The 288,358-nt window shown below is 38.4% G+C and overlaps 5 protein-coding genes across 15 annotated transcripts; 3 read left to right on the top strand and 2 right to left on the bottom strand.

Moving 5' to 3' along the window:
- Positions 1 to 66,736: 66,736 nt before the first annotated feature.
- On the bottom strand, positions 66,737 to 85,458 carry METTL4 (methyltransferase 4, N6-adenosine). Of its 5 annotated transcripts, XM_053992812.1 has the most exons (9): positions 85,376 to 85,458; positions 84,125 to 84,639; positions 83,343 to 83,405; positions 79,820 to 80,186; positions 77,609 to 77,678; positions 75,623 to 75,797; positions 75,303 to 75,409; positions 74,618 to 74,706; positions 66,737 to 68,514 (listed from the first exon to the last, which is right to left on the bottom strand). In XM_053992812.1, the coding sequence occupies exons 2-9, from the start codon at positions 84,551 to 84,553 to the stop codon at positions 68,369 to 68,371; spliced, it is 1,446 nt and encodes a 481-aa protein (XP_053848787.1). In that variant the 5' UTR covers positions 84,554 to 84,639; positions 85,376 to 85,458; the 3' UTR covers positions 66,737 to 68,368. The 5 variants fall into 5 exon arrangements, with proteins under 5 accessions (XP_053848787.1, XP_053848778.1, XP_053848792.1 ...); XM_053992803.1 differs by lacking the exon at positions 85,376 to 85,458 and having other exon boundaries at positions 84,125 to 84,655; XM_053992817.1 differs by lacking the exon at positions 85,376 to 85,458 and having other exon boundaries at positions 66,737 to 68,511; positions 84,125 to 84,655.
- A 170-nt stretch (positions 85,459 to 85,628) lies between these two features.
- On the top strand, positions 85,629 to 102,871 carry NDC80 (NDC80 kinetochore complex component). Of its 3 annotated transcripts, none has more exons than XM_053997197.1 (17): positions 85,629 to 85,647; positions 87,311 to 87,528; positions 87,915 to 88,001; positions 88,639 to 88,762; positions 88,890 to 89,062; positions 90,266 to 90,368; positions 91,184 to 91,273; positions 92,540 to 92,633; positions 93,730 to 93,836; positions 94,639 to 94,783; positions 95,078 to 95,283; positions 96,449 to 96,601; positions 96,871 to 96,960; positions 97,770 to 97,862; positions 99,359 to 99,489; positions 100,012 to 100,114; positions 100,466 to 102,871. In XM_053997197.1, exons 2-17 carry the CDS (start codon positions 87,428 to 87,430, stop codon positions 100,586 to 100,588), a joined length of 1,923 nt encoding a protein of 640 aa, XP_053853172.1. In that variant the 5' UTR covers positions 85,629 to 85,647; positions 87,311 to 87,427; the 3' UTR covers positions 100,589 to 102,871. The 3 variants fall into 3 exon arrangements, with proteins under 3 accessions (XP_053853172.1, XP_053853163.1, XP_053853155.1); XM_053997188.1 differs by lacking the exon at positions 85,629 to 85,647 and adding an exon at positions 85,660 to 85,731; XM_053997180.1 differs by lacking the exon at positions 85,629 to 85,647 and adding an exon at positions 85,682 to 85,769.
- A 16,441-nt stretch (positions 102,872 to 119,312) lies between these two features.
- On the top strand, positions 119,313 to 185,895 carry SMCHD1 (structural maintenance of chromosomes flexible hinge domain containing 1). 2 transcript variants are annotated; one of them, XM_053983854.1, is made up of 48 exons: positions 119,313 to 119,586; positions 128,326 to 128,401; positions 128,847 to 129,008; positions 131,662 to 131,744; positions 131,850 to 131,980; positions 133,521 to 133,635; positions 133,788 to 133,907; positions 136,760 to 136,926; positions 139,107 to 139,200; positions 139,453 to 139,663; positions 140,487 to 140,604; positions 140,692 to 140,875; positions 141,388 to 141,585; positions 141,668 to 141,781; positions 142,229 to 142,335; positions 142,607 to 142,689; positions 142,843 to 142,956; positions 145,175 to 145,252; positions 145,329 to 145,448; positions 150,738 to 150,882; positions 151,097 to 151,193; positions 152,845 to 152,917; positions 154,557 to 154,696; positions 155,691 to 155,825; positions 156,654 to 156,881; positions 157,544 to 157,692; positions 158,424 to 158,512; positions 159,645 to 159,763; positions 160,407 to 160,574; positions 161,619 to 161,744; positions 163,635 to 163,714; positions 165,148 to 165,305; positions 166,954 to 167,069; positions 167,499 to 167,560; positions 169,569 to 169,656; positions 170,065 to 170,196; positions 171,420 to 171,569; positions 174,971 to 175,097; positions 175,263 to 175,382; positions 176,657 to 176,742; positions 177,772 to 177,894; positions 178,099 to 178,289; positions 179,066 to 179,175; positions 180,524 to 180,594; positions 181,470 to 181,641; positions 183,572 to 183,730; positions 184,420 to 184,543; positions 185,560 to 185,895. In XM_053983854.1, the coding sequence occupies exons 1-48, from the start codon at positions 119,407 to 119,409 to the stop codon at positions 185,660 to 185,662; spliced, it is 6,096 nt and encodes a 2,031-aa protein (XP_053839829.1). In that variant the 5' UTR covers positions 119,313 to 119,406; the 3' UTR covers positions 185,663 to 185,895. The 2 variants fall into 2 exon arrangements, with proteins under 2 accessions (XP_053839829.1, XP_053839837.1); XM_053983862.1 differs by lacking the exon at positions 119,313 to 119,586 and adding an exon at positions 120,205 to 120,296.
- A 17,928-nt stretch (positions 185,896 to 203,823) lies between these two features.
- EMILIN2 (elastin microfibril interfacer 2) lies at positions 203,824 to 240,969 on the top strand. Its single transcript, XM_053993460.1, has 8 exons — positions 203,824 to 203,951; positions 204,045 to 204,167; positions 217,687 to 217,862; positions 219,729 to 221,663; positions 227,128 to 227,451; positions 228,031 to 228,069; positions 234,209 to 234,346; positions 234,859 to 240,969. The coding sequence occupies exons 1-8, from the start codon at positions 203,824 to 203,826 to the stop codon at positions 235,194 to 235,196; spliced, it is 3,201 nt and encodes a 1,066-aa protein (XP_053849435.1). The 3' UTR covers positions 235,197 to 240,969.
- A 1,973-nt stretch (positions 240,970 to 242,942) lies between these two features.
- Positions 242,943 to 286,475, bottom strand: LPIN2 (lipin 2). 4 transcript variants are annotated; one of them, XM_053993491.1, is made up of 20 exons: positions 286,358 to 286,475; positions 272,351 to 272,551; positions 269,910 to 270,005; positions 266,258 to 266,556; positions 262,125 to 262,232; positions 258,109 to 258,232; positions 257,140 to 257,461; positions 256,801 to 256,900; positions 255,831 to 256,018; positions 254,543 to 254,636; positions 254,110 to 254,179; positions 253,919 to 254,008; positions 253,430 to 253,512; positions 252,174 to 252,318; positions 251,308 to 251,456; positions 250,755 to 250,841; positions 249,255 to 249,407; positions 248,096 to 248,210; positions 247,305 to 247,408; positions 242,943 to 246,991 (listed from the first exon to the last, which is right to left on the bottom strand). In XM_053993491.1, the coding sequence occupies exons 2-20, from the start codon at positions 272,540 to 272,542 to the stop codon at positions 246,847 to 246,849; spliced, it is 2,664 nt and encodes an 887-aa protein (XP_053849466.1). In that variant the 5' UTR covers positions 272,543 to 272,551; positions 286,358 to 286,475; the 3' UTR covers positions 242,943 to 246,846. The 4 variants fall into 4 exon arrangements, with proteins under 4 accessions (XP_053849466.1, XP_053849447.1, XP_053849457.1 ...); XM_053993472.1 differs by lacking the exon at positions 286,358 to 286,475 and adding an exon at positions 277,595 to 277,956; XM_053993482.1 differs by lacking the exon at positions 286,358 to 286,475 and adding an exon at positions 275,473 to 275,598.
- Positions 286,476 to 288,358: the final 1,883 nt, after the last annotated feature.

The raw sequence follows: 288,358 nt of genomic DNA, 5'->3' as shown, positions 1-288,358 counted from the left end.
TTTTGCAGATACCTCAGCTGAAAAGAATATACGCATGGGTGCTCACTTCAAGGCATGGATTGATCTGTTTTGTGGCAGCATAACAAACCAGCGCCTCTCTCAAGCTGTTATTTTGTTCTGATTTCTCAACTTTTGATTTTTTTTTCTAAATTTCTTTTTGGGCATGTTTTTCTTCTTTTTTTTATTCCTTCTTTTTTTTTTTTTTTTTTTTTTTTTTTTTTTTTTTTAATGCACAGCCCTAGTACTTATGGTTGTCAAAGAAAATGTTCAAATTTTTGCCAGTGTAAAGTTTCTTATTGAGTTTTTAGGTATCTCAGAAAAACACTGACAAGCAAAGCTTAAAGAGCCCAGAGAAACCAGGGGACTTCACAGTTAGGACCATCTTTCTTGAAGGGTGCCTTACTGGGACAAGAAAAACCAAAGTGTATTCTGATTAAAAGTTGAGACCATTCCTCTGCTTACTCTTCCTTGACTTGACTTCTGGTTCATTGTAGATCATTTTAAACCAATTGAAGCCAAAGACAAAATTCTGTTCACTACTGAGCTGAGGGCTTATTATCTGCAGACAGGATAAATCTTTTGCAGTCTGGTAGTTACTGGTTTTCTTTTCCCTGTGACCTCTTCATAGATTTTTTTCCTAGCAGTGTGTCAGAGCAGATGCAGATGTATTCATGACTCTTACTTTTAAGATGTGATGGAATTAGATACATAAGTACTCCAGGTTCCCTCTTACGGGGCCAAGCATTCAAGAGCACCTGAGCCTGGATTTCAGAGACACCCTAAACCCCTCCAACAAACTCCAGAGCTGTCAGACCTGAGACCATCATGCTGAGAATATAACCTCCAAGCAAGGAAAAGCCTAGAAAAGCTTGGGGCAAAACCATGGGCAATTCTCTCTAGTCTTATGAAAACAGGTGGATTTCCTTGGAACACTTCTTTTTTAATGAATCAGTACTTTCTAGGGAAAATTCCTGACAATCTCTCACCTCAGTCTTTGTTAGTGCTTCCAGGATCAGTTTTCATACCAAATAATACCACTAGAAAAGTTTTCTCATTCCTGTCTATCAGATTGTCTACTCACATGGAAATTATCATTCAACAAACAAAATACACATCAGTCTTGCATGAACCCAAGCCAGCAGGCCCTTTTCTGATTTAAAACTGCATTAGGTATCACTTTCTGATTATGTGTGACATAGAACTTGAATGGCGAAATATAAGAATTATCATCCATTCTTCTTTCCCAGAATTTGATCTGTTAAGGAAATTAGCTGTACTCAAACTTTAGTCTAGCTGCAAACCATATTTGGCTATTTCCAAGCATGTTCTTATTCAAGACACACACAATGCACAGAAACACATTTTTCTTTCATAATACTCATTATGCTAAAATATGGCATCATATTTTAATTCATGTTTTTAGTTCTCTTTTTTAACCCTTGACGACATGCTGAATTCCAGCAACTGAGAAAAACCAATGAAATTGAAGATTAATGAATTTCCTCTTTCTGAAAGCTCTCTTGTTGAACTGTAGCCATGAAGTTGTTAAATAGGCATCTGAATTTCCACACTGAATGTGAAGGATGAATTATTATGCTCTTCAGGAAATCAAGGGCATTCAGTGCATCGTTAACTGTCAAGAGTTTGTGCTCAGGATGATGAAGTCATAAGACTTAAACATTACAATCTCAGTATTTTCATGCAAAAATGAATTTAGAAGATGCTTATTTTGCTAAGCCTGTTGTGTTTTTCCTGGAGTATTTCAAAAACCATGGAAATAATAGGAAATATTAACTTCTGCTCTGAATGGAAAACTTGAATTAAATCAGCAGAACAGAATCCTGGCTAAACCTCTTCTCAGTCAGGCTTTTTCTATCCCCAAGCTGCAGGTGAAAGATGGAAGCTAATTAATGTAGCATTTCAAAATATGCCTTATATACAGCCAAACATCCAGTGCTAACTGAAACTGGGTGTCCACTGAGACTTTTTTCTTTTCCCCACAACAAAACACTACGAAGCCATTGCCTAAAGTGAAAGATAATAAATATCACCAAGAAACATTCCCATTAAAATGTGTGACAGGACTGTCAAACTCATTTAACACAAGACTTTACTTAGCCCAGGCCCAGCAGCCTGCTAAAAGATTTAGAGGGCTCATGTCATTTTAGTGATGCATATACATGTTGTTTCAGTAAAACAATAACAATATAACAAAGAGCAACATTTTTATTTTCAGTGCATAAAATAAGGCCCGCCAGGAAAGCTCACCTGGAAAACATTCCCTTATGATTTGTTTTGTTTTGTCTTCTGAAAAATCTTAGCACTCAGCAGAGATAGAAAGAAGCCACTGAATTAAAGACCACTTACTCAAATCAGTCTGGTGTTTCCCATATTGCTTTTTTATGTCTTTCTTGTCAATTCATTCATCATTGTTAGTGGTATTTCTATCTTACTTTGTGGTTTTCAGCTTGTGGTAGGTGGACTCCTGGGGTCCATGTACTGCTTCCTGTGGCATCTCAGAAGTTACCCACCACAATGGGATTAATTTTTTTTTTTTCCCTACTGTTTTTTTATTTATTTATATTACTGCTGAAAATATACACATTTGACTACTTGACAGATGGCAACCAATCCTGGAGCTGAGGAAGCCAGGAAACTGAATGTATTCTGTATTTCAGGAAACAATAGAGCAAGAAGTCTGGCAGCCTTGGAATAACGTAACTTTGAGAGGAAAGCCCTGGACAGATAAAATTAGCCTAAGCAAGTATATTTAGCTGTAGAGAGGGAGTCTGAGGGGAAGCCTTGTGCATTTGGCTCTTGCCATTTGCTCTGTCTGTAAAAAACTGTTAGACTTGACAGTCTTTGGGTGCAAGAATATAATTCATGTGAGGAAAATAAATAACACTTTTCCATGAAGAATGGGCACAAGTGAACTAGAAAGACACTTTGTCTGAATACTGAGAGAGTTTTAACCTGGTCACACCAAAGGCACAGTGAATATTTACATCACTTGTACGCAGGAGACAGCCTTAGACAGAGAGTAGCAACTTTACATGAGATTCAGAACCCTCACACCCTTAATGTGAGAATTTTAATTTAGGCATCAGTGGCAGTTCAGGACTCAGAAAAAGTCACACAGCCAGAAGAGAAAGGAAGCAGATGATCAGGTTGGAATTCAGATGACCAGCTGAAGGATTCAAACACTACACCTTTGCCTTTTTTCAGGGTGAAGAATTAGGTTTCTTTCTTTTCTATATTCTTCCTTTGATTTCCCTGTGGAACAAAAAAAAGGTCATCGGTCTGAATATAATTAGTCATTGAAGAGGAAAAATCTTTGATTTTTCTTGAAAATGTGCAGGGCTGTCAGTAACCACACAGATTTTCACCTCCTTTCACCATCATTCCTGTTATAACTGATGGATATTTTGCATTTGCAACAGTATCTGTGAAAGCTCAGTCAGGCTCATATGGTTCTAAGTTATTCATTGCATCTGAGGGTCTTATGAAAAACAATAACCTTTGTAATAATAGAATATGAGCTCTACTTAGTGTAATTCATCAGGGCTCAAATGAAATAATTGCAGTCATATGTATTTACTCTAGGGGATTTAGTGCAAGTTTATAGTTCTGACGTGCTAATACAAAGGTTTTAGAACTTTTTTCTAATTTTATCTTTATTCTAAACTGAATAAGGAAATTGTACACCAATTAAATGACAACTGTGCACTGCATTGCTGTCTCTCTTTAACAATTCTTAGTATTAGAGTCAGTTTCTTTGCAATCAAGGAGCTGATGTGGTGAATCTCCCAAATTCAAGGGTTTTTCTCCTTTACCAGCAGTGAGACATAGCACTCAATATGTCTCAATTATGACAATTAAATTTATCTCTGTCTCCAGGCTCACTGAGGATGTTAGGAATGGAAAAACAAGACTTTAGACAGAACCTTAAGGATAAAATGTTTTCTGTTAAGAAAAGAAATTATATGACAGTGTTGCCCAAGATAACTGAATGTAATGAAAAAGATGGAGAAATTTTGGTTTTCTGGAGTACCATTTTTTGCTAGGCCATGAGTGCCCATGTGCCCTTTGCAGACATGTCCATTAACCTGAAAAGTGCTTGAGACCTATATTTGTTTCTACTTTCTTCACAGAATCACAGAATGGGTCAAGTTGGAATGGACCACAGTGAGTCTTCTGGTCCAACTTTTCTGCTCAAGCAGGGTCATCTTTTGACAGCTGTGATAAGAAGGTGTTGTTGAACACATACCATATGTACATTAGCATAGGTTGAAAAAATTTTGTCTTATCACAGTCTCAGAAAAGTTCAACGTGTTCTCTATGCTGTCAGAAGGGAAAGAAGTGCACACAAGAAGTGGCTCTAAATAAAAGAAACAATGACTTTAGGGAAAAGAATAAAAAAAATATAAGAAAATAAGCTTGTTAACTTTGGGATCTTGCTAATGAAGTTCTCACATGAAGTTAATCATGAGAGCCTCAGGCTCAAGTGGCTGGTCTGAATCAGACCCAGTGATGAACTAGCTACTCCACCAGAGAGAGGGATTTTTTCCCAAAAGAAATATATTTTGTCACAATGATCTTCTGAGCTTTACATTGCAGAGTATCAGTGGACTTCTGCTCACTACCAGCAATGTTTTCCCAGCCCGCCAAGTGTCACAGGAGTGACATTAAGGAGTTTGGACAGGGTGCTGGAAGCATTATATCAGGATCTTCAGCAGAGATTTGCAGGATTCACATCATGTGCTATGTGATACTGTACCCAAAACATAAAATAACTGTGCCTACACTGTTTTCCTTGAATGGATCTTTAGCTTGCTTTCCAGACAGTCTCCTCGAGAAACTCAGAGAGAACCTGTGAAAGAAATGCCCCAAAGTTTTGTACCTAAGCTGCTTCAGAGGATGGTTTCTGAAATTACTATGTCTCCATATGACATCCTGAGGAACAGGGGCTCTGGGCAAGCATATGCTAAATAGATTTGAACCCAACCAGCTGCTGATCAGACACCTCCTCCATGTACTCTGTTGCAAGGAGCAGCACCAGCATCTGAGGCTTGTGCCCCCTTCCTGCCCCACAGAAGAAGTAAATTTTCTCATGGTGTTCAGACTGTGTGTCCAGTGAGACCTCTAAAAGCCAGGGAGGAGCCATGGTGCTCCTGATGTGGAAGCAGGGGCTGGATGGTGTGCTCATCCTCACATTCCCCACACAGCATCCTCCTCCCCGACACCCAGCCCAGGGGACTGGTGGTATGGCTGCCTGTCACACCTGACCCAGCAGGGAGAAAAATGGTGGCAAGCCTTCCAGAGAGACACTCAGGATGCTGTTTGTTATGCTCTCTCTACTGGCAAGCAAATTCATCAAAAATCTTTGTCACATAAACATCTTCTGTTCTTGACAGCTGTGCAGTTACACAGTTTCTCCAGTCCATTCCTGATTACAAACTTCTGTGTTTTAAACCTCAAGGAAGAATCAGCTGACAGAAGATTGTGCCAAAATTACAAAAGCAGAGTAAAATAGATCTTTTGAGTAACTGCTTTATCAGCTGTGACACCTCCATATTTCCTTTCTTCAAACAAGGGAAAAGCCATTGAGCTCCAAAACTTACAGCAGGGCTGACATTTAGGAAATGTTCAGAAATGCCCCTTGGGCAGTGATCACTGAAGTCACAGCCTGGAGGGACTCTGTACAAGCTCTCTATGCTCACTTATTCATCATCTTCTTGTCTTACGTAAGCGCCCAGACTGGCCTCTCCAAATGACCCAAGACTGACCCTTCAAATCTTCCTTATTTAGCCTTGCTGAAGTCTTTGCCTGACTGTAAAATGTTATAGTCTGATTCATTAATGCCTGTGAGATGCATTTCTATGGAAGGGATAACGGAACTATGTAAGGGTCCTTGTCCTTTATTAGCTACTCTTACTCTCAGTCTCAAGCAACTCAATTCTTCCCATAGCAAGAACTGTCAGAAGTTGATCAGGACCTAACCTGCAGTGAGGTGGGTTTTTTTTTCCCAATTGCTGTATCAAAAAAATGTGAGTGTGGTCAAATAGGCATTTTCCTTGCCCTCTCAGCCCAGCAGATTTATCAGCTCAGACTGCAGAAGCATCTGCCACCAAGCAAAGGCTCAGCTGCAGCAAGGACGTGCATTTCAGCCAAGACCAGATGGTTTTTATCAGCTTGTGCAATAATATTTTATGGTAACTGTTGTTACCCCATCCTGTCTAGAGGCCTTTTAGCCATGTTTCCTCCTGGACATTCTGGAGACAAAGTTGGGACAGCCATCAATTCCTGCCTGGCCTCAGCCTGACTTTGACGTCTACAGTGCTGAGGCAGCGGCTGTCACACCTTGTGAGTTAAATTCAGATTTCCTATCACATCACTCCTTTCAACAAAGAATGACCCTCATCTTCACGAAGCAATTATAAAAATTCACTGCAACCTAATAGCATGATTGAACCCAGAGCTACACTAACTGAGAAAAAGCATGTGCATGAAGGAAAATCACAATGATAATTTGCCCAGAATATAAACCAAACAAATCAGATCATGGAGATTGCTGACCTCACTGAAACAGCATCAAAATCCACGGATGCTTTCAAGCATGGCAGAAGGCATTAATGGCATAAGAAGTCTCCTGTGCCTTGCATCTTCTGCACCAAACAGAGTGACTCCTAAACAGGTAGGAACTGCTTTCATGTAGCTCCTTCAGTCCTCATAGCTCCCTGCCACTGTAAGCAGCCTTCCATGGAAGAGCAGTGGTACATATCAAGGAACTGGAGATAATGCTTGTCAGATGTGGGAGATCAGGCACGGTATAGAACAAGATATACGTGTGCAATTCTGTGCTTTCTACAGTGTTTCATTAAGGGATAATGATCCCAGACTAGATGTCATCAGGAAACCCCATGGAGATTGGAGAGCATGTGCTCCCCTCGTTGAGTATCTTCATTGTCCGTGTCATGAGTCAAGTAAGAGGATATGAACCCACACGGCAGTCTGAATGCTTGTCACCCAAAACCTTGCATAAAACCACCAAATTAATTCCAGAACCATCAAAGTGTTCTTCATCCTTGTCAGAACTCACTCCCTGCCTTGCCATGGATTTCAGTGGGGTTTTGAACTGGACTAAGAAGAGCAATTACAGGTTGGACTGGCTTTGAATTAACAGCCCAGCACTGAAACAAATCTCCTGAGCAGATTTTTATCCATTTCTGTATGTCAGGCTACCATGGGATGTAGTTTCCTTCAGTTTATTTCTTTGTACTAAAATTCTGGACTTACACCACCAAGTAAAATATATTTAGGAGCATATGAGAATGAGCCTATGAATAGAAGCAGCATAAGGAGGAAACAACTTCCAGAGAATATCATAATGTGCTGGTTTTGTCCACGGTAGAGTTAATTTTCTGCACAAAGACTGGAATGGGGCTGTGTTTTGGATTAGTGCTGAACACAGGGTTTATAATATAATGATGTTTTAGTAACTGCTGAGCAGGGTTTACACAAAGGAAAGGCATTTTCTGCTCCTGATACTGTTGTGCTAGTGAAGAAGTATGGGGTGCATGAGAGGCTGGGAGGAGACACAACCAGGATGGGTGATCCCAACTGACCAAAGGGATATTCCAGACCATATAACGTCATGCTCTGTATATAAAGTGGGGAGAAGAAGGAGGAAGTGGGACATTTGGAGTGATCACATTTGTATTCCCAAGTAACCATGACATGTGACAGGGCCCTGCTCCCCTGGAGATGTCTGAACACCTGCCTGCCCATGGGAAGGAGTGAATTAATTCCTTGTTTTGCTTTGCCTCTGTGCATGACTTGCTTTTCCTATGAAAGTGTCTTTCAACCCACACGTTTTCCAGCTTTTGTCCTTCTGATTCTTTCCCAATGTTACTGGTGGGGGAGTGAGTGGGTGGCTGCATGGTACTTGGTTGCTGACTGTGGTTAAACCATGACACACTACTGCTTAAATATTTTTTTTCTTCAGAGCTTTTATGAATCAATAATTTCATTATTTACTTTATATTTTAGAGCAACTTTTTATGTTTGCTTATTGCATCCATTGAGGGCCCCAATATGACTTGCTGAAACTTCTGCTCAGAAATCTTCCTCGTAAGGATTTGTCATTCATTCACAGCTTAACAACAGTGACTTTAGTTACCTGCTTTAATGTGCTCTGATTCACAGCTAAATGCTTCTAAAAGGAGGTCTTAGACCTCCTCGATGAGTTCATCCTCCTGAGCACAAACTCTTGACAGTTAACAATGCACCAAATGCCCTTGATGCATCCACCCTGTGCAGCAACACTTGAGACAGAAAGGGGTAAGGCCCAGCAGGACCAGTGTGCAATGCCCTGGGCAGAAGCGCTCTTTGGAGAGCCCCATCAGCACAATTGCAATGTCAGAGAATCAATCATAGAAAGGCTTGGGCTGGGAGAGACCTTAAAGATCATCTCGTTCCAACCCCCCTGCCATGGGCAGGGACACCTTCCACCAGACCAAGTTGCTCAAACCCCATCCAACCTGGACTTGAACACTGCCAGGGATGGGGAGTCCCCAACTTCTTTGGACAACTTGTTCCACTGCCCCACCACCCTCACAGTGAAGGTCTTCCTAAAATCTAATCTATAAGTCTCCTTTTTAAAACCATTTCCCCTTGTCCTATCACTATAGACCCCTGTAAAAATGTTCCCAGGTACAAGCTGAGCCATGGGTGAATAGGGGTAGTGCAGGCCAGGACAGCAGCTGGCATTGCAGGGCCAAGCTATGCCAGTGGCTGCCAGAACCAACTTCCAGATGTAGAACAAATCCCTCCAAGAGCTGCCTTTCTTGAAGCAGCTTTAACTAGCAGATGCACATCTCATGGAACTGCTATTTTTTGGTGTTTTCTTGCAATGGAAATATATAGAAATGGTGCCAAAGGACAGACCTTTCAAGCAGCTCCTGGAGAGGAGGCACCATTTCCTAGCACCTGGTTTCTCCACAAGATTCACATTTTGCTGGTGTTTTCAGGGAGTTAAGTCTTCTAAGGCCTAACTCTTCCAGGCTAACCTAGAGTGTCAGAGGGAATTTTAATGTTCTTGGTCAGATTTGCCTGAGGAAGATGAAACATGGCATCCTTTTCTCCAGGCCTTTACATAATTTAACTAAAGGCAAAATCTCCCTTTCTCACCTTTCTTGCCTGTGGCTGTCTGAACTTGACATTATTTCATTTTTAGCAAAGTTACATATATATATATATATATATATATATATATACATATATATAAAGTAAGTGGAATGATCAAGATGATGGAAAACATGAGATCTATAGTATTTGTAGTCTGATAGCACATAGGCATCCAAAGACTAGTCATAAAACACAGTTGCCCAAGGCCATCTCCTGCACCACTTGGGCTCTTTCCATTTCCATTTCTCTTTTGTACACTGGAATACTACACCTCTTGCCCAGGGCACTAGCCATGTTATTGTTATTATTGAGTGGGAATCACAAAGACACTTGAAAAGGATCTGCATTCAAAAAAGAAAAATACTTCATTTTCCTTGTCTGATTCTTTGTTCCACAGGATGTACAGCAGCTACAGAGGAAGCAGTAAGTTAACTCCATTTGTCCTCAGTCCCAGAGAGTATCTCTCACTCATCTGTGCTTTCTTGAGTCTATGGTACCACGAAGTGTTTCCCAAAATGTGGTTTTGTGTCAGTAGAATAAATACCAGCCTAAAAAATCTTTGCATCAGAGGGCTTTTGCATCCTGTTTGATTCAAAAAGCACGGATGTAAGAAACATTCAGGCACAAACTCGGCCTTATGGGCAGGGGTAAGATTGAGTCAGCACTGAGTTCAAACAGTGTCAAAGTTTGAGTCATGTACACCGCACATACCTGCTCTTAATCAGAGGCTTCCTGCCCTTACATTCATCCCCTTGTACTTAATAGAACAGCAGCAGGAATATTTTTACACAGCTGCAGCTCTCTCTTTTATTTGCATTTTGGGGCTCATTAAGTGCTGCCAAAAGCAGAAATATGGCTGCATCCCTGTTTAACTCTTCAGATGAGCCCAGAAAATGGAAAATACTCTCACAGAAACCCGGCATAACTGGCAGAGGGAACCCAGCTGCCCCCGCTGTGAGGGGAGCAGCCCAGCCCCTGGCTGACTCACCGGTGGCTCACCTCTGATCAGAGGCTGCCAGCCAGGAAAATTGCCTCTCCTGAATTCACTTTGCCCTCGTGGTGGGTGAATGCAGGTCCCACTTCCAGGATCATGGCTTTCTGGAGTGATATTAAAGAGACCTTACTCCCCAAAGTGGACATGCCGCCCCCCTCTCCATCCCACTCTCCGTGTGCTGTGACAAGTATCTTGGACCATTGCTGCTGCCAGCACACGTCCCACCAATGCTGGGAATTGAGCAGCTAGATGTTGAGAGTGTTGGGAGTTGATCCTTGATGCAGAGCTCAGGTGCCACCTGCAATTTGTGTGTATTTGTCACTGAAATGAGTTTCCACAAGGTCTTATCTTTACTTGTGTATTGCTCTGCATTTTTGTATTGTTGATGGCTTGAAAAAAAAAGCTAGCAAGAAAAAAAAAAAAACACAGGAGCAAAAAAATAAAATTAAACTACTTCAGCTGACAAGTTACTTTTAAATTTATGTAGCACTGCATCCCTGAGGGCATTTAACCACAACAATGACAAACTCAGAACCTCCAGACTTGAGAAAGATTGATTCATTGCTTATAGATTACTTATCATTCAAGTATTTTTCTTTCTTTTTCCCTTTTGTTTTTGGGGGATTTTTGGTTTTCTTCCGTTTTTGTTTTTTGTTGTTGTTAAAGACTGTGTTACAGCCTTTATATAGGTAGAAGCAACCCTTAAGATATACTTTACTACTACTTTGCTTTTTTTGTATTTCTTCACCTCATCTTCAATTGCAATGAGTGCTGTCACATGAGCAGAATTTTGCTTTTTCTCATTTCTGAGCTGCAATTAAATTGTTTTGGGTTGTTTGTTTTTGTGTCTGTGCATGGCTACTGGTTTTTTTCCTTTTTTCTTTTTCTTTTTTTCTTTTTTAAGTAGGCTATGTACCTCTGTATCCAAAGCAACCAATCTCTGGTTAATGATTCTCTAGAAATTCACACAGGAGGTTATTTGTTTTCCCAAGAACCTGTGAGAGAAGCTTCTTAAAATTAAAAGAAAAATCCACTCTAAACTTACAAGCTAAGCAACCCAAGGAAAGCCCACAACTAAACAATTTGAAGTGAGGTTTCAGGGAGGTTTGCTTTAGGCTTCCTTTCATGGGAAGGAGGCATACCCAAAATAGAATGTCAAAAGAAGCAATATCAATACTTGCTGGAACTGGTTAAGAATTTGACCAGCTGCAGAATATAAAGAATGAGAATAAATAGGCAATTTATCATAGGAAGAGGAGAGTGTCTTAAGATCATGGCTTTATTTAATATATTTACAGTGCTCCAGAAATATAAAAGGAGAGTTGTCACAGCAGCAGGACAATCTTATGAGATTATTTAGGTTATGATAATGCCAAAGTACCTCTATCTAGTTTTTCACTCCAGCACAGACAGCTCTCCACTACAGGGCCAGAGAAGAGAAGGGCCAGATCATAAGGACAACAGACTGTCTGGTCTGTGCAACAATCAGTATTCACATCTTTACTCTCAGAGGGCTATCATTTGCCCAAAATTGAGCTATGCTGTTCCAAGGAGAACCCCCTGTCAACATAATTTGTAATTACTGGTGACAAAGCATAGGGCTTCTAGAACTCTAGGAAAGAGGATGATAAAAATTAGAAGAGAGAAATTGGGGTTTTTTCCTCTTCTCTCAGGAAAAAAAAAAAATTACAGATCAAATCTTCCAGAATGTTGTTGCCTCAGGTCCATAACCAGCATGAAGATATTCGGTTCAGAGATGCAGAGTTTGCCTTAGATAAAAACAGCTGTAGACATCATTTGATAATTGGAAGTGTGAAAATTACAAATATTTCAAGTAATTACAGAACAGGTGTAATCAATTTCCCCAATGTAACGGGGATGTGATGCAATTAGAGAGAGGAAGGCAGAAACCTCCTCTTGCTGATACAAGTTGCTTATCTTCTATTGAGTGTTGACTGTATAAACCATTGCTTTAATTTTTCCCTGAAAGTTTCCTTATATTGCAACAGCTCAGTAGAGGCACTTAATCCAACAGGAAAAAGTTACATCTCACCTCATGCATTATTAAAATCTTGAATTACTTCTTTTGAAAGCCTTTGCTCAAGGATTTTTGGAAGTTTAATTCTCCATTCTTTAATATTTTTCTAAGCAGTTCTGAAGAATTAAAAGAGGTCAACCAGGTATCAATTTCTACCATGGAAATCCTGCTGATATCCTCCAAGTTATTTTATTCTTAACTATCATTTCTCCTCATTTACTTGGTACTAACATAAGACTCACCAAAACATTATTTCTAGTACATTTTAAAAGGAAATATTATTCCCCTTGCCCTTTCTGCTATTATTAGCTCATTTAATGACCATTTCCTTGGTCACTAAGAGAGCTGGACAGTCTGACCTAGCTCAACCTTCACAAAATAAATAATTCTTTGCATTTAAGTCAGAATGTCAACTGTTGCTTATTCCAGATTTAATTACTCCTTCAATTTGCAAATCTAGGGAGATATTGTCCTATGTTTATTATAATTAATTAGAACTAATTGCAGTAGCCTGTTTTCCCCCACTGCCAAACTAACCCTCAGTCTGAACTTCCCTCTGCTCCCTTTCAAAGCTTTTTTCTTTAAGTACCTCTCTGAGCTCAATCTCTGCAAAAGCCATTGTTCCTATTAACTTCACTGGAGTTCATTCCACTCTTGGCTTGGAGCAGGTGAAGAACAAAAACTCCCATGATAGGCACTGATCTATCACTAAGGTCACCAAATAAGCTGATCCTCAGACAACTTAAAACTGATGCAGATTTGGTGGATATAGTGATGCCTCAGGTTCTAGCTTCTATATTTTTCAGATTCTGTGCTGCTTTAGTGTGCAGCTCTGAGCTTCATATTAGGGGACAGTAAGCTCTCTTCACAGAGTAGGTGGACAAAACAGTTCCTTCTCTAGCTGGGGACCAAGGACAACTGATCCAAATTTCAGCCCCAAGAGCATAAACAATGTGGACTGAAGAGAGAAAAACAAGCATGGGACTTCATAACCTAAAGCTATAAGTGGACAATTAACTCCAATATGCTAATGGACCAGAACTTATAAAAGTGTGAGACCCCGTGACTGGTCATCCATTTTATGACCATTTTGGGTTCATCTTGGGTGTTGCCCTGGCTGGGCCCTTGTGCTGTCCAAGGTGTATCCATTGAGGCCTTCTAATAAATACCTACTTTATTCTTTAACTCTGTCTAGCCTCTGTTCTAGGTCAGCCTCAACAAGGCATCAATGGGATGGCTGAAAAGCAAGCCATATCCTGTCTGATGGCAGCAAAGAGGAGCAGTGAGTCCTGCTCACCTGGGTCAAGCCTGCTCTCCAAGCTGACCTGCTGCTGAGGATCACCTGCTGCTGCTGGTTACATCATCCCTTTGGATTCTGTTCCTCCATGCTGACGTGAGCGCTCATAGGACAATTTGGTTCAGGGAAGTTTAAACCACTGCTGAATAACACAGTTCTTATTACTCACAGCAGTACATTTGAAGTTCAGGTCTCTTCCTGGCTTTGCGGTTTTTTGCATCTTGTTTACTACAAAATGAAGTCATTTGTTAGGAGGTTTGTTTTCATATCTCCTTGGCATTCTCCTTGTCGGTGCTCTTTAGGCGTGCACATACCTTGATTAGAATTTTTTTCTTGACAACCACAAGCCCTGAACAGATGCCTACAAATTAAAAATTATCTTGACTGCAGTATAAGTTGCAATGAAGTCCATGTTCAGTGTGGACTTGTCTTCTCCCTGACTCTGGTTTTCGTATTACATATTTCAGCTCTGCTGAAAATATTGCTGAAAACAGTAAACAAATAATTTCCCTGCGATTTTTGTTTGTGCAATGAATCTTACCTAGTTCCAAATTGCTGTGATCACTTCATGTGATCAGCCAACTGAAGAAGCTGTTTAATAAAATTGCTATTAGTGTCTGAAGGGATAATAAAGGCTATCACTAACAATTTACACTTCTAATGCTCCTAGCTTTTTCTCTTATTCTAGTTCGATATTTCTACAGCTGCTTGATGCATTGAAAAATGTTTCTTCTATTCAGCAAGGATCTCCATAACAGCCATTATTCACTTCAGCAAAGCCAGACATATATTGTGTGGTAAAGGGAATAAATCAGCCCAAAAGGCCTGCCCAGGTATCCAAGTCCAGGCAGACAATCCCTCTATGAGGCTGTCAAGGAAACCAAAATCACAGAGGTTTGTTTGGGCTCAAATTAGCCCTGAGGAGATGGCGATGTTTGTTTCTCAGAACTGTCCCTGCTGCATGGAGTCACTGCTAGATCTCAAAACACAGGAGGATTATAGAGACAGCTCTGCTATTCTTAAACTTTCCACACCTCTGGTTTGGCACAGGGAAGTTGCAGTACCCTCCACATGATGTTGGGATAAAATGTACATTCATAAGCATGGAGCAATCAATGCCAGCTTGAGAGTGCTGAAAAATGGTGACAGCTCCAAACTTCTAGAGAAGTGTTAGTATATTAGTATTGTATGTTAAAATAACATTTATTTCTCTGGATAGATTTATAGCTTTTCCTGAAGCAGAACACAGGCATCCACTCCTATACCTATACAACACACATTGTCTTTGAGTCAAAATATGTATTTTATTCTACTCAGAGCAGTTTCATTACCTGCAGCCTTGTCCACAGCTGATTTCAGACCACCTGGGCTAGAGAGGATCTGATAGAATTTCTCTGAACTTGGATGAAAAGCACTACTACCCTGACCAGCAATTTCCACATAGGTTGCCCAGCCTCAGGACACAACAGGGATCCACAAGCTTTCCCTGCTGCCCACATCATAGCCAAATCCCTCTACCTGGGAGTCACTATTGTACAAGAAAAATGAGCCAATAAAATTTTCATCTTGCCTTTCAAAACACTGTTGATTAAGCAATACCATCACCTTATAAAGTAGTAGGATCTGGGTGACATAATTCACAATGAGTGGAGATTGCTGAGCTTCATTTGAAATTATCTCATTTCTAGACAATCAGGTTTTTGATTACAGCTATGCCTGAAGCTGTCCATTCTCTTTCCTCTGGATGCTTGGCCACCCAAAACAATCATTTACTCTTGATCATGTTTCTGTTGCTGAACAAACACAAGTCTGTTGCTTAATTTATGAGCAAAAATGCTGCAGGATATGAAGATGCATGAAATAGGAACATGAAAATCAACAAGATATAATTTCCCTGATAATATGTAGTCCTGCAGGTAAAAACTTGCAACTGCTAGGCCCAAAATTTAACTGCACTAACTTGTCTCAGCACCATTTAAAATGCACAATTAAAATATATTTTCCCTTTCTGTGTTCCATGACACTAACAGTCTTTTTCCATGTTATACAAAAATCTTCTGCAAGTCCTTGAAATAAAAATCAAAATTAGATCTTCTAAAATGTTGCAAAATTGTAGCTCCTTCGCTCTTCCTATAAGACCCCCACACATCCTCTGGTCAAGCCCTTAGTAAAACACACTATAATCATTGAACACATACATGGAGAAGCAGTCAAAATCTTCTAAAAAAGAGAAGGAACACTCTGTGGGAATGTATGAGATTGAAGAGGATTCAAGTATAGCAAAATTTGAGGAATGTGCTGGATTTTATCCTAAAGTTTGTGTATGTATTTGAAAGTGGAAGTAATGCATAACGAAGGAAGTTAAATGCAGCTGAGGACCCCAGGATATGCTGGTCCATTTGCAGCTTAGCTCTGGTAGCTCCACAACACAAATAACATTTCTTCTGCAAAAGGAAAGGCTGAAACAAAAGGCAGAGACTTTTTCTCTTCTTTTCACAATTGACAATTATTGACTTTATACAAACAATACCAGTCAGAGAGGAGCTGTTCATGTGCAACTTTCTTACTTTAGATGTAGTGCCCAGTTTCCCCACACTGCAGCTGCAAATACTGCCTTGAGAAAAGCTCCAACCCTAGACCCTCCTTATAAATATGGTGCAAAAAAACAAAGAAAACTGAGATGTTAGAAGGGAATTAGGATTCAGACACAAATTTCAACAACCAGACCCAGGAGTAGTGGGGGCTGGGAAGAAGTATCTACTTCATTTTTAAGTCTTAAGAATAAGTTGGAAGGGCTCACAAGGTGATGATGTAACTGAAATTCTGTGTCTGTTATTTTCTCCTCTGGCTAGTCATCCTTCCTCCAGACAACATATATATTTTCTTTATCTCCTACCATTATAATTTAAAATAATGCAACATGAGAGTTTTTTCTTGTGCTTTATTACCTCTAGTATCAAATGACCTGGCCTAAGCAGTTCTTTATTTTAAAACCCTTGTCTCCTGCATTCAGATTACCTTCTGTTTCTTTCTTTTTAAGTACTATCCTACAGTTTCAATTTTGCATTCAAGCCTCCTTCTAAGTACATTTCATCACTGCTCAAACAGAGTTGCCTCTTAAACCAAATAGGAAGATATATTAATACTTGGGCAATACAGTGCCATTTCATCTAATGCGTAAACTCATTCAGATTGATGTCCCAAGCTAAAAAATTAAATGTTCAGAAATTGATAGCGGTGAGGCAGAACTGCAGCACAAAGATGTGGCAGCCAGGGACCTCACAAGTGGTTATCAGTGAGGTGCTGAAGTGGTGTACAATGACACACTCCATGAAGAACAAGCTGCAGGGAAAGGCAACCCCACTGCAGCATGGCAAAGTCTGGAGTGGGACAGGGAAAGGGCTGGGAAAGAGAGATGTGGAAGATGAGCAAAGGCAACTCCATGGAAGATTTTAAAACTAGAATAAGAGCAATAGTTAGTAGTTAATAAAATAGTTAATAAAACTGATTCCATGGTGGGGGGGGGGGGGGGAAAGCACCTGTAAAAATTGCATCTGTTCTCAAATGACTTAGCCTACAGTAATGTGAGCAAAGAACTTTGAGGATACTGTGTTAGTTTTGTGGATTGCTTCCTGTGTCTTTAAAATAGTTCCAGGTATGATGAAATTATAAGAAAGTGGTCTTTTCACTCTGTCAGCTTCCTGTGGGAACTTTCACTTCCCTTCACTAATCTTTTCTGTTGTGCGGACTTAATTTTCTTTGAACATCAGGACGTTTAACTCAGACTTTTCTTGTTTCAATACATGTTGTTACAAAGATTTTTCTTTTTTTTTCCACCGGAGGGGTCCTATATTTTTGGCTGAATTTCAAAATGAAGAGTAGACTTCTCTGAAAATTTGACAGTATGAATCATTTTGTCAAAAAACTTATTTCAAATTTCTGAATGTTAATTGATTTCATTCATTGAATATTTCACAAGTTTCTTTTATGATGTTGGGGGCTTTAGCAAACACCAGAGCATTTTTCATTCAGACAAAGATAAGGAAATCTAGTTTGACATCTTGTCCCCCTATTCTGTCTTACAGTTTGAAGGTTTTTCAGGGAAGTAAATGACAAACAATCCTGTGATTTTCAGCAAAATGTTTCTGTAACTAATTTTCTGTGACCAATGAGAAACACATTAGGTTGGAAAGAAGTGTGGGAAATGGAAGAAGAAAATAGGATGGCATTGTTCTCTTTAGCAGGAACCAACACTGATAGGAGCTGATGCTTCTTTATTTCCATCTCATCCTCTGGTAAATTTTGTCTGATTATTAATTCCCCCTCTGGAGCAAATACTGGGCCGACCTGCATGAGGAACCTTAGACAATTGCCCATTTTCAGGACACTGAAATATCTGGTTGAAAGCTCATAGAGATCTATAACACTTCTTCAAATAAAGTCAATAGATTTTGCATCAGGTCCAAAATGTTGTTCTAGTAGCAAATGACTGAAAATAGCCTCAAGAGTGTCAATGTTTTTTGCCTGTCAATGGTTCCCACATTAAATGTGCTCAAATTACAGGTAAAACAATATCGTCTTCCTTCCTTTTTTGACAGAAAATCTCTCCCTGTCATCTGAAGTAATTTTATATACTTTCTATAAACATTCTGAAAGTTTAGGAGATCAAACTGGGTCATGCTGGTAAAAAACATGAAGTTTCATCACCAGCCTGATATTTCTGCAATATTCAGCTCTTGAAGGAAGGAAAGGAAGAAGTGCTTATTACAGTCCTCCCTTACATTTTAGCCATGAAATCTGTGCATGAATAACTGGACGAGTGATTGTGAGTGTCTTACATCCTTACATAGACACCGGGGAGGTGTGAGACCAACAGAGACGAGGAGGCCTGCAATGGGTGCAGAAAACCCTGCTTGTTTCCTGGCCTAGGAGCAGTGAAATAAGATAAAAGATGACCCATTCCATCACCATGTTTGTGCTTGCAAAATGACAGCCCTGCAAAGTGCAGCAGGAATCTCTGAGGCACTGTGAGATTAGTCCTTACAGCAAAGATGCGTCGTAATGCCGTACATCCAGTGACTTGGGGAAATAAGAATAGGTGGTGGTAGATGAAAATTAAAGAAAGGATACGGAAAGAAATAGAGTAAAGAAAAGCGGAGTTCAGAGAAAAAAATAGCCCATGATTAATAAGTACTGCTGGTTTCAGCTGTCAGCACACACTACACGAAAATCTCTCTTTAGCAAAGAATTATGAGCAGCTGTAACAGAAGTAATGTTGTCTTTACCAGGCTGATGGCCTTGGAAGGCTGCTTTCCTAGAAAATAGCATATAATAGCAGAGATTTTATTTTGAAAGAGCTTAAAGAGAAAACTTCTCTCTCCCCTCTTCTTATTTTAGCTACCTACCAAAAAAGATTGCCACAGGATTATAGATTTTATCCTAAAAGAGCTTTATAAAGAGCTTGTGGCAGCCCATTTCCATGTGTGACCAGCCTTTGATGTCTAAAGGTTACACAGAAATTGCCAGTGAAAGATGACTATAAGGACAGCTTCAATCAATAACGTTACCATGATTGATTTTCACTTGCCTTTGATCCCATGTATAAGTAGCCTGTACCCATTCTTGTGAAAGAAAAACCAAGTGCTGCAAACTCTTCTCCCTGTGATTTTTTTTTTTACTGGAGATTTGATACCTCAAGTAGTCAGCATGACTAGCATTCTCTGTTTCACCAAGCAGTGATCTGATGCATTCCCCTCTCTCAGGGCAGAGCAGCAGGTTCCTAACTTCATGCTGCTGGAAGATATACTGAAACAAAAGACTTTTCTGTCTTTACTGACTTTCCTGTATTCCAGATAACTCACCGGGGGAAAGAAGAAAGGGATGTGGAATTAACCATATAGGCTGAATGGACAGAAATTTCTGTATCTGATAAACCTTTATCTTTGATAAATGCAGATATTTTTAATCCTGGAGTTCAATACAGACCTGGAACTTCCATAGATTAAAGCAATCAATTAAAATAGATGTGCAGAACGTAATGTATTTCCCTTTGCCTCAGATGAAAGGTCTTAGCCTATCCTTTGTACAGTGCTCAGGGCACTCCAGGGTCTTTGAAAGTTCTCCATCAATCTTCTCTGGCAGGTCCCACAGCTGCTGGTGAATCATTCTTGTTAGATAACACCAGAATCTTTATTTGAATTTTAATTATTGATTTTGGCATTTAGGCACTGCATAAATACCAAAATCAGGAATACATTCAGGCTACCTACATGCTGGAATACCAAACCCATTGTGCTAAGTCACAGATATTTTCATTTAACCTTCAAGGATTCTGGATTTTTGCACTTAAATTCTATTTCTACACCTTTTCTCCAAATACTTCTGATCATTCACCTATCCCTCTTCTCTACTCCCTGCCTCACTGTCAGGGATAAACTGAAATTCTCCCAGGCAGAAATAGAGTGGCAAGTGCTAGAGTGGTAAGAAAGGCAGTTTCTCTGTATTTTGCACTGGGATCATGCACAGTGGAAAGGTATATTTTGTGGCAATTCAAAGGCAACTCATCCACTTCATTGTAAACTAATGCACTACTCTGGCTTGAAATATCTTTCATTTGTTATTTTTGAGTCTGTAGAAAAAATATCCCCAAAAAAGTAAAGTTTATATAGGTGTTCATTTTGATTAATGTCTCTAGGTGGGAGGGAAAGGAATAATTTGTCTCACTCTGCATTATTTTCAGATTGACTTGTTATGAAAGAGAGGCTTAAGCTGTGACACTTACTGTCCATCTGCCCATTCATCTGTTGAGCTGTCTGTCAGTCCCTCCTTCTCAGTAGTTTTTGAGCTCACTAGCCACTTTCAGTCAAATTTGACAAATGGCATCATAAAATCAGTAGTAGGTACCAAATTAGAGCGCCTACTGACGAGGGGATGCCAGCAGCCAGCTGGCCAACAAGCATGAGAATGCTGCCTGGCCAGCCAGTGAGCAAGGGACACCTTACACGGGCCAACAGGCAGGAGAGACACAGACAATGTCCTCTGTACGAGAGCAGGGGACACTGATCTCGTGATGTGCAAGACATCTGTGCCACTTCAGCCACTAATGGAAGACTTGTTAGCGTGACAAACCCACTCTGTACCTGCCTGGCTACTCGGTGCACAGCTGCACACAACACCTGCCTGGCTCTGAGCATGAGGGATTGGCTGCTGGAGGGGAGGGACAGTGTCTCCTCTAGGTCCTGCACTCAGTTCAGCTGAGGAGAGCATCTGCCCTGCCCCAATTTGCCAAAACCCGTGCATGGGCAGAGAGGAGGAAAGCTGCCTTCGCCTCGAAAGACAGGAGAGAGTCCTCTTTCCCTGGAAGCAAGCAAGCTCCCTTCTGGTGGAGGAGCCCCCCCACACACACAGGGATGAGGTAGTCAGGAGAGAAAGCCAGAGAGGCAGAGGCAGGAACTGAAAGAGTCCTAGGAAGAGCAGGGAGACAGAAAACAGGCCGGTGCTATACACGGGGAGAGAGGCATGTCCTCAGGGCCCAGCGTGAGAACTCAGTGGCATTTGTTGCACCAAACAGCTGCTGCATCACAGTCATTCAGCCTCTGGTCCAGGAACAACCTGGAGGTGAGGATCTATCTCACAAAGGCACAGCAGTACTTGACTGTGCATCCCCTTCCTATTCATATTCTGATTCAGCCTGAGCTTTCCCTACTTTAAAATGTTCCATATTACAGTGTGTGTTCCAATAAAACCTTTTTTCCTCTTGTTCAAAGGCCATCTGGTGCTGCTAACATGCTTGGTTTAAATTAATTGCTTAGGCAGAGTCACCTCAAGGCTCTGGCTGGCTCTAAGTGCCATGACTTTGTCCACATTTTTCTGATGTTATTTTCTACCTTGCTCATGCATCACCCTACCTGCTGGTCAGGGTTTGAAACATCACATCGGGTCCTTGCTTTCTGTTGGACACAGCTGGATATATGGGGAGAGGAATTGGTGACTTCTTCTTCCCCCTCCTTCACTCTCAGAACCAATCTTAAAGGTGCAAAACTTATTTCTGGGCTGAACAGACAAATGGGGATGTGAGCATCATAAAGTCACCCCAGGACATGTAGCATTCAAGGATTGATGGCATTGCCTTCCCTCATTTTTTATGTCATTTTCCCCTTTGGATTCCTCTTGTGTCCCAATTGCCTTCCAAGTCAAATGCCAGCCTTCACAATGATTCCAGCTACTCCAGCCTGGTCATCAAAACTCACAGAAATGTCTGGAAGCATCTACACAATATGTGCACATTGTCAGCTGAGACCCTTGTAACCACACAGAATTTGGAAAATAAAAAAAATTAAAATTTGGGGCAGAAATTACATGGGGCACAGCTACACAGGCTCATAGGTGGCAGGGGTTTATTATATTTTGGTTTTAGTTGTGTAATTATTTTATATTTATTTTCATTTTTATGTGTATTTATACATTGCTTTTTATTGAGAAATAAGAACTTGTTTTTGCTGTTCCTGTTCTTTTGACACAAAAATTATTGGTAACGTGTTGCAAGCCACCAGGGTGGGGAGAGGGTATTGCTTTCTATAAAAAAGCTAAATATAGGAAGAATCCAGAAAAGGAAACTAAAAGAGTAGGCCATCAATGAAAAAGGAGACTTCAAGAACTGAAGGAACAGGAAGAGATTGAAGACAACCTGAGTGAACAACAAATCTGAAGAACTAGGAAATTGAAAAAAAAAAAAATACAACTACAACTATGATAAAAGCATAATAATATATCATTCCATTGGGGGGAAAATATGGAAATCATAATAGGAGACCAAAATAGCTGTATTAGGTATTTTCTAAGCATCTGAAAATATTGATTAGTCATATAAAAGAGGAAATAACAGTAAATAACTTGCTGAAAAGCTCAAGGAGACGTAGATCTTATCCTCTTTTCTTCTGCATTCATAATAAAAAGAGCTTGTGGATGCAGTTAATTTTTGATAAGAGAGGTATACACACTGAAACAGGCTTTGAAATGGTTTTGAAAGTATTAAGAAAAAACAAACCAGAGTTTTTCAACATGGCACAGGTTGATCAAATCCACTCCTGTTTGAAGTGCTACCCAAACTGATGTTAACAAATCTGCTACAGAAAACGTGGGAGCTGCACTAAGCACTGATTTGGGGTTTTCTTCCACAGTACAATGGTCCCATCAAAGCATCAAGATCCCTGTAGTACTAACAGGAATGACAAACCCAAACATAGTAGAAACCATTATTTGGCCCTACTCAGTGTTATTTAGGACAGATCCCTAGAGCCTGTTTTCTAGGAGAGAAAGAATTATAACAGACTTGAAAAATGCAGCTTGGGAGAAAGGACTGGAGGAGCCTTCTCAGCCTAGGAAAGAGAAGGGCAAGGAAGGCACACTAATTCCCTTCTAATATTTGAAAAGCTTTTATAAAGAAAATTCTTACCCTTTTTTTTCAATTTTACTGGGGATATGACAGGAAGAAATGAATTGGATTTAAAACAAAGGAGATTACTCTCAGCTGCTGCAAAACCTTTTAATAATAAATACAGTTTTACACCAGACTACACACACCGTATAGATATAGATATAGATATAGATATAGATATAGATATAGATATAGATAGATTATATAGATACAGATATAGATACATATAAATATATATGCAGCAGCAGTGAGGAATTTTCTCTTTTGGAGATTTTAAGACTCTATTCAATAGAATAGATTGAAATTTGTTAGGGACAGTGTCTGGATTTTTGACCACATTTTCGCAATTGCATGGACTAAATGACCTCTTAAACCCTTTCCCATGATTTTTTTTTTATTCCCATACAATGATTAGGCACAGAATTTTTCTTGAGAATCAAATTGTGGCATTTTCAATGACCTTATTTAAACTGGAAGTGGTTTATACCCTGTATGATGGCCACACTTCAAGGACTCTCTCAAGAGATGAAATTAAACAGGTTATGCTAGCAAGGTGTCCATCTGAATCACTGAGATTTTTTTTTAACAAGGTCTTGACATCTTGCAGTACTTATCAGAAGGGAAAGAATAGCTTTGAAGAAGTCTGGCTTTAATGTGAGGTTCAGCAACAGTAAAGTAGTTTGTGCCTTGATTTAGGCATGCATCCCTTTGGAAATGACATTTTGGACTCAAAACCCAAACTCAAATTTTATAGTAAAGGAAGACCCACAACACTGTTTTACAGAACTTCAGTGAGTTTTACAGAACTTCTCTGTGGGAGTTTGCTTATTCATTATCCTTCTTATGCTGGCCTGGTAAAGACCATGTAAAGCTGATTGTTCTTGATGCAAAAGCAAAAAATCTCTTGGATAAAGCAAGTTGTCCCTAATGCCTTCCCTACTGACAGTTAAATAGAGTAACTGGTTCTTCAGATTCAGGGCTCTTAATTTCCCAGGCTGCCAGCACACCAGGAGGCAGGAGGTTCCCTGGTGGAAGGTAACTCAGTGTGACTGAGGTAAGCAGCTCAGGTGTGGGCATGCACCCCTCAAACCTGCCTTGCTATCAGGCACATCAGCCACTTCAGCCCAAAGCTTCCTTCCATCCTATGCAGCCCTGGTGTTACCTTCTCTTCAGCACTAGGAATTGAATCAGCCTTCGCTGGAAGCTCAGGCTACAAAGTATTTATATCACAAAAGGAACCAGCCTCACTACACTGAGATTTCTCTTCTAGTATTTTTGGTTGCATCTCCTCTCTAATGCTCCCTATCAGTCTTTTGGGCTTGTCATAAGTTGATGGTCACAAAATTCATATCATACTAGTGTCAGAAATAAACCTGAAGTGCAGTAGTTACCCTTGTTTCTCAAAAAATATGTCTAGTTGGGAAATAGAGGAAATGGTCTATTTATTAAAAAATAAACACAAGATGGGATCTGGGTTTCCTAAAGTTTTGAAGTTGTTCTGTAATATTGCTCTGACACAATCTCCAAATACCATAAGACGCTGAAGAACTAGAGACAGATTAAATTAAGGATACTGTGTTCTCAGAAATATATACTCTATTCATTTCAGTGTGCTGGGACAAACTGAAGTAGCAGACAGAGCACTCACTGAAGGATGTGTTCTGCTTTTGCTTATTTTCTTGTGTACTTCATTATTTTAAATTACTGAAGTTGTTGGCTCTTCACAATTTACTTTCCTAGAAAATCATAAATTAGTCTAGAAAATGCATTTCCTTCAATTTTAGTTTTGGTACATTAACCAGCGCAACCCTTTCAGTGTTTTCTAATCTTCTCAGTTAAATACAGTAAAGACACGCACAGCAGTCCGTAAAATACTGGATTACATTCTCAACACAGTGATGCATAAGTCACAATTCCCAAAAGGATGGAATCAGTAATACAAGCAGGAGAAAAATAATCCCTATTAAACACAAACTGCATGTTCCAGTAGTTTGGAGGAAACTGTGGAACAGGTTTCCGTCATCAGCATCACTGCATCTTCAGTCAGCCGTGTCTTTTGTGGGCTAAGTGCTCACTGAATATTTAAAACCTATGCTAAAACATTTAATAAATAATGCACTAAAGGTCTGATGATCTGAAAATCATCAGAAAATGTTAAGAAAAGGTAAGTGCTTTTATCACAGATTGCGCTCTCCACCAGTTTGTTATTTGCACTCCATGAATAATTTGTGATTCTAAAAGTAATATTAAAATCCTTTTCCCAAGTGTATCTACACATATTGCACTGTACTGTTACGTTCTACAATATGAAATATTTAAATAATTTGAATATTTTCTGTGTGATGGGGGAAGAGGCATTAGCAGTGGGGGAAAGTGCAGAATGTGTGAAATATTTCACAGTTTTCTCAGACTCTGCAAAGTACAGCAAGCAGAATGAAGGCTATTCAAAAAGGCCATTTCCTTGTGCTCTCGGTGGATTTGTTTCTTTTTTTTTTTCTTTCTCAAGTTTTTTCTGGTTTTATTCTTATAAATTTTCTCTGTCTACAGATCTAATTCTTTCATATAAGAGGCTGCACTGCTCAAGATGAAAATGCATCAGTCAACAAAGAAGTTGCCACTGGTTTCAGTGGAGATGCCATGTTTCACTGACTGCACAAACACAAGACTGATTATTTTCCAGCAGCACTGATTTTTGCTAAACAGCCAGTACTGAGGAAGGGCATTGGTTCTGCTTGGAAACCAAATGGCATTTTGTATATTTTTTGATATTTCATTGTAAAAATTCCCACACAGCTTTCAAAACATCTTTTCCTTAAGCACTTTGGCTCTGAAGACCTTGTGCCACCATGAGTCCTGGTGTGGTCAGTTGAAATGTGACAATGTTACAAGGTTTAGCAGTTTGGATTACTTAACACCAAAAGCGTCCTGTAGAGTGATGAAACATTTAGGGGAGCTGATAACCCCTAGGTAACCTCTTCATTTGGCTTCCAAGGGGTGATTGTAAAACTTGCAGGACTACAAGATGTTACTGCAGATAATGCAGATACATCTTCACAGGTGCTACTCAGTCATGAAAATGTGCTCCAGTCTAGAGAAGGATTTCTGTCTTCCAGTGACCAGTAACCAGTCTTTCCAAACACTACCTCTCAGAAATTCACCACATAGTAACAGGACACTTTCTCATCCTTCTAAAAAAATTAATGTGGGAAATGACAAAGACCAAGAAGTTCATTAGAAACTCAGATAAAAGGCTTGGATCAGAGATATTTTTGCTTTTCCATTTGAACACTTATGTCCCTTCTACAGCCCTTTGTTTGGCTCTGTAGGCAGTAAAGTCCTCAGGACAGAGCAGCAGCACTCTTTTATTATATACATTTACAGTGCTTCACACAATGGGACCTTAATCTACTAATAAAGGACACTCAGACAGTAAATTTGGCACCTTTCTAAGAATGCTTTGTTCATTAAAAGTTGTACAGAAAAAAAATCATTACACACGTGATGCATGCTTGACCACTGTCTTGGGTCTACTCCTAGCACCAAGGAGTGGTGCACCTAACTGGTGCTTGGGTCTATTCCTAATTTTTTCATGAGGTAAAGGTTCTTCTATTTCTCCCTTCTGTTCCCTCCCTTACAAAAACAGAGATAATATTCTGCTTATAGATATTGTGTCCCTCCTAGGCCTGCATTTAGTGCTTAACCACATAGTCTTCTGTGATTTTATTAGTAAGATGTTGGGGGATATATATCAAAACTTTGAATGTGTGTGTGTGTGTGTGTGTGTGTGTGTGTGTGTGTGTGTGTGCATACACATGGCTACACAATAAATACATGGATCTGCAGAGTGATTTGTTCTGACAGCTGTGTTGTCAAGCCTCTGAAGAAATGCCAAAGAAAGATGTAAACTGTGCTGTGTGAATGAGATAATGCTGTAAGACATCTCCAGGAGCTTTTAAAGAACACAGATGAGAGAATGCATCAAAATTGTGACGAGCTAAAATAAAAGGGAGAGCAAGGCTACACAAAGCAGCAGCAATCCCCAAGGATGAAGGTCCTTCTGAGAGCCTCTTGTCACCCAGTTTAGACAAGGGAGCCCACCAGAAATGGCTTCTGTTCCCATGGGACTCTGTGTTCAAGGCCAGGCCTTCCACCCTTCCCTTCTGCACAGTGAGCTTTCCCATTGAAGCTGCTTTGATCCAGTGCTAATCTCTTACTCTGTGTAAGGTCATGTGCTGAGTCTTGTACTCCTCTTACATTTTCCAGCCTGAGTTTTCCTTCTTGCACAACATTTTTAATGACAGCAGTAATTGGACAGAAGATACTCAAACTGAAAGAGTAGAGAATGGAGGGAAAGCAGGTGACTAACTCTTCCTAAGATGTACATTTTCCCAGAGAAAAATCTGGGGTTGTTGTAAGGCAGACAAGAGCTCAAATCTACATGAAGTTTCCAAATGGACAGTTGAAAAGAGAGGTTAAGTGGCTAGCAGCTGCCACAGCACCCCAGATGTGACAGGAGAGGCGGCAAGCACTGACCACAAATTCCAAATTAAGATTAGCTTTGCCACGACCATAGTTCAGCCATTTACTGGAAAAGAGGAATTGAAGCAGGAGATTTGCAGCTAAAATTGCAGCCAGTGGTCTTTGGTAAAGCAGCACACTCAATACAGCAGAGAAAGCAAAGGCATTTTGGAGACAGAGACATTTAAGACTAGCAAAGAGACTGTGGCAGCAACGGTGAGTAGAGGTTCACTATTATCAGATTAAACATCATACTTTCGAGAAAATTGCTTTCCTTGTTATAAAGAGATTATTAAAATCAAAAGAGTTTAAAGAACTTAATTTACTCTCCTCAGTCTAAGGTGTTTACTTCCTGCATTGCTCCCAGCTTGCACTATTAAACTAGTTAAACCATTCCACTTTTAAAGCTAGTTTCTTGTTGATTTTATTTTGGCCTCTAATTCTATCTTATTGCAAATTGCAATAAAGCCTCAAGGCTTCCCAACATGTCATGGGAGTCTAATACAGAGAACAATACAGATGTAATAAAGAGAAACCCAAAAGTACAGACAAAAAGGCTTCTACAGATGAAACAAAGGGGCAAGAAAAAGACTGGGACTGCAGGAAGACACTGGTGATAATAATATAAATATTATTATATAACCATACATATTGTATTTATCTTATATTGTAATTATTGTGTAATTATTGTAAATATTAAAAATCTTTATTGTCTGTTCATCACATCTAGCCTATTGTTAGTTATAATTAAAATCCACTGTTCTCTTTCTTCAGCTGTCAGCCACAAGACTACCATCAAGTTGTATTTGATCTTAGAATATAGTAACACCAAGAGGGCTCCAGGGGTAGACCCTTTATACTTGTTGCTCCTCCAGGATAAGTAACATGCTATAAAAATGTCTTACAACTTGCACTGAAGACAGTTATTTCTTTTTGTTTCTTTTTTCAAAACAATTTATGTTTTATTTTTACAAGACTTAGAATTGGAGACTTAGGTACAAAAACACTTCTCCAGAGCTGGATCTGATCCTCTCAGTGGTATTTTCTTACTCAATACAAAGATCTGGCATTCTTCTTTTGGCAACTGAGATACAAATATATACATCCTACTATACTCCTGAAAGACTTTATTGCTTCAAAATTGTCATACGAGGACTCTGATTCAACTGACATTTGACATCCCCCTTGGTTTTTGCTCCTGCACTGCACTTTTTATCATCACATCTGCCACCATTTCCCCTTTCAAGACTTCAGGGAAGGGTTGGACCAGTTCTTTTTTTTATCCTAAAACTCTTTTATTTTAAACAAGAAAAACAGTTCACCCATTATTTTAATTGAAAGGTTTTCTCTTACTTATGGACGTGAATGTCTCACTTGGACTTAGAGCCATTTTCCATACCTAGCTTGTTCATAAATGATTGTTATGCTTAAGCAAGATGTTAAAGTCTCCTGTCAGCTTTTGATGCCTACTTGTCATTCTTCAGTGCAGAAGGCATCTTTACTGGAATTTATATCAATTTATAGATCAAAATAATACAGGATAAAAACAACTAAAAATATTTATATGTCGCACATTACTGGCTGTTGATTGAAGCCAGACATAACAGTGATAAAATTTTGGGTCTACTGATCTCTACCTCCAAGGCATATTCCATAATCATGTTTTTATAATATCAAGAAGATTAATGAATCTGTTTAGAAAGTTTAAAGCAGAGACATGAGTGGCAGGCAAGATAAGGAAGGATGAATACTAGAGATGAATACTGAAAGTAAAAATCCTGACACAACTGAGGTGCCATAAAAAATAGCACTGCTTTTACAGCAATATACTTAAAGCCACACAAGAATAATTTTAGTAACTACATGGGAAGCATTTAAAGTTTATGAAAAATAGCACATACCTGAACAAATTGGATTCCCAAACTTTGGCAGCACTGACATTTCATATGTACATATTCTAGAGTCTGCAAGTCTTCACAGAATTCACCCTAGCAAAATTAATTAATTACAATCTCTGAGGTTATCATATTGATGTGTTTCACAATTTTTCTCCTTTTAATATCAGTAGATTATGCATTAAATATTGGCCAGGGTTCAAATCTTCTCTCCTTCCTCTCCACACAGTTAAGAATAAGTTAGGGAGCACAAGTCTAAATATTCTACTGCATGAGAGAGTAAGCCTAGAAACTATTTACTGAAAATAAGAGCTCCAGCCATAGCTTCAAAGAAGATTAAAAATCAGTTAAGTACCATAATAAGTTGCCTATCTCGCTAAAGTATGCACTAATTTCTATCTCTCCAGATTCCAACCATCAATATGAACTAAAGGAATTTCTCCCTGATGCTTCTGTTGTTTCTCCATCTTCACAAATATGTTAGCTTGAGAGAGAATGAAGAGTTGACTACTTTCCATTCAAAGGTTAGAAACAGATGTTTCAGAAAACATACTTTAGCTGAGTGCCTGTGGTAATACTCTCATGGAATAGTGTCCCATAAAGTGGTGTTGCTCCCTCAACATGACTGCATCATGAATAAATGGAAGAGGCAGAAACACTTGGGGACATGGTTTAGTGGTGGAATTGGCAGTGCTGGGCTAATGGTTGGACTTGATGATCTTAGAGACCTTTTCCAACCTTAACAATTCTATGGTTCTATGGGAGGCTTGGAAGAAATCATGGCAGTGTAATTAATACCATTTTCTGCTTGCCACCTGCCAAATAGAAGATTTGAAATGGTGCTATTGGGAGGATAGCTCACAATATACATTGGTGTATGTGGTAATAGCACAGAAAATATTTTGGTGTGCTCAGCTTCTAGACTAGTTAAAACTACAATGAGAAGAAATAACTTGATTATGCATTAACTCTTTCCAGTACTGGGAAACACTGCAAAATGCTAGGTACCAATAAAACATTTATTTAGGAGAAAATATACTGCTGGGAATAGGAAAGTGAGTTTATTCACTTAGATCAATAGTGATAGGTATGATTAGAGCAGGTTGGCTTGGCTAGGTCCACAACATCTGGTGTAAAGTAAAAGGAATGATATCACAGTTGTTGTCACAAGTAGATGGTTAATAAACTATGTCATGTAGGTAGTTTCAACCTATACACAATAGAAAGATTCAAACAAAAAATAGGAATTGTCTGCTACCAGTGTTTTAAATGCTTTGAAATTCACAGCATATACTCTGACTGCAGGTGTAACAACCACCTATTATAATTTGCTGAAGTAGCAAAAAAAAAAACCTGACAGGAGATACAGACCTGAAGTGTCTCATGCTAAGGCCACTCCATACTGAAGAGTTTTTAAGTGCTGTTTTTTTCTCTCCCCCCAGCTTCACCTCCGTGAGTTAGAGGAATACATAAACCTCAGTGACTGACTTTGCACGGCTGATTTAACCTTGGCTAAGGTCCAAATGCCCACCTAGCCACTCACTCACTCCCTACCTCAGTGGGACAGGGAAGTAACAGCCTGAGAAAATTTGGGGTTGAAGACAGGGAGATAGCCTAGACATAATCTCATCAGTTCTTAAATAAGCTGCAGTATCCAGATTCAGTCCAGGCTGTCATCTTTGCTCACTCCCCTGATGTCCTGACATCACCTGCTGATGTGAGCACACAGTATCTGCAATTCCCTTCAGCCTGGCGCCCTCTTGCTCCCCCCATCACAGTTATGGGGCAGACAGAGACCCAGAACAAAAAACCAGGCATACAATTAATACATGATTTCCACATGGAAATACTTTCATTTTACTTTTCTACACCATCTCCTGATGGGAAATCAGCACCCACAGACCTGCTCCCCATTGCTGTTTTCCCAGAGCCACCTCATCCCTAGAGCTCTGCCATTTGCTCTTGACTCTCCTGATTCCCCCTCTTCACAGCATTCCTCAGCACTATTTTTAAGCTCTTCAATTTAGCAGAAAGCCCTCTGTTGGATGGTTTTAAGAGCATCACAAGACCCTTGACCATTAATGCAGACTATTCCACAAAAGTACCAATTCAATTCACACTCTTCCCTTTTACTTGCACAGACAAGTCACTATCCAGTAATGGCTTCAATCAGCTTCAGAGCACACATCAATTAGGATTTAGGAGACACAGGTGTTTGAGCTCATCCTTGATCTTTTCTCTATCAGTACAAAGCGTGTTTGCATTGCTTTTTCCACAACCAACTTGTAAATATCACAGGTGATACAAGGAGGATGAAGAGATTGTTAAAGTGTAGAGAGAAGAAAAATAGGGGTGGAAAGAGGAAAGCAGACCTCCTAACATCATTTTAAATGGACATAAAGATACAAGACTGAATGCTGCTGGACTTAATCCTAAAATCCAGACCACATAACCACAAAGTAAGGCATCATGGCTGAATAGTTGGTCATTAGCAGGCCACAGAAAGCAAATGCATCAGAGGATTTTGTTCCAGTCTGTTGTTGCTGTTGCAGTGATACATATGGGAAAAGGAAGAGAGGATTAGCTAATTGCAGACCTCAGTAGTTATTCAGTTATAGAGTGGATTGAAAACTTACCCACCAGAATTCCTTCTTTTGAAAATGCAGCTGTGTCAACCTAAAATTGCTGGGAGCAAATTGATTTCTCTACCTTAAAAGAAAATTTAAGAATAATTATAAGTTTTAATTATTTCAGATTTGTAATAAACACTAAAATGTTCAGGGTTTACATTCAAATTGAAACAGTTTCAGTTTATCAAATAAAATATTTTCATTGTCTGATTTCGAAATATTATTTTGTTCCAGTTCATAAATATTTAACAAGTTATTTGTTTTCCACACAGGATGAACATTTTGCTAACAAAAATATCCTTTCTTCAATAAAAAGGGGCAACTTTAAGGGTTTGTCCTAATTATCGTTCTGTGTTTCTCATTTACTTTTCTAATTCTAAATGCTCTTGCTAGAGTAAAATGCAGACAAATCTTCACTGGTCTACTATACTCTGTCTGCATTGCTTTCAGAGTCTGCTTGCTTATTTCTAAGCTGCTCTGCTAGTTTTTCCATGGAGGAGGGGAGAGCAGGACAAAATTTATAACAACATTCTCTTTGGGATGCTGTTCTCATAATGAACACAAATTGCTCTCATTTATCATCTTGTGATGTAATCATATAAAAGCCTTTCCCGTCTTCATCCCTATAAGGTAACTGTTTTGCTGTATTGGATTATAATGACAAATGACAAAATCTTTTGCATGACTTCAACTGTTCAAGTCTGAAGGGATTGTTACTCTGTAATGCCACTGTGGACTTCCAATGGATGCAACCCATGCTGAAAGCTGCAGGTGGAAGTGCACAGTACACCAGGGGGAAAAGAGAAACAAACCAACCCAAACAAACAAACAAACCCAGCAGTGATCTTTAAGACAACCCAAAATATTAACCGCCATAGGGAGTAAGTTGTGGTTACATGTTATATCCAAATTGGGCATAAATCCAGGGATTCCACTTTTTGGGTGCTTTATTCAGGAAACAAAACCAGTTGTATTCTCAAGATATCAATGTTCATAGGGTACAAATTACCATGGAGTTATCTGTAGGATTCATTTGCTTCATGTCTTTTGAAGTCTGATAAATGCATTCCATTCAGGGCTGCCAAAACATGCAAAGTTCCAGAAACAAGTGATGGAAGTAAATGGTGCTCAGCAATGCAACATCATTGTCTACCATTTCTCAGGAACCTACTCTGTTGGTATTTTGAGTAGAAGAGACAGAAAGCCCCCCAGTGTTCCAGGAGAAAACTTCACCATGTTTCCCCGGAGTATTCCAGCAATTTAAAATTCTAAAATGTACTATTTGCAAATAGTTAAGTACATAATTAATACTCACATTGAACTTAGAACATTTGCTCTGTTGAGCACAGAATTTGACACGAGTGAACTGCCTTTTCAGGAAAATCAAGGACAGCCATTTCCATAAGACACACAATCTGCACGAGTCCTCAACAAGCACCACAAAGAAGTTGAGGTATGCTTTTTCTTTTGTCTTCCACAATTTTTTTTCAGGAGATTTTGATTAAGTACCATAAACTCTTATATCCTTACACATCAAATGACAGAAGAGTTGAGTCAGCTTTCTAGTGTCATTCATTTCTTCATTTATGCTACCTGTTCTGTACATTATTAAATATTCAAATTACTTATAGACTGTACTATTTTCTTTATTAAAATGAATAGCAATACATTTAAAATACATTTAATCTAAATCACATTGTAATACATGCCTCCCACTGAAATAATTGAAATATATTGCAAAAAAATTATATATATGTACTCTGCATTTCATTAAAGAATTTTGCAAGCTTAATCAGCCTTGAATACACCTGTGCCTCAGCTCTCCACAAAATTAAAATAAAATGGTACCATACTACTCTAATTATAAAATTGACCTGAAATCAACCACCAACTCTACTGAATTCAGTGAATGTAATGGTGAGGCTACTGTGATTTTTTTTAATATTATTAGCTGGGGAGAGAAGTAGTTGACAAAGAAAGTTGATCTCTTATCACCCAAGGAAGAAATGTATTCTATATTTACCCCCTGAGTAAACATAACAGCAAAACTCTTGCTTATAACTTAAATGCTTCTCTATTAAAATGACTGAACAATTTGTTTCTCCCACAGTTTAAAGGCTCTGCTTTGTGAGGTGCCTAGCAGCAAAGTGATGGAAAATTGGAGGTCTTCCATGAAATCTCCTTTGCCCCGTACTATTTCGGCTTTTTTATTGAATGTTTTTAATGCCATGGCAAGCAGCATGTCAATGACACTAACAGTTGAATAGACAAGGAAATAGGAACAGGAGTATCATAGCTCTTATCTGATGTTAATCTCCTGCTACCAATGAGAAAGTTTCACCACCACATTCCCTCAGTCTTTCATTTATTGATATTGACAATACATTACTGCACAATGGACATTTCAGAACAAAACTATAGGAACACAAACATGGGGCTCAAAGCAACTCTAAGTGATACAGTCCATCCCTTGCTCCAGTTCAAATCATCTTCAAAAGCCTTGACAGGTTATGTCTAAATAATTCATTAAATCTCCAAATGGAGATTTTCCAGTTCAGTTAAGCATTTTATTGTTGAGTTTAAATATACATAATAAATATAAGTCCTATCAATGCACAAACAGGACCACGATGGCCATTGTTTGAATTCAGGACCAGAAAATGCTCCTTTTCTTAGCAGAGACTTTTTATGTACTTGAAGACAAGCTCCATCAAAGTCTTCTCTGTAAATTAACCAAGTTTATTCCTTTTTTCCACTGAAGTCACATTTTCTACATGTCCTGTTTCTCTCTGCAGGCTCTCTCCTGGTGCTCCATGAAAGCCTATGGGTCCACAGTGACAACCTGTAACAAACTGTCAACAAATATTTGTCACATCACAAAAATGCATAAAAAAATCACTGTGGGAATAATATCTGGTTCAGCTATTCTTGCCCATAAGGGACAGATACAAAACCCTGCATAGAGATGCGAAGCACTTCATCAAGATTAATTTTTAACTTACTTTTATTAATTCACTTTGATGGAAATATTTAATTAGCTACTAAGAAATAAAGGAGGGTTGGGATCCAAGAAGCATATCTCTGGATGACTTTCCATTTCAGGGAGTTCACATTGTGCCTACTCCAGCTGTTGGCACTACCAGGTATTTCTCAGGGATTACAGGCTGTTCTCAGTACTGTACGGGACTCTCGGTGGGTACAAAGGGTTGGAAACAACTCACACATAAACAGAGTCCAAAACAATCCTTTCGGATTTTCAGAACTCTGCAGTACCTGTGGTGACAATGTCATGTTATTCTCTTGAAGCAATACACTTCTGTAAGAAATAAAATATGTGGTTTAGATATTACTCAAGATCCTAATTGAATATTTGGATTCCAAGACATTTGGAATTATTTTCCAATAAGTTACTTGAGTTATGAAGGTACACTTAGCTGTGGATAAGTTATTCTTTATCTTTGACTGAAAGTTTTCTATAACAAATTATGTCCAAACTAATATATTTTCTTAAAATACATCTACTTTATCAATAACTGACTTTAAGGCAGTCACTTTTTCCTAGTAAGTGATTATCAGACCTTCTTGTAGAGTTTTTCTTTCGTTGTAAGCAGTTTTTATGGTCATTTTTATTATTCTTATCATAGCATTAAGGCATTTGTCATTGTCATAACATTGTCATTTTGTAATGCAAGTACCCAATATTGAAATTAACTGGAGGCTTACAAAATATATATTTTTACGAATCTCTCTATGGCCTGTGCAAAGCATTACAGTAACTTCTCAGATTCTGCCCATCTTCCTCCCTGCTTGGGGAAGATGGAGGGATGGAGGTTTGCAGGATATCTCAGTTTTTGAGTCACAGCCCCCCTGAAATTTGCATTGATGATCTTTGTAAGAGATCACTAGCCGTGTCTTTTCTTTCAGTGTCAGTTGCTCTTCAGCCTCCAGTCAGATCTGAAGCAAAGGGTGGTAAGGGTATCTTACAAAAACCCCCTTTTTCTAAATGCTGATACTGCTTCTTTTCCATCACCTGGGAGACACAAGCAGCCAAATGCTCATGTCTGCACAGGTCAGGTGCTCTCACTCCTTACAGCTTTAATCTGTTTTGCCTTCTTAACTCTCTGGAGAAGGTCAAAATGCATGGCATTGACCCCAGGCATGTAAAATGTTAAAATCTCTTTAACTTCATTGTTTTAGCACTTGGAGATTTTCATTAATTACCCTTTTATGTCCCTGGTGTCAGCAAGAAGTGTCCTGTGGGTTGCTCAGAGTTTCAGGAGCTGACAGTTCATCAAAGATATCCTTATAAAGCTAATAGCATAGAATAATTGTGGTTCCCATACCACAACACTTTCAATTTCAGTAAAAACAGTTCCTGTGGCAGTTGATTTAGTTTCAAATTTTATAGTTTTATATTCATGATTCCTTATTAGTACTTGATTTTTCAGATACTCTTCTCAGCACCCTTGAAAGCCAGTTCCTGTTTCTTTCACTAGAACATATGCCCTTATACTGATGGAACACATCAATATGACTTCTGAGGCTTATGTCTAGCTACATGTCAAAGGAATCAAATAACAAGATGTTTCTTATGTGAATAAATAGAATAGTGCAAAGTTATTATGTAGTCCAAAGCAAAACCAACTATTGGCAGAACTAATTAAGGAAGTTGGAAATAATAAAGTACCTTTCCTCACTTCTCAGCAAGCTATTTGGTTCTGCTCAGCAATTCCATAACAGCCATATCATTATCTTATGAAATCAACAGCTTGGCCTTTCATACCATTGCATGTAATACGTTCACTCTTCACTTGATGATGTGAAGTTGTTCCCAGGCAGAAGCACACAAAACTTAAATTTTTCATTATTTGTCTGTGGGCTAAAACAGGAGGCTGACAAATTATACAATTTTTAAAAATGATTCTGTTTTTGCTGTTTTTCAGGAACATGGATCTTGTTTTGACATTTTAAGTTCAATGTGTGTGAGATATCACATGGTGATGGCTGACTCAGTATTTTGGAGCTGCTTTGAAAAGATGGTCCCAAGTAGGAGAAAAGTACTTAAGAAGCAAGATTAGCATCAGAACTTTTAGGACTATTACAATCTTTTAGAAAAATCAGATTATATAGATGTTTTGCAGGCTTTTGGGAAAAGTTGTTCTAAAATGGCATTCTTATTTGTGCAAGGAAAGACAATTTTGAGATCTAGGTCTAAATTTTGTTACTTACTGTTTAAAAAAAAAAAAGATAAACCTAAAAAAAAAAAAGACATTTTTGACTATTAAGCACTGGAAATAATGAACAAGTCAACTTTAATCCCTTTTTAAACACGGTGATCAGTGACAGAATCCATATCAGAACAGCATGAAGCTGAGTCAGAGGTGGTTTTGGTTAGATATAAAAAAAGGTCTTCCACTCAGAGGGTGGTGGGGCACTGGAACAGTTCCCCAAGGAAGTGGTGACAGCACCAACTTGACAGAGTTCAAGAGGTGTTTGGACAATGCTCTTGGGCACATGGTGTGATTCTTGGGCTTGTCCTCTGGAGGGCCAGGAGCTGGATTTGATGATCCTTGTGGGTCCCTTCCAACTCAGCTTATTCTGTGATTCTAGGATAACTCAAGAAGTAAGTTCTGTATGCACTCTTCTTTCAGGTAACAGCATGATCTGGATTTCCTGTTCACTGTAGAACAGATCTGTATCACCATCATTAAATAGTGTCTTATTAGTATTTTCATAGTAAGCAATATTTCCATGTGATCTGCATTGAGATGAACCAAATTTCCATAAAACCATGTATTTATATCACTGCACTGACCAAAAATATTGAAACCTATTCAAGTTAAGCTAGGAAAAAAAGCTTTGCCATACTATTTATTTTTTATTGAAAACTCTGGTCTAGGATTTTATTAAATACCAGGAGGTAACAAGAAAAAGAACAGAAAAGTGAAAAGAGAAAAAATATAAATAATATCTAGTGTAGAGACATGAATGAAAACAGAATGATTTTTTCAGGAAAATTCAAACAAACTGGTGTGAAGTACCTCTGTAGATAAAAAGAGAGGTGGAGAGGAAGAACAGGTAACAGATAAATGAAAAATAGGTAAAGAAAACAGAAGCAACTTCGGCCCAGATAGCAACACATTTATGCTAAAAGTCTTTAAGGGTGGTTCTCAACATACTCCCACCATGTATGAGCAAACCTCAGCATTGGAAGGGAACCTTTGGAGCTCTCACTTGGTGCTATAACCACCTAGAAGATACCTAAAGGAGTTTCACTTACAGCCCAGGAAATCAGCTGTCTGACATCCTCTGCAGTTACCTGTGTAGCCTGTGAATGTGTGTCTGAAGTCAAGCAGGAAAGCCAATGCCTGAGCCTTGCCCAGAGAGACCTTGGTGTCATATCCTGTGCACAGTCACCTCCTATACCTGTCAGAGCTGTCTGTGGGCATTCACTCTCTCCCTAGCACCAAAAAGTGGAGGTGAACTCACTGCTTTTGCATTGCACCTCATTTCACACATTCCAAGGATGATGGTGAAAGAAAGTGCTTTTTCTGCTGCAAAAAATTATCAGTATCTGGTACTCCAGTTACTGCCAAAGCCCATGCTTTCAATACCTGCCCAAATAATTGAAGAGCTACTTGACAAAGAAGTGCTACTACTAGAATGAATGGTGTGGAAGAGATTAACTGGTCACCAAATGGAGTGAGTGAAGCATTCACTAAATGATACAGAGGACTGGCCCTGTCTGAGAGGCACTGTAGATGAAACTGAAATAAGGTATTTCCACTCATCTTAAGCATGTCTTCAGCACCACAGAGAAACTCTTCTTACAATTGACTATGTTCCAGCTGTAGGATGGGAGTTTGTGTGTTTATTCACACCTAGTTACTAATAAAGCTGGAGTCTTTAAATTAACCAAAATCCACTTGCCTAAAGTCTTCACTTGGATAGCCAAGGTTCCATAGATTAATATGTCTGTATAGTGGAATATTTTATTCCAGTTCTATAGCATCATTTCATTGTGAAAGTTTTAGTGTTATTTAATGAATACAATCTTTTCAAACATCCTTTTTTGAAATATTCACTTACCCCATCTTCTGAAATACCAGCTACAGGATTTACTAGCTGTTCCTGAACATTTAAAAATAAAGGAAGGTGTAAGAATCAAAACACACAGACTTTGTTAGCTTTGTACAGGCCATGAGTGATATTGTGTTGTAAGTCAAAACAGACACCACAATACTCAGAGAAATCTATAAAACAGAGCCAAAGAGATTATTTATGTTGTTTCTTCACCCTAAGGATCAACTGTCTTTCCTGACAGATTTCCCTCCTGACAGATTCCAGCATTCTCCGGGCAATCTATTTCAGTACTTCATTGTTTTGTTAAAAGAATATTTCTCATCCTGAAGTCAATTCCTTGACTTAGTATTCTCTGTCTTCAGAAAGCAACAGATGTAGAAATGAAGTTGATCTTCCTTCTTGCCTCTCCTTTTTTTTTTTTTTTTTTTTTTTTTTTTTTCAGTTTTGAATTGGAAACCTTTGGGAAGACATAAAAAAATATATAGTAGAAAAGGAGAAATATGTAGTAAATTCTATTACTTTATCTGGTCAATCTTACATCTTACATGATTCTAGGATTTATTTATACCCTTTAAATTTTTTTTGTCATTCGTACACTCTACTAAATTTAATACCCATACAAGCTACATCTCTGCAGTGGAGAGCCACCACAGGATGTTATTACTTCATATATCTGAGGGGTAGTGCATTAGTTTGTATACACCATAATGTGATGCTTGCTTCATCACAACACTGTGACTCATGTTTTATCTTGTGAGCCTTTGTAACTAATAACCTCCTCTGCAGTGCTCCTGCATTGCTCTTACTCTCCTTTCTGCACCTATATATGACTATCCTGACCTACATTTGCATTTCTCTTTGCTAAATTGCATTCTACTTCTTTCTAAATAATTGCTCTCTAAGAAAAAAAAAAAGAAAAAACTCTACTTCTATCCTTCAACAAGTTTGAAATCCTTAGGAACTCTAGCTTTAGTAACTTCTGTGTTTAAGGACTCTTCCTCCACAGAAAAAGCTTTGTAGTCCTTTCAGATCTTAGTCTCATATTCCAAGGAGTCCTCCTTCAAAAAATCTGGGAAGGAGGAAAAAATCCCAAACTGATGAAGTTGCATGTGTGTATCAGATGACATTCATATAATATGAAGTATGAAGTTAAATATTCAGGCATGCTAGAGCAATACTTATTAATTCAGTCCTGAGAATTAAACTAAAAGCAGATTTTGTAGACAAAGGTGTATTTTGTTCCACCCACAAACTATGTATAAAGTCTCTCCTGGTATTTCTCAATCAAATGATCCATCCCTTGAAAACAATCAGAAAATGGTTATTTTCAAGCAGTGAATATGCTAATGTAGTATTTGTTTGAATGCATAAGGAAAATAAAACCTACAATTATAAAACCATGGAATGGACCTTTTTAATTCTTATAATGATTTGTCTTATTTTGTAAAAGCAATCTCATCCAACTTAAGAATAATGTTTTTCTTTAGATGCCAAAAGGAGTGTGAGTACTGAGTATGACCTCACTTTCAAACAGGGGAAGGGCGGACAGAAAAGCTGATTATGAGCATTGAACAAAGCATGATCCACTTAGGGTAAAATTCTACATAAAAATGCCTTTTTTCCTTTCATTAAAATTTATTCAAAGAACAGATGGGTATGGGTTTTTTTAGCATTTTAAATGGTCTCTTAGGTGTTTAGAAGCAATGATACATGGAAGCTTGTCAACAAATGGCCTAAGGGGTAGAGAAGCTTGACAGTAATAGAGGACCAAATATTCTTTCAAATACTTTCAGAAACAAGTAAAGCATTTTTTAGACACACAGGACACATAAAAGCAGAATTGTATTTTTTTATAATTTAAATGTGTGGCTTCCTTAACAGTGAGGAAATGTGATTTCTTCTTGGATTCTTCCACAGCTCTTTTTCAGATATTAGCAACATCAGTAGAAAGGAGAACTAGTGAGCTGAAATATTTGTTCTTCAGGCTGCACGTAGAGGGGCCCTGCATTCAGTGTAGACCAAACACCTGTGCTCCTAATTGTGAATGGAATACACTCCAGAATAAAGTCTCACAAATTGACAGTAGAAGTATCCTAATCATAGCTAGCTTATTTAAAGCTACTCATGATTTCTCCTTAGTGTAGTCTATCTAATCCAAAGGAATAAAATTTTCCTGGTCAACAGTAGTAGTGGGATGGGCTGTTTAAGTGGATGACTTGGATGTGTTGAGGCCAACCAGGTCTAAAAGAAGCCATAAGAGTGAAATATTTGGATATTTCTGCTTCATACATGAATAGTGACAAATGTGAGTTATGTGGGAATGCAATTCCTGTTCTCTCTCCACTAAAGACAAAAATAATTTTTCTTTTGGAAAAAAAGTCTCTCTTTGCACTCCTGCAGTATAATCAGGACCTCTAGTGAGCAGTGGTCTTGAGCAAGTGCACATGCTGGCAGGCTGTAGTGAAGAATAAACCTCAAATTAAATCAAATCTTTCCAGCAGGGATATCTAGGAAAGCCACAAGGATCACTGAAGTTCCATTGCTTCCTGAACTTCCCAGAAGACACCCAAAAACCTATTACATTCAAAGTTAGTAGCAAATTACTGCAACATCAATATTAATTCTGGGAACACCTAGGAATCCTTCCAGCATTTTGGCTACACTTAAGACTGTCACACTGTGAGAAACATACTTGTTTAAAAAATACTAAAAAGTAATCACAGTGGGTATGGAAAAAGCAATATTCCTAAGGCACAATGAAAGTTGTTATTTGTTTGATATATGCACCTTCTTAAAGATCCTTCTTATTTACATACTCAAGATAAGCATGCAGATGTTGCTACAGAACCATGAAAATATTTCATTATTTTTAAGGGGCTAATGGAAGGCAAAACAAAGCAGCTGTAACTTTAAATCCTGATAATTTAAAAGATGTTGCGCTGTCATTATTACAACTCATAAAAAATGTATTGTTGCCATAACAACCACCTCATCACATGTGAGACTGCCTGAAAAAACTCAAGCTTTCTTTAATCAGACAGACACATGGGCCCAAACCTGAAAATATTTCACCGATATATTAATGACATTTACTCTCTTGTAAAATGAACATTAATGCACACAATTATTTTTTAACAATCATTATTATAAGAAGAAGAAAAAATAAAAACCCACACACTATTGCCAGAAGACTCTAACAGATTCTGCTTCTCCTCCTAGGCAGAAAATTTGTGTCAGGGAATGATTGCATTTCTTCAGATGGAATAGGGTCGATGAATGCATTCAGTGTACATTCTCTTCACTGCCATCATTTTCCTGGGGCTGCACCATATATCATTTGAGTAACACTGCACATAAATCCCAGATGGTGGCAGGACTTGCAAATGATCTAATGTGGCAGTCCCTGCCTACATGCAAGGATTCATTGAAGAGAATTGCATTTTAATGGCAGTAGAACATACACCACCTGGCTCCATCTGATAAAATGCCTACACAAAAGAGCAACCATATTTCCCATCCTATGGTCCTGAGACCAATGGCTGAGTATGCGACCTGCTGCTAAAGTTGCACAGTTCAAGCAGAAACATGGAGCTGGCTGGAAGGATGGCCATTCGGAAGGATGGGCAGCACATGCCTATGGCAGACCATTCCACAGCTGCTGCACAGCACAGGTGTCTGGTGAGATGGACAGCAGTGAAGACACACCACTCTTGGCTGCCCAGAAGTCATCTCTGCAGTGGCCACCTCATTCCTGTCCCAGACCTCCACAGGAGCAGTTTCCTCAGACGCTTCCACACTTGAGCTGAAACCCCCAGCCTGAATGAACCAGCATCAGGGGACTACAGCTGAAGTCCCATTCCCAGGGAGCCTGATCACCAAATTAGTGGGTGTCTGGGGACATTGGCTGGGCTTAGAACAAAAATTTCAGTTTTGATGAAACAGAGCTTAAGTTATACCTTTCAAATTTTAGTTTCCACAAATGGAAGTTTTCCAGGAAAGTCTTTTTTTCTTGGACTTTTGTCAGTCAGTTCTCCTCTGCTACACAAACGATGTTTAATGTGCTACATTTGACAAAAAATTTAATATATCCTTTCTTTCCATATGGGTATTTTCTTCAAGTTTTGCTAATTCTCAATCTTAATTCTTCTTAAGTGATGTTCAACAAGTAAATTCATTACTTTCTAATATATTCTCTTGTTTAATCATGGGTTAATCAGATTTTCTGCTTTGGATTTTTCTGCTTGGGTCAAATCTTATAGCAAACTTGCTTTCTATGCTTCCTTTGCTTTGTGTTTCCTGATTTTTTTTTTCCAGGATGTCCCAAAACATCCTCAATGTGCTCATACAATCATTGGTGCTAAGTGCCCAAACTAGCTGTATAAGTGGAAAGAGTGCTGTGCACTTGTCAATATAGCATCCAGGCTTCAGCAAATATCCCTCATGAAAAAGGAACAGCCCAGATCAACTGAAATTGTATTCTGCTATTGTATTCTGCTACTACATCTTCTTTTTTTTCCCCATATTTCCACAGACTGTGCTAAATTTACCTCTAAAAAGGAGGAGGAAACAACAGCACAGAAAATTCATATGGTTCAGAGGAATATGTGTCTAATGTCAGAGAATGGTAGATTAGAGAAACCACAGGTCTGAATCACTCTGGCAGCACCTGACTTCCCTCTGTTTTTCTATAGAAATACACAAACACTTGGTGAAACGCCAGTCCTTGGCATACACCTGCCTCACTGATAGCTCACACACAGGGGAGATGGGGAAAACCGTGAGTGAATTCAACCCACAGGTTCAGGGAATGGTTAAAGGTGGAGTAAGGAAGAAAGATGCAATCCTCAGCCACCAATAAACCATTTCTCTCACAAGACACTGCTAGAAAACACATGCTAAGTCACAGGCTCTATAAGCAGTAATTTTAAGAGGGATGATTGTTAGCTAGTTGAAGTACAGTGTGAATGGTCCCTTAAAACACTAATCTGCTTTGGAAATATTTCAGGTCATTCAAGGAATACACAAAACAATGTTCTCTGAAACTCATCTGTATGTCCAGACAGTTCTGGATCACAAAGAATTAGCTGTTTATTTTGCTCATATTTCTATTAAAAGGGTATATGTTAAACTTAGTACTAATGAGAGGAAAAATAATATCACTCAGCCTTCATCCCCAAATGAGTCCCTCCTAGAAGTGTTTCATGTTAAATGTCAAGATCGTTATGCAATTTTATTTCAAATTCACACACAGATGTACTGTGCTTGCATATTTAACTATGTTTTCCTATACAAGACTGCTTTCTGTCTTACAGACTGAATCACTAGCTCAAATGTCCCTTCTGGCCACATTTAAAATCTTGATTATAATCCTTGATGAAACAGGGAAGTGAACAATCCCTGTATTTAATCATAATAAATTAAACTAATGAGCTTTCCTGGCAGATTTATTACTTTTCCTATGGATAAAATTCCACTGGCTGATCATATGCAAGCCAAAGAAAGTCATATATAAGGGGAGGGTGTGGGGGAGGGGGTGCATAATATTTTACTTGAAAACAGTACATTCTTTATATGTTCCTAAGAACAAGTAGGTTTGTGATTTTTCCTTCACACTTATATGAGAACCAGAGAGGAAGAGTCAAGGCAAAGTTCAGAGACTCATCAATGGGGTAAAGAGATGCAGGAATGGTTTTAGCCAATAGCAGACCTATCTGGCACAAGGAGATAAGCTTTAGTTCTGTGCCATTGCATTCATGTAGTACAATACAGTGGCTCTTTTGGCAGCACTCTAAAACATATACTTCAAAATTGCATGTACTTATTTAAGACTACACATGAAAAAAGATAATATTTTCTACTTAAATACAAGAAGCTGTTGAAGCACTTTTCCTTTTTCATCAGGAAAAGCAGCTTAGGATGGTGTTTGGTCTTGACCCTGCAGAGATTTTTCTCTGTAATATGGAGATGAAGTCTTGGATCCTGAGCTGCAAGTAGAATCAGATAGGAGGGTTTTCCTCCTTGAGTTTCCTGGCTCCTTTCAAAAGTAGACAAAAAACAAAAAGTATCCCTCTCTTCATTTTTGTCTCAGGGCTGTACTAATGTTGGCTGATAGAAAAGCAGAAGAAGGCATGTCCCAGAGTGAGGAGACACATTGCCCAAGACAGCTGTGAACATGAACTCGGATGGGCAATTATTAGCAAAAGGATTGCAGATGGTGTAGCAATAGACAAAATTCAGTGCATGAAAGGACACAAAAATCTCCATATCCAAGTAATAGCAATTTGTCCTTGCAATTCTTCCCCTTCTTTTTCTCCTGACAATCAGATAAAGTGTGGGTGGCCATCTGTCTGCAAGAAGTCAATCACTGCTCTTTAGTCCCCAGTAGGGTGAACTTAGTCACTGCTTAAGGAGAATCACAGGTCTGAGTCAATTACTGCACACTCTCTACACAAAACATGCTTGCTTCTTTACTCCACTCAGATAGAAAACTATTTTGAAATGCAATCCTATGACTTTGTTTTCAGACCTCTTGTAATGTAATAAAACAGGAAGTGCTTCATGTTTCTACTTCTGAAATTTTGGTCATTCATACACCATCACTTTAGACCACATAGTGCCAGTCCAAGGACATGGCTAAAATTTGTTGACATGCCTTTCAAAGACCTGTCAATTTGCAAGCACCTTGTTAAAAGAAATGAATAATGTTGTTTTCTGTTGCAGATAAAAGTTGTTCCAGAGACCAGCAGCAAACTCGGGCATCAAAGAATTTCTGGTCCAGTGGAGCCCTCACAAGCCTAATCGATACTTCAATTGGATACTGCCTGGCAGGGCACTATCTCTGTAATAATTTTATTTTGACTTTCTTCTCACCCCATGAAATATCAGGTGAGAAAAATTTCCAATCCAGAAACAAACCAAGACACAGAGATATATAGCAAAAGCAACAGTGAGAGAGCTGGGCAGCTGCTTCATTACAGGTTTACAGGCTACTGGCATTTGACTGACATTCCTACAGCAAAAGACAAACAAGCTCTGGCTACTAACATTCCTTTTTCTCTCTCCTGCATACCTTTCTCAGAACCCTTTGATAATTGCTGCTGGATTCTCCCCTAAGAAATGGGTAAGATGGGGCTCCAAGCACACTGAGCAAAGGCAAGCACAACAGAAAGAGACAAAATTATATTGAATTCCAGTGTTCTTACTGTCTTCTTGTCTAGGTTTGGTGCTTCTGGGTGACTATGGATTCAGCATAGTATACACGGAGAATTTAATTAAGGAGGGCCAATGAAAGCAAACCTTTCCCTGCTCAGCACAAGTACTCTGATTTCAGTTTTAGAAGCTTGCGTGATTACTGCAGGAAGCAGTTATACAGAAAAGTAAATTTTGATTGTTCTTCATTCTTAAACTCTGATTACATCTGGTAAATATTGTGCCCTAAAGTCATTTAATTATTCAGCTTTTCCACTTTTAAATAATATTAGTGCTGTATGAAAGGTTACCTGGAGGGCCAATTTTAATGGCTGAATACATCCTGAATAAAAATATTCAAAATTATTTCCAAATGTTTACCAATCCCAGCTTTAATAATATTCTTTTACAAGCATAGTTAAATTTCAATGTGTCTGTCAAACTTAATTTATTTTTCTGATTCAACTGCTGGGCTACTCCAGTTGTGGATTTCTGGATATTTTGGAAACAGGTGGCTGTTAAACAAAGTTCTGGTTGAGAGGATAGTATTAATCAGTATATTACAATTTGCAAGACACTTAAGACTTGAATCCCCCATTAAAGCCAAATCTACCCTCACAAGACACTAATTATGGAAATGCATTCATATATTTTAGTGATATTAGTTACACATCGACATCTGCCTCAGAAAGACAAATTAAAAATACTGCTGCAAGTTAAACATGGGGCTCTTAGACACATGAGAAGGGAGATGCAGCACCAGGCTACCACTCATTGCAACAGAATTTCATTTGTATGCAATTATAATTGTTTCAAAGATGATAGATAATTTCCAAATACAATCACTGAATAAAAACAGACAAAAATCAGAAGTTAGCTGAAACCTTTCATTATAAAAACCTCATATTTTCACATTGATTAAAGTCCCAGACTGAGCATATATTCATTCAGAGTCACTAGACTACACTCTCCATCATTTTACATGCTGCTATGTTGTGCAATAAAAAGTATAGGAAGCACAGCAGTATCTGTCAAAAGTATTGGCAAAAATAAGGCACTCAATTTCAACAATTTTGGTAGTTATGGTATAAAAAATTGTCCTATTACCCTGCCTATAATAAATAATAATCTTCACAAGGGTTTGAAAAAATGATATTACAGTCATGTGAATTCATAACTCTCAGGATATCTAAATTGGGGAATAATACCTAAGGTAAGCAAAGCCTTCCCTTACAAACCCCAGTTATACAATAAAGACAGTGCAAAGTTCAGCAAAGCCAGCTGGAAGGCTTCTGTGAGCCTCAGGAAGGATTGATCAGACCATGACAAAAGCACTTCAGTGAAACATAAATAGAACTCACATTCATTCAATAATGGTATATCACTAGTTTAGAAGATAAAGAGCTTTTCTCTCTTCTAAAAAAGAACATCTGAGTTGAAAGTGTGATGTAAACGCCCTTACAAGTAGATGAATCAAAATGGATTTTCACCATCTATTGGGTCACACATCTGTAACCCAAGCCCCTTGGTTCCTGCCAGATTTAGTCTGTTCCAAATTATGAAGCACTTTCCTGTTTAAATTGCTAAGGCTTTACTTTTAGCACTGGAACAATATGGGTGGTTTAGGCAGAGGTAAATTCCTTCACAGGAAAGAAGATCTGGTACAGCTTGAACCCCTTGCAAAAAGGAAAAAGAAAAAGAAAAAGAAAAAGAAAAAGAAAAAGAAAAAGAAAAAGAAAAAGAAAAAGATAAAAAGGAGTGACTTTGACTGACAACAGCCATGTAATTTTTCAAAGTGAAAGGCAAATATTTGACAAGGTTATAATAGACTCAGATAGACTTCTCCAAAGGAATAACATGTGCACCCTTATTGGCAGCAGGACTCTTCTGTAATGAATATATCTATTTCTTCAGGCCTTGTAGGAATGTGGGCCAGGGGTTGGAGGTGCTGGTCTCAAGCTGAGGTCTCACCTGGGCTGGAGATCTGGTTTACAACCACACCAATCAACCAAAACCCACCCAGACAAAATGGACACGTGTATTTTTTGTCTCTGAAGTGAAATTCTCTGAAGTGATTTGATGTTGTTGAGCTTCCTGGTCAAGGAATGGACTTTCCTTGAGGTACCCCAAGTGCCCATTCTGAACACCACAAGAGATGCTACAGTGAAAAGGGAAGTTCTCCAAGCAAATCTTTGCAAAAGCCTCAACTTATCAGAAGACAATGTGAAATGGTCACAGACACTTCTTCCTCAATACACCTTCTCATACCACCCTCCTCAAAGTAACGGGGAGAGAAGGAGGAAAATTCTCAGCCACCAGAACTTTTGATGGAAAATCCATCTGGTTTTGCAGGCATGAGAGAAACCAAAACTTGGATCTCCTAAGGCTAATCACAGTTTGGAAACTAGAGCCCAAAGTCTTCACTGTGTTAACACTTCATTTCAGGAAATAAAAAATAATAGGGAATGAGAGTGAATGATGTACTTCACCAGATGAGCAGTCTTGGAAGAGATTCCAAGAACTCCTTCATATACTTGAGAGTGCTGCTGGCACCAAAATTTTGTTTTACTGTGATGTTGCTTTCACCTAGGTGGATAAATGTTCAGCTTCCAGTTTCCAGACAAATATCATCTCACTTGTGAAGTTCTTTGTCTTCCAAACAAAGCTTTAGTGTTTTGGGTTTTTCCTGAAGAATTTCAGCCTGATGGATATTGGCAGTGGAAGGCATGTTAAATAATGCATGAAGAAAAGGATGGACACAAGAAGTGTCAGTTTTCCATTTTATACCCTTTTCCCCTGCAGCCTTTGAAACATATTTTATGCAGTTTCTTTATAATTCATACAAATATATAAAGGCTAACCCTTCACATTAGGCTCTCATGAATATACCATGCAAATTCATATGCAAAGCAGATGTAACCCTCAGGCCATTGCCACATGCCCAGCTCTAAAAGAGGTACCACTGTGTCAGGCAGCATTTTGCTGTTTCTGGCAATCCCTCTGAATTTAAGTCAGGAATGAAACAAAATAGAACAGACAAAGGCAGCATATTTGACACTCCTTTACGCTGGAAGTACAAGTACAGATCAACACACTGTCTCTAACCTTGTGGGATTTTTAGCTGTCTCCAGGGTAAATAAATCAGCCTCTACTTTTGTTCCTTCTCTTAAAAAATGCCCATAGTTCTGTCAATGATTTGAAAGTAGTGGTGTAGGAAGATATTATCTCAGAAACTGATTCCATATGTACAACAAACATCCTTTATTTCAAACACATATATATTTGCATTGCTTTCTCAGAGCTAGCCTGTGACAAAACAAATGGATGATCTCATTCAAGAAAATCTTCTTTCTAATGATATCATCATATATTTTGATAAAGAAAATACCTTAGCTTAATAAGAACCTGTCACTACACTAGTGTCAATATGGAACTGAAGAGAAGTGTCTGAAAATGTTTGCTTCAGCATGATCAAAAACCAACTGAAACCACTGGAAAGACTTTCACAGTCTTTCCTGAATTTAGTCTTAAACCCTTCCAGGCATCACACTCTATCCTGCATTGATATTCCCACCTAAATAAAATTGAAATATTTGTGCATCAAAGAACAATTAGTCTGAGAAAAGAAAGAACAAAAAATACTTTCAAAGAACAGCTTCTACTAAAATTTTAATATTAGTATTTTACCATTAGGCTAAAACAGCATAATACAACCATGAATATTGACACAAGGCATCCATTAAAATCTTAATTAAAGTGTATTCTGCATAACAGCAAGTCTTGGCAGTGCAAGTCATCTACAAAACACTATGAATTGCAATTGAAATTTGAAAAGAGTATGGGCAAATTTTTAAAAAATACATAATTTATCTCAAGAGACAAGGAAGTTTTATATCTTCAAATTGCCCAGCACTTTAGGTTTGCCTGAAGTTACACAAACATCATATAATTTGGTCCTTATAAATGTTATTATTTATCCTACCCAAAGCTACCACGCTATATAGGCTGAGGTCCCAGTAAACTGGTGTTTTTGTAGAAAGGCTTAACCTTTGTAGCTCTGATCCAACAAAATCTCTTTGGAATTAATAATTTATTATACTTAATGAGACTTCTAACATGCAGAAAATTAGACAAGTTGTTATGTCTTCAAAGGATCACTTGCTGCCAGGAAAAAGTAAGAAAGCAGCAGACACTCAGTAGAAGGATGATTGCTCTGGCTTAGACAAACAGCTGACTATTCTTTTTTTTAAAGGTATGAATTAATCATCTACAGTTACCTCTAATGAAGCCATTGCTGCTTAGTTTTTATATATAACTGTACATCTTTTATATATAACTGTAAATCTTTATATTCAAGTGTTGCACATCTGTTAATTAGCGTTGATGTGATACAAGGCTCTCTTTTTTAGGCTTAAATTAGTTAATTTCCTCTCAGGTTGCTCCTAAGCATTGAGATTAACTTCAAAACAGTAAAATCTCACTTTTCTCTCTTAAAACATCCTCCATTCATCCCTTTGTCAGCAGAAAATCTATTTCTTTTAAACAACTACTGTTGTGTTGACACCGTGGCAGCCAATTTGTGCAGCAGTAAAAACATGGTCCTTGTCCTCCACTGCTTCTTCCCTTCCTTTGGATCATACATGCACCACGCTGGATCAAGACTTAAAGGGTCTTCACCAAAAGAGACTACTCCAGACATCTTTCCTGGGTAAGGCAGACTGGTTCAGATTAAAACCTCAGATTCAGACACACTCAGAAAATTGCTCTTGCTTGAGCCAACTCATCTCCGTAACACGTGGTCAGAGGAGGAAGTGGCCCTTGCCACGTAAGAAGGGCTATTGCACCCTTGTGAGGAAGCCATTGTGCTGTGTTTGCTTATGGTTTTTTTGGGGTTTTTTTAGAGTGAAGCTTACTCAGTAAACCTGGTAAAAGGAAGCTATGAAAAAAATGGGAAGATGCTAAACCAAGGTTGAGGTCAGCAAAAAGCAGATGCTGATGTAAGAAGGTGGGCCATATTTAGAAATAATAGGATATGGGTGTACACTAGGGAAACCAAGTATGGTAGGATTCAATAATGCAGATGGGGATAAGATTCTGGTGTAAGGATCTTAGATTTTCAGTCCTTTCTTTTCTGGTGAGAGGATCTTAGATTTTCAGTCCTTTCTTTTCTCCACAAGAGATTAATTTTCAGGGTCTGATCTGGTTTCCACTTTTCCATTCATATATGACAGATTCTGTGGGACCAATCACTGTGAAAGGAGAAAAGTGGGAGATGAAAATGCTGTTTACCCACTGTAAACAACATTTACAGCTAAATATTTGCTCAGAATTGCCCATTTCTTCCTTAGGGGACTTTGGGGGAAGAGAGTGGAATCAAGATACAAGACTCATCTCATTTGTTTCAGCCTCTTACACTGTTCCAAGATAGGAAAAGCATGTGCAGCATCAGGGAAGACCTATTGAGTCACCAACTTTGGTGACCAGCATGAAATCAGTGCTAGCTGTTTTTTTCTTTGGGGCAGAAGGATGGGATTTAGCATCTGGAATGACTTTTTTGTGCTATGATTTCTTTAACTACTGCCTTTGCAATGTACCGAAAAGAATGCTAGTGCCAAAGCTTCTTGAGATTTCCTCTGCATTTACCTCTTCTCATTAGAATCTATTTTAATAATCACACATTACTCCAGAGCAGCAAAAACATGCCCTTGTTTCTGTCAGAAATATTGCACTTGGTATGCAAAGTTGTTTTTAATCTTCAGATTGGTCTGCATACGTATAGATAGTGCCTTACAGCATTGTTTTTGCAGCCTTAATGGGGCAAATGTACGTACTGGAGCAAAGTAATTGGATTTTGGCTGAGAAGCAGCATTTGAATGAAATCAATAAAGATTCTGTCATCTAATATTTTAAGTTTGGTACAATGTGTATACTGCAGGTCAGTGTAAATTCATTAAAAAGATCAATGTGATGAAATTTGTTTTGGGTGCCTTGAAATATCCTAGGGTGACTTGAGAGGAAGTTGCCAAGGAAACAAGAGATGCAACTCAGAGAAACATTTAGGTGTTTTAAGTTGATGTCTGAATTCTACTGAGTTTATGCGATAGTATAATATAGGAAGTTGTCATGGAAACAAAATTCAACAAATGGTTAATGAAGAGCCAGGCTGGGCAATTACTGCAGGTGGCTACATCAAACAATTTGGAGCAGAACACCCTTAAAAAATGAGAACTCTCCACGGGTCCTTGGTTGTTGTTTTTTACACCAAATAAGAAGAGGAAATTATGCTTAGGCACCAAAATGGTAGATGCATTCTCAAAACTGCTAACAGATAGACATCTTTATAGCTGTGTTAATTTTCAATAATATAAATCATAACCACTTAACCAGCATCTAGAAGCTCTCCTACAAGTAATCAACCTGCTTTGAAGTTCAGATATAATTCTCTTGTATTATTGTCCATATTAAATGAAACATTTTAATTAAAAATACTTTTAAAACTCAATTTGTATCATGATTGGTGTCTCTTCTCTTCCAAAGGCTTTTTGTTTGACATGATGTTTTGGTTACCCTAGGTTTAGTCCCATGTGTATTTTTCTTCAATAGTAAACCCTTGCCAAACTTATTTTAATTTCTGTAATAGAACATAACAGTCATTTTCCAGGATCATGCAAGCATCAATGTTTTTCTTCCTTTATTATTCCATTTCAGCTTCTCAATTTCCTGTCTCATTAGGTCTGAGGCATTTGTTAGCATGTGTACAGTGCTTTAGGGTCTCAGCACTGATGTGAAAACCCATAACTTCCTATCAAATTCAAAGGAGTAATCTAAGAGCACATACAGTAGCATGCAATCTATATTCTTTTCTAATGCATAGAAGAAACCATGGATTGGCAGTCTCAAGGAGATTAGCTGATACAGGCTCCATAACTGAACATGCAGGAGGCATTTCATTCTGTTATATACAGAAATAAATATATATATATACATTCTGTTCTATGCAGACAGAGCACACCTGATGAATAGATAAGATAGACAAGGTAATCGAAATACTGCATAGAAATTCCTTTCACAAAGCTACATAAAATTCACAATAATTTTACTTCCCCAATGGAATGCCCTCAAATAGTTGTTCCTGGGAAGTATTTCCTATCTAACACTCATACCTTAATCTGAGAATATAATGCTATTTAATTTGCTAAAAAGCTCCTGGCCATTATGTTCTAGCTTCAGCCTGTCACTTGTTAAAAATAAAGCTTTTTGAGACATTTCACAAACATTTTTGTCTGCCTTAAATAGCAAGCGATTAAGATGCCAAGTACTGGATGACAATATTTGTAGCTACCTCACCATTTTCAGTTATAGCTACAATTGTGAAATTTACATTATGCCATTTCTGCCAGCTACACACACACACAAATGGGACATTTTGAAGCATATTTGTGCTTTCACAGGAATGAGGGTGAAGAAAGCTTGTGTCTTATGCTTGGCTACTAGAAATGCCATATGCCTTTAATGAGGTTTAGCTTTTTCATGAACACAGAAAAATCTTCCCTTTGATCCCTTCACCTTCTCCTCATCACTGTACCACAAGGGTGCCAGAGGTTGGTGGAGTATCCCCACACCTGTGGTCCTGTCTCTCCCTCTGCCTGCTGCCCCAGGTTGCTCCTCATTTAGTGCAGCTACACTGATGGTGAACAGGAGAAAAATTAGGAAATCCAACCCAAAAATACAATATTTCTAGCATGATAGTGAACAGGAATAAAAATAGAAAATCCAACCCAAAAATACAATATTTCTAACACAGCGAGACCCCTCCAATTTGTTATGGGACTTTTGTGGGGTTTTGTGACCTAAAGAAAGGGAATGTAAGATGAAGTGTTACTTTCAAATCTGTCTTCACATGAGCTTCACAAGGTCCAGATGGATGCTTGGATAGAAGAAAAAAGAGAATCAAACTTTCACAATCTCATTAGAATTCTGGAAATATCAACACTTCCCCAGACCCTTGAATAATGATTTCCAGGAAAATTTCAGCTTTTATCTAAGTTTCTGGACTTCATGGTCATATAGAAAAGTGATTAAAAGGTTTAGAAAGAGAGGACAGAAAGGCTATGTATACAATTTTTGTATGTTTTTTTAACATCTACATATTATTGAGAAGCTTAAAGCATGATACATGAATGATTTGGACTGGTCAAGATTCAAGACTTCAAATGTAAACCATATTTAACATGAATGCATGCCCTTGGAAACCACACACAACCTCTTTTACCATCAATCTTCCTAGCAGAAAATCTAAATAGAAGTAGGATTTTACCAAACACCAGATGTCCCTGAGCTATGAAGGGTACAGTAAGATAAAGAGAGAAAAAATAATTCATTGTCATTCCTAACGTAGTAGTTAAGCCTACCTTGCCCTTAAATGTATTTTGCAACCTGTATGATTCTGTAATTGTACAGCTTTGTGCTAAAGATAATACAATAACCTTGAATTGTGCTTCATAGCAACACAATCAATTAACTACTTACTTATGGGCAAACACTTGAATATATTGTATTGTGTCTGGATGCTACATTACACTTCTCTTGTAGACTGCATTCAATTAATTCAAGGCTGCTGCGAGCTCCTGAGCATGCTGCAAAATAAAGTCCTTCAGTGAAAGGGCGTTTGCCTCTTGTGTGTCAAGATATTCAAACTTTAAACTTGAATGAGTCCTCTGAAAGTTTAAATGCAACACTATTAGTGCTAGAAAGTCTCTTTTTAAGGCCTGTTGCAGTTTCAGGAAGCTGAGGAAGCAAATCAGACTCCGGCTCACTGCTCATTGCCCAAACATGGTGTAGTCAGCTGGATAAAGGCAAAAATGCATCTTTGTTTGCTATGTAGTCAAATACCATCTGTTCTCTGGATTTTTTTTTTTTTTTAATAGCATTTATTAGAATTTATCAACTTCTTGAGATCCTAAGTAAAGGGGTTTGGGAATAAAGGAACCTTAAAGTTAGGGGTTTTTTCTCTTCTCTACTATTTGTATTAGCTAACAAGAAAAAAAGATGCTCTGCTGTAACAGCAGTGTTTTCCCAGCAACTGATTTTGCTTGGTGTTCTGAAAATACAAGCTGAAGAGATATTGAAGCTATGGAAATCTTGGGATACAAAGTTATGCTATTTTATTAATCATCTGTCTTTCTTAAATGCTCACATAGGTTAGCATTTATGTAAGAATCATTAGCATCACGGGGTTTCTTGCATACTTTGTAATGACCAGTGCTACTATGTTAGGTCAGGGGTAACTAATTGTACTTTACCTTACTAATACAACCATCATTTCACATTTTGACTACTCACACAAGCAATTTGCATCCCATACACAAATTTAATGCTTGTACCTGTGAAATTGGCAGTTCTATAAAGAAAACTGATTCCTTATTAATGATTTTTCAAATTGTAAATGTGAAAACTCAACATTAAAAAATTCAACAGTCCTTTTTCCATTAATATAACTTTTAAAATGAATAGGTTTGCGAGCTTTTTTATTCTTGAAAAACATACTGGAGAGAGGCCAGAGCTGTCTTTCCAGGAGAAGTCTGTTAAATAATAAATATAAACCCCAATAACTTTCAGGCACTTCAAACCAGGCACAAAATACTGAAAACTCACAGCAGTTATTCAGTAGATCAGAACCAGGGATTCAAGTAATTTTTATTCACTTGTGCAACTCAGGGCAGTTTGTCTCTCACTGAACTGCTGTTTACACAAAGCATCCACAGCTGAAGAACATTTTAAACATCTTGTGTATGGAACTTCCCACTAGGAAACACAGCTTGTGATATGGCAATTTAACAAAAATAAATTAAATCTATACATGACCCTCTCAAAGGCAGAGCAAAGGAAGGTTTGCCAGTGCTTTGGGGGAAATTCTCCTGTCGCTTACATCCTCTTTCAGAAATTTTCAGGTCTCTTCTGATCTGCAGACCCTCCCTGCGTTTTCACAGTATGGACTCATGGGTAAATTTAAGCCTATGGCCAAAAGACCTAGCAGGGACTGAGCAAGAAAATTCACATCAAAGGGTACAGGTTGGGACAGAGAATCCAGCCAGCCCCTTGTTCAGCATCAAGGCAACAGTCGTGCACTGTAGGCTGTGAGAGTGCACACCCATGAGCCAAGCCTCTTGCAAAATTGGTGTGGTCTGCCCTTGGTGAACAGTGAGAGGAAGGGGCACAGAGATAAGGCTGCTAAATGCCAGTTGTCCCTTGCTGGGGGGCTGCAGCATCTGGGGTGGACACCTCCAGCTGAGAAACTAGACCACCTGGCATCAAGCACATCTGGTGCAGGGTCTGCTAACCCTGACTGTGGAATCCTTCATTCCAGGTGGAGAAATCCTTACATCTTTCTTTCTTTCATGTCCAGCACTTTTCAGCCGTTCCCTGCATTGGACAGGCTGCATTTCTGAGTTGGGCCATCCTTCAGCAGTGACCTTGACTTTAGACTGTGCCCCTCACTGGGCCAGCAAACATCTGTTCAGAGCTCACATAAGCACAGGTGAAAAGTTTAAGTGTGCTGCTGACAGAGAGATTTGTACTAAAATGTAGATGGGAGCCTGAGTTAAGCCTGTGGTGAAGACATGGTCTCAGTCTAGATAGTCCATCACAAGAATGACAGATCCAACATGCATCAATGCACTGTCCTAAATCACACTGTTGCTAGTGTCAGGAAATTAAAGGAAAGCAAATAAAGCAAGGAGGTAAGGACAAAGCATGGTAAGCAAAAATATGTATGTGTATCCATAAGCACGTGTGCCCACCCTACACACACACACTGCATAATGTAATTGCATTTCCTGTGATAACACCTTCAGGAAGATAGTTCAATTTCAGCCATGAAACATAACTCAATTTTTTTGGGTATGTCATAGATTTCAACTGGCAGTTTACCAGCTGATAGTTTGAGGCTGAAGGAAACACTTTCATTCATTTCACTGAGGGTAATCATGGTATGCAAAGGCACTGATTATAATGATAATCTGAAAGAGAGCTAGAAGTGAGAGAAAACCTCTCTGCTCCTTCCTGCCTCTACTCGCTTCCCACTCCTCGGCACTGGATTCCTCAACCTTTGCCACAACTTGCTGGTAAATAGTCTGGGCTAAAATTAGGTATATAGCAAAGGGTAGGTGTTACCATCTGCTGCATGTTGTTAATTCTTGATGGCCTGATAACATCTATTTTTGATGTTCTTTATTAGCTTTCTGGGGAGGAGAACACGGGGATAGGGCTCTAGTGCCACCATCAGTGGTTTGCAGTATTTGCTGCTTTACAGCCACCTCTACCACAGCAAAGGAGTTTAAGAACATGCTAGGTAAGACAAGTGACCATGACAATATTTGAGATATTATCCTTCATTTCAGTGCTTTGAAATTATCACTGCTTTTTCTCATCTGGTTCTGAACTCTCCATTTTCATTCTCCACCTACAATCATGCTCCCAAAGATGGAGTAAACAAACCAGATAAGTAACTTAGAACATACTCTCAGCCTCTTACTAGGTAGTAAGCATGTGGTTCTTTAAAGATCTTTCATCATCTTTCATGATGGTTCTTTAGAGACAACAGCTAAAGGCCTGAGCTGCCTTACTGAACTTTTACATTATACATGGCTAAGTATTTTGCATCATGCTCGGCTAAGCATCTGCAAACAAAAACTGGGAAGAGAAAATAGCTCAGAAATTAGCTCAGGCCTCTCAAACTAAAGAGAATGTTCATCATAGGTCAAATTTTCAAGTGAAAAGTTCATTAAATATTTTAAAGGTTAGTACTGGAGGCTACCTTTTTAATACAAGCTTGGCATGCATTACAAGTTTTCACCTGGAATCCTAAGCTTTATACTGACCCGTTATTTTGGAATTCCAACTTTATGTAGACTTCTTACTCTTATCTTGCACATCCTCATAAAAGCTCCTTCATTGCATGGTACCAGTCATCTCTTCCTAGAGCCCATGTTGGTCATACTCAATAATTCTCTTTCTTCTCCAAGGTGCCAGAGATTCACTATGACACCAGCTGTGACAATTAAGTGCTTCATCCTCTAATGCACCAGACGACGCAGCAGCCCAGCTCTTGATCCCATTGAGCAGCCATCCTGGCTGGGTGCCTCTGCCATCCTGACCTCTCTTCCCAAAGCCCTTCCTCAGAAATCTTGGCTGTGTTCTTCCAACTGCGTGAAAAAGCCAACAAGCAAAGCACCGCTTTCAGGACTAGAAAGTATATTTGTTTTCAGCATCTCTGTGGTGAGTCAGTGAGACAGATGTACTCTGGAGGACTAGCAAAGTCACATTGCCTTTTTATGAATAGCTGAGATATTCAAAACTGCAAAACAGCTTCCCAGAGGAGGCAAATGCGTCCCAGCCTGAGTCGGCTTAGGCCCTCCTGGAAGGCTCAGTGTCTGGAAACATTAACAGGTAAGAAATATCAACAGCAACTGTAAATGTCAGTGAAGAGTTACTACTCACAAGTGATACATTAAAGATCCCCATCCAGTGGGAAAACTGTATCTGATATTAAGCTCTCCCCAGACATAGAGCTGTGCTACACAGAGATGGAATACTTGTAACTGAAATAGATAAACTCTCTGGCTGCTTTTAGAAAGCCTCCTGAATTATTTGCCTTTTTCAATCTAAGGAGATTTATATCTCAACATGAGCTAGGACAAGCAGAAAAAAAGGGAATGTCTGCAGGTGAAAGTGTTACCAAACTCCAACACACCATGTGACCTAGAAGCAAAAATCGTTACATACTTAGCTCAGTATTTCTAAAATTGTGGTCCATGATGTTTCTAAGGGTCAATAAAAGATACAAAAGAAGTTTAAAATGTTAGATATCAGGAGCAGCTGTAGTTCATTTCTAAAGGAGGTGGGTTATGGATGTGGATAGTAACACGAGGCTGCAACGTTCACAAGATGGGGAACTCATACACCCTCAGCTGCTACCAGCAGCTCAGTTCCTTCAAGGCAAAGCATTAATTAAAATCACATGTAGCTGGCAATTATGGTTTGGTTTGATACCCCTGTAAGACATGGAAGGAGCTATGTCTGATGCAGTGAGTAAAAATGCTGGGATTACATGGAAAAAATGAGTCAAAAAATAGTCACAGATGGTTTAGAAGATATTACGCCTGCCTTATAGGGAGCTATCTGTTGTTTTCTAGTCTGAATAAACTGAGAAATTCACAGAAGGGATGATCAGTGATGAGAAAAGTGGACACCAGAAGCTGTCAGGAAAAGGCTTTGTTTGTGTAATCTAGCAGCATTTCATCAGCTTCCAAGAAAATTCACAAGTTCATACCAGCTGAGGACCATCACATGTGCTGCTGCTATGAAGAAATGGAAGAAAGAATAAAGGTCTTGCAAATATGAAATTATCGCCTATAGTACCCACTCAGAGAAAGAAAACTAAACAGTTGTATCCCGAAATCTCATTCACATACTCCCTTCTCTCACAACCACACAGACACACAGAGTATGCAGGATAAGGACTGCTTGCTAATCCCTGGCTATTGCAAAGGAAGATAAGTAATCCTCTGTAATCAAATCTGTATGAAGCCTTCATTTCTTCATAATAAAGCATTCATGTTACAGATGCCCTGCCAGATTTTACCATCTTGCCATTATATTGATTCTTAAATAGGAAAGCTATCATACTTCTGGCTGCTTCTTATGAGGAGACTAATTAGATTATTCCATCATCTGATTCATCAAAGCAGGAAATACTTAAGTGTCACAGCTGGTCTCAAACTAAGTATCTAGTACCAAGATTTTAAATGAAAATTATTACATCTTCAGTGGGTAAGCATTTCATAAATGGCTAGACAGTAAAAAATTATGAAGATAACAGATATAATCTCACATCTTTGGGCTGCAAAAGGAGTCAACTCTGCAAGTGCATTTGGATTTATTTTCTCTTGCTTTTGCTAGTACTATCATCAAAGAGGTTTTGCATAATGAACAGATCTGGAAAACTGAGAGAGCTATTTAGATTTCTGGCAAAGACTTATGACTGAGAATTAAAATATCTGAGGCAATATCTTCATTTTAAGTGAATCTCCTGTTATTGATGCAACTTTTCCAATCAGAGTACTCGCCACTATGGAAAGGTCAACTACAAGGAAGCACATCCCCCTTGCAAAGGAACATCCCACTGCCCAATCACTATTCACTGCCCATCATTCCTTTCTGAACTTGTGAAAGACCTTCCTCTTTTGCACACACTGTGTACATTCACCAAATCCTCCTGTAAAGACACATGTGACAAAGCCACAACTTTGTTGGGCTTCACTGCCTACATATACACAGGGGAAAAGAAAAAAACTACTCGTGTGAAAGAAGAGTTTGTTACCACAGTGACTTGGAGTGAAATGGCCACCTATCACCAGCAGACACTTAGGCTTTGCAGGTCTACTTAAGACCTCAAAAAGAGCAGTGTGATAGTGGGTAAATAATTTCCTTTAAAGAGTGTTCTCTTGAAAATCATACATAAAATCAGAGTCTTCATATTATACCAAAACCTCAGTAACTTTGTTATGGGATAATATAATCCTATTTCTCTTACAGACCTATAATGTCATTATGTAAATGGCTATACAAAGCCATGATTTTATCAACAAAATGAAATTGTTGTGTAAGACAGTTCCCAGCCTCTGCAAATGAGACTCTTCAGCACTGCAATACCAGAAAGTTTCCTCCTATAATGCTAGAGGTAATGTTAACATTGTTGATTCCTGTGGCATTTTTTACTTTGAGGTTTATCACAATTAACCTTGAAGAGCACGGGACCAAAAAATAATGCATATGTGGAAGTTGCATCATGCAGTGAAAATTGTAATAATAATATTTAGATTCCTCTTATGTTCTACACTTCCTTGACTTTATTAGAAATTTAGAAATCCTCATAACTTTGCAGGTCATTTTACTTGGTCAAAAATAGCTCCTTGCAATCTAAATTCTCTGGGGTATTTTTAAAAAATAGGCTGTAGGCCCCATAAAAATTTTCAGCTGAAGTTTTGACTGGGTCAGTTTGATGTGGAAAATGTAATTTTCAGGTCATAACTATCTTTTTGAAGTTATATGAACCAATAGATGAACCATGAACCTCAGAAAAGGACACATACTTTCTGAACTCAGCCTAACTTCGGAGTGTAATAGAAGATGCAAATCATTTCAAATAATTTAAAACACACATGGAATAGTTTGAGGGCAGTAACAGTGTAATAAGAATATTTCCAATAAGCTGTCTCCTTAATTAATAGCATAGAGCTGTTACAAGACAGTGCTATTAAATAAACTGGTAAAATTTTGCTAAAAACTTCAGTTAATGATCCTGTAAAATATTGACCCATGATGTTTGCCGATATTTTTAGCCTATTACATTATTAGCTATTCTTAAATTTCTAACTTATCTCTGCCTTTGTGCTGGTTTTACCTTGGATGCATTTCATTTTCTACATAGTAACCAATGCGTGGCCATATTTTGTATTTGTGCTGAAAAAAGGGCCAGAAATGAAATTCAGATTTTTGTACTATTCTGCAGTTGACCTGTAACCAGCAGTGTGCAACATCTGGTGTGCTAAAAATTCTGGCTAGGGGACTGCACCCACTCTCCTATGTTGAAAAATGTCTCCATCTCCAAAAAGGCAACGAGATGGATCTTTACAGATCTTCACAATAAAGTTTCAAATGTGTGCATGAGCTTGTCCACAGTAATGGTTTAGAGAACCATGAGCACTGCAGTGGCACTAGCTGTGAAGTGTACAGTCCTCATTATTCCACTGCTTTTTGGGCACTCTTTTCCACTTTCTCTGTTTTCTCCTCTTTACAGACCCTCATTTTCTCATACATAACTCATTTTCTCATCTCATAACTATATGTTACAGAAATACCCTTTAAGGAAGGACAGACAAAGGAAAAAAGAGATCTAAGACAGGCCAAAGTGAGTATTCCACCAATCCCAGGTGCTTAAAGGACTGTACACTCCACAATCTGAGGCAAATGGAGGCAATATTGCAAACAAAATGAGAATGTCTGACCTCCTTCTCCCTCAGCAGAAGTTATTGTTTGGGTTTTACACAAGGAAAGGAAAACTGAATATGGGTGCTCAACATTCCAACTAGTGATAAGCAATACTGCTATTTTATTTTAAGACAATTTACTTACTGACATGGGAAAAAGGAAGACATGCCACTGCATATTGAACAATAGCAGGGAAAAATCTTACTCAAATATTTGCCTTCACAGCATTTTAGTAGTAGTATTTTAACCACGAATACTATCTCCCTAGCTGATCTGAAAAAAGTCTCCTGTATTCTGTCAGGGCTATCATTTCCATAAAGGTCATCAAATGAGGCCTTACTTTGTTGTTTTGTTATCAAACAGGTAGCACTAGAGAACTGATAAATAAAAATCCCCTAGTGGATATTAGTCCTGCTATGGTACTGTTGTCCTATTTAACTTTTTTACTTACAAATGAGGCAACACAACAGAGAAATCACACCTTTCTCTCATGTGGCTTACACATTTTTATGTTCTTGTGGCAGCAGCCAATTTTGCTATTGCCACAACTTCCCATCCTCTGGCTTACATTTACTAAGTAGCCCTTCATTCCTCCCTAACCACCAGATTCATGTTTCCAATCCCATGCCGCATTCTGTTACCTAGAGTTGTTTGTGGAAACAGGCAACAAACAAATTCAAACAATGCAATTTTACAGACAAGCCTTCCTAGCAGTTAAAAGAAATCTAAAGGTACCTCCAGTAACAAATATTTAACAAAATAAAATTACTAATGTGTAAATGAATATTAGATTGAAGAAAACCATTTGAGAAATAGAGAAGGAGGAAGGAAGAACTAAGCAGCAAAAACCAGAGCTTATGGAAAGTCAGACTTACTTTCTTGTAAGTAAATGTAAACTACTACCTGAAATATAAAAATGCTATGAAACAAGTAATGGAAATTTCAGATTTTCTCATCACAGGAAAAAGATGAAAGATGATGCATTTCTTAAGAAGGCGCTGTGATTTCAGTGTCAAGACCCCAGTGTCAACAGTGCCTGCCAGCCTTTCTTTTCATAACACAGGTAGCTAAAAAGTCAAAAAGCCAGAAGGGAGGACCACTAGAGCTCTGCCTGCAGTCTGGTGGCCAGAGTACTTCCAAGAATGCCTGGATGTCTTGAGACCAGAGGCATTTTGAATTTCAGCCCTCAGAGCATGGCCCATAACTCTCTAATGCCAAAACAGCCCGTGCAGCAGGCTCAGACCCAGAGCTGAAAGCCCAGGCTCTGCAGCACACCAAGAGTTCAGCAGGTTGAATAAAAAATGTTTGCAAGTAAAAAGCAACTTTCTTTAGAAAATTTTCAGTCTACTTGAAGAACAACCCTGACAAGGTGATAACCTCAAGTCCTTTATGCCAGGAATGAAAGTCCTTATAGCTAGGCCCAGCAAAGTGACCCAGCCTCACCAGAACAGCTCTGATGTCATTTTAGTGACGTCAAGGCACACTGAAGCTGCCAAAGAACCCATGGAACCATGCACCTGCCCAACTCCCTGCAGGCTTCCCATGCTTCTGAGATGTGGCCAGGGTCACAGAACACACCTGGGCAGCTGCTATGCTGTTCACTTACCGGTGTTGATGTTATGCTTCCAGAAGATTACCAAGTGAAAATGTATCTATTAAACAGCCCCCAGGCAAGCTTTCAAACTATGTATGGTATCGGTGCATCTCTAACCAAATGAATAGTACCTTTTCCCCACAAATTTTTAAAATTAGGACTCTGACAAGTAAAAATATGGTGATACTAATTTTCTAGCAATGCACATACTGTTATTTAAAGCACCGTATACCAGTGATTCACACTACTCCAACAGGTCAGCTTTGCCTGCACACATACATACACATACACAATTCTCTCCAAAAAAAACTGGCAAACCCAGCCATGGAAACACTCAAGGTCAGGTAGGGGTGGGTATAGGGTTCTTGGCAACCTGATCCGGAAAAAGCTGTCGCTGCTCATGGCAGGGAAGTTGGACTAGATGACCTGTAAAGGTCCCTTCCAAATCAAACTATTCAATGATTCTATGAAAAAAAAACTGCCAGCTGGGACACCACAAGACTTCTTTCAGAAACTTGGACATAACTCATATGCCTTGGCTATTCTCCAGCCACCTTCCATTCTCTTCCTCTTATGTCCAATTCAAAATAAGCAGTAGGCAAGTCTTTGGTATGTTGAGGCTAATGAATGCAATTATCAAGGCAGAGTAGAATTTATCTCCTCTAATTTAGAGTTGTTTATGCAATTTGGAAAGCTATTTTTAAAAGTCAACCCTTTGCTGCTGCTGACACCTATCCAAGTTGAATGCTATGAAGAGGTACAACCTCCTCACTTACCTCACTTCTTTAATAACGTTTAATCTTGCAAAAGAAGTTTTGCTGTTTCCACAGGAGTACATGCCTAGCAATCATTATTCCAAAAACATATCCTACTGGTATAATTCTTTTTACTTCACAGAAGTTTAAAAATACAAGTAAAGGTCATATGCTAATTTGACATTTCAAAATCACACTCAAACCTGAAGATTCATAAAACTTTGATTATGACACTTGATGTGCTCTACGTATAGAAAAAGCTTAAAATTACTTCTTTTTATAATGTAACTGAGGTTTTTTTGCAATAAGACATAATTTTAAAAGGCTTGAAATAGTAGAGAACACCTAGCCAAAGAAACTTTTACCATTGTCCTGCTAAAACAACAACAGATGTACCAAACAACATACTTTCCAAAAATTCTTCTTATCACTTCTCCAAGTTGCCACATGAAGAATTTATAGCTTAAAAAACCCTTTTATTTTGTTAGTGTTGTAAGTAAAATACACAGTCCACCTATTTTTTATTTGAATGTGTGATACAAGAATACAAAAGAAGAAAATTCCATTTAAAATAGGGGAATCAACCTTACAATTCCTTCGGAACACTGAAGATGTGCTCATTAAATACACCTTTAACATCTCATTACGATCTTGTACCCCTCCATCCTTACCTTCTCTTTCTTTCATTTCTTACCAACTTGGTAAACTCTTCAGAGCAAGGTTTTTTTTTTTCTTTTTTATACAAGGCTTGACACAACAGAGGGCACTTTTCCCTCTGAGCAATTGACATATTTAACATAAAAGGAAACCAGATCTTGAATTGTCCTGTTATATTAGCTGGTTTCACTCATCACTGATCTTTCAGTATGTTGCAGATTCTGCCTCAGAAGAATCTTCTGACAGACACTGAACGATCTGATGGCTGGTTAGGAACAGCTGGGTCTTGGAGAGCTGGAAAAGTGTAAGGAGCTATTTAAATTATGAATTCAGCATAACACAAAAATAATTATATTTAAAAGATGACCCTATCAACTGCCAATACCACCATGAGATTTCCAAGTTAGCAACAGGCTTTCTCCTCCAGAGAAAATGCAATGGTTCCAGGTTGGCTGCAGATGTGGAACATCACTTTTGTCATATTCACAAGGTTTTCTTCATGGCCAGAGCAGTGAAAAAGCAGCAAACAGGTGTCCAAGGCACAATTTTTAACTATTTAGGAAAGGATCAGGTATGACATAAGTTCCAATCTTCAACTTTTGACTTGGCCAGAGCAGCTTAGAATCTGTCTGCACAAGTCCTCTACATACAAGACATACTTAGGAGGCTGGATTCCCAGGTGCTGGAAGTAGCACTGATGGTAGGTTAACAGCTGGACTTGATCTTAAAGGTCTTTTCCAATCTTAATTATTCTAGGATTCTAGAAAGCCACTATTCGCAAAGGGACACCACAGAAAAGACAAATTAATAAGGTCATCAATTCTTAACCAGCCTAAAGAAGGTTATTCCCTTAGAAGGGTTCTGTTGCTTAGTCGAAGGAGAAAAGTGGTTTCCTTCTCTCTAAGATTGTTCATCTTTCTTTTAGTTGGAATTAAAAAGATAATCTGGAGTTGTTCATAGCAGTGAATGTGGAACAGACAACACCGTCATTTCTTGTGCTGTTTTGTAGAGTACAAAGGAAAAACAAGATAACTGCAGCAGCTACCATTTATTCCAGACTTGAGTCCCATACATCATTTAGAACTTGGGAGGGCAGGGGAATTCTGACTGGGAAAGCAGACGCTCCAGGTAGGGAATGTCTTATAAAACTGAAATCAAATAAAGAACCTTCTATCCCTTGTAGCTGTAGGTAAGATTGCTTACATACTGACAGTTTAAAACGCAGACTAAACAAAATCATGCAGCAAGAAATATTTTCCTGGGTAACTACTTCCACTGCTACATTATTTACTTATTTTGAGTATATGTTTAACTGTTGGGGGAGGGAGAAAAAAGCATTTTCCTTGTTTTATTAACTCCACTGCTCCAATAGGCAAAACATGGAATTGAACAGTAATATAGAAACTGGGTCTGCAAATAAGACACAAGCTTTTATTTTCATTTTTATTACAAAATTATAAAAAAATACTCTGCTAACATTTGAAGTTTAACTTGAAAAAATCTTCACAGCTCACCAGGCTACCAAAATGGAAATGAAGGTAAAGAAATTAGGCAATGTATTTTATCTCCATTACGAACAGTCAGAATTCAGGAACCTGCCATCAGGAAAATCAGTTTGTCCAGCACCTCTGCCTGTACTATAAATGAGTAAGTGGCAGAGACCTCATTACATTTTCTTTGTATTTTTCAAAGTAAAATTAAGCACAGCAAAGGATACACAAAGTGTACCATTCTTTATTTTTTTTAAGGGATCATTTTTTTGTTAGCTGAAAAATACAGCTCACTGGAATGGCTTTATAATGTTCCAGGACATTAGGAAAGAATTTTTAAAAAAATACATATGATCTGTTACAATTTCAGAATTTTTAAGATGTTGAGACTGATCATTTACAATGTAGTCAAAAAATTAACACCATATACACAAAGACAGAATTGCCAATTGTTTTATAAGTATAATTTTACATAGAATATGGTCAGTCAAGAATTCATGAGCCAATAAATATAAGCACTTCTCCTTTTACTTTCCCTGAGGCAGACACACACATACAAATATGTAGGAAAATACACTGCCTTCATAACTATTTTAGTTCAAAACCAATTGTTTTGCAAAAAAAAAAACTTTAAGAAAACATGCATCATTCAGAATTGTTTACTTCCATTGTCTCTTGAAAAACAATATATTATAATTCTTTAAAAATAGCACAACAGCTACAGTACAGCAGTAGCAATGTGCTCAGATTTGATAGCTGCAATGAGAATACTTTAAAATGTCTTTCTTTTCTTGAGGTTTAAAAAGAACAGGGATGAACTTACACTCTAACATTGTTGGCAGATGAAAAATTGTTTTAACCCACCACCAACCTGGTGGATTAATATGATTATTCTTCAAAAACCACAAGCCTATAGAATGACAAAATGCTTATTCTCTAGGGTCATGTTAAACATTGACCAAGAAGGAAAACTGCAGAGTAACCAGCCCAGTTATGCCAACTTTTTACCAGTTCATTGGATGGTCAAATATGATTTTGGGGTGGCTGACCACCAGGAATCACCAAAGAAACCCCTGGTACAGAAGAACACGTGTGCAAAGGGGAGAGAACATATGTTAATGCTTTTGGGCAAATTATCATCATCTGTACATTATTCAGAAAGGTCAATGAATATGTATGTAAAATACAGTATTTAAATAGGAGCTTTCTCTGTAATCAGCATACACAATATTTCAGAGAAGATACTCCCTCATGCATCAGGCCAAATAGAGAATGCCTGCTTCTTAATGCTACCCTGCTGTTAAGGAGTTTTATCTTCACTGATTTTTGGTAACAACATCAGTATCTTAAATATGTTCAGATTATCAAAATAAGGGACCACCTTGCACAGAGGCGAGATAGCATTAAACAGATATCCTGTCACTTAAAGAATTCTAACTAAAATGCAATTGGTTTTATTTCTGTTACCTTTAGGTGCACCATCAGTAATAAAGCTTAGTTCAAGAGCCCCTTGGGAAGATGTGGAATTTCAGAAGGTGTAGATGTCTAAGACCCAGCTCAGTTTTCATTCTGCAGAAGAGTGAAATAATCAATGTGCTGAAACTTCAAGACCTCATTTCCCCAGCTGGTCCAGCCAGGCTGTAGGTTGCGAGCAAACAACTCCAAGCATTCCACATCTGGCTTGATGAATTCTGCCAGAACTGCTGTGCAAGAGAAAAAAAAAAAAAAAAACGAAGACAACAACAATGACAATGGTACAAATAACAATAGTAAAAAAGTAAAATCTCCCCTGTGATACTAGTAGATGAAAAAATGAATGTTTCATTAAAAAAGGGAGAGACAGCAAATTAATTTCAGAGGTTTCATCAAACAGCTGGACTATTTATAGTGAGAAAGTAATTTTAAATAAATGCCCTTGAGATTCTGAAAAAATACTGTCAAGGCCTTCAATAGCCTTGATTTATTGGTTTTCATTTAGAGAATGGGAAGAAAGATTTCTTTCAGCCTCTACATAAATGAGTTCTGAATTTTTTTTACTTATATCAACCAAACACCTACTAAAGCCTCAATTAGCTCTAATAACATGAGGACAATACTTATATAAATAAATAAATAAATCCTTTTCTTAATTAAAAGCACACTCTCTTTTCCTCTGTACTTTAAAGGGGATAAAAGTATTTTTGTAATGACAACTGTTAAAAGTAACACCAGTTAAATAAGTATAGCACTAAAAGGGCTATAAAAATGCAGGAACTATTTTTCCCCCAATATCAACCTGGCAGCTGAAGAGATATTTCTATAACTGTTGCTGTTATTCAGTAACATAAATCTCTTTTACACTTAGGCATTTTTCTGCCTAAATCCAAATATAAAGACATCTGTCATTAGCATTAGCTGTGTCACTGATCATGACTGATATTCTTGGAGTGATAGAAAAAGATCTTGCATTTTGCTTGAAAAGTATTATTGGAAAGAGTTTATTGTTAAATGTGTTACTTGTCATATAGAGCCATTTAGTCTGTGGCTGGTTCAAGCAACTCCTTAACTAGGTTTCATGAAATGGCTACAAAAACATTGTGTACAAAAACATGAGAAAAGCAAAGGTTTAAGGAGCACCTAACAGAGAGAAGGCAGAAAGACTGAAAAACTTATCTATACTAGAAATTGCATGGTAAGTTTTTTGTTTTCCTGCTGAAGATAAAAGAAGAAAAATTATGGAAACATATCCCTTTCCAAAGGATACTTTGGTCATTTTTAGATCAGATCTGCCAGTGATTTCTGAATCTCTGTCACTTAAAAATACACCTCATAAGGCCAACATTTTGCTGCTTCACTCAGTCTCCTCAGATATGATCACTGCAGAAAGCAAAAACACATCCTGTCGACATACACCAAAGTATGAGAGGAAATGTTCTTTCTCTTTTTTTTGGTACTGACTTTTTCCATCAAGTTTGCCAGTCACAGATGCCCTATGTGAGACTCCAGCTGATCAGGTCATGGATTGCTCCTGTTGCAGAAAGATGAGCACCCACTTCACTTTCTAGTGCTAGCCAACCAAGATTCATTTCCTACCTACATGATCACCTCTTCCAAAGCTCCAATATATTAAAAACTGTTCTGTAAATATTTTTAATGGGTGTTTCCAAGCTTTATTGTATTTTGGGATGGCATAAAAATCTATTCGCCTTCCCCGAATCTTTAAGAAATGTTACATGAATGTCTCAGATGGGTTATCACCAAGGCAGCTTTTAATCTAAAAAATACTGCTACCAGAAGGAATCTTATTCCAAAAACCTGCTTCTTTTAGAGGCAAGATAAAATGTTTAAACAAATCTAGCATTTGCAGAGAAGAGTCTGGGAAGTTTAAAGGAAAATGTACATTCTGACAGAAAACTCACGCACTGTTTGGTGTCGTGGGTGTTCATCTAATTAGACACCACTTATGAGTAGCTGCTTAATACCATTTTGCAAACACATCATAATAAAAAAGTGGTAAAATTTATTGTTCTTTTCACAGCTCCATTAAGATAAGAATTTCTTGTGCAAAATTTGCTGACAATTTCATCAAAGGGCCGAAGCATCTCTACTAGGAGGACAAGCTGAGAGTTGGAGTTGCTCATCTTGAAGATGAGAAGGCTCCAGGGAGACCTTATTGTGGCTTTTCAATGCTTAAATGGGGCCTGTAAGAAAGAAGGCAACACGCTTTTTTTAGCAGGGCCTGCAGCAATAGGACAGGGGATAGAAGTTTTAAACTAAAATAGGATCAATTCAGACTAGATGTAAGGAAACAATTGTTTACAATGAGGGTGCTGAAACACTTGCCCAGAGAGGTGGTAGACCTTAAAATTCACACATTAAAAATATCATCACAGCACTAAGTTCAGTAATCCAAAGCAGTTTTGATAGGCACCAAAAACTTTCATGCCTAAAAGAATAAATTTGAAAAGCACACTTCAGAGATTCAACCAACATCAAGGATTGGTTCACCAGAAAGCAAAAAAGGGGTAGCCAAGAAACCAATCAGTTCAGCAGAAGCAGGAAACATGGTGCCAGTCTTTCTGTCAGTTTGGTTCTAGAATTTAAAAAGGAAGTCACAGGAATCTTCTCCTCTCCTTCTGGCAGAGACAGCATCTTTTTAAACTTAGAGGGCTTTTTTAAAAAAAAGAGACATATTACATATAATTTGAGACCACATTATAGTATGATTCTTCATTGCTAGGTTGTAGGCATTTACACAATCCCATCAGGCAGTAACTTGCACCGCAATGAAATTACCATATCAAAAGAGCTGAATTTTGTTGGATTAAAATCTCATTACATTGGTTTCCTTCATATAGGAAAGATCAGTGTTCAAGTTACAAATTACGTCTTCTTTGTTAGACCTTTATATCACCAGCAGGCTATCTCAACAAACACAGATCTGATCTGCAGCCCTCAAGCAAACCTTTGGGGATTTTTCCTCTGAAAACAACTTAGAGGAGCTCCATCAGTAGAAAAATTAAGTATTGAGTTTTTGTACCACAGGAATAGATTGACAAACAAAATCCAGAACACAATTACTTCTATCCACTTACAGATACCACCGACAGGAAACAGGTTAAATAGATGATAAACAGCCTATTCTTTATCACTTGCAGGTGTCACAAACACTATGACAGCAAGCCAGGTACTTATACTTGAGCACCTAATGCCCTAGGACACATGAAGCAAGCACAAAGCCAGCTGGCAGACACAACAGCAGCAGAAAACCCATTTCACTCTGAAGCATGATCCAGTGGCCAGGCAGGAGACTTGACACACCTGCATACTCCTAATCCCAGACACATACTGAATATACATGATCCTAAAAATGTTTAAATGAGATAAAGAATTATCTTTGAAACAAGCAACAGTTTCTCTTTATTTTTGGATTTCCACTGCCTAAAAAGCAGGTTCTGCATTGACAAATTGGATATATAAAGTGAAAATAACTGTCTGTTTTTTCATTGCTGGATCAGTGAGCCATGCAAAGCACAAAGCACAAGTTATCTCAGTTTAAAATAATCCTTCAAAAGAGTTTGCAACATAGAGGTCCTTATTGCTCACTTTGTCTAAACCCTGGACCAGAAAACAATCTGAAATCCAGCTCAAAGATGGCTTTACAGCACTGCATCTTTCCTGAACTTCAAGTTAAACCTAGATGCTGATGCACCAATCTCACAGCAAGGGCGCACAAGGCCCATAAAGAAACAAAAGGCATTTACTTTTTTTGGTTCCAAAAAAGCCTTTGTAACATGGCCTAATAAGCCATCATTGCTACAGGAGGAGGGACCTCCCATGATTCCTCATTGCAAAGTTCTGCTGAATATATGCAAATTGGTTAGAACATAGCCAAGAATTAATTCCAGTGCTTTTAGGCAAACTCCTACACAACAGTGTTATTTTCTAACAATAAACGCATATACTCAAAAACTGGAAGAGCAATGGCTGTAATAAGAACAATCTATAATACAGGAAAAGGAAAAAAGGTGATGTGAAGTTATGTAGAACTTTATACATATCTGTAACAGAGTATCCTTTGTGCTAAGAGCACCACTGAATTGAATTAGGAAGAAAACCTGCTGTTATTTGAATCAAAACCCGGAGTAATAAAATTTGATTTTAACACATTTGCATAAAGCAGCTTAAGTACATTCACAATGACATATTAGAGCTCTAAGCACTGAACACAGCACATGCATCACCAAAAACCCCTACAGTTGCAATTTCATGGTTAAATGCACTGTAGAAACACAAACATCTCTTTTTGATGGCTTACTTTAATTTACATCTTTCTCTTCCCCCAGAAAGATAAACTCTTATAATCAGTCATTAAGTAGCTACATATGTACCAACATACAACCTTTATTGTTGTAATAAGAAACAAAGTGCCAGACAGCATCAGTAAATACTAATATTTTTGGCTTTGTTACTACTTAAACAAAGCATAAAGAATGTGTGTGACTCATCAAGTGTCCTTCTCCCCCCTTGCCAAATCTCTGCTTCTGTTCAAATTTCTTCTCAACCCCTCTAGGATGTAGCTCAGCTGCTCCCTACTGGCTGCTTGAGAATATTGCCTGGTCATGAAAGCAACATCTTGTACAGCACAGAAGTCAAAGCATCAGCAATCAGCTTTTGCTTTACAGTCTACCTTTTCATTACATAACCATATTCTACACAGACCTACCAAAAAAACTGTAGGATATAGGTGTATTTTCACAAAAAAAACCTTTTAAATCGTTCATATTGCTCCACAGCAAGTTCATTTTTTCAAAGAGAAAAACAAATGCTGCACAATGTTATCAAATCCCATCACCCAAGTGAAGACTCAAGAAATATACACAAGAAATTAGAAAGGACAGTTTCTTTCAAAGTCTACTCAGGTTTATAATTTATAAAGTATTTTCCAATATGGTTTCTAGATTCTGCCCTACAAAAGAATTATTCCGAGGACCATTGTTGCACTAAAATTTCCTAAACTGCTGGTTTGCATACTTGGATGCCTCACAAGTTTCCTGTTTGTGTCCAAGTTTGCTGCTAAGTATTGGCTTGCTAAAGAGATCCTAGATGACAGCCTCATAAATAACAATTGCACTGTTCATTAGCTTAAATCAACACATATACCGCCTGCTCTAGCCCTAATTCTTAAAGATGTGGCTTCAGGATGGCAAAAAGATCCTCATAGAACTGCCTTTCTTTTTTTTCTATTTTTAGCTAACCAAAGTATGTCCTGCCTACTAGTTTTTTAACAGGGTGTGTGTGTATGTGTATATATATATATATATATGGCAATTTAATAAATGCAAGACCCCAAACACAGATTTTAGAGCATCCCTGGAGGTACAATTGTTCAGGCCAAAAGTAGTTCTACCCCTTGGGAAGAGAAATAGGAAAGCATATCAGTGAAGCAAAGTGTGACACGCCTCCCCTCTCCAAGAGCATTAAACATTTCTTCTACCTGCCTTTTCTGATGTGAATACAAAACACCTGGAATATTTGCAGACTCATCGTGAGCTTCCCCCTTGGTGGAGGATGACATTGATTTTGTGAGAGGTATTAAACATATTTCTTACCACAGCCTTGTTAAGTTCTAAGGTGCTGTAATGATGAAAGAAGTACCAATTTCTGTTGATGAAATTAGTAAAAGTGCTCCAGAACAATTCTTTGGCCTAGCTCAAAAAAGTTGAATTTATATCCACATTAACTGGCTGGCTGGAATTACTGCATCAATTTCAATAAATGAAATACAACTCCTCAGAAACAAGCAGGGCATGCCTTATTTGCTGCCTCTTGTTAGCAGTCTTAAAATATTTAAGTTTTTTGATTTAAAGGCATAATTGTACTGCAGGCATATAATTAATTCATGCAGATATGTAAACATTTATTTCAGGATGACATCATAAAGAAGGAGGTTTCTGCTTTCCTATTTTATGTATTCCCAAAGTTCTCTCCCTTACAAGGTACTTTAGGTCATTCGTCACAACTTCATATATGAAGTATCTGTAAAACTGTTTTTGCAGTATTTAAAAGATAAATTTTGAAAAAGGCAACATTTTTTCTACATCCACCCAAAATGTTTACACAGTACTACTTGAAAGTTCTGGTTTTCACATTAATTTTCTGAGACCAAGACTGAGGTGCTTCAGAACACTTTTAGAGGAACCAAAAGTTCTGTTGAGTAAAACTGCTTGATAGATGGGAAATTAAGGCATTACTAGGTACATCCCATAATGAGGCATCCATGACCACTGTGCTACACAAACATTAGGCAAAAAAAACAAAACATACCAGCAAGAGGAGGTTTATGTGAATGCAGACTGCAGGGTATGCTGACAATTAACTGATGCTCTGGAATTGGAATAACGCCTTCAGATTTCCTGTCGCATAAATCAGAAAAGAAAAGAAACATAAGAATGAATGTTAATCCAATGTGATGCTACAGCTCTTCCAGAGATATTTCAAATGCGAAATAACACACAGAATGTTCATTCACAAACTTCAGGGAAGTCCAAGGGAAGTTAAATGTTGCTTAAATGTAATATATAAAATGATAGTTTATGAAATCATTGAGGCTTTGGACAAAACCTGGTTTACAATAGCCATGCAAAGCCACTGAGAACAAACAATGCAGTCCTGTAGGTCGTCATGTGTAGAACAGCAGCATCCCCAAAATGGCATCAGCCTGTGCCAAGGACTTGTGGTCCAAGAGAACCTGTCAGCAAAGGAAGCCCTGTCCACAAGGCTTTTGTCCAAGACAGTTTCCCAAGACAGCAGATGAAAGGAACAGACAGGGGGTTCCATTCTTTAATCTCACTAAGGCACTCTCTTATTCCAAAGCGCATAAGGCTATCTTTAGGTCCAAAATTAGTCAAGAGGTTTTGGGATATTTTATTGCATTATGAGTAAGTGATACATACAAAGGGAATCCTAGTAGCTGCAAAAAAAGACATTTACCATAAATATCCGGACATACCTTAAGGCTTCCTTCACATCTCCCTGAACTCTCCCCAGTATGAGAACTTCATACGGTTTTTTGTGCAAAGAATCCAAAGGCAACACAAATTCTCCAGTTGTAGTAATCTGACACAATAGAGTTAAAAATATACAGTAGAAATTTTTAATATCCCATATTTTTCCAAAACCTTTCCTTTATGAAAAGGAGGATACTGATGATATCACAGCTTTCAAATACAGAAGCAAATGGAGTAAATAGACAAATTAGAAGAACACAAAGTGTCATAGTGCAAGTCTTCTCAATCTCCAAGAAATCGACAAAATATATTGAGAACTTACTTTTACCCAGTGCCACTCAGCAAGTGTTTTCACCGACCAATGAGGATAAAGTTCATCCTTAACAAAACGTAAGTGCTTCTGTCTATTAGTCACCCATGTGACTACAAGACAATTTGGAGCAGCTAATGCTGGTACAGGAATCTGCTTGATTTGCCATGAAGACAAGTAGCTGTACCTATGCCAATAAAGTGAGAAAGCAAATTAGCATATACCAACCATAAAAATTGCAAAGCAAAACAAATGGATAAAAAAATTACACAGACCAGTCACTTCAAGAATTATCTCCTGACAATCTAAGTCATAAAAATAGATCAAGACTGACACCCAGTGGACAATTCTGAGAGATTTTATATAAAACCATTAGTGTATGTACATAAGTTTTACTGAGCAGAACTTTGAACTATGTATTTCCACTATCCCTCGAAATAAAGCAAAATTAGTTGTGACTCTGAAGTTTAGAAACACATGTTTCATTTAAGAACTATCAGATGTAACTCAATATTCTCATCTTTGTGCCAGAACAAAGCTATTTAGTGAACAGAAGCTTCTTAGGCAATGTAATACTATTCACTTCTCATAATAAACTCTCTTCTGAATGAAAATGACAAGTGAGTCACACTAATTTGAATGGCAAGTGAAAAGGTCATTAGAGATAATAACTTCCCCAATTATTTTCACAAGTTGTTCATTTTTTTAAATTATCAGCCGTGGTAGAAGTTTTCTAGGTTATTCAAAACAATTCTGCACTTTTCTGAGCTAACTGAATGATCCACCGGTGAATCCAGGATGCTTTCCACATCCTCCTACCCTGTTCTACCTTTTTTTTTTTCATGCAATTCTACACTATTAATAAACTGCAGCTCGTGCAACTTACACATGGCAGCACCAAAAATATTGGCACACTGTCTAATGAAAATCAGCAGCCACCATGTGGGTACCCAGGACCCTACACAATGCTACAGTGAGAAAGAGTGAACAAGGATAAAATACAAATACCTCCTGGACTAGACTGTCCAGAGGAGAAAAGATTCACCCAGATGAGCAATGCTTCACAATGATTAGCTGTCAACAAGATAATTATAAGCAGTGATAGCTCCTCCACTTTTTGCCTTTATTTCATAAGGGAGAAGGGATCTTGGCGACTAACTTATGCTAGTAAGTACAATTCTTCTCTGAGTATCTTACATACTCAAGAAAGACACTTCTGAATGAGAGTTCATAGAGGTTTCTGAAGGGCTTTCAAAGGAAAGCCTACTCATCAGTCTCTACATCTTCAAATTATGTCTTCACGACAAGCATCAAAAGCTACAGCGAACTTTATTCTAGAAAGTTGTAAAACTATATTTGCTGTCTACCCTTCTTTCAAAAAGATACAATTCTATGCTAATGAAGAGGACTCCACTGGCATAAACATGATGTTACTCAGCAGTGAATGAAGCCCATAAAAATTTAAGTTAATGACTTCATAAACTACAGTACTCAGAGTTCCTACTGCACTAGAGGATTTTACTGCTGCATTATTATGTTCTTCTAAACATTAGACTGAAGCTTAAGTTACACCTCAAATTAAATAAAAACCCACTCAAACTTCTGAGCAAGATTCCAGTCTTGGAAATACTTACACATTTATCTAGTTTTATGTCCACTGAAGTAACCCTATTAATTACAACCTAATATGTGCATGATCCAGGCCCTACAGAACAGCTGAATCCATACTTTCTTGGTAAAGGGCTAACATTCTCTCACCAGCTAGATAATTTAAGATCTACTCTTGCAAATATTTTGTATGCCAAGTATCCAACACACTTCAGTGAAATACCTAAGACAGTTCATAGATTTGAAGGTAAGCATGTGTCAAAATATTTACAAGTTTGAACTACAGTCTCACAGTTATACTGGTCCTGGATTGCATCAGTATATTAAAATGTTAATTACCCTTTATAAGCTATGATGACAAAGTTTGTTTGATTTTGCTATAAAACATACCTGTTACTCCTCTTAACAGACTTGTTCTCCCATGGTGGATCAATCACAATTACATCGTATTTTTTCTTGTCTGACAAGTGAAATTAAAGAAAAAAAACCAGGAAATTAGCTTTAAAAATATCTGAGTTAAAACAGATATACAGTAAAACTGCAAATTTCTTCTGTTCTTTCCAAATAAGAAGTTAAAAGACTTTTGACATGCTTGTTTTAATTTAGTTAATCATATCAGAAAATTCAATATTTTTAGGCTGCTTACCTAAGGAAAGGACTTTTATGTGGTCTGTGTCAGATCCCACCAATAAATTTTGAATATGTTTAGGACTTTCAGGAAAAAAAAAAAAAATATACCAAAGTGCAAGTCTCAAAAATAAAAAAATTTTCCAAGTTTCCCAACAGAAGCTATGCAGTATGGCACCCAGCTGAGTAAAAAGCTACAGTCCTGAATGCAAGATTCCTGTCCTGCTTAATCTTTTATTAGGCCAACAGGGACATGCAGAGCTTCAAGCCAGCCCTAGAAAACTGTTTTCCACTACTGGAGGTAAAGAGAGACAGATAGCTAGACATAGTGTATGAAATGGGAATCAATGAACAAGAGTAAAAGAACAGAAGGAGTTTTCATGGGAGCAGCTGAATTTACTTTAGCTGGAGGATAGAAGATACAGAACACATCCATGATAAAACAGAACTCCTCAGTTTTATTTCTCCAGAGAATATTCTTTCATTGAGTCTGATGGTAAGAACAACAGCTTAGCATTTGATGTTCATGAAATGTGATTACTACACCTTATTCATTTAACACTAGAGGTGTTATCCTTACAGTGGACTGACCAGCAAGAATTACTTCTCTTTTGGCAGGTGAAAGGGAAGATGAAAAATAATAATAAAAATGGACAGCAAACTTACTCAGAAAAAAAGTCTACAGTCAGGGCATTATGTTAACATTCACTTTGTGAATGTTGTTTATTTCAAAACTATTTGCTCAGATTTCTTGGTCTGCTCTGTAACTCCTTGGAGAAACTTATATGGTCAACTGTGCAGAGTAGTAGCAGAATGATAATAATCTTCTTTCTTTCCTAGAGATGAAAACAGCTAGCTAGCTAGATTATGGACTTCAAATGCAAAATTATTATTTAGATAGTAAGATTCTATCTCCTGAATATCTTCTCAATAAAAAACAAAATTAAAAAAATATAACATCTAAACTACATATGCTTCCTCTCTTCTGAAATGCAATTAAAAAATCTAAAATTACTGATTAGAGGGTAGAGCAGTAATGCCCAGCTCTTGCTCACAGGCAACATCTTTCCTGTAAGACTGTCTGATAAAGCCTAGCTGTGACTGATAGTAATAAAAATAATAGTAATAATAATGAAGATCAATTTGAAAGCTATTGGAATGGCACTGAAGACTGATGCATGCTGTCAGCTCAGGGCTGGGGATAGTGGCTTGGATAGCTTTTGAATCTACTTTTACAGAGGACTTGATTACTCTAAAATCCCCCCATTTCCCTGTCACTGATTTTTCCATAAGCCAATACTCTCAGCTGTGAAACACAGCAGCTGAAAAGTCAAGTCATGCTTGCTACTGGTGGTCTTGCTAAAGTGGTGTTGCTCTCCAGCTGGGTGCAACAGCCTCTCAAACTGTTATCTTCCCTGGGGGACACTGGGCTTTGTTCCACGACCAGTTTATTCCAATCTAAAAAGACCCTGCCCCTGAAGAGGACGAGTCTCTAAGTGAACATTTGCTTTATGGTGCGTTATCTTATCCCTCCCCCATGGTTTAATCTAGCTAAAAATCAAGAGAGCAAGAGCACCATTTCAGCAGCAGCATGGACCTACCTATGCTAAAGGCTCATCCTGTGGGACAGGGACCCAGCAGCACAGCTAGTCCCAATTCGATGTGTTTATGTGACTTCTAGGCTGACAGCGGCTCAGAACACGCTCACAAACTCCTGTATTTTGGCTGACACTTTTAAAGGAGTCTCCTGGAGACACATAATCCCTCATGACATGATTTCCTAACCACTCAAGATTCCTTTGAAAGTCCTTACCTATCTGCACAAAGTTAGAAATATCACCTTGAAAGCCTGCAGCAGCATTTGCTATCAGTGTGATGCTGTATGTTAAAATCTGTTCATTGAGTCATCTTGACATTAACTGCCCTTCTTGGGCAGGAGAAAAGGGATAAATTATAACACCTAAAGATACTTACAGTTCAGCAGGGGCTGTAAACATGAAATATCAGATAAGAGGAAACTGCTTTTTGGTGGTACTAAGTATTTCTGCCCCATTAACACAATTATCTTTGCACAGTTTGAGCTGTTTTCCGTAACACACGAAAGCAGGTCCTGCTCTGCACTGGAGGTTTCCTCCTCTAGCACACGTACAGCTTGATGGTCACTTTCATCAACAGCTGGAAACTGCTTTGCCATTTCACATAATTCAGCCAAGCCACAGACAATGCGTTGAGGAACATTATTCTTCCTGCAACTGAGTTTTGCAGTAGTACAGTGAAGAAAACCGCTTTTGAGTCCCTCTTGGACTAAATGCAAAGTCCCTTCCCAAATGAGCTTCCTGACCTGTATGGTGACAAAAAAGAACCAAAAAAAAAAAAGAAAAGATCTTTCAAGTATCTGTTTGACCAGGGAATGCATCTAAAATCAAAACATGTTCAATTTGCAGGCAGGGAAAAGGATCCTTGCCAATTACTGAGATCATTGGCCCAAAAGCTACAAAGGGATTACAATAAGGTATGTGTCTTGGTCTAACCCCAGCTGGCAAACAAGTACCACACAGCCATTCACTCACACCACATGCCTCCCAATCCCTGGTGGGCAGAAAAATCCAAGGAAAAAAGCAAACCTCATGGGCTACTATAAGATCAGTTTAAAAACTGAAACTAAAAAATTATTATCATTATTTTTATTATTGAAAAGTGGGAGAGAGAGAGAGAAGTACGGCCCAAGAGAAACAACTGATGGACAGTAAGATTGCTCACCAGCTACTGACTGATGTCCAGCCCATCCCTTAGTAGCAAATCCATGGCTCCTGGCCAACTCCCATGGTTTATATAGTGAGCATGATATCCTATGCATGGAATATCCCTTTGGCCATTTTGGGTCACCTGTCCTGGCCATGTTCCCTCCCAACTTCCTCTGTGCACCTGCTCACTGGCAGAGCATAGGAAACTACAAACTCCTTGACTTAGGGTAAGCATGGCTTAACACACTGATGTTTGAATTCTTGCTGTCAACATTATCCTCATGCTAAACACAAAATGAAAATCTTTGATGTTTCCTGATCTATCCTGACCAGGCTGGAAGGGACAAAGCAGCTGCAGCTGGGTGCAGACATCTGGGCAACACATCAACCTTTAGCATCCAATATGTTGACTCTGGGGCTTTTTAAAAGTCTTAGGTTTACTTTTCATTTGCAGCACTCCCACTCCATCAACTCTGCATTAGCTGTCCAGCTACCAAGCAGAAAACTAACTCTATCCCAGCCAAAACCAGGACACCACACTAACTTCTGTTGATGATTTTCATTTTTTGGTAAAGTTAGAATAATTAGAAGGCTAGAGAAAGAAAGAGTGAGAAACTACTGAATAAAACATTTCAGACAACAGATGTGGAATATCATTGTTTCAACCAAACACAAATTTCAAACCAATTATCTGAAGTTTAATTTAAAATTCTAATTTAATTTCAAGTTACTGTGCCCATGAAAATCTTTTTAATTGAAATGTATACTGGGACCTAAAAATCAGTCATTTTCCACATTTTAATTCACTTCATAAAACAACAGTTTATGCATTTTACAGTCATACAGAAGTACAATCAGTAAATCAAATTAAAGTATCAGAATATGATTTTTGCAACTTAGTTCTAAGTGGCAAACATCTCAAATAGCCTGTTAGTCAGTCAGTCCAGGATGACACAATTCTTGGATGTATATACACTGTCATTCACCTGCTGGAGAGTCAGCACCTCCCCTTCACAAAATTTAAAGACCCATTTTATTTCCAAATCATGGAGCCTTTATGAGTTTTGATTGTCAGTGAGTTTATCCATTTGTCCATTGTCAGTTACAGTGGCTTTATTAAAGGTTTCAAATACATACCATGGTTTCAAAAGCTTCTGATTACAAAATCTTCAAGATTACAAGAGGGTTTTACAATTCCCAGATTAGTGGCAGGGGAAGAAAAAGATTTTTTTTATATAATTTAATAGTGCCACCTCTAGATACCAGAGAGTACAGAGTCATAATTTTTTAGTACCTAGATTTGTGATAAGAAAAGTTCATACTGCTTCAACAGAATTAATAAACATATCTTTACAAATTATACCTTCTTACATGCATGTGTTAACTCACAGGTGGACAAAGTGGACAAAGTCTCTTGATTATGAAGCAATCAAAGCAGGAGTTTTAACAAATGGCTGCTGAAGGAATTTAGCATATTTTGTACTGTTCCCTATGTTGACACTGAATGAAATTCATAAATGGATTCAACAGCTGAAATTCATAGATTCACTTGCAGAAACAAAACTGTGGTTGTTTGGGTTTATTTTTGATGAGTCTACAAATATAAATAAGTGCAAAACTAATCTGGGTTAACTTGCAAAGCTATAACCTTTAATAACACAAATATAGTAAAAACCCACTACTTTCTAATCTGTGAATAATATAAGAGGCTAACTGGAATCACAGATTTTTCCAAACTCTGTCTTTTCCATATATTCACCAAATATCACCAAAGTTACACAAGCCTACAAGGCATCAAACTTCATTTCTTTCCTTATTTCTATTGTTGAATGATTTTATTTTCACCTTAACATTTCCATACTCATGTTGATTCTGAACTTCAAAGTTTTCTGCTTTAAGGCGATTCTGCACATGCACAGCTTATTCACAAAAATAATCACAGGACCTCTACACTGTATCATCAAGCAGCACATGTTTACTACAAGATTTGTTGCCATGTAGAAGAAAAAAAGCGTAGTCATCTAAATGTAGCTCAAGTGGAACAGATTTAAGCAAAAAGCCCAATACGACTAAACCTTTGTCAAAGGAAAGAAAGCAAGTGTAGCTCCTAGCTCAGGTTCACATCCCTATTCGGGAAAGCAGTAAGAATACATCAAACATTACCTACAGACTGCATTTCTACAATTCACTACTATGATTCAGTGTAACTTGGTTGTATCTTCACCAGTACACCAGTGACATAAGCACACAGACTTGAATCCAAATTCATTCATTCATTAGTAGGATAATATAAAATGTTAGAGAAAGATTAATATTTTTTCAATTGCAGAATAAGATATTTTGAAGCACATTTGATCACAAAAGTGTTGAGTAATTCCAGCACAGTGTCCTGTGGACACTGAGGAGCTGATCTTCAGAACAGGTTAACAATTTCAAATCAGCCAATTCCTAATATTCAACTCATCACAACACAATGTTCAATTGTCTATAACAGTCCAAGTTACTTTGCGAATGCAGCTTCCAGCTCTTTCTAATGTCTCAGATGCAATTTCACATGTAACTACATAGAAGAGCTACGTTGTAAGCCTGAATTCAAATAAGGATTGGAGACTGACCTTCCTTTCCCTTTCTTTCTTTGCACCAGTGGAACAAGCTACAAAACCAGAATTTGTTTGCAACCATGCCCTCCACTCTCCACATGCCCAAAGTCAAATAGCACATACTTGCAAAAATATTCTTTTTTTCCAACTTACCTTTGAATGGTATTCCAAAGCATCTAGTTCACCTTGGTTGAATAAACATTTCCTTTTACGTTTCTGCAGAATTAGCAAAAACCAACAACAACAAAATACATATCATTCCATGATGAAATAAAAAGGGAAAAAAAAATCAAACATACCTGAATTACAAATTAACTCTTTAAAAGCAGAAGAAATTTTCCATCTGTTTTTCTATCACAAGTACAAGTCAAATGAGCAAAAAGATCTGAAAATACCTAACCTGCTGCAGGCATTCACAAGGTACAGAGGTTAAAGCTGGTTTAAATTATTCACGGCACTAGGATCTGAAGGTACCTAGAGCACAGTTTATGCTCATGCCTCCTCTGGGCCCATACTAAAAGTTTCAGCTGCCAAGTGCAGTTTAGTAATAAAAGAAAAAAGTTAACTATGTCTTCATGATTACATTTATTTGTTTAGACCAGTGACTCTTATTTTCTTTTGTTCATATGGAACAGTACTGAACAACACTGAAAGTAAATTCATGCTGTCCTTCCCAACTTGCTAACCTGCACAATCTCAACAGCTCCCACGGCTTCAGACTGTGTACCTGACCACAACCAGTGTCAGGAGATTTCAGGAGCAATCCACTGCTTATGAGACACAAAAAGCACATTACTGACATGAGTGACATAAGAATATCCTCAAATGTTCCGTTCTTCTACACTACCTAAAAAGACTCAGGTGTGCAAAGCAGTATTAGTAGTACATTATTTATCAAGGGATAACTGTAATTTACTGTGTTACAGAGAACATACCTTCCTAGCAGTGGCAAGAGAATCTCCAGTGTCACCCTTTGCTCCTTCTTGGTATTCCTCTCTGTTGCTGTTGGCCTTTATTTCTGTCAGACTCACCTCAGGACATCCCTGACACAGCTGCTCCTCAGGAGCTGCAGCTATATGGGGCTTAGAAATATCAAAGAACTCCTCCCGAAACACGTATCTCATTTTTGCTCTTTTACCTTCTGTTTCTACGGCACCTCCAGGACCGTAAGAAGGGCCATGGTGTGATGAGGGGGTGGCAGCAAAAGTAGAAATACTGTGACAGTCTTCAGTAGATGTGACAGAAGTATTGTGAGTGACACTAGCAGGGTGTGTAAAGGAGTCACAGATCTCATAGCCACACTGATTGATGAAAGAGAGATGATCCACAAGCCATCCCGCTGTCAGACGATGTACCACGGACATGGTAAGTCCCCTTTTCAGGATGAAAAATCAGCTCCCTGAAACCTCAGCCTTCACCAACCAATTGTACTTCCTGGAGCAACCTCCTCCTGTGGGAATTTTTACAAGAATTCACTTTACAGAATTATCACAGTTTAATAAATTAGCACCTACCTTCTGACAGACATTTCCATGCACACACAGGGCACACTGTTGAAACTTCTGACTTCAGCTGGTTTCCCCATTATGTTCATCCCTGTACCAGTACTTTTTTAATAGTAATTAAATTTTATATGACTTTTTATATTTTTATATGGTACGCGCTTACTCTTTTTAACAAGTCAGAAAAACAGCCCTATGACACACCAATTACGTCTAACACTACATGACACGTGTGTATATCTATACACTGTGTACACACCACACATACATGCATTTACACTACATACCTTTACTACACGTTACACACATGCTATATAGACTATATATATACTACATATATGCACACACTATATATACACATACGCTATATATATTCACACATATATGCATATATACGCACATATATCGCGTATGCATATGCATATATATATATATATATGCATACACTATATCTACACACACACACACATATATATATATGCATATAGAGACATGGATCACTGACAGCACCCGGGAGCAGTAATATAAGCACAAGGGCAGCCACGCTGCTGAGGCCAGGCGCCGACTCCCATCCCCGCGGGCACACAGGGACCGAGAGCTCGGGCTTTTCCCTAGGAAAACTCTCGGCAGCTGGAGAAAAGCCTGGGGCTCGCCGTGGCCCGGCAGCGCCTGGCACACACTCACCGGGGGCGCCACCAGGCCGTCGTACTGCCACGGCCCTTCCCCGAGCCCTTCCGGGGTTGGGATCCTCCTCCTCTCTATTTCCACCGCTCCTCCTCCCCTCTATTTCCACCGCTCCTCCTCCCCTCTATTTCCACCGTCCCTCCCGCCGCCCCTCGTCCCCGCCTCGCCGCGCAGCTCGGCCCGCGGCCCCGCGGTGACGCAGTTCCGTGTGACGCTCCGGGCGACGTCCGGGCGGGCGGATTTGAAAACGCGAGGAGGCGGCGGCGCTGGCGGTAACGGCAGGGCGGGGAGCGGCGGGGCAGCGTAGCAATACCCTCACCGCCTCACCCCCCGGGACAAGTGTCCGTGCGGCGGCGGTGAGTCCCGGGCTGCAGACTCGCTGCTGAGTCCCCCGGTCGCCTTCGGTACGGTTTAGACGCGCTCTCCGGGCGAGCGGGTGGAGCTGCGCCCAGCTCTGCCGCGCTCCTACGCTTTCTTGTTTTTCTGTTTTTTCTTTTTTCCTGCTGGCGTGTTGGCTCTGGCAAACTGCTCTTAAATCTCTGCTCAAACTCTGCTCTTACAGCGTCCTGGCTTATGTCAGCAGCAGTGTGGCCAGCAGGACCCGGGCGGTGACAGACCGCTGTACGCGGCACTGGTGAGGCCGCGCCTCCAGTGCTGGGCCCCTCAGTTCAGGAAGGACACTGAGGTGCTGGAGCATGTTCAGAGAAGGGCAGCGGAGCTGGGGAAGGGTCTGGAGCACAAGTCCTGTGAGGAGTGGCTGAGGGAGCTGGGGTTCTTTATCCTGGAGAAAAGGAGGCTTTGGGGAGCCTTATCACTCTGGAACCATCTGAAAGGAGGCTGTACCCAGGTGGGGGTCGGCCTTTTCTCCCAGGCAACAAGTGAGAGGACACGGTCTCAAACTGCACCAGGCTTTGGTGGGACAGTTGGAGGAATTCCTCCACAGAAAAGGCAATTATACTCTGGAATGGACTGCTGTCATGAATGAGTGTGTTAAGCTTGCTCAAACAACCACCACACCTGCCCAGCATGGTGGTGGAGTCAGTGTCCCTGGAGGTGTTTAAGGAAAGACTGGATGTAGCACTTAGTGCCATGGTCTAGCTTACAAGGTGGTGTTTGGTCATAAGTTGGACTTGATGATTTTGCAGGTCTTTTCCAACCTAATTGATTCTGTTATACTAGAAGCTAATTGCTTGCTATGATTGTGAAAATTCATTCTCTCTGTGGTTGCTCCCAGTTAAAGTAATGGAATAATGCAGATTCTTCCCCAGACACAGTGAGGTCATGAATATGCTGCCCTACGAATTGAGCTTGAGCTAAACTTCGGTTGTGGTTTGTGAGCAGTGGAACTAGAAGAAAAATGAAGCAACAGTTTATATTAATAATGTGTTTTGGTAATGTCTGTAATGGTAGGGTTTTTTATTAGTGACTAATTCATGACTTAATTCTGTGTACTTCAAATTCCCCCTTAATGCCACAGTGGGGACAATGGTATTAATATTCTAGTTTGATTTATATTCTGCATACATAGTCGGAAGAGAGCCATAATATTATCTCAAAATAGGTTTTTCAGTTATTGTGCTATAATACTGGGAGATCAGTTGCAGATGAATGGGTAGGCTCAGAAGGAGCAGCTCAGGAGCTGATGTATGGCTGAAGTGCTGTAAGCAGTACTTGTGTACTTGTAGTAGTGTGGCCTTTTTCCCAGTGGACTGAACAGAAAATTTTCTCAAGCTCTTTTGCTTTTGAGACCTGTAGGTTTGAAGTGACCAAATATAAAGAAAAGCAAAACAGTAGGTTTGGAATAAGCACTGACACTTTTATCAATAAAATGGTTGATTTAATAGGCTGTGACTGCTCTTATACTTTTCTGGGGTCTAACATAATCTTTTTTTTTCTTTTCTTTTTTTTTTTTTTTTTTTTGGGTCCGATGTACAGGTCTACTTGTTTATTCTAAGCCTTTGGAAAATCATTGTGGCATTTAGAAAAGAAGATACCCTGGATTTTCTGATACTGCTGGAATACTGAAGGATTGTGGTTTACAACAGAGTCAAAATGAGGCGAAGCTCAAGTATTGCTGGAAGCAGCAGTCGACAATCTATGATGGCACTGAGAGTGCAAGACAACAACAAGATGGGTCTTCAAACACCTCAGATGTAAGTCTTGCTGCTCATGTTGCTCAAACTAAGTATGTAAGACTAATTCTGAAGAGATTTGTCATGGAGTGTTTAAGTGTGAACAGCGACTGAGGGAAAAAAATTGAAACAGTGAGAAGAAGACTCCTTACAGCCAAGGATATTTGCACACATGCTCCAGTTTTCAAAAAATACTTGCTTTAACCTTTTTGTGTACCTGTGTCACATTTCAAAAGGTAACACTTTGTTACATGTTTCTTAGGAGGTGGCTGGTGCATCAGTTGACCTTTCTAAGATTTTGCTGGGATGAAGGTGCTTAGGAATATATGAGTCTGTGTATAGCTCTTGTCTGAGCAAAAGATGAATTGGTGGAAATAGTCACTTGAATCCTTCTCTCTGCTCCTCAGGAAGGACAGAAGCACCTTTGGGAAGCTGAGCATGAGCAAACCTACATCTGGAGCTTCAGAAAGAAAAGTCAGCTGTTTTGGGAACAGGTATGGATAGCTTTTGTTCTCTGCACTGTAAATTAAAACAAAAATGATCCTCTAATTTTGGCTGTGGTGCCGGAATTGCTTTGGGAGCTGTTTTTTTTCCTTTTGTGAATGATGTGCACTGCAGACCTTAAGAGTATCTCAGTACATTTTCTTGTTTAAGGAAGAATGACATCTGAAGTATACTCTGTGTTAGTTTCCTCTCTCTAAGATACAAACCTTCCAAAAATCTTTCTGCTTAGCTCTGTTGTGGGTAACTTCTTTGATAGTACCCCAATGTTGCAGGGGTCTATTCCTTTTAAATATTCCTTACATATTTTAGATTTTATTTACAGTCACGAACATGATTTTTTCTTCATCTTTGGGGTATTTTTCTGCTCTCTAAAAGTTTATTTCTTTCAGTAAAATGAAGAAAGTATTCAACTAGGATGCAGTAATCCCTTTGTTGTACATGTGGCATTGTGGCTTCCAGGTTGATGATGTTTTTCCAATGACCTTAAATGAAGAGAAATCTTCAAGTATCACTTTGTATAACAAATGCAAAGAAAACATAAACATAACAATTGTTGTGACTTAAACATGAAGAGAGTTCTTCTTTCTATGTATTGTCACAAGACCCGTATTTATTGTCTGTCCTTAGAGTGAGTGGGGCTGGAGGGTCACGCAGCAGCCAGTACGGTGTGTTTGGGACAGAAAAGATAAAGGATCCCAGGCCCCTTCATGACAAGGCATTCATCCAACAATGTATCAAGAAGCTTTGTGAGGTAACATATGAACTTATTCTGCGTGTATCTTATGAGGTGTAAAATGTGCTAATCAAAATGGTTATTTCACTTGGTTTCAACTATAAATTTTATTTAGTGACTGGTATTCCGTGTTTCTTTTGCACAGTTCCTCGTTGAGAATGCTTATGCCCACAATGTTTCCATGAAATCACTACAGTCTCCATCCGTTAAGGACTTTTTAAAGATCTTCACCTTTATCTATAAATTCCTCTGCCCTTCTTATGAGCTGCCTGACTCAAAATTTGAAGAGGAAATTCCCAAAGTTTTTAAAGACCTTGGGTAAGATGATTATTGTTAGTCTTCTGGGCTGAATAGATATGCTATGGCTAGAAATTGAAAAGCTAAGAATTCTGCATTGACAGCTGAGGAGAATGGATAGGTTTCTTTACTCAAATGAGACTCTAAAAGTACAATGTGCTGATCCTTTTGTTTCACTTTTGTTTAACTCTAGGTTTACTCTCTTATTTTCAGTGTCTGCTATACATTTTATATTTGAACTTGCAGAACTATAAGCTCTTGGAATCTTGCTTTGTAATGTAATATTTAATTGATCATTTGTATAAAACTTTGAAAGACAAGACACAATTTTCTTTTACAGACCATTCTGTTCTTTCTGCTAGAATCTAAGAACTAAAATTTCCAGAATTTCCAGAATCAAGACAATTAAATTTACTTTAGTTTACACAAATTTAATTTAGTTTAAAATATGTTTGCCTGCAATTTTTCTCATTCTGCTTTCAAAGCAGAGTGTGAAAATAACAAAAACTACTGTTGACGTGAGAAAAACACTAAGTACCCGAGTGGTTTATTGCTGAATTTGTTCAGTGTTTGAAATCATTAATGCCCTAACACTTTCCAAGAAAGAAAATCCTCTGCCTGTGGATAATTGCGAATTTTCAGTCTTGTTAAAAAAAAAAGTGTATTTTACTCCTGTAGATTTGAACCCATGATAGTGTGAAAGTGCCAGGGCTCCTTAAATGTAGGTGTAAATCTGTTTTGTTCACTTCTCAGCATTTTAATAAAATTGTGTTTTAATCTGTAAAACTGTTGACCTAGCTTGAAATGTTGAGAAGGATTATTCTCTGCTGCACCAAGAGTGTAATTCTGGACAAAATGACTAATCCTGACAAGTGACTTAAAGTTTTGGGATTTCAAGTAGTATCTGGATGACACTCTTGATCATATGGTTTAGTTGTAGGCAGTCCTATGAGGAGCAGGGAGTTGGATTTGTTGATCCTTTGAGGTCCCTTTCAAACCAAGATATTCTATGAATCACAAAATGAGAAACCCATGATAATTGAATAAAATAATGCTGTAAGAACTCAACTTATTTCCTTTGAAGTACAGTACAATTGAGTTTGCTCTTCCTTCTGGGCTTTCATCTACATATAAAAATGTGCTGCTTTATTTTCAAAATGTGACAGTTTGTTTTCATCACTGTCTGCCACAGTTATTAAAAATGTATCTTCTTTGGCCTTACAGGTATCCCTTTGCTCTGTCAAAAAGCTCCATGTACACCGTGGGAGCACCACACACCTGGCCTCAGATAGTGGCAGCTCTGGTTTGGTTAATTGATTGTGTCAAGGTAATGTTTGTCTTACGATAAATATTTTCACTTTCCAGGCTGGAATGTTAGTTTCAACACAGATCTAGTAAATATTTTCTACAAATCTCCTTGTTTAACATAAATGTAAACTTATATGTTCTTAGCTGTCATCTGTTAGCTGACCCTTAGCCTTATGTTTTAGTAACTGTTAAAGTGAGCTTTTCATGTTTTATTGTGATAATTTTTTTCTTTAAATGTATGCACTGTGTAAATTCATGTATAAAAAAATGTGGAGAAATGCTGATTTATGCATACATTAAACATGAAAAGTTAATGAGCATAATCACTGAATAGAATGTGTATCTTCAGTGCAAATGTTGTGACATCTGCCATTCTCTCCTAAACTTGAAATCTAAGCATGGAATTTTCAATTGAAATTGTTCAAATATCTTGTGATTCTGACACAGAGTGGCGAGTTTTGTGTTTGGGTGCAGTGTTTTTATTTAATTTTGGCTTTCTTTGTTTGGTTTGAGTTTTTTAGTAGTGGTGACTGTTGTTGCTGCCAGCTCAGATCTGAACAAAATTTGGAATCTGTGACAGAAGTTGACCACTGCTGAATTGAGCACCCATGAAAATCCTGTCCTTTTTTTGCTCAAAAGACACAAGACAATTTGGCAGTGTTGACTATCCAGTTCACCTCTTTACCTGTGCGTTTGTCAGCTCAACACAGGCTCATTCCAACCTGCTTGCTGAAACCCTAATCCACTGTTACTCTACTTCTTTTCATGAAACCAATATGAAAACTAATGGATGTCTTCACATTTGCTCTTTGTGTGTGCACCTCTGCTTTTCAGCTGTACAATGCGATCAGGGAAAATGCACCATCATTTGATGACAGACAGAGCTGGGGAGGAGAGACAGATGATGGAATTGTACATAATAAGGTACCATAAAAAGGAAAATAGAAGCAGAATTGCTCAACTGAATTTTGCCACGTGCTGTAACAACACAATTTAAATACAGTTTAGATTATTGTGTCGTGTGTTTATAGATTCTGTTCCCTTTTATATTCACAATGCTTTCAAGGAAGTAGAGTAGCATTATATAAAAACCTGATCAACTATTTCCTGAGCAGGTATCATGGCCAGTCTATTGGTGAAGACTGGGTATTAAACAAAATATTCTCCTTAGTTTATATTCACCTTATTCTTCAAGTATCTACTGTTTCAGTTCTCCTTTGTGGAGAAAGGGAATAATTATGCTGTTTATTGTTTTAGTAGTTTCTGATATATTTTGCTTTAGCACTCAAGACTTCTGAGGTTAGCAGCAGTGCAGTGCAAAGACAGACTTAATTCTAAATATGGTGGTTTGTGTCAATACCTACTCAGTTTACTATGTAAAAATTGGTTGTAAAGTTTTATTTCTGAGCCACAAAATAGGGTGGCAGTAATTCAGGCTCTTAAAAATCCAAGAGCTTTCTTTCTTTTTAATTTATCATGGATTATTAGTACTACTGTGATTTAACTCAGTGTTAACTCACTATAGGTGTTTGGAGCAGGTTGCATTATAAGCTAAAACATTTAATTAGAAATTGCAAAAATAAAGTAAAATCTTAATTTTGGACTAACGTTACAACCTGATGGTTGGCAAGTAAAACTGCTTTGAAACTAAATATGTTCTTCTACATTGACACTTATGCATATATGTTGATCCAAAATTCATAATACGGGTATAATTGCTTCTGAAACATCTGTAACTTAGAGTCTAGCAAATTCTTTTTGCATAACCTTTCTTTAATTCTAGGTAAGTACTTTGACATCTGCAAGTCTGAATTGTAATGGTCATATTTATTGAAGAGGTCTGTTAAACAGATCTCCAGTTTCCATAAACTAGCCTGAGAGAATCATATGCATCAAGATGAAAAATTCTTAAATATTGTACTTACAATCCTTGTTAAATATCCGAGAAAAATACAGTATTCACAGACCTTTCTTAATGAATTACAGGTGTCTTCTTCTGCCTGAATATTCTATGTTGACATTCTATATTCAAAGGGAGGAATAAAAGTTTAATTTTACAAAAGTACAATCAAAGCATTGAAAGATATTTTTGATGTCTGTTTAATTTCACTGATTGAGTAGCTTTAGACTATCCAGAGATTTTACAGGCCTTGGAATTGTTAAAATGAAAGATTTTTAAATTGTTTTCAGCTTTTCATGGACTACTGTGTGAAGTGCTATGATCTTTTCATGAAAGGGAGAGATACCTTTGAAGAGTTGGATGCTGAAGTGCAGTCAAAATTAAGTAAGTTTTCAAGTTTTAATTAAGTATTCAATTGTGTTACTGGTTTCTTTTCTCCTAGCATCAGTTTGTTCAATTTACAAGTGAAAGTGATCTAAAGGAATCTGAAAGTCCTAAGTACCTTTCAATTACTTAACTTAATGCTCTCTTTTTTTATATATTTTTAGTAATACAGATGGATAGGTCATGATCTGCTATCAGCTGTAGCTGTGTCACCTGATTTTTTTAATGGCTTTGTTACAGAAAACCAGTATACAATTCTTCAGATGTGAACTCCATCTATGCAGATGAATTTTGTTTCTGTCTGGCAAAGTTAACATTTAAAAGAAAAGAAAAATATTCTCAGAGGATGCACACCTGATAAGAAAGTTCAGCTTTTGAACCATCTGAAAACAGTCTGCAAGAGTTCCAAACTCTATTGTGAGGGTTTCTGGGTGTAATTCAGCATGCACCTTTGTTTGTCTTCAGAAAAATTATTAGTTTTTTTTTACTCACGCATTGTACCACCTACAGAAATACAAACTGAATGTGAGAACAAGGGTGAAAAACATTTCTTACTTTCTTTGCTCTCCTACGAAAACCCAGACTAAGGGCCTTTTGTTTGCAAACTGGAGCCATCAGGTGGAGAGTAAACAAGCTACTATACTGTTAGTGGATATTAGGAAAAAATAATCATCCCATTGTTTGGCAAAGGCCAAGTGAAGTTAGGGAAAAGATGTCTCAAAAAGCAAGGAAGTATATGGATAAGAAAGATGATGTTAAATAAGTTTGATTTGTTCTAGCTTCACAAGGTAGTTCTGACTTGTGTACTTTCCTGTGGTGTGGGCTGTTTGAGAGTTTGGAAACCCTTACCTCTTGGGAGTGACTTTAACACAAAGACTCTTTCTGACATGAGGACTGAGAAACCCATTTCTCTTCTTGTTTGTTTTGGGGTTTTTGCCTGGTTTTGTTTTAATGAAAGGTTTTTCTGATAAGTTTCTTGGTTGTTTTTAGTTATCTCTTTAGTGTAAAATAATTATCCAGATAATGGGTATTTACTCAAAATAGGTGGTGATATTGAGATGAATTTGTAACCCTGCTCTCTTCTGCTCTCCCACAGAGGATTTATTTAATATAGATCCATTCCAGATGGAAAGTTTAGCAGCTGAAAACAAAAGACTTCAAGAAGAGATTGCAAGACTAGAAAAAGAAAAGGAAAGTGAGCCGGTTAGTAAATTTGGTCTCTGTTTTTTATGGTGGAGTTGAATTTTATAATATTGACAATTTCTGAATGAAGATACTTACGATACATAACAAGTGGAAAATTTTCAGTGCTTTGAGATTTTAATTAGGCCAGGTTTTTACAGACTCTATACTATTATAGAACAAGGCTTTTTCTGTGGAGTCTTCAGTCACTATTTGTTCAGTAATGTGCAGATTTTTCCAGGTATTAAGGTCTTGTATTGACTGAAATATTAATGAAATACTCAAACCACTTTTTTTTTAATATAAATTTAAACTTTATTTTTTCAAATGTGTTGGTATGAGGCATGTGATTCAGTGGTAACAATGTATTTTATGGAAATATTTTGCTTGAAAAGCTGGATTCCGCTTTTAATGCATCGTGAGTTTAAAAATGGATTAGTGGCTGTGCAGGTGGCAAATGGAGACTCCTGCCAATTGTACAAAATGTGCTGAGTTTATTCCTGGCTTTCCATGCCTTCATTTTATCTGCCCTCCATGTATTATTACAGTTAAGTTGTGAACTACCTGTAATTGTCTAAATGCAGTGTCTGATGCAAATGAGAGACCTAATGCTGAAATGCAAGAATCTTTTCATCCTTCTTTGCTGTTATTTTAAAGGTGCTTGGTTTGGCTTAGCTGTAACAGAGATAAAAAATTATTAAAGTTCTTTAATTTTATATTTGTGCTATTGATATTGACCGATTACTCTACTGTCTTGTCTGGAAAGTGAAGTCATTATTTTATATTTATCCAAGAGTGGTTCTTCTTTTCACTCATTTCCTAGGATCGTAGAGTAACACTACGAAATGTGAAATCGTCTCTTCAAGCAGATGTCCAGAAATACCAGGCTTATTTGGCTAATCTGGAATCTCATATAGCCATCCTTGATCAAAAATTGGAAAGTGTTAGTGATGAAGTTGAGACAGCAGGTAAGGAGGCCTTGAATACAGTCAGGATAGTGAAGCTAGAAATAGCCTTCAAATAATTGTAGTTCTTAGCTTGAGGACAGAGCGAGATACTTGGAGTAGGATGATGCTACAAATAAACTTTCCAGAATGGATTGCTAATAAAGATTTTTTTTGTCTAATAGCTCTTTGTACACTGGAGTAATGAAAGGTAATGATATGTAATAATTATGCTATTTACTCATAAAATACAGAGGTGAGGTTTATGTATATAAGCTGGTATTTTATGTCCATTTCACAAATATTTTATGAACTTAGAAATGGAAGTAGAAACCATGAAGGAGGAGAATGCCCGGCTCCGGCACATCTTAGATAACCAAAAGTACTCAGCTGCGGACATTGAAAGAATAAATCATGAGAGAAATGAGCTGCAGCAAACCATTAACAAACTGACTAAGGAACTGGAAGCAGAAGAACATCAGCTGTGGAATGAAGAGCTAAAATATGCTAGGAATAAAGAGGCGGTATGTGAAAACCCCACTACACTCAGAGGTGGCTGTCAGTTTTCATCATGCAAGCTTAAAATTGGAGTCTTGATAATTTCTTTCCTAAATAATCTAACAACACCATACATGTATCTAACCAGACAAAGCTGACAAGAATGGCGTCTTTTTACAATATCTCTGAAAAATGTTACTTTTTTCTTTTCCCCTTTTTTGTTTGCGCTTAATGGAAATGTATATCCTTTTCTGCATCATAAGAGATGTATCTAGAATATGAAGCTATAGCATTAATGCTATAGCATTAAGAGCTTTGATAACATTACCATGCCATTGCTTTCATAACACAAGAAATTACAGGCTAATGTTAATATTTCAGAGCAAGGAAGTAAGGCAAAACTAATGAATCAACAGCTTTGTATGCGTTTAGAGCCTGATTAGTATTTTGTGTAGAAGCTGTAACATCTTTCGAGGGCCAAGTTCAAGCCCTTCAAACAGAATGAAAAGTTATAGTCCTGTAAGTGATGGGATTTAAAAGCTTCTGCTTTGCTAATTGGAGAACTAAAGAAAATTTCAAATATATTTGGTAGGCTTACCCTTTATCAAGCACTTGTCTTAACTTAAATCCTCATGTACAACTATGAAGCACATAAAACTGGAAAAAAAACTCCTGGGTTCTATAATGTTTTCATTTAATAACACTCATTAATTTGAAATCAGAGCATTTAATAAGCTTTGTTTAGAGGTATGCTCAAGTTAGTTTGTTGTTAGGATGTGTGGCTGTGTGGTATTTCCTGTCAAAACTAATGAGAGAAGGCATATTGAACTGATGACCGATCATTGGTTTAGTATTTTCCAGCATGTTTTTAGTTCCCTATGAGCTAATTCTCAAGAACTTGAGGCAGGAAAAATGGCAGATGAATATGGAAAACCACAGGTGAAACCATTCAGTGTCATCCATATACAATGAGAAACCTCAGTGTGCAAACTCTGAAAGAATCATAAAACAGTACCTAAAGCAGTAAACTGCTGGACTGGCATTGCATACAGCTCTTGAATACTCTGGGGTAACACAGAATCATGGCTATAGAGAGCAACTCAGGAACTTGTTTAAAGTACTATATGAATACTTGCAAAGCTTTTCACTTGTATCTCTTCTACAATTTCTGCCCTTTTCTCCTCTGAGCAGATCGAAATGCAATTGGCAGAGTATCATAAAATGGCTCGAAAGCTGAAATTAATTCCAGTAAGTGCTGAGAATTCCAAAGGCCGCGACTTTGAGATTCAGTTTAATCCTGAGGCAGGACCAAGTTGCCTAGTCAAATACAGAACTCAGATCAAGGTAAGTGGAGTCAACACTGAAGGCTTTAGTTACTCACAAAAAAGATGTGTTTCTTTGGGAATGCTGGGAAGGTCCCTCAATCTCACAATGAAATGTCATTGAAAAGTTTGTGTGATGAGTCACCATAATGACATTGTAGTATGTGAAAGAAATTTGGTATTGGAGAATACAGTAGCCTAAAAATATAAAAGGAAAAAAATGTATTGGGGTGCATCTTAGTTCAAATAAGCAAATTGCACTTGTTGGATCTTCTTGTATGCATATCACAGGCGCCCCTCATGGAGATCATCAACGAGACTGAGGAAGAAATTCGTAAAACTACTCAACAGAAAATGGCTTTGGAAGATGCTTTGGAACAGGTGCGTTGCTTAATGAAGATTAGGACTAAGATACCAACCTAAAAACCTTATCTGCTGCTTTCATTCAACCTTTTGCATGGGTGAACTGTAATGTGGTGGGTTGGTTTTTGGATTGGTTGGGGTTTTTCTGAGGACAAGTAGAGGGGGAGAAGCTGTGAGAAAACTACTTTTATTGTGATGGAACCTAGAAGTTTTTCTAAGAATTGGGGTCTTCGTTGGTTGAAATATTGTGTATTCCGTGAATTAAAGCTTATGTAGCATACATCCATTGACCATAAACATTGGAAGTATTTGTTTTAATAAGTTGTCCATTCCAGTTGATTGTGTGGCTTACCATCATTGACAAATTGTCATCAGGAAGATTTTTAGCAATATTGGATTTGGGACGGATTGCAAGAAGGAGAATTTTATTTCCTCGTACTTCTACCTTTACCTCAGTTTTTATTGCTGAGCATGTTGTTATGTGGCATGGAATGTCTTCTTGGCCAGCTGGCCTGGCTATGCACTTCCCAGTCTCTTGCCTATCCATACCCTACTCTGTGAGGGGCTCTGGGATGGATAGAAAGCTTTGGAATGCTGTGCTAGCACTATTCAGCAGTAGCCAAAACATTGGTGTGTTACCAACACTGTTTTAGCCCCTTATCCAAAACAAAGCATAATACAGACTGCTATGAAGAAAGGTAATGCCATCCCAGCCTAGCCTAGTCTAATTGTTTTTTGGGAGCTACCAGGTGTAGTTTGTGATGGCATGGATTTATATGTTGGAATTCTTTTTGAACCATATTTCCTTGGTTGTGTTTTCATCCTAGATGAATGTAATGCTAGAGGACAAGAAACGCAGTGTGAAAATGCTGACAGAAGAAGCTGAAAAGCTGGATGATCTTTACCAGCAGAAGCTTAAGGTAGAACTTCTTACAGCTTGATGACAACTTATCCTTAATGATACCCTTATCTTTAATTTTTGTATTTATAGATAAACTTTTGGCTTGCATTTTTGTTTGGGCTTCTGCCTTTGCCTTCTTCCCTTCCTCTTACAGGATTTTTTCATTCTTTTCAGAAAAGTGATTTGACTACTACCTTAACTGAATCAGTTTTCACTTTCTTGTAAGAGAATCTGGCATCATGCTGTAGTAGACACTGTAAATCATAAATTACTGCATCCAGTAATAAAAGCAGCAACATTCATCTGACCTCAGGATGTCTCAGGTCATGTGCTTGAAGGAAATTTTAGGATTAACAGCATATGTCTTGTCTAATCAATTTGTATATAATAAATACATTTACAGTTTTTAGTAAACATGCTTAATCAGCTTTTGTAAAAACTAAGGAAAACATTGATTGACCAAGAGCATGCTAAATTGTTTTAATGATCTCAAACTGTTGCTTCTTTTAGCTTCCTTTCCCAACATAGGAGCAGCACCTATCCTTTTCCCCACTTGCAGTTCAGCAACAAAACATAGCCCTCTCTGTTACCAACTGAGTGTCTATTTTGGTACCTCCCAACTTCTCTGACAACACTGCTTTAGTGGGGCTGTGGTGCCCTGCAGAAAAATGTTCCTTGAACTAAGCCAGTGTTTGCCATATATGCTCTTGTCACTCCTGTGCTATAGCCATTGAAACAGGGTCATTTCCATGCTAATACCTGCTGAGGCAGGTATATATAGGTATATAAAGGCAATTGATTTAGTTTATATTTTTCAAAACCATATGATAGTTAGTTTTTGATCTGTGCTCTTGCATATACTTTTCTCTAAAGTTAAGCTCATAGGATACACGCTTGCCACCGGATGTTTATAAGAGGAATTACATGACTATGTCTTGTAATTTTTTAAATGCTGTTTGTAAGTCTTAAGTATTAAAATTATTTTTGAAGGATGGAGTTTCAGTAATCTACCAAAATTGCATGTTGAGTTGAAATCAGAATTTTGTTTGGTTTTGTAGATTGTATAGCAATAATGTCATTCTCCTTGAAGAGATGATTACTTGAATTGTACTCTTTCAGACAAAAAGGAAAAGCTATTTTGTTACTCAAATGTGGCTGTATTTTTTAACCTAGAAACAGTTGTTCATGATGTGCCATTTCTAAGCTATTTAGACTATCTAAACAATTTTTTGAGTTTAACTCTGGAGGGGAAATAGCTGCAACACAGGCCTTTAAATATGGTTAGAGGAATAAAGGGATGGTTAGGCTTATTCTGGGATGGGGATGATACAGAAAATAGCTGAAACTTTAGGTTTGGGAGGGATGTCCTTGGGGTTTTTTTAGTCCTGAACTTGGAGTTACTTGTGTGAATTTTGAATTCAAGCATTAGGATGTAATCAGATAATAGAAAGAAGAAAAAAATCAAATTATTCCTAAGAAAGGCCATTTTTTTCTCCTCTTTCCTTATGACTATAGGAGATAGAAGAGGAAGAGCAAAAATGTGCAAGTGAACTGGAATCATTAAAGAAGCATAAACAGTTACTCGAGAGTGGTGTCTATGAAGGTCTCAGTGAAGCCACAAATGAATTGCATGATCTCCAAAGACAGTAAGACTTGTAACTTCCATGTTTGTCTTGTTTATTTGGGTTTTTAAGGATAAAGATATTCTCTTGAATGTAACATAAAGTTGTTTCACCTTGTATCCATCTCAGTGTATTAATTTCACAAGTTAACAATTGAAAGATGTTTCTACTCAACAGTATTTTGCTAGAATATTTGATTTATTAGAACTCCTGAACTCCTGTTTTCCATGTATTTTTTTTTTACATATGCTTGTAGCAAAGAAATTAGTTTATTTCCAAACTTAAGTGACAATTGCATTTTATACCTCAAAGTCTGGAAAGAGTATTCAGACTCTAAGGTACATTGTTTCTTATCAGTTAGTACAATACAGTCCTTTTGGGTTTTTTTAAGTTGAGTATTAATATATTCTAACTTGGTTCAAATTAATACTAATAGGAAAAAAAGTATGGCTAAACATGATGATAAATCAGACTTGAAGTGATTGTTTTAAATGTCAGAAATTCTCTAATGATGGACATGACCTTCTGAGTATCTTTACCTTTTAGATATCAAGTTGTTTTGCAAACAACAACAGAAGAGAAGAGAAAAATTGGTGCTAAGTTGAGTCGTCTTATAGAAACAGTTGCTACTCATATAGCATCTATAGTGGTAAGCTAAAATTTGATATTTAGAATTAAATCTTGCTAGAGACATTTGCAGTTACACACTTGGAAATTGGAGTTTACTCTTTTTAAGGAAAAGTTATTTAGCTGCTGCACTGAGTCCATGGATTCTAGTTAAATTTTCTGACAAAACCTGTGGTATAAATAATTAGAATTGATTATTAAGTTTCAGCAGTAACATCCTGTCAGGTTAAACCTGCTTCTGGTAAATGTCTTTCAGGAAACTGTTTAACTGAAATCAGTTAACCTCTGCAATGACTGCTTAAAATGCTTTAGCAGAATCAGTAAAATACAGATCATGATAGAACTAATAAAGGTTTCCATACCTCTTTTCTAGAAATATCTTGATGAACAGAATGTGAAGATTTACAGGGACGATGAAGAATTCATGCCTGAAGATCTACTGTCAAACTTGACCAGCATCCTAGACAGTTATAAAAAGAAGGCTGAAAGTCTCTAATCACTAGAAAGATGAAGATAAAAATGTTGCATTTCTGAAGCTCTAGTATGGTGCCTTCTAAAGGGACGGGTACTACCTGTGTTTAGCACTGAAACTGGTTTTAAGTGGAAGGAAGTAGTTATGAACGTTCTTTGTTTTGTTGACGCAAATACATTCAAGAATTAAACAATGTATTTGCATTTTCTTAAAAAAAGCTTTGCTCAGACTTCGTACTTTGAATAGCATATGTATGCATTTAGGGCACACGCATCACAGGCAGCTCACATCCTTCCCCAGGCCTTATTTTACTAGCAAGACTAAATGTAAATGTCTGTCTCCTGCTTGTTCAGTTACCTATGAAACAGCACAGAGACACCTCTTACATGAGTAAAAACTCAAAACCTCTTTTGAAAAGATTAGTAATATAGTAGTCTTGTAAGTAATCTAGAAAAAGAAACACAGTAGTTTGAAATCCAAGTTTTGTCTTTAGCTGCTTATACTCCCAGATGAAACTTCACTGAACTTCTTGAATATGTGTACCAGAGAAAGTTCTACATAGGACATCATATGAATTCTGGCTGTATATCTAATCAGCTGTAGGTTTGGTTCATCTTAGATACATCAAAATGGTCTAAAATGTTTGTATTCTTCTTGATAGGCCTGTTGGATAGACTCCTTGACTTTTCTTCCTCAGGAAAGTAACAGTAAAATTAGTGTATGAGCAGCTCTGGTCCAAATACTTTGAAGAAAGCAGATCAATGCTATGTGAAAGTAGTATCTTTTTATCTATTCTATGTGTAATTTTGTGTTAAAAAATAAACCCAGCATTCATACTTTGGATAATTTATGATGGTATTTCCTAATGAAAGCATTGAAGTATTTGAGTTGTTTTTAGAGGTCAGACATTCAAATATACAAAGATAAAAACAATTTTGCAGTTGTTTACAGGCTTTTAGCAGCTGATAAAGGAAACTGCTCCATAATTCTGCAATATTTGAATGAAACACAAATCCCTAGGATATACAACAAAACTTGAGTTAGACCATCTAAACACAGACTGCAAATAAAAACTGGACTGCAAATAAAAACTGAATTGTCTAATTCTAGGCTATTTTTGCAGAATGAGTTTAAAACTCAGTTGTTTTTAATACAGTGCATAAATCTTCTGGCCCTGGTACAAGTATTTTGTTTCAGATGTGATAATGATGACGTTATTTAAACTTCTAATTTTCTGTTCCTCTTTTATACTCCAGAATTTTAATTTGACAGCTAGAACAGTCTTCTGACAGGTGGGAAGTTTTTATGCTTTCTTTTGTTGTCCTCTTATCTTTACAGACTCTTACTTTTTGTTTTCTGTAACAAACTAGTCTTTACTATATCCCAGTTCCTTCCCTTTAGAAGTTTTTTCCTTTTGTGATCTCTTTAACATTTTTGTTCTCTAAAGCAATGTGGCAATCTAATGGAGCCGTATATGAGAGCCACATTCATTTAAACTATGTGCTTATTTAGGGGCTATGATCTCTCTTTTTACTCCCCCATACCTGTTTGTCTCTGCTTCTATGACTGATCTTGTGGTTTTAGCATCTGCAGGTTCCTTGCCATGTGTAGTAGTCAATTGATTAAATGACAGCAAAATAAATGGCATTTCCAAGGACTTTATATTAACCTTATTGAACATGGGTCAAAGAATCAAAATCACAATGCCTTCGCTTAATGCACTGGCCAATGTAATATTCTGAAATTAAAGTAGTCCAAATAATAAAAAAAAAAAAAAAAAAATCCATGTTACTAACATTGGCAATGTGTTCTTGTTATTGGTCTGTATGTCAGTCAAGCTAAACTGCCTTTAGAACCACCCCAAATTTGGATCTAGCTTCTGTAATACTATGGGGCTGTGTGTTGTAATATAACAGATCAACTTCAGCCAATGTTTACTAGGTACTATGTCTTCACAATTTAAAAATTGAGGGAATTTTTTAATCCTTGTTCAGCATGTTTTCTCTGTGATATTGAAAGTCAGGCAGTTATTTTTGATTTGTGTTCTGGAATATGGCTGCAAAATTTAGGCAGTAGGCACTAGAACATAATTACTGCTCTTGGTTTTGGTTTTGTTTCTTTATTGGAATATAAAGTCTTAATGAGAAAGTACCATAGCACCTGTACATTTCAGTAGTATGAGTCATTTGTAAATGTTGGCTCTTGTGTAGATACAGTTGCCTCATTTAGTGCTAGTGTACCTTTTGTACAGTTTAATGTGTCAATTTTTGTATTCTTATACTCAATAAAATTCCTTATGCCTGTTTCTATAATGGACTGATTCTTACTGCAAGTGTAGAAATATGACATAAAATCCCAATCATCTGACTTTCCTCAAGGAACTAGATAATCATTTTAGCAGCTGATACTAATTCCCTGGCTCTCCTTGCTGTTGGAACATGCATTGTGTAGAGGAAAAATAAAACACAGAAACATCTTCATATAAGTTTTAGAGGAACAAAAATTGCTTTAACCTTTTTAAAAATAATTGGCTTTTAAAAAATTCTTAGGAACATAGGGCCAAGCTGCTTTGACAATGATTTATGTAGTGTCTTATTGGCATTAATCTCACCAACCAGCCTTTTGCTATCTTCATATTACGTAAATATTGCCTTTACATGACCACCCTTGCATTTGCTTTATTATTATTATTTAGCTATAAAAAATAACACTTGATGCTGTAGAAGCATCCTGGAAGTCTGTAGCTTTCTTCTTTTTCCTAGGGTATGTTGTTTTTTTTTAATTTTGTTGTCAGAAACTCATCACCATCAAGAATGTGGTAGTTCTTTCTTTGGAGTATTTCTTGAGCGCATCATGTAGATTCATTCAGATTGGAAAGGGCTTCTAGTTTCATTGAGTCCAACTGTTAATCCAACACTGCCCAGTCCACCACTCAACCAGGTCTCTGAGTGCCACATCCTCATGACTTATAAATGCCTCCAGGGCTGGTGATTCAACAACATCCTTGAGCAGCCTGTTCCAATGCTTGACAACTCCTGCTGTGAAGAAGTTTTTCCTAATAGCCAATTTAAACCTCCTCTGCTGCAACCTGTGCCTGCTCAGGCTTTAACTTTGCTGTGTCTTAAATGAGGCTTCTGCAATGCTCTCCGTTGGTTTTGCCAACATAAAGCATGGCATGCCTATGCAAGCCTTTAATTCTGAGCTAGGTAACAATTTGTGCTCTGTGGTTCTGTAATACTTCCAATAGTTTGCCTGCTCTGGCCTTTTATAGGAGCTCTCATCCCTGCTCCAACTTCTGTGGTAGAATTAAAAAAACAGCTATATTTTTTTATCTTCTTTTTTGAAAGAGTAAGAAAGAAGAAAAAGTCAATAGCTAAAGTCATTCCCTTTTTACTAACGGGGCAACTCCCTCAGTGCAATGCTCTAGTAAAAAAGGAAGACTCTGGTCTCTCATGCTAACTGTAAAGCAATGGAGATTTTGTTAACAAGGGTATTGCCTATTCATTGCTAATCTACCAGGTTATTTGCTATGCAAGTATGTTGAGCACTGCAAACAATCTGAAGAGACCATATATATAATCTTTCCATTCTTCTTTGGGGTGCACTTGTGTGCTTTAATACTGGAAACCTTAATGTGTCCTTTAGAGCCAGTTAACCTTCCTCTTTTGGCAGTAGTACAGAACAGGGAATTTACCTGTTTTTTCAATATTTCCTGTCTACAGATTTTTGGCTATGAAAAGGTCCTGGTATGATGAAATCATGTATCATTGAGTCTTTTTTTCTTGCAAAGCTCTCCATCATATAGGGCTATTGAATCTTCATCAGGATTTTACATTTTAGGTGGTTGTTGGAAGTTTTGATGGTATTCATTCCTTTTTAACAACTGGAAGAAGCACAGAAAACACAAAGGCCTCAGTGTCCCCCACTGGATGAGGGACTATGAATGTCTTAGCCAGTGTCATATCTAAGGGATGTGCACTGACATTTTCAGTCCTCTATAAGGAGATTTGCAGATCACTCAGCCTGAGGAAACTGTTAATTTTGCAGGGTTTTTTTTGGTTTTTTGGGGGGGGGGGGGGGGTTTGGGGGGGTTGGTGTTTTTTTTGTTGTTTGTTTGTTTGTCTGTTTGTTTGTGTTTTGGGGGTGGTTTTTTTGCTTTTTTTTGTTTTTTTTGGGTTTTTTGGGGTTTTTTTGTTGCTTTGGGGGTTTTTTGGGGGGTTTTTTGTTTGTTTTTTGTTTTTGTTTTGTTGGGGTTTTTTGGGGGTTTTTTTTTGTTTGTTTTTTTGGGTTTTTTTTGTTTTTTTTCCTGCAGGACTTGATCTGTTTACAGGATTTTTCTAGACATGACAGATGTCAGGTCTGCTGTCCACTACTGCCCACTGCAGAGTGGACCTTTTGTGAACCCTGGTTCATAAAGGTCTACCAGTCTCAGTATCTGCCTGAGGTACACAGGATCACATGTCTGTGTACAGCATGATGTCTACTGTCTCTCCATTACAGAAGTTCTTATCAACAGCTTCATGATAACAAGGATCCTTCACAACATGTGGTCTGTATGTTGTTTTCCCTAGCACCTCATACATGAGACCACAGTTTTAATTGGCAGTGACCTGATAAGCATTTTAGTCTCAAGAACCTTTTGCACAAGGCAAAGGTTTAAAAGGATGTCTGTTACTCTAATTTCACCTCTAAAGGAACATTTATTGGTCTGCCAAGACTCCAAAGCAGAAGCAAAGGTGATGGAATGTGTATAAGTATTTTGAAATGTATGTATGTAATTTTATTTCACTTTTCCTACAAGGATGTATGTAATTTTATTTCACTTTTTCTACAAGGATTCAGAATAGTGAATGCCTTTGTATTGGTAGAAGTCATGTGGTTCTTAGGACACTGAACACAGAACACTGGCACAGTCATGCACGACAACTGGTATGCCCAGCTGAAAGGCATTCACTAGTCTGCCTGGAAAAGAGGATCTGGAGTTACTAGTTCTAATTATCAGGAAGGTCTTGATTAGCAATGGAAATTACATTACTTTTGAAATGCAGAGTGGACACCAAATAATGGGGTCTGCTTGACTACTTGTGGGTAGTGATGGCCTGCCCAAGGGTTAGGCTATCACTTGTAACAAAGTCATAAGGAAAGCTGCAGAGTTGAGTCACACAAGACAAGAAAGGGAAAACAGTCAGAGGTTGCATGGTTCAGACAAGTTTAGGTATTTTACGTGAAAACCACTAACTTGAAAGATATAGAATTGTAAAGGTATAAACAAGAAATCAAGAAATGACAATTCAGCATTAATGAGGATCTCTTCCAGCAATCGCTGGATGGTTTGATTCCTCAGAAGCTACCCCTCAGATGTTTTATTTATTATGGGTACTGAGAACACAAATACTCAGCCTAGAAGCTCCATAAATACCATCTGTCTTTTGTGTGTGCTTTTGGGTTTGCAAGGCCAGGTTTTGGTAACAGGGGGACTACAGGCGTGGCTTCTGTGAGAAGCTGCTGGAGGATTCCTCCATCTCCAGCAGAGCCAATGTCCAAGGTAGCTCCAAGATGGACGTGCCACTGGCCAAGGCTGGGCCAATCAGAAATGGTGGCAACACTTCCATGATAACATAGTTAAGAAGGAAAAAATAAAGGTTATTGTGCAGCTGAAATTGTAGCCAGAGAAGAGCAGAGTGAGAATATGGGAGAGGAACAACCCTGTTAACACCAAGGTCAGTGGAAAAGGAGGGGAAGGAGGTGCTCCAGGTCTGAGATTCCTCTGCAGCCCATGGTAAGAACCATGGTGAGGCAGGCTGTCCTCCTGCAGCCCACAGAGGTCCATGGGGATGCTGAGATCCACCTGCAGCCCATGGAAGACACCAACACCAGAATAGTTGGATGCCCAAGACAAGGCTGTGAACCCACATGAAACCCATACTGGAACAGGCTCCTGCCAGGGACCTGTGGAGAGAGAAGCCCACACTGGAGCAGGTTTCCTGGTATGACTAGTGACCCTCTGGGGGGCCCACAATAGAGTACGCTGTGCCTGCAGGACTGCACACTGTGAAAAGGTGACCCATATTCCAGCAGTTTGCAGAGAATTGTTTCCTGTGGAAGGGACACCACGCTGGAGCAGGGGAAGGACTCATCTTACTGATCAGCATCAGGAATAATGTGTGATAAACTGACTGTAACCCCCATTCGCTGTCTCACTGGGCCACTGAGGGGAAGATGTAGAGCTGGGAAGGAAAGAAGTGGCGGGGGGGGAAGGTGTTTTTAAGGTTTATTTTACTTCTTACCTGATTGGATTCAGTTAATAATAAATTCAATTAATATCCTCAACTGGAATGTGTTTTGCCTGTGATGATATTTGGTGATCTCTCCCTGTCCTTATCCCAGCCCATGAATTCATTGCATTTTCTCTCCCCTGCCCAGCTGCAGATGGGAGTGAGAGACTGGCTTTGATGGGTGACTGGCATCCAGCCAGCATCAACTCACCACAGTGCTGCAACAAAAACTGTGTGATACATGCTTGAAGAATCTCTGCATGGCAAAACACACCCATAGTGACAAAGACAGGGCAATGGTTACTGCGTGACCATCCCAAAATCCGTGACATGCAGAGACATGTCACGAATAACTAAGCAGTCAACAGGGTTGCCCAGGCTTTCTTGAATTCCATGGTGCCACTGCTACTGGAGCTTGTGATAAAATCACTCCTTGAGGGTTCAGGAGTAAGCAGACAGGGGAAGGGAAAGGGTTAAAAGAAGAGTGTAAATAAGAGTGTTAAAAGCAAAGTAATAGGAAGAGAAAAAGAAGGAAGCAGCCTTCCAAAAAAAAAAAAATAAATAAAAGAAAGGGAAATACTAGTGATGCTGAGCTACAAAACACCTGGAAGACACTCAGCTAAGACCACAGAACATCAATAGCAATTTGAATGGAAAAGCCATACGAGGCAGGATCTTCTCTGTGACAATGTATTTATCAAGTTTTCCTATTTCTTACACATTTTACAGGAGAGAATGATGCATTTGATCCCAGTCTTTTAAGAGTGTGATTGGAGGGATTTCTTCAGACATGATCTTAAAAATCTTTGAAATCATAGCATCAACAGTGTTTTATTAGAATAGTAATGCTTGAAGGCATAAATCTTATACTCCAACAGCCTTTCCACAAATTAAAAACTGTTTTGTCCCAATGTGCATTTGCCAGACACATGTTCTCATGTATTTGTTCAAGAATCATTCACGTTTCTTTGTCTACAGAGGGAGAAAGTTTTTAAGGTTTGGTACATCCTTCTTAATTTCCCATGAGAAAGTTGACTCTGGGACTCACAAGGTGCAGTGGATTGCCATCAAACATATTTCATGACCACAGAACATTTGGCTACATTCATTTGCCCTTGTCAGAGGAGAATGACAAGAGCTTCTTGCTGAGAGCAGCTTTTTGCTGAGCTTTTCAGAGAAGTTCCCTGCTATTGCCATGGTTTCCCTCAAATAGTTACATGACAATCCTAGGAGAGCTGACAGACTGAATCCTACAAGTATCCATCTAGTGTGGTGTCCTCCTTCCAAATACGTCTTTGGAAAATAGTACAAAACACTACAATGATCAGATATGGAATAACTTGTTTTCCAACTTAAACTCTTCCTACTCAGTAATATTTGGATATTTTATTCTAAGGCCAAAATATATGATTTGTATGTCTCCTGGGAATAACTTCATTCTTAACTTTTCTAGTCCTTTATCTCTTTTCTATTCATAGGAAGAAAAAATTGTTTTAAACATCACTAAATTTTTCATTCTCATTACATATTTCATAGCTCAATCAAACGTTTTATGAAGAGTAGATCTTCCTGTCAGTTCTGCATGTTTCTTAATATAACTCCACATTCCTTCTTGCTTTGTGAGATATACTAAAAGGTCCTGATTATCTTTCCTATTTTTATACTTTTAACCATAATACTTTCTTAGTTTGAAAATCCCAGTCATCTTAGACATGCTTTCCACAACTATTTATAGCCTATCTGTAGTCATCAGAGGCTTTATTTCTACTGGATTTTAACGAGCATGTCACTTCGTATTTTTCCTAATTAAGTACACAATGAACAGTGAGAATTTACATGAGTTTTACTCACAAAGCCCAGCTGACAGACTTAATTTGGACCACAGGAGGTTGAACTAATGGTTTGTTGTCCCTTCCCCTTCTTCACCATCTCTCTCTCAGTTGCCTTCAATTTTTAAAATTTCATTTAATCTCTTATCACATCAGTCAGGTATTTCAGAACCATGGACTGTTTACAGTCCTTTCAACTTGACTAAGTGGATTGTGTCTCACAAATTTTGTCACTTTATTTGCTCACTAATTTTTGTCAAGTTACTGAGAAGCAAATAAAAAAAAATACTAGATAGCAGTTCAGTAACCCACTTCTCCATATCTACCTTAGTTTTCATGTTATGATGATAATTAATTGTTTAATTCTATGTTTTGGTTTCTGTCTCTCAGATGGCTTGGTTTTCTGAATAGTGATGCTATTGTTTCACACCTCAGTGGATCAAATAATGATGTTCTTTTGTTTCACATGGCAGGGATTCTCACTAAGGTACTTTTTCTAACAGGCCAGGTCAAAGGTCCAAAGAGTTCCAAATCCAAGATGCCACCTCTTCTTATATAAAAAACCTTTGTTACCTTAAGGAGGAACAGCATTTTTATTGGATCATTTGGAATTGGTAGCATTGCACCTACAAAGTACATGTAGGCAGTAGCATCCAGTATCACTCAATAGACTGTGACACTGCAACAAGCTACTAGAGAGGCTGTGCACTTTCTTCTATGAAGACACAGCAATTTTCACTATGTGTATACAAAATATTTACTATCTAAAACTGTCCAGCACTGGAACTTAGTTAATATTTGCCCTAAATTTAAAAAAAAAAAAAAAAAAAAAAAAAAATTAAAAAAAAAAAAAAAAAAAAAAAAAAGGAATCAGGTATTTAACTTATTCCTTGAATGAAAAAAAAAATACACACAGGATATAACAATAAATACATCCTTGCACACTTACACAAAATAACCCCACTTTCCTGAGCATCATCTGAAATATCAAATGGCAAGATGAACAAATTATTGGTTACTCTACTGTTATTATTAATTTTGACAAATAACATGATATCTGACCTTAAAATACAGTAGGTGAATATAAATTCCTTTTTCCAGAAAAGAAATTATTTTCCACAAGGATGAAAATGATTATTCAGATGTTCAAGAACAAAATACTTCATACTGCAAAAGAAAAACTTTGCAACTGCAGGCACTAAAGAGTGGTTTAAAGAAACCAGCTTGGAAATAGGCTGAAGGGTGAGGAACTTATTTTCATGTAAATTAAGTGCCTGCATTTCAGGTAGAAACATCCCTTCCTCCTTGCAATATTAATTTTGAAATTAGATTAAATAGTTCATCAAGTTTTTTTCCCAAAGCACTTAGCATTTCAAAATGGAAGTGCTGTCTTAAGTACACTGTAAAACAAAATTTTCTTTGACGAACTCATACAGTAACAAGGTTTGACACATTCTTCCAAATTTCATCAAGTCATCATTTAGAGGGGCTCAGAGTCACAGCCAATATATAAAAACTCGCAAGAGACACTTCCTCTCTCAACTGGTCAGTACATATGTTCTTTATTCTCACAAAACTCCACACTGCTCAGTTCCACTATGCAATTTGCTTTCTCGTAGTGTAACTGTGCCCAGAGAATGGTGGAGTTATGTCCAGACAACGGCCAGGCACAAGCAGTGTTCTGCAGGGCTTGGTGCTGGGGCCTGTCCTGTTTAGTATCTTCATTGACAGCCCAGGTGATCAAGCGAACCCTCAGCCACTTTGCACCAAGATGTGCAGAAGTGTTGATCTGCTGGAGGGGAAGAAGACTCTGCAGAGAGATCTGAACAGGCTTATCCTGGCTTGTAAGATAAGCATATATTCTATTTGCCATCTGTCGGAGGTGGGGCAGGTATCTTCTGTTGGGCAGTTTTCTCATCTCTTCCAAGAACAATATCTCCCTCCGGGGAGATGTCTTCTGTTAATGGGCCACTGAATGGCTCACTGCATGACTGAGAAAGTTACACCATCCCATTGTGAGATGCTCCACCCAGAGGGAAGAGCCAAGCATCCCTACCTGCATAAAATCAGCATTTCTTGGGACACCAGCACAGCCTCTTCACTGGACTCCCAGAGGAAGACCAGGCCCATCTACTCTATCACCAGAGCTTCAGAGAAAACTACACCCTTCTACTGGATCATCGCTTCAGCAGCATTTCACCTGCCACTCCAAGAGGAGGGGCCACCATTTAACTGGACTATCACCAACACCCTGACTCCTCAGGGTGTCAGGTTTCTGACTCTATCAGTAGTTTTGTTTGTACTAATTACATTTTTATTTATTTATTTATTTATTTTTCCTAGTAAAGAACTGTTATTCCCATTCCCATATCTTTGCCAGAGAGCCTTTTTATTTTGAAATTGTGGTAATTTGGAGGGAGGGGGTTTACCTTTTCCATTTCACGGGAGGCCCTTGCCTTCCTTCACAGACTCCTGTCTTTTCAAACCAAGACAGATTTTGGCACCCAATGTGGGGCTCGAGGGCATTGAGAGGAAAAAACGATTAACCGTTCTTAAGTAATCTAATTTTTTTTTTGGTGCTGATATAGAAACACCTTTAAATGTCACCATGTGGTCTAGTTTACCCTGGTTTGGGTGGCACGTGGTCGTGGCTGTATTTCTCCCATTTGTAGGCCCTTATCTAGACATGGGTCCTATAACTAAGGCTGCTGTGGCTGTTATTCAGTTTGGCTTATGGGTTAATAAGGTGAGGAAGTCATGGATCTTTAACTTCCTCTGGAAGGCAGGTACATGGATTCAGAGCTATCACACACTAACTGTATGTTTTTGGGGTTACTTTAATAATGGCACCTACTGTGAGGAAATGACACTGGGGGAAATTTTTTCCCAACCTTTTAACCATCTTTTTGGGTCTGCTCCACCAGTTTTCGAAGGGTTAAGATCCACTCTAAATGCTAATGATATCATACAATGGATGGTGTTGCTGTTAAGCCTGTTATATTTAGCACTCAGAGATAAGGGAAGATTAACCTGGATAACTACCCTAACACCTACACCAGAGACTAGGAATGCTGCTGCAGAGCCTGACACTGCCCCAGAGACTAGAGATGCTGCTGCTCCAGAGCCTGACCCTGCCCCACAGCCCGCCTCAGAAATGAACCACCCAGATTGGGAGAGGGTTCTGCTTCAGGAGATACGTGAGATGCTGAAGGAGTGCATTTCCCCAGCTGGTGAGAAACCCTCCCTTTGCCTTGAAGAGGGACAGTCTAATAGTACAGCTGTGGAACCCACAAATGTTACAACTGTCCAGGTTCCAGCTGAACCACAAAGGCAGTCCCAGCCAGCAGCTGTTGCCCTGGTAGAAACAAGGAGGTCTAAGATGAAAGCAGAGCACCCAGATAGGGATAGGAATGGAGGAACCTCACAACCCACAAGATAGCCAGAGGTTGCAATCATCACCAAGTCCCTGACGTACGAAAGTCTCCATCATCTGCACAAAGACATTGTGTGACGAGGGCGTGAGGCTTATAACACCTTAGTTACTCCGGGTCTGGGACCTTATGGGTACAGGCGTGCAGCTGGACAGTGGTGAGGCAAGGAACTTGGAACCCTTGACCCAGGACTCAGGTATGAATCAGATTTTTGTAAGGGAGCCAGGGTTCCTTTCTCTCTGGGAGCGGCTTTTAATGAGTGTCAGAGAGAGTTTTGTCCACAGGGAGAGAATGCAGGAGCACCATCATAGAATGCACTGGAAGACCCTTGAGAAAGGGATCCAACATCTGAGGGAAGTGGCAGTATTGGAGGTACTCTTTGGGAGGGATGGACAGCATGCTAATGACCCCAACAAGGTCAGGTGCACAGGGCAAATGCTGTGGAGTCTAGCAAATCTTGGGCCATCTCAGTACACCACTTTCATCGCAACAATCAATGCTGATACTAACCGAGAGACAGTGAGTTCTGTTGCCAACAAACTTAGGAATTATGAGAGTATGATTAATGGCCCAATGCAGGCTCATATCTCAGCTGTGATTAAGGAATTCAAAGAGGAGATGAGGGAGGAGATGAGGAAGGTTAATGCAGCACCCATGCGAGTCACAGGCCCCAAAGTCAGAGCCCAACATTCCCCAGCTAGAGAGAGAGGGTACACTCCAAGGGCTAATCTGTGGTTCTTCCTGTGTGACCATGGGGAAGACATGGGAAGGTGGGATGGAAAACCCACTTCTGTCTTGGCAGCACGGGTGTGTCAACTCAAGGAGGGAAACTCTAACCAGGGGAGTTCCACCAAGGTGAAGGTAGCCTCAACCTCCCATGACCAAGCTGTTGGGTACGATCTGTCGGACCCCCTGGAAGGAACCTCTAGTATGTATGCCCAGGAAAGGAATAATAACCAGGGTTAGAGGGGCCCTGTCTCTAGCCAGGGAGAGGCACGGGAAAACCGGATCTTCTGGACAGCGTAGATCCGATGGCCTGGCACATCAGAGCCACAAAAATATGATGCTTTAGTTGATACTGATACGCAGTGTACTCTGATACCATCGGGACATGTGGGGGCGGAGCCTGTTTCCATTGCTGGTGTGACAGGGGGATCACAGCAATTGACCCTGGTGGAAGCCGAGGTGAGCCTGAGTGAGAAGGAGTGGAAGAAACATCCTATAGTGACTGGCCCAAACACTCCGTGTAGTCTAGGCATAGACTTCCTCCAGAACAGCTATTACAAAGACCCAAAAGGACTCAGGTGGGCTTTTGGAATAGCTGCTGTAGAGGCAGAGGACATTAAGCAATTAAACACCTTGCCTGGACTGTCAGAAAACCCATCTGCAGTAGGACTCCTAAGGGTGGAAGAGCAATGCGTGCCAATTGCTACCTCGACACTGCACTGCCGGCAGTATCGGACAGATCGAGATGCTGTGATCCCCATCCACAGAATGATTCGTGAGCTGGAGAGCCAAGGGGTGGTCAGCAAAACCCACTCACCCTTCAACAGCCCCATCGGGCCTGTGCACAAATCTGACGGAGAATGGAGATTGACTGTGGACTATCGTGGCTTAAATGAAGTGACTCCACCGCTGAGCACTGCTGTACCGGACATGCTGGAACTCCAGTATGAGCTGGAGTCCAAGGCAGCAAAGTGGTATGCTACTATTGATATTGCTAATGCATTTTTCTCCATTCCTCTGGCAGCAGAATGCAGGCCTCAATTTGCTTTCACCTGGAGGGGCGTGCAGTACACCAGGAACCGACTGCCCCAGGGCTGGAAACACAGTCCTACCATCTGCCATGGACTGATCCAGACTTCACTAGAAAAGGGTGAGGCTCCAGAACACCTATCAATGATATCATTGTGGGGGAGCACAGCGGCAGAAGTGTTTGGGAGAAGTGAGAGGATCATCCAGATACTGCTAGAAGCTGGCTTCGCCGTCAAGAAGAGCAAAGTCAAGGGACCAGCCCGAGAGATCCAGTTCCTGGGAGTGAAACGGCAAGCTGGACGGTGCCAGACTCCCACTGAGGTCATCAACAAGATCACGGTGATGTCTCCACCAACCAGCAAAAAGGAAACACAAGCTTTCCTAGGTGCCATAGGTTTTTGGAGAATGCACATTCCCGAGTATAGCCAGATTGTGAGCCCTCTTTACCTGGTTACCCGCAAGAACAACGATTTCCACTGGGGCCCTGAGCAGCAACAAGCCTTCACCCAGATCAAGCAGGAGATTGCTCATACTGTAGCCCTTGGCCCAGTCAGGACGGGACCAGAGGTCAAGAATGTGCTCTACTCTGCAGCCGGGAACAATGGTTTGTCCTGGAGCCTTTGGCAGAAGGTGCCTGGTGAGACTCAAGGCTGACCACTGGGATTCTGGAGCCAAAGTTACAGAAGGTCCGAAGCCAACTACACCCCAACAGAGAAGGAAATCTTGGGTGCCCACAAAGGAGTTCAAGCCGCCTCTGAGGTGATTGGCACAGAAGCACAACTCCTCCTGGCACCCCGACTCCCGGTGCTGGGGTGGATATTCAAAGGAAAGGTTCCTACTACCCACCATGCCACTGATGCCACATGGAGCAAATGGATTGCCCTCATCACCCAGCGCGCCCATATTGGAAACCTGAATCGCCCTGGGATTTTAGAGATAATTATGAACTGGCCGGAAGGTGAAAACGTTGGTCTCACTGACAACGAGGAGCAGGTACAAGCAACAAGGGCTGAAGAAGCTCCACCCTATAACCAACTAGCAGCAGAGGAAACACACTACACTCTTTTCACTGACGGTTCCTGTTGCATCGTAGGGATGAACCGCAAGTGGAAAGCAGCCGTATGGAGCCCCACATGACAAGTTGCACAAGCTACCGAAGGAGAAGTGGATCAAGCCAATTCACTGAACTCAAGGCTGTTCAGCTGGCCCTGGACATTGCTGAAAGGGAGAAGTGGCCAAAGCTCTACCTTTATACTGATTCGTGGATGGCAGCCAATGCTCTGTGGGGCTGACTAGGAAGGTGGAGAAAGGCCAACTGGCAGCATAGAGGAAAACCAATCTGGGCTGCTGATATATGGAAAGACATTGCCTCTCGGGTGGAGAAATTAACGATGAAAGTCCATCATGTAGATCCCCATGTCCCCAAAAGTCAGGCCAATGAGGAGCACCGAAACAACGAGCAGGAAGATCAGGCAGCAAGAATGGAGGTGCCAAAGATAGATTGGCACCATAAGGGGGGGTTGTTCCTGGCTTGATGGGCCCATGATGCCTCAGGTCATCAGGGCAGAGATGCCACCTACAAGCGGGCACAAGACAGAGGGGTGGATCTAACCATGGACAGCATTTCCCAGGTTGTCCATGACTGTGAAACGTGTGCTGCCATCAAACAGGCCAAGCGGGTGAAGCCCCTGTGGTATCGTGGATGGTGGTCCAAGTACAAGTATGGGGAGGCCTGGCAGATTGACTACATCACACTGCCCCAGACACACCAAGGCAAGCGCTACGTGCTGACCATGGTGGAAGCCACCACTGGATGGCTGGAGCCCTACACTGTGCCTCATGCCACTGCCCAGAACACCATCTTAGGCCTGGAAAAGCAAGTCCTGTAGAGACATGGCACACCTGAGAAAATTGAGTCTGACAACGGCACCCATTTCAAGAACGGCCTTATCAACACCTGGGCCAGAGAACATGGTATCGAATGGATATATCATATTCTCTATCATGCTCCAGCTGCCGGCAAAGTAGAACGATGCAACAGACTCCTTAAGACTACCCTGAAGGCACTTGGTGGGGGAACATTTAGAAACTGGGAAATGAACCTGGCAATAGCAACCTGGATGGTCAACACCCGAGGGTCCATCAATCGAGCTGGTCCTGCCCAGTCAGAACCCTTGCACACAGTAGATGCAGATAAAGTCCCTGTGGTACATACGAAAGGTATTTTAGGAAAAACTGTTTGGATTAATCCCACCTCAGGCAAAGACAAACCCATCCGTTGGATTGTTTTTGCTCAAGGACCTGGTTACACTTTCTGGGTAATGCAGAAGATGGGGAAACCCCTTCTGTACCACAGGGAAACCTAGCCTTAAGTGAGAACTGGGTGTAAGATTTCATTGTGATGCAGATGGAAATAGAATAAGGGGTGGATAATGTCCTGGCTTGTAAGATAAGCATATATTCTATTTGCCATCTGTCGGAGGTGGGGCAGGTATCTTCTGTTGGGCAGTTTTCTCATCTCTTCCAAGAACAATATCTCCCTCCAGGAGATATCTTCTGTTAATGGGCCACTGAATGGCTCACTGCATGACTGAGAAAGTTACACCATCCCATTGTGAGATGCTCCACCCAGAGGGAAGAGCCAAGCATCCCTACCTGCATAAAATCAGCATTTCTTGGGACACCAGCACAGCCTCTTCACTGGACTCCCAGAGGAAGACCAGGCCCATCTACTCTATCACCAGAGCTTCAGAGAAAACTACACCCTTCTACTGGATCATCGCTTCAGCATTACTTCATCTGCCACTCCAGGAGGAGGGGCCACCATTTAACTGGACTATCACCAACACCCTGACTCCTCAGGGTGTCAGGTTTCTGACTCTATCAGTAGTTTTGTTTGTACTAATTACATTTTTATTTATTTATTTATTTATTTTTCCTAGTAAAGAACTGTTATTCCCATTCCCATATCTTTGCCAGAGAGCCTTTTTATTTTGAAATTGTGGTAATTTGGAGGGAGGGGGTTTACCTTTTCCATTTCACAGGAGGCCCTTGCCTTCCTTCACAGACTCCTGTCTTTTCAAACCAAGACAAGGCTGGATCGATGGGCTGAGGTTCAACAAGGCCAAGTGCTGGATCCTGCCCTTGGGCCACAACAACCCCAGGCAGTGCTGGAGGCATGGGGAAGGGTCACTGGAAAGCAGCCCAGAGGAAAAGGACCTGGGGGTGTTGGCTGGCAGCAGCTGAACATGAGCCAGGGTGTGCCCAAGTGGCCAAGAAGGTCAATGGCATCCTGGCTTAAATCAGCAACAGTGTGGCCAGCAGGACGGTCTACCCTGTACTGGGCACTGGTGAGGCCACACCTCAAATCCTGTGTTCAGTTTGGGCCCTTCACTACACAAAGGACATTGAGGTGCTGGAGCGTGTCCAGAGAAGGGCAATGGAGCTGGTAAAGGGTCTGACACACAAATCTTATGAGGAATAGCTGAGGGTGCTGGGGTTGTTTAGCCTGGAGAAAAGGAGGCTCGGGGAGCCTTATCTCTCTCTACAATCACCTGGAAGGAGGCTGTAGCCAGCTGGGGGTTGGTCTCTTCTCCCAAAATACAAGTGGCAGGACAAGATATAGCCTCAAGTTGCACCAGGAGAGGTTGGACATCGGGAAGACTTTCTTCACTGAAGGGGTGGTTAAACATTGGAAAAAGCTGCCTAGGGAAGTGGTAGAATCCCAGTCCTTGGAAGTGTTCAGAACGCAAGATTTTTTGTTACTCATTTGTCACCTCTACTGATTTACAACCTCCCTTATGTGCCATCACAATCCTTTCTCAAAACCAAGACTCTGTGAAATAGAAGCAGCTACGCTTTTGTCAGGGTTGGATGAGTGGACAGTGGGGTGGACTGAGAACTGGGTGACTGGCAGATCCCAGAAGATCATGGTCAGTGGCAGAGGGTATAGTTGGAGGCATATCATTAGTGTTGTCCCCCAAAACTCAATGCTGGGTCCAGTACTGTTTAACTTGTCCATCAATTACTTGGATGAAGGGACAGAGGCCTCCTCAGCAAGGCAACTGAAGACACAAAGCTGGGAGGAGTGGCTGATACCCCAGAGGGCTGTGTCGCCCTTCAGAAGGACTGCAACAGGGTGAATAGATGGACAAAGAACTTTCTGAAATTCAACCAAAGTATACACAGGTTCTGGCATGGGAAGAATAACTCCCTGCACCAGTACAAACTGTGAGTCAACCTGCTGGAAAGCAGCTCTGCAAAGAAGGATCTGGTGGTCCTGGTGGTAAACAAGCTGTCCATGAGCTAGCAGTGCTCTTGTGGCCAAGAAGGCAAATGGGATCCTGGGATTAGGAAGAGAGCATCACTAACAGGTCAAGGAAGGTGATCCTGCCCCTCTACTCAGCCCTAATGGGGCCACAATTGGTGTTCTATGTCCAGCTCTGGGCTCCTCAGTACAAGATATGGAGATCCTGCAGTGGATATAGTGGAGGGCAACAAAGACAATTAAGGGACTGGAGCACCTCTCTTACAAAGACAGGAAGAGAGATTTGGGCCTGTTCAGCCTCAGGACAAGACAAGTGAGAGATGATCCTATCAATGTGTGCACGTATGTAAAGAGGGGTGCCGAGAAGATGGAGCCAGGCCCTCCTCGATGGTTCTAAGCAGTAGGATGAGAGGCAATGGGCAGAAATGAATAAACAGGAAGCTCCACCTGAACATGGGGAAGAACTTTACTGTGTGGGTGACTGTGGACTGGAATAGATTGTCCAGAGAGGTTGTGGAGTCTCCACCACTGGAGACAGTCAAGAACCATCTGGGCACAATTCTTTGCTCTGGGATGGCCCTGTTTGAGCAGAGAATTGACCAGGTGATCGACTGCGGTCCCTTCCAACCTGACCGTTTCTGTGATTATGCAAAACAACACCGTTGGGATCCGGACTGGCCGCTTTGTTTTAAGGCAGACGAACCGTGACTTCACAGCTCTGGTCCCTCCCCGGCCGGTGCCCGCGCTGCGCCGGGGACGCGCCTGCCAGTCCCGCTCTCGCTGCGGATCCCGAGCCACCGCCCGCACCGCACGCAACGGCCGGCGGGCGGCGGCCGCGAGCGCACCACGCGTTCCCATGGCCCAGCCCGCCTGCGCTTTCTGCAGCGACGATCCCGACCCCGATCCCGATCCCGATCCCGATCCCGATCCCGCCCCACCCGGCGGCGGAAGTGTCGCGATGCGGAGGGCGTTAACTCATTCCGAAGTCGCAGCGCCGAACCGGAGCTTTTGTTTCCAGGCTCTTCCCACCCGCCTGCCCAGCGCCCCCTCGCACCGCCCCGCACCGCCGGCAGCACACCCGCCGCTGTCCCTGTCTTTCCCTCCCTCCCACCGTCTCCTTCCGGGCCTCCACGGCACCTCCTTCCTCGGCTTCCGGGCCGGCTCCACCTCCTCCTTCCCCGGCCGGGATGTATTTTGCCGGGCGGGGGCGCTGGCGGGCCCGGCAGCAGGAGCTGTCGCTGCCGCCATCGCTGTGGGACGGTTTCAGTCTCCTCAGCTCCCCAACATGGCAGCAGCGGCGGGAGGCGGTCGCGCACCTCGCAGGCCGGCGATGCTGATCCCTCGCAGCAACGGGGACCGCACCGTGTTCCTCTTCGACCGGCGCCGGGAGCAGGCGGACCCGGACGAGAAAGTGCTCAGCTACGGCAAGAACAACTACCGCGCTTTCCGCAGCGCCGTCTGCCAGGTACGCGGCAGGGCTGGCGCGGCGGTGACGGTGTTCCACGAGTGAGGTTCTGTGCCTGCGGTGCTGGGGCTGGGGGGGCGGCCGGGGCGGGGCGGGGGTGTCACAGCCCGCTCGGGGGCCGCCTTTCTCGCCGCCTGCCCGCGAACTTTGTTGCCGGGACAGGTGGGCGGCCATGGAGGAGAGACCGCGGCCGCCCCGTCGCCGTCGCCTTTCTCCCCTACCCCGAGAGGCCGGTGCGGGGCGGCGGCGGGAGCAGCCCCTGGCGGCGGGCGGGAAGGCAGCGGGCGGCCCCCGTGCGCCCCCGCGCGGGGAGCGGCGGCGGAGGGCGCGGTGCCGCGCTCCGGAGGGCGTTCGTAGCTGACGCAGTGGTTGGTGTTCGGTCACAGCGCCGGCTCGGGGGTCTCAGCGATCTCTTCCAACCTCAGTGGTTCTGCGGCTCTGTTTCTGCTGTCCAAGGTGTTGGCGATGAGCGCCGTTTCCCGTCCGCAGCGGTGGCTGCCATTTAAATACCGTGTCTGGCGGCGCCTTTGCCCTGTCGTGTGTCCTTTTCGGTTATTTTTCCCTGTCGTAACGCGAAACGAAACTTATTCCGTCTTCACGGCTCGGTGGGGTGGAGATTGTTTTCCTCGTACGGGCTGTTTGCAGTAGTTCGCTGGCGCTGCCAGTAGGCATCGCCCGTTTCTGTCATGGTTTCGTTTTCTGAGCGAGTGGTGAATGCCATAAACCTGTTAGCTGCCTGCATGTTTTACCGTGTGAAATGCGCAGGAAAATCAGCTCTGAATTTCTGTACTAATTTAGTCTGATAAAAAATTAATTTTAGTTTTTTTATCCAGTATAATTTGCACTTAGTATTCTAGCATGTAAATTCTATTTTTTATATATAGATGGGATATAATAAATACCTGTTTTACATTTGAACAAATGGAATTATTTCTGAATTTTATAAAAATTATCGATTATTTATGAACAATATAAGTACTACCAAGTATCACTTTTATATGTAATCTAACTATAGCATGATTAAATATATAATTAATTATACGTGATAATAATTATATATAAGATACAGGCAAAATATTTATTGACAAAAATAACAATAAGTAGTGTATAAATTGTTCTATGTCTGGACAGTGTATAATGTAATGGCTTCCTACTGTGATGGAAGCTTTAAGTTGTTAATATCAGCAGGGATAGCTGTCACCTGTAATTGCCTCCTCCTTGCTGAGTTCTGTGTCCAAAATGGCATAGCTGTGATCCGGTAGGGGCACTGAATCTTAAGGTGGAGTCATTTTCCCTAGAAGTGTCCAAAAAAGGAGTAGAGGTGGCACTTTGTGATATGATGTGATAGAGAGTGTGTTGTTATTCAGTCGAGGTTGGACTTGGAAGTCTTTTCCAGCCTTTTTGATTCTGTGATTCTGTACTCATAAATGAAGGGGTTATGGAGTGTTAGCACATTCCTTTGCCTGATCAGTGCCCAATAAAGAAATGAATACATTACAGTGTAACATTCTGGGAAGCTAGGTGAGTTCACAATCTTCCAAGAGTTTGTATCTCCTATGAGTAATTTATGAGTGTTACATAATTTTCTCCAGGAATTGTCTTAATAGATACAACTGTACCTAGCAGACAAGTTGCAAGAATATTAAATATTTTCAGTAGTCGAGGCAACTATGTACATGATGAACCCTCCTTTCTCTTAGATTTTGTAATTAATCAATGGGCTGAGTTTAACACTAATTTACAATTTATTCTAGAACGGAGTCTGTCTTTTCTGGTTTTTTTTTAACATATACTGTACACTTCAGTGACTTCATGTTTCCCTGCATCCTCATGGTTCTCAGTAGTTCACAGAGCTTTTGGCATATTCGCAATTTTATGAAGAAATAAGCCATCATCACCAGCTGTGACAGATCTCGCGTACAAACAGCTTCGGGGATTTTTTTACCTGAGAGATGTATTGATGTTTTGAAGTCAGTACCTTAATGCTGTTAGGCAGACTTCTCACATGGGTAGCAGAGTGTTTGAGAAACCTGGTGCTGCAAAGCAGACCTTGTTGTGTTTGAATGTGGTGCCTGTGAAAGTAAAATTTTCAAGTATAGTTTCTTTAGTATGTTTAATATCACAAGCCTTATCACCAGTCCTGGTGGCTGTTTTGGGTGTTAAGGATAACGGGGTCTGTGCTCTTACAAACTTATGCAGCAAGAACCTCAGCTAATCATTCTCTTAGAGAAAAACCTTCTGCAATAATGGGTTGACCATCAGTGAGTGCAGTCAGAGATGCCTCTGTCACTGCTAGTTTCAGTGTGATGACTCTTTGCACTTTGGAGCTTTCATCATCCGACGTCTGACTCTGGAAGGATGCTGAGACAGGTGAATTGGCATGACCTATAAATGTTGGTATAGTGAAAACTGGACAGGCAGAGGGTTGGGATGTTTGCTATCTCATGTCTTCCACACCAACAATATACAAGTTCTAGGACTTCTGGAAAAACATTCTGGCATCTCAGTGCTCCGAGAGCTTTGTAAATTTTGTTTATCTGAGTGTTGTAGTCAACAGTTTCAATTTCTGGCATCTTGAAAGTTGCAACTAATTACTTTTAGGAGAAAGTGATGAATGGGTTCACTTTCCTGGCTTCGTGGTGCTGAAACGCAGCAGGGAAGTGAGGAAAGCTCAGGAAGAACGATTCTTTTGTTAAGCGGATTTTGAGTTGGTTCAAACTAAGGTAAAGTGGAATGTTGTATTTACTTTAAGACAATTAAAGCTGTTAGGCACTGTCGCGCTGCTTGATTGGGCAGATACCGAGTAAGCAGCAGTGTTGTTTCCACTGGTCTCCTGTCTGGTGGCTCAGCCTCAGTACAGGCTCAGCTTTCAAAGGACTTTGATTGGCAATTTGTCATGCAAATGAATGATGTGACTGTAGCAGCAAACGTGCTCCCACATGGTCATGGTTGACAAGGATGCCAGAAATACTTAGAACATTGCTATGTATCACAAGATTCAGTAATAGAATAGGTTTTTGAGGTTTCTTAAAAGTTTTAAGTGTTTCTGTTAATCTCTTAGTTCTTAACTTCTTAACATCTTTTATTGATTATTTTTTGTAAATATTTAGAAGTATATCAACTGAACTTCTGAAAGTTGTGAAGCTTTTAAGTATGACAGAGGACAAGGATCTTCAAGTTCTGCAAATGTTATCCTCTGTAATTTGTTCTTTAGATGGAGATGGTGCTGTCAATAAGAGATGGTTGGAAAATATTTTAGACCGTTAGTGTTCATTGCTAGTTTTTGTCTGCAGATAGTCTCTAAAAAACATTTGACCAGAAGATACGAGCTCCTATGTATTTTTGTAATATATAAATTTTTGCTTTTAACTCCATGAAAGGCTTAGAAATAATTTCTACTTTTATTTTTAATTTCAGCTACTTTTCTAGAGACTTTTGGATTCCTCTTTCAGTTCGTGTCCAAAGATGTTATATATAAGTTTGTGTTCTCACATTAGGGAAGCTCATTGGGATTATGATTAGAGATACCATCCTTGCCCTGCTACCATGAGTGATTAGTCCCAGGTCCTCACTAAGACATCCTCAGCAAGTTGTCATCATGTTGAGAACTGTCCTGACAGTGGATTGGAAAAGTTTATTTGATTAGCAGTCTTAGAAGGCACATACAGTTGTTCTCATTTACTTCCGGCAAGGTTGCCACTTAATCTTTTTATATTTCAGTTTTCATATTTGCTACTTCTATTAATTGCCTTAATATTATATAGTTGTATGAATAATTGAGAGAGATGATACAAAAGACAGTTCTTGGCTTGAAAATCTGTGATTTGAGAATGAACTAGTTTCCCTTGAATGTGTACTATCATTTCATCCATTTGTTGATGTAAGAGATTTCTCTCAATTTGGACTGATAAATGTTCATTAAGTGGACTAGTTAACTGATAAATGCATGTCTTTCAGATAATAATTTGGTAAATGACATGGGATATTCAGTTAATCAATGCAAAATTACAGAAGGCTGAAGGCTTCTCAGTGTTTGGATGTGGCTCTTAGCTTCATTTTTTTCAGATTCCTGGACAAGTTTTTGTAAAGGAGCTGCTGGATCAATTTGAAATACTGAAAAAGCTGTATTGCCTTTTGCCATGCTGGGTAGCTAAGTGTATAACTATGAAGAACAGCATTGAAAATGACATTATCCGATTTCTTTATGTTTAACTAACACAGTTCAGGTTCCCCTTTAGAGGTTTGCATTGGCAATACAGTTCTAGTAGTCTGAAAAAATACTTCTTGGCTGTGGAGGGTGACTCCATAGATGTTATGTCTCTGTTATCCCTTGGCTGCATCACCAAGCTCTGAGGCCATTTATTCCCATTATTCTCATGTGCTGTCTGCTTGGTTGGATTGGTTACGGTAGGTGGATGCATAATTTTAAGGGTTCAGAAGTTGCATATTGTAGGGAACATCTGTTTGTGTTGGAAAGGTTTGGATTCCAAGGGGTTAAATGTCTTTTCTAAAGATACTGTAGTTTTGGCTTCACTGTTCTACCTTTGTCATGTTGGAGAGTGTTCTATTCCTTCAGTTTTAAAAGTCACCACCAGAAGGACCAGGGGAAGCAGGCCAATGACTCTGTCCTTACAGCATGTTATCTCTCCTCCACTTACCAGCTCAATCCTATTCATGTGACTGCAAGCTGTGGTGGTACACACACAAAATTAAATATTTGCTCTTTGAACAACTTTTCCAAGGCAGATAGTGAATCCAGAGGCAAAATCTATGTTGACTTCATGCTGAGTGTTTTAGTTGGCTCAGTAGCCAGGTAAGACTTGCTGTCTGCGTGTGTAGATCAAGTAGCAGTAAAACTTTCTTTACATTTTGAGCTTTTGTGCTAATATGTGAAAGAGAAAAGAAACAGAAGCCTGTTTGAAGGAGTGTGAACTGCTGAGGAGTTATCTGTGGTTTGATGGGCTGTGTTTTGTTTTAAGGTTTGTCGGGTTTTCTTAGTTTATAAAGAAAACCTGTGACTGAAGCTGGTACATAAACTGAATCATGCTTCTTGATTCAGATTTAAAGGTTAAAGATACCACAGTTCATTCACACTTCCATGTGTCATACCTGTAAAGTGCTCTGCTGAAAGCTTCTTGAGCATATGGCATTGTCTCAAGCTCCTTTAGCATTAGATTAATCTCATGTCATAAACATCTACCAGCAAATTGAGAGCTATTAACTTTATTTATAATGAAAAATAGCATAGGTGGTGCTCCAGACTGATCCTCCAGTTACAAGGACGGTATTTTTCTTGTTTGTACAGGCAGCTTTTTTGCTTCTGCATCATTCCATGGGTTTAAGGACTGATATCCTGCTGGGTGCAAAACAGGCTAAACTCAGGGGTTTTGTTTTTCTTTTGTGATCATCAATCACAAACTTCTGATGATTGATTGTGGGGGAAATTAATCACTTAGAGAAGTGATGCCTTCCCTTCCCCTTTTCCAAACTCATCTTCTGTCATACATCATTCTTTCCCCATTCCTAGTCTAATTTATCCTTGTTCTCCCAATGCACATCTCATGGTCAATCTCAATTCCTTTGGTTAGGTAACAGGTGGTGTGAGATGTCAGAGCATGTACAGGTCTTTATTCTGCTGCTCTCACTGTTTGTTTTCCTGCTAAGATGAATTGCCATAGGTCTCAGCTCCATGGGAGTACGAGGACAGAGAGAGGAAATTCTGTGCCCTGACATGGGTCCTCCATGGGCCTCAGCACCTTTGGGACCCTCCCTGCTCTGGTGTGGAGAACATCCTTTCAATGGGTCTGTCCCTGGCAATGTCTCCTGAAGCATCTCCTCTGCTGCTTTTCATTTGTCTTTTCTATTTCTTCCCTGATAAGTTAGAGCAGAAGCACCATGTGCCCTGGTGGAAATTTGGGTGAGGAGTGAGTTGCTTTCATGGACTTGAGAGCTATCTGGAACTGGCTATGGCTATCTCAGGGCAATTGATTGTCTTTCTCACACAGGTCATCCCTACAGCTCTCAAACATCAAAGCCTGGCAGCGTACACTCAGCACGCTTCCAAGTGTGGTATAGCAACTAATTTGGTTTTCAGTCAACAGCTATGGTTGTTTTCCCAGAACATTAAAAATTCAATTTGTTGACATAATCTATACCTTGTAGGCTTTAGGTGTAATTTTTCTCTTCTCTATGCAAATAACAGTTCATCTTTGTACCATTTTAACGCTTGCATTTGCATGTAGCAATAATATGTCAGCAGCAGTTTAGGGATGCTTGCCTTTTCACATCTGCCTTTTCTAGCTTGTGGATTTATTTGAAGCTTGTCTCTGTTTTTTTCTCCAACGTCTCTTCTTTTGTATACAAAAATATAAAAGCTTTCACTTAGTTGTTTGAACATAGTATCCTCCAAACATGCTTTCACTGTAAATGTGCAGAGGCATTTCTGAGCGTAGTGATTGAACTCTTGAAGATTTTGATGACAATGCAAGCTTCATCATGGTTGTGTGTCTGGATTATCATAGAATAACTCACAGATTTATCATATGAATGTGCCTCTGGGTTGTGTCATGAATCTTGCCAAATTGAGTTGTGTGCATCTTCTGTACTTATTTGGAAAAGGGCACCATGCTGGGCTGAAGAAGACATGGCAGTTAAACCCAAACTCCTTACCAACAAAAGAAATCATTATATCTCTTACATGCACAAATCTTACTGAGAAATTAAACATTTGACCAAACATTGTCTGTCAGAACTGAATGAAAATCACCAACTGTACAAGTAAATTGCCCAGTAGGTTCACTTTAATTCAGGAATGATCAGCAGTTTCTTGTTCTGGCAATCAGATCCACATCTGTGGCACAGCTGTGCAGCTGCATCACTGCTACCTGGTATAGTGGGAAGAGACAGGGACTAGGATAACCAAGAATGTAGGATAGAAGGAGGGAGGAAGTAAAACAAGTAAGTCTTATATAGAAGTGAAGCATTCAAACAGAGTAATCCCCAAAGTTTACAAAGGATATGGCCTGTTAAACCGTGTCATGGACAAGAAAAAACAGTAATCTGCAGTCCAAACTGCCAAACTTGGTCTGTGTAGCTACCTAGTAGCTTGTGAAGTGGAGAGGACCTGCTGCCAGTGAACACTGAAATGCTGGGTTCACCCAGGAAATTAAAGCATAGCCTGCCAGGCTGTTAGGGTTAGTTTAGTTGAGGCTCTCCCGTGGAATGGGGGAGAGGACCAGAAGGACATGAGGCTGCCCCTGCTCTGTAGCAGGCTGCTGTCTTGTGCATCCACTAGCTGAACCTAACTTCTTGCTGCCTTAAAGTAAATACTTCACTCTTGGTAAGGGTGTGAGAGCAGAAGAGCCTTTGGGAGATTGAGAAAACTTGAGGAAGCTGTAGTTATAGCTGTAGGGAAAGATGCTTGTCTGTGCTTTCAAATGTAAAACTCTACGGTTACTCTGTATTAACCACTGACCTCGAATGACACAGTAGGATGTTAGCTTTCTAAAATCCATATATTTTAATGCTTACTTTTCTTGCTCTGAGCAATTTTATAGCTTTTCCTGTACAGATTTGCTATGTGGAAATTTATGTAATGTGAGAGGTAAAATTGAAGTGATCTGAATTCAGAAGAGTTAAAAAGTATTACTCCAGATTCTTAAGTCTGAATATCAGTCTCTGTGTCATCTGCATTTGTTTCACTTGCACCAAGTACTATGAGAAATTCAACATTTTTTCTAATTTTGCTGATGCATAATAACTGTAACTTTAATGTGGTCACAGGGAAAAATTACCTGAAATATGGAAAGTAGGCTCTTAATGAAACCATAAGTAGTGTTTAAAAATATTTTCATGAGTCTGAGTAATAGGGATGGAAAGAGAGACGTGGGAAATTATGAGGGCAAGCTGCTGCAGAGAATGCTAGAACTTCCTTCAGGAAAGAATCTGGCTAAAAGTGCGTAAAGTACCTGTCGGAGTTGTCACTGCAAGACTGACTGGGTTGATGGAGTTTGAGACCAGGGTTGACTTTTACTTGAGTTTCAAAGACTGGAAAGGCAGGAGAAGGTACAGATATTTATTTTATTATTTTGAGAAAGAGATTAGTGTTGGATGTCAGGGTGCAGAAATGAAAGTAAAAGTAGAAGCATTTAAATGCATGTAAAAAGAAGGATAAAAAGTCTAAAGCTACAGTAAACACATTCAAAAGAAAGCATCAAAGTGGCAAAAATTATTTAGGTTCAGAAAAATAAACTTCAGTGTTTTAACAGTAAAGAATTTTTCTGAAAGAAATCTTTATTTTTTAGATGTATGATATAACTGAAGAACAAAGATTTTGATATCCAACGTTAAGAAATATTAGGTTGGTTTGGTGTCTCAAGAGTGCAGTTAAATATGGGACACCCTCTAGATCATAACTATTGCTGTTGTAGTTTCACAGTCTCGTTCCTCTGCCCTAAAGGGGTTTATCTATAAGACAGTTCTTCCTCCTTAAAATTCCTCTTGCTCACTAGAGCATATATTTATTTTATGCAGGTAAAAGAACAAACCACCCTAGTATGGACAGATTTCGCTGAATTGAGAAAACAAGTGGTCCTAAATTCAACTGTGTTCTAAGAGATTATGTGATTACTCATCAGTAGCTTGTGACAAAATAGACTGTGCCTTTTTTTTGTTTTAATGTATCTGAATAGTTTTTTGACTACTTAGTTAGCATAACTAAATAACCTTCAATTTTTATAGGCATTTGGGATACCTTCTGATGAAACCTTTGTTATCACCACAACAAATAGGAAGGAAATTACAGAAGATAACTTCAGTAAGTATCTTAGATGGCAAAATAATTACAGTTATTTCTTATATTGATCATAAATGTCACATAACTGTTTGTGCTCTATGACATACAATAATTAACTGAAAGTACAAATCCTGTAATAGTTTGCCAAAAATTGCTAAAAAATTACTTTTACAAACATGTTTTTGATGAGTTCATATAATGACAGTTATACTAAGTATCTTCTGTCACAAAGTCTGTAAATGATAGGAAAAAAATGATATGTACATTGCTGTCACCTGAGAAAACTTGCATTATAAAGCTTGGAAATGTGAAAAGATATTAATTTAATTGTTGTTGTTAAATGCTGAACAGGTAATGCCTAGGACAAGACGCAGATTACCTGCGGCTAAGCCCGTTCTTGTTTTGAAAGCAGAAGTTGCCTGATGCAGTGCTCCTCAATGTGCATTATGTTTCATCTTCACTGCAGGCAACCTTGTTCACGATGGAGTTACTTTATATCTGCTACAGTCAGTTGATCAAATGTTGCTTTTGGCAACCAAGGAACGAATAGACTTTCTGCCCCACTACGACACGCTTGTTAAAAGTGGCATGTACGAGTACTATGCCAGCGAGGGCCAAAATCCTTTGCGTAAGTACCTGCAAAAGTAATCTTGTGTAAATGATGTTTATATGAATATAATGTGGTTGTGAGCAATTCAGCTTATAATTATAGCTGTTAAGAAAAAATAGTCTTAACTGTAAAAAAAAAATTAACCATATTCTTCATACAAATTTTTCTTTTAAAAAATACTAAAAGTAGCCACCTAAGAATCCAGATTTATAGACGTACCTTCTCAAATACTTGTTCAAGAAGTTTGAGTATTTTAGAAGTAAAATAACTGAATAATCTTGTGCATGTCATTCAGATAGGTCAGCATTTGTGTTATCAGGTTTTTGTCTCCTGTACTAAACTGTAGACTTTGTGTTTGAATTTCATGAACAGTTTTTGTGTGAGCTACTGTAGAATTTTGTGTGCCCTCCCATCTGGGGTGCTATAGGGCTTAACTTACCAAGAAGAGCAAGTATTTCTTTAAAAAGATGCTGCTTTAATTAGTTTTTATCTAAGTGGTGCATGAAATATGTAACCAGCATTTTGTATTGTTTTATTGAAGAAATTACTTTCTGTTTATGGCTTCTTTGAAAATACTGTCTATGGCTGTGATTACCTTCTAAGTACAATGTTCTTCATAGATACAGCAGTTTCAAAATTGCACAGAAAAAAAAGCAAAAAAAATGAAGAATCGAGCATGATACCATTCCTGTTGTTTTAAAACAATATAAAAAATGTTTATAAATAGCAGCTGTTATTTTTAAGGACCAGTCTTTCCCCTTTCCTCTTTGTGCGCATCATTTGTTCCGTGCCCCAGCAAAGGCACTGTTTTGGTTCGGGTTTGGTGGTACTGTTGGGTCAGTGATACATCTATCCCTGTGCACAGGAATTGCTGTGTAAGGCCACACAGAGTCAGCAATCCATGAGATCTGTGCTTTATTCCTGCCAGCAGCCATTAGTGGACCTGTTGCTTTCCAACACACAAAAACTGACTGGAAAGGCCAAGCTGGGCCTGGTCTGTAGTGACCACACCCTGGTGGAATTTGGTTAAATAGGCAAAGTAAAGTATTGTAAGGACTCTAAACCTTAGGAAAAGACCATTCAGTTGTTAAAGGGTGTGGTGCATGGGACACCGGGAAACACCCTTGGGGATAAAGGAGTAGAAGAGTGCTTACAGTTACTTAAATGACTTTTTAGAGCACAAGAACTATTGATTTCTGTGTGGAAGAAATAGGGTGTAGAAGACAGGAGAATAGCATGGCTGAGTAAAGACATGGTCAAGCTAAAACAAGAAAGGGAATTGCATAGGTGGTGGAAGCACCTATGGGGCATGAATACTGAGATAATATAGGGATATTGCCTGAGAATGTACAGATGAGATCAGGAATGCTAAGGCACAGATGGAGCAAATTTGGCAAGGGATGTGAGGAGGAACAATAAGGGTTTTACATATACATTAGAAAAGGATGAAAAAAGAAGTTGCACCCTAAATAAATGAAATGCAAGGTGAGGAGGTCTTGTGGCAACTGACATGGAGAAGACTGAAGTACTAAACAATTTTTTGCCTAAGTTTTCACTGACAGCAAATTGCAGTTTTGAGCCTGCATAAGTATAATGCAGCTGATGATTCTTATATATGACATCTCTAAGGGCAGTGCCTCATCAGTTTTGAGTGTTGATGAAGGACTGTTGTTCTTTGATATGGAATAGTAAATATGGATCACATAACTGATGCTCAGCTACTCTGTTTGTAATGAATGAAGTTGCAAAAAAGTGCAGAACTGTTCTTATACTTTGATAACAGCTTGAGGGAAAATGCCTAGTGCTTCAGTGTTGCTGTGTTCCACTAATACTCAAGGGTTTTCTTTTACATGTCTGAAGTGTGTGGCCAGTGTAAATTTCACTGTAGCATTCTAAAGAATTCTGCAAATTGTAGGAAATAAGGTTTACTTTTTAGAGACTGAATAGAAATGTCTGTTCACTAAGGCTGGTCAGTCAGATTGAATTAATCAGAATTTGATGTATTTTTTTAAGATTAAATGCAATTTTCCAGTAAACTTAGGTAGTTTTACTTTAATTAGGTAAGTCCTCCAAGCATTAATGGTTAGAAACAACAAATTTGTGCAAACAGTTTGCCTGACTATTTGTGCTGTGTATTGCCATGGATCTGACAAAAATTTGGTTGTATTTACCATTCACTGAAATCTTTCAACTGTTTCTACAATTTTCTTTATGTTTTTTATAATCAATTAACATTGTAGTTTTAGATGTTTCACAAAATTTCAATTCAGGTTTCTTCAGTTAATTAATTCTTCTTTCAATATTTTAACAAGCCAAAGTCCATTTTTAATTTACTTTTGACTCACATATGAATCATAAAAATTAATTTCTAATCGTGAAAGGGACAAATCTGTCTTTTGGTAAGGAGACGTTTATCGTTGTTCTTTCTAATAATTGTGATTTTACCATTAAGAGATGTGAGAGATTCAGTGATGAAACAAATTATAAAGTACATGTACAAAAGCTATTTTATTTTTTAAACAAGATGTTGTGTGATTTTGATTGTTCTGACAGGGCTTAGGTCTTATCTGTGTTTAGGTAATGTGTTATCCTAATTGCTTGGAAGAGAGAACTATAAGTGGGTGTCTGTTTTCTGAGCACTAATAGGTTTATTTTTCTTCAATTTCTTTAGCATTTGCCCTTGCTGAATTGATTGACAATTCTCTGTCAGCTACATCTCAAAATACTGGTATTCGGAGTATACAGATAAAATTGGTAAGATAAAAATACTTTAACATTTTCAGACATAGTTTGCATTATCCTCTTTTTTCCTGTTGCTCCTTGTTGATTTGTGCTGTTTGTTTGTCTTTCCCCAAACAGTTGTTTGATGATTCCCAAGGAAAACCAGCTGTTGCTGTGATTGATAATGGAAGTGGAATGACTTCTAAACAGCTTAACAACTGGGCTGTATATAGATTGTCAAAGTTTACAAGACAAGGTGACTTTGAAAGGTTAGCAAGTTCTAAATATTTCTACAATAATTAGCAAGCTCTGCAAAGGTCCACAAAATATACTTTCAAGGCACAGCTGTATACCAACATTTAGCTAAACCCTGTCATTTTATGATTACAGAAATAGACCCATACTTTTTCTAAGTAGGCAATAGAGAAGTTTTATGACACAAAACTGCTCGTCTCTTATTGTGACACACTGAATACTTTTTTGTCCTTGGGACCTTCTCTAAACTGTCCTTTGCTTGCCTGCATACAGTTATGGGCATCCTGTGTCCTGCAGGGGATTTTTGTACTGTGTTCATCTGTTACCTGAAAATCTTTCAGTAGTGCATTAAATGATGCATTCAATATCTGTTAAGCTACTGGAATAGCAGATAAACAGATACATGGTTTTAGTTCAAGTTTCTTTTTTTTAATTTAAATCTTAATTCTATATAATGTATTACAAATTATACCTGAAAATGTCTATTTTTTTGATGCAGGCTACACAAAATAAATGTTTTGCATTTAAAGAAGAAAGTGGAGGTTCTGTGGTGGGTTTTGCTACTTATATGAATTCACTTTATGGTTTTGAATCTGTTCTCAAGAGATGTCCCACCTGCACAGCCAGGCTTAATCTTGTTGTATAAAATTCCACAGAATTAGTTATGTACAGTTTTTGAACTTCAGCCACATTTCAAATACCTTAAGCCTAGGATTGTAAACGTGAGGATGAGAATTACAGTCTCAGTCATAACTAATTTGTCATATGAGCAAGTAGTGTAAAAGGTAGTGGGAAGTGGTAATATAGCTGGGGGAAGTTATTTTGCATTTAAAGCATCTCCAGATAGAAAGTCAATGTCTTTTAAACATCTGGAAATAAGTGCATAAAAAGTGATTCTGGGTCATTTGTAAAGAAATTCACTGCTTTTTGAAATTGCTGTAGGTGAATTTAGTAACAGAAACGTGTAGTATTCCTAAAATGCAGATTTAAACTGTGGATTGCTACCACTTACTGGGTAGTAATCCACAGTTTACTACATCTCATCCATCTACACCTTATTTTCATTTGGGACTGCTGTGATTTAAAAATAAATGTTTTCCTAAACTAGATAAGTCTGTTAAATGTGACTTAAAAGACATGGAATTTCACTACTGATAGCATATGTTTTCTCTCCAAGTCTGCATTTAATAGTTGGTTGGCATTATTTCCCACTTTGACTTAAAAGTATTTTTATGAAAGGATGCTGTCAGAAAGATCAGACTTGCTTTGTAAGCCATTTTCATTTAATAAGATTAGGTTTGCGAGAAGGGGCAGAAATTTTTATAAGATGACTTAGGAAAATACTTACTCCGTCATCATCTTTTTAAAAAGAGTACATCAAGAATTTTAGGCACATATATTTTAATGTTGCAATTTTAAAAGGTATAAAGTGGAGGATTTTTTAACAAAATGCCAGGAGGAAGAATTTAATAGATGCTTTAGATCAGAAGTATCTTTGGGTTTTTTAATTACTTTTGTCTTGAAAAAATTTATTAAAGACGCTCTTATTCTCAGTGATCATTCAGGATATGTACGCCCTTTGCCAGTGCCTCGTAGTTTAAATAGTGACATCTCATATTTTGGAGTTGGAGGCAAGCAAGCAGTGTTCTTCGTGGGACAGTGTGCCAGAGTAAGTCAATGTCAGACTTCAATTTTATTTTAGAACATTTGCACACAATCAGATTGTTACTTCCTTACTTTTAATAACAGCGTTAAAGTATTTTATGATGTTAATTTTAAGTCTTATTTTGATTTTAAATGCTCTTTCTTTAATAAAATCAGATGATAAGCAAACCTGCAGCATCTCAGGATGTTCATGAACTTGTCCTTTCTAAAGAGGATTTTGAAAAGAAGGAGAAAAACAAAGAAGCAATATATACTGGATTCATTCAAAACAGAAAGGTAAATAGCCTTAAGATTCTCACATTTATAATTGAAAGCCTTTCCCAGCTTAATGTGATTTAACTGTGTAATAGTCCTGTAATACTTACCTGGGGATATCTTAATCTTATTTAATCATTTGCACCCTGTAGTGTAAAAGGAAGTAACCAAGAACTTGAAGACACTAAAGACAATTTATGCCTTATTTTTGTGTGACGCTTTTTCCTCTTTTCAGTTAAGATTCAATGACAGAAATGCTTTACAGTTTTACATGTCAGGTTAAGAAAAATGCTTAAAAATACTTTTCTAAGCACAGCAAACTTTTTTGGTTGTGTATGAAACAAAAATGAATTTTCTCTGAAGCAGTAAGGAATAAATTAAGGAACCAAATTGTACTTGTTTAGAAATATGTAAGACTAACCTGGGAGAAAATTCCAGCCAGACCAACAAAACCCATTGGTTTTATGAATATTCATAAATGTTGTAAAATAAATGAACTGTTTAGCTGAAAACTAAACTCAACAGTCCTGATGCTTTTCATGAAGAAAAAGAGCCTAAGTAAAAAAGTTGTAAGATAAGGAGGAAGACTAAGGAAAAGAACTGTTCTTTGGACATTTTTGGGCAAGGAGGGAGAGGCAAAGATGTAGCTAAGGGTACAGATGGGAGGAAAAATGGGTGGTGTGTATGACAAGGTAGTCAGACCTTGAGCCCATTATTTGGTGGGTTATACCAGTGTTCTTGGTGTTTTGTATGGATGAGAAAGGAAAGGGTAAATAAAGTTTTTATCATGCCAATTCTGGGTCAGTGAGTTGTAACAAAAAATGAGTTGCCAGAGTTTTGTTTTTATTCTCTCTACAATATCAGACTCAAAAAATGGAAACTGAAAATAAAAGCAGACAAAATCTGCTTTGTTGTAAAGGGTACAAATGCATTCCCTCCCTGCTTGATATTTAAGAGAAAGGTTGGATGATATAAAGTAGAAGACAAACTGGCAGGCATAAGTTGGAGGAAAGTAGCTGAATGAGATTCATAGATACTACTAAAGAGTTCAAGAAGGTGGTGCAATGAACTGTTTGAAAAGTTTTTTGTAATAATATAAAACCAAAGTTAAATTGATGCTGTTAAAAATGCAAGTTCTATTTAGAGTTAAAAGATAACTTTTAACTATCCAAGAGGGAAGAGATGCTGTGAAAAGCAATAGAGGTGAAATGTGAAGGTAACAGAGGTTTCCCTAAAAGATTCCTACAACTCAGGTTTAGGAATTTTTTTGCAAATGATTGAAATACCTAGGCCTGTTCATTATATTGGTGTGAAATAAAATGTGTGAATTCATCTCACTAATGACTTGAAAAATGGTCTACACTGCACATACGTCAGCAAGAGAATACTGTGGCAGAAGTAGAAATTGGAAATGGATTACTAGTGTGAGAAGAATAATTGAGCCTTTGAGCCATTCAATTAGTGAAGGAAGTTACTTTTGCAAAGAAATCAAGATGTAATTAATATGAAACAAAAGGGACTTTAGAACAAGGCCATAACACTGAAAAGAAGTGGCATTAATAGTATCCCTGCTGGTCATCTTTCCTTGATGGGTAATAGGCACTTGTCTCCACTGCAGTCACTTCTCTGCACCATTTAAAATTGCAAAGAAGTAAATAGTAATTTCCTAGTTGAGATAGATGCTAGGAGTGTAAGGGAAGGTGCTATGGTAGTTTGTCATCTGTAGTGGGAAGGCAACCAAATAATTTGGGAGTGATATTTTGGAGGCTCTTTCAGTCTGTAAATTTCTTCCATGCTGTACAAAGTGGCACTTGTTCAGCATCAGTGTGCAAGTTCTAGATTTGTCAGATCACATGGAGATGAGGACCAAGCAGCTCTGGCTTTTCTTTATTATCACCAATCCCATCACTAGCATAGAATAGTCCAGGCTATGCTGTGGGCAGAAAAAGAGACGTAGTCTTCTTTGATGAAAAGTCTCAAAAATGGTTTAATTATCCTCTTAGCTAAGGAGAGCTCTTTGATTCCCTGGGGAAAATAAGTCTTGCTAGAACACCCTAGATTAACTATTTCACCTAACTATGGTTAGGTAGAACATGTCTCCTTTCATGCCTTAGTTATGTGGGTTTGTCTGCTTTCCTGAAAAATAAGGCATGTAGCCGCATTTACTACAACATATCTTCTCAGTTGTAGCAATTGTTTGCATTCACTAGAAAGATCTTAATCTTTGTTTTAAAAATAGTTTTTTTCTGGATGTACCAAATGTAAGGATTTTATCACTGGTCCAGTGTGAAGCATGACATCAACCTGTGTCTCTCTGCACTTTAAAAAACTGTCAAAAGAGCAAAGTGCATCCGTTCAAGAAAAGACAATCACTGGCTTCTGGAATCGGGAATCTCTCTTCCTCTTAGACTACTTGACATTTCATCTGGAATTTAGGATTCATCCTTTTTTCTTTTACAGCAAAAGTGTTTCTTCCACTTGAGTTTCTGCTATAGAAAACAGCCTATCCCTTTAAAAGCCAATTTTTTTTTTTTAAGAGGACTTAATGTCTTGCACACTTAATGCTTCCACTTGACAGATGAGAACATGGATATCACACAGTAGTACATTCAGCATGATTAAATGCATTTCTAGACTGCACACTTTAGGTGCTGTGATGAAAGTGAGTTGAAAATGAACTGGATTAATGATACCACATTCTCAGCTTGTTGACTTTAATTTGGAAACTTTTATTTTAAGCTTTAATCCTTTGTGATACTTAGCATCATGTGTTCTGTATTACTTTTCTGTTATGGTTTTAATCTCTTTCAAATTGATGGGAGTTCAGAAATTCAGTTTACATCCCTGCTCTTATTATTTTATTCTTTTTGTAGCCATCTGATTCTACTCACATCACAAGTGATGATGAAAGATTTCTTCATAATCTAATATTAGAAGAAAGGGATAAAGAGAGTTTCACAGCAGTTGTCATTACAGGTGTACAACCAGATCACATGCAGTACTTGAAAAACTACTTTCATCTTTGGACAAGGCAGCTGGCGTAAGTTGGTGATTTAAAAGTGGGCTACTAACAAAGTCAAATAATTACAAACTGCTTCCTTGTTGTACTTTGACATTGGCCTTATTCCTGTTAAGGCCATTGATACTACAATTAGCCTCCCTATCTAACCAATTTTACAGAAATGAACACAACTGAATGAGGCACCTCCAACCAAAGATGTGACTTGATGATTGATACATAATTATCCACTGTAATTTTTAGTAGCCTATTCAATTTAATGGTGTATTACTAATGTAAGAAGTTATTTGTCTAATTACTAATAACTTCATCAGTTACTTTGCTCACAGCTGTGCTCCTAACCTTGGTATCTAGCTTTGTATTTACAGTTTTAGGGGATCTTTTGGTTGGTTGACTTTTTTAAACAACAATAAGAGAAAGTCCTGCTGCTTCCACCCAGTTTAAGAGGGAGAAGGATATATGACACTATCTGCTCTGTACTGTAATAATGTCATCAGTGCGCCCGCAGAGCCTGGAGATACCTGTGGATAGTTTGGGCTTACCTGTTAAGATGATGGACCCATCTGTGAATATAAACTGAAATACAAAGTTATAGACCAATTTTGAAATCTGGCAAACTATAGAACTTTGTTTTCAAACTATGATTTTACTTTTGTGATACCTATAATCTGATAATAATAGGTGTACTTAGAAAGAGGATGAATATAAGAATTAGGTAGTACCTTACTATGTGAAATATCATTCAGTGTTGCACGTTAAAACTTGTTGCTGAAACCATTTTTAACATCATGAAAATATAGGGTACATCTACCTGCAGAGAATAATTTAGTTCCCTATTAGCTTCCAGGTGCTCATCAAGTGAACACTCACACTTAAGTGTGTGTTAGTTCTTTCCAACCATCTCTTGAAGTGAAAGAGCTGCCTCTGAGATGGAACCCAGGTGCAATTATTCAGATATATGCTCTGCTCTGTAGCTGTTACAGTAAACCCACTCATTTAGTCTTCCAGTGCTACACAATCCTGTGTCACTGTTTCAGCTGTAATGGCCCTTTTCCACTCAAATGCCTCCCCATTCCCTTCTGCCATGCCTTTTGCCACACATGCATGATACCAGTTTCATTCTGCTTTAATGTGCTGCAGCACAGCCCTCATTATTTTGGATGCTTTGAAGTGGAGATGAACCTCTAAAATAACAATGTCTTAAGGCCAGGAGACTGCCTTTTGAAATCTGGAAGAAATGCACACAAAATACTAAGCAATTTGGACATACCATAAAATCCTGAGCAATAAGACCAGGAGGAGCTTTTTTCTGGGAAGCGAAATTTCTCTTTGGGGAATATTTAGTGCAGTGGAGGTCAAGAGCAAAGCAGCTATAAACTTGCAGGTGCATTTAACTTTAGTCATGCATTCAGTCCCCTTGACTAGTACAATCTCATTTTTCTCCTAACCATCCCCCAGAGGTTTAAGGATTCAGTCTTTGAAGTTGCAAGAACTCGCTAGGTTGCTGAAAAGTTGAAGTAAATGGAGTTAAGTTCTTCCGTTTTCTCAAATTGCATGTCTCTATGAAATTATTTAATCTATTTGACCATGTGGATTTTTTTAAATTTCGTAAATGAGGAAAAATGCCAATTAGAAAGCAATGTTTACAACTAAACAATTATATCTATTATGCAGATCACATCCATGACTCCTACCTATATTCAAATTTGTGTAAATATTGTAAAGATAGTGGTTGTTTGTTACATATTTCTATTACTATTAGATGATTGATATAAAACTGGTATCAGAGACAAAGTGTGGAAAGATTTGTGGCTCTAGTTCTTTCTGATTTCCAGAGTGCAGAACAATTTACAGTAGTTTTTTTTAGTTTATCCTTTGATGTAAAGGATCTGTAGGCATGTAACAATTGTGGGTTTTTTCACTTACTAATTTTTTTCAAATTTATTTCCAATTATTTTACCCAAAAAATTGTCCTAATGTGATTGTGCATGACAGAGATGAGAGGAATGAAAAGGAGTCACTCCCTTTAGTAAATCTTTTGTACCAGATATATGTTGTCAAGGAGTTGATCTATAACAGTGCAACAAACCAGTTATATTTTAATAAAAGTACAAGCTTATTTAGACTTTAAAAATTGCACATTATAATTTTTTTTAAAATTTCACTTACTGGTTTGGTTTTTTTTCTGAAATTTATTTCAGACATATCTATCACTATTATATCCATGGACCAAAAGGAAATGAAACTAATGCTGTAACAAAAGAAATAAGCCCTTTCAACAACATCGATATTGAGGTAAGAGATTCTGTACATGTTAGTCAAAAGTCCTCTTTGATGGCACCTTATTTTATATCATGCCTGTTTCTCTGTAATCATGCATTTTAAAATACAACATTCAAGATGTGTATGTAGTTTAATTTTTTGAAGTAATTCTGTTCAGCATTGCAATGTAGGAAGAACTAATTCCTTTGCTAACAGTCAGTCGTCAAAGTGCTTATTACTGTAAGTCTTTTGCTCTAAGGAAAATCGTGTTTTCCTTTTGTCCAGATTTCAATGTTTGAAAAGGGAAAAGTACCAAAGATTGTCAATCTGAGGGAGATCAAAGATGACATGCAGACGTTGTATATAAACACTGCAGCAGATAGTTTTGAGTTCAAGGCACATGTTGAAGAAGAAGGTATAGTTGAAGGCATCATCCGATACCATCCCTTCCTTTATGATAAAGAAACATACCCTGATGATCCATGTTTTCCATCAAGTAAGTGAAATGTTTTGCTGCTTGTCAGTCCTATCATAGACAGTCCTACTACTCTAAATATTTTAATGCAATAAAAACCTGAAGAACTTTAAGTTGAAATGCAAATTACTACCTGATTTAGGTCGTGACAGAACAGAAAGGTTCTCATTCTTTTGGATGAACAGATCCTGTGAATTGGCTGTTGTGGTAACTCATTCCTGTAAACTTGATCTTTGGCATAACACCATCTGATTTCAAATTATAAACTCTTATGGAATGTAATCCAGTTGAAACTTCACACTTTCTTGACTGCATCTTTGCTCCAACAAAGTAATAAAATATGAGGAGTTAGACTCAAGAGATTCTAGTATCGAAATACTGCAAAGGACAACATGTATTCTGAAGTCTTTCGTTTAAAATTTATTTTACTCAGTTGTGAGTTTTCAAATGCTACGGGTTTTAAAATACTTTGTACCTTTTTTTTTTTTTTTTTTTTGACAAAACATCTTGAGTTAATTGGGACAAAATTTCATGATACTAGAAGATCACTTGAAACTAAGGAAAAAGTAATACTTAAATTTTAAATTTTTGAATTTGATAATATTTAACTTCCGTTTAGGATTTTTCTTTGCCTCCCTTAGTTTTTCTGCTTGGCATTTTTAAAACAGGAAGAAAAATGTAATATTGTAATGAGCTTGATATTATGTGTATTGCACTGTGCTGAATGTAATAACAATAGTACTACTTCATTGAGATTGCCATGGGTTTTGATATTATATTCGTTTTTTAAGGAAATATATTCAAGGAGACTATCTTTCTTTTTTTTTTTTTTTTTTTAATCAAGGATTAAATGATGATGATGACGATGACTGTTTTTTAGTAGAAAAAGGTGCCAGAGGAAAAAGGCCTATTTTTGAATGTTTTTGGAATGGAAGGTTAATACCATACACAACTGTGGAAGAGTAAGTGATGATGTGTTTGTACAGTCTCTTTCTATAATGTAAACCTCTCTTTATAAAAAAGGATTGTAATGACTTTCTCCTTTTAAGTTTTGACTGGTGCGCTCCTCCAAAGAAGAGAGGATTGGCACCAATTGAATGCTACAACAGAATTTCTGGTGCATTGTTTACCAATGATAAGTTCCAGGTCAGCACAAACAAACTCACTTTCATGGATCTGGAGCTGAAGCTAAAGGATAAGAATACTCTGTTCACAAGAATCTTCAATGGGCAGGTAATTACTGCATTCTGTTAAGTGTTTCTTCTTGGTGAAGTTCAGTGCATGTAATACAGAAGCCTTTGTTCACTGTTATTTGTTCATGTCTCTCTGATTTAGTGAGTAGTAAAGCTGAATCTTTAAATCTGGAAACTTAAGATTTAGTATTTTTCCTTTTATTTTCTTGAACAATTACTTTATTTAGTTGTTATATGACGGTTTTTGTGGCGAGACCCTCTTCCTAAAGGAATATGGCTGCTGGAGGAAGCACTTCTTTTTGACTTGAAGTGTAGCTGTCCTAGAATTTTTTTAAGTTTTCAAACTGAAGAATCCTTTTTTTTTTTTTCCTTTGCATCTTTGTTTCTGTGGTTTTTTTTTTCTCTTCTGTTTTGTGGTTTTTTGTGTGCGTGTCTTTTGGCTTTTGGTTTGAGTACAGTATCTGTACTCTTAAAGTTGTTCAGACTTCTGACGTGATCAGATTCAAATTTTACACATTGTTAATATGTACTTATTTTGTAATCTCTTTATAGGAGCAGCGAATGAAAATTGACAGAGAATTTGCTCTGTGGCTCAAAGACTGTCATGAAAAATATGACAAACAGATAAAATTCACAGTCTTTAAAGGAATAACTGTACGTACTGATGTATCATCCAAAAGAATGCAGAGCCCTTGGACAATGTATGCTGCAATAGAGTGGGATGGAAAAACATACAAAACTGGACAACTGGTAAGTTAGTTGAACCCTATGAAAGGCAGGTACTGTGTATTTGATGCAGGAGTAATGTATTATTGGTGTCTTCTGCTTACAGGTGAAAACTACTAAGACTCATCCAATATTCTATGGAAGCATTGAGAAATTTTACTTGTATGGGGACCATGATGGGGATATATTTGCTACTGGAGGAGAGGTTCAAATTGCTTTGGTAAGAAGAAATACAGAAAGGATTCACACAACTAATGTGGATGTTAAATCTTTAAACATATCCCTTGTCTGACCTGATTAAATTATTTTAAATAACAGTAAATACCTTTAATGTAATTTTTGACAATCAGCAGTCTAGAAATATTCAACTTCAGCTTTAATGTGAATATATTAAAATTATTATTCATTATGAACAGTCTGGTTTATTAAGATTTGCGTATGAAATAAAGTACCACGGTTAGCATCAATAGTATACTGTGCATCCATTTGTAACCCTTGTGCTTTCAGTAAATTTTGAAACAATGTCTTGTAGTTTCACTGGGCAGTATTTGTTAGTATGTTGCATTCTGTCTGTGTTGACTTGTCTAGTTCCTTCACTGGGACGTCTTTCTCATCTAAGATATTATAAAGTCTGGCCATTTATAACTGCACCAAATTTTTATTTCAGGAACCACAGGCATTGTATGGTGAAGTGAAAATTATTCCAATCTCAAAACTTGACAGAACAGTGTCTGACAAAGTTGTTAAAAAATACATAGAGGATGAAATGGCAAGGTAAGCACTAAGTAATAATTACATAATGGTGGAGTTCCTAATTACGGTTTTTGTATTTAATCAGGAATCAAACAAATTTCAGTTTTGTTCCCAAATGGGAAAGCAGTCAGCTGTTGCAGCAGAAACAAAAAAAAATATAAACCAAAAAGAAATAGGTTGGGATTTGTTTTTTCTTTCCCTACCACAAAAACAACTTCATGTGTATTTAACTAAGATAAATTGCCATGTATTTTAACTTAATAAAAAAATGTTCACCTTTTTTTTTTATTAGACTTCCTGACAGATTATCAGTAACATGGCCTGAAGGAGATGAGTTATTACCAAATGAAACAAGATTTGCTGGTACACCAATAGGTATATTTTTTTTATTCCAAATACTAAAACCTTAAACGCCACTTTAAAAATACATCGTGCACCCTTGTTAAAAAGACAAGCATACAGAAATCTCTGATCACTTTTAATCCCCAACATATTTTAAAAGTCTGTCATTTTTCATTTTAAATTCAGGAGCATTAAGAATAGAAATTTTAAATAAGAAAGGAGAAGCAATGCAAAAACTTCCAGGTACAAGCCACGGAGGTTCAAAGAAACTTCTTGTTGAACTCAAGATTATTTTGCATTGTGAGTATTTCATTATATTTAATTGCATCTTCATTATTTTTTCAGTGCATAATGGATAATAAGGTATTTCATTGTATAATATATGTATATATCTAAAATACATATTAGAATTTGATAAATGGATGTGGTAGTTAGACAATACTTCATCAGTGCATGTAGCATTTCAAAGCCACTTTTCATGAAATGACAATTGCCTCAGTACCATATATGTAATGTCTTAATGCTGTATTTTGATTACATCTTCTGTCCCAAGTAAGGAGGGCCTATCAATTCCAGCCTGTCTACTTAACATGCATCAGAACATGGGTAAAATGGATAATGTTTCTGTAATTAGCATAGCAATTTACATGAGCTGCATAAAAGTAGGGATCAGACTTGTTTAGTATCTAACATAAATTCACTTCAGAATTTTTTAAAAATCAAGTTTCTTTTGGTTTACTGTTTTGTGGTTTCCATTTTGTGGGTGCTTCACTTGATGTTCTCACATTTCGTTGTTAAGAATTGCATTCTGTCCAAGGCAGCTGACATCACTCAAGTTTTGTTTGGAACACAGAATTAGAACACTAAATTCTCTGAAAACTCCAATTCTGCACGTCAAATGTATTTGAAACTTGTAGAAACCTAAAATCTTCTTTCTTTCCATACACCGTAGGAAAATCCAATTCCTTTATCTGTTAGGAGCTGTAAAAATAGCTTTCTGAGCACTGAGGTTATTATAGTGATACATGTCAAGCAAACCAAATGGAAGTATCTACAGTTTAGTGTATGTGTCGTGAGGCTACACATTGCATTTTAATGGCACTTGTTTATGGGAGCTGGCTTCTGTGCATGACCATTGTCCAGCATAGTGTGCTGGGGCATAAAGAGGTTGGAATTGAACAAAAGCTGTTAATTTAATATAGATTATCAAATTGTCTCCTATTGGCATGAGTGTCAAACCAGTGTTTTGCAGGTTTAATAAGATACGGCATCCTGATGTCAGGAAGTATGAACTTGAGAGAGACCTGGTGTTTCTATTGTTCTGTTTTGTCTTGTTTGTCTAGGATCATTGAAAAATCTACCTCCTGACCCATTCATTGATGGAAATTTGTACTTTTAACTGTTTCTACTGCTTCCTGTGTTAGCTTTTTTCTCTACTCAGTTGAAGAATCAGTAGTGTAATCCTCATATTCTTCACCAGAACAATGAATAAGTCCTATGAGTGATGATTTGGGCATGGCACACCGGGCAAAACTCAAACCCCTGATTGTATAAATGAGAGAAATGTGATTACGCCCATACAGAAGCCAAGAGCAAATATAATGTACAAAAAGTTTCTCTTCTATTTTGAAAAGTGGAATACTTGGTGGACTATACTATGGGCTACCAAGAGACCTGAGCTATAAGAAACCTGATCTTGTACTGGGGAGTCTTATTGTACAAGCTTGGACTCAAAATTAGGGTTTGAATTAGGGTAAGAGAATGATCAAGTCTCATTGACAGCTCTTACTTTATCTTATGTATGCCATTTCGTGCAAGAACAGGGTCTTGAAACAGTTTTGCTTAGCTATAAAACAATTTGTATTTCTACTGCATTTCTTTTTATTCTGTGTAGTCTTATTACAGTCACATTCTATATTCTGAAGTGTGTTTTGGGGGAAAATAAGAAGTATCAATGCCTCTTGACACTTCCAACAATAAATCTTACTTCTGTATTTATCTTAGGTTATAGAAGCAGTCACTAAAACTGCCTCAGAGTTTCAGTATGTTCTATTTTTGTATCTGTCTTAATTCTGCAGAGGTTTATAAAGACAGATAAAACAATTTGGAACAAAATTGTTCTTTTTTTCAGTCATATTTTCTGTCAACTGCACATTTTTATCATTGCTCCTATTTAAGCAATTTTGCTGCAGTCATTTGTCAGTTTAATCCATTGCCAGCATGGAACAGGGAACATACTTACAGGGAACATACAACCAAAGAGCTAATAAAATTCAACTTTACAAACCTGCTGCTTTCAGTGCAATGTGCCTAAGGCTAGCAAATTTTAACTAAAATGGTATTAGACAGAGAACTCATTTGTTTAGCTGTGATCAATGTGTTTAGTTGTAAAGCTGAATTGATGTTAGTTAGATCCAGAAGTGATAGTAATACTTAACTTTTTCAAGCATTAGTATCACTTACTATTAAGAATTATGGTGTAAAATTTAAATATGTGAGCTAAGTGTTTGTTTTGCAGCACCTACTGAGAATAAAGAAATAATTTCCCATATCAGTCAGCATGGAGGCAAGTGGCCGTACTGGTTTAAAAAAATGGGTAAGTTGCATATTCAATATCTTCAGTTTATTTATAGTTTTTTTTTCTTTCTAATTGTACTTTTATATCTGTTTAGAAAATCTTCAGAAACTTGGTAATTACTCCTTGAAACTGCAAGTAGTGTTGAATGAAAGTAATGCAGACACTTATGCCGGAAGGCCTCTGCCATCTAAAGTATTTAAATTTACTATTATAGGTAAGAATTCATATCTTTTTTCCTACTTTTAGTGTTTCTATTTGATTCATAGTATATCAAAATTTGTCATGTCCTAGTTGAGACGTGGTTTTCAGCACTGAAAAGTAGCATTTGCATGTCAAATTTGAAGCATTTCCAGGAAAAAATGTTTTTTTGTAATAGGTTTTGATCTCACATGTAATGTGTTGGCTCTATGGTAGGCAGTTTTGCATAAAAAATAAAGTTCTGATTGAATCTAAGGTCCTTGATGTGAACTTTCCCAAATGTACTTAAAAAAATAAACTTCATTAGAATCACCCTTTTTCCTCATGCCATTGACATAAATATTCTTTCATAAAACTAGTATTTGTTAGGCCAACTTTCATGCATAAACCACAGAAATGCATTAAAAAACAGGTTATATGTTTAAAATAAACATACTGAGATTGCGGTCTTTTTTAAAAATACTTAAGGAAAAATCCTATGCAAAACTAAATTCTCATTTGATTGTAATGGATATGTCTCTTTACTGCAATGTTTACTAGAATACTCATTTCAGAAAGGGTTGGAGTGAAAGGAGAGGTGGTGGGGTAGCCTGTAAATGTTTAGAGTTTCTGGAGCTTGATGATTGTGACAATTAATGTTGATGTTTGTGCCTAAGAGAGCAGGGAAGGCCAACAAGGCAGATACTGTGGTGGGAGTCTGTTATAGATGACCCAGCTGGGATGCAGAGGCAGATTAAATACATAAATCAGCTGGGAGAAGTGTCACAATCACTAGTCCTTGTTCTTTTGAGGGACTTCACCTTACCAGATGTCTGCTGGAAATACAACACAGCAGAGAGGAAATGGTCTAGGAGGTTCTTAGAGTATGTTGAAGAGAACCTGCTGAGCTGACACAACTGGTGAGGGAGCCAGCTAGGGAGGGAGCCCCATCTCCGTTGTGACTTTCCTTTTGTGAACTGGAACCAGAGAAGGACTGGTGGGTGGTTGGAGGCTGTCTTGAGCACGACAATCACAAAATGAATGTTTACAGTGTTCACTGTTCTTGAAGTAAGGAGAAGAGTTAGCAGAACTCTCACCTTGGACTTCCAGAGGGCAGAATTTGGCCTGTTTAGGTGAGTGGTTGACAGAGTCCCTTGGGAGGTAGTTCTGAAGGGCACAGGAATCCAGAAAGGCTAGAAGAAGAGAGCAAAAAGGAAGTTCACAACCTGAACTTCAGGAGAAGACTCTGGCCTCTTCAAAGATCTGCCTGTTAGAGCTCTCTAGGAGGAGGCCCTGGACAGACTGGAGGCCCAAGCAAGTTTGTTAGTAATCACAGGTCACCTCCAAGCTCAAATCTGGTTCATCGCAATAAATAGGAAGTCAGACCAAAATTCCTGGAGGCTTGCTTGGATGAACAAAGAGCTACTGGCAAAACTCAACACAAAGAAGTATACAGAAGGTGGAAATTCCTCCCAAGTAACCGTGGAGGCATACAGAGACACTATCCAAGCATGCAGGGATGGGGTTAGGAAAGCCAAAGTCCAACTGGAATTGAAAATGGAATCACGATCAAGTGCTATCAAAGTCAAGAAGATAGACTTCTTTAAATACATAGGTGACAAAAGGATGGCTGAAATAAACATGGACCCACTGTTGAATGAGGCAGGGAACACAGGATGTGGAAAAGGCTGAGATACTAAAATCATCTGCCTTAGTATTTACTAGTAAGACAGACCTCAGGAATCCCAGACCCCAAAGACTGCTGGAAGGTCTGGGGCGAGGAAGATACACCCTTGGTGGAAGACACACCCTGGATGATCAGGCCAGGGAATACCTAAGCAAACTGGTGTCCATGGGCCATGATGGGATGCACTCATGAGCCAGAGAGAGCTGGCTGATATCCTTATGCGGCCACTCACACTAATTGAATAATCATGGCAGTTGAAAGCACTGCCTGATGTTTTGAGGAAAGCTTCACTCCCATCTACAGAAAGCAGGAGGAGGAAGCACAGAGCTACAGGCCAGTTAACTTCATCTCAGTTCGTGGGAAGGTCATGGAGCAGCTAATCTTGAAAACCGTTTCCAGGTATGTGAAGGACAAGAAGATCATCGGGAGTAGTTAGCATGGATTCACCTTCTATGATGAAAGGACTAGCTTAGTAGATGTTGTTTACCTAGACTTCAGCAATGTTCTCATCAGTAAGATCCCGTAATATCCTCACAGAGAAGCTCATGAAGTTTGGACTGGATGAATAGAGTAAGGTGAATTAAAACAGCAAACCCAGAGAGTGGTGATCTGTGGCTCTAAGTCTAGTTGGAAGGCAGCAAGTAGGGGTTACCCCAGGGGTCAATACAAGGTTTGATCCTGCTCAGTGTCATCATTAATGATCTGGATAACAAGACAGAATGTATCTTAGCAAGTTTTCCTGATAACACAAAACTGGGAAGAATGGCTGATACACCTGAGAATTTGCCACCATGCAGAGCGACCTCAACAGGCTGCAGAAATCAGCTGTCAGGAACCGCAGGAAATTCAACATGAAGGGCAAAGTCCTGCACCTGCAGGACAACCCCCTACCTCCACCCAGGTATCTGGAAAGCAGCAGGACACAAACCAGCAATGTGCCCTCACAGGAACAAGCAGCAGCACCCTCTTGGGCTGCATTAGAGGCAGGTCAAGGGAGGTGATCCGTTCTCTCCACTCAGAATTGGTGAGGCTAGCTGCCCAAAGCTGGACACACTGCATTACAACATAGAGACATGGATATACTGGAGATATACTGGAGAGTCCAGCACAGGCCCCTGAAGATGATGAAGGGACTAGATGCTGCTGAGGCAGTGAAACAATTTTCCCAGAGTTGTAGTAGCCCCATCCCTGGAAGCGTTCAAGGCCAGGTAGTATAGGACTCTGAGCAACCTTGTCTAGTGGAAGGTGTTCCTGTCCACAGCAGGGGTTGTTGGAAGTGGATGATGTTTAAGGTCCTTTCCTACTCAAACCATTCTATGATTCCATGATCTCACCTGAAAACTGTCTGGGGGAGCAGTGACTTCTCTGCCTGGAGATGACTCATGGGGGTCTTACCAATGTCTATAAACAACGGAAGGGAGTGTAAAGAAGGTGGAGCCAGGCTTTTTCCAGTGGTGCTCAGTGACAAGACTAGAGCCAATGGGCACACACTGAAGCACAGGAGGTTCTCTCCAAACATCAGGAAACAGGGGTTTTTCACTATAAAGGTGATGCAGTGCTGGAACAAGTTGCCCAAGAAGTTGTGGGGTTTCCTTTATTGGCAATATCAAAATTGTCTAAACGCATTCCTGGGCAACTGACTCTAGGTGGTCCCACTTGAGCCAGGGTCATTGGATAAGATTAGCTCCAGAAAACCCTTCTGACCTCAACCATTCTATGAACTTTATCTACAAGGGAGACAGAAAGAGGGAAAGAAAAAAAAAAAGCTAATTTCTTTGCATTTAATATTAAAATGGTTATTTTTGTCACAATTTTGGGAGGTACAGCTAACATGTTTTCAGAAGATCAAAGAGGAAAAAAAATCAATGTTTTCTATTTCTTCCACAAAAGAGAGGCTTTGAATGCAAATTCTTGAGGCAGAAAATAGTTTTTTGTATGTAGCACATTCTTCTAAAAGTTTCTACTTAATGGCAGAGTAGAAAGAGGTATTCTTGTATGACAGTAAAGGAAAAAAAATGTTTGGCATTACTTGAAAAGAGTAGTTATTTAAACATATGTCTGAAAACATGCCATGGAAGGCTCAAGATATTTCTGTGAACATACAAGTAAAGAAGAGGGAAAAAAACCTTGTTCTCTGAATAAAAATGAACCTTGCCTCCTCTTTTATCTCTTTATCAAAGTGAAAGAGAATCTTATTATTTTCCAATAATAGTGGGCTTCCCCCAGTGTGGCAGCATTCAATTAAAGATTCCTTCAGCTATAACAACTGAAATGAGTAAATCTCAATGGAAAGGAACAAAAATTTGAAAAAACAATTTAGCTAATAGTATAGTGCTTTTAACACATGGGATAGCTAAAGTTGAGTTTGGTATCTATTACTGCTTTTTTATTTATTTAGAAGATAATTCAACATTTTTAACATTGTCAGATTTTAAAGGTAGATATTTCAAGTCTTTATTATTCCAATTGTGTTTTGTGTTTTCTCAGAGGCAGCCATAAAGCTTCACACTTGTTATTCCAAAATATTAACATTTGTGTTACTATTTGTGATGTAGATTCTGAAAATCCAGGAAAGAACAGTCTAAACTGAAAAAGCATTTTGACTGAGAAACAAGTTACTCTATCTTTCTAACAGAAGGTTGTCGCTGAGTGTTTATAGTTGTTCTTGAGAAGCTAAAAAATCACTATAAATGCTGGTTGAAACTGAGCTTCCTAAGTCAGTCTACAAGGTTTGTGGTTTTAGTTCAGACATGTTCTTTTGACAGTTACTAACTTTAATATTGCAAAAGTTATTCTACTGTTATTTCTCAAATCATGTTACAGTTTTATCATTCACTTACAATGATAAAGTTGTAGACACTGTTACACTTTCTCTTGTTATAACCAGTAACTAATTTTAGCCAGTACAAGGCATCTATCGTCTCTTGTGCAAAGGAAGCTCCCTGATAATGGACACCTCTAGGTTTTAAAAATAGTTGTTAATTTGAGTTCAAAATTGTTTGGTAGAATATTAATTTACCACTTAGCTCAGCATCCGTTGCTTCTTTTTTCAAAGGCCACTTGGTCAAGACATTTTGTTTCTGCAAAATATGATTCTTGATTTACATGCTCCAGTTGATAGACACTCCACTTACTACCACTGTTTGGTCTTGTTTGTTAGTGCCTATATTGGAGGCAGTATAACAGGGCCAGGTTTCACAGGAAAAATACACTCACATTTCTTTTCCTAATACTCATCATTATATATCTTTATCTCTCAAATTTGAGGCAGTTGTAGAGCAAAAAAGTTCTTTTGCATGAATGATGTATTTTACCAGAATTAAAACAATTAAATATTTAGGAAAAGCTGTCCACACAGAACTTTTTCATTTTCAGGTGCTGTATTGGTGTTTTGAATACTTCGGTAATTTTGACTATCCTGTTATGTTTCTTATACTGTAGTCTCCCCCTGTTACATTTTAACTATTACTTTTATTTTAGTGTAAGTTAAAAAAAAGAACATAAGCATAACTTCAGTTATAACAGTATTCTGAACAGCCTGTTTACTTTGCGTCTGAAGGCTTAATTACAGCCTTAATCAAGAAAAAGCCAAGGAGCACACGTAATTCTTTCTAAAAATGTGTTATTCTTTTCTCTTAGAGGGCAAACCAGAGAAATTTTTGGTGGGTCTCTTGGAGCTTCCTTTTCGAATTGGAGTACCTTTTAGTATTCCTTTGGAATTGCAGGATGAATTTGGTCATGCAACACACTTGACAAATCGCATTAGACCAATTCTGGAAGCTAGGTAATTCAGCCATCTTTTTTTTTTTTCCTTTCTTTATGTGACAATATAATAATACTTTAGGGTTTATCTGAATGATGTGCTGGGAATTTCTCACATAAATTAACTGATATTTTTGCTTTTATTTTCATAAGAATGTCTGAAAGTATCTTGTATATTAAAACACTGCATTTATTTTTAAACTTGATTCTCTTGTGTTTTCTCTATATTTTTCTAGTGGATTAACACTGAAGCATGAAGACATACCTGTGGCAACAAAGTGTGTCATTAAGGGTGTTACTGCTAAAGGCTGTGTAAATAGTTGCCAGGGCAAGGTAGGCTAAAAAATTTAAACTTGAAGTAAGATATTAAAAAAAAATACACAGAGAAAATAATTTTTATGTGAAATGAATTGTCACTTAGTTTTAGCTTAAGTTTGGTCTACACTAATGGCTACAGATATTTCTTTGGATATTTTCAAATTATCTCTTAAAGCTCTACTTGGATCAATTTGTATTTTCCATACCTGCACTCTTTTCACAGCTGATGGGACTGGAGCTGGAAGGGCTGAGTAACACATGGATGTGTGGTAGAGTGTACCCAGCATACCAAATCAGCTGTCTTAGTTTGAACTGGTGCTGAGATTGGCTTAAGCCAAATCATCCTGTGACTTTTGGACTGAAAGATGATAGGGAGCTAAAGAAGATGAAATCTTCCATTTTTAGTTCAGATGATGAGTAGTAAAAGCTAATATGCAGGGTGTCTGCTCAAGCTTCTTTAATTATTTCCACTATTCTTGTTGCACTTACACAGTTATGCTTATCCACTTACACACTTACGTTATCCAAATCCAACCTGTTACTGAGGGATTCTCAGCACCTTGTCAAGCTTCTACTTTACTGTAAAACCCAAAAATGTACATTCCATGCTAAAACGACTTTTTTCATAAAACAAGTCCTAATGCTTTTGATAAATATAAATTTAAATATTTTTAAAGTAATTTTAAATTTATTTATAAGGTATATTTACACAGTATTTTAACCAGGTCCCTATCCTTTCACTTAGACTCATAGTCTAGCATAGTAAAGACAAAGCTAGGAGGTGAGGGACCCCATTTTACTGTTGATATTGTTGCTTAGAAAGTAGCAAATACTGTTGCTGGTGTAAAGACGTATAAAGCAGAGAAACAGCATATACCTGCTTATTGAAAATTAAAGGGTGTTCAGTGTAGTAAGGCAAAGTTTGTAGGCAAAGTTCAGAAGGGCAAGAATGATGACATAAAATGGAGTGGATTATGAGAAATCAAGTGTATAGAAGCAAGTGTGCCAGACTTTAGCAAGAGATAAATTTGGTGAGGGGCAAGACCAAGAATCGTTTAGGGAACTTGAAATACTATAGTATTAAATATTATGGTATGAAATAAAAATATTATGGTACGAAATAATATCATACCATAATAATTCAATAATTTTAAAAGAGTTTTGCATTTTAATAATTTAAAAATTATTCCCATTGCTATTTTTCATTATCTGATTTTAATGTGAAAATTTGTTTTAGTGATGCAGTTTACAGCAGTTATTTTTCTTACATCCTTAATCAAAGATGAGATGGACGGTGCTAGTGGTGCCTTGCTAAGGAATAACAAAGACCTTGGAGACCCTTATTTTAAAACTCTTTTTTTTTTTAACTGTTATATTTTTCCCCATTAAAACAGCCTCTAAGCAGGAAATGAAAAGTTATGACAGTTGCTTTTTGTAGTTTCAGAATCACGTAGTTTAACATACAAACTGTGAACTGAACATTTCTGGTTATAATAACATGGAAAAGGCAGGTTTCAGTACAGGGGGAAATCTTTTTTTTTTTTGTAACACTGCAAGACAATTTCTAGGGACTTCTGAAATTAGCATATGTATAAATTGACATGATTATGTGAAATTAAAATACAGTTTTATTTAAGGTTAATAATTAAAATACTCTTTTTGTTAGACCTTTAATCTGAAGATTACTCTTCCTGGTTTGAAAGAAGATACACAAGTCATTAAAATAAGATTGCAGCCTGGTAAGTATCCTTAAAATATTTAGTGAAATTCTGTTAAATTTTATTCTGACACTATTAATGAAAGGTTCTTCCAAGAAAGTAAAATATTTAGTGAGGCATAAAAAAGGATCCAGGTGATGACCAGAAAGGAAGTAAAGACAAGAGCATGTCATTCTTGGCAGGAGTATCATTGTACTCACAGCCCAATCTTATTTACTATTCTAGGGGCTGGAATATTGGTCTACTTATTTGAGACACATTTTTGTCTTTTAATTACTTTAAATCTTTTTCTAATCTAGTACCACTGAACAAATTAATTTCTTATCTTCTTGGTTTTTTTTAGCATTAAAACTTTTAACCTGTACTAATGTGCATTGACTTGTTCTCCCTGCAGAAAACCTCTTATGAATTAATAAGTCCTCATTCAGTTTCTTAACTGAGCAAAGGGGGATGCTTTTGCAATTGAACTGTGTCTGAAATTTTAATGTTAAGTGAGTTTATCATAATACAAGACAGGAACATAGAGGTCTGTGAGGACACTGCCCTTACCAGAATTTTATGTTTTGTGGATGTCTTGATTCAGAGGATTGCCTTACATGAGATCTGTTATCCCTTGTTACCTGGGTTTTTCTGGATTTGGGATATAAAGTATAGTATGAAATCTAAGTTTTGGCCTCCCAGATTACCAAACTTCAGGCTTGCCCATCTCATTTTGCAGAGATACTGTCTTCTACTTTGTAAGACCAACAATGCACAGTTTAGTCCATTATTCTTTGTCTTTTGAGGATAGAAAACAGTGTAGAAAACAGTGAAATGATTGGACTTGAGACAGACTGTGTTGTGTGTTGCTGTTATTTACCTTGGACTGTTACTTACCTTCATCCTTCATTTTGCTTTTGACAACGTAGATATGCTTCACTGCCTCTTTCTTCTCACTTGAGTTATATCCCTGGCTTTGTAAGCTGTTTTTTGAGGAAGGAATAATAAAAGCTATTTCAGTCTCATTCTTCAACCAGTGAGTTTGAAATAGTAGATTTAATAAGTCATGCATAAAGGATGCTTCTGAAAAATTATCATCTTTGTTCCTTCAGAACCTATCTTTTAATAGTAATCTTCTACTTCCTTCTCTTTTTAAAAACTGATAAAATAACTGCGTGTTCCAGGAGATAGTTTTTTTCTGAATAGCTTCACTTTATTGTCTAAGTAATGACAACAGAATTTTCTTTTGCATTTCTTTGCATGCAGATTGTAGCTGTGATAGCTTTGGCAATTAGTTGGATATCTCAACATTAATATATTTGGATTTATCATATCACAAGAAAGCTCAAAGTTTCTCTTTTGATGAATGTGAATCCATATAGCAAGTAAACAGAGCTATTATAATGTGTTTACACCTTGTATATTCTGAATTTCATCATGTTTGTCTAAGTGTTCTCTACTAAAATAATTCAGAAGGTTGGTAGATGGTATGTGTTGAAGGACAGAAAGTCTAGAACTTTCCAGTACAAACCAATATATATACCTGAATTGTTTGAAATGGTTTGTTACCATAAATATCTTGGTAGCTTGGCTTTAAAATCTGAGGTAGCAAAAACTGAAATTTAGTATCTCACAAGTTGTTCAAAATGTAATTATTTTTTGCAATTGTGCATTTTTATAGGCCCTCCTCGTCAGTTGAAAGTAAAACCAGATTCAGAAATTCTAAAGATTGAAAATGGTACAGCTTTTCCCTTTCAGGTTGAAGTATTGGATGAATCAGGAAATATAACAGCGCAGCCAGAGTTGATTGTTCGTTGTGAGGTAAACTGCATTTCATAGTGTGCCCTAAGGATTTTTGTTCTTGCTTTTTAAAGGGCTGGACAAAGAATCTGTGTTGGAATCTACATAGAATTTAATATCTTTAGCAATGCTTTTGAAGTTTCTACAGCTTGCTAGCCATAACTGTGACTCTCTTACCTCTTATCTATTATGAGCCATTCAGTAAGTTTTATAATCAGTGACATGACCTTAGAAAAGGAAGAGAAAATTATGTGAGGATGTATAGGTTCAATTTTAAGGCACTTTAGACTAAATTTATCATATACAATGTTAAAATTTATTCAGAAAAATAACTTCAGAAAGCTTACTTTTGGTATTTTTTAAGTTGAAAATTCAAGTCTAGTGCCTAACAATATTAGAAATTATCATAAGCACCAATATAAGCTCGTAAGGGGAATGTGTATCTTGCTCTGACTTTAGGAGGTAAAAAAACTTCCCCTTTTGGCCCTCTTTTTTGACTCAAGAAAATTACTTCCCCAATTCTAGTGAAATCCAGCAAGAATATATAAAAGTCTTTTCCCACTGCAAAATAGGCTGCATTCCATTTGCACTTTTTATGGGTACATGCTGTTCCTGTTGACTGGGTCTGCAGTGATATGATGATATGTTGAATGTGATGTTTAAATTCCTTTAATATGTGATGTTTAGTAAATTAATGAAAAGGAACTTTACTTCACAAGTTAATTGTATTTATTGCATAATGGCAGAAGAGTCTAATTATTGTGTGTTATTAAAGCAAGTGAATAGATAGTATACTTTATTTCTATAACTTATTGCTTTCTCCCACACATCTCTTAAGGCCTGCAGAAAAATATAGGTATATTTCCAACTGTTTTACAGTTGTTGGAAAACTGAAATATATTCATTTTTCTGTAAATAAATATACATATATTTGGACTTTGCGAATAATCATTTCTGAAATAATCATGGTAGTTCTGTAAAAGAAACTTGATGTTTAATCTTACATTTCAAATAGTTTTTAGGTGCTTCAGACCTTCCTGTGTATTCTGTGGACTGCAGTAATGGAGGAACAAACATTTTAACTGGTCCAGTTATACATGTACAGAATATCAAGAAAGACCAGATATTGAAAGCAAGGTTTGAAGTACTTGTAAGTATTGGCTGGAATGTTTGGATTAACAAAAGTTTGTAAAGTTTATTGTACTGTCTTGCCAGCATTTTTTATGAATAAGCTAAGCTCCCCCAAAGTTAGTGGTTTAGGTATCATAAACCTCATAATCAGGTGGCTATGCTTTTTTATCACTAGAAAATCATAAAAAGGCAAAGAATTGTTTTCCATTTTTTTCTTCACTTCTGACTCTATTTGTTAAATCCATGAGGTGTTTCAGAAATATGCATGTTTTCTGGGATTTTTCTTTCCCTTTTTAATTCCTGGATTGTTTTCACAAATTGCCCTCATTGCATAAACATTTTAGTGTAAGAATAGGTATGGCAATCAATAGTTTTATGTAGCATTTCAGTTTCAAAGCTCACAAAGTATGAATTCTTTTAAATGCTATTGAACATTCTAGTTCTCTGGCAGTCAGGAGAGTCACACTGCTGAAGAAAATAAGACTTGTGTGTGTTTTACCCTGGAAAAATGTGTGAATAAATACTAGTTGGCAAGATGAATGATATGAAAGGATACTTAAAATTGCACTTAAAAAGTATTTTGTAAATTTTATAACCTACTACTTCTGGAATAGAAAAAAATCTAAACAGCTAGCATCAATTCTAGTGTCTGTTAAAAGTTGTAAGTATATTGGCATATCTTTTTGATTTACTTTTGACAAGTCAAGCTGATTTCATGTTTGGACACCTAGTCATACCTGGTAATTCTGAGTAGAGCCATAGGCTGTTATGGTGTTATGTGTATGCATATCTAAATTTGATATCTTAATTATGTCTTTTTTTTTTTTTTTTTTTTACCCATGAATAGAATTGCAAAGATGTACCACCAGTGGAAAAGATCATAAAACTTCTTCCTAGCAGTCATGTTGCAAGACTACAGGTCTTAAGTATGAACGGACAAAAAGCTCTTCAGATTAAACATCAGGATGAAATCAGTTGTGTTGCTGGCCAAGTCATGAATAAACTTATATTTCAGATGTATGATGAAGCAGAAAGGGAAATACCCATAACTGCAGCTGCTGCAGAAAAAATCAAGGCAAGTACTTTCAAGTAAACAGCAGCATAATATGGGGGAGAAACACAAAACTGATACCCTTAAAATCCATAAATGTCAGACTACTAAATAATATTCCTCAAAACTGTATTAATAAATATGGAAACTTAACTCTCCTCTTAATTATTTTTTTCAAATACTTTTATTAATTAAATGTGAAGTCGTGCTTCAGGGTAATATTATGAAAAGCAGGGTTAGTATTTTCAGTGATTCTCCTATATGCATAAAATAATTATCACATAGTTATGATTCCTCAAATCCAGGGCTTTCCCAACATTGAGGAACTTTGAATAGGCATGTTCCCCATGAAGGCTTGCTTGCCTATCTTATCCCCCTCTTGGTGTACTTATGTGGAGCCTAAGACAAACAGAGATACACCAAACATATCACACTTGTATCTTTCTTAACTCAAGTTCAGTGAGGGAAACCTAATGTATGTTTTGATCTGTTTGGGGCTTTTTTCAAGTAATTGACTGTATTTCAGCAGATAGCATTGGTTACTGCTGGGAAATGTCCAGCCTTTCCATTGAAAGCTGCTATTGCCTGTATGTTACATCAGCATATTTAGAATGGCTACAAGATGTGTTATGTAGCTAGTCATTTATAATTTAGCTTTTGATTAATTTATAAAATTTTAATTTTAGGTTAACTGGACACCTAAAATTGACAAAGAGCTGTTGATGCAGGGATTATTACCTGATGTAAAAGTACCGACTTCAGTAAAAGATGTACGTTATTGTCTAATTACTTACCTTGATGAGCATGTGTCTTTGGAAAGTGCATTCACAGTCAGGTTTGTTCATTTTATATATTTCTTTATTAATCATGTCATTGGCATAGCATTGTAGATCTCATTACTTTGGGTAAAACAAAAGTCTTTCTACGGAAACTGAAATAATGAAAGTGGTTGGCAAATGAGCAGGAGAATGTCAGCTTGAGAAATGGGAAGGCTTTGTGTAAATTTATTACATGTGAGAACATTACCTATGTGAAAGACTCTGTTGTGATTACTGGCTTGCATCCAGCCCTGTAATCAATTGTATAAATATACATACACTGAAGAAGACTACTACTGTTTTTGTAAACTTGAAGTAAACATTATCTCACAGAATAAGTAATTTTACTGAGGAGTTAGGTGACTGAAGAGAAAGAAATATCCCTGCAAAGTTAGTTGTCATCTGGTTTCTCAGTCAAAACTGAAAGGCTGTAAATTGAACTTTAAAACTACCTGTTTATCACTCTTAGTGAGGTTAAGACTTGTATCTTACAAAATTTATTAAGAGGAATCTGATTCTAAATTACTTCAGTGTATTGCATATGATTTTAATAGGTTAAAAGTAGTTAATTCACAGCACTCTGATGCCAGGGGTAAATTTGCAGCAATTAGTTACTTCACAGATCTGCAGTAGGAAAATAAAATACACTACATGACCAAGCATTAAGATTCTTTAAGATATTTCTCATGCCTGCTATTATGTTATATTTACCTTTATGAGAGAAATAAGTCAATTTTCATGTGCTCAGACCAGTTCCTGATGAACCCAAACACATTAAATGTAAACTAAAAGGCTCAAACACACTGCAGATGGGTGAAGAACTGCAGAGTGAAATCGGTGAGTGTTTGCATATTCTTCTTTTTTGCATCTACATTTTCTTCTAAGATACATTTCTTTTTCTTGGCAGAAAGACTGTTATATGTATATATAGATGTCATCAAGAGTAAACGACCTTCAACTACTTTAATAGAAAAAACAGGTTTACATTCTCATTCACACAATGATAATCAGACTTATGAATTGCCATTTTACAATACTGGAGTTACTCTCTGATAAAATTTGCCTCTTACTTTGTATATTAGGACATTCATCATGCTTAGTTCAAATCATTCATAAATTTTTGTTTAGTTCATGTATTCTGGCATCTCAAAGGCCACAAGAGCATTCAGACTATTGCTAAGGCATGGACTTCAAAGTGACTTGTTTTGAGGTTAACTTTAAGAGGAAGGCATGTTAGGGATCAGTCTTCTCATTCTCCTTTAGTTTCTGTATGCAGTTGCCACATGACATAGTGAGAAATTAAAAATTCTTACAGTATTTTGGGACATTAAAAGCTTGTGTGTGAATGAAGAAAGCACATAGAACAAAAAGAGATAGAAAAGAAAAAGAGGTTGAAAAAAGCTTTCCATTTTAAGATTTTTTTTTCTTTTAACTTTTTGGTAAGAGATACTATTTTTATTCAAAGAAGTGGGAAGCACAAATATGGGAAATAACTATATAGATACGTTTGGTTTATACCCACAAGACTGGGGGTTCTTATCAATGTATATGAGAACCTGAAGAGAGTGTAAAGAAGTTGAAACTGGGTTTTTCTTAGGTGTGTTCAGAGACAGTAAATAGAGGCAGTGGGCACCAAGTGAAACATGGGATGTTCCCCCTGAACATCAGGAAGCACTTTCTCACTATGATGGTGACTGAGCACTGGCACAGATTGCCCAGAATTTGTGGAGTCTCTCTCCTTAGAGATACTCAGAACTGGCTCAGTTGAGCAGGGTGGTTGAACCAGGTGACATCCAGAAATACCTTCCAACCTCAGCCTGTGATTTAGTAATAGTTATTTAAATTTTCTCTATATTGTATCTATGTTGTATACGTTTATATTCCATGTTCTATAATGTTCTTTCATTAAAGCAGCTGCTGAGGCAATCATCCTAATAATCATTTTAATCATCATCATCTTTTTTAACAGATGTAATGATTACAGATCAGTTCGGAAATCAGGTTCAGACAGTGACATCTGCATGTGTAAATTCCCTAGGAGTTTCTGGGCCTGGACTTGATAAATCAAATTTGAAAGTAACTTGGCAGGTATTTATAAGATGTCATATAGTTTATTTCTTTGTGTCATTTGTGTGGTAATTGTCTTAATTCTGTTACACAGAATTGAACCAAAATTGTGGAAAGGTAGTCAAATTACCCACTAGTTGGTCGCTTAAAGCATTAAAATTGTATGATCCTATTCTAAGGAACACAGCTGCATCTGTTAAAAACCTTATCACTGCTGCAGCTGTGCAATGTGGAGGCCAGTTCACTCTGCGCTTGAGTCAGGTTTGCTTTGTTTCTAGATCATTGTTCTATATGTTTTCTTCTATCTTGCTTTTAGTCTTTTCTTCTGTGTTTTTTCATGTTGGTTCAGTTGATTTTAAGATCTTTTGAAGAACCTTGTAGAACGGACTAGTATCTATACCTTTTAAAATACACTGGCTATAACCTGAAAAACAGGTTTCTGAGAAATTTTTGAGTTTGAAATGGGTCACTTCTTAGTCATGAAGTTCATTTAAATTTAACAGAAGGAATTGAACTTGTAGTTTAATTTTTAGTCCACTGGTCCACTGTCTCACAGGAAAAATACCAAACAGTATTTATAGCATAAATGCCATATTGAAAAAATACTAATAAATTTTACTTTGTTTTATTTGTTCTTGATAAGATCTTCTTTGTTTCTCAATAGGAAAGTACTCAGACAATGAAAGTAAAAGGTATTCGATATAAACCCTGTTTACTTGGAAGCAAAGAATTGTGCTTTGCTTGGCGTGAATTTTCTGACTTTATCAGAGTGAATTTAATAGCAGGTTCCCCAGCTAAATTGCAGTTTGTTGATTGGCCAGAGTTAGAAAAGGTAAGTTGAACAATTTTGCTTTGAAAGAAAACAACATGGTCTCTAGTCAAGTATTTTAATTCCATTTTTTATGCAATAGCTAACTACATTAGGCTTTTAAAAATAAACTTATTTTGGAGTAATCTAACTCATATATGTATGTTTACAACCTTAAATATTGTAAACTTTATTCTGCCCCATTTGCCTTTCTACAGATAGTGTAACTTTTCTTTGGTGCAGTAATTTTACTGTGGGCTGGATCCTGACACCCATCTTTCACCGCTGTTTAACAAAGATACAATCCTTAGTGGTAGTAATAGCTGGCAGCTCATCTCTCTCTCTCTTACTGGGGTTTTTTGATGTTCAGTATGTAGGATGGCAGTCCCAGATTTACTTCAGTTTACGAGTGTTTACTGTCAGAAAGTAAACACTTGGAGAGAATGAAGTACAGGACTTAAAGGAAATGGCTGGAATGTTTTGGTGCTGTACACCTATTTGCCTTGGGTTTTTAAAAATATTTTTCAATGTTTACTTTGGCTGTTCAAATAACAGTGCTTAACTTCTTGCAGAAACCAGAATAAAAAATTGAAAGCAGAAAAAAGAACATTATATCTCTGAATAGAGGAGAGGAATCAAGATTGGTGTTTTGGGAAAATGGAGAAGGAAGTTACTGAAGAAAATGAAATAAAAGGTTCAGGGATAACTATTTTTTTTCTCTAGGCAGCTGTTAAGTATATCAGAAAATAAACGTTTTAGGCCATAGGTCTTCCTACAACAAGAACATTGATAAAGCCCTTCAGGATTAAGTCCTTCCTTTTAGTCACATCAACATGAGTAACCCATGCCATTTAATTCAAGTAGTGCATTTAATTCTAAAAAGAAAATATAAACAAATTCTAGAAATGCATTCCTGCATAGCATTCAGTCATGGTCTAGCTGTTCTGGGAGATAAATAGTATAGGAAAGGTGGACACTGTTGCTCTGGGGATTCCTGAACTGCTGTGAATGTCCAAGACATGTACCATTGAATATCAATTGAGTATCATGTATTTGTATCTCCTCCAGCCTGTTGCAGTGATTAATGGTAGAGAATTGCAGAGGCCCCTTATTGTTCAGTTGTGTGATCAGTGGGGAAATCCAACTCCTGAACCTAATGTCAAAATCAGCCTTACAAAGAGTAACAACGTAAAGGTAAGCATTGGCCTTATTAAGTGAACTTTGTTTAACACAAGTTTTGTTGTCATGTCTATGGTATGTTAATTTTCAGGACATTTTTGGAAATGTTAATAAAATATTGTAAGAGCACAAAAGAAAAACTAATCTAGTAGAAGAACAGTGGCAACAAATAACATAAACAGGTCCCAGGACAAAAACCACAAATACAACAAAATTCAGGTAGGACAGGGTATGAGTATAATTCAAATACATTCCAGATCTTCTACAGAACCTTTTTCCAAATTTTGCATGCACATCATACCACCACATCCCTCATGTTACCAGAGGTAATTTACTGAATGATAGTAATGATGATGATACAGTCTCAACTAGCAATTAAATAATTTCTAACTGGTGGTTCTTTGGTTTTGATTCCTGAATGTATGACTTACTGGTCTGTATGTAAAGCTGGTCAGCAGTTTTGGGCCCTACTTGATTATCCTGTGAAAAGCATTGGCAGGATAAATTAAATTAAAACATTGCTGATGCAAGTCTAGCCCAGATTTAAGTGCTTGCTGTCCGTTCCATAACTGAGGTGTGAGTATCAGATAGTTTTCACATCGGTCTGTACAAAGGAAGGACTTTGACAGAGTACTCCATTCATTAAAATTTTATTCATGTTTTTAAACAAGAAAAAGTCAAGCTGTCAAACATTCCTGCCTGTCACTTATACTGAATATATATAAAATCAACACAGGATATATTCATCCACCTCTGGACATAACATTTTTTCATTCAGGGCTGGTCCTGTTCCCTTTTTGTTCCTGCTTGCAGTGCATTTGCGTTCCTCAGTTTTCTCGGAATAAACAACAGCCAAGAACCTTCTTTTGCTCACTTCTTCAGAGCTGTGCCACAACCTTAGCTTTTGCCCAATTTAACTATGCTATTATTGCTTTTTTTAATTGGATATTTTGAAGTCGATTTCTTGATATCCTGAACATTTTTTTTCCTATCTTTTTATACTTTCTTGCCACAGAAGCCTGCCTCCCAGTTTGGGGATTTTTTTCTTTGCCCCAACTACTGCCTTTATGGTGTCACCTGAAGCTCACTGTGGGTTCTAGTTACATTGTTCTTGAGAGAAGACACTACCTTGGCAGTAGCATGGCATGGTTGTGCTGCCTGGTCAAAGAGATGTTGTGGTGGCATGCTGTGTCTTTTCAGATTTTATGCCTTTCCAGGGAGCACCAGCATCATGTCTTAGAGTCCACATGTTCTTTAGCTTAGTGCGATGTGTCCAGGAGAAAGCGTTCTGAATGCCAAGGTGGATCATTGTTATAAAGTGTTTATTACAGCATGCTCTGCCTTTCCAATAGGTTGTATGCACATTTTCCCAAAAGAAATGAGAAGATTTTGGGAAGAGAAATTCTCAAATAAGGTGTTCTCTGTATTTCAGGTTCCACCCTCTAAGTCTTCAAAGCCTGATACTATGCAGTTGCAGCATGCATTCCCTGTACTCCTTTATCTTACAGATCCAAAACTGAATGAGAACGGGAGGAACACTGTAATAGGCACTAAATAATTTGTAGAAAGTTTTTGGATCTGAAAATACACTCAGATGAACATCTGCTATAGATTATATGATAGCATCAGTAGCAATTTAAAAAATAACACGTATAAAATATTTTAATATATTAATGAAGAAAAATATCCAAGTTCAGATGAAGTGATTGCTTTTAAAAACTGGCAGATAATTTGAAACCTCTTCCTTAATATTTTCTTAATAACAATATCTCTTTCCCTAACTTACAGTGCAAAAATTTAGCTACAGCTCAAATTAACAGACAGTATGCAGGCAAATGAGATAAACATTTTATCCTAAGACTATTTCTGTATCATTGAAAGATTTTTTTTTTTTTTTTTTGACAGCTCGTTCCTTCAAACCAGCAACATAAAACAGATGACACTGGTAGGGCTAACCTGGGAGTTTTTAGTATTCATGCACCTAGGTAAGTAGTGAAAACCAGATGGATTTCATAAAGTACTACCAAGTATTAATCTAGAGCTAAGATTTATTATTCATATGCAGGTGGATGGCCAGATAGTTTTTTAGAACTTACTAAGTACCTAACTAAACTAAATTCAGTAGCTGCTTCTTTTGATCTACTGAGAAGCTGCTGCTGTAATTTTCTGAATCTTGTTTTTTTCTGGTGATGGTAAACCTCATCTTGTTATTGTCAACCTGCACCAAGTGCAAGTGATACTATAAACCACGTTAAAGTTTTGAAATGTACAGTCTTCAGGTGTCCAGTTCCAGACACTATGCTTTTGAAGTAGGAGCACATTCTAAGAGGGTTTAGATCCCATTTTCTCTGTGTGCTAGACATTGTTTTAAAGGATTAGATAGAGTGTCCAAAGGAATTTTAAATAGATGTATTTCATTATTACTATTTGCAGTTCAGTTGCTCAAGTCTCATTTCCAGCAGTTGTATGTCCTGCGACTTCATCTTGTGCTTTTTCATGCTCACTTCATGTATAGCTTCCCTTACACACTTATGTCCCATATGGCTTTTCAAATTCATCATTTCTGTATCTTCCTCATATTCACAGTTCTGCAACCCACTCCCTGTGTCCTGAAGTTATCTTCCAGGCAAGAGCAAGACTGGGTTGGCTTTAGGTTATTTTGAAGCTAGCAATAAGTGCTTGTTCTTTGTATTCAAATATGGAGGATTTGACCCATAATACTCTTGCTTTTAGAAATTTAAAACAGCATTGTTTTAAATGCTGTTGATGGTGCAGAGTGTATTTATAATGTCTGTGGCTTGGTAGAAGGATGATGAATATTAGTTATCAGTTTACTACTGTAGGTTAGAAACAGGTGTGACATCATACTATTTACAGCATGATCAAAACTGGCTGGGAAGTACAGCCTCTATGCAGTTAAATACTATAATCCCAGTTATCTTTTTTTTTAATGGTAAATTTTGAAAAAACTTGAAATTTAAGTTTTTAATCCTGTAAAGAAAATTAGTTATTTTATAGCATTGAAGACATTATATACTTTCAGTGTACTTTACTATATGTGAATGGTACTGGGATTCACTCTTTGGAAACTTACCAAAGCAGAATGCTCCTCACCATTTTAACTGCTTTCTGCTTTACTGTCTTCTACTTGAAGCTGTAGTTGCTAGTGTCTTACAGGCAATGAAACATAAATATTAACACAAAATTAAATTTAATAAGTTAATATCTTAAGGATTACTTAAACTCATGATTTATCTAACATTGCATTAACACTTCCTTTTTTTTCTTTTGTTTACTACTACATTGCTAGATAGTGTTTAGCATGCTTTCATGTACATTATTCAGACTTGAAGCCAGTTGAAAATTGTCTTTTCAGAAGAGATTTTACATCTGTTTTTATGATTTCTGTATATTGCAGGGGAGAGCACATTTTACAGGTTAAAGCCTCATACAACAAGGCCATATTAGATTGTCTTGTAATCACAATAAATGTCCTACCTGATCCTGAGAAACCTGTCTGCCTGAATGTTAAATACGACAAAAGTCCTTCTTTTCCAGCAGGAGGTACCTTTCCTGGTAAGTATATGAATTTTTGGTGGAAACCAATCACTCAAGAGCTTTGAAAATGTGTGGAAAACTATTTTGATGGTTTGCCTACTGTATTTTTGTTGTTGTTTTTCTGGTCCATTTTCTCAGTTCTTTGTAACAGCTGTGTCTAAGATGTAACACTTGGACAGAAGAGATATGTAGGTCATCTTTGGAAAGCATTTCAAAAGACCTCTTATTTATTTGTTCCAAATTGCTCCTTTTATCCATCTGTAAATGGTAGAACTACAGAAGCTCTTTTCTGTCTTACTAAAATATGATCTGAGCTAGTTCATGTATGTTTTCCCTCATCTCTTTCTCTGGAATAGTAGCAAAGGAAATAGCTATGAAATTCTAGGCGAATTGTGAGCCAAGACAAACCAAAAGTAATCAGCAGGAGGACAACACAAAATATTATTTTCTCCTGCTGTATTCTCTCACAAATGTGTTGTTTCTTGGCTGTCCTAACTTGATCAGCCAACATTTCTATGGCAAGAGGTTTTTCTTTTTTAAAATACTCCATACAGTGTTATGACCTTGATTAAATTCACAAGGTATTTTAATTTTTCCTGGAGGAATCATAAAATGACAGAGTGTTTTGGGTTGGAAGAGACCTGTAAAATCATCTACCTCCAAGCCCCCTGCCAAACAGACATTTTTCAAATGTAGTGTGCAGTGTAAATCAACCAGGCTTTTAGTTAAGAAAGAGAATTACACAGCTTGTTCAGGAAATATATATAGTATATATGACATTAAATTTTTAAACAAAATTAAATAATAAATTCTGTATTAACAGCCTCATATTATTAAATAAATAAAATAACATCCTAATTATTTGATTTACTGTTGATCTCAGGTATACCCGAGGGCAGGCACTGTAATCTTGGAGGGGGTCATGCCTGCATATTTCATGCACATCAAATCATAGTCCTTCCTTAAAGTGCAAAATTCAGTCCTGCATGAACAGTGCAAATTCATTTACGTGCATTAAACCTATTTGCTTTGTTCGCATTTTGTAGTAGAAGCAGGGTAGCTTTTTTCTAGTTTGGATTCCATTTCCGTTAAATCACTGCACTTTCTAGGGACCTACAGGAAAAGTGAAATTTTTCATACTGGGATATAAAATGGCAGGTAGTTTGACTGCAAAACCAGTCAGCCAGAGTGAAGTGTCTCCCTATAGCCTATTTCTGGCAGATACAACTCTGTGATCCTAGTCTGTAAGAAATAAAGCACTTGTGAAGGAAGAGGGGGATTTGGATTTCCTGTCCTTGAAAGAAGGAATCACTTACTTAACTAGCTACTGATTCTCATTCCTGAGAGCAAGAAGCAGCCTGGTGTGCTGTTTTGATAATTATGATAATTTGAGAAAGGCAGACTTGAAATTTTAGGATTTTTTTTAAAGCTGTCATAAAGTAGGTGTTTGGTTTTTCCTAAGGATTGTTACTTGGTCTAGTTATAGGGATAAGGAGAGAATGTTTTCATACTTGGTTTGAAATTCTTGGTAGTTTTGGCTTCTTTTGAAATGCTTGTTTTGTACATTTTTTTCTCTTAAGCATGAGGGAGACACAGAAATTAATGAAGTTTGAGCTGCTTAATTCTGAATAAAAACAATCTTCAAAACATGTTTTTCATCCTACAGATTTTATGGTTAGTGTTCTTTCTGAAGATGACACCATTATTAAAAATATTAATCCAGCACGGATTTCTATGAAAATGTGGGAAGCACAGAGCAGCCTGGTTAGGATACCAGTTGATGTAAGTCATCAAAATGCATTTTCAAAATGGGTATGAAAATGCCAGCATAGAACAAACATAATACAAGCTGTCTTTCGTTTACCTTAGATCCACATCCTGTCCTAGATTTTAAGTAACCAATATTGCAATTAATCCTACATGTTTATCAGTGTCTGTCCTGTTACAAGTTGTCAGATTGGTCAAGCATCAGTACTACAGTAATGACAAAAATGTTGCTGTTCTGTAGAAGCTAACTCATAGTATTAGAAGTAGCCACATTGAATTTTGCAAAGAAAAGACTGTGAGAATTAAGAACATGAAATTAGTGTCTAAAATACAGGCAGTCTTATTAACTGTGGGCTATGAGTACTACAAATTATTAAGACTTCATAGCATATTACAAGTTAAGTACTTTCAGTATATTGCATTAAATTTTTTGCGTCTTTGCAGGTTACAACGTTTAGCTGTAGTAAAGTGAAGGATGACAAGGAAGATGGCTTCTTCTACTTCAGGTATAATAGCATTTATTCTGTAATTACTCATGGAACTTACTATACAAAATACCTAGTTAGAAATAGAAAGAAGAGTTTTATGTTTTGATAATAACAGTCCATCACAGAATTAATATGATAAGAAGAGGTGAAAGATACTAGCAAGATGCACTGAGATGAAGATTGAATTCTTTCCTAGATACTTTTGACATTTGTATAATCAGAGAGTAGAGAAGAAAGGAGTCTAAGATAAATATTAGAATACGTTTTGAGAAACGCTAGCAATGAGGGAACTAAATCATCAGCTTGTAGCTTATATGGTAACTCTCTTTAATCCTTTTCAATATTGCTTTAACTACTGTAGAATTGCAGGCTGGACAAAGCAGACTTAACTCTTTTACTACCTTCTCTAGCTGTGCATCAATCCTGAACCATGACCTTGGTCCTGTTAGTAGTCATTCCTTGGGCTGCTTATTCAGAAATAGTGTTTTAAATGAATGCTGGCAGAACTAGAGCTCATCATAAGCTGGTGCCTGACTGCCACATTCTTTCTACATCTATTTCTAGTAGACAATCTGTGAGTTTAGCTAAATAGTTATGGTACTGGCTATTGATTCAAGCTTTTGCCTCCTGGGAGTGGGATTTTCTTGGCATAGGTGCCTGTAGTTTACTAGTCGTCCACAAAGGTCCAGAATTAAAACTCCTAACCTTACTGAAAAATTTGAAAGGAGAGTAGACACTGCCCATTAGCAGCCTGTGTAGGAAAGTACATTTTACTTGTTTCTGCCTGTGCCTGTGGCAACACTGTCTACCAAGTGACCTTCTATCAAGTTTTCCTGTTCTTGGCACACTCTCAGATGGTTTTCATCTGTTTATTGCCAGTCAGTAACACGGATGCCGTTATGTAGTCTTAAACAACTTCCATAGCACCTGTGTCATTTCTTCTTTTTCTAAAGCCTGTGTCTGTCCAGCCATGAGATCCTTAGCTGGTTATTTATTAATTAGTGTTTTAATGTATCCTGACAAGGCAGGTGCTACTGTCAGTCTTAGATAAAATGCAGAAAAGAATTGTAACTTCTGTATGTGAAATCTAAAAAAGGAAAAGTCGTGGTCTGTTCTAGAAATATTAAAGCTTTGGGATTTCATTTTTTTTCCAAGCTAAACATTCCAGGGAATCTTGCATATTATTACTTCCCAAACAAAATCAGAAGAAATAAATTACTTAATGTTGACAAAACAGTTAAACTGATGTATGTTGAAAACAAGAATCATTAATCAACTCAAGAATGCCACATATCATGCTTGGAGAAATACATGCATCTTGGCTGTTTGCCTCTCTTCAAGTTTGTAAGCATTTTTTAGTCACTGCTGTCCCTTGCTGAATACTGCAGAGGTCCTCTGGATGCCATGTGGCCTTCCTTACCGGGTGAAATTATAGCAGCAGAACCTCAGGTGTCTGGGCTTTTCTTCATGTTTTGGTGGTAGGGGCTCTTTGCCAGTAATCTACACTCTGGAATGCTGTAAGGTAGAAGGAAAGCTCTTTATTTCTCTCTCATTATACTCAGCCTTGACCAGTGGTCCAAGTTACCCAACTTTTTACAATCTGAGTAAGGGAGGAATTAGATACTCTGATTTTATGAAAATTTTACTAGATTTGGAGAGAAATGGTTGTTGTTCCAGATCTAGACATGTCTATGTTTTGTTCTGGTAGCTTTATGAAAATTCTGAATAGGAAATTAAATGGTGTAGACTTGCAGATTTCTGAACAATAGGTCCATGACAAACTTCGTGTCATATAGACAAGACAAACTCCTGGAGGAGACTTCCCTCGTTCAAGCTTCCAAAAGCCTTACTGTAACTCTTGAGTAACTTTGATGGCCTTCTTGCTGAAGAAGGAGTATTATGCCTTAGTAGGGCTTTCTACCTAGTTCAGAGGACTACTCAGAGTTTGAATTGCTTGTGTACTTACATACTTGTGACTATCATATTGTCTCATGTTTGCTTGGGTTTTATTTTTTGGTTTTTTTAGGGATAAAGTGGTTCCGGAGAGAGTGGGCACTTATGTTATCCAGTTTACCTTTGCAATGGATAAGATAAATATGCTCAACAGTGAACAGGTTTGTATCTATAATTAATTGCAAGTAGCCAAGAACACGTTATACAGAATCATCTGGGTGAAGCATTACAACACTTTGTAGGTACAGAATGGAAATACTTTCACTCACAAGTTCTGAAAAAAAATTACTTTTATTTTGATAGTTACTGATTTCAAACTGTTAATTATCAAAATATGTTTTCATTAACTTCTGTAACCAACAATTTGACAGTATAACAGAGGTGAATAATCTGCAACCTAGCAGAACTGCTTTATGGTTGTGCTAATTTATTTCAGGTCTGCCCATAAATTTCACATACATTTGTTTTAGTGTTTTTTGAGCAACCCAAGTGTGCAGGTGATTTGCTGTCAGTTATATCAGTCTTTATTTTATTTTGTTTTGTTTCATTCTTCCTTCTTTTTCTGCTAGATTATAATTGAAGTTGTACCTAATGACCCTATACGCTTGTTACCTGATCCTTTGCCAGCTACTCCAGCAGTTTCTAATGTTCGAGCTCTTACCAGCCGTACACTGGTCAAGGATTTATACCTCCATTTAATGGTAACTATACTTCCATACAAAATCATAATTAAGGAAATGTAGAAAACTGCTAAAACTATGCTGAATTTTGCTGTAAGGCATTGCTACTGTTTCTTTGCAGATTCACTTCATAAAAAAAGATGTTAATCAGTGGTTTTTCAGCATATGACAGGTCCATCTTCTTTCATTTACATACAGATGACCAAAACAGAAATGTTCAGTACTTGCTGTCAGGTATCTCAATTGAAATCCATATCTTGTTACCACACAAAAAAAAAAAATAGTTTCAAGAATAGGTTCTAGTGGGAGAACACTTACGTGTACAGCTGATGTTTCTCTCCATTATTTTTCTTCCCAGGTACAGTTTCTCTTAGAAATCTTACATTACAAAAAATAAGGTTTCTTGAATTTTAAGTGTTCACAGGGATAAAAGGAAATCACTTCCAGCTACCACAATAGCAAAGGAGACTCAGCTTATGGAAAAGTAATTTAATTTAAACTCCAGTTTAAAAAAGATTTGTGTAATAAGAAACAAAGACCAAAAACCTAAAGCAATACCTTCTGCCCCACCCTTTCCTAGGCCCAGCTTTGTTCCAGATCCCTGCACCCTCCCCCAAGCAGTGCAGGGGGATGGAGAATGGGGGCCACAGTCAACCCATAACAGCTCCTCAGCTCTTTCCTGCCAGTGCTTTTTCCTCAGTTTCCCTGTTCTAATTGTGGGTCCCTTCATGGGCCACAGTCTTTCATGAACTGCTCCACTGTGAGCCCTTACCACAGGCTGCAGTCCTGGAATTATCAACCTGGTTTAACATGGAGACCTCCATGGGCTTCCATGTGGGTCTCTGCTCCACCGTGGTCCTTCATAGGCTACAGGGAAGTACATGCTCCTGTGTAGTTTCCCTGTGAGGTGCAGGGGAATTTCTGCTCTGGTGCCCGGAACACCTCCTATGCTGTTTCTTCTTTCAGCCTCTGCTGTTTTCTCTATTTTTTTCCCATTCTCACCTGCCTGTGGATTTCTGCCCATTCTTAAATATAAAGAAACACCATTTTGGCTGAGGGGCCCAGCTGTCCCTGCAGTTGATCAGCTGGAGCAGTGGCCACGTCCAGCCTCTCCTCACAGAGGCTGCCTCTGCAGATCCCCTCTGCAGAGACTGCTAGCACCTTGCTGTATAAATCCAGGGCAGTACAGGAATGGATTATTTACTTCAGTCCCAAACTAACTTTACTTTCTTTTTTATGCACAGGATGAATACAACAACCACACTGGACTTGATCTAGTTGGCAGGATAATAGCAAAAATTAAAAGCCCTAATGAAGAAGATATAGAGATCCCGCAGTTTCAGGGGAAAGTCAGTACAGTAGAGTTTCCATTGGAGAGTGGATCAGCTGAAATTGTAAGTGACTGAAATACACGGCTCCATGAACACTGTGTCTAATGAGGCTTATTTTCCTGCAGTTTCAAAGTTATCTTACACCTCATTGTGTTCTGTGGAGATTTAGTTTATATCATATACTTATTTCCCTTACAAATAAGTAGATACAATATTTCTTCTGTGTTTGGGTGCTGATTTTCAGAAAAACTGAAGGAAAGACATTCTTTAAACAGTTTATCCTTTCTAAGTGAGGGAAGTGTACAGGTACTTTCAGTTAGGGACCAGGACCTTCAGGAAAATCCCGGGGAAATATTTTCTTCATTTGAATTTCACATGTGAATAACACTTAACCAGTTTGTAGTTAAACCATTAATATTACCAGTATTTTACATTTTTATTTATAATACTCTCAGGGTGTTATATCTTAAGATCATTTAAACTGACTTCTTCGTGTATTTCTAATTCAATTTTGCTAGGCTCTCTTTACTTTTTGTCTAAATAGTGGGCATGTATATACTTTGTAGAAAGGCATCCTACCCTCATTTGAAGAAGATAAAACTTCACCATTTTTCTTTATGCTTTGTTTCACTCACTAATGCACCTGGCTGCTAAAAATGCTTTCCTTATTTTTGTTTGAATCTCTCACATCATGCATACTCTGAAAGTACTGCATATTGTAGTCACATCACTGCAGTGACTTTTTCTTCAACAAATACAGATTGAATTTTTAAAACCTGTAAGTTCCATCTGTCACAGTTGCTATAAAATATAATACAAAGACACAGTGTAAAATGTGCACATGCACAAAACCAGGAACTGTTCAAAACATGCCAAAGAAAATCCAGCTGAATGTGGAGTTTCTTCTGAGTGGAATGGTCACAATCTCTGTCTACAATCTCAAGCCTACACAGAACTTCAGTTAATAGTATTCCTGTGGTGAAACAGTTGTATATTGATTCTTGTTTTCAACTCGAAATATCATATAAGAATGGCAGAACAAAATTATACCCCTACTTCATTTGGTTGTCACATATTTTAAAAGTCTGACGTCTACAGAAGTCTTCAAACAGAAGATGTACCAAAGGAGGATCCAACTTTTTAAAGACCTTTTCTCAGCCACCTTTTCTAACTCACTCTTTGGAAGCAGCTTTATGACAGACCAACATCAGTGTGTGCCAGGTGGAGACAGACACTGCATAGTAATCCAAACAAATTCTCCAAATACATCTTGGAAATCACCACTGTATGATCTCAGTAGAATCCTAAAATCTGCAGATCCTACACAGAAACTTCTTTATAATATATTTTATTCAGTACATTGACTGCTTTTATGGAGCTACATATGTGAAACTGAATGATACGACATTCTCTGTCAGTAACAGTCAAGGACAGAAACATCTAGTTAACATGGCCAAATGTTATTAATCTGCCAAATTCTGGTCTACTCTAATCCATACAGAAAAGTGACAAAATATGTATGAAAAACAATCTAGTAAAATAAAATGCAGGGACTGAACAGAGGTATCAGATAAAATTAATACACTGATTGATTTATGGTACACTCCTGGGTTTCTTTGGTTTTCCTACCATGTTTCAGGAGTAATAAATTAATTGGTTTGTGAACACATTTTTCCCCGGGCAATTGGGGTTAAGAAAAGGTGCAAAAGTATAGCTAAAGGATCAGCTAAAACCATTGGTCTAACAAAACCCCCTGCAAATCTTGTATTTACACCTGTGGTAACAAGGTGTAAATTGAACACCTTTATATGGGTAATATAATAATAACCACATATATGACCTGTGACAGTTCAGATAAAATGACTGGATAATTTCTAAGACTCCTTGCTAATGCAGAAATAAATTTTTTTTGGCTTATCTCCATGTAGTAGTAACTTCCATAATTGTGACCTAAATTCTCCAATTTTCCATCAGTGACAAAGCTAACCTCTGTAATGGAGGGGAGAGTGTGCTGAGTTTCATGGTGTTTGGGGGGTTGTTTGTTTGTTTGGCTTGTTTTGCCCTGCTCCCCCTCTTTTTTTCTTTTTTTGTAAGCCTACTTAAGTATTCCTGGTTTGGTGGGAGGTGGGGGGTTTTGCATGCTTATTCATTTTTATTACTATGATCTAAAGAGATCCTGCTGCTTTTGACAGTAACTTGTGTTCCCCAGTTACTGCTGTAGTCCCCCATGGGGACTAATTGCATTTCAGTGAACCCAGTATCTTTTCCCCTCTTCAGGCAGTTTTCAGGCATTTGGTTTATACTGAGTTCACTGACTTCAGACTACTCACAAAAACCATGTGGAAAGGATTTGTTGGTTGTGATGCACTGTCCTTTTCATATGACTTGTAATGGGCAGGAGAAGGGACATACTTGTGTTCTTCAAGTATTTTGAAATTGTTCCATCTTGTTTGTAAAGACAGTTGTGTGCAATCAGCACAAATAATGAAAGTGATAATCTCACATGTTTACCTTTAGTCACAAGTTCAGGAATACTAAACTTGTTTAATGAAGAAAAATGTTAAGATTTTTGTTGGCATATATTTTCTAAGGAAAAGATATTTCCACTACAGACTTGTCCTGATAAAATATGTAGCTGCAATATTTTTGAAAGCTGTGAAGACTGTCTTTGAAGGTTATATATCTATCTCTTCTTTTAAGCTGCAACCACCTCTCTTGATTTGGCCAGTTGAGTATCAATTTCTACATGTTAAAGGTGGAAACAGTATGAGTTTTATTATAAGAATTACTCATTTTATGCATGATACCTTTCCCAAAGTAGCAGCCCATTTAGATACTACATCTACTAATTTTATTTCTGTTTACTTTTATGGTTTTATAATATTGCTCATATTTATAAAGAGGCAAAGGATCTAGTATGTCTTTTCAATAAGGAATTGATAAGAAGTTAAATGTTTATGATAGTGTTTGGATGTATATTGTTCATTCATTTGGGATTTGCTGTCTACTTCCATGGTAACAGCAGTAACTTTAACTAAGCACTGGGAATAGTTTGTTTTTCCTTCTATGTGTTTATGCTTTGGGTCTTTCTTTTTAATGATCTGTTTGCATTTCACATACTGAATGAAGTACACCTGAGGATATCTTGCTTATAAGACAGTGCAGAGGATATTTTTTCTGAGCATGTGTCTCTGAAATTAAATATATAGCCAAAAATAATAAGACTTTTTAAACAGGTAAAATGACAATCTTAATTCTTAAATAATAAAATAGCTATATCTTTGTATTTTACTTTTGTTTAATTGTTATAAAAGGCATTTCCAGGCCAATACTTAAAACTGTAGTAATACTGTACAGACATCATGTGTTATGTAACTTACAAGATTTAGTATCTGAAGAATGTTTATTTTGTGTGTAACCTCAAGCATGGGCATAAATTTATGTTTGTTTGTTTATTTTCATAGAATTTAGTGCTGGCTGAAGACAGTCCTGGAAGAGATAGCACTGAATATATTCTTGTCTTTGAGCCACATCTGCCAGCTTTGAAAAAACCTTTGGAACCATATTGTCTCTCATTTATGTTTTACAATGGTATGTTTCAAGTGCTCTAAAATACTTGCTTTTCCTTAGAATCAGCTATTTTTAGATCCATAATATGTTTTCAAAACTATGTAATAGTTTAATAGATTTTTGCTAATGCTTAAACCAGTTAAGTATGTTACTGTATTCTAAAAGTGTATATGTTTATATCTGTAGATTCCAAGAAGCAGCAGCTGATGGCAACACTGACCAGAGAGAAAGACCAATTATCTAAGTCCATAGACCTTTACAGAAAGATGTTTGATACTACAAATCAGCTCGTAGCTGAAATGAAATGTAAGTTCAGTCAAATATGTAAATAATTTTTCGGTGAATTAAACTTACGTCCTATAATGACTTTGAGGCTATAGAGAAGGGGAGGAAAATCAATATTGAAATCATGAGAGATAGTAATTAGAGGGTAGCAGAAGAGGTATATGTCTTGCAGGGAAGCTTCTAATTATTAAGTCTTGGATGTTCCTACCTATAAAGGTCTTGATTTGATTAGTATGTCATATGTCAGAATTATCAAAAGGAGAAAAAAACATTGAAGTTGGTGTTCTTTTTATCCATGACTGCCTTTTATTCCCATCTTTGCATGCTCATACATCTGAAATTCAACAGTTGCCTAAAAACAATTTGAGGAGAACGAACTATAGATAATCCTCTTTTAAAAAGTTAGTCTTATGTTTTCAAAATGCTGCTTTTCCCCTTTCACGTTTGACCCTGTGTACATTATTCAGAAGTGTTGTGTCATAGTTTGTATTGTTCAGCAAAAGCAATTCTTTATGAATGAAGGAAATAGTTTCTTTGGGTTTTTTTTTTTGTTTGAATCATCCTGCCTGTTGATTAAAAGGTTTGTTTTAATAATAGCATTTTGAATTTTTATTTTAAATAATCATCAAGTGTAAATGAAGCAGACTGGCATAGAAGATGCTGTTGTTTCTTGTAATTTTAATACTACATATTTCCATTATGAAAGGAAAATTCGGAATTCCAGTGTGAAAGGTACAAAATCTTTGTTTTGTGCGTGCACATCTGTAGAGAGTAAGAGTACAGCATTACACTTTATGTTTAAGTAATAAGATAATTTCAAATATAAACATGCTGTGAATAGAGGGTAGAAAGCAATTCACCTGTTTACTTATTTGTTTTTGAAATTAGTTCAGATATAAGAGCTGAGGAAATAGTGTTGAGAAAGTGGTGTCCCATATAACAGACTAAAGAAGGTAGTGCCAGCCACCACTCTTCTCTTCTGTCTTGCCATTTCACCTGTTGGAGAACCATTTACAATGATAATTGAGGATGAAAACTAAAACCAGCTAACATTCTCAGATTGATACATGGTCTAGTCCCCTTTGCTTCTTGAAGCTGAAGGCGTGGCATCTGCTGAAATTGTTTAGAAACTGGACAAAATCACAAGATCTTTGTGGAAAAATTCTGATATTCTGTGCTGAAATTAAGAAGTAGATAGGGTCAGTTGCAGCTGGCATAATTCTGAAAAGTTGTAGGAAATTCTGTAAGTGTCCCATTACTTTCTATCATTTCGTCACTCTCTTTTTTTGTTTCAGGTCAGGTTAAAGAGGCTGAAACAAGAGAAGCTGCCCTGAAGAATGAACTGAAAAAGCACCAAATTGAATTACCACAGACAAATATAGTATGACTTATTTCTTACTAAACTCCATTAACATATCTAAAATTGATATCAATAATATATCAATACTAATATTGTTGAATCACACCTGTTACCAAAACAGTGAAAATTTAAACTGTAGAAAAATTTGTGAATCAATGTCAAACTTAAGATTTTTTTTAGTATTGCTTTGTTAGTATGAGGATCTTTTAAAATACTGTTAAAGAACTGAGAAAAACCTTGTCTTTTATATCCTGGTCTTGTTTTTCTGCTGATCATGTTTCTGCTAAGGTTGCCAGTGTTACTGGTACTGCTAGACGTTACACTGGGTTTTTGGAGGCTAGTCAATATATACTGGATGTATTCTGGCATAAGCAAGCCAAAGGAAAGCACTTTTTTTAGAGAATCAGGGAATTGCATATGTTATTGCCAAAGTTAATGTAAAAATAAGTTTGGAAATATTCAGGGCAATGTACCCCATTGCTAATTTCCTTTAAAGATCCAACTATGTTTTAAGAAATTTCTAGAAGGTTTTCAAACTACTAACATTTGGAGGAAGAAAACACCTATGAAAACAATTATCTTTAGATCAAATAAGACCAAGTTATAGTCATTAATCACAAATCAGTAGAATTAAATTGCAGTCACAGTACTGAAGTTCCCCCTACTGGCTAAATTTTTCAAGCCTGGACATAGTCACCTTCTGAAATGGTTTCTTTTTGTGCATTCATGATTGTCTCTTCCTGCTGTTTTAAACTGTCTTCACTTTTGTCTCTAATCAAGCACTGATAGTTCTTTGTGAAATGCTCCTTGAAGTCCTTAAAAATTAAAAAAGAAAAAAAAAAAAAAGTAGTCATTAAAAAGTTTGGTCACAATTGCAGTGAGCTTTCCCTTTGCTATTCTCTGGGATTGTGCATGGTGATCCCCTATACATTAAAAGTCTGTTTCAGGTTATTGAGTGTTTATTGTTAGAAAGTTAATTGATGGCAGATAACTACTTCTGCTGCTCAGTCCAATGGTACATGCTTGCTGATCTTAAATTTTCATTCTCAGCTCCAGTATGTGGATTCTCTTCTGAAAAAGAAGATGTTGGAACAAGAAGGAGTAATGAAGCAGCCAAGGAGAGCTTGTACCCTCCCAAACTATCCAAAAGGCAACCAGGATATTCTAGGCAAGGTGTGTTTTCTTGCAGGCAGCCTTCTAATAAGTTCTGTTGGTTCCACAAAGTGGTAGTGATGGAAAAATTACCCGATGACCAGCTCCCCTGACAGAGCCATCAACGGGGAATTGAACGTCTGAAGTTGCAGGATTGTTGTGATTACTATGAAAGGGGACATGGTCTTGGTTTCTGTTTTGACTGTTGTAACTTCTGTGGTACAGATTGCACATTTAGCTCAAATTGAGGATAATGAAGCAGCAAAAGTCATCTCTTGGCACCTGGCAAGTGACATGGACTGTGTAGTCACACTGACCACGGAAGCTGCTCGGTCTATCTTCGATGAAACTCAAGGTCGACAGCAAGTGTTACCCCTTGATTCTATTTACAAGAAGACACTTCCAGATTGGAGCAGGTAGAGAAAAAACAATGAAAGTTCTGTGTTTGTATTACATACTTCTTCAACTCTTTTTACTTGTCTAATTTGATTTTTAAATGTCAGTTAAAAATTTGAAGTATAAAATTTCTGGATTTATTATTATAGCAACAGTAATGTCACTTGAAGTGTTAGCTGAAATCTCAGCTCTACATTTTAACTGCTGTGTGATGTTCTTTATTTAATAAGGTGTTTCAATTAAATAAGATAATCTTCTTTTTCTTCATGTCCACATGTTTTCTAGAGCAGGAATTTATTTTAAATAATTATAGTGCTTGTAATCAGATTATAACTTTCAAAAATCCGGTTTCAGAATACATTCCTAAAATCATCTGTAGTAATAGAAATTCATTTTGCTTTTTCAATTGCCTGAAAAATAAAGTACAGTATTTCTGCTCCTGAAAACAATTTGCTTATGAAATAAGCAAATATTTGCTAATATAATAAGAATGCCCTTTAGAAAAGATCTGATGTATAAATGTATTTATAATGTTCAAATTCTCAGTTTCATAATACAGTGCATTAAAACTTGTTCCTAAATTAGTCATATGAATTTATTGGAAATAAAGTTTCATAACAAATCAGTGTTTTACTAAAACATCTTTAATATAACTGGCATTTCAGATAATGGTGGGATCATTTATCTAATGTGGAAATGTTAAGATGCATTCAGTTCAATTGGAGATTCCTGACTAGAATAAGGACAAATTGCTTTCTTCTTTTCTTCTCCCTCACTGTCCCCTTTCTTTAACCAGACCTTTACCTCACTTGAAAAATGGAAGAACTTTCTTCAGACCTATTGGAAATCCTGTATTTGCCAGAGATTTGTTAACATTTCCAGATAACATAGAGCATTGTCAAACAGGTAAATGATAAGAAAGAAATCATTAATAACTTCTTTCTTTTAAAGAATGAAATACAGAAACATCACAAATTATAATCCATTCAATAATCTTCACTGATATGTGTGCAAATACCAGCATACATTCCTCCTGAGTTCTGTTGGTAAAAATAGGAGGCCATTAGCATTAATTATTTTTAAACAAAAGTTGTGAAAATTTCAACCATGACCACTTTATTTCTGCTTCTTGTCTTAGTTTCATTTTCTCTACTTAGATGTATGGCAGTTTTTTTCTTTTTTAAATTCCTGCAGCGTTATCTTATTCCCTAGCTCTTTAGAGCAGGGACTGACCATCACAAGATTAATTTTATAATCTCATATTGCAGAAGTTACTCCTTTTGTTAAGCTTTGTTTCCAGTTCGATTCCTCTCAGAAATATTTAATGCATAGATTTAAGTACATGCAGACTGAACTGTACATGACAGTGTATGTTATGCTTAAACAGCTTAATAGTTGTGAGAAATCCTTCAATTTTTATGTAGATTTCAGTTTAGGAAACTATTGTCCTCTTGCTCTTTCTAACAGTGTAGCAATCCCTACACTACTTTTTTAAATTAGATAGATCTGCTCCTTTATATGGAGAGTTGGAGTCTGTAGTTACTTGAGTAAGTTTTGCATTTTATTTCATGACTTCCCACTATTGAAGTATTCCTCTCTACTGTTAATAAAGACCATTTTTAACCCTGTGCATTTTCAGAAAGTTAGATATTGACAGACTTTTAACTATAAATTCTTTAACTATAAATTCTCTTCATGCCCCTTGGAGGAATTGAAAAACCACATTGCATGATATATCATGCATGACTACATCGTTAGATTTTGTATGGAACAGACTTATATTAGCAGAGGTGTCTTAAGGCCAGTTGGATCATTTGCCTGTGAATTTTTTTTTCTCTGATTGCCCATTGAATATGAAGAAAAATATTAAGGAACTGAGAACAAAATTCAACATTCCAGGAAGATTTTAAAAAATATATAATATATATAATTTCATGAAACTTGAGATTTTATTATCTATGTCTTGATAAATGTAAAGTGTCAAGAGAGTATTTTATTGGAAAATACACACAATTACGCCAAAAGGCACTTAAATGCACTAATTTTTTTTCCCTTATGAATTCACTGATGAAAGCAGAAGATTCCATATCTGTCTCAACCTCAAGAGAATTTTGTTGAAACAAAAATTATTTACATGCTATTTCCCTTGCACTTACCTTAGAAGATGTAATAATGATGCCTCAGAATTGATTTTCAAAACTCAAGTTATTTTGCTCTGGAGAAATTTCATAGTTCAAAAATTTATATTTTTCAGTATTTGGTATGCTCTTGGGTGATACTATCATTATAGATAACTTGGATGCTGCCAACCACTACAGAAAAGAGGTATGTTTCAATTTTTCTTTAAATTTTATGATACAGATATATTGCAGAGCTACATATTTAATACTTTAAAAACTTAGGGTAATTTCCAAGTTTAATGCTGTGTTAGCTGTAAGTGTGCTTACTGTCTGTGAGTCTCAAAGCACTTAACAGTGAATGAAATCTCTATTATTGGCACTGACAAAATCACCTCCATTCAACAAATTCTATTATGTGAATGTTGCTATGGCATATGGGACCATGTTTCCAAAGATAAGCATCTTCATTTCTCTGTGTTAGTGTTAAGCACAAGTTTTTCTGTACTTTCCTAGTCACTCTGTGTCATAAAATACAGGAGTCTAAGGCACATGGTGAAATTTCAGGTCCACTTGACTAAAAACTTGATGTGAAACTCACTAGATGTCTTTAAGACCCATTTTATTTAGGTTTAATGGTACATGTTTTAGCAGGCAGGAGTCTCTGAGGAAGTGCACTGGGCACTTTTACTTTCAGCTTATGTGTTTGCTAGAATCAAATTAATGATTGAGCATAAGAATGTAGAACTGTACTGACTGCCACTGCTTCCTAATTAATATATGCTGTTAATAATCAGCTTTTTCCAGGTATAGATCTAAATTCTGCCGTCAGAGTTCTGGTAAAATATGAGAACACAACACAAAAAAACTGGTCTTCATAATTATTGACAATACTGCTTAATTTTAATATATGCATTCTCTTGCTTGAAAGCAAAGTCATGACATAATTTCATAAAATATGTTTTTCATTACGGGACAAAGTTGCATTGCAGTTGAAAAATAAAAAGGTTCACAACAGTATTGCTAAAAACTTAGATTTTCTGTGGAGTTACTAATTTATTATCAATTCTTATACCTGTGCAGGTTGTAAAAATTACACACTGCCCTACCTTGCTGACTAGGGAAGGAGACAGGATTCGCAGCAATGGAAAATTTGGAGGCCTGCAGAATAAAGCTCCTCCGATGGACAAACTCAGAGGAATGGTATTTGGAGCACCAATGCCAAAACTTTACTCTACTATCTCTGTACAGATAGGTGGGTTAATGAAGTCACAAACATACAAAACTTACAAAATTATATTGCTTGTCCTATGTTTTTTATTCTCTGATGTAATGCAGAAAGGAAAACTTCAATTTAGCATACAGTTATTTTGAGAAGTAGGAGCTGTACAGTGTTCTGTTTATAAATTTGCCTTTTCTTAAAAGCTTACAGATATTACATTTCCTGAAATACAAAATAATAATAATGAGATATTCCCCTTTTTTTCTTAGTCTTATTAAAGAAGGAGTATAAGCAGTAATAAGCATTCAAACAGCCAGCATGAGAAGCTTGAGCTGATTGAATTCCAGCATCACTGAGAAACAAGTTTTTGGTCTTTCTACTCTGGAAACACCATGATCAATTTAGAATTTTTTACGTGCAAGTGAGCTCTATGAAACAGTGGTAGAAAAATTCATGTTCTCAAGAGAGAATATCTCATAAGCTACCCTATTTCCTGTTGAATCACTTTAATTTCTTTATGTGTTCGGATTATTCATTTTAGAATAAAGGTTAGCAATTAATTTAAAGATGCAGTTTCTGACATATAACGACTGACCTGACTGAGTAAAACACTGAAAAGTCTTACTTACAAGATTGTTCTTAAATACTTAAGTTTAAAAAGAAAGGACATGAAGTTTATCCATGACAGTGCAATGGAGGGGTGTGGGGAGAGATCACACAATACCTGTTAAAGTAACCATATATATGAGCAAACTACTTAGCACTGACAGTTGAGTAGGAGAAAAAATATAAGGACTAAAAAGATCTTTTTTCAGCATTTTAGTAAAAATATATTATGCCTAGGGAAAACACAATAAGCATATCAGTCACAGACTAAAATACACTGGGTTTAGCACACTTTGTCTATCAGCATGTTTTCAATTGTTGAACTCCATTATTACCCAATACAAATGAAATTGGAATTTTCTAGTTTAGTATTGGAGCAATCGTGGTAGAAGAAAAGGGCATGTTTTAATTTCACTTAGATAGATACTAGACATTTAAAGGAAAATCATAGTACAATTCCATTTAAAGGACAGCATCTCATTACACAGGGCTTGTTTTGAACTTAATTTTACACTTAACATTAGTTCTGACATACTCTTTTTCAATGTTTGTAGGATAAAAGTTGCTTAATCTGTTATTACACTGGCAAGGTACTTGTCAAATAAGCCGTACTAAGAGTCTGCAGTGCCTTTTGTTAGTCTGTTGCAGCGCTCTGTGTGAGAGCTTTCACCCCATGGCAAACTTAAGGTCATTTAGTGTTAAGCTTTGTGCAAGATACCTTGTACTCACCTGAAAGTAAAATGAATGAGTCCAGGCTAATATGCTTGAACCCTTCCTTTATTACTTGACATAGTAATTCAATGCCTGGATGTGGAAAATTTTTTTGTCTCATGTGTTTAAAGAGGAAAAAGGATTGTCAACAAAATACACCTTTGTTTATCTGAGTGCTTGATTAGATTTCCACAGTGGCACAGAGTGAAACTCAGTAAATGTTCACTTGGTCCACAAGGTGGAATACAATTCAAGTCAATAATACAAGCTTCTGCTTTGTAGTACTGAAAATACAACATGCTATAAGCACCTTATGTCATCAGAGGTAGAGAATTTCACTTGGAGCATACAGGCAACAAGATCTGTACAGTGATAGCTGTTTTCCACATCATTTTTAGAGCTTGCAGGTACTTCACTGTCATCTAAGATATGGACTCAAAAAGAGGAGTCAAAATATTGAATATGATTTTTTTTACAGTCATTTTAAGAACAGCCACTATAAGTTTGGATGATTTTTTAAGTAGTGTTTTTGAAAGATATGTTTTCTTGTGGATTTATACATTGCCTGGGTTGTATTGGTAACATTCTAAATAAAAATGGTCATTTACTTACTGTTTTGTGACTTATTGTTTTATTTCTCAATTAGATCTTCTTCAGCAATACCGTGCAGCAGTGATTAAATTTGATAATGTGAATAAGGACCTTGATTTACATTTGCAGTCACTGAACACTCCAGAAATGCAAAAGAAAAAACAGGAACTTGCTGAACAAGAGAAAAGCCTCAAGCTAGTAAAACAAAAATTGGGTAGGTTATTGTATTATAATTTTGCTGTGCTATAGGAGGAGAACAGTTAACTGCAACCAGTTACAAACTAAGAAGTTCAAACTATGAAGGAAAATTGTTAACGTTAATTAGTAGCTTAGAGATGTCGCATTTTAGGGAAAGAATAGAAAAACTGTATGTAGTAGTATGATGCTGTGGATATTGCCTAGAGCAGCACTGCCCTGTATTGTGTTCAGATAATAAGAATGTTGGTCAGTCCATATCTTGTGAACATGAAACTATGAGCTCACTAATAAGAGATTATATAACTATTAGTGTGGCTGGCCCCGTGCTACAGTACATTGGCGTGCTCTTTGAAATGACAGTGTAGTTAAGAGCTGAATTGCTTTTGCTAAGGAAACACAACCAAAACATTGTGCTATAAAAAGAAACACCCTGAAGTCTGCAAGGATTGTCTATCTGAGTTACAATTTTTCTTGTATGTCAGTATGAAATAATATTTTAAAAATCAACATTTACTCTGCGACAGTTACAAATAAATCGTTTTAACTGTCATCTTTGAACTCTGTTTCAGATATAAGGTAACCATAAAGTTTATGACATTTCTAAAGTTGTATTTCAAAGGTCTAATTCTACTGTTATAGGGCCCATTTATAACCAGCAGGTTTCATTTTTCTGTTACTGGTTCTTAACTTGCAACTTTTTCATAGGTATGACTCCTGCTTTATCAGATAAAGGTGCTGAATCATTACTTCAGCCTATAATGTTAGATATATCTGACACCCCCGTTCCTCCCAAAAGAATGCGAAGAGACACAGTGAAAAAACTGTATAGGTAAGTATTTTCTGAATCTAGTAATTATTTTTCCATAATCTGAATTCAAAACAAAAACTAGTTTATTCTGCATATTTTTAATTCTTATTTGTATCTTATAAGCAACAATGAATAGAGTTTGCATAAAGCTGGTATTCAAGATAATTTTTAATTTCTTTAAAGTTTCTACCTCATTTAAAAGTTAAGCCTCATATAAAGATTTGCTTACTAATTCTAATTCTGTTTCTCTTTATGAACTGATCAGCATCTTTGTGCATCACATTCCCCATATTTTCTGGTATATTCCACACTGTTACACCCAAAACTATTTGAGATGGCTTGGTCTGTAAACTCTTTTAAGGTCTTCTGTCAAATACTGGATAGATGAACAAGAAATAATTATTCTTATGGAATAGAATCATCCTTACAGTATTTTTTCTAAGTAACTGTCTGAGGTGACCTGGTGGTAAAGTGTTTTACCCATCTGTTCTCATTCCCTCTGTGCTGATGAGTGTTTGAGCACATGCACACACACACACACACACACAAAAAAATTTGGGAAATCTGTGTATCTGTAGTGACAGATCTTAAAGTGTCACTTAAGTGTATCTTAAAGTGACATGAAACTGTCTGTCTTTGGTATTTCTCATGTCTCTCCTCATGACTACATAATTGTCTTTGCTGAGCTATGGTCATTTTTCCGAGATTATTTAAATCTTACGCAGTAGTGTTCTGTGAATCTCAGAACAAGTGTTCACTATATTGTTATGTCTCTATTTTTTATACTTGTTACTATTTTGATTTTTATCTACATATAGATCTAAAGTGGTTATGTAGTTAAACTATCTAATATTAGCCTGTTGCTATTCTTCATTTTAACAAAATAAATACAGTAATAAAAAGCTGTGTACAAATATGGGGTTTATATTGTTTATACTTGTGGGAGCTCTATGCTATATATATATATATATATATATATATGTATGTATGTATAAGAAAAGCTTTGTTTATAAGCCACTGTGCTATGTTTTGTTTAGCCCAGAGGAATGGATCTCCTCTCCTGCAAAGCAGCAGCAACAGCAAGTGCTGCAAATGGCCTCTTCAGAATTTAATGGAACTCCACGGAAAAGAAAGTCATAGACTGATCAGACTTGCTGGGATAAGCTGTGGATTGAAAATGTGAATACATTCAGTTAAAGGAAATACTTACGCAGTATTACCATTACTCTGAAGATTTTTATACTGATAGAAAATATAAATGTATTTCAGTTAGTAGGAACAAAAGTGTAAGTATTTAACATTGATAGCCCAATTTTTGTATAGTTAATTTTCATTTCTAAAAGCTTTCAGAGTTTTCAAGTTTGTGTGTGAAAAAAAAGTTTTAAATATATTCTTTTTTATTTATGAAAATAAAAGATCTTTTCAGTAAAACTGTTTCAGTACAAAGCACTGACAATACAATCACTTGAATTGAATAGATTATGTCATGAAATTAGACTTTAATTTAAAAAGCATCCCAAGCTGTCTTGAGGAAGATAGTCAAAGGTCACTTTTAGTGATCTGCATTGCAAAGATTTTAGTGATGAACAGGGCAGAAAAGGATCAGGCATGATTAAAGATAGAATTTCAGCCAGGGTCAGAGCAAGCAGCTGGAAATAGACTTGATGGGAAGAAAAAGATACGGCAAGAGCAGAAAGTTAAACTTGAAAAGTATAAAACTGTTAGTTGAAACCCTGTGAATAACATAGGAGACCGTGTTCAGGTGTATGGATGTGTGGGTTCACATCTGCCTCAAAGATTTTCTGCCTTGGAGTGAATGTTGACACCAAATCTACTGATCTGTGCTCTCAGTAACATGCATTTTATATTCATACTCCTTTTCTGAAAAAGGACTTTAAACTTAAAAAGACGTGGTGGTCTCCTGCTGGAAGTTTTAGACTGCTGATCACTGGTGCACATCTCTGTGACAGTTCTAAATAAATGAAATTTCTCCAAATTAAGGAGAAATAAAGCAGTGTAATTTGTGGTTGAAGGTTTTCCAGAGCTTCATGCTTTAAAGATGGGTTAAACATCCCATTATCCTACTCTTAAAGAAATATATTCAAGTATAACATGCAAGACCAGCAAGAAACTAAGCTAGCCCTACCTCAGCCCTTTTTTTCTGTTCTTTCTCTCTAAATTTAGACATTAAGACTTGAATCAGGTAGCCATCATGAAGAGTTTGCCATGTAATAATTTGTCCCACCACACCAAGTTACTTGATAGTACTTCTTTGAAATGCATATATGTTAATTCTGACATCTGCCTAGGCTCAGCCTCCAGCCTCTGGATTACTTTGAATCTTATTGGTTTAAATATGTATTCCTGCAGAAATGTTTCCTGTTGGAATTCATCTCTTGCCTTTGGTAGTCAGTGTAGGCACTATTAGCATCGTGTGATGTATCTCCCTGGTGAAAAAGGCAAACAGAATATTAAGGATGGTTTCCAATGTTGTGCAGTAGCTATCAGAGATTTCAGGAAATTTCAGCAGGGAACTTTCAGGATTTTCCAGCAGAGTGATGGCAAGTTACTACAGTGCAAGTCACTGCTTTGCAAAGCTGTTGAGGGCAGCTGATTTGGTCATGACAACAAATTGGAGCTCTGAAGGTAAGTGTCAGTTTTTTTCCTTTACCCACTCTTTACTCTGCAACAGAGCAGAGCAGGGACCTCAGCCATGCTAGGCAGTGTGTTGTCCTCACTGATTTCATGAGAGGCTGATGAAAATCCATGCAGGAAACTGGGAGAAAGTGGTTGTGGTTTTGGTCTGGGCCTGCTTTTCAACTAGCACCTAGGCATGCAGAGACTGCCTGCCAGGTGAATGGGGATGGATACCTCATGTAACCCAGGGAGGTAGGTTGGATGACAAGTCCTTTCTGCCAAATCATACTTGCAATGTTACAGCCCCACCATCAGTATCATGGCCCTGACTCTACATCTCTACAATCCCAGTATCACTGGTACTTCTCTAGCCATGTATTTCATCTGAGACTCCTCTGCCTCCTCCAGGGCCAAAGTTTCCTTGTCAGCCAGAGCTGCAGCTCAGTGAAAGAACAGTGAGAGGGAAGGAGGAAGAGATCATGCCCAGGGAGTAAAGGGGAGGCAGGGAACCACTGCAGGGTGTTGCTATGTTACTGCTACAGAAGTAGCCTGGATGAAAAACACAGACATTCCAAATGTCCATTGAGACTTTGTGAGACTAGCAGTGTAATTACTGGAAGTTTGCTGCTGAAGCCTCCAGAGTAGGTGCACATTTGATTAAGTTAGCATTATATTGCTATCCTGAACTCCATTTCAGCTAAGCCTTTAAAGAGATTTGCAGTCACCATTGGTGAACGGTTCATTCTTCATTGGTCACAATGGGAAAAGAGAGAGGTAAGTTGCTTGCTTTTTAGCAGCAAAGGTATCAGCTGTTCATAAGACTTGGATGATTACAGTACATTGCTGCGATTGTGGTAGTGTCATTTTGTGGATGTTTAATAAAGCATTATTAAGGAACTGTCATTAAAATATGTGCCTTCATGCACCAACATTTTCTCCCAGGAAATTGTTCAATTTAGGGGTTTTTGTTAATACTTAAGAAACAAAATCCATTAAAATTGCATTTCATGATGACACAGCAAGGATAGGCAACCATCACAGACCAGATCTGCAGTGAATTCCTTTTCACCTGCCAGAATGCAGTACACCATAGAAGAACCCCGAATGACTTTTAATGTTTTCTTTTTTAAAAGTCAGTTTGCTTATTATCTAGGAACTACAACATGTCTTACTGACAGTAGCAGTACCTATCAGTAAAAAGCAGCTGTTTGCCTCCCTTTCTGCCTGTGACTTGACAGGGTGTATCCAGGGATTTTGACATTCCTGCCAAACCAGATCATCTCCCCACAGGAACAGGCATCATTTCAGGTTCATAAAAAGTATGGACATGTGGATGTGCATACACACGCCAAGTTATATATGTACACGCATACATATAGTTCCTCTATATTTCCATAGACAAGCTCTTCCACAGCCACTGTGACTGTGGAAAAATTCCAAGAGAGCTCCTGCACTGACTGGATGTGCTTTAGCTGCTCCTGTCCCCTATCTCTGCCTCTGTGGCATGTCTTCTCTGCTGTGAAATGGTTCTAAAGCAGAGCAGCCCTTGCTTTAGCAATGAAAACTGACTTTAAAAGGTGTGCATGTAAACTAATTGAATGCAATTTTATTTTAAGCCAGCCTATATATAAAACTAAGGAAAATTTTCAGTTATTAGAGGCAAAAAAATAGCACTTTGAATTTGTAAATACATAAATTCCACAAATTTTACGATATATGTTAAAGCATTCATAGAAGTGTCACTAGCTTTTATAGGACTCAGTATTTATGAGGGCTCTAAAGAAATGCCCACTCACTACTTTGGGGGTTATTATTTACAGTAGCCTTGCTCTTTATGTCTACACTATTTAGGCCCTGTTTGTATGCATACCTCAAGCACAGGTGAACTTCGCAAGAGAAATGGGGCTGCTAAGACCTTCCTTCAAAAAACTGAAACTATTTTATACAGCAGCAGAACTATGTGTTTCACTGTCTTACCTAGGAACAAATTATGAATGATTTTTTTTTCATCCAATAACACAGCCCAAGAATCTTTGCCTAAATCATATAGTATTCACCCTTTTTAGAAAATGAATGTTACTTTCTAATTACTGAAAAGACATTTAGTGGGCTCTCACTTCTTATTATTCACTCCATCTTTATCTCTCATCCTGCAACTTTGGTAAATCAATTAAACCATATCATGCAACAAATATTGCAGTCAAGGCTGATTTCAAGAACAGAAAAATTATTTTCCCTCAGTGTACTTAAAAGTTTCAAAGAATGATGAACAAATTAACTGCAGCAACCTCTGATTCATCATTTTCACACACACAAAAAAATAAATTGGTAGATTAAAAAGTTACTGAATAAAAAAACTGAGCTATTGAATTCAAAGTTGCTGCTACTTTGTTTAATAGAAAATGGGAATGATCCCAAAAACTTAAAAGTTAACTTTCCCCAGTAAACAACTAGTGAAAACAAATGTTTCATATTAAATACAGCTCCTGCTTTTAGCCTTTTCTTATAAACAAAGTATAGTAATGAAATGGCAATGTCATAAAACTAGTAGCTAAAGACTGCCTTAGAAGAGAAGGGAAAGGTAGACTGTCGTGTTCCTGCCCTATCTTACTTCCACAAGCCTTTCTTTGTAACTGAGGGTCTCTTGGCATGTGCACGCTCCTGTGTGGTGGTATATTAACTTTAACTGATTCCAGAGATACAGATCAAAGGTCCAGCTCTGCTCAAACTGGAAGAGCTGGTTGAGCAAGAGGAAGATTCATGACAGCCTGAGGAATGCAGTGAAAAGAATTCTTCTGAAACAATGGAGGAGGCCATTCTAGAAGTTGCTCAAGAGTTTCTTTTCTTCAGCTGAGTCCTGGGGCAATTCTAGGACAGAGACTGTCCTGGGAAAAGTGAGAAGGGATGGTTAGGAGTTTTCTTCATACTAAGGACTTGTGGCAGAAGGAGTCATGAGAGTAAATTTGGTAATGCATACTAGAGCTAACCCAGCAGTGATGGGAAGTCAAGGCAGAACTGCTGAAGTAGAAGCACACTGAGGGCTGGGTCACATGTGAGAGGCCTCACATGCTGAAATTGAGCCTGCTTCTGTTGCAGGTAATTTTCGCAGATAAATAGCTTACAGAGAGCTGCCTGTAGTGTACCAACTTCATCTTGCATCATTCATACGTGAACTGACCTGAGGCATACAACACAGGTGGTGGAGTCAAACTGCTGCAGCAGCATGGTGAAAATGGGGACTGGTGAGATCAGTTAGTGAGTTGTGGTGTGTTGCTGTTGCAGTGTGGTGTTGCACAGACACGTGCAAGCTTGCAACTAATCATGTCCTTCACTGGCATTTTAACCACTGTTTTGAAGTTCGTAAGTACGTTCCAAGTGGAGAGCCCTTGGATGCCAAAGGCAGTTTGTTGTCACGCAGAGCTTGAAAGGAGAAAGTCCCTCTTAAAGTGGCTGGTCAGATCAAGACTGATTTATCCAGTTGGTCATTGGATGGAGATTATATCTACCTCCAGAACTGAGCCCCTCTAGGAGTCTGTGTCAGAACGTCTGAACTGTACAAGATATTACCATTCTTGTCCTGCTTTCTCTGGAAACAAGCATTGGGAGGCCAGCCACGGTGCTGGCAGAGTGCTGTACTTGTCTCACACTGCTCAAAGCCAAAAGGGTCTTTACTTCTTCCTCTTAACTGTTCCTGGAATAAGCTTGTGATGCTGGTAGAATCTCTCTACCCTATTAATCTTTGGCACCCTCCTGTGCCAAGATAAACAAGATTCAAAGATAAGCAAGAGTCCCCAGAAAAGTCAGAATGGAGGAGTGTGGGAAGGGGGAAGTGTGGAAGCAATAAGAGCATAAGGAATCAGACATCTTTGGCTTTGAAATTTGGGCCTGAAGTTTCACATCTCCCAGGAGGAAACTTGAGTGTTAGGCCTCTGTTGGATGCTTCTGAGACTGAAGCAGTTTGAGATTACACATGAACCAGCCATGGAGGCTACTGGCACATGACTTGAGAGTCCCCAGGAGACTCAGAAGTGTGATAAGAGTTCCCTACAATTGGAAGTTGATGGCACAGGGAAGATGAGCAGAAAGATGGAAACTGCTGGATTTCCCAAAAATAGAATACCAGGTAAGTATGCAAGGAGTAGCAGGAGAGTTGACCAGTCTATCAGGAGAGATGGACACATCTATCAACCTAAGAGGGAGAGATTTATGGCAGATTAAGGCTGGTCTCACCAGTGCAACTCCTAAAGCCTGTTTCTCTTTCCACACTGACAGATAGGCATGGATTCAGGAGTCTAGTGAATACACAATTACAAAGCATCTTTGCAGTGGACTTGAAACTTGTGCCAAATACCCTGTTCCAGAAGATTTTATGGGTCACTTTTCCTCACCATTCTGATCAGGTAACTTCCCTGTGTTGGTGAAAGGTCATGAAAACAGAATTAACTTTTTAAAAAGGGTTGATGATAAAATACACTATTTTTCTTGTGGGAAAGAAAGCACTCTGAATTTTTTAGGTTTTGTATCATTCTTGTTAGGTATTTTGTGGCTCCCAGAGCCATCTGATTCCCAGTTACTCAACCACCCACTGAATTACAGCGTGGGAACATGTGTTCTAGGCTATGCAGGCCCGAGTAATTTTTGATGTTAATATTTCTTAAGTATTAGTATTTTCTAGAAAAATAAGCAGGCTTCGATATACACAGATATACTTCATAAGCTTTACATATAAAATGCCAAGTACACTGGAGAATAGTTGCTCCATATTTATTGATACACTGATTCTTATAATGCCATAAATACATTTCAAATGTTTGTGTTGAATTTTTTCCCTGAACCGCTCTACTTTCTCTGATCTTAGAATTGTAATATATACCACTTCTGGTGTTCAGAAAGATTGGAAACATTATTTTAACCAAATGTGTTGAAGTGCAAATAACAAGTGAACTTTTGAACTCTCTTGCATTCTCTGAGGATCTGGAGAGGTCTCTGCCAGGCTTGGAGAAAGAGCTCAACTTGGATGATTTTGTTAGAATTTTGGCAAATAGAATTATCTGGAATTAGCATGGTTTATTCAGATTCCAGCTTATCACTTCAAACTAGATTTCTCTTTAATAAAAGTTACTTGGTTTCTCTTATGAAGGTTTCCTGTATGTAAGAGGGTAATAGTGACCCTGTGTCAAATGCATGATAGCATTATCAAAATAGAGGAATTTGGGGTCAAAGAGTTTGTTGGTTAGCTGTGTTGCCAAGACTGACTGTTCCAGGTCCTTATAAAGACATGCTGACACATTGGTGTGATGTGTCAAGGACCTGATGATATGGAACATTTTCCATAACACCACTTCAAATGTGAGCCTTTCCTTCGTTGAAAAACTCTCTTGCATGTGCAGAGATTGTATGCAAAAAAGAATAATGACAAATATGCCATGGGGGAGGGGGGGTGGGGGGGGGAAGAGGAGGAGGGGATAAGAAGGGGGAGGGGCAAGAACTGGACAGAAATTTGGCCTCTTTTTCCTGAGTTGAAAAAGCACAAAGCATTCAGTGTTCTGCATTAAAAATTTATTTTTTTGCAATACAATTATAATACAGTTAGAACTTTGGGAATCAGAAAGTTTAATAATTGTTACCTGCTTCTCTTGTTCTCAGTTTTCAGATGTTTCCAACTCAGCTATCATTTTTAAGTCTGCTCTGTCTTTGGAATGTATTTGCCCCATTTTTTATGGACACTAACTGTATATCTGCCTCCACTCTTTCCAGTTCTTCTGATTCCTGGGAAAGAGGGAAATTTGTGAGAACATTCCTCAGGTTTTAGGCAATGCCAGTTATTTCTCTTGGAACACTTTGAGAAAGTGACTACACAGAGTGATACAGAAGTAGTAAAATCTTGTTCAAATTTTCACTTAGGTGAAAAATAAATAATGCCATCTCAGAATCCATAACATATAGAACTTTCATCTGTATTTTTTCCCCTGTCGGCTTACCTTTTCAAAAGCAACTGTCTCCTGTATATAATATATATATTTAGTAAAGATTGAGGAAGGTTTGTGAGTAGTAAGTAAATGTAAGCATCTTCATACAGTAAATAGTAAGTAAATGTAAGTAGTGAGTAAATGTAAGCTTCTTCTCAAAAGAAAAAGGAAAACCAGACTCTCTAGTATGATAAAAGAGCTATCAGATTATCTTTGCCAAAGGATCTAAAACTTTTTGAAGATGAAATGCTGGATTTTTTTCTCCTCCCTCAAGTTCAGGTTGAGTCAGCTGGTATAAATTTCTCTAGGATGTAAAATAAAAATTATTAAATAGGATTCATTGCTGTAGGCAGAGAAGCAGTAGACTTCTGTGTGAGCTGCTGGCTATTTTGTACTGCTGGACATGAAGCCATTTGATTTCCACCCTCAGAACACAACATTGCAGCTCTTCCAGTATCCATTTGTGTACATAATGGTGATGGCAAGTAAATTTATCTGCTCATCATTGACTGTCAGAGTGGCAAAATCTGACTGCTTTGGATGGTATAACTCATTTAATAACCTGCACTCAAAGTTAAGTTTTGATAACCAAATGCTTTCTCCCTTTGTTTAATATATCAGAAAAAGATCCAAGGTTCCAATAATGACTAGAGAGCAGCTGCATATGGGTCTTATCTTTTTTAACAGTCTGATCCTCTACTACACTGGATAAAAGTCTTACTCATAGGCAGAAACCATCATTCATTTAAATGTGTACAATTTTGACTGTTTCAAACATCTGTGTTTGCAGCAGCAGCAGGAACCTGCGGAAACCCTGCACCTTCAGCAAGCCAACCTTGTCCTTAACAGCAGCGAGGTTTTGTTGTCAGAGTAAAATGTTTTGTAACCACTTTTTGCCAATTGAAAAACAGGACCAGACCCTAGAGACAGTCTGTAGAAAAGGATTGTCTTGTTCCCACCCCTGGATGTGTGTCCAACCTATGTTGCAATGTTTGGCTGTGGACTTCTGCTTTTTTTTTCCCCTTTTTTTTTTTCCCTTTTATTTTGTTAACTGCCTGAAAACAAATGAGTATGTCCATGCAAAGGATCTAGGCTTGAATTTTAAGCTAGCTCCTCACATTAATATTGCTAAAGCCTGGAAAAAATTATCAACATTTACATGTCTCAGAGGAGACATGCAAGTCACCAACAAATGAGTCAGGCATGAAGTGCTGTCTGTAGGTTGAGGGGGCAACTGAAATGCAAATATCCAGTTACCACAGACAGAATTGAGGGGAAAGAAAGAATGTCACACCATTAGCTCAATCCAGATTTATGACCCTTACCAGAGAAAGCTTACACACAGGGAAAATGAAAGTAATTGTAAAGTAAGGTTGATAAAAGAGTGAAGAACTCTGATTCCATAACTGGATAAAGAATCTAAAAATAAATAAATTAAAGTAATTGTTGCCTTTCAGTGTGCCACATAGCAAGTAGTGCTTTAAGGTGATCTGTGTTGCCAGCTCCAGACAGCAACTCCAGAGGACTGCTGAGTCAGAAGCAGTGCAAGAAAGACAGTGAATTACTGCAAAGCTCTAACAGTAAAAAAAAAAAAAAAGAAATCAGGAGACTGACTTAAAAGTCAGATTTGAAAATGATACCATTATATGTACTTTCCTTTTTGGTTTTGAGTCTGTAGGATGGGTTTGAGTCAAATTTTCAAATTGCTCTCTTCAAAGGTGTGCCAGAACTAACTTTCTCTTGCAATACAATCTGAATTGCTCAAATCATGCTGGAATTCCAGGAACTGGAACTTAAATGAAAAAGCAAAATGTAGATGCTGCAATATTAAAAAAAAATGTAAGGACAAATGAAGCACAGTAGGTAGAGAAATTATTTTTTCTGCCTCAGTTTTTAAAGAGAATACTGATGTAACAAAATACATCCCGTAATCTAACAATGATAAGTCATTCCTTCTCCACTGAGATTTCACTGTTGTAACTTGTAAAGTCCATTGAACTGAGCAGACCTCTCTAGGAATAAAGGTCTTGGGAGCATTCCCATTTTTTCAAGGGAAAAAGGACAACTCATGCATGAGGCAGTGAAGTTTTGGCTGTCTAAGGATACACTCAGTGAAGTGGCTCTTTGTGAGTTATCTAAATCTCTCCATTTATACACAGTTGATATTTCTAGACATTTGGCTTAATGTTTCTGCTCTGGATATGGATGTCTTCTCCGTGAAGGAGAACTGTCCCCATAATTTGTGTTAACCTTCAGCAGTACACTATTTGCAGTGAAATTACTGTGTAATAATTTGCAGTGACTTCCCTGACCAGGCAATTTATTTTCCCCTAGCACAGTTTAAAAATATGTCTACAGTCACAGCTTCTGTGATATTATTTCTCTATCAATGACAAACTTCAGGGAACAGTAGGAATGAACTGGTGAGATTTACTAATTGAATGTTTGTCTTCAAGTGGCCTATTGTTGGTAACGCTGGAAAACTGTTCAAACTGAATGTGTAGACTGAGAAGAAGCAAGGCAGCTTTTTAAAGACTGTCCTATTTCTCCAAAATCAATACTAAAAGGAGCAAAATACTAGCCAATGTATTTCTAAACACATATGACACATATAACATTTTCATTTCTTTCAGATAGAGAAACACAAAGCAAAAGAAAAGACTAAAAACCCCCTCCTCTTTTTCTGGCCACTCCCTCCCCCTCCATCCTAACCTCAGCTGCCCTATGACACTTAGTGTGGGTGCTGTTATTACTGGAATACAGGGATTTTCATCTGGCACAGCTAAACCACTTTCCAAATTAAAATAGGCTATCTCAGCATATGCACAATAACCTTTTGCTGGCTTTAACACTTCTGGTGTAATTGGAGTGGCAAACCTGTAGAGACCAGGCCTCAACACAAAGCTTGAGACTGTAACACTGAAGACAGCAGAGTTCTGATTTTGTTCATATTCTCTAGCATCACTGACAGGTACCTGTAAAACAACAGGATTCCTTCCTTAATCATTTCTCATCCTAGAGCAGTAATGACTCCACCGTGTTCTTCTGTAAATGGCCAAAGGGAAGAAAAAGCCCAACATCAACAGAAGCAGTGAGTGCCAACAATTCCTGACAGAGTTCATCCTAAAGTTTAGATTTAATTTTAGCTGTTATAAAAAAAAAAAATACTTTAAATAACATTCTACAAGCCTGAAATCCTGTGCTTGTTAAACTAAAATCAAATGCTGTAAATAATGCCAGATGCCCTGAACTGAGTCCATGACTGAGTTCATTCTTGAACATATGCTCCTATACATAAATTCTTCATATCCTATGTTCACTGAAATAAATTCTAAAACCATGAGTTCATTTTACCACTACTGCATACAGTCTTGTCCAGTGTAAGTATTACTTTCATTTGATCCACCAGTTCTCAGTCCCCCACACAGGGAACATACCAGCAGAGTTCATCTTTAACTTTTTCTCCTCCGACCATCATCCCTGTAGCCTCTGCTCTTCCAAGATGATATAAAACCACACCCTCTTTTGGCAACAGATATTTCCTTTTAACAATAAAAGACAAATTAAAGAGGATACAAGTCCATGGTTGATCAAGAACACTCGTCTGTGCAGCCTGCAGCAGGAAGGATGCTGAAGTGTTTGAAAGAATCAGAGGAAATGGTGTCACCATCCTCACCAGGAGGTTTTGATCTCAGGTGGGAAAAGGGAATTCAAGACTAATCTGGACTCATCTCATAGACAACTTAAGGATACTGCTGAAGCCTCTGAGATGTTCTAAATTCTAAATATTTACCAATTTACATAAACACTCAGTTAACTGAAGGATATTATGATACAGAATGGAAATGTCATGGTGAGTGAATTTAAATACATATTTAAATACTCCTCACTGTCTACCAGTTGCAATTAACTACATGGCTACTGATCATTAGGAGGCATGTATTTAAACCTACCCAGTTTCTCCCAGTACTGGAAAGAAAAAAATCAACAAGGCCATTATCTGTGGAAAACCTTTCTGAACTTCCCTGTAGTCCAAGAACTTTGCTGCCCAAATAATGGAATTACTTTAAACCAGCATGAAAACAGAATATTTGGGGTTTTTAAATAAACTATTGATTCTTGCCTGAGATTTTCAAGATGAGGTGGCAGAATGAGGCAGAAAATGCACAGAGATGGTATTCAGTCATGTTATCCAGCAGAGGTTTGATTGAAACAAATCTTGGGTGCTTAATTCCTAGTTTTCACAGAAGTGAGGGCTGTTGATTCCCACTGACATTGGTGGGAGTGAAGTACTTACCTACTTAGAGTAGGTTGTCCTTGGCGCATTTAGATTTCTCAACTGATCAAACCAGAACACTGCTGTCACCAGTTTATTTATTTATTTATTTATTTCTCAGCCCTGAGAAATCCAACACACATAGTTTGCAGTCTGACTAATACACAGTTGGACACACAATTAGGATGCAATGCAAAACATTTATCAAGAATAATTTATTGGAAAATCTGTAGGATAAACAAAGGTAATTATTAAGTAAATTTTTTGAATGTAAAATAGATAAGAATCAGAATAAACATTGAGAAGGTTTCCTTCATTTTTTTCATTGGGAAATAATTAAGCCAGGAGTTATTTTTTTCCAAGGAAGCAAGACTCATGTTGTGAATCACAGTATAAGGTCTTACTGACATAAAGAATTTCCGCCTCTTGTTTTCAGCAAGACCTTCTTATTTTAATTTTCAGTGAACTGACTGCATTTTTAATAAGTTACTTCAAATAAACCAACCTTTATTATTCCTAAAATGAGATTATAATGTGTGCATAGATCTTGACTCTGTTGTAGAGAGACTCACATAACTTTCTTGCTTAGTTCAAACTCCAGGAACTTCAGCATGAGAATGACTGGTTAAACTGATGAACAAGGAATTCAAGCTTCAGAATCATGTGATTTTCTATCAAGAGCAATGTAATTGTTTAAAAATCTGCTGACAACTTTGTCCCAAACACTGCAAAGCCATGTGCCACTCCCTTGCTCTCCATTCCAGCTCATTTTTAAAGTATCATGAAAGCTGAAATCTGTCACTTTCAATCAGAGAGCAGCATGTTGAGAAGGGCAGTGCATGCTGTGAAACTCTGAAAGCTGCCCTGTACCACAGGAGGAAAGGACTGCACAGTAATTAATGCCCTAAGTTTTATTCTTAATTCTGAAATATTGCACTACCATCAAAAGTGAGATGTCAAAGTAAGTATGACAATTCTTCATTTGATAAGAAGCAAGATTCAAATAAACTCTTTACAGCAAGGGTAAACAGTGCATAGTTTAAGACTCAGCCTTTTAAATACATTTCAGCAATTTGCCTGCAGGTTTCAGAAGGGCCTGTGCACAGGTAGCAACTGTAGTTTTGTACAACCAGCTTTGTCCTACTGTATGTGCAGGTTAGAGAAGCAGTAGCTGTGGAAAGAACAAAGGAACATTGTGCATCTTTCCCCTTGAAGTCACCTGGCAATTTCACCAAATCAAAGATAAGCTGACACAAAAGAAGTTTCTTCCCCCTACCTCCTCTACCCTCCCACCAACATCCCATCTGCCAAGAAATGCCAATCTCCTCTGACTTTATTCCAGTACTCATTAACTTCTTTGTCCCTTACACATGTGTCAGCCAGCCTCAGGCTCTTCACTGAAAGGTTTGTGGAGCAATAAAACTTTTTCTTCTGACTGTCATTCCATATTGGATGTCCAGATTTGCTGTATCAGAAAACCATGGTAACCATATCAGTGGATGATATGCCAGTCAGTCCTCTCATATTATATAATAGGTAATATAAGAGAGCACTTACCTTTTGTATGGGAGGAGTGTAGACCTTAATCCCACTCTTTCTTTAGGTGTCACAACCTAAAAGTATAAAGTATAAAGTATTCAGTATAAAGTAGACAGGCTGTTCCACAAGTGTGGCATACTTGTGGTTTACCATGCTCCAGCACTCAGATCATTCTTCCATGTGAATAATGTAGTTTGGTCTCTTCTATCCTGCCTTGAAGCCTTAAACAGATGCAGTGGTGTGCTGAGAGCTGCTCCCAGGGAATAGTCTTTGTTTCTTTTGTTCTCCAGCCAAAACCATACCTGTGACAATAAAGAGCATCAGTTTCAACACAAACACTTGATGAGTGCCACAACTAGGCAATGTTTGGGCTCTTTGTAATACGCCAATTTGTTTCTCTGTTTAAATAAATGAAATTAGCACAAATGTTTTTCCCCAAAAAGGAAATAACAGCAGAGAAAAAAGGCTGGAGTTGCCAGGTTGCCCACCCACACACTGAAATCCCCAACACCACACTGCCAGTGCCTAGACAGACAAATATGGCACTTCAGTAAGGAGATGTGGCCAAGCACTGGTTGGAACCACATGGGCTGTTTCTCTGCATACTTCAGAGCTCCTAGAATGGTCTCTGCTACAGACCTTTTGTTGTGGAATGAGCAAAATCCTTGTGGTTGTGTAACTGTTATGGCTCTCCAGTTAAGACAAAACCAAAATACTCTGCTCTCTCTTTTCTCATTTATTTATTGATTTATCACTGATTAGTGCTGCTTGGATTTTAAGCTAAGTTAAAGTGTTTATAAATAATAATTTTATTAACATCTGTTATTTACTTTTCATTCAGTCATTAATTTTCATTAAACATTCACAGCTAAATATGTGTCTGGCAGACTTTAGTGAGGTGATTACACATAAAAATTTAAAAATTGAAACCCATCGCTTCTTGTGATGGGGAATGCTTTTTTTAAAGACATTGCAAACAAACCTCATGCTCTGATCCGAGAGTGGAAAAGTTGCAAAACACTCACTCTAGATTCAAATTAGAATTTTTATGCTCATGTTAAGATTACTGTGTAATGACATATAGGCCAAGTGAATGGGACAGGGCTGTGTCATGTCTCTGCAAAACAGAATTCAAAACCCTCTTTTCCCAATAGAGTACTTTTCCTGGTATATCCAAGCCAGCATGCGTCATACACCTCCATCCAAGCTTTCCTCTTTTAGCCTGCAGTTTCCTACAACTTCCTTTCAAACTTGTCTTTGTTCCCTAATGCCAGTTTCATCTTTCCAGAGGGACACCGTGACCTGTTTTGACTCATGGACCAAGTTAACACAGCACCAAACGTAAGCCCAGACTACTCACAGCCGTAGACCAGCTCCTCACATCTGATGGCCATTGAGAAGTACCTAAAGACCTTTTGTGCCACAGACAATATTTCCTTTTTTTTTTTTATTAAAGAGAAGCATCAAGGCAGTACAAACACCTCTCTGAAAACCATTCATCCCAGGTTATTTTGGCAATATTTTGAGACAGTGAACCAGAAGAAAAGGAACCCAGAATTCATGAAGCAATTTGTTGCTGAAATCTACAGAAAAGAAAAGCTGGTGGATAAGGGATGTAAATTGCAAGGAAAACACCATTTCTACCCCATGCAACACACCACTACAGATACCTTTCTCTCTTGAAGTTCTGCAGTAAATATCTGGTAATGTTTTTGCAAATTATTCTGCCCACCTTCTCTGTGCAGTTTTCTCTCTCTGGCAGCCCTTGCACATGGCCCTTGTTGTTTCCCCATCATTATGCTCTTATGAAGTATGAAAGTACAGTTGATCTTGGTGCTAGAAACACAGCCAGACTGCTTAGTAAAGAAACAAGAACTTTAAAATATTTCAAAGGATTTATGGACTCACGTTGCTGAACTCTGTCTCCGAAGGATGTGTGTACTGAGCTCGCCAGTCACTGAAGCTCTCAGTGCACTCAAAGACTACATGCTCCATTTGTAGGGAGGGGTGGAGGGATGCTTTCCATATACTGTAAGAATCATCTGTCTTGGGATTACTGTGAATTTTAGAGATGAGATGACATAGCACAGAAATACAAAATGTGATCATTTCTGTCTCCTTGAGAACACGATTAACCCTCATACTTACACTGTGAAATAAAACTAGTCACACCCACAGAAAAAAATGCAGCCATGAACAGAGCTTGGACCACATCTTCAGCATGCACCTGAGCTGAAGATTCTCCAGGCAAAGCCCAGTTTCTGTACTGGTTACTGTTGAATCAGCTGATATCACACTGATAGGCCCAGTATGAATATCAGAGGAGCTGAGGTCAGCTCTATGCACCCATCCAAGTTCATCCATTTCTATTCAGCTCGACACTTCTAGCAAAAGTCATCCTCTACTGATATTCCTTACTGAGCCATCATGCAGACACCCTAAAACTTCACTTTCTGCACCAGCACTTGTGTTCAAGTTCCAACAGAGCTCTAGTTTCAGGGAGAAGATGGGACTGGTCCTGCAGGATTTTGTTTTTCATTGTTATGGTTTATTTTAAATGAAACAAACTCCAAAATGCACTGTGCTTTGACAGTGGAAGAAGTCTTACATAGCCTTTTAAAGAAATGGCAGCAAATGCTGTCAAAGCCTTGTTTCATAATATTTACAAAGTTGTTGATCCAGACAGTAAAGGGACAACTATATATCATGAATTGGGAGAAATTTTCTTGCATAGTTCTTGAATGAACAAACATTGACAGAGTTCTGAAGTTGCAGAAAGCTCCTGACTCATTATCTGTCATGTCCATGGGATAAGCAGGGGCTCTAACAACTCTCCTTCTAACGGTGTCCCCATGTTACATTTGGTCAGGCAATTGACTCTGGGGTTCACAGGTAAGCTGGTGCCCTCATGGCAAATCAGGTAACATCTGCTTTGTCTTCCTTCACCAAAATGTAAGCTCAGTGTTTAGCATATGGAAATATACTGTTGCTTCACACTCATTTTGTTTAAATCAGTCTATTAATTTTTGTACTATGCAGTCATTCTCAAAACAGGCATGACCTCAGTCTTTCATTATTTCATGACTTTCCCTTTGTGGGACAATATGCAGCTCTTCCATGTTGCTCATCACTTTTGGAAAAGGTCAAATTTCATGAGTTCCTTGGCTGAATGAGGAAGGGGGAAAGGAAGAAAAAGCCTTCTTTATTGCTTTTTAGGAACTGAACTGTAGTCTTGCTCTCTACAGGCTTGGGAAACTCCAGATAATTTCCACCAGAACAAATAATGAAAACCGAATTACATGCTTCCATGAATGCAAACAGTGGCACAGGAAATTGTTTAACCCTTGAGAAGGGTAAAGCATAATTTCTAAAGAGAGTGAGGTGTTATCCTCTTCAAAGCATCTACAGAACATTAGAAGGGTTTCAAGTGAAATAGTGATTGAAGCAACATCTCATCTTTTCCCATTGCTATTTATCGCCAGTGAAGTGTTCCTATGCATCTGTAATGGCACACATTTCTCTAGGGGACAGGAAGCTTTAGTGTATATTTCCAATGAAACAGTTTCTAAAAACCAGTCTGAATGCATCATTTTGACCTCAGCATTTAAAGCTTATTTCCCTGCAGACTTGCAGAGTGAAGTTTTTGGGTGAGACTCCCAGTAAGACTGGCAGACGAAATTTGCCTGTTTCAGCAGGTCGGGGCAAATGATGAGTTCAGCAGGCTGCTGCCTACAGCAGAAGGAAGAGCCCTGCCCTGCTGCTGGCTCTGCCTGCGTGTTCTCACACAAGGAAAGCCTGAGCAGCTGCTGCTGGCCATGGGAGCCCTTGGGAGCGCGTGAGCGGGGTTGGGGCTGGTCAGGCTCAGCAGGAGCAGCCTGCACTGTTCCCAAATCTCCCACCCAAACTATTCTCCACCCAAAGATCACTCTCTCCCTTCCCCTCCTTCCAGCCTGCCCTGGCCCAGTCTCGATGCTTTTGTTCAGTGTCACTTCAGCCCAAAAATCCAACTAACAAAGGAGCAGGAGCTTAGGAGGATAGAGGGACATCCCTGTGGTCCTGCCCTCGGTGGTTTGGCCTCACATGGGCAGGCCACTCAGTCAAGGTGCTTGGGTTGGATTTTGACAGCCAAGTGAAGCTGAATGCCCATTTCTCACTCTGCCCAGTAACACCACTCCTTACAAATAAAGGCTTATTGTACATCCCTCGCTGAGGTAGCCATCAGCACCCTTCCCATGACAGTGGGTGGAATGAGCCGTCATCGGGCCACGAAGGGAACATCAACCACCTCATGGCACCGGCGTCAGGCAGGACCACAGGGCTGCCACAAAGCAGCAAACCAGCCTCAGCCTCCCCCGCAGACAGCGGGAGCTCAGCACGTCCGCATCGGCCCCAGCTGAAGAACCCAGTGCCCCCTTCCCCGCGGTTCGCGGGCTGCCCTCTGCCCGGGTCCCCGGGAGCGAGGGGCTCTTCCCCAGCGGCTCGGCCCTCTCCTCCCATCAGCCTTCCCGGGGAAAAACTGCTACGGGGGCTGTCGCCGGCCAGCTCGGGCAGGGACCGGGGGCCGCTTCGAGGGGACCCGCTGATGGCGGCCGGACGCCACACGGGGCCGGGGCTGCCGCAGCGCTCCTGCCCGGCCGGGGGGCTGGAGCGGAGCGGGGCGGGGGCCGGCCGGGCGGGCGGGCGGAGAGGAGCGGCTCCTTGGCCGGAGGGGGGTGCGGAGCCGCCGTGGAGGGCGGAAACGGGGTGGGGGGATTTGCGTCAGTGAGGGAGCTGAGAGCGGGCGAGGGCGGGCGGGACGGACGGAGGGACAGACGGACGGAGGGAGCTGGCGGAGAGGCACCGGCCCGCTGCGCTCGCCCGCCGCCGCTGCCCGTCGCCCCATGGAGCTGTGCCCGGGGCCCGCGCCGCCCTCGGGATGGGCGCTGCCGCTCCTCCTCGCCCTGGGCGCCGCCGGGCTCAGCCACGGCACCCCGCACCTGCCGTACTCCCGGCCGGGCTCCCGCAGCAAGTGAGTACCGCCCGCCCCGGGGCGCGCTGCGGGACCGGCCGGGCCGGGCTGCGGAGCCCGGCGTGCCTGACCGACACTGTCCTTCTCCCCCAGGAACTGGTGCGCCTACATAGTGAACAAGAACGTGAGCTGCTCGGTGCTGGACGGGACGGAGAGCTACGTCCAGGCCCAGTACAAGTGCGCCTGGAACCAGTTTCCCTGCGAGCCCACCCTGGTGTAAGTAGCGCAGGGGGCGACCTCGGCAGGGAGAGCGCTTGGCCACCCATTGCCAAGCCCCGGCGGGGAAGCCCCGGGTGGTTCCCGGCACCCCGAAAGGCGCAGGGCCGCGGCAGGGGGGTGCGGACCGCCCCTGGTCCCCAGCGCGCCCCGAACAACGCGCTCGCTCATTGCGGACATCAGGCTGCCGGAGCTAATTAGAGCCAGATTGAGTTGGTGCTCCGTGCTGCCGAGAGGGAGCTGCGCTGGCACACCTCGTCGGCTCGGAGAGGCGTGCAGGCGGGCGGAAAGCACGCGGGCTGCTTTCCGTGGGCGGCTGGAACGCCGGCAGCAGGACCGCGCCTATGCGCTGCTAGGAGCTCACCTGGGCCGGAGCCGCCAGCTCACAGCCGCGCTCAAAACCGGTTTTATTGTTGCTCCGTTGTGCTGGATCGGCGCGTAAAGGGAGAGCCAGGAACGTGAGCCAGCACCTTTACAGTCTGTGTGTCCTTGTCTGTTATCCAAGGGGAGCGGCCAGTGCACATTTTACGCGGGATAATGTAAAGTTGCTTGTTTGATTTTAATCTTCGTGCGTGTGACCACGTGGTAATCTGTGGAGTGGCCACCTATGGCAAGGTGTGCTACAGCAGGCGTTAGGGAACAAGATGGATCTCACCTGCTGGCTATTGGCAGGCAAATCGCCTTCCCTCATTTTTCCACTTGAAAAGCAGTAATATTTACACATTTCTGTTTGAAAGCTCTAGGCAGTATGCACTCTGTGAAACTATTTCAGCATCCCCAGGAAGTCACTGGAAAGACACCCACAGATTTTCATAGGCTTAGACTTGGGCTGAGGTGATGATGAAGAATCTTTAACAATAAAGCTACAGTAACTAGTTTTTATGTGAAACAGTGATGATGAGACAGATACTGCTGGATCCTGGGTACTACTGAAATAGAACTTCAGACACCAATGACGCTGGCACCCTGGGGTCCCTGACAATAGGTGTTGGGTGTTTGGCATTCAAATGTGCTGCTTTCTGTTTGTTTGGGTTGTTATTTTCGATAAAAACCCAGCTTTTCTCTATATAAACACTAGAATTGGAGGGGAAAAAACAAAGACAGTGGAGAGCTGAGTAACACTGTCTTGTGTAACTTCCCTTATTTCTCTTTGGAGTCTTGAACTGGCCATTTTGGACTTCTGACTGAGTTTGTGCATGTGTAATGGGGTGTGCCCTCTATCCCGAGAAGTCTCTGTAGTAGAGCTACAGAGGCATGAGGAGGGGCTGAAACTGAGCTCTTTAAACACATAAATCACCAACTATTAAGATAAGGAATTTCAGAGGCGGTAAATTAGGACTTTCATGGACTATCTGCTGGAAGATAGTGAAGAAAGTGCAAAGGCATTGCTTCTAGCTCAGGAAATTCCTGCACTGAGGGTGTGAGATTATTGGCAGGAGTAACAAGGGGAAGCCCAGCTTGTGCAGAGGGCTGGACTGCATGACCTCCAGAAGTCCCATCCCTTCCAGATTTCTCTGTGGTTCTCTGAAATGGCATTGTCTGTCCTTGTGCTTCTAAACATCTGGAGCTGGCTGCTGTCAGAGAGAGAATGTGGGGCTGAGCAGACATTTGGTCTCACCAGATGTGTCCAGTCTCATGGGGTTTTTTTGTTCTTTTGAGAATGGAATTAGATGCTTATCATAAGACTTTGTTTCCTCTGTATGACTTTCTTTGGTGAACATCACCAAAGAGTCTTAACATAACTGCAAAACAATTCCTTGTTCTTAAACATAAAATATTCCTTATTCTTACTATAAAATATTTTTCTCCTGTCACAGCACTAGCTGATTAACATGAGAGAAGGTGGACTATCAAAATCTTGAAATTTTATTGTGTTCAAAACTGTTTATAGGTGGTCATTTTATTTTTGTGTCTGTTGCATATGCACTCTCTTAGTGGCAGAGTGCTAATCCAAAAAGTTTGAAATACATGCATCAAATCCTGCAAACCCCTAGCTTGACTCCTGTGAAAAATATTGTTTAATTCAGAAGGAGTAGCTATCTGAATAACAAAATGTGTTTATATATGTTTTCTAGCTAATGTCCACAAAAATAGGAAAGAGCTATAAAACAACAAAGAAATGACTGTGAGGACTTTGTGGAAATTATTATCTTTTTTTTTTTTTTCTCCTTTATACACTTGAACAGAGAACTTAAAATGAGCTAAATAGCAGATATTCATGGGAATGAAGTACAGTCCCTGTGTAGTCTCCTCTCGGTACCCATGGTTTATCTAAGAGCTCATTCAGCTGCAGATAGTGAGATCCAAACCAAACAAAGAGTTCCTTAACTGTGTCATGGATGTGTGTGTTTTATTAGTACTTAAGTACTACTAGGTCTGTTTTTTAATCTACTGTTCGTTTATATTAATTTAAGATTAGATTTAAAGAGCCCATCTAGTGTAGTCTAGGTTATGCATAACAATTACTTAGATTGTGGTGTATAGGGGAGCATTTCACTGCCTTAAACTTGCAGTGTACTCCTGAATTCCATGTGTTCTTTGCAGACAAGAGAATGTGTGCTGTAATTATGGATTATAGTCAGCCCTGATTTGTCTTTGAATTTTTTTTTTAATAGAGAGCTCTGGTGATTAAGCCTAAAATCATATGCATGCATGAACCTATTTTATCTACCCTTTAGGCCCATTAAAATATAATTTGTCTGAAGACAAAAATTCTAAAGCCCCTTTTGGAATGACTACACTTCCATGATTGTTAACTGTAAATTCACTTTGGCTGCAGGGTGTATTTCCTGAAAGGTTAAGTTGAAATTCAGGAAATTATTACACTTCATCGTTTAACTGTTTTATGGGTACTTGGGCTCAATAGTGCATTTCCTTGCTGAAAAGTTGGTGAACACTTTGGCTGATTAAGGTGTCAGGGATGAATGTGAGTTGAAGTGTGGCTGCTTAAGAGATAGGAAGAGAGAGAGAGTAGAAAGAGCAGAAATGCCCTTTGAAGTATGTTCCCTTTGAAGTGTGAGAGGCTCCTGATTTATTTTTCTTAAAACTGACTAGCAAAGGAAGGAGAAACTTTGTTATTAATGGGTCATTGGGCTGAAAGGTACAAAAATATTAGTGTTTATACTCACTAGAAAGAGCTTGGATGTTTTGAAATTTAATATTGCTTCATAAATAATTGACCCCTCACCACTTCTTTTGTCATGAATTTCCATTCCTAGCTTTCTTATGAATGGTTTGGAAACTTAATTAACAATAACCACAACTTGTAACTAGTAGCATGATCTATTTCTAAAAGAAAAAACATGTTGTCTTTTTGATTAGATCCTACACACTCTTTAGGGTTGTGGCTTGTTTGGGACATCCTCTGGTCACTATAGCCCATTCAGGGTAGAATGCTGAATAGCAGTTGTTTGTTTTGCCTCTTGTTCTGTAGAGTGTGTGGGTACTCCTGGCTGTACCAGAGGTGTACCAGTTTATGGTTCAGTGCTTTTGGGAAAAGCTGCTTCCACTAGTAAGGTTTTGATTTTAAAGTCTGAAGTGAACTGAAGTGGCTGAATGTTTTCTGGGTTTCTGTCTTTGCTACAGAACTGCAACAAGGACTTCCCCCTACAAGGTCATAAATAAATTTAAAAAAATAACTTAATAAGAACTTCTGGAGGTCATGCAATGTCCTCATAGCCCCCAGCTAACACCAGAACCAGCTTCAAACTTAGATAAGGTTGCTTAGGGACTTGAAGAAAGGATGTTTTATCAGATCTCCTAATTCATATGTCAGCCCCCATTAATTATACTCAAGTGAGTAAATATTTGTGTGCTCAGGTCAGGTCATCTGTCTTTAGCTTGTGAGGAGTGAATTTCGTGATTTAGTGTAACCTTCTCATCTTAACACTAATGCTGCATGTATACTAAGCAAACCCGTTATTTCATTTAGAAAATGACACAGAAAATGATGAATGAATCAATAGCTAATCAGCATGCCTCTCCAAATCTCTCACTGAGCAATATTTTCCAACTTCTTGTCATTTTATGCTTTCAAATGATCATAAATAAGGCCAGTGCCAAACTAATCATGATTTTATTCATGGTCCAGAAGAAGATTCAAAGAACAAGATTGCAATTACTTCAGAGAATGTTACTAAAAGTTTTCTGCATTCATAGACATCAGAATAAATTACTACTTATGAGTAAAATACTACTTTTAATCAGCAGTATTATGCATTTATTAACTATACTGGGTAAAAGTGGAAATTTTATAACTGAAAGCCCTCACATGAGACATCCAGTTCAAGTTGAATGGCTTCATCCATCTGGCAACCCCAGCATGACCTGGGTGGAGCACATCAGCCCCGGTCTAGGAACATATTGGAAATCCCCATGTAGTTTTCAACCTTCTAACATTCCCATTGTAGTTTTCTCTGAGAGTGATCTGTTGCTGGAAATCAAGCATGCAGATCAGTGTCAGAGTGCTCAGCACTAGGCAGGATCAAACCTCAGATATACAAGTCAGCACAGATTGAGCCTGTTTTTGCCACTGGCTTCCAGCAATACATATCTCATAAAAAAAAAAAACAACAAAACTTTTCAGGATGCACAAAATACTTGAAGGGAATGCAAGAGCAGTTTAATGTTTCCCCTCCAAGTATCTATAAAGATCTTCAGGACTTTCTTTCCAACTTTGTGTATTTTGTATGAAGCAGAATTTCTTTGTACAGGCTCCAGCTAGCTGACTACATAGGGAGGTTAGCCTAGGGGCTTGTGCATTGAAAACAGTAAGGAAACTTAAAAAACTTTAGTCTCCTGGAGTGCTTGTTTGAAAATCTTTGAGATCCTGCTGGGTGTGGTAAGTTTTCCTGGCTGTCTCCCCAAGCCTGAAATTGTGCATCTCTGTCTCCACGCACTGAACACAGCAGAATCTTACTTCTCTGTGAACTGGACAGGGAATTTTCATTTCACACATCATTTGAGTTTGTTGCAATAATGTAAAAAAAAAAAGAAAATCCCATGCTGCTCCTCACGTCACATTAATGTGATAACTCAAAGTTTCATGCTTTTCTGGTTTGAGAAATGTGTGACCTGGAGGTCTGGGGCCTCTTCTATTAAGCACCAAACTGTTGCCAAAGCAGTAAATTTTTATTTGCAGGGAGCTGCTGAGCCATTTAGGTGTATTTCATCATAAATCACCTAAATAATCAAGGAACATTTTGTACCATTAGACAGTGGGCAGTGCCAGTTTTACACATTGGGGATATTATGACTCCCATCTGACTTCATTTTTGCATTCACATCTCATCTTTCCCTTCTAGTTCACTTTTAACTTGTGTCTTGAAAAGTAACAGCTCTCAAAACAATGCTCCATTTTAGTCGCAAAGTTGGTGTCCCACTTAATCCCACAGGTTAACTCTTGTCTTCCTGAAAGTATTGGTTATTTGTTTCATCTGGGTATATTTTCAAATAATCTCTCAGCAACAGCTCTTTCTAGAGCACTCTAGAAAGCAGCTTATTTCATGGGTAGAGAAGCAGAAGAGATACTATTGGAGCTCAGTTTTTGCAGCTTTATCAGCAGCAGTGCTCTGCATCCTCACCTCATCTCTCCACTTGTGTGAGGTGAGAAATGTGGTCCCTGCTGCTGCGAGAGGCAGGTGATGATGCTGTAAACATATAACCTGTTGTAGAGTTGTTCCTGTTCCATCACTGAGCACATCACATTGCTGCTCTACAAAACTTCCCTGAATTCCTTTTGAAAGGGCTGTCTTTTCAGGGTTCTCCTATCCCATTCTATTTAAGTGGGATTTTAATAGCTTACTGTTGATCTGTTATCATGTGTTTGACTGGCCTTTCAACATTGTAAATCCCAAGACTGAAGCTGTGCTTTGAGCTTTGCCACAGGCTGTCTCTGGCTCTGAGTTAATGAAATGCATCCTACACCCTTGTTTTGCTGCTCATAAGAAGAAGATGCCTACCTAGTGATAATTTTTGAACATTAAGAGTATTACCATTTTAAACTTTGCATTTCCTACTGGACTTTAGTGGTCAACTTTTTGAAAATAAATTCTTTGGCAGCCAAGAGAGAGTTAGAGAGATAAATAGGTATTTGTGTGTGTGTGTGTGAAGATACATATACAACAAGAAGAAATCACTAGTATGAGACATGAGGTCATATTTCAGAGTGTGCAGTCCCTTGGTTCTTTCTTCCCTTGAAAAAGCATTTCTCTCCCAAGAGAGAAAATTGTAGTTTGAATCTCATCTTTTTTTGATAGAACAATTCCAGCTGAGTAGCATAAAATCCACTGTATAAGTAGTGAACAATGGCACTTTTGGAGGCTTTGAAATGAAACCATGTGGTGTTGCCTGAGAATAATTGAATGTTTTTTGTCTTCTACCAGTTCCTGTAATCTTCTGTCCCTCTTACTGAAGAAAACATGAACTCTGCTGTAAAATTCAGCCAGATTCTCTCAGATGCATTGAAACAGTGTTCAGTGTTGAAGACAACAAAGTACCAGAGACCAGGCTGTAGTGAGCTGATTGGGGCAGCATGGTTGTCTGCTTCTTTGCTGGTACCACTAGATGAGATGACAGTTTTATTTAGGGATAGACAAATACAACTTTTTCCTTCCTTGTATGAAGGAGTAATACAATCACTTGTGCCAGGTCTCTGCCCACTTAGCAATTTCTTCCAGATGGAAGGCCATCTTCTCCCATCATGCTTTCCAGGTAGTGTGAAGGCACCAAGCAAAAATAACCAATGGAAAAAAGTACTGAGTCTCTAAATGCTCATTCCTATTTTATGAAACATTCAGTAAAATTACAGTGCCTTCATAGTCAGATACTAAAGCACTCTTTGCAGTGACCTGGATGGGTGATTTCTTGGGTGTGTACACAGCAGGTAGTTGTGTTCCTGTGGATGCAGAGTGCTTTGACTCATTCCCTTGCTTTCCTTCAGTTTCTTCCCTGTTAATCCTCTGAGCCAGTAGCAGTTTTTTGTTCAGGATTTAGCTCAGAACAGATCTGGTACAAATGTTGGCCATGCTATACATGACTGCAAATTTTATTAAGAACTCCCTCGTGTGCCTTTGCAAGCCAGGAGAAGCTGAATCTCTGTGGTCATATGCACTGGTGATGCTTGTCAAAACTTCATATTTTCCACAGAAGTGCCTCAAAACTTTGTTTCTCCCAGCACAAACAAATTTGAAACATTCACTTCTTGCTTTTCATTATATATGCTTTGTTTTGACTATTATGTTACCCAAAGGCCTTTGAGGAACTTCAGTCTAGATGGCTGTGAGTGGGCCAGGCCCTGGACTAGTGTCTAAGGTCAGTGGCATTTTTCTCAAGAAAATGTAATTGCCCAGACCCCAATGCCTGTAAAGATATTTACTGACCTACTTTATATAAATTTTGGAAAGAAAAAATGCCAGGTAAAGGAAAAATAGCAGTGTAAAGATAAAACTTGCTTAAGTCCATCTGTAAGAAACCGCTTAGTGTCTCTAATGCCAGGTAGAAATGGAAAATTATTTTGAGGTGCAGTAGGATTCTTTTTAAATAGGCTTTTGCTGCATTGTATAATTGGGATTTATTACAGCCTTGATGGCTTGCTTTCACTCAACACCTAGACTTCTGTAGGTTTATCTATTTGCATCAAAACATCTTTGTGCTGCTTGCTATAAATGCCTTAGGATAAATTCTTAGGAGAGACACATTTCTCTCAAATTAGGCTCATCTGTGGGCTGGAACACAAGCTAGCTACCAGTGCTGCTGCATAGTAGCAAGGTAATCAAAGAACAAAAAACGAAGGTGGGATTTAATTCACCCTGACCCAAACTGTCTGCCCTGTATGCAGAGGGGTGAATCTGAGTGTGGGAGCTTAGATGTGCAGTGATGGTGACACAGATGCAAGTCAGTGGTGTCCAGGATGTAAATAATGACTTTAGGGTGGGATGCAGCCCTGTTTTGACTCTGCTGCCTGTGTGGACTACTGCTTTTGGCCTTCATGGAAATACAGAGAACTAAAACCTGTGCTTACGTACTCACGAGGCACCTGAAATCCAGGTGTGCTGACACTGTGACAGACAACTGCTAAAATCTACAAAGATTTCCGTGGAACTAGGATTTCTGCCACCATTTTGCCGCCACCAATACAAATAGGCCTGCACATTTGGGGAGCAGGAAACATGGGATCAACTGGTTTTAGTTCAGTCTGTGTAGTATAAACAGCCAGTAAGGTATATTTGCAGCAGAAGTACTTTCAGCCTACAAAACAAAAAATGTGTGGTCAAAATATGATTGCATTTAATTACATCTTCCAGGTAGTGATTTTGGGTGGTGTCTATATGCCACTTCTGTGCTTCCATTGCAATATATTGGAGATTTGGATGACTGGGACTATATAACTATAGTATAACTGTATAAATATAACTACCAGACGATGCAACTTACAAAGAATGTGTCTACATGCAATAAAAGTGTTAAACAGTGTAGATTTGGTATCTTCTATTTTATAAAGACAGAAATTTGCAGGCTGCTGAAGTCATGGGACTTGTTCCAGTCACTACAGAATTTTGGACCAACCTTGAAGCATTGTGCTCAGAGTAAATATTTTGTATGCTGCTTACGTAGAAACATGCTGATTCTGCAGTCCCTTCCTTGCAGTGAGGATGTGGTGGCACTTATCTCTTTGCATTTCCCAAAAGGTTGAATGTTAATATCCAGTTACAGAGCTGAGCCATATGTTTTCCCACCAATTTCATCCAAATGTTTCTGATTTGTTTTATCGCTATTAGGTGACATTCCAAATATCAGTGTTAACTGTTTCCTTCTGTGGTTTAGCACCGTGAGAATACTATAGCTCATTCCCCAGTGAAAATGTCCAGCATTTGCAGCAAACATGGATTTTTAATTAAGCATTTTCCTATGGAAGTACTTAACTCTCAAAGAAGAGGAATATTTGAGTGCTGTTGTCACCCTGTACAACTTCATTTTGGCTGTGAAACACTTAAGATATTAAAAGTGGAGGTTTGTATTAATGTTCTGGGAGTGTTTTCTCATTTGATCAGCATGTTGAGTTCATGGTGAAGGTAGTAGGCGTGGGTAGTTACAAGCCTGTTGTGGAAAAACCCCTAAAAAACAGCTGTTATTATGTTCTCTGTTGCAATGAAAGATTACAGACAGCTGATATTAACCTTTATTCGTGCCTTATAAAAGAATTATTTCAGTATTTAGCTCAGTTCATCAAGAGATTATGACCATCATCTTGGACTTGAAGTCCACAGGAGAATGGAGTGACTAGGCACAGTGAATGCTGGTGTGTTATATGCAACTTCTAACCACATGAGGAATTACTATTTTTTTTAATAGTTTTGAGGAATACTTATAAAAGTAATTGTGTTTATTAACACTTAATTGAATAGCAGAAATCCAAGTCAACCAGAGGAAGATTTGATGTTTTACTGGTTTTGAATTGCATTGCAGCATATAAAGGTATAAAAGCAGAGCCTCAATTTTTAAAATACTTAGGAAACTTTTGTGGACCCTTTTGACAAAATTGCCTCACTAGATAACTCTGTAAAGATTCACACCTGCCAGATAAACCACATGAAACTTCGTGTTACATTCCAACCATGTATCTTTATCCAGCTTTATAGAGAAGGAACATTTTGTCTCTCTGGATGCCTTGAGTGCATTTTGTGTTTTGTATATTTGTGATTGTGTATTTTAAGTTTGCTGTGACTATGGGTGAGTAATTGGATTCAGAATACTGCAGATTTAAGTAAAGCCATGTCTAATTTGTATATTTTGATAGTTCCCAGTCTTGTGTCTTTTGCATGCATAGAATCACAAATAAGGGATGCTTAGGTGAAACTTATGGTTTGTTTTGTTAGAACTGTAACCAACAACGTAATTGTGTTCCCTGCTGTTAGACTGCTATATCCTAGGAAAATCCTGGAAGTCTCCAGCTCCTCCACTGAAACTCACTGAGTGAGCAAAGTTCTGACTTTAAAAAGTATCTTGTATGATTGAGAACCTCCCTGGGGCTGGATGCATGCTGGTGACTGTCATTTGTCAGTGCGCTGCTGTCGCAGTGACACCATTCCTTGCAACAAGCAGTTGTGCTTGAAGAATGTCATTGATAGAGAAGCTGTAGCAGTGAAACTGTGATTTTTAAGAAATTTTTATGTGGCTGTATTCAAATTAGAGAAGTGCTAGTGTAAGTTCCTGTTTCCTAGCCTTACATGTCTAGCCTTTCTGGAGGAAATGGGAGTAGCGTTGTGATTCGTTCAGCTGGACTGGTATAGAGAAGTAGTTCTTGGTAAGTAAATTCCAGTTGAATTTTTGAGCCATCCTTGAGTGTAACTGTCTTCTTACCACAGTTCAAAGTGTGAATATGAAAGCTGTTCTAGACACAGATTTTGAAATGTTCTGATTCTAGCTTATTTTGGCTCTAGGAGAATTGTGATTTAGGATTCAGGTTAATCTGTATTTGATGTACCATATCTGAAAACAAAACAGTTCCAATTTGTTTTGTTTCAAACTTGAAAGATTTTTTTTAGAAGTGGACTGTTTTTCAAATATTTTTTAAAATTAACTCATATTTAAGCATTTTATGCTTATTAGGATAAGGAAACTATAAAACAAAGAAGACTGAGAATGTCAAACATGCCTGTTTTTTCTTTTTAAGATGGAGTTTGGAAAAGTTTTAAATTTTTGACATTGGAAAAATACTGAGCTTGATTTCTTTTTATTTGTTTATATTATTATTTTGTATTTGGTTGTTTCATATTATTTTTCTGACTGTTGTAGCCATCTGAAAGTGTCTATATTGATGAAGACTACAAAGAAGGTGCTCAAAGAAAAAATTGTCAGAAATGTGATGGAAAATCCTCATTCTGTAATTTGAGTGAAGAAGAGTACAATTTGCATATAAGTAATTCTTACTCATTTTATAAAATTAGTTTCAGCTATATTCTTAAAACTTTGTTGGGAAAAAAGAGAGATTTGGCATTTGAACATAACCAAAATACTGTATTTTTCAGAAAGGGGTTTGACCCTGAAAGTAAAAAGAGGAACACACACAAAGTTAGGAGCAGTTAAGTGTTTTATGGAAATCTTACAGAAGTATGTACAACCATTTCCGGCATGGGGAAACTGATCTGGAAGCTCAGGGTTTGCATTTCAGTAATGTGGTGGTTATGAGAGAGGTTGTAATGACTCTCAAAACCACTTTAAAACACTAAAGTATCAAGCTAATCCTGTTTCTCCTGACTCTGGCAGCTAGCTGGAAGGAAAGGATTCAAACCCAAATTATCTACAGAAGATGTGGTTTAATACTTTAGATAAGGGAGAAAGAAAAGGAAGTTCCTGGGTGGCCGGGATATTGTTCTCCCCAGTGGTGCCCTCTACATTGCACTCCTCTATTTAATTTTTAAAGCACTTTACCATTGGGATTTCTGTACTTTGTAAACAGGATTCAGCAGATATTTAAGTGAAAACTGTAGAAGAAATGATGAGCTGGAGTAAAGTCTACAGCTGTTTCATATATGGTGTTCAAAACATATAAAAGGATTGGAAATGTCTGAGTTTACATGCTCCAAGTCAGAGTCTGAAAAGCTGACAGGCACAGCAAACCACTGCAGTTATGAGCAGCTCATAGACAGAGATTCAGCACAGACTGACCCTGCCTTCCTATGCAGATCCACAGAAGAACAGAATCCAGAGAGACTTATTAGTATAAACTACTCTTGGCCCAGAAATAGTTGGAAAAAATATGATTGTCTCTAGTGAAAGTAGCTTTTTCCCCTTGAATGAGAAGTCGTAGACCAAGTAATAATGCAAAATAGCACTGGGTGTTTCCCAAGTGCAGAAATTAGATGACATTGTGGCAGAATTGGGAAAGATGCATTTGGAAAAGAAACAAATTCATAATTTGTAGGTAATATTCTAAGCACACCATCGCAAGTTTGTTAACCAGCAAAAAGGGACAGCAAATGACTGTCATTTGGGGACATTATATTAAGATTGCATATCTGAAAAATGCTGAATAAAATTGTTAGAACTATTTCAGCAACTATTTGCATGCATGGCAGGAGAAGCTTTGAAGGGTAACAGTAAGCTAACTCTCACTTTGTGACTTTCAATAGGAAATGTTTCACAGTCTGTATGATTTACTTATTTTTTGATAGCTGATTACTGATTTTTTTTTTTTTTTTGACCAGTAAAGAATTTTGCATGTTAATGACATGCCATGTTCAGTGAAATAGGTGACTTTTGTGTGATAGCATGACTGCTTCTGGTGCTGTTCTGTACTGTGTTCTCTCTGTCCCGGGATATACTCCCTGTGAGCCCAGCTGGGCTATGGCTGAAACCTATTACAGGGCTCCTGTAGATTCCTTTGCTGCTGTCCTGCATTCTGCTGGTATTACTGTTTAGGGACACCTCAGCTGTGAAATGAGCCTACAAACTGTTCTAATATGAAATAATCTGAAGGAAAAAAGATCTGAAAAAGCCTTAGGGAAATTAGAAGCATTGGTTTAACTGAGAGAAAGGAATTCATGTGAGAAATCGGGATGACTTTCTGTTTCTGTGTGTTCCAAGAATACCATTTTATAGAGCTCAGATGGTAAATCCCTATTTTACTCATTTTCCTCATGTCTCAATCCAAAATGGCCTGTACCTTAAATTGATTTAGTTTTTATCCAATAGCATAGGCTCTGCTTATGCTCTGGTGGGATACCACAGTGTCTGACTGCAACTGAACACATGGGATGTGTTTCGAGGGAAGCTATGGAAGAAGTCTATGGTTAAAGAAAGTTGCACAACCAGAATTAGTTTGTCATTTATTAAATTTTGAGTGGTTAATTAGGGAAGCTTAAGGTTGTATGTACATAATGTGTGTATAGGTTTGTCTGCCAGAACCTCTTCAGCTTAACTGATGAAGTAGGAAGGAGTTGATTTCTTCATTGGTTGTAGTGTCTAATCTGATTCCTTCTTTCATGTCCTTGTCTGACTCACACTTTCAGCATTTCGTCCTTCTCTGGAATATCCCTCCCAGCTTTGACTGTGCTGTGCATATGGGTTCTGAAGAATGGTTTAAGTGGAGACTGTGGAAATACAAATGGGGCAAAGCAGGCAGAAGCATTTTTTGATGTTCAGAAGAGCCCTGCAGGGAGAATTCCAATGAAAAGTTGGGGGAAAAGCATTTTGAATTTGTAATCTAAGACACTGGTGGTCACGGGTACTGTCAGCGGTGTCTAATGAGTTGTACCTTGACTTGCCATAACATTTTATTTCTCTGCTCATACATGAAAGCCCCTATTCCATGGCTCCCTATCATGACTGTGTTGAGTGGAGGCAGCTTTAAAACCTAGACAGAAACATTTGTTCATTTGGTGTTTAAAGCAGAAAATGAATAATAGCTGTAAGTATTTGATTTTCATTATAAAAAGTCCCAAAACCTATTTTAATTTTAACGTTAATCTAATTAGCAGCTTAGGTTATGGATTAGTTAAAATGCTTTCTGTTTTGGCAGATACCGAACAAGTTTCAGACCTCGGTACACAGTTGCATATAAGACAGTGACAGAGCTGGAATGGAGATGTTGTCCTGGCTACAAAGGGGAGGACTGCAGGGATGGACCAGCAGAAAAGCCAAACAGTGCTCGTCGTCCCACAACACCAGCAAAAGCTGTCGTGAAGAAAGGCACAGGTAACTTTTTGTTTGAATTTTGGTATGCACAGTCATGTCTGGTTTCTTGTTTTGTCTTCGAAGGATAAGAATCATTATGGTTTCTACTGCTGCTGGCAGTAGAAACCTCAACTGCTCAACTGCTGGCAGGTACAAAAGCCATGTGAAAGACTCTGTGCGATGGGGAAATAATAGCCAGGCAATAGCAGTCCTGATACAGAGAATTTCCTGAAGAATAACAGAGGAATGGGCTGCAGAACACTGGCTGGGAATGCTAGCTGGCTACTCATGGCTCCAGAAAATCTTTGGGTTAAGACTGTGGGTTTTGTAAGAATTTACAGGGTTTTTTTTCTGTGGTTACTCCAATGTTCAGAAAAAAGAAAAGAATATTACTAAAATAAAACAAACAAACAAACAAAAAAAACAAAAAACAAAACAAAAAAAAAAACAACAACAAAAAAAGCAAAAACAAAAAAAACCAAAAAAAACCAAAAAAAAACCCAGATACAAATTTTAATGATACGTAAGAGTTTCTAGCAGTTTCACAATGTTTTGTTTGAGATTCTAAAGATTTTACAGATTCATATCAGATTACGTGCTTTAATGATGAAGACTAAAGGAATAAATATGGATAAGCCTCAACTTCTGAAAAAATATTTTAAAGAATGAATGATGTTTGTCTGTGTAAGATACTGTCTTCTGAAAGGGGAAGAAGGAATGCTGTTACTGCCACATTATGCCTTTTCTCCATTAAGAAAAAATGATAAACAGATGTTTCCTTCTGAAGTACCTTTTCCAACATAATTGGAGATTAGTGTCACATATAGCACTTAGTCAGATTTCCACATGTGTTTTCTGTGTGGTGGAATGTATTGAATGACTGAATACATGGTTTCAAACTAGTCCCATAGATGATATACCTGCTTTAAGAACAAGCTTTTAAAGTATTTTTTTAGCCAACCTAAAATATTAATTCCAAAAGATGATAAAACTTGGTGATATCTGTATCCTTCTCCTCTCTTCTAGACAAAATTTAAAATTACTTTTGACTATTCCTGCAATTTATCCTTTCTTGACCTCTGATAATGTTTGTTTTCTGGGTTTTTGTTCTGGATTTTCTGCAGTTGTTATACATTTTGTGTGAAACTGAATCATCCAGATTTGTACATGGCTTTGTAAATGAGGTCCTACTAATGACAAGATTCAGATTCATTAATTAATTTATGTTAGGTAAAAAGTAGATTGCAGCTAAAAGTCTTCTTTCTGATTTTCATAAAATGAGGATAAGTTATTTTAATCTAACAGTTTTGATTGTATAAATTTTACACTTTTATGCATGTTTTTATTGCCTACTTAAATATATGGCAAATAATTAGGTATTTGTGAAGCAAATGTGATAACTGGAGTGTCTTGCAGAACCCCATGTCATATATGGGATGTATATTTGGATCCCAGGTCAGTAAAACACGGAAGCACAAACCCACTCCAGGCACATAAATTACTGCCACTGCATTTTTTGGTGGGAATTCAGGGGCAAATTATTGTTATAGGAGATGCAGTGGTTCTAAGGTGATATGTATGGACCTGTATTGGTCTGTTATATATGCCATAGCTTAGATCCATTGCTGAACAGGAGGGGTGGTTGCCAGTTTCTTTATGGCCACTGTATCTTGGCAGAAATTGGTCACTGTGCTAAAACTTTTAGTTCTGAGGGTTTTGATAATGTATTAATTCTAAATGACTGAAAATAAGAACAGAAAAGACAACAAGCATTAGGCAGTTTAAACCATTATTTCATTTTAAAGAAAAGTGAAGACAACTGCAGCTTATTAAAACAAATACCACTGGGAATATTTACATCCACATTTTGTTATTTCTGGGAAACAGATGCAGAACCAACAGAAGCACCAGAGCCTCCACCATATGAGAAAAGAATGCAGTTTCTTGAGGATGAATTGTTTAGACTCACGCGGTCTGTGATTGAACTCCAGTCCTCCGTGGCAGGTGTGAATGAAAACCTGAAGCTGACTGTTCAAGAAGATGCTAGCAAGATGTTGGTCACTTGGCTGAACAACCTTTACGACCGCCCAGAGCCGGACAGTGCAGTTGGTGGTGAAACAGACACTATTCAGCTGCCAGGACTCCTCAGCAATAAAGATCAAAAGGACCCTTTTATTGATTTTGAAATGGAAGATATAAAAGCTGAGCTAGCTGAGGTGAAAGAAGCCTTGAAGATGAGGAATGATGAGTTGGAGGAACTGAATGGAAAAGTAAAGGGCTATGAAGGACAATTAAAACAACTGCAGGAGGCAGCACAAGGACCTACAATAACAATGCCCCGTGACAATATATATCAGGACTATATAGACTCAAAATTTGAGTCCCTCAGGCAAGAAATAATGGAAGGATTTGAGAAGAAAATGGCAGATCTGAAGAACTCCTGTGACTATAAACTAGAGGATACTCAGCAGCAGTACGATGAAAGTGAAAAGAACTGTGTAGGGATAATCGATGTTATAAGAGGAAAAGAGAATGACTTGAGGAAAGAAATAGATACTCTCCGCGCTCAGATTCCATCAAACGACTCCAGTTGTTGCAAGAAGGGTGAGGGAAATGGCTTTGACCAACAGATGAAAGATTTAGATAAGAAGATTGACAGAATTGTGGAAGCACAGAGGATCTTGAATGTCAGAATAGATAATGAAATAATTCGATTGTCAACTCCAGATCTAGAAGATGTGTTTGGTGAGAGGCTGGAGGAGCTAGATGCAAGGATGAATATTACAGAACGAAATGCTGAAGAACACTGTTTTTATGTTGAGGAGACTCTCCGCGGTGCTATCGCTGCTGAGGTGGATGAACTGAGAGACTTGTTTGACCAAAAGCTGCGGGCGCTGGAGGTTAGGCTAGGCGGGACTATTCTGGAGATTGCCAACACCACGGACCCAGATGGAATGTTTGCTAATCCTGGGCCTATCTTGCCCAGCGATGCAGGGTTTGCAAATGAGCAGTTTACAGCAGAGATGAATGTCGTGAAGGACAAACTGCTGTCGCTTGAACAGCTCTGTGGGCAGAAATGTCAGTCTGCACCGCAAGGTGCAGAGGACCTTCAGAAACAGCTAGAAAATTGTAATGACAAGTACAATCACTTGCTTTTGAAAACAGAGAATAATTCTGTTATCCTGCAGTCTCTAAATAGCTCTCTTAATGAGAAACTCGACTTATTTAAGGGTAACCAACGTGACATCCAGAAAATGCAGAGGGACGTACGTGTATTCCGATACAATCTAAATGCCATTGATAAAGATATGAAAAATCTTCAAGATGGCCTGAGCAGCTGCAGAGAGCAGCTTCTGGGTGTCAATTCAACATGCAGAAAAACACAAAGAGGTGTCTTCCGAAAAATTGATCAAATGCAGAGGACATTTGCAAATCAAAGTGCTCATTCCAGTGAGAATTGTTGTGGTGAAGTGAAAGACAGACTAGAACAATTGAATGACCATATCCTGAATGATCTCAGCAAGTGCAAAGAAAAGACCCAAGGTGTCCAGGAGGGTGTTTCAGATGTTGAGAGCAGAGTCTCACATGTTGAAAAAGTCTGTGGCAAGCTGGACTCTGTTTCAGACAGCTTGCAGAATATTAAAGAAGGTTTGAATAAGCATGTGAGCAGCTTATGGAACTGCATCCGTGAAATGAATGGAACTATAGCATCTCATTCCACTGATATTTCTGGCCTCAAAAACTCTGTCCAACAGTTTCATAGTCAGGTTTCCAAAATCACCACAGACATTGAAGGCGTGCTGAAATCTCAGCCTGACACAAGTAAGTTTCTTGCTTTTTTTTTAAATTTTTTTGTTTGTTTGTTTTTCAACTGGCTTTCCTTTTTGAAACTCTTAGAAAAGTACTGAACAAGGGAGGAAAAACTTAATATTACACAATTCCTGCTTTGTTTTTGCAGTGACTCTAATTTTGGCTCTTTACTCCAGAACACCACAGAGTACTTTGAGTGCTTTTAAAAGTATCCTCCAAAAAAAGGAAAGTCTTACAAATTCTTATGTTTACTTTGAGCTAGAATAAAGACAGCAGGAAAAGTAGTGTTTTCGAATAGTGATTTTAAAGTGAGGTTTTTGTAATAATTGTCTGTATTATGTCAGTTCATTTGATTTGATTTTTTTGTTTTGTTTTATTTTGTTGTTGAAGATTATTCTGTATTCCTCAGGGAAAATTGAAAAGCAAGTAGAGAAAAATGAAGTCAAATGAATTCAAATTTATGATAAGAAAGATTTCTTCTAAGTTGTGTGCTTAGCATGAGTTTATGATTATAATTCAGCACCAACTCTTTGATCTAGAAGTTTCCCAAATGAGTTCTGGCATATCTATGGCAATATAAGACTTCTGCTTCGTAGCTCTCCCAGAAGCTTGCATTCCCACAGGGTCGTTGGCAGTACTTGGCGCATTCCAGCTGGCAATGTTTTAGCACCTCAGCCACTTCTGTTAATAGTCCGACGTGTTGGTGCAAATCTACCTGCACTTTGTTTAAAGTTTGCATTAGAGCAGCTGAGAAGCTGGGGCACATTCCCTTTGGCTCAGAATGCTGGGAAATGGTAACCTCAGCATGCTGGTGAGCCTTGCCATGAAGGTTTGGAGATGCCAAATGCCACTCGGTTCCCTCTGCAGTTCTTGCTCCGAATTTCGGCAGTGGGTTGTTTTCCTGAGAGTTGAAGTTTACAGAAGGAAGCCGAGTTCCTGTTTTCCTGTTTCTGTTAGCATGACACAAAATCATAGGAATTGGGGACTGTTTTGAAACTGCACTCTTCAGTTGATTGATGCTTCTGGTTTTAATTCTGTGCATGTATGAGATAAATAAGAGGCCAGTTTCTGTGACTGGCTAAAATTAGAAGAGGTGCTGAGGGAAGAGCCTGTGTGCTGTTGCAGCTGGGAGAGATCTGACACAAGACTCTTGAGTGTGGCAGAGACTTGAAAAACCTGCCATAGATGTGTTTCTTTTGTTTAATTGTTTAAAACCAAATGTATAGCAGTACTTGACACAAAAATTCTTCTGAGGTGAGAAGCTTTTGTATGAAATTAAAAAAAAAAAAAGTTTCACTTAACTTTAAAGGAGGAAGTGGAGTGAAGAGGGACTGTAAATATCAGATAATTCTTTTGCTGTATTTTTGACTTAAATTCAACAGGGTTAGGACCTTTATCCCTCAATCTTGCAGAAGCATCCCAGTCACCATTAAAATGGAAGATGATGTATCTCTGTAATCCTGTTTCTCATCCATCTTGCCCAAAATTAATTAGCACTGGGGACCAACATTGGAGAAAGGTTCAAAATACCTGCAAGTACTAATCTTTCTGCTGCTGTTTGAAGCAGGTGTTCAAGTGACCTCATGGGTTACATTTATCAGCCCCTGCTACAATGTATTAAAGCATTAAAAAGCCTCTGCACACCTGGGTTTCCATAAAATAATACCTTTTCAGGGCAGACCCCTCTGTCCACCACTGGGTGTTGAAAGCATGTGGGAGGACAGTGCTGCTGGGTCTGGGGTGCAGGCACTCTTAGCATCCCTTGCTGCTCTGGGGTGCCTCTGGCCTCTAAAGGATTCGTGAAGCACACACTGCAGTTCCCAAATGTTTCCAATTACAATAACACTGTCTGGCACAGCGGCCTAAGTAAGTTTTGAGTTGCAGAAAGATTTTGGCAAAAGAACCTTTTTTGGAAGTGATTTTGGGAACCCTGTTACGTGAGTTGGGGTATGGCTTTAACTATTTTTACATTTGTGATCTGCAGCCTTGTCTGCCATACCAACATTATTTGACATGAAGACCTGAACTTAGATCAGTGAGGAGTTTCTTATGCACAGTTTGCCAGCATATCGTAGCATTCAAATGAGGTCATTTGACTTCCGAGGGGCCGAAACAGAAACAAGTTGTTACTAATAAAGTTGTTGAGGGCAGTAAAGCAAGGATGTGTTGCAAGAAACAAAACGTAAAATCGTACCAAGCAGTGTAAGCCCAGCAAAGTCAAATGACCCTCATCTTAAAAATATGGCTGTATTACCATCCATATTTTTTGTTCAGGGGTTTCAAATGCCTCAATCCAAACTAAGAAGCCAATTTAGCAAATGATTGTGCATCAGATACGAGCCCAGAGACCAGAAATGTATTTGATTTATTGTAATTCCTGGAGAAGGTAGTGAAATGTCCTGCAGCACACAAGGCAGTGGTGACAGCAGACAGTGGTCTGCTCTAAGCATTTAGGGAACCATGCGTGATGTGCTCTCCAAGGTAAAATGATCCAGCAACTTTCCATCCACATTAAATGGTGCCTTTCCCCAGTCCATGCCTGGTAGTCTAAGTTGTTCTCATTGCACTCTGTTCCTCTCTGTGGGTATGTTTGCTCTTCACATGGCATGAAACTGAAAGCCATGCTAAAGTTGGTGGTCTCTTTTAATGTACTGCCTTTTTGTATATGTATCATGAAGTTTTCCAGGAATCAAAAGTGGGGTGTTGCAGCCAATTACCGTGCTGGGAGTGCAGTTTGCTTTGGTTACAGGTATTTGACCTGACCTGCAATTCCTGCAGAAGTTGTCTGTGTAGCAGGGTTTTGAAACCAACAGCAAAATGTTGTCTGATGAAGTTGTAGCTTAAGAAACCACATGTGTGCTCTGCATTGCAGCATGGATAAAATGCAACATAAAATTTTTACTGCTGTAGTGTGAATAGTCATACAGTCAATTCCTCTGGGCTCCCTGTGAGCTTGTGCACAATGCTGCTTTCTAAAAGAATTGTAAAATCCCCTTGGTGTCTGTAACAAAATGCAAGTGAGGTCTTTTTGGCTTCTTGTGAGAGCAGTTACAGATTTCTTTACTCTCTAGTTAGCTTTATGCACTTCATTTCTGTGTGTTTTGGGGGCTGAGGAGAGCATCAGGAGATGCTGGTAAGTGATGTGGTAACCACAATGTCACTCACAACAGTGATGACAAGCAGAGCAGCAAGGATGCAGCTGCTGAGAACAGTGTTGCTGTTCCTAGCTGTGTAATGATCTCAGCTCTGTTCTTGCCTTCCCAGATAGATGAGAAGACTGTGTTCGTGGCCTGCTCAGCAAAGTTCGAGCAGATCTCTACTCACACATATCTGATTGCTTCCACTTGAAGCTGAGCTTTAGGCCAGTGATTCTGGATTTAGTGTTATGGAGATGGGGCAGTTCTGAATATTGCAGTATTCATGTTGCATGCAAGGAAGCAGTTTGCTCAGGATATGGGATTTCAGCAGTTGATTGTTATTTAAAGGTCTAGAAAAGTAAAGAAAAGAAGAGAAATGTAGTCATTTTCTCAGTGTCATCCCAAATAATTGTCTTAATGAAGCTTAGCATAAATGACTCAAGAAATGACAAGTACATGCATCCCAAGGTAAAGTACTTTGTCAATTTGTTTTTTCAGTGAGGTTAATCTGAAGATTTTACTTGAAAGTCTAAATCAATGCCTCTGTGGACAGAAGTTGTCTTACAAAGCAAATAATTCTGTTAAAGAATTCACTTTGATACTTTCAGGGTTTTTTGAAATTTTTCTTAAGATTTTTTTTAATTTTAAGGTTTTTATGAAAATAGTTTTAATCTGTATAAAGCAAACATTTCATTGTTTAGGCTTCTGCCTTGTGGACAGTTACTGAGTGATCTTCAGCCCAGCTTTGTGGTGCATTGCCTGTATGAGTTTCAATTCTCCTCACGGTTAAAAGTCAGCCAGCGAAGCTCAGGGAGGTTTTTTCCTAACAGCCATATCTAGCAAATGAATGCCATGGTGTGAAACTATGACTTCAGACAGCCTCCCAGTCCTCCTGCAGGCTTATGTAGGCTTTTAAGGCTTTTATGAGACTGAAAACAAGAAATGAAATTCACAAGCGTAAAGTGCAGGTGTCGAGTAGTCACAGAACAGCACGTGGGTTGCCAGTGACTCTGTCTGGAACCCAGCCACGTGTTGGGGACAATACCTACACAGGTTTGCTGTAAGCTCTTCCCCAAAGGTGCAGAGTAAGGCTCTCCTGGGCTCCCCAGACACACAGCAGAGCCAGGGGAAGCCTCATACCGCATCTGCTTCTCGGCACAGCCAGATGGCTTGGCCCTAGCCACTGGTGCATTTGCCTAGGCTGATTTTGGACTGTACTGAATAGAAGTGCTTCATTGTGAGCGCCATTCAGAGAGGTGGTCTCTACTGGGGACCTTGGCAAGCATCTCTGGTATGCGACGAGTTGTATCAGATAAATTTGCAACGGGATGTTTGCCCATTTCCACAGAAACTCACATTCATCCCTGCACCTAAAGACATGTTCTAGTCTCAAAATGCAACCAAAGTAACCTATGCTGAGGTTTAATTCAGCATGAAATTCTGTTTATTCTGTGTAAAGCTATCATTGCATCTCCTAAAATCTACACATTTGTTAATTTCTGTTCTTAGTGTAAATGTAATTCAGCTTTACCCTTGAGAGGGCATTCATTTTTATGAATAAACCAGAATTCTTATAAAAGGCTTAGAACTTGACCAGATACACAAATGGAAGGAACCGTGTCAGTGATGTCATATGGTTTGGCTGCCCCAGTGGAAAAGTTTTTTAATGGTATCTTTTCTATTTAAACAATAAAGAATTTTCTGGTAGATTATATCTTTGAGTTCTGCCTTTATTGTCAGAAAATATTAGTAATGGAAGTACTAGGACATTTAAGTTTGTTGCTTTGTAAAGTAAGGGAAAAAACCTCTTAAGTCATGTTCATTTACTGATGTTTTTTGCTGTGGATAATTTTCTTTATGGTCGTGCTAAAGGGACAGCCTTGTGCTAAGGGTTGTGGGAGTAGAGAGCTGAAAGCAAGCACAGTTGGGTATGAGGGGTTGAGGAGAACTGAAGTGAAAGGAGAGAGAGAGAGAGAGAGCACACTGTGGAATGAAGGTACTGGTGGGAGTAAGTGTGATACTCCATCTGTTAGGTGCAGAGAGGCCAAGCTGGTGTAACGACTGAATGAATGTTCATAGGTTATTTGACTGCTGCTTGTCCTCTCTCCAGGCTGTCTTCATTCCTTTCCCTGTGTCACACGGGCTGTAAAGAGTGGAGGCTGTAGTACTTCAGGAGTCGGATGGCATTTAGCCAGTGCAGTCTCAGATCTGAGGGAACAGGTGGCCTCCAACTGAGTCCTGTTTTATTTTGAAGTATTTACCATGCAAAACCATGCAAGCTTATGTTCTATTTTAGGCAAATAATTTTGTATTTTTCCTCCTCTTTCATTATGCCAAAGGGCGACCACAGCAGCCGTTGCCACCGAGGCCACCCGTGCAGCCCCAGCCTGGCATACCCCTGCTGCCATCACGGCCCAGGATACAGCCCCCACGACAGAGGAGCCCCCTCCTCCCACCACAGCTGAGACCTCCTCCACGCCCAGCTCTGCCAGGGTCAGCAGTTGTGCCACTTCTGCCTGGAACAACCGGCATCATCGTGGAGACGGGGGAGGCAGGACCTCCCGGCACGGTCTTAATGTCTGGGAGAGGACGTCTTAGAAGTGCGGATGGCCAGGCTGGCCAAAGTACCATGCCCATTGCTGAAGGGTACGCTGGAGCACCAGGTGAGAGAGCCAAGCTGGCAGTGCATCGCTCCTCACTGAGTGCAATGGACGTGTCAGGTCTTGCTGGAGAGCTGGCACTGAGACCTGCTGTGCTTTACCAGCCCCCTTTTGGCCTTTTCGTGGACACCCACTGAGGCTGTTGCTGTTGGGAATGGGTTTACAGCAGAGGTGATTTGTGAATGGGCCTCTGCAGCCTCCAGCTGGCTGCAGAAGTAGGGGAAGCACATTCAGTGCCAGTTCTGCTGCCTTTCCAAGGATGCACAAAGCATGAGGTCAACAGAGATGATGTAAAATCCCTGGTAACTACAGCAGTCTTTGCCACTAGGGAAACTGATTTTTTTTTTCCTTTCCATAATGCTTGCAGTAGATTTAGTACATTGGAGTAATAACTTGGTTCTCTTTGCCATGACCACCCCAATTTAACAATAATTGAGCATTTCATACGAGACACTATTTAATAGCTGTTTTGGTAGGTTGCTTTTCAGTAACCAGGGATGCTTTTTAGTGATATTGCAGTAATATTTGGTCATAATGTACTCTGCTGTGTACTGAGTCACACATGCTACTTTTCCTTTGTAGGATATCCAAAGTCATCTCATTCTACCACAGATTCACAAGGTAAGGCAGTTGTTTCCTAGAAATTTTTCACATGGGTTCTTAACGTTTATTTCCGTCCCTGGAAGGTCAGGGCTGAGAGGAAAAAAAACGTGTTAATTTTTACTGTTTAAGTTTAGCATTGAGGAAAATCAGACTGATTTTTGCTAGACCTAAGCATTAAAACAAAATCTGTATCTTCTGAAAATATGGAGGTGGGGAGAGGAGTTAGGTTTTGAAAAATCATTTTAGGTTCTTGCTACTGATTTCACGGTGTGTTTTTTAAATACAGAGAGTTTGTATTTTCTAGCTAATGTCAGTATGCACCTTTCTGTTTGCCTTCTAAATGAGAAAATAAATAGATATTTATGATGATTTTATTATTTCTTTAATAAAACATGAATAAGGCTAAGACTAAGATCTTGAATAAGTGCTGGTATCTTAGTTAGTGCATGAGGTTGTTCTCCTATTGGGAGAGTTTCTGGCTGCATTGTAGTCACCAGGACTGGAGTTCCTGACTTCAGTAAAAGCAGAAGTGCTGCCAATGCAGCCACTGATTAAAATGATTCAAAATTCAGTTTTCTTGTTTTGCTGGGGTGCTTTTTTTTAATAATTGTTAATATCACTATTTATGAATTTGTGTGATGAACAGATATAAAATTTATGTGGGACATGCTGGTTGGCCTAGATAAATATGTTGATTGGGTGCTGCCAGCCCTGCAGCCTCATACTCAAGATATTATCAAACCCTGGGGAATGGTATACTTGATCAAAGTATTTCCACATCCTCTTCCAAAAAAGTTATTTAATTAAAATTTGTTTGAGGAAATATGGGCGATAGATGGAAGTAAAGCATTAGGGCTTTATGGAATTCAAAAACCTACTGCCCCAGGATTTAGTTTGATGGTCATAACAAAATCACAAATATACTTCATGAAGAATGGTCTGGGGGCTGACAAAAAAAGAATTGTTAAGAGTTCATGCTCTCATTGTGATATTTATACCTGCTAATTAAAATTATAGCCTTAAAACAATTTTTTTGCATTGTGGTGGTAAGAACAAGCAGCAATAGATGAGGTTTCTGGAAGAGGATAAGAAGCAAAGAAACTTTTGTTTATCTTGATGCCAGCAAAACCAATATAGGTGTCTAGATTTCTGTGATAAATGGATTTCCTGGGGGTTTTCTTCCCATTGCAATTTATAGATAGCAGTATTTTAATAAGTTTATGCTAAAACTGTGTGAAACAGTAGGTGGATGTTAGAAGTGTTGAAAGGCAGGGCAAGGCAGGAGTGCGCCCATCTGCTGCTTGGTGGAGCATGTTGGTGGAACAGCTACCACCCTGGGATCCAGAGGGAGGTGGGCTTGACCAAGGAGTTCATTTCCTGATCCATGCCACTGAATGCCTATCTAAATACAAGATATTCTTGCTGATCTGTCCTTAAAATTCTCACAGTGTGCCTTGCAGACCTCAATGGCAGATAGTCAGAAAACAGAGACATAAGTGTGGTACCAAAAGCTGTTCAGACTTTTGTGGAGTTGGAGCATTTACATCCACTGTCCCTAAGCAGGACTGGCTGGATTGATGGGCTGAGGACAACTGGATGAGGTTCAACGTGGCCAAGTACCAGGTCCTGCACTTTGGCCACAATAACCTGCTGCAGTCTGGGGGCAGAGTGGCTGGAAGGCTGCCCAGAGGAAAAGGACCTGAGGATGCTGGTCAACAGTGGCTGAACGTGAGGCAGCGTGTCCCCAGGGGGCCAAGAAGGCCATGGGCATCCTGGCCTCTATCACAAATAGTGTGGCCAGCAGGACCAGGGAAGTAATTCTTCCCCTGTATTTGGTATTGGGGAGGCCACACCTCAGGTGTCCAGTTCTGGGCCCCTCAATCCAGGAAGGACATTGAGGTGCTGCACTGTGTCCAGAGAAGGGCAGTGAAGATGGTGAAGAATCTTCAGCACAGGTCCTGTGAGGAACAGCTGAGGGGGCCGGGGGTGTTTAGCCTGGAGAAAAGGAGGCTCAGGGGTGACCTTATCGCTCTCTACAACCACCTGAAAGGAGGGTGTAACCAGCTGGGGTCGGCCTCTTCTCCCAAACAACAAGCGATAGGACAAGAGGACGTGGCATTAAGCTGCACCAGGAGAGGATTAGGCTGGATATGAAGAAGAGTTCTTCACAGAAGGGGTGATTAGACTTTGGAATGGACTGCCCAGGGAGGTGTTCAAGGAATGACAGGATGTGGCACTCAGGGCCATGGTTGACATGGTGGTGTTCAGTCATAGGCTGGACTCGATGATCTCAGAGGTCTTTTCCAGTCCAGTTGAGTCTGTGATTCTGATTGTCAGTGTCTGATGAAGAGAGAGCATTCTGGGACAGAATTCAGCAGTTAACAGTGCTGTGGAAATTAACAGCTGGGGAAGGGGAGATTTTTGGCTTATTGGAGGAGGAACTTACTGTGTAAATAAGGCATCAAGGAATCCTTACTGTCTCATTAGTTCTGGACAACCGTTTGTGATGTCTTTGGCAGTCTTCACCCAGTACATTTTGTAGTACTTAAATTCAAATATGAAAGATGACCAGACCTTGTACTATAATTCCTAATATAAGACGCTTGTACTATTAAAATGGCCTTCTGAGTACTCGCTTTCATTTCTGAATGTGTTTCTGAATAGTTTCTGTTACATAAAAGCACTGCTCAGGAAGAAGTTGAGGGCTCCAATGCTCCAATTCTGTCTCCTGGGACTAAAGTAGCCCACTTTCATGCTTTTCTTGAATGCTAAGGCATGATTTGCATATTTTCAGTACCAGGGCATTTCTTGATTTTTTTTTCCCCAGATTCTTTAGCTATGTATAAGGAACAGTAGGTAAGTGCTGGAGCAATATTCTCTTGCTGCAGTGTGAAAGGATGGAATTGTAAGAGCAAACAGATGTTACTAACAGACCCAGCAGGAAAGTATGTGTGTCTTTGTAACACACCGAGATATCATACACATCAGAATCACTGTGACTTAGCAGAGCAGCTTCATTGAGCACTGGCTCATGGAAATCACTGTGGTGCTGTGCTGCATGGCCAAACCATGGGCAGGAGGAATGTTTCTGAAAATGAGATATTAAGGCGAAATTGGAGAGTTTAAAAAAAAAAACACAGGCAGGGAAGTGATAAATTGCTTGTATTTTTGTCCCATTTGCTCTAACTGAAATTACACACTTTGCCCTCATTTAGATTTAGGAGTATTGACCATTTGTGAGAGGAAATCTGACAAATCCTCTTTACTCCTGCTGTATCCAAGGGAATCATAAGTGCCTACTGACAAATGAATTATGTACTTAGTCTTTCTTCTGTGTCAATTCTTAAAGAATCCTCATTCCTGTTGCTGAGCAGTTGTCTGCAGCACCTTCTCATTGTTATTTTTTTTTCTCCTTTCATCTTGATAGCAAATGCCTATGCTGTGTGCTGTTTTGTTTTGCTTAATGATCTTTTTTTTTCTTTTCTTTCCTTCTGGCCCTTGGGCTCTGTGGGAGGCATGAACTGTGCTTGGAACCAGGAACACAAATGGGTGGAAGTAGATGTAGCCTAACAAGGGCCACCCATGCATTTTCTGTGTTTTTTGACTCCCCAGAACACATTAGAGTAGTGTAGATTGCCAAGAACAGACTTACCTGCTCCTGCTTACCTGTGTGTATAATATCTCGAGTGAAACCTTCTTGAATGCATCTGAAGTCAAAAGAGCTTTTCCTCCCCCAAAAGGGGGAGTAAAACTGTGGTTGAAACTTTTGTAAAACATTTTGTCTGACTAGTAGTTTCTTCATCAGAGCTGTGCCTATGGTTCACAGCTTTAAAATGTTTTAATTTTTTTTTTCTGATGTTTATACTTCCACACTATTGACCGCTTAAGTGAAAGTAAGTGTCCAAGCTGGACCTTCCTTCAAGAAGCTGAACTTTGATCTTTGCATGAAGAAAAGTGTTTGTAAGAGGGGACATGTAGGAGAAGGTGGTGCAGCCCTCTGTAAAGTTTTGAAAAGGCACTGCTGAGGTGTTGGTAGGAATTGTGAAAACTTCAAGCCAGCACAACTCCATCTAGAAGGTGGGAAGAGGGGAGGAGAGCACAGACACACTGCATCTTTACTGTGTCTCCTTATATCACCCCCTGAACTGATCTACAGGATATTTAGACGGGTTTAAGATTTCTCCTTTGAATAGATACATATGGTGTGTTAAACTCAGCTGCAGATCTGAAGAAATTTCATCAGCTTAGCAACAAATAGTTACTTCTAATAACTATTCTAGCAATCAGTGAAGGAAAATCTTGAAGGAAGCTGTGAAGAGCCAGGGCAGGAGTCACTCCTTTATTCAGATGACACCAACCCAAACAGAACTGTTGCTGCTCCAAAGCTGGCAGTATTTCTGGGCAGGCAACACGTGGTTTGTTCCATTTTGCAGTGTTGCTGCAAGGGAAAGAAACCTTTTGAGTGAGCCAACAATTTAAGGTGTGTTTTCAGTTCATTTCAGTCTCAAGGTAAGCTGAGAGTAGCTTTCTCTGTAAGTAGCATTGTGTTAAGGTGGTGGAGCTTTACAGAAGCTGTTTAAGTAACTAGGCTTCCTGCAATTAATTTTGGTCCTTTCAAATAACCTCATCTTAGCTTGCAGGAGCACCTGCAGGCACACTGGCAGGTAGGACTAATGAAAAAGGCCTTCTGTCTATCTTCTGAGCCTGAGACAAAATGCTGAATAAGAAGATTTCCAAAGATATGTGAGGCAGCTGGTTACCAGCCCCTGAGGGAAATCAATGTAGTTATCTGCCAATTCTGAAGTTGCAGGCATGTCTTCCCCTTTGCCTTCTCCTCCCCACTCCCCCAGGCTGAGTTATTCAGAAAAACAGTGGATAGCAGAACATTTGTATATCCACATTTTAGATGAAGTAATGTGACTTTTTAAACTTCAATTTTTAAGAAATACCACCTGAATAAGATTGGATTTTAGGAAAAGTGTTTTTACCCAGAGGGTGGTCAGGCACTGCAATGGGCTCCCCAGGGAAGTGATCACAGCACCTGCCTGACAGAGTTCAAGAAGGGTTTGGACAATGCTCTCAGGCACAAGGTGTGATTGTTAGAGTATCCTTTGCAGGGCCAGGAGTTGGATTTAAATGGTCCTTGTGGATCTCTTTCAATTCAGGATTTGATGAATTTAGCATTTGTTGGTGATGGACATCTCTGATTGAGAGAGAGAGGGCAAGCATTAATTTTAAGGAAGGCAGAAGGAGCAGGGTGAAATAGCAGCTGTGGACAACTTTAGGGCATTTGTTGTTTAGCTACTTGCCCAGACAAAGCAGCAAGAATTGACTACTTCTAGCAATGGGTACTGCCTTAAGGGAAATGTTTAAAGGGAAGGTATTTGGAATGGGACTAATAAGTGGCTGAGCACTGAATACTTGATATTGTCAGTTTGTTAAAAGTAAAAATTTGTCTTAATTGTCCAAATTATATTTCATCAGTCTAACAGCAGTGCTAGTCTAGTAGCTAGATAGCCAGTATAACATACCTAAGTGTCTGTTTGATCTGCTGAGAAAAGAAGAAAAAATTGTAAAGTGAAAAATCCCCCAAAAGAGAAGTGCTGGAGAGAGACAAAAGGTTCTCTTTGCATTAATATGGAAATGTTATATATTCTTATAGCCATTTTCACTAGTCTTTGGCAGAGAAAGTGGGAGTTCTAAGCTGCGAACAGCTTCTCAATATGACAAGGAAAGCTGCCATGAGCTATAATCTTTAGCATTCCTATGGCTATTGTGATAGTGGTGAAGGGTGGACATGTTGAAAGGCTGCCTCTGTCCTGAAGAAGGTCTTGGGCAGAAGCATTGTTGAACTGAAGGGTGGTAGGATTTCCACTGCCAGCATTTACTAGCCATGTACTGTTTCCTTAGAAGGGAAAACAAAACCCAGAAGAAACCTGTGGCCAAGGTAGGAACTTTGGTGCTCAGTAAATTTTATGGTGAGATACCTGGGGCTTGGGCCAGCAGTACATATTCTGCTACTTTTGGATCATGCAATTGGCAGGATTAGTCCAAGTGGAGGATGTGCAGCAACAGACAGAGGATTATAAAGCATCGTAGGGAAAAGGCTGTGTTATCATCCTGATGTGACTCTGACTCATGTTGTTACCCATTTCAGGACCTGCCACTGCTGCTGTGCCCTCTCTGGTGTCATTTTCTGCTGGGCTCACACAGAAGCCTTTCTCCAGTGATGTTGGCGTAGTTCACTTCAACAAAGTGCTTGTGAATGACGGGGACTATTATAACCCCAATACAGGTAACAGCCAAGAAATGCACCCACAGACATGCTGGACAGGCTGGAGCATGGGTTACCAGCCTTCCATGTTACCTCAGGCCTTGCTGGTACATGGAACAAATCAAGTTAAATCCATCTAAACCAGACACATGGGGGTAAAAGCTTCCTGTGGGTGTGGACAGGCACACGCTTTCATGGCTGGTTTTCCATGACTGCCCAGTACTGCTGAGCCCAGGTAGCAGAGGTGAGGTTCCTTACTCATCCACAGAGAGGGGAGGAGAGGAGAGAGGAGAGTTCTCATATTGCCTCCCCAAGGTCCCTAACTGGGAGCTGCCTCCTTCTCAAGCACAGAGGGCTAGGTGTGCCTTCGCCTTCATGACCCCGATCAGTTGGTCACCTGCCCAGGCTGACCTTGTTGCCTGTACGAAGCAGTGGGTGACCCACGCGGCTTTATGTTTGTCACTGTGCTTAGGGCAGTCAGGTGTCCCCATTTTGAGTGGCTGTGGTCAGTCCAGGCTGTCTCTCTTCTGCAGGCATTTTCACATCGCCGTATGAAGGGCGCTACCTGATCACCGCCGTGCTGGCCCCGGAGAGGGATGAGTACGTGGAAGCGGTGCTGTCCGTCTCCAACGCGAGCGTGGCTCAGCTCCACACCGCCGGCTACAGAAGGGAACTGCTGGAGTATCACAAACCCTACTCGGGGAAACAGACCTGTGGTGGTCCTGGGACGTTCCACCTTGTTCTTCACCTCAAAGCAGGAGACGAAGTAAACGTTGTTGTAACGGGAGGCAAACTGGCCTACACAGACTCTGACGAAATGTACTCCACGTTTAGTGGAGTTCTCCTTTATCCTTCCATTTCTCATGTTTAGGTTTACCTTGAACAGGGGAGAAGGGTAAGATATTCAGAAGAAATTACGTGTAATAAAATTCAAAGCTTTAATATATTCAGTTTATATATTTGATTTCAGTGATGAGTTTATAGTCTATACAGAAACATTTTCCTTGTCCCTTGTTTCCAGAGGTAGCTACAAAAGACACGTTTCTGTAGCTAAATGAACTCCTGTACAAGCAGAACAGCTGTTTAAACAATAAGTATGTTCTCAATAGATACTTCTCCACTGTGCTCCTGCTATGCCCTAGTCAATTGCCTTTGCAATTTTTTCCCTAGTTTTTCAAATTGTCCCTAGTGTATCAAAGTTTACATCTTTGCTCAAGTTTACAGTTGTGGTCAGCTATTTTCATGTTTTCAGTAAAGCAGAGCCAAGTGAAATTGTAGTGGATATGGTTGATGACTTTTTATTCCTTGTATTATTTAGTAATGTTGGTCAACATAATCAGTTTGTTCAGTGCAATTGCAAATTGTGGTTGTGCAAAGCAAAATGATATTCATCTGTATCAGTTTTCTTTTTTGCCTTTAAGGACCAAACACAGTGCTGGTAGACAAGGTGAGTGTCTCAGTCAGGTGGAAGCAGCAGTATAGGGAGAAACTTGCCTCAGCTTTCCACTGGGAAGATGTGAATGCAAGGTGAAGTTGCTACTACTGAAGGATTTAGAACAGGTATTTTCTATTTATGGAGTAAAAAAGATGATTGGTTATTCATGACACTCTTGAGATTAAAGCTTGCTGCAGGAAATTAATAAAACAGGTCAGGAAAATCTTTCAGAAAAAAAATTTTGCTTAACTAGAAAAATGGTGATTTTGAAAAGTTTAAAAAAATTTACACGGTTTGGTTCTGGCAGTCTAGCAGTATTTGCATTAGAAGGGAAGTTTTTGCATTGTAGAAGACAAATCAGAGAAAAAAGAAAGGAAATTAGTGTTATTAGTCAATACTGTCAAATGCACAAACCACCCCTCTGCCAGAGTCATTGTGACAGCGTCCTGCATTGGTGCTTTTGAGTGAGGTTTGTTTTAACACCCAGCATATGTTTAGATGGATAAAGCAGCCTTCTTAGCTCAAACAGATGAACACATTTGAGGCAACAGTATTTTATTTTGCACACTATCCACTTCTCAGTGGAGGTAATAAACATGATGCTTTGGCTCTTAGGGGTTAGCATTTTGATCACTTCTGTGGCTGAAAAGAAATCCAGCCACATTTAACTGAGAACAGGACCGTATGTTCATTTTTCATGCGTACATATATTTATTACCTGTACATTCTTTATATCAACTGACCTTTTTAGTATCTGTTCATGCCACGTAGAGTTGTATTTATCATCCTGGTTTGTGTAGTGTCTTTTCCTTATTACAAATGCAGAACAGCTGTTTGTAGCCCCAGAACAAACAATTTTTTTAGGTGAGGGAAGAACTCCCTGTGCTGTAAAGCAGTACATTGTATTTAGCTGAAGCCTTTCCCATCTGAGGAGATCAGATGAAGACTTGTGATTTTGTTACTTCGTTTTGGAACAGATACTCCCTAATAACTAGGTTTCCAGGCAATGAGATGGGGCCTTCCCACAACAAACTGTCACATCCTGGAAGCTGAACTGCTTTAAGAAAAGCAGGAAAAAAAAATCTTTCTGTCCACAGAGGACCTGAGTCAGTCCTAGTGCAGCTAGGGTTGCACTGGGGCAGTTATGAGCACAGGAAGGAAACTGTGAGTGGAGTTTTAAAGCACCTGATTTAGGAAGATCTCTTGACACCTGATTTCCAGAAATGATGGTGTTAGAGATAAGCAGAAGCTGGGGCTGGCCGTGTTCATAGAAGGAAGTCTGTTTCTGTTTCTGACAGACCAGCTGGTAGTCTGTAGCCAAAGATGTACAGTGAACTTGCACTTCACAGCCTGATCAAAGGAGCTGCCGATGTCTCCTTTCCCTGCCTGTGTTTCTGGACCTGCACGCTTGTTCAAGAGGGGCTTAGCTTTCTTTTGTCCTTTCTGCCCCATGCCTTTCTAGGTCTCAGATGGTAGGGACAGACAGGAGGGGTTGTTTTCTCTGTTTTCAAAAGCCAAGCATATCATAAGCTTTTCTTTTTTATTTTATTTTAAAAACACAGTTTCTTGTTACGTACAAGCCAGGGAAGCACTTTCCTTTCAGGATATTTTTCACTCTCCTCAAGAAAGCTGTGTTCCCTAAGAAGCTGGCTCCAGACTATGTATGACTCAAGATTATTGTTGCCTGTTCTAAAAATGACTCATGGAAACAAACAAAATGAGCTGAGTGCTTAGGGAGACCTAGCTGGCAAACACAACCTTATTGTTCCAGCTCCCTCCAAGTGAGAAATTTTTAGGAATCAGCAGTGCGAGTTTAGTGCTAAGAGTTGCAAATCAATTATTTAATTATTATCAATCATTTAATTATTACCTAACTGCTCTGGGAGATTCCTAAATCCAACCCACAAATCTTCACAAGCCCAGTTCTGCTAATGGGACAGGGCCATCTTCTACCAGAAAGTTTCACTTTATACCCAAGATCTGCTGCTGCCTGTGCTAGGATGGTTTAAGCCCTCATAATGCAGCATAACTGATACTGGTACACTGCTATGGGGCATTCCCTAAACTGTGTCACAGCAGGACACAATCCCAGCACCTTATTTTGAGGACACCTTTAGAATTTTCAGGGACAGCTTCGCATTCATCTCTAGCTGTGTGGGTGGGTAAAGCTATGACCTTTTACAAGGAACCTCTAAGATTTCCAGCTTTGTTGAGGGAGATTTTACCCTTAATTTGCACTTCCTTGGTAATTGCTGTAATCAGGGTAGGTGGCTTGGTTCCTCCTAATGAGGGTATTTTCCTGGAGCTTTCAAGGTCAGATATTCACCCACCTGGGAAGACCGCTGGGATGTAGCCCATCCATAGGGAAAGGGAGAATGGAACCTGAGTTTGTCTCTGCTCCAGTCAGTGCTTGGATTAAATAATAATGCAAGAGCTGGAAGAGAATTGGGCACAAATGAATTCATAGGCCTGCTCCACACAGAGCAGCCCAGCTGCAAAGGAAGGAGCAAGAGCCCTCCTCCAGATTACCTGAGCTTGCATTGTAAATGACACAGCGTTTACATCTTTGGTGAGAATCAGCAGCAGCACACAGAAAGACCTGCACTGAAAGGAGCATTTCTCACTGTGGGTTTATGATTTGACTGCCACATCCAGGAGAATCCACAAGCTCAAATAGGAAGCATCTGTTAACTGAGAAAGCCTTTAAAAATAATCCAGTAGGTGGGAACTCTAAGACAGGACTGGTGCCTGTTTCACAGATCACAGTGCTACCTCTTAGACGTGCTTGGTAGGTAGTTTAGTAATGCAGTATATGAGAATTACAAGACTCTTAGACAATACAGTATCTGTTGGGCCAAGTGCTCTAATTTGACATCAAAAGAGGAAGAAACTCAGAAAGAAGAAACTCACCTTCTACCAGGTGAAGCTGTACAGGCAGATGTATGTCTGACAGTCCCTCAGCCAGGCACGAGGCCCTGTGGTTCCTCAGGGACTGCAAATAACCAAACCAGATGAGTCTCCAGGGCAGCATCACTTGTGAGACAGGTGAGTTCCCAGAGGCAGGGCTTTAGCAGCCAGAACATCTGAAGCCAAGCCAGCATGCTGACAGCTAGAGAGACTTGCCTCTGGCCAAACATGGCAAGTGTATCCTAAAACCCCAATGTGACATATAAATCAGTCATATCCCCAGGAAAGACTGCAGCAAAGCAGGAATGCCAATTTTCACTGCAAAAAGTGTAAAATAAATTCTACCTCATTATTTTAATTTGCTATTAAGACCTCTGGAGACAGTAAAGACATTTTTCTACTGTCCACTTTGAGAACACTCCATGCTATGAGGACTTTCTGTTGTATTCTATCACATTTCCTTTCAGTGTATACCAGGCTAGTTGCAGCAACTTTGTGCAGTGTCACTGAGACACCACTGAGGTGGTTTGGTGAAACCAACTGGCCCAACAAGAAAAATAAAAAATAGTCAAGCAAGCTGGAGGTGGAAAGCGTAAGAAAGCAACTTGAAACAACATGCCCATCACCACCCCATGCAGCTTTAAAATGTGCTGGGAATGCAAGGTAAAGAGCTCCAATCAGGAGATTCAAATCAGGATTGAACTCTTTCCTGAGAATACAGCATGCATTTGTTTGCTGATTAGCTAAGTCCTTGTATTAGAGCTCAGTAGTGGTTATGGGTCTCTTTCACTAAAACTAGAAATGCATTTACAGTCTCAGCTTGGAGATGAGCACTCCACTGAGACTTGCTCAGCAGGTACAGGTCGGCTGCTGGTTGCTTCTGGATAATGGCACAGAGTTCAAATCATCCAGCTACCAGGAACACCTGGAGGCAGTCTCCTGTCATCACAAGATACTTGTGCTCCAGCCAGCTTAACCTTTTTGCAATGTACCCTGCAGGCTTGGGATGCAGAACAGCAGCTCTGCCAATTTTTGTATATGGGAGACTTCAAACAACACCTTGTAACATGTTACTGCATAAGCAGGTTTTGGCATTTAATTCACTGTCTTGTGAAAAAAAAGGAATATTACTAACATTTTTCAGCAAAAAGAACAGTGCATTTCAAAGTATGCTTTAGGTGTGCATGTCTATACATATATTCATGCATATATAAAAGTAATCTCAAAGGGGGAAAGAAATATCCAGGAACATGAAGAAACTGTGTGACAAAACAACTGCAGATATGTCCAAATAAAGCCTACCTCTTGTGTAATGCCTTGATGCTCTTTTGCTTTCCAGGGAATACAGCAGCACTGTAAACCAAAATTTTTGCTCTCTTCTCTACTGCCTTTAGAACTGCAGTTTCTGGCTTCTCAGTCAAGCTTTCACATAGATTTGAGATGATTATTCAGTGTCAAGCACTCTTACATAGGCCTTGTAGTACACAGAAATTCTGCCAACACCGCTCTTGTCCATCTTAGTTGTTCAGTCGCTGCCCTGATTCCTGGCAAAGATGGTATTTCAGTTGCAAGGGACCTACAACAATCACCTACTTCAAGTGCCTGACCAATTCAGGGCTGGACAAAAGCTAAAGCATGTTGGTCAAAGGCATTGTCCTTTGCCTTTAATGCCTCTTAAACACTGACAGGCTTGGGGATCCTGAGATGGCTCCTCCACTCCCCCAGTATGGCAGGGGCAGAGCCCACAGGAGCAGGATCTGGCACCTGCAGTGCTGAGCCTGCCTCACAAGCAGATGGAACAAGGGCTGTCCATGCCTGGGAGTGCTGAGCAGCTGCACAGACCACTCCTGGGCTGCATTCCCTTCCATCCATCCTGCTGGCATGGGGTATGTTTCCCAGAGACTGAGAGTGTGGGCAGCCAGTCATTCCCTGGCAGGACACCCTTCTGTGTGGTGTATCAAAGGAGCTTGAAGTTCAAGAGCATGGGGAATCCAGGGTGGCTTCCAGGGAAAAGGAAGTGTCGAATGCCATGTGAGGAATGCACTTGGCTGCCTTACACACAAGAGATTCCATAAACACTGTAGTTTTGGGATCTTTGGGAGTTATTACTTGTTTGGACTTTTTTGTTTGTTTATTCATTTTTACCAATCACTTTGCATTTGTCCTGGTTCTGGCTTGCACAGAGCAGTGTTTTGCAGCAGTGGTGAGCAACTGGATATGAATTGTACACTCTGCTGTTCCTATCACTGTTGTTACTGTTCCTTATTTCACTGCTGTTTCTAGTAAATTGTTCTTATCTCAACCTGTGATCTTTAGCTCTGTGTGCCTTCAGCTGTCATTTCCAGCCCTCCATAGGGGAAGGGAGGGAGCTGGAGGAAGGGTGAGAAAGCTCAGTGGTCTGGGGTATTTCAGCAGGAATACCATTCCTAAACCACGACAACATTGCAGAGCAGAGCTGCCCAGCGCTCCTATCCATCTAGATCTCTCTGCAAGGCCTTGTCCCTCAAGAGTGAACAGCATCTCCCACTTTGGCATTGTCAGCAAACTTGCAAAGGGTGCATTCGGCTCCCGCATCCAGACCACTGACAAATCCATCGAACAGAACTGGCCCTAGAATTGAGACTTGAGGAACACCACCCACCACCAGCCGGAATTTCACTGCTGGTGAAATTCTTCCCTTTCACCACAACCCTTTGAGCCCTGCCCTTCAGCCAGTTCTAGACTGAGCAGCTCACGCTGTTGCTTGTGAGCACCAGAGCATGTACACAGGAAGCATCATCAGAGGTGGGGAATGCAAGTTTAGAGACCAGTAAGGCAGGAAGATGAATTATAAAGAGAGGGCAGGGAAAGGTTGGATAAAAGACATGACCAGGAAGAACATGAGGTGTACCAGTGCTCAAGTGGGACAGAAACACCAGCAGGGATTAATTTAAGACAAGGGAAAGGAGGAAAAGCAGCAAGGGACTGCTTAGGAAACACATTGCACAGGAGTGGCCACCTCTGCCAGGCAGAAGACCCTGACAAACCCTTCCAGTGCCCAACAGTGAAACCTCTGTACACAAAGAGCACAGGGGACATTTGCCCAGAAAACCCTGACGAGCTGCCTCTGTGCTCAGCTCACCACTGGCACGAGAGCTCAGCTGGCAACAAGAGGGAGCATACTCATACTTCCCACCACAACGGTGCAGGGCTGCAGGCCCTCAGTGCACCAACTGCATGACATAACTCCAGGCAAACTGTTCTGCACAGATGAAGTGCCTGTTCCTGGAAACAGTGACCCTAGTCTTTACACATTGAAGCCAGCTGCTCCAAGACAGAAAAATCCATCCACCAAGAACAAGACCACCCTAGTAGGAGTGCATTACAATAAGATGGACACAAAAGAAACAATGCCAGCTCAGAAAAGTTTTTCAACAGATCCAAACATTTGGCATACATAGGACACACCACCCTTCTGTTGCTTGCACTGGCAGAGTCACTCACTGCAGCACCAAGGATGCAGGGGGAGCCAGGTGTGAAAGATGGGCAGTGAGCAGACTGTGGTGGGAGGAATGAGTGCAGTGTGTCACCTGAGTCGTGAGGGAAACTTGGTAGGAACACAGGAGGTGGTAAAACAGCAGTAACACCAATGACACCAGAGAAGGACCAAAAGGCACAGCATCACTGACCTTTTCATGCAGATCCATCGTAATGTGACTGAACAGTCAGGTTTTCTATGTAGGCTGCTAGTTGATTGCATTTACCAAGAGCAGCAAAAGCAACCAGGAAAATCAATTTCTACTGAAAGCTTGAGGCCCCTTTTCCAAGACGGCCTCACAATATTTGCTTCAAACCCTTTAACAACTGCTGTGGAAGACAATACTCTTTGCCTTGAAAGGGAAAAGTTTGATGGCAACAGGATAAAATTCCAAATTAGGGCAGATTTACAAAAGCTCAAACTGCAGTTATAATGTTTTCTTCAAGGCAGCTTGTACATTCCCAAGTCATGCCTCTGTTACCTGATATTTTATGTTACCAAGTGCATGTTTGCTTTTCATTATAGTTGTAACCCAGTATTAGTACTGGCACAGAAGTTAAGCTTGATGACAGCAATTTTGTATCAGCTGTATAAATACTCTGAAAAAAAGTAAATCAAGCCCGAAAAAAAAGCAAATGTACTGTATCCTGAAAAGACCAACTTGAATTCTTTGTTAAACGTAAATACAATTTTAAAAGCCCCGTGTTTAGTCATTCAGCAGTACAATAAAGAATTACCAAATACAAAGTAAAGAGAAATTTCACTTTAAGTCTGTTTTTATTGTGATAACATTGTTCCAAACACCAATAAACATTGCACTGAAGTGTGGGTTGTTGTACCCAAGACAATCCAGTCTTAACAAAAACCACTGTATTGGTATGATCACAGATTTGACATTTTAAACACACTACCTTATTAGTGATTGGGTTGCTTAACAATCAAGTATTCCACATCTTCAAGATAAAAATGAAACAAATGACTGAAGAGAGTTTTCCCACCCTCAAAATAAACCAACATTTTAACTTTCATCTGGAAGTAATTAACACTGTAAAAAAGTCCCAAACAATTCCTTTCTATTTAGCAGATTTTAACTCTGGAAATTAAAATTTCTTCAGGCAAAAGTGACACTTTAAAGGCATCTCAAATTCTCCATCTTATCTGTGATGTTTCACAAGGAATTTGCATTACAGTCATTTAAACAACTCATTCATATGACAGCTTTTCCTAAAAGACTTGCATGAAATATTAACAAGAAATCTCATCTCTTTCGCGTTTACCATAAACGGATTCAGAATTTGCTTCAGAAGTCCCATAATGGAGTTGACAAAAGTGTTAAAACTTTTCCAGTTGAAAAGAAAGGGTTTTGGAAGGCATATACTGATGACAGAAAGTTAAGAAGACATGAGCCAGGATTGCACATGCACTTGTATACTGTTGGGAATGAAAGCCCAATCTTTTGAAGTACAAACATGCTCGGTACAGTAAATAAATAAAAACCAATTAAATCCAGAAACACATACCCTTTAAACTGCTGATCTTTAAATCATTATAGAAACAGGTAATGTCCAAGTCACTAACAAGTTTTGAATTGCAATGTTCCTTATTTACTCCCAGACAGGTGTCATTGACTCAGCCTTTGAGGGGTTCCAACGCTAAGAGGATCTGCATCTTCAACAACACAGTCTTAACAGGGGTGTGCGTGTGCCCACAGCCAGGCACACTTAGAAGTTCCTCTTTCACAGAAAGAATGATGTAGCTTGCGCTAATTTTACATCAGTATAGCACAACTTGTTCTCAAACATTAGTTCCAGGCCACTTCTCTCCACTAAGGACAGGCTAATGCATAATTCTTATTTACCCCCCTCCACATTAATATTGCGGCACAAGCCCACAGCTTGATAGCAACGATGTCTGCTCTAGAGTCAGTAAAGTGCCCAGCAGCCCCAAGAACACAGGTACACAACGACAGGCTCCATATTCTGCCCTAAATGGGGTTAACAAACAATCTGAAAAGCTTCAAACACAAGCCAGAGTTAGAAAAACCAAACCCCCTGCCCTACTCGTATCAGAAAGACTCAACAACATTTACATTTTATCAAAAAACAAATATCAAACTGTAGCTGTTACAGAGAAAAATCTATTTTTTTAATTAAGCAACCTTTTGGACACTCCTACAATGCAAAGTGACAAGCTAGCAGAATGAGAAGCTCTCAACAAAACTCACACAACCCCCATTTTCATACCAGCTGAAAGTATATGTATTTGGAGATATACCTGATACTATTTTTCCACACTTCTCATTTACTCAAGTCCCCCCCTCCCTTGAAATCCACAGCTTATATTTATGACAGTCTGAAAAGTTGAAGGGAATTGAAAAAAAAAAAAAGTGAAAAAATAATATTAACCAAAAAAGACACAGCCAAACCATGGTAACAATGTGTCCCATTTGGGAACTCATCATGGTTTCATGAAGTGCTTTTATTTTTAGAAAAGCTGTGTAATACCAGGGCTACCAAGAGTAACCTTAAGCATCGCAAAGGAAATTCTGACATCCACAAAAAGACTGTTTTAGGAAAGGCTGCTTCACTCCCCTTATGCAAAATAGAATCTTTAGATAGAATATTTAATCTTGTAATTAAAATATTTTATTATGTTGGATTCTTACTTATTCATTTTAAAGTATTTAAGTGACTTAAAAGCTCAAATCACATTGATATTCAAAGCACTTGGTGATCATGAAAATTTTAGTTTCTAATGAGATCTATGCGATAAAAGGTAAAAAAAGGGGAAAACATACATGGAATGATGTTTGCAAGCTTCTGACATTGAAAAAAAATACAAGAAAAAAACCAGTAAAATATCCTTTGAGTTGAATCCTGTGAAAGAATTCAACTCTTTACTTAAAGACTGAGTAGATTGGTGACCAAGAACCACAGAAGTTATTGTGCTCACAGTACAAAAATGAGGATGGCTTTCAATTTACTGACATGCACGACACATCGTGACAGGTAAGTTTTTTTTATCCCACTCTCTTTCTCCTGCTCTGAAAGAGATTCCAGGTTGATTTTGCTTGCCTCCACTCTTTATCCAGTGTTTTATAAATATAGGAATACACTAGAATTTTATAATGGGGGGGAAAAGTAATTTCATTTATACAGTGATTTAAAAATGCTTCCCCCCAAGCAGCTCACCAATTGTCCAGAGTTAGCTGATGTTACATCAGAACTGAGGGTTAAGACAGCCTGACAATGGAGAAAAAATACTCCTGGAGGGGTGTAAAATTCTCTAAATGTATGCTTTTGCAGGTAGTAAAACTGAGTGATCTGGTGTTTAAATGATGTTTAAATTACTGTAGTCCTTAAGCCCTTTGGGCTGGTGGAATGATATATTCTCACCATAGTTTTGTCCAAAAGAAATGCACTAATTCAACTTAAAAAGCAGCCACCTTTGCCTTCAAGTACTTTTGGAGAAAGAACAATTAGCTGCTTTTATAGCTGATAAACACCAGAAGTGGAATGTAATTTGTTCATAGGCTCTGACTGGAACCTGAGGAATGACCAGCATGATGTTTCTACGCTGCAGCATTTAACCATTCTCACAGCTGGAACCTCACTACTGAGTTGCATTTTCTTCCAGCTACTGAAAACCTGCAATACAGAACTCTGGAAAAAGACCTGCAGTAGACAATTAAAAAATTAAATACATAATTTTTTTTTAGTATTGCAATTCCCTGAATATAATCTATACATACATTTTACTGGCCTACACAGCATACACACACATATGCATTATCTCTTTGCTGAAAAAGGAAATAAAAATGCCAGTTCCCCAACTCTTACAGAAATGTTCCAAGATTTTTCTTGATGAAAATTTAACATGACACAGCATAGCCTGAAAACAACAAAAGCCATACAAGTGTCTGAAGACAACTTTCATTTTAACAAGCTCACGAAATAGTTTAAACATTGTGTGTAAAAAAAAAAAGTATTAAGCAGAGTTAGTTTGAGCGTGATTTGTACAAGCCCAGTCTTGTACATGTAACAAAAGGCATATTTACATTTAAAGAGGAATTTTATGTCTTCAGAATCTGCCAGGCTAGTAAGGTCTGTACATTTTCTGTATTCTAGTTGAGGAAGAACACAGTGGTCTTAGGCTCTGGCTCCTTTCAAAAATGGCCTAAATGCCCATCTGAACATTAAACCACATTTTTCTTTAATAGGTCTGACATTCCATTTGGCAGTTTCCATACGCTTTTTGGCTTCATTTTAGAAAATATACTTAAGACAACTTAAAAAGGATAATCTATGTTTACAATAAAGTCTGTATTAATGAAAATGCAAAGTTGTATTTTACCTCAGCATTTGGCTGCCCTGAAGCACTTGGGTACCATGACCATCAATGACAGGCCAATCTCAAGTGCCTTAGAACAGGTATATAATAACAAGCAATAAACAAACAAACAAAAATCTACACACCCTCCCACAAAAAATAGACAGTAGCTTTGCATTTTCTTTGTTTTAAACCAGTGAAATTAAAGTGATTTCTTTAGTAAGACTTACGGTACCAATATATAAATTAGCATCCTCATTAAGAAAGTCCTTCACATTTAAACTGAAGTTGAGTAGCTCAATATGAAATTCCACCTCTGGTGAGAAGTACTCTTCAGGCCAGGTCATCCATATTAAGGTCAGGGAGAGGCTCTCTCCAGTAGCAAAAAGAGCTGAATTCTGGGCACGGAAATGCAGAACTCTGTTCTTTATTAATCAATGGGAACACATATTCCACAAGCTCACTTAGTCTGTAATACCTGTATTAAAGGAGAAGAAAGACCATTATTTAATAGTCTAGTTACTGTTCAGCTGTAGCCAAAAGCAGCTTTAGAAGTCCAGACCAGAAAGTTCTAGTCAATTAAGGCCCTAATACCACAAAAAGTATTGTCAACTCTATTTTTCCAATTTTTATTTTGAAAAGTTTCATTCAAGTATTGAAAGCTGTAAGTCCTCGGCAAATAAGGTCCTGCACATGTCACAGGTAAAAGGAAATCACAGTCACAAATGCAATTATTTTATAATCCCATTTCTAAACACTTTCTTTAGCTGAAATAACAAAAATGGTCTTACGAAGATTTGTTTCCCTTAGTCTGTTCTTGGATCAGTTCACCCTTTGGATTCACAGTAAATATTCTGCAGTCTGGAACTCCCACTTGCATGTAGGCATATACATCCTGCAAAAGCACCAATACAAGTACATGCTTCAATATTTCCTTATTGAATGTGATAACAAACAATTTATTAAAGGAATGAGAAAAGCTGATCCAAAAAGGCTACAGTGAAACTGCCCCTTAAAAAAAAGTCCCCGAACAACAGTGAAAAAACTCCACCCCCAAAACATACACACACACTATAAAAAACATTCCCCCTGCCCCCAAACACTTAATTCCTGTGCCCAAGCCTAGGACCACAAACATACACAAAGTCTAGACCACACAACACCACTCCCTGTGACAATACTCTTCTTACAATAACCCTCTTTCTCTCACTTAATTACAGAAACACTGAGCTGCAGAGAAAATACAGGAACCATACAACCGGAAAAGGAATTCAAGACTGTAAAGCACTGAATTAATGCCCTTAGGTCACAAAGCAGTCAAAAATACTTTAAAAGAATTCAGAGAGGTGGCACATATTCAATAAACTGAGAATACTAATGCATCTTTGCAACCTTTCTCATATAAGCAGTTTTAGCAACTTTTATTTAAGGTATCTGCATGTGGCTTTTCCCAATCAAACCCAAAAAAGCAGCAGTGTCCCATTTCCATATTCAAATTTTCATAAACACAAAAAGAAAAGCCTGTTTATTTTGCTTCTCAAGTACATGCATTTTAACCATTCAGTTAGAAAGAGGCACTTACATTTGGCCTGTTTCCAAAAGCAGCATAGAAAGGCTGTTTACTGGGAGCAAATAAATTCTTGATATCATTCAAACATTCGATTTTGAACTTTTCAGGCTTCTTTTCTATGACTTCCCTAAAATAAAATTTCAACAGTCAAATTCTAAATCATGATTTGATAGAAGGTATCCTCTGTTCCCCATTTATCTGGTATTTATAGTCTCATTGCTTCCTGTTGCTAGCACTGGTAATTATATAGACAGTGCTAAGTAGCTCTCCAAGAACAATACAAGAAACAATCAAACATTCCCTCTTTTCCAACACCTACAGTAAAAAAAAAAACAGGTGAATACTGTGCATAGGCTAAGTATAAACGGAAATGGAACTCCCAGCTGTGAATGCAGCTGTGAGCTGCTTTTTTGTAGCTGACTATCTGAATCAGAAGATCTAATCAAGTACACTTAAGTGTACTTGTTACAATTCCTGTCTCTGACAAAGTGCGTAAAGCCCATGACATAAATTGCTGTCATTGCTATCCATGACAAAATAAAAAAACCACAAATAAATAAAAAGCCCAACAATGTGTAAACAAACAAAATCCCCTCCACAAACAACCAAGCCCAAACACCTGTCCATTATTAGCTCCTCCCATCAAGAACAGGTAGACTATGGCTGGTCCAAAAGATAATTGAGTTGAACCATACCTAAACTCCATACATTTTTTAAGCAGCTGTATATGGAACAATCCCAACACCACAAGAACATTTCACATGACAGTCTATATTCCCCAGATTTTTTTTCTTTTCTCTCTACCTTCTGTAGTAGCAGTGCACTGCAAACCTTGAAGATATGCTTGAAAAAGACAAAAATGTACTATATAAACAGAATCTAAGAATCATCAGTCATGGACTAGATGAATAAAGAGAAGGGAATACGAGTTCCTCTTGGACTGATATGTTGTGTTTTGTAGCCACTTCTAACATGCCCACAGGAACAGAAGTATACAAGTGAAATTAAGACAAAACAAAGTTTTTAAATGACCACTAGAGGGACATCAAGTCTCAGTAGCAAATACAGTCCAGAGTGGAACGTTTTGTTACAGCTGCAATGCCAAATACTTTTAATCTTCTCTTTCTCTGAAATGGGGAGGGAACTGATACAAAAAATCCCACATGCTTACCTATGAAAGGCAGAAAACAAACTGCTGGGGGACAACATGAGAGGGCCCCTGGGGAGAATTGTTCCTTTGTCATTCACCCAATGCAGGTATCCTCTGGTGATATCTGCCATCCCAATGGCACGGGCAGAACAGTACAGGAACTTGTAGCCATTTCTAGAAAATAAATTACCAACTTAGTTAATATTTCTGCTGAAGTTTCTTTGCAAAGGTTAGTACAAAATTATAGCAATGTCCAGAAGTACCAGTTTAGGTACTGAATTGCTGCACAGCTCTGCACACACACAAGGAAAAGACTTTTCTATTGTTAAAAGAATCTACAAGGCATGTAGTAGTCTAATACATGACTTAATCAAAACTGAGAAACAGGAAGTGCAAACAGAATAGGGATGGTGTAACTCAGAGGACACAATTAGATGGACTAGACAGTGTTTAAGTAAGTGCCACATTGGTTTTATTCAGCTTCTTTCAGCCCAGCTGTAGGATGACAGCAATTATTTAAATTATCTGCATCACAAAATACTGGGTGCCAGATCTCCTGTCTTTTTCAGGTTGTTGGCAGATTTTGCAGTGCAGAATGAACAACTGATAACAACAAGCATTCATTAAATCCCTAAATTCTTCCTGCAGACTTTGTATATTCATCTGTTACACAGATTTGTATACAGTTACCGCATGCACAAAAGGCTTGAGTGTTTATGTGCATTTTCAAAGACTTGATTCAATTTGGCAAATAATTCCAAAACTGCTCTTCTGTTATGCACTGAATAAACAAAAAAAAAACCCACCCCAAGCCACCCAAACAAAACCCAACAAAACAGTAACACATGTTATCTCCCATGAAGCACAAGAGGCCAACAATAGATTCTAAGACCCCAGATATTTTTGTGGAAAGGAAGACTACTAAAAAACAAAGACAGAAAGTTGATTATTTTAATTTAATTCTGAAGTTTCTAACAATTGATGGTCCTCAGTTAGCAAGTATTATTTCCGGCATCACCGTATTTCTGAAAAAAGTTGTTCCACAACATAAAATCTAAGCTGTGGAGCATTCACTTGGCTTTGGAAGCAAACCCATTAAACCAGAAAACACTAATGCATTGGAAGGACACTATCTAGTTTTACATTTATGCCATAAGATATTTCTGATAGGTTTAGTGACCAACCTGAGTTGGTGGAAAACAGAAATGCATGTTTGAGAAATTGTTTCTATTATAATTCTCTTTTGGATCCATGAAAATATTACACAGCGTTTTTAAAAGCTAAAATGCAGAATCCCTCCTGAGAAGGGAGCTAGTAAAAGTGGTGGCTTGCATTCCTGTAAAAGTATACATCTGTGGAAAGAACTTAGTCTCATTTGTGTATGAGACAAGTTGCTCACTTCCCAGCATTTCAACCAGTACATTTTAATAAACTGAGTAATTTTTAACAACTATCCAATTACCTATACATTAATTCCCATAGTCCAGAAAATCCAAATTGTTTCATAGATTGCATACTCACTCATTTATGGAATGATAGAGTTTTGCAATGCCCTGATGAGTCCAGTCCTTGCCAAACTGAGGGAGGATATGTCCCAAAGCATCAGACCTAAAAGGAGAATCAAAGGTACCTGACACATGCCATGAGTTTTGTTAAAGACAACCACTAATGAACATACAATTTAGAAAGAATATTTACAGAAATATTTCTGCAGAAGGTCCTAACTATTTAAGAAGAGAATGAATAAATAGTCCAGACAGAGCAATTAGTGGGGTCATATAATACAAGTCAATTTCCAAGTTAACCTGTGGCTGCTAAACCTGGAGAAGTCTAATAGAGGGAACAATCACATGGTAAATGTGATCATCTTGGCATTATTCTTTTAAAATACATTTTCTAGTTTTCTTTAAAGGCAAGTACAAATTAAAACCAAAGCAACATTATAAATTAACATCCTTTAATAGTTGTCTTAAATAAAGTTTCTTTACCTTGTTTTGAAAAGCAGGATAGGATCAATAGGGCAAGATTAAAAAAAAAAAAAAAACAAAGAAAGAAAACCTTGTAAGATACTTACTTGGTTATTGTTCCATCAATGTCTGATATTATGATTTTATCATTCCAGTTCCAGAGGTATATTGTTCCTGCACAACGGCAAGTCCCTTGATACTGTGTTGTAATGCTAAATACAACATCGTTAGGGCCATCTCTGAGCTTCAACTTTGCCTATAGAGTAAAAATATGAAAATGTAAGCTGCCCTCCCTCTAAAATTTTTATGATTTTAGAATCATAAATGAGTTGCACAAAATGGCTCATATATTCTTCCTTGCCTATTTTGATTAACTCATCAAAAAGTGGACCGTGGTTTAAGACAAGCAGTTTTGCTGTCCAAGTCCATTGCAGCCTGGGTACACGTGTATGTCCACAATTCTTGTACTGCATACAGCAGCAGGTATTTCACCCTCTGCCATTTTAATTCTTGCTACTACAGCAGATTTGCAGCACTATCAAACTGAACTCCCAGTTTGCCATAGGATACAAACAGTATCTACTTAGTGGATGCTTTCCTCAAAATTCTCTCTGATGAAAATCATACACTTAGACACTAGCAGAACTAACTTTTAAGTTAAGTTAGACCACGGTGAATAAACACCAATTTAAATGTATGGTATTACACAGATGTGCAGATCCCAGGATATCCAAACTGCAGAGGCAATGCCACTTTTTTGGCAACATCTTAATATAAAGTTTGATTGTAGAACTTTGTAAGAAATGACTATTTTTTGATCCAAACAGATTCTTAAAAAAACACAACAGAAAAAAATTATCAGAAATTCCCTGCAGCTGCCTACCTTCGCACAGGAATACATGTTAAATTTCTTTTTAAAGAAAAATTTTTAAGGATTATCTCATCCTATGCAGAAGACAGGCATGTCACTTACTATCTGGTCTGAAGACAGTCTAAGTGACTTCTTATAAGATGTAACATTCCCATGGGGTGGATGCTCTGCTGGGGCAGAATCCATTTTCAGGGATTCCTTCAATTCCTGGGATGCTTCATCACTAGAAGAATCATCCTCTGGAGGCCTAACGTGACATCAACCAGAATAAATGTAAGCTACATAAAATTCTCCTTTAACAGAGTAAGATGCTTATGCCAGAGTAATTTCTGCTTATGCTGAGGATTTGCTGCTACCCAATAACACAAATTAAGGAAGTCCATGGTCTAGTGAATGCCCAGATAAATCCAGTACATGCCAGTAAGCTAGTAAGACTTGGAATGCCAGTACTGGTAGAGCTCTAAACATGACTGGTCCCAGCTGGCTCCACACACAATGGGTTTAGTAAAGACACGGTGTTAGGTGGTCACTAATACTGTGTTGATGAACTAGGTAAACTGCAGATGAAAAGGGACACTGAATGGGTAGCAGTGCTTTGTTTTTTTAAAAAAGCTGCCTCAGTTACTATGGCATTTAAACTGTGGGTGTTAGTGAAGGAGCTCACCTTTTAAGGTTATTCACAGACTTATTTTCCTGCTCATTAGAGATTTCAAGATTAAAAGCAGCATTTAGTTTCTCTGAAGTATTAAATCACAATATATTTAGTTCTTTAAATCTTTAAGACATCAGCATTTACAAGTACCTTAGCAAAATCATGCAAGAATATGCATATACATAATAAATACCCTAGAATGGGAGAGTTTTGTGCTAAGCACTGATAGCTGTCTTCCACAACCTGGGCAACATGTGCACTGTGATTAATACTATTTTATTGTTTCAATTATTTAATGTTACAAAAAAATCCACATGATTTAAATTATTAATACAATATTAGGCCTTCACAAAAGAAAAAAGTGTATTACAAAGTGTATCAGAAACAATATCACTGTATTTACAGAGCAGTGGCCTATTGATAAAGGTTACCATGTATGTATTTGTTCTGTCAGTTCTGTTATAAAAAATAAACACAACAGCATTTAGGAAGTAACTGTAGTCTATTTGTAGTTCCTACAATGTTTGCTGCCACATTATTTTGCTGAATTGTTTGCTATACACATCTGGTTCCTCTTCAGTAGCTTACAGGAAAATGTTTCTCCCCATAGTACATTACTACTGAATTCTTCATTCAAAAAAAGAAAAAAAAAAGGGAAAAAAAGGCACTATTCAGTCCACAGGTAAGTCTTCAGACAGGAACACACCTACTATTAACTTGCTCTTTTATAGTTGCTGGCAGTTCATTTGCTCTTTGCGTCTCAGTTTTCCCCTCTTTTGCCTCTGGTATCTGAAGCAACATGATAATAAAGAACATATTGACATTTTAAGCATTTTAAACAAATCCAAGTTAAAAACAGCTACCAAAATAGTACATAAACTACATTAAGTCTCAGAATCACTATTCTACATAATAATTTCTAAAATTTATTTTAAAAAAGGATTCTGATGAAGAAATTATCTATTAAAGCTTTTTCTTATTTCAGGAAACAAAACTCTGTGCGCCAGAAATTGGGAACTGCTAGTTTAACATGATGAATTTAGCATTAAAAGGAGCTGTCATCCTTTGAGCTTATAAATAACTTTTTTGTAGGGAAGTAAGTTTAGGGCTCATATTCAAGGTTTGGAAAGGGCTTTTTTTATCTTTTAACACCTAACAGAAAAAAAAAAAAAAAATCACAATAGGTCTAAGCCACCTGCTTAGTCATGCCTTCTTTCTTGCGCCAGAACCACCACCTTCCAGACTTCTTTGGCATCTTTTCTTTGACCCAAGACTCAACAGTAGCCTGAAAAATTAGACATATTTTTAATTAGTATAGATAAACAGAGATAATCAGGTGTTACTACATACAAAATTTTCAAAGAAAGTATGCATGTATCCGTTTACCTTAGGCAAACTCTTCTGAAACACCTGCAAACTCAGAATCATCGGAGCAGCCAACGCCCAGTTATAATACCTGTTTTAAAACATTTTATTGGTAAGATATTACAAAATCTACAGATCAATAAATATTACCATGATATTTATTTTATCAGCATGATATTTAGCAGGATGCCCTTGTGTTGATGAAAACATATTTGCTGCCAACCACTAACACTAACATTTTCTGCAAGCAGAGTCATTTTAATATATGCAATTCAACATCAGTGGCAATTAGAGAAAAAAAAATCTCTTAAGCTAAAGCTAAATTTAATGCAAATCTTTGGTTCAAACAGATTCACACACAAACTGCAATGGAAGCTGAGAAACAGGCTTATTTCAGAGACTAGATCTGAAATGGGATTTTCTGTGACCTAATTACAAGACACAGAGAATTTACCTGTTATAAATCCGTATTACCAAATTAGGATTGTCTATAAGTCCAGGGTTTTCAGCAAATTCATGATAAGTAATAATATGTTCCATGAATTTTTCTGCAATAGAATGAGACTTTAATTAGAAAGTAATAACATAAAATCCCAATATGTCTGATTAGTTTACATCTAGGAAAACCCTTTCTGTCATTTCGGAGTCTCTTGCAGCATCACTAAAGATGTGCTAACTGAGGCCTACCTGTGTTGGGTCCTCACAGGACTGTTGCAACTGTGTTGCCTCCTCCCTACAGAAAAAGCTTTGGACCAGTTTAACAGTCACATTAAAAGGGCATTAAGAAATCAAAAGGGGAAGGATAAGGAGGAACTAATTCAGTTCGAAAGCCAGAAAAAGAAAGTCATGCTTGTCTAGGCAAATTTTCTTCAAAAATATGATGGCAGGAAAGGGGTCTACATACTACACTAGAAGAAGAGGGGGAAGGTGATGCCAGCTTTTCAGGTTTGAAAAACTACTATTATCACTAACTAGCATTTTCACAACTAGTTTCTATATATGTTTGCAGAAATGCATGATTCAGTGTAAGATCCCTGCAATCAAGACATCCTTTTTTTCCAATCAAATCCAGTATTACTACCATGTTACCACAAGAACAGTCCTGAGTCTTTATTAATAAGCACCTAAATGTCATTTAATGTATTAGAGACTGGATGACCATTTAAAAAAGTAATGTTAAAACACTGCAGGATATGTCCATGAAGATTTTATGCTCTTAAGAGCTCCCTCAGAAATACATACAACTTCCATAGTAAACTGACTAAAGCATTAAGAGAGAAAAATCAGCTGGTAAAAATCTAGAAGTTAACAATCATTTAGGACAGAAGTAGAGCGGAAAACACAGTCCAACACAAAGGGGTTTTTTTAATCACTTCAAAAAAAATGAAAAAAAAAGAAAAGTTGTCAGGCAATTAGAAAGAAGATGAATTGTTAGGATTTACATAGGGCTAAGCAAGGACTGGCAACCAGAAATCAATGTAGTTGGTCAGATAAAGAGTACAAAAAATGGGACAGAAAGCTTCTCAAGACATCAAGTGTCCTTGATTAATATGAGGTTCAATTCTGCTAGCTCTGCTTGACAAATGCTTGAGAATTTTAGAAAAATGAAAGACTTTCTATCCTCTTTTCTCAATGTGAGCCTAAGTCAAAGTTTGTTAAGGAGGAAATCAGAGCATTCAAGCCACTTCATTTGTTTAGCTGCCTGAGCTCTATTCCTCTTTATGTTTTAGTCTTTCACATACCTTTAGAAATCTCTCCATTTTCATTGAGACCTCCACAAAGTGAAAGTGTAACATCAGGCAAGTCCATAGCAGAATCAGACATGCACTCTGTACCACTATCAGCAGCAGCACTTCCAACTGACTGGGGTGACTGGGAACCAGAAAGGGTATCTGACTCTGTCCACTGCCTGAAGCCAGGATCAGAATCACTAAAGGAAAGCAAAAGGTATTTTACTTGCAAAAAAATGTACACATCTTAGGTTACAGAACACACTATATGATTACTCCCACCCAAAAAAATCTTGCTTTTGAATTTTTACATCATTTCACAATATTAATTTAAAACCAACCTAGCAAAAAACCCAGTCACACACACCCACACCAACCCTTCATAATATTGGCCGACTGTTTCCAGTTCTCCTAACATCCCCCTCAATTCAGCAATAATTGCATTTAAATGAAGAAAACATCCTCTACGTTCTACTTCTGCAGAATAATACTGTACTCCTCAATCTTTACCAGAAAGTTATAAAGTAAGAAGGGAAAAAGGGCACTGCTTTTTGTGTTTTTACAACACTGTCTGTTGCAGAATGTACAATAGATTACATTTAAAAAACATCATTTAAACATCATTTAACACCTTGTCATTTAAGGCTGGAGTCACTAGTTCGATCCACTGAAAATTTTACAATATGGCCAAAGAAGAGTACTGGTACAAAAGCAGTTTAAATGTACTCCCCTCTATGTCTGCAGAACATACAGGTTCCACAAAGAGGAAAGTTGTCAGTAGCCACTTCCCATGTTATCTTTCAATGTGTTTCTTGTCAAATTAGAATTTTCACAATGAGATAAGTACTGAATACTTCACAAAAGCCTAAAAACCTGAAGTCCAATTCTTTTTATCAGAATGGCACATAAATAATACATGTAATGACTCAGGTCATGTAACTGCAGAATTACCCAGATTTACAGCATTTTACTTCAAAATTACCTTTTGGGAAAGTAGAGTGCTGCAACTTCAGGTTCCAATGCCTTTAGGTCATCCAAGTAAATATCATCAGGGCCTTGATGATGACTTCGCTTGTGCACCCCTGTTAATTTTAACAATTAAGGTTACTAAGATGAAGTTACCCAGACACATTAAATACAAACATAATCGTGGAAGATTCACACTTTTTTGTATGATTTTTAAGTTCCAGAGTTTTCATCCTAATTTTAGTCAGATAAAACTTTAAATAGAAAAAACTGAAAAGGCACATTTACATTTTTTGCACTATGACATCAAGTTTGGTAGATCACAAGGGCAAGAATCAAGAGCTTTATTCCACACCTTTCTTTTTTGAAGGAGAGTCAGTTTTTGCTGTTGGTTTTGTTTCTGGTAAAGGATCCATCAATATTCTGGACTGATGATCACCATCCAATGGCAACGGAACTTGCGGTTCTACGATTGCAGAAGCAAGAGAGTCTTTAACATCCATTTGCTTAAGGAGAGGATGAGTTCTTGGCTCAGGTTTCAGTACTGTACAGACAGAATCTTTCACATCATCATCGTCTTCAACTTCATCAGAGCTGAGGATAACCCTAAAATGAGTCTTCTCTGATGGAGTAATGGTAGCTGTTCTGCAGTGTTCCAGTTTTTCTTTCTTACTTATCTGAAAAACAAAAGTCTAGTCAATCCTTTCACTTCACCTGTTTGTTTTATTCCATTCTAACATTAAAATTAATTAATAAAAATAAATTTGTACTCATGGTACAAGTTCTCATCATACAAGGAAACCAGAAAATAACTTAAGCAAGTAGTGTAGCAACATAAAACATGTCTCACCATATTAGTAAAGTTCCCTGCAAAAGAATTTAATAGAAGCTTATTTACAAGTTCAGTAAAGAAACTGGCATAGAGAAAGCATTGACTTGACTAAACCACAGCAAGGAGAAAGTGTAAGTGTGGATTTACCAGGGCCTCTGTTAGATACCAATTTTACTCTTATCAAGGCTACAGTTCCTCTAGAATGAAACAGAACTTACTCTACAATAAATAGAATTAACTTCTTAAATTGCTTCCTTCAGGTTCTAACTAGAAATTCAAGAATTTCAGAGTTTCACTGCTAGGTTTTCTGAGATTACTTTGTTGAGCAACTTTTGAACTCAACAAAGCTGACTCTCTGCCTGCCACAAGGGGCTGCTACTTCTCCATTTCAGCTGTATCTGAACAACAGCAGCAGATTTCCAATCCTCTCCTGAGACAGTCTTAAATATGCCAAAAGTCAGTTACAAAGTTAGAGACAATAAAGACATTTACCTTGGTTGACTCTGGAAATCCTCCCCATGTCCATTCCATGTGAGATTCAGATCTGAGCAAGCTCTCAGCAGGCTTAACTTCTAGTTCTGAATCACTTTTAGGGCAGACCTGCTCTGAGAAAGGGCTACCAAATCAAAAAGAATTTAAAAAAAAAAAAAAAAAAAAAAAAGAAAGCCAGTGTTTAAAATGCATTAATGCATTTGTTGTCCAGCAACTGTTCGTAGAGTTTTCAACAGCTTAACAGAGCTTCAATTATTTGGCAACATGGCAAGAAGCCCAGCAGGGTTTTCAAACGGTGAGAAATTAGGTTAAAACCAAAATCACATTAAAGACATTAAAGGACTTACATAGTGATCACACTTAACAGATTCCTCCACTGCATCTGCAGTGCAGGAATAGCTCTCCCCTCAGTGCATGTTCCATTTTTCAAACAAAACAAGAACAAATCTAAAGAGTTTATCGAAAAATAAGACAGAAAATAGTTTTGAGTTCCTTACCTCTGTAAAAATATAGCATTTCAGCTTGCTATGCAGAGACTTGAGTAATAAAAGTCTTGCAAACATAACTCACAAGTGCACAAAACAACATCAATTCCCAATGCAGGGAAAAAAACATTCAGAAGATAACTTAGGAGGGGGAAAAGCAATTACTTGTAAACTTCCTTCAGATGTGTTTGGACTACATGACGTTTAAAATCCATCCTATTTTTCCTACACTGGTTATTATCCATAAATCAGAAAGAGACTTCTAAAATTTACTTCAGTAGAGATTATGTTTAAGCCAGAAAACACCCCACAAAATGCTAGAAACAAGTGATTTCAAAGTAATTTTACACAGAGGATCTTAGAGATTAAAGGAAACTCAAGGTTTTGTCTACCCTTCCTTGAATAGGGCAATTATATTGCATATTATGGAAATGCTGCTCTTTTTGCACTTTGACATTCATACACATATTATGGTTTGGTCTATATAAATAAACCTCAGTGTTTGAATTTAAACTGTAGGGACCAGAACTGGACACAGACCTCCATGTGTGGCCTGACCAGCACTAAGAGGAGAAGGATAATCACATCTCTGTCTCTGCCACTAATGCCCTGTGGATGCAGCCCAGGATCCAGTTTGCCTTTGCTGCTGCAGTTGTGCTTTGCTGCCTCAGGCTCAGCTTGTTGTCACCCGGGTCAGCAAGGCTGCTCCCAACCACACAGATCCCAGCTTGTGCTGGGCTTTTTGGTTGTGTCATCCCAGTACACAACTGCACACTTGTCTTTGCACTTGTTGCACTTGTAATTTGTGACTGGGTGCTAGACAATCTCTTTGAGGCTCCCTCTCCCATGAAAAGTTGGGCCAGATGAACTTTTGAGGTCACTTCCAATTTGAGTTGTTCGATGATTTAATACTGAAAATTTTAAAGTAACTCCCTACAGGTATTTAATTAATGGAATTTTTTTTCACCACCATATATCAAACTTTCTGAAGGTTTGAGGAACTCAGGTTTTTTAGTATGATACAGGACTAAACTGTGATCACAATTCAGACTGCAAAAATAGACATTACAAAGATCACAAACCAGACAGTAAGAATCCCTCATATTGCTCTGAGAGGACACTTCAAAAATCTAAGGTATCAGGACATTTAAACATCTCTACAAGGGTGAGTTGTAATCTCAGTTGACTTCCAGCCTTCTCACCCATGGACACAAAAAGAAAACTGGTATTTTCCCCTCAGTTCTCCATTAACAATGTCATACAGGAACGACACTTTCTGTACTGTTCGAAGGGCTTGTTTAAAGTGACACAATGATGAAAATACATGTATACCTTTGTCTTCAGGAAGAATATGAACTAACTTTCCCTACATGACAAATAATTCCACCTACACCACAAGTCAACTGGAAGCTATGCACAATATTAACCTGTTTCTAAATCTATATCTTAATATTCAGCAGTTCCTGCAAAACACTGAATATTTCAGGGCTTTTGGACCCTAAGTCTATTCTACTTCCCTCCAAGTACGTTTTTCACGGTCACTCTCAGGCAGAAGTGTTTAGCCAAAAGGCCCATGCTTATAACAGTGACCTAATTGTGCCAACATTGCCTGTTAAAACAGGAAGAATACTGATGGCATCAGATATCAAATAGTTAATGGTTATGCTTTCCATCTTATTATATTGAGAAGGGCAAACAAATGTCCTCATGGAAAGGACTTGTGCTATTTTCTTCCTTGAGCTCCCAGCAAGGGTTCTGAAGAGCAAGACAACCAATTGAACTACAAGTTAGTTAGCTTCTTCAGATCTCCAAAAAGGAGGTTATTAAAACATCCCATTTCTCTTCCTCTGTACGATAGCTACATGATAAAATCTTTCTTTGATAGCTTAGGAGAAGTAATTGAAAGAAAAATTTCTCTTCTCCTAGATGGCTTGTGTCAGAGAATCCCTGACCCAACATCTTCCCCAAAGACAAAAAGGAAAATTGCCAATTTTTCTGTTGAACTGCAATCTGGACAGGGTAGCTTTTTGTTAAAAACAACCCCAGAACTGTGAAAAGTCTAGATACTTCACATGAGGCACAAACAAGTTATTAGAGCAGACTGGCTCCATAACACATAAATGAGAAGAGATGCATGACTTATCTCTCCCAGATATGACCTGCTAGCCTATGTTAGCTCAGAGTTTTATAAACTGAAAATGAGCATCAGCCTCCATGCTACAGTCATCTGGGTCATATAATCCACACAGCAACGTGTCAGTCCTAAGGTCAAACACTGTGACTGCTTTTCAGTCACAAACCACAAACCTTTGGGGAACACTTCAAGACTGCATCTCATTAAGTGTAATTGAGGATGTGGTTGTCAGCCCAAAATATAAAAAGGAATGATAATGGGATTTCCTGTCCAACTGCTTCTGTTCATTAAGAAGCTATGCACTGGGGGAATTAGCAGGCACCAAGAATGGTGTGGTACATTCTGACTCCACTAAGGCCACAGCCCTGCAAACACCTGAAGCAGAGAGATCATACACACTTCAAAAAATATTGGCTGAAGAGTTCAATATGGGTTGAAGTCTTCCATTCTTCACCACCTATTGATGCAGAAGGACAGGTGCCTGTGCACTGAGCAAGTAACAAGCAAAAATGGCCATCATGGAAGGCTGACCAGTAATCCTCACTGACCTTGTGAATATACCTGCTATGAGGCAGATTCTTCCATCAAACTGAAAAGCAGTACAACTAGACACTTGCCAAAGAGTTCAGATGAATCAAGATACTACTTAGCATGCTATGTGAGACATATATGCCCTCTCCTGTATGTCCAAGGTTCAGGAAAAATACAAAATTTACCTCAAATACTACCACATATGCACAAAATGCTTTCTTATGCATATAGAAATTGAGGTTGGAGTGGTGAAATCCAAAGTGTGAGCCTTGAAAAATTACCAGCTGAATCCAAGAGGAAGAGCATGAACATCAGAAACTGAAGAATGTACATACAGAAGTGCCCTGGTCACTGAAAACTGACTGGCAAGCTCTATTATGCCATTTTAAGAATCCACAGTCAACTGATGGTAATTTCAGTATCTCTGGACAAAGAAAGATACCAGAACTCCACCAAATCCCCTGTTCCGAAGTGGAATATGATTCAACTTTAGGATCTGGCTTTACCTTGAGCAATTTGGATTACTTCACACAGTAAAATGTACCTTAACATACTCATCACTTTTGTGCTCTGGCAGATCAAGTATTGCTTATGCTAGGGTGAATCATAGGGAACATACCAGCCTTCCATACCCTTCTCAGCTTGAGGGAATTTTATTAACTGTATTTCCTCTCTAAGAGCGAAATAATGCATTTTGTAAATTTCCCAAAGTTTCAAATTAGTATCAAGTGTTGCATTTGATATCACAGAAGTTGGGCAAGTCTGATAGTTTTACAGATCAGGGGGAAAATGAATAAAAAGGCATAGTAATCTTTATTTATAATTACTCATCATTACACAAATGATGACAATCCAAAGTGACTTACTTCTCCAGAGGGGACCAGTCTCCATCAGATAAGGGGTAATGGTCTTTCGAATGATAAATCAAAGATTCTTTTTGTTCTTCACCCTTTGGTGATGAATTTGAGGATCCTCTGTGGAGACACATAAGACATTAAGTGCCCTATGTAAAATCTGTGTTACTAATTCAGTAAAAGAAACTACAAAGACATTATTAAAAAAAAATCTAAGAGGAAAAGTAAGGAGTGTATAACTTAAAGGATTTGTTGTTTGCAAGACACCTTTACGTAACTTAAAAAGTATTTAAAAACTACTATTAATTCTTGAATATATTGCAAATTTAAAAATCTACTGCTCCTGGAAGTTAATACTGAAGAAATCACAATAGCATATATGATAGTACGCTATATGAGCAACAGCTAGGGATTTTACTCTACACAGGCAAAGATGAACATAAATTTGTACACCGTAAACTTCACAATGTGAATTTTACAATCACTGGAAAAGTTGAACTAGAAAGGTTAGTTTTAACAATGTACATTTTACAAATTAAAATCGTAAGAAACCAGGGGTAGGTACTAGCATCACAACTTACCCAAAAGCTTACAGATTAACATCAACTACAACAAGGAGATAAAATAATGCACTTTTCTGAACAGTGAGGCTTGTTTTGCACTGGGAAGTCTACTCAATATCTACATCAAAGACCCAAACCCAACCAACAGTAAGTTCAGTATGCCACTGAACAGGCATACACCCTATTTTACACAGATGTCTCACTGAAATATTATCATCATAAAGTACTTCAGATCTTTTTACAGCTTTCTGAATTTAACAGAATAAATACCTATTCTCAGGATACAACTAACTTGTCTGAGGTTAGATCAAGGGCATCATGGCTATGCAGTAGGTAAGAATACAAGGAAGACATTACTAGAATTTGAGTGCAAAATGCAACAGAAATTATTTTAAGCCATTATTAGAAAGAAAAAACTACTTTTATTCCAGTGCACACTTGCCTAGATTTGTTCTGGAATGCTAATGCTCATTTCTCTTATGGATGGAGGAAAGAAAACATTCTGCTATTATCAAATGTGTAAATATTTAGAATTTGCATGCCTACTCAATTAGACACTAAGCAGTTACAATAATCTACCTCATTTGCAAAAGTCTTTCATTTGGAAGACAGTCTAGATAAATGCTGAACTCTAAAAATGTCCTTTTAGCCTCCACTTCTTATTCCACAGTAGTATTCTTATGAAACCTCATTGATGATGCTGCCTGACTTAAGATGAGAACTGCAGAGACTGTACATCCTTTGTATCCATAAATTAAGCTAAGTGTGACAGAAATATGTTTCATACTATCATTGTCAGCAGTACTAAGTATCTCCAAAGAAGGAAAAAAAGTTTGATTGAACAACTATGTAAAACAAACGAACAAAAAAAATTAAAGAGGTCCTCCGTATCTTTACTTCAGTGAGGAGGAAGGCAGGATGACACATGGGTGGTACTGAACAAATTTTATTGACTTGAAATTAGCAACAAGAAGGGTTCATACAAAGGATGCAAAAATCAATTTTAACTGATAAGTGGATAAACACAAAAGTTAAAAATCCAAATGCAGTCAAAGATTATTGAAAATACAAGGGGAAAATCAGTATGCATCAGCTTGTAACTTCAAGCTGCACTATCAACTCTAAGCTATTTATTTTGCAACATTTATAAATAGTACTACATCTTCTCATTGTTGTCCACTTTACATATAGTCTAAATACATAAGATTTCAGAGACAGATAACCACTTTAACCCTTTAACACCCTTAGCACTGGAGAAATTATGTCCTCTGTTTCTGAGTCATATATACTGTAATCTCAGTTTTCCTAATATTATTTTATATAAATCTAGCACTACTAACATATCTAAATCATAGCTGGAAAAGACAAAGAACGTACTTTGAAAAAAGCTGATAAACACATGGTAATAGATTTTCCCAAGAAACAGGGAACATCTTGTTTTTTGCTTTCTAAAAAATCCAAAGAGATAAGACATTATATACTGGCACCTGTAACTGAATTTTTGACCTTCCTGTTAAAACATCAGCCTCCCTTTTCCTTTCTAGTTTCACTTTGAAACCTGAAGCCATGCCTAAGAACAGTTAAGTTTCTAATTGCTTATCTTTTTCCTTTTTAGAGCCACATATTTATAACAAAAAAAAAAAAAAACACCCAAGAAACAACTGACCAAAACAACACAATCTCAAACAAAACTACTAATTCCACCTTACATCCCCACAGGGTTTGAAAAGAAAACTTACAAACACTTTTTCACAACCTTTAGCTGGGAAGAAAAGAAATGCATGCCTATTGCAAGGCATTTTATTTCCTGCCCTGGTAGCCCACTTAAATGAGTGTATATAAACTTGACTAACACAGAGCCACAAACCTAATGTATTTGGGCCTTCACCATTACAATGTTTTTGTTGTTTCAGTCCTGCATTTACTTGCTGTTCACAAGAAAACACCATTCTTTTACAAGCATCTTCTTTTTGCTTTATAATATATGTCTGATAATGCATTTCTACTGCTGTTTCTGCTTATACACGTTAAAAAAAGTTTAGAAATAAAAAGCCTTGCCAAACTTTCATTCTCAAGAGTACAAAAAATAAAACCAGAGTAAACTTGATGAAAACACCATGGTCTGTTCAGCTATGACTAAACATTCAACATTCTGATCAAACACACAATTTTTTATTCACCTCTAGACAAAGTAAGATAATTGCTAGAATAGCAATCTGAATCCTAAACACTAGATGAAAGCAGCCATTATTACAGCCATTACATGACATTCCTAAATACTTCATACATTTGTAATGACACATTAAATAAAGAATAAAAATTTATTGGGTTATATTTTCTCTCTTCCTGTACTTGACAATTATTTTTATTTTTGATGGTTTTACTACGACAAGTTTATTGTTGTCTTAATAACTGTATGCTAAAGACTAAGGAAAGGTCTTCCTTTTCTTGAACTTAAAAAAAAAAAAATTCAAACCAAAGAAAATGCCAGGACTTAAACAAAGAGATGAATATCTAAATGACAATTTAGTGACATAAATATGACACTAACTAATAAAATAAGGCAAATTAGCTAAGAAACCCTATAAAACACTTTAAAATCCACATTTTGTTTGTTGTGTTTTATCCTATAAAACACTTTAAAATCCACATTTTGTTTGTTGTGTTTTATTGGTCATAAATATGATAACAGATTCAAGTTTTTCTGTTGCACTAACCTTTTTGTCTGGTACTTACTAAATTTGAGATTCCTTTGAAGATCCATACTGAAGGAGTTTTTTCAGTTATATTTTATTCTCTTACACCAAAACACTCTTGCAATTCCCAGACCCGATCTTGAATTTATTCAGCCAGTATTACATTTAACAACAATGCTGTCCAGTGAAACACCTAGCTTTCTTTGAAAACCAAGTCCTGATGAGCAAGCTTTTCCTGGATTTGAAACATTTATATGCTTGATAGCTTTCATCTATAACCTTCATCTTTCCTGTTACCCTACAGACCTCTTCAGCTTATTAATATGTGCTACCACCTTAGCACAAGCTCCCCTTTACTAAGAGTTTATCCACCTCTAAATACAGGATTGATTGTTTTTTCTCTTTTTCCCCCCTTCTCTTCACACACGTATAAAGAATTCTCTTTACTAACATGAAGGGACATTCATTTATATACTTTTCAGTTGCCATAGTAAACTTCAGGTTACAGAGAAGCCGAATTCAGATGTGGCGTGCTACAAGCATTCCACACTGCAGTCTATCTAGAAGCTACCAGACATACCAGAAGATCACTCTGCCTCATCAGAGAAATTACACTGAAACTTTCTCAGTCACAACAGATTATTGCAACACTTCTTCACCAGAATGGGCTTAACTGCATTTCATGCTCATTAAAAAATGGCCCAAATTTTAAGGTGAATCTGTGAAGATTTGGAAGATACCTGTCTGGAATTTTGTTTGTTTGTTTGAGGAAAGGCCTAGGCAGAGCCTACCAAAACTTGTGCAATACTTGCATGGAGGAAATGAACAAGTCACCTTTTAAATATTCAGTGATAACAGTGAAAACAGCAACTATCTAAGAGCTTACCTTAGGGGCTGTACCATTTTCTCATCATCTGAGCTTATTTCCATTTCAAAAATATCTTCAGTCCCAGCAGAAGAGATCTGATCTTCTTTCCTGCTATCTTGTTTGTATTTCTTTCTTCTTCTTTTTTTCTTTTTCACAGAACCTGGGGTGAATACAGTCTCTGTTTCTCCAGAATGTGGAATTTCTGAGTTTGCACATGTCCTCTCATTTTCTCCTGATTTCAAATGATTGTCAGTGTCTTTAAAAAACTGATCTTCAGTGGGTATTGGAGATGTTGCCAAATAAGCAGGAACTTTTTCCTAGGGGAAAAAAAAAAAAAAAAAAGAAAAAGCTATTTTTTCCCACTTTGTTTTGTGCACACAGGGTGGCTGTCAGCTACAGATTAATCCTTGTACCTATATTTAGGCACAAAGCCATACAGATGCCCAATGGTATGAAGCTGATATCTAGAAAGGAACCAAGTTCACCAAGGGTGATTACAAAAAGTTCTGAAAAATGCATGTTAGTATTCTTACAGTTTTCAGACACAAACAACTGATTTTTCCAGCAAAGCAAACATCCAGTCAGTGGAATGTTTTTGAAGTTATCTGCCCTGAGCACACCAGTTCCAGGCTTATTAAATGTGTAAATAAAAAAAAAAAGCTAATTAAATCCATTGTTGTTTACTTTGAAACAGATTCATGGGAAGGTATAGGTTGAAAGGGACATCTGGACACCATATGGTCTAATCTTCTGTTGAAAAGAGGGCCCCAGGTTAGGTTATTCAGAGCCTTGTCAAGCCAAAGGTTGAGTATTTCTAGTGAGAAGACTATCACTTTTCTAGGCAACCTATTCCTACTTTTGTACAGAAGGATTTTCCTTATATCTAGCTGATACTTTCCCCATGCCCTGTGTCCCATCTTATGACTAGACAGCTTTGTGAAGAGTGTCTCTGTTCTGTAATTACCTTGTAGGTACTGCAAGACTGTGGTTAAGACTCCCCTGAATCCTCTCTAGGCTCAATAGTAAAAGTTCCAGCAACTTTTTTTTCTATTTCAATTTCTCCAGCCCTCCACTGGGCTCTCCATGGAGACTTTCCATGTCTCTCCTGAACTGGGAAGGCCGGAACTGTGTTCCTGATTTGATCTAAAACACCACAAGGCTGAGGAGGACAACCCCACATCCCTTCACCTGCTGGCTGCACTACTGCTGATGCTACCTGGGATGTGTTTGCCTTCACTGCAGCTGCTGGCCAGGTGATGCAGAGCTGCATTTCATCCAGTGAGATCCCAGCCTGCACTGCTGTGGGTGCCAGCCCGCACTTCCAAGCCTTACGTGAGACTGCATGTGCATCCTGGTTAAACCTTGGTGTAAATCTTGTTGGTCCAGTCTCCCAGCCTGCCAAGCTGGCTCTCTGTGGTGGCTCTTTTTCTGACCTGTCTACCTCTCCTCTCAGTTCAGTGTTACCCACAAAATTATAAAGGTGCCTTCAGTCATGTCATACATTATTTATGTAAAGTATCTTTCAGAAAGAAAAAGTCAACTATAATTTACTCACCTTAAAACCAACATACAACCAACCAACCCTCAACTAATTACAACCCACTGCCCTCTGAAGGAAAAGCTTTAGTTATGGACTGCCTGAGGTTTATTTACATTGTAACAAGAAACTGAAAAGACACTAACACCTAGTCTGAAAGAAACACACTGTGAAGGGACAAAGACAAGATGGAACAAAAGCAGAAGAGAATGGAATTTGCATAGTGAAGAGAAAAAGTTATGGAACGCAATTTCATGGTAGAGAATAGAAGCAATTAAAAGATGTCTGTTATTTTACTCTTGTAAAATACTCTTGTGCAGAAGGTTAGTCAGAAACACTGATGAGACACAGCCAGAGCACTGATACTACTTTAGCTGTGCTTGAAGTCTTATCTGCTATTTAAAACTAAATTCAAATTTGCATTGAATTAAAGGTTACAGAACAAATTTTGTTCACTGGCTGTAAAGTAAAGTAGAGAAAGGAGAACAAAATACAGCCTTATACAACATTGATGACACACAAATTTTGCATTGTGAAAAACCTTGAAATCAAATGCCAGCATCTAAACTGAAGTTAATATTCAGCACAATTACTGATAAGTAACCAAGAATAACAAAAATAAATAAATAAACACTCAGGAAAAGTTAAAAGAAAACTAGCTGGAAAATTGTCCTGATTTACATGGACAGTGGTATTTACTTGGTATTACTTCTGATTGTCAAGATGTGAGAAATGCAAAGACTTATCCCTTTAAAGGACCTTTCTGAATCCCCCCAAAGGGGAAACATAAGAATTCAATGAGAGGTTTATGATTTATCCCTTAAGCATACCTTCAAGAGGCAAATAAAGATGTTGATCAGTTGCAGGGGGAAAAAAATGCCTAAAAACCAGTAAAAATAACTCAGTTTTGTTTTGTAGCAAATTTGATCTATATTTTCAGCGTGAATTACTAGCTTTCAAGAACACATACGCAGATAAGGCACTCTTGTTATAAATCAAAATGTACTGTGCAAGTGCAATAGTTCCTTTAAAACACTCTACTGGGGACAAAGGCAGTGGTTATCACCCTTGCTTTCTGAAAGTCATGAGACCGATCAGTTCCCATCAATGTCTGACACAGCCTAGATCTGTAAAAACTGCTTTCAGTTTTTATTTTAATCATGATGTACACTGACACAGAACCCAGCCTTCCTTTTGTGTAGGTGTTATGAATCCCTACCCCAAGTTCATTTGGGGCATTAACACTTATTTTTTCCTTCCTCTTTAAATTGTATTTAACTCCTTTCAATATGAGAACTTCCTCTGATCCCCCAAAGGAAACCTAGTAGCACCCTAAACTAAAAATTGGATCATTCTCATTTCCTTGAAAGACTGATTCCTAATAAACAGAAAATTAACACTTACTTCTCGGAGACAAATTTTTTTCCTCTCTTCTCTGACTATTTTTCATTAAACCTTTTGTAACCTTGTATTTAGAACTACTTTCCTTCAGACTTGCTGAAAAATGCCAACAGACTCAAAAGCAATGCTCAGGACTGACCAATACTGTGATTACATATCTCCCATATCCTTAGGAAATCAGAGTAAAAATGAACCATTATTCCTGTTTTTCAGAGGCTCATTAGCTTCCGGTTGCAAAGGATTCTTGGGAAATAAATTCACAAGTCAAAGACGTTACTGTTACCTGGTGAAAGTTTCATATATTTTGAAAAAATTGTGAAAAACTAGGCTCAAATTTGTAAGGCAAATTTAAAATATGCCTAAAAAACAGACTACCTTTATTTGTAGAGGCACAAGCTGTAATAACTTAAAGCAAAAATTATTGTAAGATACAGCAATCAGTATAACTGCAGTCAACAAGAATGAATTAACTAAAACAAACAAAAAAATACTTCCACACATCTTCCAAATAATGCTCTAATTAATGAAAATAATTAGTTACTTTATTCTTACTGGCAGCAAAATTGTACAAAGCATCAAGCATCTTGGCAGCATATGAAAGAGATGTTAAGATTCAGTTACAGAAAATCTAGCTTTCACAGAAGTCAGGATACTGACAAAACTATGAAGCACTTTTAACCCATTACTGTGTTATTACTACATTGTAGCCATCAAGAAGCACAAAGTCCTTACATTTTCCTCCTCGGTTTCTTGCACAAAGAAAGCTTCTCCATTGTCACCCAATTTCATATGCAGATCAACAGCATCACCATTAATTTCTATATCAATCTGTGGAAAGAGACAATTTATTGTAAATAATTCATCATGGGGAAAGTGCTGACCTCATGGTCCACTTAGCTCTGAGAGTAAACTTTGTTTCACTGTATAATGCTGTCCCTTTCTCCTCTCTCTTTCTCACACAAATCTGCCATAATGATCTTTAATTTGTTCACCTGCAAAATACATGATACTCCTGGCAGAGAGCCTAACACACACAAGAAGAAAAAAATAAACTTGATATAAAGATTGAATCTTGTTCATACAGTTATTGATATAGTCTTTATTTAATGGAAGAATGACTGTTCAGATGTTTAAATCTCAGTCTGAACTGGAGCCTGGTATGAACCTGAATCCTGAACAACAGAAGTTCCACCTGGAGGCCTCCTGGAGGCAGGCTTTGTCTGAAAGTGATAACAGACTTGCCACAATTATTTCTGCAACTCAAATTAGTGTTTCAGATTTTCCTGCTCATGAGTTAATGGGGGTATGACATAGGACCACAACCCTTCTGCAACCATAGTGTTTTCATCAGATAATAATGGTTTTATTGTGCTAAAAAGGTATTTTTTTGGCCAAGAAAACACAGTATTAGTATTGGTAAATAACCAAACATGCATGGGGACTATACCCAAATCATTAAGATAATCACTTTTCTTCTTCTCCAAAATAACAGGCTGATTTTGATCTGAAAATCATATATATTTCACTACTGTTTATTTCAAAAATATTTTATTGTATTTCCAATTCAGTAACATGAGTTTAAAAAAACCTCACCTTTTCTTTATGCTGATTTAGATATACAAACATCTCTAAGTTTAGTACCTATACCTCACACTGCTTTCTGGAGACGTCCATATATATACCTGAAGTTGAAGCACAGACAGGCAGACTTTGTGTTCCCACACATCTTGGGACTACAAATTGATCTTGGCTTCATAACATGCCAGAGAAAATGCATCCACAATGCAATAGCAAACACTCAACTGACTGCTGAGAGAATTGTGTGTACAGTAACTCCAAGGATGGAGGAAACAAGGAGTAGCAGTCATTTACACAAGCAAAAGCTGAGAATTACACTGACAGTCTACCAACAGGTACCAAGAGTACATGTTTCTACTATTCAACAGCTTTTTAGAGGTACTCAGAAGCTGAAAACCTCTCAATTTGGTTCAGCTACTCAGAAGCGTATAAAGACATTTAACAAAATTGAATTTTAGACACTCCTGTTGTAAGCACATCTCGCTCGCCTAGATGTCAGAAAAAGTACAGCTATACCACCTCTTTTGCACCCTGTTGAAAACTGCAATCTGTTATAAAATTATTAAGGTAAATAAATTCTTTGTCATCAGCAAGCTTGTTAAAATAAACACTAACAAATGGAAATCAAACAAAAAAATAAACACAAAACCTGCTACTATGACAAACATACAACTTTAATGCATGTAACTCCAACTATTTACCTTAAACAAAAAAATGCCCTGACCTAACTACTCTTTCAGTTTCATTTTATTCTCTTTTTACAAGCAAAATATAAAGATAGGGGTAGCTTCCTGCAATAATTATTTACTCCTTAAAAAAGCAGAATATAATCCTGAGGGTTTATGTCCTGTTTAAATCAATATATCTTTTGGTAGCACACCCACATGGCATAAACAGTATTCCTTACTGACAGTAAAGTCCCCCTATAACAACTCCATTTTCCAGCCAACCCAGTCCAACTCACTCTCTTAGCATGATTAAGAAAGCCTATGGGAAGAGGATGGAAGGACAATCTTCTTGGGTAGCACCACCATCTCAAAATGGCTGGATTGGAAATTGTACCAGGCTCTCTTTCAAACATGCCCACACAGGAACAAAGCTTCAGTCTCAGTTTTCAATTGCTTGTGGATGTTAGCAACTGCATTTTTTATTGTAAATCAGCCTTGAGCACAGCTAACAAGGAGCAATATTTATAATAGATCACTGACACTTAACATATGCTCTGTTTGTCCTTCAGACATTCCAAAAAGAGTTGCTTACATCAGGGATCAGTTAAATAGCATTAGGCATTTCTTTCCCAGCATATTTGGATAAATAAACAAATAGCTCCACATAAACATTTTTAAACTGTGAAGTCCATATATTGGTATTTGTCTTTCACAGCATTTTTGCAGCGCCCTTAGATTACCACAAGAAGTTCTGTTTTGCCTTCCAAAACCACCACCCTGTACAGAATTTATGAGCAACAGTTCTGGACTAAACCAGCCTGCTCACTGGGAATGTGGGGAGCTGGGGAAGGAAGGAAGGGGGGGGTGGGGAGGGGAAGGAATGAACTGGTCCTCAAAACTTTGTTTTGACCCACTTTCTGAACTTACCACTTTTTCTTTAGAGCGCAGTACACCAAGCTTCCCGAAGCGGACATGGAAAGGAGAACACTGGTATGTCCCATCCTGCTGCCGCACCACAATGACATCAATGCATCCCGAAAGGGTTGCCTGATTAATGCCTTTGTACAGCTCCTTCACAGTAACCAGGACTTGTCCTGCAAGTTGCCCCACGTAGTTCATAGTCTGAGACTATGGGAGAGAAAGACAAAAAAAAAGTAAGTAAATTTACAACACAGTAGGTTTTATGATTTTTTTAATTATATAGGTGAGCAGTGCCATTTATCAATTACTCTATTGTAACAAGCTTTACACAAATCTTTTCAAGAATCAACAGAACTTTGAGACAATCCCTATATTACTAAAAGTATCCAGTTATAAAACCTATTCCTAATGCTTTATCAACGTGAATCTATGACTAATTAAATACTTCAAAGAAAATTCTGAAGCATGTCATTTTTAGACCTCAAAGCCTAGATTTAAGTAATGCTTAATAATTCAGATAAGCTAAAAAGAAAAATTCATTCTCCAGAGGACTGCCTATTTAATACAACCAATCTTATACAGAAAATGGAAATAATGGTACATAAGGATGCAAAAAAAAAAAAAATCTTACAAATCAGGAAAAGGTATGTAGAACATACTGATGTAACTCTTCCTTTACAGCTCTGTATTTCAAAAACAGCTGAGTCATCTTAGAGAAATTATCAAAGTATGTAATGGGAGAAAAGAGATATATACATTAATAAGATTATGCTATAGTCAAATAGGATAAAGAGCATAGAATCACTTATTGAAAATTCTGTCTAATCCATTAAAATACTTAAGTAAATGAATGAATTCTGAATGACTGCAAGTCTTTCAGACTAAGAACATAATTTGAACTATGATTGCCAGTAAGAAATGAAAGTCCAAAGATTTCTCAGAACATCTGAGCTTGAACAGGAAGAGGAGGGAAAACTGTGAAAATGTTCTGATAGAAACCGAAGTGCAACTCTTCCTCATTCTACCTACCATCTTCTGCCTCCCACAAGCTCATTTCAAAAACATCCAAGCAACTGCAGCCTCTGAAGTTAAGGATATTTAGGAGAACAAAGAACCGCTGCCAACAAGCAAAACCCACAACACAGAACACATAAAAGAGCCTAAATTATATATATTTTAAAAAACCCTATTTTGGGATATTATTTCTAGAAAAAATCTACAATTACTTTTTTTCTTATTTGCATTTCTATTTTTATTAGTAATTGAACAAGGTTTAGGATTCTTCTTAATACCTCTAAACAAAACCATACTGCCTTACAACAGTTCTTCCTACTGATACTGCTTTATTGTCTATATAATTAATCAGTTATTTCTCTTTTGAGCCTCCAAAGTCTTCCTTACAGTAACACAGGGTGTCTTATACTCACCCAAAAGTGACCATTTTTGTGGCATCTCTATACTGATATAATTGTAAACAGGCAAGAAATCTAAAACTACTTTCACACAGCAGCTATGGAAATGTTTTTCTCCATCTCAGGCTTCTCATACATTACCAAATCATATTAATGTTTTTTTAAAATAATTCCTTCCTCTTCACAAGACTTACAAAGGAAGGTGGAGGGTTTCCAATACAGATTTAACACTGTGTTGAAATTATCCACAGAATTACTATGCTAGGTAACATGCTAAAGATTTTTTTTTCCTGTAACCTGTTGATGAAGACAAAACAAACAGACTGTCATTGAGTGAGTAATGAGATCAGGAGGATGGACTCTCTATCAACATTAGTCATTAATTCAATTTCACCTGTAAGTAGCTTCATGTACAACTATAAAACTGATTGCTTGATAGAGAAGTAATAGCTCCCTCCTGCTGAAGACGGACGGTCTCACTTCAACCTTTCCTCATCTGACCCTCTTCATGAGCTGATTTTAGCTCCCTGACACAGCTGGCAAAAGTTTACCATTTTTTGTTGTTTGTTTCACCGAGTTGTAAGTAAGTTAGATTAGCTCATTAAGCAGAACATGACAAACACCTGAGTCATGAGGCCCTGAGCAGCACCAGAAAGCTAGGGGAAAAAAAAAAAAAAAGTGGCAGGGAACTGAACATCTTTTTGACAAGTGAGATATTTGAATATTTGCTGCATCTCATGGAACTGCAACTCAACACAGAGACATTACAGTTTCTCTGCTTTCCTGTTGAAGCAATTAGTCTTCACCTAATGGGACAGCCATGTTTAAACTCAATCTCATGAAAAAATAAAATCTTTAATGCATACTGATTATCATTCCTGGCTCTAATTTGGCCACTTCCAAGAGCTGTCTATGGTATCAGCTTAGAAAGAAAAGTTGATTTTGTATCACCAAGGAGACTGCATTTGTTAAAAGAAATGTCTGACATAATCAGGAATAAGTCTTTAATAGGGTCCCCATTCCATGTGTTTAATTTCAGTGAACAGGACTTGAGAAGTGGGCATTAGCAAGAAATTCTCTATGATTTAAGCAGTGACTTAAAAGATCAAAATTTCACACCTTCTGCTAAGAACTCAGTTCAGACGATAAATAACCTCATTTTTCTCACATACTTGCTAACTTGACCATAGAAATTCACCACACAACCCACACAAGACCAATGCATTCACCCATTTCACACATATTCTTGCTTTTCTGTAGCAAGAATATCCTGCAGCAATGTTCTCTCTTCTACAGGTATCAGTTTCATTTCTGTAGTTCACAGCACAGCCACTTTTATGAACATACATACACTGAATAACCTCTTACATTTGAAAGTTCATAGCTGGTTCACTCTTACATGTGGAAAAGTTATGAACTTTTGTGCCTACTGAGTATTAAAATCATTGCTTATAAGGTAAGCTTATAAGGTAAGCTTATATAAGGTTAGCTTTTTATGATTCAAGCCTTAATGTAAACGTTGTTTTGTACATTGCAAGTAAACCAAACTAGATAAAGGTAATAAACTAATGCACATTATTGCTTACCAGGCTGCACTTCAGCTTCTAAAGTAATGGTTTGCTTTGCAAGACAAGCATGTTATATAAGAAGGTACAAACTGTAGCAAGAAAATGATCACATAGAAATGAAATGTCATAACACACCTGAAAAACATACCATTTTATCTCAAATGTCAGTAGAAGCCCAGCTGGGAGATTTTAATATTTGGGGGTTAGGTATGGGTTTGAGCTTTGGTCAGGTTTGTTTGTTTTCCTTAAATGTTATTGTATATTGTTGGAAAACTTGCGCTGAACAAGTACAAGATCAGACTACAGTGAGAAAGGAACAGTGTAAAACGTTATTGTGTTAATTTTTGCAAATGCAATAGAAATATCCTGATCACAGCATAACCAAGTAAGACAAAATATTTCCTTGATAATAGTCTTTATTTCATGCTTAGTAAACATTTCTTAAATGTCATTGCCTTGAAAGCAGAGAGCAGTATGCCTTCCTAACCTCCTGTAAGAGCCTAAAAAGCATGCTGATTGCCAGTTTTGAAATTTAGGACAAAAGCCTGATGGAAAAGACAAACTAAGAAAGACAAGGCAGCAATACTTCACAATACTGTTTAGCTTTTATTTCTTTTGATATCCAGAATCTATACATTGCCTGATGCAGTGAAATTCCAGAACTCTGCATAAAAACTGAGGTTAATGCAGCTCACGATGACTTACTCTTCTCAGACAGCAAATTAAAAGGCTATGAATACCTGAACTATATCAAAGTAGAAACATTCTTTGTGACTTCTGAGGCTCCAGAGAGATTGATTTTTTAATATTTATGCAATACTACCTAGTTAACAAAAATTCTTACAGCTGAATATATTAATACCACAAAGGTAAGTGCAACTGTAATTGGAACGGGAGAAAGAATCTCTAGGTCATATCATGAAAATAATACGACAATAATATGCAAGAAGCCACTGCACTGCCAAAAGCAGAAACTGAAACTGCTTTGGTTTTTTAACTTACTTTTTCTGAGAGAGCATAATACTAAATACAAAATAAGAAAAAAATATCTGCTTCAGAAGTTCAATAACTAAAATGCTGTGTCCTCCACTTATAAAATACTCAAATCAGTGCAACTAAAATTAACCCTGAATATACTGTTTGTTTCCTCATGTTACAGCAATGGCTCTCAGAAATAATAATTAACAGTACTCCACCTCAGAGTATCTGATATGCTTTATATGACAGACAAGACAAATTTTCAAAACTCATTACCAGGAAATGCTTACATTAGCATAACCTGAGCAGGAGGTTTTGTGAGTAGGAATTATATCTCTGTACCATTAACAAAGATGTCATTTTTAGTTGCCACTAGACCAACATGTTTTCTTTAACATTGTTTTTTTTTTTGTGTGTTATTCGGTAATATCTATATAGAGGTGCAAGATATAATCAAAAGTCTGTCAACAATAGGTGTTTTCTGTGCATATGGAGAACCGCTTTACTAATGGTAAACTGCATTTTTTGGGTTCTTATAGCCATCCCCTTTTATACAAGTGCACCTGTATGAACATGCCTACTACAAGTGCCTAGTTCAACAAGAGAAAAAGAAGAGTGCAATTACTCAAAGGCAAGATACCAGATTGCTCTAGAAGGCTACAGCTTTAGAGGGCATGAATTTTAACTATCACTACAAAAAAAAAAAAGTTACTTAGAAGCAGTTCTTAGCTTCCAGTAGCATAGATATTCATACACACCATTTATTTTGAGATACATTTGGAAGGTTAAAATACGGCTAATGCCACATGATGAAAACAGCAAAGACATTGTATTTGTGTCAAGAGATTAGGTAGAATAAAATAAACATGCAGGGCAGTGGTTTACCTCAATTTAGCTCATTTTGCCTGTATTTGCATACATATAAATTTATGAGGAAGAAGCTTTCCTTAAGCAGAGAAAAATCTTTAGCAAGTGTTTTACTAGTTTCTATTTTGTGCTCTGAAAAAAACTGGGGGGAAAAATGACCCTGTCAAACACGACCACTGTAGCATCAGATCTACTCAACAAAAACATCTTTGTTCCCAATTAAAGATTTTAATTGGGGGTTTAGGATTGCTCCTAGTACTGCACAGAGCAGTTATGGAACAAAAACGGGAAACAAAGTAGGTCTGTTGAATGCCTAATTAAAGTCTTCCACATACTATTAAATATAGGCAGTCAATTTTTATCTATTTTAACTGTGTTATAGGAAATTATATACCCATATTTAGTAATAAATCTGTTGAACTCACCAAGATTCCAGAAGGAACCTTTTCATGGGCAGCAACATCACTTCTATTTGAGTCATCTTCAAGAACATCCTTTTCTGAGTTATGCATCTCAGAAAACAGAAAACTAACTTTCCACAATACAGGTAAATGAAAAAATTACAGCCATAAGAAAAGGTTGTAGCAGCATTTCTTCTCTTCTCATAGAAGCAGAAGAACTATGTAAACCTTCTGGTCTCTTAGAGGAAACTGCTTGGTATACATTCCCACGCAGAATTACGAGTAAAAAGGAAGTGCTTCTTTAAGAAAGCTCACACAGAAACTCCCTCACCAATAGCCTTTGCTTGACATGTCCCAGCCCCCTTGCGCTCTCTGAGATAAGTGACAACATGGCCTGACTTTGCCATATGTTTGCACTGATAGGTGATGATCTTGGTTTGCATCACGTCATGTGACTACAGCTGAAGCTCCCATGAAAACAGGGATTTAGTTAATGATTCTTAAGCAAAGTCTACATTAGCTCACTTGGAGACTTTTCACCCACTGTTGCAACTGCAGCACTGGCAGCAGCACTCCAAGTCCTGGTTCAGCCTAAGTCAATTCTGCCTGCTGACTCTCCATGCGCTGCTCCCTCTGCTGATGGCGTCACTGGGGCAGCCAGTCATGTTTGATACAGCAAATTTCACAACATTTCAGGGTCTGCTATTCCTGAACTTTTCTCCCTCCTTCTTGAAATTGAAATTACATAATAATAGCAAAGAGACAACTGACCTGATGTCAAATTTATACTAAACCATACAAAACCAATGCACACCAAGATAAGCATTTGTTTTCCTGTGGAAATTTTCTTGCTTTCTTCAAACAGAATTGTAAAGCAGTACAATGTGAGTATGTGGACAAAACATACAAGCTTTTTTAATAACTAGCTCCATGACTCAGAATAAGAATTGATTTTTTTCATCTGAGGAATTCTGAAATGCCATTACCTATCTAAATAAAATAACGGATAGGTGAAATAACTTGAGGAGGAGCAGTAGTATAAGGAACCAATTCTGTGCCAGGACGCGAGAGACATTCTCCGAGGACCATCAATATTCCCTCAACATAGAAAAGTTCTCACTACCCTAAACCCATGCACCTCCTTTCCACCCTCATTTACTGTGTGTCTGCTCAGAAGACTGGAGGATTGCTTCTTGAATTACAAGCTTAAAAAAACAAATTTATCCAGGATCCTACTACTATTCCTCCTCTAAATTTTGTAAATTCATGTAAAAGACTGATGCAAGGACAGTGAATCACATTATAGGATGCAGCCAAATAGCTTGTAGGTTTCCAAAATAATTAATGAACTACACTCAAGTCCAAAACTGCATCAGTGTCAATGACAAAATCCAAAATCGAGTGTTGAGATTGCTATGTCTGCAGTAAGGTTGTAATAAACTGCTACCATCTCTGAGCCCTTTTCTATACATTGAATAAACTCATATTTCATCTGGCTCTTACAGGAAAACATGACAAGTATTTTCACAGAATATTAAGAACTACTAGACACACTCAATTTCTCCTTCCTTTTCATCATTCCTTTATCCTGTATGTTCCATTAAAATACAGATTAAAACATAGTTATGAGCAAAATGGAAACAAAATTCACAAGCCAGTGCTTCTTTTCCAACACTGACTTCATTTTATGTTGGGATTTTTTTCTGTGATATTTCTGCTATTTCAATATTGTTCAGTATTTCAGATGGACATTACTTTCTTCAAAGCTTATAAGAGTGTTTTAAACAACAGCTTTTCTGGAATACAGATAAAATTGTGTCACTTTAGTAAGGTAAGATTTAGGCAGGTAATAAGCTTTGCACATTTTGTTAGCCCTCTTGCCTTTTATTTCTCAATATTAATAAGGTATGTAAAATATGATTCCTGCTGAGTAAGTTTCAGCACTAGGTTATGTAGTTAAAAGCTGTACAGGAAAATCAGCTTTTATTTTGAAAAGCAAATACCTCAAATTTGGAAGTGTTAGAAGCAATGTTTTCCATGCAACCTTAATGAAGCTCTTTGGTGTAGGTAGGTTTTCCTGGGGGGTAGTCTCAGAAAGCACTTAGGAGTTTTCTCACTTGACTCACACAAGTTAATAATGCTGACAAAGATCATTCACCATCCTATGTTCTGTCTTTGACCTGCTCTTTGTGAGTCTACAAATTTTATCCTGTTGCTCATTAGTCAAAATCCCTGATGGGAAATATGATTCCATTTTTATAACATAGTATTCTGCAGGAATTGTCATAATACATTCAATTGCATTTCATTTAGTTTTATAGCATCTCAGAGATGCAGCATTTCTTTCACCTATGCAATGAAAAATTCAGGACCAATGAGGAATTAAACATGCAGGGGGGTTTAGCACATTTAGAACTTGATTTTTCAGGTATTCCCTCTTTCTTTTACCTCTTTGCACATTGCCTCAATAAGCTACATTTGCAGTTGCAAATCAGATTACTTTTTAATGACCACCTGTGATATGTAAAAGTCTGACTGCCTGTGAAAATGACATTTAAGTGAATATTGGATTGTACTGTATAGGAACTGTAGAACAAACACCAACCAGAAAACAGCTATAGGACATTCCCCCAACTTTTAGCAGTGTATACCATTCTGAGTTCTGGAAGGAAGGAAGCACAAATCCTACAGACATAGCTTCTAACAGCACACTATCCCAATTCACTCAGAGATCAGAGTAAGTATGCCAAGACAAATGAATGGACCAAATCCTTCTCTAATTAACATACCCTAATGGATATGGCAAGTACAGGACAACCTTTGTTCATGTTCCAATTGTCTCCTTCACACCACCTTGCCACATATAATTTTACCTACTATTAACCAAGAATGAAACACCACAGTTCTCAATGTCAGGATGGGGTGTGACAGTTCTTAGTCCCCATCCTGACACTGGAAAAGGTCCTTTCTCCACAAGGCTCAACTCCAGTTCCAAAATTCCAACACTTCTCCATTTTCACGCACTTTTACACTTTGCTTATTAGGTGCAAAAAAAAAAAAAAAGTGGAGGAGTTGCCACTTCTCCTACAAAATTACAAAAATCAGACTGGGGCTGAAAACTCTTCTGCGCCCAAGTTCTTGGGTTTGAAGCCAAGTTCTCTGGTTTGAAGCATCTGCTTACTGAGACTGGAAATAAAGCTCTGCTCATTCCAGATTGTGCTAAAACACATTCAGCACAACATCTCTGATACTTTTAAGTGCAAAAGTCTATCCATTCTCTATATGAACCTAATTCAAAGATTATTAACTTTGCTAAAATAAAATAAACTTTGACATGACTAAGAGAAAACACACTGAATGAAGATTATCTGCCTGAGATGCCTCCTGAAAGGGACACACAAATTTGTCTAAAACAAAACAGCTAGAGTTTGTCCTCTAACAGAATGGAAGAATACCATCAAGTGTCGCTTCTTATTAAAAAAAAATAATACACTTGCTAAGATTTTTCCATACAAAAGCTGAAGGTACTTAAAATATAACATGGAATTACATTTTTAATTTTAGCAAGTTACATGCAACTAAAAAGGAAATTTCAACAGTGTTGAAAAATACTACTAGGCAGTACTATCTGCTTTTACCTGCAATTCCCAGCTGTCCAAAAAATAAAGGGAAAAAAAAAGAAAAAGCTCTATCACAAGTAATAATAGCAGGTACAAAAATTCAAGCAGTTGACCGATGTTAGAGAAACACTAGTGATACAAAAGTAATGTATTATTCACTAAACTGGTGGTTAAAAAATAAAATCAAATTCGTTTTGCACCTATGATGCAAATGCCTTTAAGATATCCTGTCAGGTGGAATCAAGAGCCATTTAAAACAAAATATTTTGCAGTGCAACTTAACTACTTTTTATCATTGGGGAAAAAATAGCAAGAAAGGAAATTCACAGTTTATTTGGAGTTAGTGCTTTTGTAATTGTGTCAACAGTTTTATCTGTACTATCTGCTATGAATCATCTGATTTCAGTGTTACAGTATCTGTCCTTGTACTAATTTGAGCATTTTCTTTTTTAAAAAAAGTTGTCCTTTTTTTTCTGTTTACAAAGGAAAATCAGTGAGGACAAAGAATACTTTAAAAGTTCATAAATTGAGTTTTACTAGCAAAATGATCAGTTTAATCAAAAACTTAAGTTACACATACACAAAATGTTCTTATGCATGTGGAGACCTTAACTTCATTCAAGGTACTGGAAAAAATAACTGGCTAATCCAAGAGTGCAGCCCTTTGGAATCTGCATGGGCATATCCCCTGCCACAGTCAACATATTTCCAGCAGCACAGACTCTTCTAAGGCCACATCATCCTTGGCTGAACTTACTTCCAAACACATAACACAGAAACCGATGTTTCAGAACAGAAATTCTATCAATCTCATTTTTGGATGAAACAAGAGAAAGCAGATGAAGCTTTTCCTGTATGTTTCTACAAAGCACTAAGCATTTCCTTAATAAGCAATCCAGCAAGCCCTTATCTTTGTTTCCTCTTTTTAACATTTCTTTCCAGGTGCTTAACTGCCCCAGGTGTATTTAAATTTTCTTGCAACCTCTCAGGGATTTGAAGTCAAAGCAAAAAAAAAAAACCAGTCATGTGTGCACGGATGAAATCTAACTCATCTATCTATTCATGGTAAATAGTTTGGTTACATTTAGAATTAATACACAAATATAAGATTTGAGACTAGTACAAACCTGCAGGTTGACAAGAACAGAAATAATACTTATTCTGAGAAATACATATGTGGAATACTTAAAGAGCTCTAAATATTGCATCTATAAACAAGATACCTTTTTTTCCCACTTGATAAGACACTTGATAAGATTCTCCATATTGTTGAACTCATGAACATATACCAAAATAAAGCAATATCCCTAAATTTAATTTGCATATATGACTTGGCTATATTACTAACAAGTTGGGTAAAAATGCTAGTCTTATAGAATTCCCACACAGATATATTTATATGAGATGTTGGGAAAAGAAAAATTAGATACAGCTGAGCAAAGTGGCATATCCTTACTCTTTCAGCAAAGCCAATCCACTGCATTATTGACTTGTAATGACCACAGAGGTCACATGTGGCTGAGGGATCTGCTTGTCCCTAGCACTGAGTGTCTGCACTGTCTATATAGGACACAACACACCTGTGTAGTGGCCTCACAGATTTCTTGTTTGTGTTAACAAGCATACTTTTTCCTTCAGGGAATGAATGCCTTTAAGTCACCACTAAGTACTTTTCTTCTTTAATTCACTGTATTTCAGTTCACATCACAAACTAAATTCTAGTTAGCTGAGGGAGAGTCAATTGCTTCAATTTCTAATGGAATCACAGCTACAGTTCATTATCCAATGCACATATTTGAAAGAATTTTGAAAAGAATCCTTTACACATTTCCTTTAAAAGGCTTTTCACAACCATCAATTCAGAAGAAGCGTATTTCCTGAGGAGACAGTTATGCAGTCTAAAAAAAGACAAGTAAACCTAGACACACAGCCTAAGACCAGCTTAGCCAGCTTCAGCCACATACACCAAGAGAAGTACGTCACCTAGTATACTGCAGACTTTTATATTATTACTTTGTGTATTTACACTTCAGGTATTGAACTTCAGCACTTTGGATAAAGAAATGGGCCGATTCATCAGCTAAAAATCTCATCCATTCACTCACTGCATACAGAAGCAATGAGGAAGTGCCCTAAGTCTTAGGAAAATAAGTGACTCAGGACAACTTTTGACAACTAATGTCAAATTACATTAGTGCAAAGGTGAAAGAAATGGATTAAAATATTTAGCTAGGAAGGGGAAGCATCCTTTCTTTGATAATTCCCTTGAAATATAAATACAAGAAAAAAAATCTCCAAAAAGTGTGCTTAAGCTTTGTCCTCAAGCATAAAAACAATCTGACTTGACTGAGCATGACAGTTTCATATTAAATCAGTCAGCCTGCCCAAACTGAAATGCGAGCACTAATATAACAACCAAGATGAGAGAGCAGCTAGGCAGATTAAATGCATTTTTAAGTGCCACATTCTTCGCAAAAGCAGCAATATTTTTACTATGCTTAAAGTGGCTAATTCTATTTATAATTAAAAAAAAAAAAACCTGTGCTTACCTATGTAACAGTGAGGTATGTCCAGAGATGATTTTTTGTATTACTGTATAATCTTAAACTGTAACTTCAACAAGATCATAAAGAAGGTTCTCCAGATACAAAAGTCACTTGGATACAGTATGCTACTATGCTATGTTCTCAGAATGTGCCCAGTATGGGATGAAGACATCTGATATATACACTTTAGACTTGGATTTGATCACAAACATACCACACACTGTTGTGTATATGCCTGAAAGCTTCTTCACTGTGGATATCCGTAACATACAGCACTGAATCTACAACCAGAAACGGTCCTTTCATCCATTTTCAGACAGCTACATTAGAATGTATTGCTAAATCATAAGCACAGATTCTGTGTCCACACAGAGACCGTGAAAAACTGTTTTCCTGTATGCTGATCTTGTACTTAAAAGATGCAAGACTGGAAAACAAAAAATTGTGATCTAGACTATTAACCGTGTGACCATTTTCCAGGAAGAGAAGCAACAGCTGCAACTAAATTAACCTCTGGCTTTGACAAAGGTTCCCAAAGTGGCTTTAAACAAAATCCTTCTACGTCTATCTGATCTAGGTTGCAAATTCTCTGAGGCAGAGACCAAGTCATACAGCATGCAATGCAAAAAAGGGCTGCTCAGGGCCTCAAGGTACACAAGGAGGTGTCAAGTGCCCTACGTGCAGTTTGGATTTCCTCTTAACTGATCAAGACTTTACACCAGTGGACCGAAACGCTAGAGGCAGAGAGAAAGAACATAGAATTCACTGCACTGCAAACCTGAAACATTTTATGTGGAGGTCTTCCAAGTAAACAACAAAAAAAAAAAAAAATTACACTTTCTTTTGCAACAACCCAAAATATTAAATATCAAGAAAGAGATGAAGTATAAAGCACCAAGAATAAGTTCAAACACCATCTCTGTTACAGGCCAGAGGCATACCAGGCAAACTTTCTGAAATGCTTAACTGAAAACTTATGATACAAGGTTAAAAATCAGTACTGTAATTGCTGACGAGAGCTGTTCAGCACTATCCTAGTTATTGCTACTGCAACTAAAAATGACACCAGATAATACAGCATTTCAGTCAAAGTTCCTGGCATCCTGTATCTGTTTAATAGTCTATTATATAACAGTAATATACTTTTACGGAGCACCTCACTTTACACCGCTCATGTAAAGAGATCTTCCTTGGTTTTTTTTCAAGGGATGGCAAAACTCTTTACATTCCTGTATGTTCTGGGATGCAAAGGAACTATAGCAGGGGCTAAGAAAGAAGGAACAACTTTGGGTCCTGGCTGGAGCTAGCTGCCTAGTATGTATATAAAAAAGTTGGTTATGTATCCACAAAGTGACAGACATTCCCACACTTTAAAAAAAAAGGAGAAGGCATTTCATTACTTAGGACTTTTCTTTACAACTAATGAATACCTCTACATTCTTCAAATGCACGTAACGCTACAATATTTTTTTTCTATTTTGCAACCATTAAATGCTCAGAATGCAAAATTGTCCCAAAAAATGCTTGTGAATTAAAAAAAAAACCCAACCAACCAAAGAAAACTAGAATAATCCCCAAGGAGTTGTACTTCAGTGATGCTTCTGGGTTCCTTATAACCTAGGATATTCTAGGATATTCTGTGACTCTAAGGACTAAATTTTCTAAGTTTGTCTGTCATCTTCCTTGACAGCATAATACCACATATCGATACGGTATACTGCTAATAAATACTTTCTTGTAACAACAGCAGAATTTTGTTTGGGGTGGGGGGGGAGGTGCGGGGAAGGTAACCAGATGATGGGCATGTACAAAGTGCAGCCACAACACAGGTATATTTATGACATCATTTTTCTGGATGGAAATGCACAGGTTTACACAGCATACTGCCCTACTCTATCAAAAATCATTGAAGCCTCCTACATGTACTCAGGAGAAGAAAAACGTAGTTCACACAAATTAAACCAGACGCACACTTGGCAAGACCCCAGAGAGAAGCAGACAAAAAACTGCGGGCAGTGTAGCTCCACTTCAGACTCCCCACACCAGAGGGACAAACAAGGGAGGCAGAGGCGGAGCGCCCCGCCGGAGCGAGAGTTCAGTGCCCGAGTTTGAGGGGAAGGCGCTGGGCGGCGAGGCGAGGCGAGGCGAGGCGAGGCACGTATCCCGGGGTGCCAGAGCGGCACCGCCAGTCGCGCCGGGAGCACCGGCGCTCCCGCCACCCCCGTGCTGCGGTGGGGCGGCAGCGCCGGGCGCCACCCCCACCCCGCTCTGCCGAGCCGCGCACCGGGCAGCCGGGGCACGGCAGGGCATGATTCCCTTCGCTCCGCCGGCCTGGGCTGCCTGGAATTGCGGGCAGCGTCCGGAGCGCTGGCAGTGCCGGCCGGGCGGCCCCGCTTCGCAGCGACGGTTCCGGGGAGGTTCTCATGGTTCACGGCGGGGAGCGAGCCCGGGCTGGCAGCCGGGGCAGGGCCTGCGCCGCCCTCCCTTCCTCCCGCTCTCCCTCCTTCCCTCCCTGCCCGGTGGCCGCCCGGGCTCGCCCGGCGCCGCCGCTTGTCCCCCGCACGCAGGCAGGGACACCTCGCGCCGAGCCGACCCGGCGACATCGGCGCCTTCCCGCTTACCTCGAGCGAGGCCCGGCGGGAGCCGGCGCCAGCCGAGGAGGGACGGACGGTAGCTGGATGGAGGGATGGATGGAGGGAGGGAGGGAAGGACGGGAGCCGCGGGAGCCGCGCCCGGGCGGGTGCGAACTGCGCCAAGCGGCGGCCGTTGGCGCAGCGCGTGCACGCCCGCGCGCGCTCCCGCTGACGGCGGGGGCGCGCCTGGCCCGGGGCGCCACGTGACCTTGGAGCGGGCGCCGGGTAGGAGGGGGAAGGATGGGCGGGAGGGGGAGAAGGTGGCGCGCGTGCGCGGCCCCGGCAGCACGTAGCGCGTGCCGGAGCCTGCCGGCGGGATCCCGGCCGGGCCCTCGGGAGCGGCTCTTCATCGCTGTGCAGAGCCGTCACGGTGTTTGCCACTGCGTGCGCCCCTCACTGCACCCTTCTTCTGAAAGTTACCGGCCCACCCACAGGAGGAGGGAAAATATTTTTTTTTTTCGTATACATGTCTTTATACATACAGACGTGTACAAGTCATACATGCATTCTGCCGTAGTATATCTGTCTGTATCTATCTATATCTAGATCTATATTATCTATATCTACGTGATCTATATCTATCTCATAGTCTCAAGCTGCACCAGATGAGGTGTCAGATGGACGTTAGAGGGATTTTTTCCACGGGAGAAGTGGTTAGACATTGGAATGGGACACCCAGGGAGGTGGTAGAGTCACCATCCCTGGAGATGTTTAAGGGAAGACTGGACGGTGGCACTCAGTGCCATCCATGGTCTGCTTGACGCAGTGATGTTTGGTCATAGGTTGTAGGTGATGATCTCAGAGGTCTTTTCCAGCATAATTAATTCAGTGATTCTGTTATATATATATATATATATATATATATATATATATATATATATATATATATATATATATATGTATGTATGTATGTATATGTATATCTATATGTATATATATATGTATATGTGTATATATATATTGTACTGGAAGTGTAGAATTGCAAAATCAGAACATGTCCAACAGGCTACGTATGCATTTCAGGACAGCAGTTTCATTTGCCCATTGCTTTTATGATTCACACCACTGCTCGCTGAAGTTGGTTTGATGATGTGTTATTATTTATCTGAATCACGCTATTGCCCAGAGGCTCCAGATGATGCTGTGGTAAAACTATGGTAAAATTCTCACTTCAAAGAACTTGCACCATAAAAAAGAGAAAAGAAAAGGAGGAGCAGCATAATTGGTAATACGATTTGGGTTCTGCAAATGTGAATTAAATGTTTTATCACTACCCATGTTGCTTCTTTATTTTATTGTACTTCCATTTGTCTACGAACTACTACTTCATCCACCAGTCTGTTGACAAAAGTTTTGTTAAAAGTGGATCTTTGCCCCACTTGGTGTTAGAGCCATTTTAGGTTTTCACATAGGTTTCATGTAGCTGTCACATAATGAAAAATCAGGCTGGTCGGCAGAGTATTCAGGGCAACTGACAAAAAGACACGCTAGCATGTAAAGTAATAGACAAAATTTCTTCTATAGTCCATGTATTTCTTATGAGATGCCTGACAATCTTTTTTTACCAGTCCTACAAAGAGATAAGATCTGTTTATTCATCTGTACCTCCTGGGACAAGCTGCCTAAAAAATTATAACCAGTGAGTTTGCTTATTTGTAGATAATATATTTAAATCCATTTGAGCATGGAACTAAAACAAATCTATCCCTACATAACATGCAGGCTGGGTTTTTGAGGAAAGTGGTTCATGGAAGAAGGCACAAACACAGAATTACATGGATAGGGTGACTATTTTATGGATATGTAAAAAGGAAGGTCAGATTTCACACCTGCCCATTTTGATGATGTTATTGTCATGTTAGGAATTCTGAGTCAATCTTGGAACACTTTCCAGGACCCAGGATACATGGAAGCAACAAAGAGTAATGGAGCAATTTTCCACCCATCAGCGCAACCATTTTTCAGCGGCAGCAGTTTTCTGAGAGGCCT

Source organism: Vidua macroura, chromosome 1, assembly GCF_024509145.1.
Source record: "Vidua macroura isolate BioBank_ID:100142 chromosome 1, ASM2450914v1, whole genome shotgun sequence".
NCBI lineage: Eukaryota > Metazoa > Chordata > Aves > Passeriformes > Viduidae > Vidua > Vidua macroura.
This window is presented reverse-complemented; position numbering and strand designations above follow the sequence as displayed.

What these genes read in the sequence shown, in the direction of transcription:
- EMILIN2 (XM_053993460.1), top strand. Translation starts at nt 203,824, where the DNA reads ATGGAGCTGTGCCCGGGGCCCGCGCCGCCCTCGGGATGGGCGCTGCCG. An exon ending in CGGCCGGGCTCCCGCAGCAA is followed by an intron (nt 203,952 to 204,044) that starts GTGAGTACCGCC and finishes CTTCTCCCCCAG; the next exon opens with GAACTGGTGCGCCTACATAG. An exon ending in TGTCGTGAAGAAAGGCACAG is followed by an intron (nt 217,863 to 219,728) that starts GTAACTTTTTGT and finishes TCTGGGAAACAG; the next exon opens with ATGCAGAACCAACAGAAGCA.
- SMCHD1 (XM_053983854.1), top strand. Translation starts at nt 119,407, where the DNA reads ATGGCAGCAGCGGCGGGAGGCGGTCGCGCACCTCGCAGGCCGGCGATG. An exon ending in TCCGCAGCGCCGTCTGCCAG is followed by an intron (nt 119,587 to 128,325) that starts GTACGCGGCAGG and finishes CAATTTTTATAG; the next exon opens with GCATTTGGGATACCTTCTGA. An exon ending in AATTACAGAAGATAACTTCA is followed by an intron (nt 128,402 to 128,846) that starts GTAAGTATCTTA and finishes TCTTCACTGCAG; the next exon opens with GCAACCTTGTTCACGATGGA.
- LPIN2 (XM_053993472.1), bottom strand. Translation starts at nt 277,681, where the DNA reads ATGCATAACTCAGAAAAGGATGTTCTTGAAGATGACTCAAATAGAAGT. An exon ending in GTAATACGGATTTATAACAG is followed by an intron (nt 254,180 to 254,542) that starts GTAAATTCTCTG and finishes GTTTTAAAACAG; the next exon opens with GTATTATAACTGGGCGTTGG. An exon ending in GACTGTCTTCAGACCAGATA is followed by an intron (nt 251,457 to 252,173) that starts GTAAGTGACATG and finishes TTTACTCTATAG; the next exon opens with GCAAAGTTGAAGCTCAGAGA.
- NDC80 (XM_053997197.1), top strand. Translation starts at nt 87,428, where the DNA reads ATGAGGCGAAGCTCAAGTATTGCTGGAAGCAGCAGTCGACAATCTATG. An exon ending in GGTCTTCAAACACCTCAGAT is followed by an intron (nt 87,529 to 87,914) that starts GTAAGTCTTGCT and finishes TCTGCTCCTCAG; the next exon opens with GAAGGACAGAAGCACCTTTG. An exon ending in GGTTAATTGATTGTGTCAAG is followed by an intron (nt 90,369 to 91,183) that starts GTAATGTTTGTC and finishes TCTGCTTTTCAG; the next exon opens with CTGTACAATGCGATCAGGGA.
- METTL4 (XM_053992812.1), bottom strand. Translation starts at nt 84,553, where the DNA reads ATGTCCGTGGTACATCGTCTGACAGCGGGATGGCTTGTGGATCATCTC. An exon ending in TCTGTTAAGAGGAGTAACAG is followed by an intron (nt 75,798 to 77,608) that starts GTATGTTTTATA and finishes TTATTGGCATAG; the next exon opens with GTACAGCTACTTGTCTTCAT. An exon ending in GATGTGAAGGAAGCCTTAAG is followed by an intron (nt 74,707 to 75,302) that starts GTATGTCCGGAT and finishes TTTATGCGACAG; the next exon opens with GAAATCTGAAGGCGTTATTC.